This window comes from Urocitellus parryii, chromosome 5, assembly GCF_045843805.1.
Source record: "Urocitellus parryii isolate mUroPar1 chromosome 5, mUroPar1.hap1, whole genome shotgun sequence".
Lineage (NCBI taxonomy): Eukaryota > Metazoa > Chordata > Mammalia > Rodentia > Sciuridae > Urocitellus > Urocitellus parryii.
This window is the reverse complement of record NC_135535.1, coordinates 159,995,108-160,283,465: the sequence shown is the minus strand read 5'-3', so window position 1 is coordinate 160,283,465 and position 288,358 is coordinate 159,995,108. Positions and strand designations below refer to the sequence as shown.

The 288,358-nt window shown below is 37.4% G+C and overlaps 3 protein-coding genes and 1 non-coding gene across 6 annotated transcripts; 1 reads left to right on the top strand and 3 right to left on the bottom strand.

Moving 5' to 3' along the window:
* Nucleotides 1-2,881: 2,881 nt before the first annotated feature.
* Pla2g12b (phospholipase A2 group XIIB) lies at nucleotides 2,882-27,101 on the top strand. 2 transcript variants are annotated; one of them, XM_026390250.2, is made up of 4 exons: nucleotides 2,882-3,202; nucleotides 18,245-18,333; nucleotides 22,800-22,965; nucleotides 26,613-27,101. In XM_026390250.2, exons 1-4 carry the CDS (start codon nucleotides 2,992-2,994, stop codon nucleotides 26,729-26,731), a joined length of 585 nt encoding a protein of 194 aa, XP_026246035.1. In that variant the 5' UTR covers nucleotides 2,882-2,991; the 3' UTR covers nucleotides 26,732-27,101. The 2 variants fall into 2 exon arrangements, with proteins under 2 accessions (XP_026246035.1, XP_026246033.1); XM_026390248.2 differs by having other exon boundaries at nucleotides 26,610-27,101.
* A 1,525-nt stretch (nucleotides 27,102-28,626) lies between these two features.
* Nucleotides 28,627-53,193, bottom strand: Oit3 (oncoprotein induced transcript 3). The gene is made up of 9 exons (XM_026390247.2): nucleotides 53,132-53,193; nucleotides 49,011-49,385; nucleotides 47,607-47,714; nucleotides 43,281-43,403; nucleotides 39,331-39,453; nucleotides 37,888-38,048; nucleotides 36,184-36,599; nucleotides 30,958-31,057; nucleotides 28,627-29,126 (listed from the first exon to the last, which is right to left on the bottom strand). The coding sequence occupies exons 1-9, from the start codon at nucleotides 53,190-53,192 to the stop codon at nucleotides 28,953-28,955; spliced, it is 1,641 nt and encodes a 546-aa protein (XP_026246032.2). The 5' UTR covers nucleotide 53,193; the 3' UTR covers nucleotides 28,627-28,952.
* A 5,732-nt stretch (nucleotides 53,194-58,925) lies between these two features.
* On the bottom strand, nucleotides 58,926-250,294 carry Mcu (mitochondrial calcium uniporter). Of its 2 annotated transcripts, none has more exons than XM_026390211.2 (8): nucleotides 250,132-250,294; nucleotides 109,985-110,054; nucleotides 90,113-90,283; nucleotides 88,907-89,011; nucleotides 70,913-71,073; nucleotides 69,024-69,227; nucleotides 62,295-62,411; nucleotides 58,926-60,818 (listed from the first exon to the last, which is right to left on the bottom strand). In XM_026390211.2, the coding sequence occupies exons 1-8, from the start codon at nucleotides 250,276-250,278 to the stop codon at nucleotides 60,741-60,743; spliced, it is 1,053 nt and encodes a 350-aa protein (XP_026245996.1). In that variant the 5' UTR covers nucleotides 250,279-250,294; the 3' UTR covers nucleotides 58,926-60,740. The 2 variants fall into 2 exon arrangements, with proteins under 2 accessions (XP_026245996.1, XP_077654457.1); XM_077798331.1 differs by having other exon boundaries at nucleotides 58,926-60,814.
* On the bottom strand, nucleotides 233,979-234,085 carry LOC113183842 (U6 spliceosomal RNA). Its single transcript, XR_003300923.1, has one exon. It is a non-coding gene; the product is annotated as a U6 spliceosomal RNA (small nuclear RNA).
* Nucleotides 250,295-288,358: the final 38,064 nt, after the last annotated feature.

The window sequence follows — 288,358 nt, the reverse complement described above, 5'->3', positions numbered from 1 at the left end:
CAGATTAAAAATTCAGCATACAAAAATAATCAATAGCTTTCCTATATACCAACAATGAATCTGCTAAGAAATTAATAAAACAATTCCATTCACAATAGACTCAAAAACAAAAAACAAACAGAAAAATCCACAAACCAACCCAGGAATAAATCTAACCAAGGGGGTGAAAGACCTCTACAATGCAAATTATAGAACAATGAAGAAAGTGAAGACCACCTCAGAAGAGGGAAAGACCTCCTATGTTCATGGATAGGCAAAATTAATATTGTTAAATGGCCATACTACCCTGATTTCTTCACAGAACTAGAAAACAGTCCTAAAATTCATTTGGAATAAAAGACCCAGGATAGCCACAGCAATTTTAAGCCAAAAAAAGCAATGTGGAGGCATCACAATAACTGACTTCAAATTATACTACAGAGCTATAGTAACAAAAACTGCAGGTACTGACATAAAACTGGACACAGTGGTACAGAATGGAAGATGCAGATACACCCATACATCTACAGTCATCTGATCCTTGACAAAGGTGCCAAAACATATTGGAGAAAAGACAACTTTTTTTTTTTTTTTAAACAAATGGTGCTAGGACAACTGGTTATCAATATGTAGAAGAATGAAATTAGAGCCTTCTCTCTCACCCTGCACAAAAATCAACTCAAAATATATCAAAGACCTTGGACTTAGACCAGAAACTATGCAACTCCTAGAATAAAATGTAGGGTCAACATTCCAGCTTTTAGGCACAGGTGACATCTTTCTCAATAGGACCCCTAAGGCACAGGAAATGATGCCAAGAGTTAACAAATAGGGTAGCATCAAATTCAAAAGCTTTTGCATAAGCAACTCAGTGAGACCCTTTCTCTAAATAAAATACAAGAAAGGGCTGGGGATGTGGCTCAGTGGTTGAGTGCCCCGGAGATCATATATATTATTAATATTACATATTTTTAAAAAAGCTTTTTGCACAGCAAAGGAAACAATTGGGCATGTGAAGAGAATCTACAGAATGGGAGAAAAATCTTTGCTAGCTACTTCTGACAGAGGATTGATATTTAGAACATATAAACAGCTCAAACAACTTTACATTAGGAAAAAAATCAAATAATCCATTTCATAAATCAGCAAACAGATGCTTCTAAGAAAATATAAATGGCCAAGAAATACATGAAAAAAAATGTTCATCATCATGAGCAATTAGGGAAATGCAAAGCAAAACCATACTGAGATCTAATCTCACACCAGTCAGAATAGCAGTCATGAAGAAGATGAATAATAAATGCTGGAGAGGATGTGGAGAAAAAGGAACACTTTTTTACTGTTGATAGGAATGTAAATTAGTACAACCACTATGAAAACCAGTAAAGAGACTCCTCAAAGACTAGGCATGGAGCCATCTTATGACCCAGCTGTATCACTCCTTGGCATTTATCCTGAAGAATTAAAACCAGCACCTACAGTGATACATGCACACCCATATTTGTAGCAGCACAATTTGAAATAGGCAAACTGTGGAACCAGTGTGGGTGGCCATCAACGGATGTAATGGATAAAGAAAATGGATACACCATGGAATTTTATTCAGCCATAAAGAAGAATATAATTATGTTATTTGCAGGAAAATGGATTGAACTAGAGACCATCATGTTAAGCAAAATAAACTCAGAAGGCTAAGGGTTGTTATGTTTTTTCTCATAGGGGAAGCTAGAGAGGAAAAGAAAAAGGAAGGCGGGGATGGATCTCCTGGAAATTTTTTAAAAAGGGGGGGAAGGGGCAGAGATCAGTAGAGAAAAGGGACCAAGAAATGGGCTGCGGGGGAGGGAGGGAAGAAGTGCTGGGGAGAGATATTATATTGTTACGTTGTGTGCACAAATGAATGTGTAAATCAACACACATTATTTTCTGTGGGGCTTTCCAGATATTGAGAAAGAAAATAAAAAGAAAGTAAAAGAAATTTACAGACTAGTGATCTTATAGATGGTTATTTCTTTACATGGCTAAAAGCAAACACTAAAATAAAAATGATGCCAAAACATTAGGATTCAGTTGACAATCATAAAGCCTAGATTCTCCTAGTCTCCTTAATATACTCCTGGGCTTTTTTTGTTGTTGTTGTTGTTGTTGTTGTTGTTGTTGTTGTTGTTGTTGTTGGGGATCAAACCCAGGGCCTCACATGTCAGGCCAAGTGCTCTGCCACTGACCCACATCCCCAGCCCATACTCCTGGACTGTAAAGTAACTTAAAGAAAAAGCACCCCTGGGAGACCCGAGCGTCTCTAGAAGGACTCTTGGGCCACAAGTAGATGTCAGGATCTTATGACCTAATACTGCTGAATAGAAACAGAATGTGCTGCAAATAGTGACCACCATGCCCCAGCACGGGCATGGCTTCATCTAGGACCTTTGCCAAATTAGCAGATTTATGAATCCGAGATCCCAGGAGAGAAGCTAGGCCTCAAATCCCAAGTCCTGTGGAACACCACCTAGGACCACACACTCCTGACTGTGGGTAAAGGTGACCCTGTCACCCCACCTGGGCCCTTTACACACCCTCCTGAATCTCCCCAGAGACCAGGTGACTGGCTGAGAGGTGTGGCTAGGACCTTGGAATCAGCTCTGGGGTCAAGAGGCTGGCCCCGAGGTTCACAGAGGTTCACCAACCCGGGGAAACAGGCTCCCAAGGGCTGCTCCGGCTCCGGCAGGCATCTCCCCAGTCCCCAGCTGTGACATCCACTTTAAGTGTTCTCTCTCCCTGGCCATCCCTCAGACAGGCCCTCCCACTGCCTCACCTTTGCCCTCTAATTGCCCTGATCTCATCCCAGCCTCCAGAGCCGTGTTTAAAGTCCACCTCTGGGGAGCACACAGATTGAGAGCGCCCGAGAGATAATCCCGTTCCTGTCCTGCTCACATCCGGCCGGTGGGCTGAGGACCTGGACTTCCCGGGACACGGCGGGGGCTGGAGAAGAGGACTCTACCTTTCTACCCGTCTAAGATGAAGCCAGCCGTCAGCTTCTTGGTTTTATGGCTCAGCCTGGGAGGGGGCCTGGCTCAGAGCGACCCCAGCCCCAAGGCCGAGGAGTCCTATTCCGACTGGGGCCTCCGGCACCTCCGGGGCAGCTTCGAGTCGGTCAACAGCTACTTTGATTCCTTTCTGGAGCTGCTGGGAGGGAAGAACGGAGTCTGTCAGTACAGGTGCCGATACGGTGAGTGGGCGGTTTCTCTTCCTGTAAAAGCCGTCAGGGGGACCCATCAGGGGGACCCATCAGCAGCCCCGACGGGCCGCAGTCGGTCACCCACTGTCCACCTCTTGGGTGGTGTTTGCAGATTGAGCAAGTAAAAATGCTGGACAGCCCGTGAGATCGGAAATTCAAATAAACAACGAATGTGTCAAGTGTGTCCCATGAAATATTTGAGATCTACTTCTCTGGAGAAATCATCTGTGGTTTATCTGGAACTCAAATTTCACTGAGCTTCCTGTATTTTATCAGGGAAACCTTCCCAGGGGCGGTCTTACTCTGCTTGTTGGGAGGCAGAAAAAGGCTGCAAGGAGTGGGAAGAGCGAGCTGAGGGTCTCTGAGGACTTCTCAGAGATGAAAACTCAAGCCGCAGCTTGGGAGGGAATTCTGCCAGGAAGTGAGACTTATTCTGTGGCTCTAAAAGCTTGGAAAAGATTCTGCCTTACCCTGCTGCAGTTCACACCTTCCTCTGGGCATCAATTTGCCAACTCTCCCAAAGTAGAGGTCCCTGCCCTGCTGCCCCAGTCAGCCACGGCAGCAGGGGTTAGGGAGGCTTGCTGCCCACCCGGGATTCCAGGTGCTGTTCCTCAAACCAAGCACCAGAAGCAGAATTGTGGGTCAGTGGGAGCTGCTACCCCTTTCTTGCCTCAGTTGCAAACAGGTTGAATGAAAGCCAGGGTACACATCAAGCTCCCCAAGAGGAGCCCCTGGGGCCAGTCCTCCCTTGGTTCTGCTCAGAAGTCAATCAATGCAAGGGAAACAGAATGTAGAGCCCTGGGCCTCCCACAGGTGAGGTGGTGTGATTTCATTAGTGGAGGAAAAATGTTTTTAAATGTGGTGCTGGGGATGGAACCCAGGCCTTGTGCTTGCTAAGTACAGCTCTACCACTGAGCTGTACTCTCAGCCTGAGAATGCTTTTGGAGTTGACAGTCTCATTAGTTTGATGGTGGCATTTATCCAGTGTTTCCCCATGGGATTCGAGTTGACAATGGCAAGCCAATAATTTAGCCCAGCAACAAAACAGGCTTGAGAAATATTCTCTCCAAACACTCAACAGATAAAACCCGGCATTCCAGAAACAAACAAAAAAGCTACATACTAGGATTCACCACTAGCAGGAGAGAAGGTTTCCTTACACACTTAAAGGTGACTGAGAGAGAATGGTTAACCATTGCTTCAGGACCCAAAGTTTTGTCGTAAAGAAGTTTTAACCATATAGTGACACAAGGGTTAAAAAGGACACTGCATTTCAGTGAAAATTTCACAGGCTAGCAGCCTGGTCTGTACATGGACCTACCTGGACCCTGAGCCACAGACTCATCCAGGGTGGGTTGAAAATGCAGAAGCCCGGTGTCTGGATTACACGGCCCAGTTTGTACTGATGAGACAGGAAAGGGTTAACTCATTCCAGGCATTTGAGCCAACACAGGTGTTTTCACTAATATCTGTGGCTTAGCAAATAGATAACAGCTTTTTTTTCTTTTCTTTAGGATATCTAGAACCAAACCCTCTTCTTTCTAACAAAATGGTATCAAAAGATTTTATCAAACTTTGGTGGCAGCCTCTAGCCTGCCTCGGCCCAGGTCAGCAGCAACTGGTGGGGGATGGGAACAGTCAACAGAGAGATAACAGAAGGCAAATAACCGCACTCACTCTGTGCAAAACAGAACCTGCTCAAGGAGAGGCCCGAAAGCCACTTAGGAAAACAGGGGTTTAAGCTTTGTTACCTTTGGAACCCCGGGGAGCTGAGGCCTGGGAGACTGTGCCCAAACAGGACAGAATATCTTCCCAAGTTGATTGTGAGTCAAGCAACAGGTAACACCCAATCACGGTGTCCCAGGTCCTTTTTAGTTTGCTTTGTGACATACCTCGTGCACAAGGCCTCTCTCTTTCTGAAGCGTGGTTCCCACGTTTGCGGCTGTCTGGACACTTCCCACACCCCCTGCCCCACGGCTCATTTAAACAGTTGGCCCCACCCCCTAACGTTTCTGGTTGGTGGGTGTGGCCAGATGGCATTTCTGAGGATTTGCACCTTAAGTGGTCCTGATGCTGCAGGTCCTGGGTCCACACGAAAAAAAAAAAAAAAAACTGCTTTAATAACTGAGTTCACCAGAAGGAACATTTTAGCAACAGTGTACCAGAAAAAGACACGTTATTTTTGATAGGTGCTTATCACTGTGTGAAGCACCTATCAGTGGTTCTCTATCAGGCTACACATTAGAATCAGCTGGGGAGGTGTTTTATTTTAAACGATCTGACACCAAACCAGTTAAATCAGAACTTCTGTGGGTTGGACTCAGACATGAGCATTTTAACTGGAGATTCGTTTTCAAGGTGACTAAAGGACAAGGTAAAAGAGCACACTATTCCAAGATGTCACTCTCAGACAATGTCGGCGGCTAGGTTAAACTATTTAAGCAGGTCAAGGTGGGTTTGTATTCTGGCAGCCCATTGTAGCTTGTTCACATAGCTTTCCACACTTCATGTAGTTAAAGCAATTCATTTCCATGTCAACACACAAAAATTGTACTTAAAGGACTGGGCTATAAATATGATGAGAGGCCTGGGGTTGTGGCTCAGAGGTAGAGCGCTTGCCTCGCACGTTGGAGACCCTAGGTTCAATTCTCAGCACCACATAAGAATAAATAAGTGAAATAAGGTATTGTGTCCAACTACAATTAAAAAATACATTTAAAAAAGATATGATGAGATTCAGTAGCATACACGGCACAGATAGTATTAAGGGGATCTATTATCAGTAGACAAGATCTCCTTGAGAATCATTTTTGAAAATATATATTTATTTTCTTACACCAGAGATATTCTGTTCCAGTAGGTCTGTGGTAGGACCTTGGAGCCCCACTTTTTTGGGGGGAGGGGTTGTGTTTGGGGTAGAACCCAGCACTCACACATCCTAGGCATGTGGTCTACCACTGAGCTGTACTTTTAACAGTGATCCTTGAATCAAACTTTGAGAAATTCTAGTAACAAATAATTAATGAGTTTGAATTTAGGGGGAAAATCCTATTGCTGGTTACTTTGGGCAATTTTCCTAACTCTTTTAATCTCAGCTTCCTCATATGTATTAAAAGAATATTAATAATATTACCTATCTCACAAGGTTATTGTGAGAATTAAAGATAGTATATAAGGAATTATTGGTATGTATGGAGAATGGTAGGTATCCAAAACATTTTATAAATATCATCAGAAAGACAGTAGCAAACAGGTTCACTGCATTCAGGTTCTTCCCCAAGTCCCAGTGGCTGAGCAGAATCCCCTCAGCTTCTGGGGAGAAGTGCCTTGAAGCAATGACAATTTCAATGTTCTCTGTCCTACAAAGGTCTCTGGAGAAGGGTGGTTGGAGCAGAGTTTCTGTGCCTTGTACATACTGTTCACACTGTCACACTTTAATAAAAGGACCTTGAGATGAATTCTTCTTAGATTTAGTTCTAAGGGGGAAAAAATCTTTAAAGTATCTTTAAACATCAATCTTTTTTTTGGTTGACAGATAGTGTCTACTTATGAAATACAATATGATGTTTTGATATATGAGTATTTTGTAGAAAGACTCAGTCAAGCTGATTAACATACTCATCCCCTCACCAACCTATTTTTTATGGTGAGAATATTAACAACCTGTTCTTTTCACAAGTTTGAGATCTACAGTACATCGTCATTAGCTGTGGTCATCATGATGGACCATAGATCACTAAACCATCCCTTCTGCATAAATGGAACTTTGTACCCTTTTATCAACATCTCCTTTGTCTCCATTCCTCCCTCCACCCCACTCCTGCAACCTCTGGTCACCTCCTTTCTACTCTGTTTCTATGAGATCAATTTTTATTTTTAGGTCACATACTAGGAAGATCATATACTGTTTGTCTTTCTAGCTTATTCCACTCAGTATAATGTCCTCCAGCTTCACACATGTTGTGAATAATGACAGGATTTCCTTTTATAAAGCTGAGGAGTATTTTATTATGCATATGCACCAATTTATTTTTTATCCAGTCATCTGTTGATGGATACTTTGTTAGCTTTCATATCTTGGCTATTGTGAATAAAACTGTAAGGAACATGGTAATTTTAATTCCTTTGGATATATACCAGTTGTAGGATTTCTGGATTATATGGTAGTTCAACTTTCAGTTTTCTGAGGAACCTCACCAATGGTGTACCTCCTCACCAACGTTTGGTATCCATTGTCTTTTCTATAATAGTCATTTTAAGTCCTTCGTTGTGGTTTTAGTTTGCCTTTCCCTGATGACTGGAGAGGCTGAGCATCTTTTCATGTACTTGTTGGCCATTCTTTTGAGAAGTGTCTGTTTATATCCTTTCCCATGCACAAGTCAGGTTATTTGTTTTCCTGCTCTCGTGTTGTTTGGATTCCTTTTACTATTTTGAATATTAGCTCCTTATCAGATGTAAGGCTTGCAAATATTTTCTCCCAATCTTCAGATTGTCTCTCCGTTCTGTTAATTGTTCCCTTTGCTGTCCAGAAGTTTTTTAGTTTGTTGCAAGTCAGCCTTTTTGTTTTGATTTTTAGAGACCGTTTTATCTGCTGAAATCTTACATTTTTATGAAGTGTGAGTTTGTATGTTTTAAAAGGAATGAATTCACAGCCTTCAACAGATTCTCCAGGGGATTCAAAGCCTTGGAAGCACATATATCGCCCCTGTGCTAAGGTGGCCAACCTCCCAGTTGGCTGAGGTTAGAGAGGTTGGAAGCTCCTGGGCTGGGGGGCCTTTCAGTACTAAACAGGGACAGCCCCAGGCAAAACAGGCCAAGTGGGTCACCCCACCTCCTGCAGTGGCTTAGTCCATTTTAGCGATGGAAACACAGAGTCCATTGTACCTGCTTTGATCTGTCAGTGTGTCAGGCTGAGTTCAAGTGCGTCTGGGGGCAGGAAGCACCTGAGGAGCTTCTTCACCAGCACCTCTGCGGGAACCAGCTGGGTGGGGAGAATGGATCTAGCCTTTTGGAAGGTCACAGTCACTACCCTTGACTTGGGACGGAAAGCCCTACAAGTTTTTACTGTTCAGTTCAGCGATGAAACTGAATGGAGCGAGGCTGGCCCAGGAGGCGATGCTCGTGGCTGGACCGAGAGCCCGGGTTTCATGGCTAACTCTGCCCCCACCCTCCCTCCTGTTTGTCTTTCAAGTCTTTATGGTGTTTCGCTTTATTCAGAAGGTTTTAAATTTTATGAGATCAAATCAAGTCTCTTTCTTTACAGCCTCTGAGTTCTAGTTCTTGATTACAAAACCATCCTCACTTTAAGATTATAACAGCAGCCATAGCTGTTATAACATAAGAGATGAATGTGGCTGTGTTCCAATCAAATTCCTTTATGGGCACTAACATTTGAATTTCATATAACTTTCACATGTCATAAAATATTATCCTTGTCTTGACTTTACCCCCCCAACTATTGAAAAATATAAAAACCACTTTGAGTTGGCAGGTTACATGAAACAGGCAGTGGCCTGGGCTTAGCCATCACTTGCCAACCCCAAAAGTAGCATTGCAAGTTGCCAGCCCACTGCTCCTGTAAACAGTCTGAGCCAGAAAATAAAAGCAGGTTGTGGATATAGCACATTATTGATGCTTAGACTTAAAGCATCAAGCTGTAAACTACTCAAACTATAATTTGAGGATCTGGTATATTATTTCTGCCTAGACTCAAACCATCCTCTTTTGTTTTTACACTAACAAGCTTCTCTCTTAAGTAGAATTCCTATAGTTAACATTAAATATTAACAGAAAATATTAAATATAATAAAAATAATCTTCACCACCTGCAGGCCAGATAGGAATTTCATTCCATTATCTTTTTTCTTTTTTTTTTGGGGGGGTGGCAGTTACTGGGGATTAAAGTCAGGGCACTTGACCACTGAGGCACATCCCCAGCCCTACTTTGTATTTTATTAAGAGACACTGAGGTACTTAGTGCCTCGTTTTTGCTGAGGTTGACTTTGAACTCACGATCCTCCTGCCTTAGCCTCCTGAGCTGCTGGTATTGCAGGCGTACGTCACCACACCTGGCTATTCCATTATCTTTCAGACTGTGATATTAGAGTTTTATCTGTGTGTTCTCAGGTGCAGAAAGACCGAGGGTAACCCAGGAAACTGTAGGAATGTGCTGCCAATGCCCTTTACTAGCAAAGCTATTAAAAAGACGTCACATTGTCAAATTTAGATATTTGTCTATCTGTTTAAATTTTTCTTCCTGCCTGGTGTGGCAGATCCTTCTGTAGTCCCAGCTACCTGGGAAGTTGAGGCAGGAGGATCACTTAAGCCCAGGAGTTAGAGGCCAGCCTGAACAACAATAATGAAACCCTGTCTTAAAAACAAAATAAAACAAACAACAACAACAACAAAAAAAAAAACTTAAGAATTTTCTTTCTGGTATCTATAAACACAGTATATGTAGACTATTTGTAAAAGAATAATCTGAAGAAAAATTTAAAACATTAAAATCACTGTAGTCTCACTTCTAAAAAATAATCACATTTAATTGTGTGGAGTGGTGTGGTTTTTTTCATGTGTGTAATTTGATTATAAATATTGCTTAATATACTCTACCTATTCCTCCAATCCCTGTGCCCCCTGCCCCACACGGTAAGCTAATGGCACTATCAATGGCAAATGACATTTCTCAAGAACTTTAACAGTACTACTGGGATGGCTGGTGGGCTGGCAGACTCCAGTATTAAGTTCATTACCAATAACAAGAAACACTGGATTGAAAAGAAACATCAAAAACAGTACACGCTCAAACTAGAATGAAGTAAAGGGAAATATTCAAGTCCCCAATACAAAGAGAATTAAAGCTGAGCTGGTGAACAGGAGACGTAGCTACTGTCCCCCTCAAGTTTTTTTAGTGGGGAACACAGGAGACACCACAGGACTTTATTGATCAACTGTAACCTTCACCTGTGAGATGGGGAAGCGGAACCCAACAGCCTGCAGGGAGCTGAGCGACTGAGTCACAGCCCAGTCTGTTTAAAAGGGATTACAGAGCTGGGCGTGGTGGTGCAGTCCTATAATCCCAGTGGCTAGGGAGGCTGAGGCAGGAGGATAGTGAGTTCAAAGCTAGCCTCAGCAAAGGCCAGGCGCTAAGCAACTCAATGTGATCCTGTCTCTAAATAAAAAAATATACATATATAGGGCTGGGGATGTGGCTCAGTGGTTGAGTGCTCCTGAGTTCAATCCCCAGTACCCCTCAACCCCTCAAAAAAGGGATTTTAAAAGCTCCACCCAGTGTTCCAAGGAAGCCTCCCATCTACCCAGGGCTGCAGGTGGAATAAAGAATACCTACAAAATGTCACCACCCCAGGCATGTCTGTGCACATGTGAGGAGTCTGAATTCATACAGAATGTAAAAGTGTCCCGGTGTGACCATGCCCAGCCAAGCAGTTAACATAAATACTGATGTCCCATCTACCTTGGCCCTCTCGGGCCCCAGAAGCATCAAGGAATACTCTCTAGTTGACCCAGGACACAGCGATTCCCCCAGAAAACCAAGCCTACTGAAAATGAGCTCCTATTAAAAAAATTATGCCCATGTGAGAGAATCTATAGACACTAAAAATATGAGACTTGGCATCCCAGGGATTGAAGATAATATTATAATAAGAACATTTGCAGTTATTAAAGAAATAGAAATTATGATTTTAATAGAATTCAATGAAAATGAACACACAAATTTAAAAGAATCAAATAGTACTCTTAAGAAATGAAAGTTATAGTTTTTAAAAGAAAAATCTCAGTGGATGAGTTAAATAGCAGGATTAGCCAATTTAAAGAAAATTAGTCAAACGGAAAAAGCATTTCATGAAGATTGCCAATGCACAGAGAAGAAATGAAAGTACATATACGAAAAAGATGAAGACTATGAAAAAGAAATTAAGACACCTGAAGGACAGGATGAAAAAGATTGAACATTCTGAATAAGAGGCCCTAGAGGTCTATACCTAAAGGACTTAAAATCAGCACACTACAGTGACACAGTCACATCAATGTTTATAGCAGCTCAATTCACAGTAGCTAGACTATGGAACCAACCTAGGTGTCCCTCAATAGATGAATGGATAAAGAAAATGTAGTATATATACTTAATGGAATATTACTCAGCTTTAAAGAGAAGTGAAATTATGGTATTTGCCAGTAAATGGTTGGAGTTGGAGAACATCATGCTAAGCGAAATAAGCCAATCCCACAAAACCAAAGGCCGAATGTTTTCTCTAATATGTGGATGCCAATTCACAATATTGAATTGTGGTCCTCTTCTTGTATTCTCATGTAGTAAAGAGAGGTGGGGGAGGTGGGGGCATGAGGGCCACTAGGGAAGAATATCATTACCTTAGATTAGGTAGAGGGAAGTGATGGGAGGGGAGCGGAGGGGATGTGGGGACAGGAAAGATAGTAGAATGAAACAGCCGTTATTACTGTCTGTATATATGTGACTGCATGACCAATATGATTCTGCAACATGTACACTCAGAAAAATGAGAAATTATATCCCATTTGTGTATGATATCTCAAAGTACATAAATGCATTCTATTGTCATGTATAACTAATTAAAACAAATATTTTTTAAAGAGAGGCCCAAGAGGAAAAACTAAATACAAAGAGAAAAAGAAAATATTTATGCTTGTGGTACAAATTTTCCAGAATTCAAAGACACTCAGGTCTTCAGATTGTTCCAAGCAGGATAAGGAGAAATACTCCACATCTAGGTTCACTATAGTGAAATTATGAGGCTGTAGGAAACTTGCAACCAGTGGGCTGGGGTTGTGGCTCAGTGGTAGAGCACTTGCCTAGCATGTGTGAGGTACTGGGTTCAATTCTCAGCACCACATAAAAACAAATAAATGAAACAAAGGTTCATCAACAACTAAAAAGAGAGAGAGAGAGAGAGAGAGAGAGAGAGAGAGAGAGAGAGAGAAAGAAAACTTGCAATCATTGTGCACTGCTGGTAAGAATAAAAAAATTATATTGTTTTTATGGAAAACAGTCTATTGTTTCCTCAAAAAGTTAAACAGAGACTTTACAAGCCAGGAATTCTGCACCATAGATCTATAACCCAAAGAATTGAAAACTGATATTTTTTAATATTCATTTTTTAGTTGTAGGTGGACACAATACCTTTATTTTATTTTTATGTGATGCTAAGGATCGAACCCAGTGCCTCACGCATGCTAGGTGAGCACTCTACCACTGAGCCACTACCCAGCCAGAAAACTAATATTTAAACAAAACTTTTACACAGTTTTTCATAGCAGCACTGTTCATAATGGCCAAGAGGTAGAAACAATCCAAATGTCCATTAATGAATTAATAAACTGTGGTAAATGTCATAAAATGGAATATTAGTCAACCATACTAATACATACAATATAGATGAACTTTGAAAACATTATGCTAAGTGAAAGAAGGCAGGCACAGAATATACATGTTCCATTTCATCTATTTGAAATATCAAGATAGATAAATCTGCCGTGTGTGATGGCACATGCCTGTCATCTCAGTGGCTCAGGAGGTTGAGGCAGGAGTGTCAGAAATTCCAAGTCAGCCTCAGTAACTAAGCAAGGCCCTTAGCAACTCAGCAAGACCTTGTCCTAAAATATACTTTTTAAAAAAAGGGGGTTGGGGAATGTGACTCAGTGGTAACTCCACCCCGACCTCCCCCTTCAATCCCTGGTACCAAAAAAAAAAAAAAAAAAAAAATCCACAGAGACAGAAAGCAGATTAGTGGTTTCCAGGGGTTGGGGACAGGGGCAAATGAGGCGTGTTATGGAGTGCATTTGTGTCCCTGTCCCTGACAAATTCATATGTTGAAACTCTAATTCCCAGTGGGGTTTTATTATGGGGCACAGCCTTTGGGAGGTAATGAGGTGTGGATGAGGTCTTGAGAGTGAGACCCCAAGATGGGATTAGTGTCCTTAGAAGAGAAAGTGGGCCTAGCTCTCTCTTTACTACATGAGAATACAACAAGAGGACCACAGCTATCCTCAAACCAGGAAGAGGCCCCCCTCAGACACTGAGTCTGCTGGCACCTGATCTTGAAATTCCCAGCCTCCAGATTTTTTTTTTTTAAGCATATAAAGCAGGGTTTATTTTAAAAAGGGGTAACAAAGACTTCTCCAGGGAGAAGTCCGAGGCTTCCTTTGTTCTCCTGCTCTCTTCCCCTCTCTCTCTCCTTCCTGCCCAGGCAATCAATGCTTGATGGCTCAGTGGGGTGGCCAGAAGGTGGGACAAGTGGGCTGAAGGGGACCGGACAGGATGGAGCAGCCCAGGACACATTAATTAACAACCTTGTAGCTCCCTGTAGGGAGAGGCAATTCCTAGGAGCAGGGGCAGGCTTTTTTTTTTTTCCCCCAAAATATTTATTCTTAAGTTTTAGGTGGACACAATATCTTTATTGTGGTGCCGTTCATGCTAGGTGAGCGCTCTACCACTGAGCCACAACCCCATTCCCAGGGCAGGTTCTTGTAAAGGGTGGAGGAAGGGCTCTTTCAATCCCTCAGGGGACAGTCTCCAACTTCCCAGACTCCCTCAAAATTGGCCTCCTTGATCCAACCCCAGCCTCCAGAATTTTGAGGAATAAATTTCTGTTGTTTAGGCCATCCAGTTTAAACTTTTATTTATTATGGTATTTTTATTATAGCACCCCAAATTGACTGAGAAAGGGAATGACAGCTTCATGGCTACAAGGTATCCTTTGGGAGTGAAGGAAATGTTTGGAATTACAGGCAATGGTTCTACAACGTTGTGAATGTAATGAATTGAATACTTTAAAATGTATTTTTGCCGGTTGCTGTGGTGCACGCCTGTAATCCCAGTGGCTCAGGAGGCTGAGACAGGAGGATCATGAGTTCAAAGCCAGCCTCAGCAATCGCAAGGTGCTAAACAGCTCAGTGAGACCCTGTCTCTAAATAAAACACAAAATAGGGGTGGGGATGTGGCTCAGTGGTTTAGTGCCCCTGAGTTCAATCCCTGGTACACCCCCCCCCAAAGAAATTTTTATGTTACATGATTTCATCTCAATAATAAATAGATTTCATCAAGAAAGTAGAAAACAAACAAACAAAAAAAAGATACCACACAGAATGGGAGAAAATGTTTGCAAATTATATATCTGAAAAGCTCTTGTTTACAATGTATATAAAGAATTCTGACAACTCAATAGTTAAAAGAAAAATAACACAATTATAGATTGGATAAAAGATTTGAATAAATATTTTTCCAAAGAAGATATGCTAATGGCCAATAAGAATATGAAAAAATGCTCAACATAATTAATCATTGGGGAGAAGCAAATAATTACCATGAAACACCACTTCATACCCACTAGGGTGGCCATTATCAAACAGATAGATAATAACAAGTGTTAGAATGTAGAGAAACTGAAACCCACACACATGGCTCATGGGAATGTAAAAGTGTAGCCACTGTGGAAAACAGTCTATTAGTAACTCAGAATGTTAAATAGTGACCTTATGACCAGCAGTCTCACACCTATGGAGAAAAGAAGTTTATGTCCACGCTAAAACCTGTATCTAAATATTTGTAGCAGTATTATTCATAATAACCCAAAGTGAAAACAACCTGAATGTCCATTAACTGAAGAATAATTAAACAATGTGGTCTGTCTATATAATGGAATAATTTTTGGCAATAAAAAGAAATGAGGTACTGAAACTGTCACGTGGATGAACCCTGAAAACATTATGTTAAGGGAAAGAATCTAGAAACAAAAGGCCATATTCTGTATGATGTAGTTTATGTGAGATGGCCAGATCATTTTTTTAAGAGAGAGAGAGAGAGAGAGAGAGAGAGAGAGAGAGAGAGAGAGAATTTTTTTAATATTTATTTTTTAGTTCTCGGCGGACACAACATCTCTGTTGGTATGTGGTGCTGAGGATCGAATCCGGGCCACACACATGCCAGGCGAGTGCCCTACTGCTTGAGCCACATCCCCAGCCCCAGAAGTCACAGTTTTTTTATAATCTTATCTTAGAAGCAACATACCTCCAACTCTGCCATATTCTCTTGGTCACACAAATTAATCCTGTGACAATACACAGGGTATGAACCCCAAAACATAGGGCTCATTGGGGACAACTTGGACCACAATCTTGGACATCTTGGACCTCATGTTGTACCATGGCATCAAATACCCAAGCATACTGTAGCAGGAACGGCTTATTGTCCCCTAATATCCATTCTTCCCTTTTCTGTAGTAATAAGATCCTCCTCTCAGTGTTCTGCTAGGTTCCTGGCTGTTTACATTGAATGAAGACTTCATTTCTTAGCCCACCTTTCCAACTAGGAGTTGCCATTTGATTAAGGTCTAGCCAAAGGGAAGTAGGAGGAAGTGACGTGTGTAATGTTCAAAAGTGTGTTTATTAAAGAGGAGAACTAGACCCTTCTAACTCCTTCCACCCTGTTGTTGTTCACATGGACATGGAGCGGGCAGTGAGGTGCCATCTTGGACAGGAGAGCCTGGACAACACACACTAAGGCTGGTAGACCAGAAATCTAGAAGCAGCCTGGATTTCAGAAAAGTACAGATATCCCATACTAGCCTGATTAGCCTTACTCTTGGATGACATTTTTTTAATATTTATTTTTTAGTGGTAGTCGGACACAATACCTTCACTTTATTTATTTATTCTTATGTGGTGCTGAGGATTGAACCCAGGGCCTCGCACTTGTTAGGCAAGTGCTCTACCACTGAGCTCCAGCCCCAGCCCGTGGATGAGATTTTCTATCTGTGTAAGGATCTAAATAATACAGGTATATAAGAGATAAAATGGATATATGGAGAAATTCATAATACTCTATTGAAGGACTAAAGGAAGAATTAAGTAAAGAGGGCAGTACTATGCTCATGTTTAGAAGACTGAATATCCTAAGAAGTCCATTGTCTCCAAATTAATCTATAAGTTCAATGGATTTTTAATCAAAATCTTGACAATATTTCTTATATGATTTATTAAGTTGACTCTTAAACTTCATATGCAAGAGTGAAGGTCCAAGAATAATCCTGACAATTTTGAGGACTATTAAGGAGGGAACAATTTAAAAGCACAGACTTATTATTTAAAAATTAGAATAGGAAGATTGGTGCAAAAGGGCTTCAACTGTACCCAAACCTGCACCCATGCCTTAATTTAAATAAGGTTGGCAAATGTGAATGTGTATTATGTTTATAATGCTGAGCAGATGAGTGTCTATTTCTCTGATTTTTTATTCAGTTTTGAAACATTTCATAAATATGTTTATGAACAATTTAAAATAAAAATACCTGGTGGAAGAACATTAAAGAAAACCAACCTACCTGTCATGTGCCTCACTCTGAGAATTCATTCTTATGGTGTTTGCTCAGTCTTGGGCTTAGTCTTGCATCTCCTAAAAAGAGTCAGAGACATGGCCAGGTGCAGTGGCCTGTAATCCCAGCCGCTCAGGAGGCTGAGACAGGAGGATCTCAAGTTCAAAGCCAGCCTCAGCAACTGAGCAAGACCCAAAGCAACTCAGTGAGACCCTTTCTCTAATAAAATATAAAATAGGGCTGGGGATGTGGCTCAGTGGTTGAGTGCCCCAGAGCTCAATCCCTGGTAACTCCCTACCCCCGCAAAGAGGCAGAGATGTAGTGAAACCTTTGGAGACAAACAGGAAATCTGAATTTATACCTATTTCCCGTACTTACTATATGATCTTAGATAAGTATGCAACTTTTTAATCTTCATTTTCCTTACTGGGATAATGGGTTAAAATGCTCATTGCAGATGATTGTCATGAGGTCACCTCAGGTCAAGGTTATTTTTACCTGTTATGATCACTACTGACACATGTGACAAAGCTTCTCTCTGCACATTTACAAGATCACAGAACAACTCAAAAGCCATGTAGGAGAAGCCAAGAAAGTCAGAACTTTAAGACTTCTGGGGGCTGGGGTTGTGGCTCAGCGGTAGAGCGTTTGCTGAGCATGTTCGAGGCACGTGGGTTCTATCCTCAGTACCACATAAAAATAAATAAATAAAATGAAGGCATTGTGTCCAACTACAACTAAAAAAAATATTTTAAAAAAAAGACTGTTTCTGCTTTGTTCAATGATTCAAATGCCTAAAATATTGCACTGGGTGTTTTCTTTGCTTTTTGATTAATATCATTTGGTTTATTTTTATGGAATCTTACTAAACTTCTTCAACTCAGTCTTTTTTTTGGTACTGAGGATTGAACTTAACCACTGAGCCACATACCCAGCCCATTTTTATATTTTACTTAGAGACAGGGTCTCACTGAGTTGCTCAGGGCCTCTCTAAGCTTCTGGGGCTGGCTTTGAACTCACGAACCTCCTGCCCCAGCTCCTGAGCCTCTGGGATTACAGGCATGTGCCACTGCTCCTGGCCTCAAGTTAGTCTTTTTGTTTTCAATACTTATTTTTTAGCTGTAGTTGGACACAATACCTTTATTTTACTTATTTTTTATATGGTGCTGAGAGAATCAAACCCAGGGCCTCACACGTGCTAGGTGAGTGCTCTACCACTGAGCCACAACCCCAGCCCATCAAGTCAGTCTTAAATGCTTTTGCAATACTGTTAAAATTCTGATTCCGTGAGCATGTGACCAGTTGGTGTTCCACTCATAAAGGCCTGTGGTTGTACAGCAGCCAGAGGAATTTGAAACCATGAAGTTAGCTTGCTTTTGCCTTATAAGCCTTCAACGTCATGTACTGGAGAAACATTAGAACTAAAAATTGCTATTAAATAAGTGCTCATAAAATTCTTTGGGATTAGCAGAGAATTTTTCTGAAGGTTCTTCTTTTATGACATCATCCTTGTCATCACCTATTTAATATGAATATCTGGTGAGGAACGATGACTTTTAAAGGAAAAACAGAATATGCTTTTAGAAAATCTTTACCTAAGGAATGTTCCCAAATATTTGATTTCTAAATATTTCTTCCTGCTTCTTTCCTCTCTTGCCCCTGCTAGGAAAGGCACCAATGCCCAGACCTGGCTACAAACCCCAGGAGCCCAACGGCTGCAGCTCCTATTTCCTGGGTCTCAAGGTACCAGAAAGTGTATGTACTGACTGCATTACATCTTGGTTGGTTGGGTTTAACTAAGAGTAATCCAAGAGTTATCGCTGATGGAAGTGATCATTTATGAAGTCTCACTGGGCAACATAATTAGGTATTTTTAATTAGATCTGGGGGAAGGGAGAAAATTCTCAAAGAAGATATCTGATTTTCTTATCTCAGAGGTAACTGTCCCTCAGGTAAGCCTCTGATAGTGGATTAGAACTTTGAAATCACCACTGAAAACATTATCCCACACTTGGGGTATCAAAACATCATTTAAAATAGATCTGATAAGTTTGAGTTATTTAAATTTAATTAATGAGCCATTTCAGTGATGTCCTGGTACTGCTACTGAGAGCTGGTTATTTTAATTACATCAGTCTGACTTTTGCAAGCCGCTAATTTCACATTGATAGTGTCAACTCAGCTATGTTTGGAATATTGACATCAAAGAAATGTGCAGTTGTGCCCCCAGCTGCTTGCTAAATGTTTATTAGGACACCACTGATTCTTTCACAAACTGTCGCCCCCCCCCCCATGTTTCCTTTTAGACTTTTTAGGAGCTCTTCTACCTTCTTTATTATAGAAGAGGAAGTTCATGTAAAATGTAGCTAGAGGGATTTCCTAATAAACTGAGTTTGCATTGTGTCTTAATAAGGCCACACTTTATTTTTCTACTGACTTAAAGATTTTACTTTGCAATAATTTTCTTTCTTTTCTTTCTTTCTTTTTCTTTTTTTTTGGTAGTGGGGATTGAACTCAGGGACACTTAACCACTAAACCACATCCCCAGATCTTTTTTGTATTTTATTTAGAGATAGGGTTTCACCGAGTTACTTAGAGCCTCACTAAATTGCTGAGGCTGGCTTTGAACTCGTGATCCTGGGCCTCAGATTCCAGAGCTGCTGGGATTACAGGTGTGCACTACCACATCCAGCTCCTTTGCAATAATTTTCTAAGCAGCATAATGTTTATTCTTCTAATTAAAATGCTGCTCACCTGTGTGACATTTCATACAAATTATAAAAGAATCCCCTTTCCTCAATATGATTTTCATCTATATGTCAGAAGCACATCTTAATATACTGATTTTGTTAGAAAAAGAATTTTGACTGCCATTGACTACATTTTCTTTATAAACATATAAATCCATATGTCTTGGGGAAGGTGTCCCCTTAGATATCCATCCCTTCTGTCCTGCACAACCTGGGTGCCCAGCCTTGTCAACAACCATTAGAAAGTTATGAACACCAATGTTCTTAGAAATTTTCTTTGAAAATTCTTTCAAATACATATTTATATTACAGAAACCATGCATTTCTGGCTATCAATTTAATAGGTAGAAAATGAGTCCTGGTTATTTATAAAACTAACAACTAAAAAAACAAGCAGTATAACTCCTTGGTATTTATCCTAATAAATTAGTCTGCATATTTGATACATGCATACCCATGTTTATAGCAGCACAATTCAGAATAACAAAACTGTGAAACCAGCCTAGGTGTCTGTCAACTGATGAATGGATAAAGAGTTTTATTCGAATGTAAAGAAAAATAAAATTATGTCATTAACAGGAAGATGTACGAAATTAGAGACCATTATATTAAGCAAAATAAGCCAAATCTGAAGGTCAAGAGTCATATGTTTTCTCTCATAGGTGGAAACTAGTATAGGGAAAGAAAGGTGTGGGGTGGGGATCTCATAAAAATCTAAGGGAGATTAGTAGAGGAAAGGGACCAGGGAGTGGGAAGGGCTGGGGAGTGATATTGGCCAAAGTGGTACTGTTACATTGTGTGCATGTACGAATGTGTAACAACAAACCCCATCATCATATACAACTATAATGCACAAATTTGAAAGTGGAAAAAAATAACAAGTGGTATGCACTCTATTATTTAGAACTAGTTCAAGAACTGCAATTAAATCAAATTGAATGATGGTTACTAAAAGAACGATCAAGGCTTGCTGTCGGAGAAAAATGCCTGTTTATTGAGGAACAGCTCTGAATATTTATAGAGCCGGGGGTGGTTTGACAGTTGGCCTGGGGTGCTTTTTGATTGGTGGGTAAGGATCAGGAGAGCCAGCCGGGCTAGTCTGATTGGTGGGTAAGGATCAGGTGAGCCAGCAGGGCTAGTCTGATTGGTGGGTAAGGATCATGTGAGCCAGCAGGGCTCACCATTAGATGGCTCTTCTTGGGGGATGGGGAAGTTAGTCTTTGGAGCTGGGGTGACTCCCAACAGTTACTATAGTCATCTAATACACAGCTGCTTTATTATTTTTTTTTTTTATTTTTAGTTGGGGGGAGAGGGACTGAAAGAATGATCAAGGCTCGTTGCCGTTTATTGAGGAACAGCTCTGCATATTTATAAAGCTGGGGGTGGTTTGACAGTTATGACAGTTTAATGGTTGAAGGGTTTGACAGTTGGCATGCGGTGCTTTCTGATTGGTGGGTAAGGATCATGTGAGTCAGCAGGGCTAGTCTGATTGGTGGGTAAGGATCATGTGAGCCAGCAGGGCTAGTCTGATTGGTGGGTAAGGATCATGTGAGCCAGCAGGGCTCACCATTAGATGGCTCTTCTTGGGGGATGGGGAAGTTAGTCTTTGGAGCCAGGGTGACTCCCAACAGGGACAGCAAAATCCTTTACCTTAGGTATCAGATAATGGGAGTTTATCCAGAATTGTAGCATTCGGATCTTTGCCTCATCTAATGTGTTAGATTAACTCTTAATGTGATAACATTTTTCAGCTTAAAAGGGCATTTTTAATGGCTAAAGTCCTTGTGCTGTATTAGATATAGAAAATGGAATAAAGATTCAAATAAGAGAACATTTGGGCTGAGGTTATAGCTCAGTGACAGAGCACTTGCTTGGCAGGTGTGAGGCACTGGGCTAAATTCTCAGCACCACATATAAATAAATAAATAAATAAATAAATGTATTGTGTCCATCTACAACTAAAAATATTTTTAATTTTTTTGTTTGTTTTGTTTTTTGGTGCTGGGGATCAAACCCAGAGCCTTGTGCATGCAAGGCAAGCACTCTACTAACTGAGCTATATCCCCAGCTCCTTAATTTTTAACATTTAAATATAACTTAGAGGAAAGGATCTATAATCACTGGATATTCACTCCTCACCCATACCCTGGAGCCAGATTTACTCAGCTCCCATCCAAGTCCAAGTCTAATTTATTAGAAAAACTGCAAAAGATTCTGAAATGCTCCACTTACATCAAGATACACTTTTCCCGATCCTTTATACATCACAGAGTGATTACTCTTCTTAGGTCACATTTTTAATCATGTCTCCTCCTTGCTCAAGATTCCTTATCAAATCTAACTAGTTACTTTGGAAGTCCAGGCTATCCATCAACTTGACCTTATTCCTAATTAAAAAAAAAAATTTTGTTTTGTTTTATTTTGTGGTGCTGAGGATCAAACTCAGGGCCTAACACATAGTAGGCAAGTGCTCTAGTACTGAACTACCCTACCAGTCTGAAAAAGGTTTTTAAATATACATGCACCCATATACGTGCACGTTATTGCCTGCTAAGATGTTTGAGACCTGAATTGATTTGCTCTCATATGATATGCTCATTTATCTATCTTCTGTATCCTAAGTCAGTCCTCATCTCTAAAAATCCTTTCTATCTTCTTTTAAAACCATCCAAAAATAAATTCCTTTTTCATAACTCTAAGAGTGGCATTCAGTGACCTTAGTTACTCAGTTTAGGCCACAACATTCAGAGTTGTTTATAGAACACTGTGTGTGTGTGTGTGTGTGTGTGTGTGTGTGTATGTGTTTACGTAATGTTATTGTTTGACCGCAGTCCACTTTGTTGTATGGGATGGGTCCCTGAGAAATACTGATGAGCTCTTTTTTTTTTTTCTGATTCACAAAGTTCCTTATTTTTTTTTTTGTTCTTTTTAGATATACATGACTCTAGAGCATATTTTGCCATATTATACATACATGGAGTATAATTTATTAGGAGCCCATTCTTGTGGTTGTATATGATGTGGCATTTCATTGGCTGATGATCTCTTGATGGAGGAATTTTTTAATACTTTCTTAGTCTTGGACTCCTTTTCTCAAGCACAATCTTAGATGGAAATGTTAACCTAAGTGTTTATGGAATTTGGAGGTCCAGTGACTCTGTGCTCTTGACTTTCCTTCTGGCTTCTATTTTCGTCACTGTAGCTGCCTGCAGGCTTGAAAATTACTGACATCTCAAGAGAAAAAGATAAAAAATGGGCCCAGCATTGTTTGTTAAACTAATAAATAATAATCCAAACCTAGCAGCCCGGGCCCCTCAGGCTGTCCTACCCGGCCACTGGAGTTTCTGAATCCATCTGAATATGTAACAGCATTTGAGAACTGGATCAGTCCCAAGCTGGGTGAGGTTTTCTAAGGTCTTTGGTCTAAACGTGGCACTTTTGTCCTTCTCTTTTTCTTCTTCCCTTTTATAGATGGACTTGGGCATTCCAGCCATGACCAAGTGCTGCAACCAGCTGGACGTCTGCTATGACACTTGCGGTGCCAACAAATATCGTTGCGATGCAAAATTCCGATGGTGCCTGCACTCGATCTGCTCTGACCTTAAGCGGAGCCTGGGCTTTGTCTCCAACGTGGAAGGTAGGTGTCTTAAGGACATTCACTGGTGACGGGGTTTTGATCTTGTTTCACACAGAGAGGTGGCCAGGGCTCATGGAGCTTGCTCTCTGGAACACAGGACCACGCAGGAAGAGTGAGGGAAGATTCTGGGCACTTGTTCACAAAAGTGCTTTGCTGTCCTGCCCAGGGGCTGCTGGCACTGCTCCTGGTGGCAGGACCACACCAGAGCCTTCCCAGAGAAATAAAAGTCTGCCCTTGAAGACAGGAGGAGGAGTTGCCCAACTGGCCTGGGATATCCATTCCACTGCTAAATAATTTTCCACATAAAGAGTCATGCTGCATAACAGGACCCCTCAATTTGCTTTAAGCCTATATATATATATATATATATATATATATATATATATATATATATTCAACAGGGTAGGAATTTTTTGAAAACTTTTTTTAGGAGTAAAGGCTTCTATGTGTTTTAGAATCATTATTTTTAAGTACTACTTAGCTACTCCGTTTCCAGCACTGACTCTGTGATTTTATTTCCCTAGTTTTAATCTCTCAGCTTCTGAAGCCAAGACATTATATCCAGGTATTATTATTTTATAGTTTTAGATGGTAAAGTTTGAAATGCAGGCTTATAAAGCTGGCCTCATACCACAGAGCATGCCAGCAGGAGAAAGACTCTTGGATCGATGTCTGGAGTGTAGTCCTAGATTGAAAGTGCAAGGACTTGAAACCGTGAATAATTAATTGGGCCCTGTAAAAGGGACAGTCACTCTAGCCTGCATCTGCTAAGGGTGAAAAGGAACCTGCTGTTAATCTCAGGTCCGGTCAAGTGACTCCTCCAAGCCATGTCCTATTAATTTTTTTCTCCTAAAAATATCTCCTTGAAATCCCACTTGCCTGGTTGCTGCAGATTAACCCAGTCTCTAAGTCCCTTCCAGTCTGTTCTATGCACTGGGAGCAGCACTATTTTTATAGCACGTGAATCTGATCATCTCAACATGTCCCCACCCTGCCTCTCCTGTTAAAGTCTTTCAGTAGTCTTCTCTTGATGGGTGGCACTTTCCTGTTCAGCCCTGGCTCACCTCCTCCACCAATACTTTGGATATTCAGGATTTCTCTCCTTACAGCTGCCACTGCAAACCACTTGAGTTGGTGACCCTAACCTTTCTGCCCCTGTGCTTGGAACACCCTGACCATCTATTTGTTGGTGGTGTTGAAACAGCTTTTTTAAGCTATAATTCATATACAACTCCCTCACTTAAATGCTTGTCGGTATTTTCACAGAATTATGCAATCAGCCCTACAACAAGTTTCAGAACATATTCATCACCCCAAAAAGGCACTTCATAGCTATTAGTGATCTCTCCCCAAACTGCTCAGCTCAGGGCAACCAAGAATCTACTCTATAGATTTGTTTATTCTATCATTTCATATAAGTGGAAGAAGGCAATATGCAGTCTTTCGTGACTGACTTCTTTCATTTGGCAAGGTTTATCCATGTTGTAGAAAGTATCAGTATTTAATTCTTTTTTAATTGCTGAGTAATATTTCATTGTATGGCTTTAACATTTAAAAAAAAATCCAGGGGGCTAGGGATGTGGCTCAAGCAGTAGCGCGCTTGCCTGGCATGCGTGCGGCCCGGGTTCGATCCTCAGCACCACATACAAACGAAGATGTGTCCGCCAAGAACTAAAAAAAATAAATAAATATTAAGAATTTTAAAAAAAATCCATTTACCCATCAAATGATATTTGGGTTATTTCCATCTTTTGGCTAAACTACTGCTGCTATGAACATTGATGTACAAGCTTTTGTGGGGAACTATGTTTTCATTTCTCTTGGGAATATAACTAAGAGAGAAATTGCTGGGTAATATAGTAATTCTATGTTTAATTATTTGAAGAATTGCCAACTGTTTCACCAAATAACCGCACCATTTTATACTCTCACCAGCAATGTATAAATGTTTGCATCTTCACCAACATTTGTTATTATCTGTTTTTTTTTTAAATTATAGACCATAGTGCTTGTGAAGTAGTATCTCATTGTAGGTTTTTTAAAATATTTTTTTAAGTTTTACATGGACACAATATCTTTATTTTGTTTATTTATTTTTATGTGGTACTGAGGATCGAACCCAGGGTCTCACACGTGCGAGGCGAATGCTCTATCACTGAGCCACAACCCAAGCCCTGGGTTTTTTTTTTTTAATATTTGTTTTTTGGTTAGACACAATACCTTTATTTTGTTTATTTATTTATTTTTTATGTGGTGTTGAGATCAACCCCAGGGCCTCGTGCATGCTAGGCGAGCGCTCTACCACTGAACCATAACCCCAGTACCTCATTGTGGTTTTGATTTGCATCTCGGTGGCAATTAATGATGTCAAGCATCTTTTTCTGTGCTTACTGACCACTGCTTATATGCTTAGGAGAACTGTCTATTCAGATCCTTTGACCCTTTGAAGTTGGGTTATTAATCTTTGTATTATTGAGTTATAAAAGTTCTCCAAGTTCTTCTTCAACAGATACCATCTGCAAATATTTTCTCCTATTTTTTTCCCCTCATTTTCTTGATGGTATTATTTGCAGCACAGAAGTTTTAAATTTTGATTAAGTTCAACTTATTTATTTATTTTTCTTTAACCACTTGTACTTTGGTGTCCTGTGTAGTAATAAGGGTGCCTACCCAATGTCCAGAAGATTTACTGGTGTTTTCTTAGAGATTCATTGTTTTAGCTGTGGTCTGTGATCCAGTTTGAGTTAATATTTGTTTATGGCATGAGAAAAGGTCTGGCTTCATTCTTTTCTATGTGGACCTCCAGTTGTTAAAGCATCATTTGTTGAAAAGACTGTTCTTTCCCACATTAAATTGGTCTTTGCACTCTGACAAAAATCAAATGATAATAAATGTAAGGACTTATTTCTAGACTTTTAATTCTATTCCATTGATCCATGTCAGTGCCACTCTGTCATTATTACTATATGATTGTAATAAATTCCACAATCAAGATTCATGCAAGTTGAAGCATGTATCAGGACTTCATTTCCCTGATCATTCTTAAAGTTGAAACTTGCTCTGAGATGCCTTCCCTCAGAACCCTTGACCCCAAAAGATTAGAGACCTTTGCTGTGGGCTCCCATACTGCCTTGGGGTTACTTTCATCATGGTGGAGTGGAACTCTCTGTGGACCTGCCCATCCTGTCTACCTCTTGGTGAGGTCCTTGAGTTGGGGATGATACCTTTTGTCTGTGTATCCCTGGCCCCTAAGAGAGTGGCTGACAGACATGTCATGCACTCAAGTGTTTTTCAGTAGGAGAATGATTGAACTTACTTGAACAGGGAAAGCTACAGGAAACAGTGGCAGTGTTATCTGAGGGAGTATCTTGGGAAACAGTGCACGTAGTGGCACTGGAGATTCTGATTACTAACACCTCAAAGTGTTTTCTGCTTTATTGGAATGGATGGTTGTTTTTCTAAAACAAGTCTCTCTTAAATGTATGCTTTTCCTTTTAATTCTGTATTCAGATGACTGCCCCCACTTTGACATGAAGCCCAGAGAGTATCATGTCATCTTTGAAAATACACTGTACCCCTCACAATGATACCACTAGGGATAGTCCTCCGTGTTCACCTTTATATTTCTCTTCATCTTTTTCAAGTAGCCTGTGATTCTCTGGCTGACACCGTGTTCAATACTGTATGGACCTTGGGCTGCCGGCCCTTTATGAATAGCCAACGGGCAGCTTGCATCTGCGCAGAAGAGGAGAAAGAAGAATTATGAGCATGAGCTGATCCCTCCCTGGTTCTGAGTGACCCCACAGCTGTCAAGTCTCAGAGATGCTGATGTGGTAGATGTTTGTCAGCCTTTCTCCCACCAGTTTGGATACCATAAAGCAGGAGAAAGGAAAACAGCAAGTTGAATCACTCGAGGAAAATTGAGAAAGAGATGTGGAGAGACTGAAAACTGTTCTTCACTTGAACTCTGATCTCCCAGCCAAGGCACGGGTGCCTGGGAATTCAGTTCTTAGCTTAAAAATGAAACTACAAGCAAACCCTCCTATCCCTGGACCTGATCCTCACATTCCTAAGTGAAGTTTGGGGGAGTCCAACCAGTTGCAAAGCAATGACTTTCCTCTGGCCCATGCTTCAGTTGCCAGCCAGCACCTCACGTTTAATAAAGTGTACTTTTTAGAAAACTTGAAGAGATGAATGAATTCCATTATCACTTACCTTTCCATTTCACTTAGAAGAGAACAGAACCCATACCGGTAAGTTCCCCAATGACAACCATGATTTCCACTGGAGCCGAAGAGAGAAAAACAGGGGACGGGGTCAGAGGCTTACCTGATGAAGGCCAGCTGGAATTAGGGCTCTGAGGTGCCAGTTCTTCCTCCAAGGCCGCCCCTATTGGTATCCCCGGGTATTAAGTGCGGTGAGAGTCATGCTAAGTTCTGAGTTGCACTTGATAGAGCTAGAGGAAGTCCCTGTGACCTGCAGGAGTGAGCTAGCTCCCAGCTGTGACTGGATTAAAATCACACCAATAAAGACTCTCTGGCACTGCTGCCCACACACTGGCATTTTGCAAATGTTCCTCAGGTGATTGCAAATGCTCTAGCACTGAGCCACAACCCCACCACATGGTTTAAAATGTTTATTTTGCTACAGGATCTCACTAAGTTGCCCAGGCTAACTTAGGATCCTCCTGCCTCAGCCTCCTGAGTAGCTACCACACAGTGCTCAAAGCCTGTTTTTTTGTTTGTTGGTTGTTTTTTGTTTGTTTGTTTGTTTTTTTACAGCTGTTCAAAACACAGCACACTCACCTGAGCTGATGCTCTTACTCGGTGACCACAGAGCCCAGTATTTGTGACAGAGAACCCAGAGCACCTAAAACATTTACCAAGTGTCCCCTGAGAGGAAAGGTTGCTTGCCTCTGATCTGCATTTTACTCCTTTAGCTTCCTTTTGTTAATTCTACCAGCTCCATTAAGAATTATCAACTGTGGCTACTTAAAAAAATGTCTTTTTAGTTGAAGGTGGACACAATACCTTATTTTAATTTACTTATTTATATGTGGTGCCTCATACATGCTATGCAAGCGCTCTACCACTGAACAGCCCCACCCAGCTGTAGCTATTTTTAAAAGAAAAAGAAGAAACACTTTTCTTGATCTTAACGTAAGTCATAACATTAGGTGACAAAGCAAGAAATTGGATTTGATGAAGTTTGTGATGTTTATTTCAAAAAAATTTATCAAGCACCTATGAGTAGAAAAAAGAATGATATAATTTTATACCTCTTTCTACTGTCTTACTAAGGGCATAGAATACTAATTCTCAGGACATAAAGCACTAAACTAATTTTGTTTATAGTTCAATTACTGAACCACTTCAATGCCTGTTGGTAAATTTATTAACATTAATAGTAAAAATATTTCACTTAAGGCAATATAAAACATCAAAAGAAAATATTATGCAAGAGAAAAACTAAATAACATGTTCTTATTACACATTGTTTTATTAATGAGCTTCCAAATCCTCTATTCTATTTGAATTCTGTTTGAATTGAGTTTTCGGGGTATAATTATTTTTATTTATTTAGGGAGTCTTTGGGTATTTAGGACATACCTTTAGTAACTGGTTTGTTTTAAGCTTCTAACTTGAAACATTATACCCAGGTTCTGATTTTAGTGGTCCTATTACATCATACATGAGTTATTTTATTGTAGGAAAGAAACGAAGGAAATGGAAGAGCCTTCTCTGTGGAGTGCTTAGCTTTCCACATTAGGAAGACCCACCCAGGCCACACTGGTCAGCAGTGCTGTGGCCTCTTCCAACCCAGTGAAGTAGAATTAGTGAGTCCATTCTGGGAGTTTGTGTAAATGCACAGTACCCAGTTAAAAGCACGCAGGTGTTCTAGAAAGTTCTGGAATGTTCTCAGAGGTTGTGGGGAGAAGTTCCAGAGAGGAGTGTGGCTCAAATCAGGGACTCTGGTGTTACAACCAACTAGTCCTCCCAGTCGATGCTGATTGGGCCACCAGTAAGCACATGGCTCTGCAGGCCCTCCAAGTCCTCTCCTTCCTCTGCTGAACGCCGCACTCGCCGGTGGCAACCCTGGGCACAACGGGAACGCTGGTCCAGCATCCCACAGACAAGAACCCGGCAGTGCAGGAACACTTCCTGAAAAGGTGATCATGAGCCTCATTAAATAAAAATAGATGCCACTGCCAGGCTCAGTGGCGCACACCTGTAGTCCCAGCAGCTTGGGAGCTGAGGCAGGAGGATGGCAAGTTCAAAGCCAGCCCCAGCAATGGCAAGGTGCTGAGCAACTGTCTCTAAGTAAAATACAAAATAGGGCTGGGGATGTGGCTCAGTGGTCAAATGCCCCTGAGTTCAATCCCTGGTCCCCCCACCCCCACCCCCCCCAAAAAGAAAAGAAAACAGATGCCACTGTGAGGGACCCATAGAAGCCAGACACAACACTAAATGTCCACAAATGTCATCTCAGTCCTAATAGGACACTCTGAGCTAGACATGACCCCGTCCCTATTTTACTGAGACTTAATAAGAAACTTTTCCAGTTAACATATTTGATAATGTGGTGAAGTTGGAATCTGAGTCACATGGATAAGTTAAAACCCGCACCAGTAACTTCTGTTTTTGGCTGGGGCAGAAGAGAGTTTTGTGAAGCAACATCTCATTCTTCACATCAAGGTCTGGGAAAAACACTGGCTCCTGCGCTTCTTTGGTGACCTAAGACTTCTCTATAAGAAGCTGCCTGAGGCTACTGCCTAGAGGAGGAGGGGATGAGGATTAGGCACCACTTCAGCAGGCCTTCAGGAAGGACAGGGACACACATACAGGAGGCATGAGAAAGAATGGCACCTTCTGACTTCCTTTATTCTATCATCTATCTATCTATCTATCTATCTATCTATCTATCATCTATCCATCTATCTAATCTATCTATCCATCCATCCCTCCATCCATACTGGGGGTTGAACCTAGGGCATTTAACTGAGCTACATCTCCAGCCCTTTCTATGTTTTTAATTTTGAAATAGAGTCTGGCCTTGCTGAGGCTGGCCTTGAACTTGTGATTCTCCTGCCTCAGCCTCCAGAGCTGCTGGGATTATAGCTGTGAAACACCACACCTGGCCCTCTGGCTTCCTTTAGCTTAAAGACTTCAACAACTGTAATGATGACAAAAAAATTCCATGTTGTCACACTAAAGCCTTTTTGGTATATACTGTTCTAACCTTTATCCCTGTGTGTGTGTGTATATACATGCATATATATATATATATATAATGTAGCATATTCAATATGCACATAAAAATCCCTGACACTTTTCATGTCTGCTTTTCTCATCTTTATCATTTTAATAACTGCTTAATATTGAATTAAATTTATATACCCTCAGCTTAGTTTGTGGACTTCCTTCCTTCCTTAAAATGATGTTCTATAAACGCAACCAACCAACAAACCCCTTTGTTTTGGTTTTGTCTTTGAGAAACTGCCAGAATGAGAATTTTTAGATAAAAGAATATGATGATTTAATGGTTATAATTACACATTATCAGATAACTTTCCAGAAAGTGTGCCAATTTGTTGGGCCATTGTATACTTCTCCTTATAACCAAGTGTTTTAATTTGTAATTTTTATAGATTTGATACATATGAAGTGGTGTCTTGCAATTGGCATTCGAGGTACTGTTTTCACTTCCCATTTCCCTGTCTGCTCTGGGAGTTTCCTGTTCACCTCCTTTGCCTGTAGTTGACCACACACTGGTTTCTTCATCCACATCTGATCCCCAGATTTCAAACTACCATCCTATAGTATATTCTCTTTGAAGAAGCACAGTTTCTGGCACTTGTGACATGCATGGAGGTGTTAAGCTTCTTGGTGGCCAGTTTCCCTGTATTTTCTCAGGGGTCTTAGAATATCACACACTGGGACACCAAAAAGGAAGCTCAGATCTGGGGTGACAAGATAAAAGTGTTCGGCTCACCTTGTGGTCTTTGCCCACAAACTTGAAGACGGGGACCTGGAAGTGCTTGGCGAGGTGATCCCGGGATGAGTACTGCTTCACCGAGTCATCCGAGACGCAGCTGGAAGTAGCACGGACAGCACGTAAGACGGGAGCATTTCCACAGAGTTGGAAAAACAATCCTGCCAACACATCTGGCCCAGGGGGAGGAAAGTGGGTGGAGCGGGCTGGGCTGCACTCCGCTTTTTGAGAATGAAGGAAAAATGTCATTCCCTTCCTGTGCAGGCCTCCGCAGGCAAGCCCTGCTGGCTGAGTGAGTCTGACCGTACCTTTGTCTGATGAGCCTACAAATGGGCCCTGCATTTCCTGGGGGGTGAATATGTTTAAGTATTAGCAACACGAGTAACATTTATTTCAAAAAGACACCAACCACTAAAGGGGATACAAAAGTGAACATATGCCAGGCACGGTAGCTCACGCCTGTAATCCCAGCAGCTCGGGAGACTGAAGCAGGAGGATCACGAGTTCAAAGCCAGCCTCAGCAAAAGCGAAGTTCTAAGCAACTCAGTGAGACCCTGTCTCTAAATAAAATACAAAATGGGGTGGAGATATGACTCAGTGGCCGAGTAGCCCTGACTTCAGTTCCTGCTATGTCCCCTCCAAAAAAAGTGAACATGGCACAATCCATGCATCAAAAAACTGGTACATATTTAACTTAGGGAATAACTACTGGGGAGAAGTCATTCACCTCAAGTTGTCTTAATTCCTCTTCTTCTAAATGTCATGATAAACTTCAAGGTGAAGGGCTTGGGAGTTTACCTCAGGGTTAGCTGGGGAGAAGATGTGTGACCGATGCTCCCTGTCATGGTTTTAGTCACATCTTTAGATGAGCATTTTCTCCTACAGGCCAAGGATCACCTTTGTATTGCTTGTTCCTTTCTAAATGCTAAAGGGACCCTTTTTTTCCTGGGCATAGTTGCCTTTTAATGGATGTCTCATAGTTTGATACCAGGCCAATAAAAAAGTGGGTATCAGAAACAAAAGTCTAAGAAATGAGGTTCCAGCTCCATATGCTTAAGGACTGTGATCTAGTTCATTGTTAACTACTGTTTTGCTGCTGTTGAAAAATTTCATACAGTTGTTGAAAATAAGGAATCTCGACTTATATTACTACTGGTACCTTATTCCACCAAGTTGGAGAGGATCTAAACAGATGATCTGGTTTCTGCTGTTTCTTATATCTATTCATTTTTATTTTCTCGAAGTCAAGGTAATTTCTACCTTCTTCCAGTTATGTTGTAAGTACTGTTTGCACACCTAAACCGTGCAAGACCCTCTGCTGAGTGCTGCAGAGGACATGAAAATGAGCAATGCTGGGGCTGGGCTGTAGCTCCATATCATTGGGTTTGATCCCCAGCACCACAAAAAAATAAATATAAAAAGGAGTAATATTAGCAGGCATGATGGTGCAGGCCTGTAATCCCAGAGAATCCTGAAGCAGGAGGATCATAAGTCCAAGGTCAAACTCAGTAACTTAATGAGGCCCTGAGCAACTTAGCAAAATCCTGTCTGAAAATAAAAATAAAAATAAATAAATAATAAAAAGGATCAGGGCGGTGGCTCAGTGGTAAAGTGGTTCAGGGTTCACTCCCCAGTACTTAAAAAAAAAAAAAAAGCCCTTGCTAGCCTAGTATCTAGATATCTAGGTTAACAATAGTAATACTAAATATTGAAATCATGCTTTTCATTTAAATGCCCTCAGCATCTTCCATTTGTTTATCTAAAATACTATTATCCTTGGGCTGGGTTTGTGGCTCAGTGGTAGAGCACTTGCACCTCACATATAAGGCCCTGGGTTCAATCCTCAGCACCACATAAAAATAAACAAAATAAAGGTATTGTGTCCATCTACAACTAAAAAAATTTTTAAATATCATTATCCTTATTTAAAAGAGAAAATGATATTATAAGATATCATATAACAGAATAGAATCCAGGACAAATTTCTACTCTTGACTTACTGTTTGCTATGATTACAGAATACCAGTTCTGACAACTGCAAGTTCATATCCTAAAAGAAAGTGATATAGGAGAAGCCAAAATAGTTATTTACGAAAATGTTATTCAACACTTGACTTTAGAATCCAATGTTTCTTTTTTCTGAAATTCACTTTCTAATTATATTTTTCTTAGACTAGCATTAAATTGTCTTGCCTTCTCGGAGGGTGTACCAACTAAAATCAGTGGGAAGTGAATTGGACATGTTCCTCCTCAGGAGATAACTGGCCTGATTTAAATGTAAGCTAAAGGCAATGAATAACTTTTAAAATGATTATCACCAAATAATTCATGAATAGAAGTAAAGTGCAGTATGTTTATTTTTGGTTTGTGAACTAGCCCCAAATTACTGGTATGCTCATTTATAATTCTCTTAACAAATATTTAATGATGCCCCCCCCCCCACCAATTCTGCTAAGCATTGAGGAAGAAAGAAAGGGAAAGAGGGCTTTTAGATCACCAGGGGACACAGAGGGGAAGGCTTCAAGGAGGAAGTAAACCCCTGCTCAATCTTGAAGGGCCAAGAAGAATCAGATAGAAGAAAAGGTGGGGCCGAGGAAACAGCAGTGCCTCCTGGCGACAAGGAATGCCAGTGTGAATTGCCAGTAATTCCATCTGGCAGAAGCAGGAATTGGAAGAGGCCAAGGTCAGAGGCTGAGGGCTGCAGCCAGGCTGAGTAGGGTATTTCCCCATCTATCCCTCTTATCCCTATGATGGTGCTATTCGCCTGCCTACCACATGGGTTTTCAATTCTCACATTTGCCCTTTTCTTTTGATACACACACACACACACACACACACACACACACACACACATACACACATATTCTCTCTTATATTTGCTAAGGGTTAGAAAAATAAATAGGGTAAATTCTTAGAACTGTATAAAACAAAAAGTCTAAATAACAAATATATAAGCAAATTTCACAGATATTATTATTTTTTAAAGTTAAAGCATTCTTTTTAAAAAAAATTTATTTACTTTTATGTGGTGCTGAGGATTGAACCCAGGGCCCCGCACATGCTTTTAGGGCGTGTGAAATGTTCATGATGTTGATTACAGGAATGGTTTCACAGCGTTTATGCTGGAACCTAACAAACTATAGTCTTTAAACATGTCCACTCACTGTCATTGAAGAACACTCCATTAAGGCAGTTAAAGAAAATTAAAAAGGAGCAAAAGTCCTCCTTAATCAGCACTGTGTGGAGAGAGAGAGGGGGGGGGGAGGAAAGAAAAAATGATGCTTCTGCTTTTCATTTTAAAACTTTCTGGGAATCACTTAAGTATGACAAGAAATCCAAAGGGCTACAGATCCCCTCCACACAGACCCCGTCATGACTGACCTCCCAAGGCTGCTCAGAATGATGAATTGTCCCTGTTGTGAAAATGAGCCAACAAGGCTGCAGGAATCTGAGGCTGAAAGCCCTCCTGGAAAACCACTAAATTTACCCACCAAAGGTAAGAAGGAGACATTAAAACATTTTCAGGAGGGCTGGGATGAGATCATATTTTTCTCTCCAATGAATTCTCAGGGGACTTTGTGGAGCTGAGGTTTTCGAGGGGTGGGTAGGAAGCCATTTTCCTGGTCCAGGGCTGGAATTAAGACAACAAGAGTAGCAGAGAGAGGCCTGGGTTGGGTGTTGCTTTTTTAAAATAAGTTTCTCAATTGATCCTAATAAGCACCAAGGGTTGAAAAATCACTGTGCAAGGGATTGACAGCAGCAGGTGAAGGCTGTGGTGAGAGATGAGAAGATGCTAAAGCAAACTAGAAACTTCCAAGAGCCTGCAGGCCAAGAGTACAGGGAAGAACCCGGGGCTCACTTGTGTGGCACTTACTGGACCATTCCCAGGCTGGGCAGCAGCAACTCCTGACCCCGTGTGAGACTTGTCCCAACTGACATTTAGAAGGAGGAAGAAACTCATGAGATAACATTATGAGTTTGAGATGTGATTGTAATTTTCCAGGGAAGAGTAGACAATGGTTGTTAGCATTCAGATTTTCAGTGATACCTCAACGTACCTACAGCACTTACTAAGGATCCTCAGGAGGATCCTTATTAAGAGAGGAGTCTACTCTTGCAGCTTTGAGACAGGCAAAGACCAGAATGGGGGCAAAATGGAGGATACACTGTCAGGCCTTAATTCATAATCTGTTACTAACTATCTCTTCCTACTGCCCCCCGCCCATTGCAGTGTGTTTTCTTACCCTCTTGTTCTTTTTTAAAATACATTTATTTAATTTATTTATATTTATGTGGTGCTGAGGATCAACCCCAGTGCTCAGCATGTGCTAGGCAAGTGCTCTGCGACTGAGCCACGACCCCAGCCCTAACCCTCCAATTCTTAAACCAACCACAGGGACCAGGTGTAGGATGGCGCCAAGACAGGTCCCTTCCTTGGTTAGCAGGCAGCCTGAATTTTTCTCTCCCTTCGTGCTGTTCCCCTGTCCTTGAATTAAAACTCCAAATTCTTGCCTGTGTGTTCTTGCTCTTGGGCTTCATTTCATTTCTTTTGACTTTGGGTGGAAAGTTCCTGGCTCCTGTGTCAGCTTCACCTCCTCTTGCCCATGTGATCTCAGCCACCCCAACAGGCTCAGCACCCACCTCACAGACACCCAGCCTCCTCTGATCCTACAGTCCCAGCTATCAACGGAGCTGTTCCCTGTCTTCCTTCTAGTCTTGACCTTGTTCCTGAGCCTGATACACATATCCAGCTGCCCACTGACCTGGCCCTCCTAGGTATCCTGCAGGTATTAAAAATGGAAAATTATTCAATATACTATTTTGTTCCATCAAATTCGATATTTATATTTCCAAATTGCTTTTCTGCATGTTGTTTTGGTACCAGTTAGTTACTTTGGAGTTTTTTCTTTCTTTCTTTCTTTCTTTTTTATTTTGTACTAGGGATTGAACCCAGGGCACTTTACCACTGAGTCACACCCCCAACCCTTTTTATATTTATTTTGAGACCGGATCTCACTAAGTTACTGAGGCTGGCTGAACCTGTGATCCTCCTGCTTCAGCCTCCCGAGCCACTGGGATTACAGGCGTGTGACACGGTGCCCAATATCATTTTGTGCTCTCCTTTCTTTCCCATGTCTTCACCTCCAAGATGTTAATAAAGGGCTCCTGAACTAATAAAAATCTGGTGACAGCCTGGACTGCTGGAGCGGTGGGGCGCATAGTTACCCGTCCTGGATCAGGTAGTACTTGAGGATCTCGTCCACCTTGGCGGTGGGGGTGGCAAAGCAGCTCTCCACCAGGCTCTCCAGGCCGCTCACGTGCACCAGGGGCTCGATGCCAAAGTAGAGGGAGTCGCGAAGTTTGAGGGTGGGCAGAGCCTCCCGGTACGGCTCTTCAAACTCATTGTCCTTGAAGATCTCCAGGGTGAACGGGAAGATGCCGTGATTCCGGCTCATGATTTCCAGGGGGGAGTTGCGAAGGTTGGGAACGTATCCTTCAGAAATGGTGTACAGGCGGGGAAACTCGCAGGTCACCGGGATCAGCAGTTTGCTGGTCCGTATGATGATGTCCCCACTGCTCCCTGGGGTCTGCTTGGGTAGACCTGTCACCAGGTTGCTGGCCACGATTTTGTCATTCACCACCTGAGCCAGGCCAAGTCAAGGAGAGGAAGAGATTTTGTTTATTTCTACAGAGATGTCCTCCCCCCCCTTCTCACATTAGCTTTCTCCAAACATCTGTTTATATCAAAACACACCATTTGGTTGTCTGAACTGGAGGCTTTATTTTTTATAGCCCTATTAGTGAGACAGCCTGACTGAGAGTTTTATGTGCTACTTCTTGATTAACGCACACATTCCTTTGGAGCATTGCTCATAAAACCTGATGCATGTGGATTCAGCAAATTCCAAGCTCTGGTATTTTAGAAAAGGGTGGCATCTGCAAGTTATTTTTTCAGGAATTCTGGACCTGGTAATTCTGCTGCAGGCACAGCCTTGTGCAGGACTCATCCACGCCCAGGTGCAGGCGCTCACGACAGCGCAGATGATTTTCAGATCTTCATCTCCAATGCCATCCTCTCTGCCATGCACCAGAGCGTGGTGCCAGCATGATGGCGGCATTTCCTTTGATCATCCACAGAAAGAATCCACACAACCTGCCTAAAGCGGGACCCTGTGTGAACTCCTTGCCAGACAGGCAAGCTCCACCCGGTCACGGCCACCTCAGCACAGGCTTGAATATTCCCCTCTCTCAGACTTTTCTCATTGGTGCCCACCTAAAAGCTTCTTTCTTGTCCTCTGCTTCTGAGTGAGTCCTGCACACATTTCCACCCTAATCCAAGTCCCACTTGTCCCCTTACGGGACTCCTAGAGTCCCTGTCATCTACCTCAGTTCATCTCTTATTTATATTTTATATGTTGTCATCTCAGGGCAGCTGCACAAGTTCCTATGAGACAGGCCTCTTATTTCAATGCCTCTCAGATTTGCTGGCATAGGACTGTGTGCAATATTTGGATGAAAGTATAAACCTTTTACCTCCACCTGCTTCGATACTTGAACTCATTCACAAATGAACCATCATCTCAATTAGTCACTTTCTTCAAATAAAATGACTTCTCAAAGAGGATATAGCCAGCCTCCTAGTGCCACCGGTGCTGATGCACGCAGGAAAATACCTGCATGTATGGGAGACAGAGGGCTATTTGAGAACAGGAATGGCAGAACTCTTAATTCCATATTCTCACCATGACAGCACCATAGCACGTGTTCAATAATGTGTTTATTAATTGAATGACATAGGTGTTTGGTGCTCAGCTCTTTTGCGTGGAGATGTCTCATCTATGACACAAGCCCTACTGTATCCCTCTGCCAACTACCCCCCAAGAAACCAGCTTTTGGCATTTTCCCAAGTGCCCACAGGGGGGGACCTACATCGACCACGGTGCCACATGTCTTGAGGGAGAAGACGATGTTGACATGGGTGCCATTGGACACTCCTCGGCAGGAGGTGTTGGTCAGGAAGAGCTCCAGGCCACCGACCAGCTCCCTGGGGACGCTCACTTCAATGGCACTCGACTTGCACAACACAGGGACTGCATGAAAGAGGGCTGCTGTTAAAACCGTGACCCAGCTGGGCTTGGTGGCACACACCTGCAATCCCAGAGGCTTGGGAGGCAGAGACAGGAGGATCACAGGTTCAAAGCCAGCCTCAGCAATTTAGCAAAGCCCCAAGCAACTCAGCAATACCATTTGTTTGTCTCAAACAAAGAGCTGGGGAGGTGGCTCAGTGGTTAAGTGCTCCTGGGTTCAATACCTGGTAAATAAATAAATAAAACCTGAATTGGGAGAAAAGATAAGGAAGGTTTCTGGGAAAAAATGATGTCCACGTCACCTGCTCTGAAATCAACGAAGTTCAAAACAAGTTGGTGAATAAAACCAGGATTCTTAACTACCAAGGTCATGGCCAAGTAATGCTCCTGAAATATATTGTTCCTCAAAATAGGAAATATCATATTCAAGTGTAATTTCAGCAAACATTTGGTTCAATATGTGGCATAACTCCATAAGTGAAACACCTAGAGGGTTAGCTTTTAGCACCAACATAATTTACTGGCAAAACAGAAAAGCACTGCTTTGATACAGGCTTAAATGACACAATGACTCTGGTTTGATTTTACTGTTAATTATTGCCCCATAAAACAGAGGTAATAAACACAGTATTAGTGCATTTGAGAAAGGGTTCCAAATTGTCCCTGAGTTGCTCAGTAAACCATAAACTCTGACTGTAAACTCCACTTCAGCTTAATATTAAAAAGATTACTTTTCCTCAACATTTCTGTGTTTATTTCTCCAAATCCTACAAATAGTTAATGGGTATTATCAGAATCCAATATGTGAAGACACACCAGAACAACAGGAAATACATGAAAAAATAAGAAATAGATGCTAATTATTTGCTAGATTAAAAAAATCAATATTCTGGACATTAAGAAGTAAATTTTCCGATAATAGTTCCCAGAGAACTGTGGATGGGAGAAGAACCTACTCTCTGGGGTGGGTTCAATTTAGCTTCGACTCTATTATCTGTTAGAAAAGAGAGCTGCATGGATGTCTTCAACTTCCAAATGTGTAGCTGTATTATTAGTCATAACAATTAGAAAAAAATCAAAGGGAAACAGCAAAGGAAAGTCTGCTCTTGGAAAATCTTTTCCTAGAGATCTTTTTTTTTTGGAAAGCTTCCTGAATGACGACCCAGACACACAACCGCTCAAAGGGCTGTGTCCTGAAGGATGAGAATCTGACACACTTGAGGAGGGAGCCCAGAGGAGGAGGAAGTCTAAATCAGAGCAGAGGTCAAGCCTGCCCATGTACTACCTTGGCAAGTGTGGTTATCCTCAGATAGCACCAAGCCCCGGGGACATTCACACTGGTAGCCCTTCTCCAACCCAAGGCAAATATGGCTGCAGCCACCATTGTTATTATGGCATCCTTCAATGTCTGCAGTAGAAACAGAGAAAGGAAACGTTAGGTAATCCTCTTCTCTAAGGAGCCTGGCACTGAGACATGTAGGTAAACTTACAAAAAAAACCCTGTTTATTAATGTTATAACTACAAAGAGCAATCTTGCAATATCCACAGCTCTATTCTCTTAAGCTGGCCAGGAATTTCGTAGAATATCCTTCAATTTGGTTTTGTCTATGGGTTGGGGATGTAGCTCAGTGGTAGAGCACTTGCCCAGCATGTACAATGAACTCAATCCCTGGGTTCCATCCTGAGTATTGAAGAAAAAAAGAAGATGGTTTTGTCTGATGTGTTTCTCATATCATGGTTAGTCACGGTTACAGTAAAGGTATGAATTGTAGAAGTAAGATCCAAAAGTTCTTTTTTAATTGCTGTAACATTTAATATACCCAATTTGAAATTTTTGGGGTGTCACAGGGTAGAAATTCAACTAGGCCAGTGAAGTGGATTTGAGTTGCTGTGGGTTGGCTGGATCATGCTCCCTCTCCTAGAATCTCTAGGGACAAGAGCACTGGGGGTAAAGGACCTTGGTCTGACACTACATTATAAAAGTGAGGCCTGGAAGCTGAGGACATGTCTCAGTGGTAGAGTGCTTGCCTAGCAGGCACAAGCCCTGGGTGAAATTCCCAGCACTGAAAAATAAAAGTCCTGGAAATATACTAAATCCTTTCAACCAAACTGATGTTGATATTTCTCATGGTTTAGATATGACGTATTCCCCCAAAAGCTCATGTGTGAAGCAATGCAAGAAAGTTTACAGGTGAAACAATTGGGTTATGAGAACCTTTACCTAATTAGGGCATGAATCCCCTTAGGGGTGAACTGTAGGGAGTATAGGCAGGGAGGGTGTGGCTGGAGGGGTGGGTCACTGTGGGTGTGCCTTTGGGGCTTATCTTTTGTCCTGATGAGGAGAGCTGGCTCTGGGTTTCCAGGTGCCATGTCCCCAGCTGCCTTCCTTTGCCATATGCTTCTGCCATGGTGTTCTGCCTCACTTCCAGCCCCAAGAAAAGGAGTCAGCCATTTATGGATGGAGACCTCTGGAACCACGAGTCCTCAAATAAACTTTTCCTCCTCTAATTGTTCTTGTCAGGTCTTTTAGTCAACGGCAGCAAGAGAGCTGACTAAAACAACGTTTCTCTTATGAGGTGTTTTTAAAAAAAATCTCTTTTAATGTTTTGCATTTTAAAAATAGATAAAAAGGAAAAAATGCTCAGTTGAAAACTGGAGAAACTACCTTGCGATTTTAAACTTAGAGGAAAATAACTTTTGTGGACATTGTCTTCTAGGTTAAGGGTTGTCAAAGTCTATTCTGTGATGTGCTGTTATATATAAAGTTTTATTGGCAAACAACTATGCCCAATTTAAAAAAAACAAACCTATTGTCTATGGCAGCTTTCTCCCTAGACCAGAGTTGAGTAGTTCTGACTGATTCTGTATGGTCCATAGAGTCTAAAATATTTAATATCTGGTCTTTACAGAAAAAAAAAATCGCTGACCCCTGTTCTAAGTTAAGATAATCGAAAGAAATGTTTCAAATTATCTGAGAGGCACAGGGAAAGATGTAAACTGATTTATAGGTATAAATAAAACTATTAGTTTGATGATGGTTTAGAAAAATTAATTCTTTGGAACATGAGTAAATTAACTTGGAATAAATCAATTTTTTGTGAAACTGTATAGAGAAAATAAATTTGCAATGAATTAATCTTTGCAAAACTTAAAAGGTATTTTAAGTTTATAAATCTGCATAATTTAAAAGAATATAAGCACTGTTTATGGTCTTTTGAAATAGCTGAAATTTTTGTAACTGTGGAAGAAAGCATAAAATATGTTACAAGATATGAAAATCAACATTAGTAGGAACTTTTTCCCCCCAAAATGACCTTTTTCCTATTTTTAGACAACTTCTAATGTTTTATTTATACTGGAGACTGAACTCAAGGCCTCATAAATGCTAGGCAAGTGCTCTACCACTGACCCAATTACCTTTCTTAAATCATTTTATTTCTCTGAGTTGTAATAAGACGAAGGGGGTCACCCTAAAATGTTCATTTGGGATACTTTCAGGCCTAAAAATGCAAAGCAAAAAAAACCTGAAAATCTGAATTGCCTTAAAGGATTTAAATCTCTCAAGAAGATATACCAAAGTGTTTAAAACGGGCATATCTAGCAAGGGGAGTTGTAGATCATTTTAATTATCTCCCTTTTACTCCTCCATATTTTTCCTACACTTTTACAATGAAACAAAACAATAATAATTAGTTTAAAACTTAAAAGGGCTGTTCATTGTTTTAAAAATAAAATTATTTAATAGTCCCACTAAAGAAGCAAATATTTAGACTATCACTAAAATGTAAGGGTTACAAATAGGCATAGTAATTCTGAAGTATGACTCATAAATAATTTTTATCTTTTGCTAAAATATTTTTCAGTTATGGTTATTAGGTTTTAGGATTATAGAAGATTAACTGTATAGTTCCAATAAAGTGCTCATGAATAATTACAGATGTTCCTCATGGACCACTTCATGAATATTCAAATATGCACAAAATATGGCATAAAATAATTAAGATTTAGGGAGAATTTAGGACATTATCCTTACTCAATAAAATTTTAAGTACATTTAGTCTTGTTATAAGGGATAGCAGTTTAATATTTCAATTATATTCCCTTAGTTAATAAGTAAACTTTGTTGCATGAAATACATTTTGGGCACTAGCCATAATTTTTTCTTCTGGGTTAGTATTTTGTTGTTTTGAATGTAGCAAGAATGAAGTGAATTCTTGTAAGCAGTACCACAGCTCTATTAATCTACAAGTTCAATTATTCTTGGGACAAGTCATATATCCTCTGTAAATAATAACAACTAAGCCATTTATTGCTCCATCCACACTCTCTGCTAACAGTGTCTTGAGAATTCAGATTTATGAAAGCAGAAGTAATGAAATTTTAGCTGTGATCATTTACAAAAGTAAATGTGCCTTCGAGAAGGGAAGTATGTAAGTCTCACATAACAACAGATTGTCAAAATATCACACGGCATCCCATAAATATGTATAATTATTTTCAATATAAGAAATAATAGATAATTCTCATTCAATTTTTTGATATGCATTATTAGGATTTTTTACTTTGTCATATAACCTGTACACAGCATCTCTGCTATTGATATTAGGTCATTTTATTTATTTCCAAAAGTCATATTAATCTCCAGTAAAACGGAAGCATACAGGGAGGAAATGGCTTCATGTGGCCAGTTTTCTGAATTCCAAGACAGTAAGGATCACCTGTGGAATCTGTTAAATGTGGGAACTCCCAGGCCCCATCCCAGCCCTGCAGGAGGAGGCCTGCTGGGGGCTGGTGGGTTCTCAGCAGCAGGGAAGGCTGAGAAGCAGCCTATGAGCCCTTTCTCATGCTCCTCGCCTCCGCTGGTTTGCTACTCCAGGTGTGCTCCTTGAACCAGAAGCACAGGCATCACCTAGAAGTTATTCAGAAATGCAATACCGTGACCTGATCCCAGACCTACTGAATCACACGTGAGCAAAATCCTCTGCAATTTATGGGCACATTCAAGTCTGAGAAACATGAAACACCTTACTTCCGTTTCCCCGGTAAAAACGTAGCTTCCTTGCAAAATTCCCTCCTGTCAAATCCTGGAGTAAAACCCATCACTGGATTCTGTCCACAGCGGCAGCACCCCCCGTGGTAAGGAGCCTCTTTGGTCAGTTCTGCACACGGCCAAAGGGTTTCTCTCCTCTAAGGCCAAGGCAGCTCCCCCGGGCCCTGTCCTCGATCACTCTCACCTTCGCAAGTCTTGCCGTCCTTTCTTAGCACGCGGCCAGTCCCACACTCACAGCGATAGGAGTTTTTGAGGTTCACGCAGATCTCGCTGCAGCCACCATTGTTGTGCTCACATTCATTTTCATCTGTGGAATAGAAACCGCACCGTTGGCACGCTGCTGGGCTCTGTGATCTGGTCCCCAGCTCCTGGCAGAATCTCCAGGACCATCATCTCTGATGCACAACCCCACCCAGCACTGTGGTCCTCCCTCATCACCTCTATCAACCTGGTCTCCCCAACCAAGTCCTTCTTTCATCTGTCCTCTGCTGTGGGGAAGGTGTCTAATTACTCGCCAACTTCTTCCTCATAATGGAAAAACTATGGGGAAATGAAGTGGCTTTTGTGTCCTGAACACACCTACTCTTTGTGTTGGTATATTGCACTTTTTCCCATGAGTTCCTGAAAAGCTGCCAATTGTGTTTTAAATCATGAAATTGTGCTTTAAATCAGTGCAGAAGAAAACACCCAATATTTTGTGAGACAGTCTTCTGTGGCAACTTGATTAGAACTGCCCTCCAAATCTATCTTTAAAATCTTTAAAAGTCTTACATTATACTTGAGCAATGATCGTTAACCTCTCAAAGATTCCAATGAAAGATATTGACTTTTACCACACACCAAAGAAAAAGCTCCGCTGGTAACAAATGCCTACCCCTTCCTTCTTCTAAGACAGGAAGCGTTTGCATGGCCCCCAGGAATAACAGACCTGGGTGCAGGACAGAAGACAGGGACTAGGGTGTAAACACTCTCTAAGTAACAGGAGGCATGACCTTGGCCCAGGAAAGGAGATGAGCTGAAACGGAAATGCTGCTAAGTCCAGGACCTCAGAAAAGCTATCCCCCTGCTAGGGTTAGAGTGTGGTTTAAGGTATCGACTCAAAGGCGTGTTGGAAGCTTGGTTCCTGGTGTGCCAAGGTTAAGAGGCAGGGCCTAGTGGGAAATTATTAGGTCACTGGGGCACTGTCCTTGGAAGGGATTAATGTGGTTCCTATGGGACCTCAGTTGCTCCCTGGCTTCTTGTCTTGCCATGTGATTTCTCCCTCTTGCACATGTTCCTGCCATGATGCCATTTGCCATGAGGCCTTCCCCAGAACTGGGCCAATGCCAGCACCATGCCCTTGAATCTCCAGAACTGTGAGCTAAATAAACCTCTTTTCTTTGTAAGTTACCCAGCTTTGGGTATCTCCTCACAGAAACAGAAAATGGACTAATACATCTCTCAATGAAATCAAAGGTAGAAGAACTTTGCCAAGTAGCCAAGAGAAGCAATAAGGAGAGTCTCTGTCTGAGGCTTTAAGGGAGAAAATTCTTCACAAACAATGGAAACCCAAAGTCAGTGCTCTGCTATTTTTGAAGAATGGATTTCTACTTCCCACATGCTGTGAGGATCTTGAAGCCAAGAGACTTGTAAGCTTTGGCCTGGCCTGGACTGGTAAAGCTTCTGTGATGCCTGGCAGGGCACATGAAAAACTGCTCCGTAGTAGACTTCCTCAAACCAGGGGAGGAGAGTGGAGAGCCACCAGAGAATAATTACAACAGAATATGGGTTTGCCATAAAATACTATGAATGATATACCATGAAAAATAGTAGGCAAGATAACAGGACACTTTGCTGGGTGTGGTGGCACACACCTGTAATCCCAGTGAGTTGGGAGGCTAAGGCAGGAGGACTGCAAAACTGAGACCAGCCTCAGCAATTTAGTGAGGCCTTCAACAACTTAGCCAGACCCTAAGACACAATAAAAAATAAAAAATAAAAAGGGCTGGGGTGTGGCTCAGTGGTAAAGAGCCCTTGGGGTCAATTCCCAGTACAAAAATAAATAAGTAAGTAAATAAATAATAACAGGAAACTTTGAACCAGAGATAACAGAGTAATCCAGAAACCTATGATACAAGTTTTTTTTTTTTTTTTTTTTTGTACCAGGGACTGAACTCAAGGGCCCTTAACCACTGAACAACGTTTCCAGCCCCTTTTTGTATTTTATTAGAGATGGAGTCTTGTTGCGTTGCTTAGGGCCTTGCTTAATTGCTGAGGCTGGCCTTGAACTTGAGATCCTCCTACCTCAGCCTCCTGAACCACGCTGCTGGAATTACAGGCAAGCACCACCATGCACGGCACAAGTATTTTTTAACAATGTCCAAAGATAAAAGAAAAGGATAGTAACCAAAATAGATGTTTAAAAAGACAAGACAGAATCAAAACCAAATCAACACATAAAAGTTGTAGAAGTGAAACATATAGTCAGAACAGGAAAATCTTAAGAGGACCTCCTCTTTTCCACCTTTATTGTACTGCCTTTGAGGTCTGTGGGCAGAGGCCAGCAGCTTCCCTGGGTATGGATGTGGCCACACTTGGGCTTGGTCTCCTTAGAGGCCTCTGTTCCAAGCCTGGAACACTTACCTTGGGACTGATTTTTAAAAAATTGTTGATAGTCCTTTATTTTATGTGGTGCTGAGAATCAAACCCAGTGCCTCACACATGCCAGGCAAGTGCACTACCACTGAGCCCCAGCCCCAGCCCTAGGGACTGATTTTTTTAATATGAGGGAGAACTAAATTTCTCTGGGGTGCACCTTAGGAAGGGATTCATGGTACATGGAGTAACTGGCTATAATTAACAATCAAGCCCAAGTGACAATGGCCTACATAGGGCACAAGGCAGGGTTCTCATGTTAATTCTAGGAACACAAAGCAATCCTATCCAGTACAGCACTGTGGGTATAAGCATAAAGGATGAAAGCCTCAAAAACTGGGGCCAGAAGAACCCATGCTGACTTCAAAACATTGATTTTCCCTGGAGGGCCAGGGCTGAGGAGGAACTGGGACAGAGTACATGACTTCCATGTGCAAAATTATACTTATATATTTTTTTTTTAAAAGGAAGCAATATTTAAGTCTGGGTACGGGTGTGTCTGTTATATTATTTTCTTACAGTCTTCTCTCTGCTGAAAAACATATGTTTGTTATATTATATTGTTTATTTATTTTTTCATTGTTGGATACCAAAAATTGAACTCAGGGACACTTAGCCCCTGAGCCATGTCCCCAGCCCTGTTTTGTATTTTATTTAGAGACAGTATCTCACTGAGTTGCTTAGTGCCTCACTTTTGCTGAGGCTGGCTTTGAACTCATGATCCTCCTGCCTCAGCTTCCCGAGCAGCTGGGTTTACAGGCATGCGCCACTGCAACTGGAAAAAATTATGTAATTTAAAATAAGTAATTACAATTCTTATATTTAAAACAAAAAATTTTTTTTTTATTTTTTAGTTTTCAGCGGACACAACATCTTTGTTTGTATGTGGTGCTGAGGATCGAACCCAGCGCCACACTCATCCCAGGCGAGCGTGCTACCACTTGAGCCACATCCCCAGCCCCTTAAAACAAACTTTTGAAAATTAAATTAAACTAAATATTTGATAACAAATTTTGTTATGGAAACTAAATAAGTTTTGTTAACCGGAAACTAAATAAAAACTAAAATTGACATGTGCACATGAACCCCAAACTCTGCCTATTATTTAGATGATTTATGATCTCTCTGCAGCCTACAGGCCCCAGGTAGGCACTTGGGACTTTGATGGGCAAAGATGCCCCAGACACATTGTGAAGGATGAGATGTGTGGGCTGGGCTTGTGGCTCAGCGAGGTAGAGCATGTGTCTAGCATGTGTGAGGTGCTGGGTTTGATTCTCAGCACCACATAAAAATAAATAAAATAAAATAAAGGCATTGTGTCCAACTTAAAAAAAAAGATGCTAGGCTAAAACAAACATATTTATTTGTATTTTAATATCTGCCTGAAGAAACCCTGGAAGCCTAAGAAAATAATACAAGTTTTTTTTTTTTGGAATACACTGTGAAATGAATTTATAGCACATTTCCATTTGAATGCCAAATTTTCATCGGAAATATTTAATCTGTATTTATAGTTAGTAAATACAGATAAAATTTATAGTTACTCAAGTTGTCCCAGACACTTTTGGATTTCCAATGACTAAACCAAACATAGGTTTTTAAATTAAAATAGAACTATCATTCCCATCTCAGTCACACCGGCAACATTTCAGGTTCCACAGAGCCACAGGGGCTAGGGGCTCCGATAGCAGCTGAATTCCAAACTGTGGCTAATCACAGCATAAATTTGACTTGAGCTTTAGTCCTGAGCTAGAAAGGCAAACACCAGAAACACACTGGGAAAATGATGGAGCTCTGGGGCAGGGAGAGATTTTGATTGACCCCTTCAATCCCAACAGCCTGTTTCTCCCGTTTCTCCCTCCTGATAGTTTCTTACCAAAGCACGTCTGGCCATCAGGACCCAGCACGGTTCCAGGGGAGCACATGCACTCGCTGGTGTCCAAGCAGCTGCCATGGCAGTCCTCATCACAGATGTCATAAAAATCTATGGAAGGATAAAATCACCCTTGTGAGAGGTGACGACTGGAATGCACTCTCTCTCTCTCTCTCTCTCTCTCTCTCTCTCTCTCTCTTTGTACTAGGGATTGAACCCAGGGGTGTTTTTCACTGAGCCACACCCCCAGCCCTGTTCTATATTTTATTTAGACACAGGGTCTCTCTCAGTTGCTTTAGGTCCTCCCTAAATTGCTGAGACTGGCTTTGAACTTGCAATCCTCCTGCCTCAGCCTCCCGAGCTGCTGGAGTTACAGGCGTGTGCCACCACTGAAGCACGCTCACTCTGGAAGGAGTCAGGAAGCAGCTATGGGCACAAGTTCCCAACCACCATCAAGGAAGTTCTCCTGGCTCAGGGTTTTTATAACTCAAAGGAAAGAGTGCTCAGGGCGCTTCTGTCATTTAGATCAATGACTCCCAATTTCAGTCAGGCCTGTGGGTGGCCACAGGTTTTCTGCAAATCTAAAATGCCACCACCGAGCATGAGTTATAGACCAAGTAAATATTAAGTCCTACTCTGTACTTTTAAAAACGTAGATGGGGCTGGAGATATAGCTTGCCTAGCACGTGCAAAGCCCCTGGTTCCATCCCCCAACACAGCAAATTTTTAAAAGGTACAAAGATTTTGATGGTATTAATAACACAGAAATTCACTTAAAAATATTACTGACCTCAAGGGGCTTCTTCCCATTATATATCATTTTAACAAATCAACGGATGCTAAGTACAACGCTGCCGTACGGAGGTCTGAACATCTATCTGTTGATTGATCAGCCGACCTACACAGACACCTTGAAAAGGGTCCTCCATACTCAGAAAGGTGGGAAGTCCACCATTTCAATGACCTAAATCAACATTTCATTTTCTGATGTTTTGTTTGAAGGGAATAAAGACAAAATGAACCAGAACTGTTCAAAGTCATGGTTCCTTTCCCTTCCTATTTCTTTCAGGAATTTTTCAGAAATTCGAGGAATAGATCTCAGACCTCACAACCTGGGCCAGGCTTGGTGGCATGTTCATTCCTATAATCCCAGTGACTCAGGAGGCTGAGGCAGGAGGACTATCAACTAGAGACCAGCCTGGATACTTAGCGAGTCCCCATCTCTAAAGGAAGGGGAGGGAAAGGGGAGGGAAGGAAGGTCACAATATGGAGGTATCTTTGGTCTCAGATCAGCCATTGTTCATTTCGGACACTGCTGTCACCATGACTGGATTTCCGGTGGCACCTTCCTCTCTGTCTCCAATTTGGCCTTGTTGGGGAGGAAAAAGCAGCCGGGGCCGTACTCACGCCCACAGTAGACGTGGAAGCAGACGCTGGGCTTGGCCAGACGGTACACAAAGTAGCCTCCGGAGCAGGCCTTGACCTCCACCGTGGTGTTCCACAGGCAGCAGTTCCCTTTGAAGCTGGCACAGGCCTGGCGTGACACGATGCCGTCGCCTTCTAGGGGGTGGCTCCCATTGAGCCAGACAGGCGCGTGGGTCCCACAGTGGTTTTCTGGGATGCAGAAGGTGGGCATGGCATCCCCTGCCATGCCCGTGAAGCGGTACCACTCCCCATCCACATGGTTGTCACACAGAGGCGGCCCTTGAGACTCATCAAGCTCGTGGTCTGTGTTCCTCCAGGGCTCATTCAGACTGATGTAAGCCGAACAAGGATCTAGGGCTGGGAAGGAAAAGGGTACCTCAGAGCCACCTAGTGATGTTTCAGAGTAGTCCCAACCGCCCAAGTCCACCTTACTGGACTCACATTAAATAAATAAATAAATAAATAAATAAATAAATAAATAAATAAATAAATAATACATTTGTTTATTTGTTCCTTTACATGTGGTGCTGAGGTTTGAACCCAGTGCCTCACATGTGCCAGGCAAGCGCTCTGCCACTGAGCCACAACCCCAGCCCCATGGACTCACATTTTGACTTTTTTTGAATTCAAGAAAAAAATTGTCTGAAGTCCCCTAAAGTAACTATTTATGATTCCTCAACTTGATTTAAAAATGCTTCACACATTCATAGATTTGCAACATTATTTCAAAACTATGTGAGCGTTAGGTCAAACTATGCTTTTTGAGGGGGAGGGAGTACTGGGCTTTGAACTCAGGGGCACTGGACCACTGAGCCACATCCCCAGCCCTATTTTGCATTTTATTTAAGACAGGGTCTCACTGAGTTGCTAAGTGCCTTGCTGTTGCTGAGGCTGGTTTTGAACTCCTGCTCAGCCTCCTGAGTTGCTGGGATTACAGGTGAGCGCCACCGGCAGGCGCGAAGTATGCTTTTTATGCAGAATCATCATTTGATGGAAGGATAATCGCTCAGATAGGGGAGGGTAGAATTCTACTCAGTGAACTTTGCCATGGTAAGACCATATTTTGAGCACTGTGTTCACATCTGGAGGATTTTTTTTTTTTTTAATGAATTGACTAATTTGACTAATTTGTCCAGAGGAAGTTGACCAGTTCTAGAAGAGGGCCTGGAGAATAAGCTGGGAACTACAGTGTGGGGAAAAAAAGAAGATTGAAGAAACATCAGTTTTTAAAAATCTGGAACTGTCTTATGGAAGAGGAATTAGGTATTTTATTACAATAACAAACAATTATGGGATAGCACATTTCAGCTCAGCTATCCAGAAAGGAGAGGCTGTATTGCAGTGTTTTTTGGAAATTAAAAAAAAAAAAAATTGGATGGTCATGTGTAAAAAAGATTATAGATACAATTTTGCATTAGTGGAAATTTGACTTTGATAAAGAATGTGCTAAGATCACTTCAGTGAAAAGGAAAAGGCTTCAGGCACATATCAGCTGCTCTGAAATACACAGTGTACTGGCAAGTGGTTCCCACAGATAATGTGACAGTTTGGGACAAAAAAATAAGTGCGATATTGCGTTTTCTGGAAATAACACATTTGCAGAATTGCAGATGGCAGGAACAACTTTCTCTTTAAAATGTCCCTGAGGTATTGCAACAGAGCCCTAGAATATAGTTTAATGTCCCTGGAGGCTAAGAAATGTCCTTAGATTCTCTTCCTTTTAAAAATGAGGAAAAGAAAAAAAAAAAAAAAGAAGACAACAACACACACCCAGGAAAAACAAAACAACAACAAAAAACAGTGGGTTAAGAATGTAGCTTAGTGGTAGAGCCCTTGCCTGGCATGCACAAGGTCCTGGGTTCAAACCCTTTTGCCTGATCTCTTGCCAAGCAAGATTTCCAGAGCAAATTTATAGATGATTACAAATTCATAGAAATATCTCACTCAGTTCCCTCGCTGTAATTTTATAAGAAATGGTTAGACACTCAACCTTTAATGGCTTCTACAGAAATTCTCATAATGACTATTCCATGATTTATAAAGTTTTCCCTTAAAGTGAATTGTGATTTCCTGAGCTGCTAAAAGTGCACTTCCTTTCCTGTGGTAGGGTAATTGTGGCATGAAAAGAAATTTACCCACTATCTTCTATAAAATAATATCTATTTATCTATCTCACTCGTGGGGTTTTTTTGTGCTTTTTTTTTTTCCAGGGGATTGAGCGCAGGGGCCCTTTCCCACTGTGCTGCATCCCCAGCCCTTTTTATTTGGAGACAGGGCCTCGCTAAATTGCTGAGGCTGCCTTTTCTCAGCCTCCGAGTGACGGTGATCACCGGCGAGCGCCACTGCGCCCAGCCACACTTTCTAACATAAACTTTTCCATCCCCTTTGAAGACAGTAATTCAGCCCTTTCATAATCTGGCCGCTGGTGTTAAATCCCTCATTTTTTTTTTTTTCGAGTTTTCAGCCTCAATTCGGAGCCACAATTCGGTGTTTTGCATACCGACCCTCAATGGGGTGCAGACTCCTCCGCGGGAGGCCTCCTGATGGATGGCCCGGGGGCTGCCTCCCGCGCGGGAGCCGGGCTCCAGGCAGCCCCCGCCGAGGGCGCACGGGCAGGCGGGGCCCGGGGTGTGCTACCCCAGGCAGCCGGGCCGAAAGCGTCCACCCCCCGTAGGTCCGGAAGCCCTGGCCCTTGGCCCTCTCCCTCCCTCCCAGTCCCACCCGTCCCCTGCAGCCTCCCCTCCCCCTCCCCTGTCCTTTCCAGCCTCTTCCCCGGGTCTCCGGGCGCTCCCCCTCTCCTCTAGGAAAAGCGGCCCCTGCAGCCCCAGAGGTCCCCCCTACGCCTGGCTTCTGGCATCGAGTCCAGCATCCTAGAAGCGCTGGGGTGAGGGTCGGGGGTCTGGAAAGGGTGTGGGGATGAGGGGAGGACAGGGGAGGTGCCCGAGGGAGGGTAGAGCAGGAGGGGGGAAGGAAAGAGGGGGCTGCTGCGTGGCGCCCTTGAGTTATTGACAGCAGACCCCGTGTTTAACCACAGGGAGCTCAAGTCTATTCGGAGGATTTACAGAATAAGTGAGAAGAGTGCCCATATACCCTGCAGCCAGTTTCCATCACACATACCCAACGCTCTCACGTGGTGTGGTGCCTTTTTCGCTATTAATGAATCACTGAGAACCCGTTATTAACTCCAGTCCATATATTTTTTTTTCCCCAGATTTCCTTATTTTCTACCTACATCTTTCCCAGTTCAGGATCCCATCCAGGATACTACACTAATTTCAGTTACACACCCAGCCCTTTTTATTTTTTTATTTTGAGACAGGGTCCACTAAGTTCTTAGGGCCTTGCTAACTTGTTCAAATCTAGATTTTAATGTGTATCCTTAAAGATGCCAGGGCAAGGCACAAGTGCCCTCAAAGAAATAAATCATTGTGGAATACTGAGCTACACAAGAGTGCCAAGGAGGTTGGTTCTCTCCATCCCACCTCCTGCCTTCTCTTCCAGTTAGAACTCATGTTATTGGAGAAAGAAATAAGGGAGAAATCTGTCAGTAGCTGGAACTGAGACTTTCCCTTGCCTAGCTGGCTAATTTGGGGCCAAGTCTGAAGGCAGAGGCAGTTTTAAGAGATGCTTAGTCTGTGCAAAAAGTCCTATGTATTTTCAAAGGTCAGGACTAATGAGTTTGTCTTATCCAGATCTGTGCCCTTCAGGGAACGGAGCGTTCAGTCTCTTGCATTCATTAAAGGAAAATTCTATCCTCAAATCTAAAAATCATTTTTTTTTTACTCTTCAAGTTAGAACTATAAAAGTGCCTAGAAAACAGAGATCATAATTCCTCTTACATATATGCCAATAAATAATTAGTTCATGGAGAAGTATTGGAGACCGCAGGCCCGTGAGAATTCTGGGTGCCCAAGCAAGAGGCTAATGGAACATGTAACAGAAAGTCTCGGAAAGTAAATTTTCACAGATTATGAGTGACTTTTCTGACATGATTCTAGAAACAATATTTGAGGCGCTGGAATCTACTTCTTAGCAACCTGTACACAATAGCAAATTGCAACAACAAAAAGTACATTGTGCCAACTTCTTGGCACCAAACTCACCCAGGGAGGACAGCGGGATGACTGTGATGAAGAGGCAGGTGAACAGCAGGACCTGAGGCATCTTTCTGGATGGAGGGCCAGAAACAAACTGGAAAGTCCTCTTGGTACCAGTTTTCCTTTGTCCCCTTTTCAATCACATTTTATTTTTTTTTAAAGACTTCTAAGTTCTTCTGAAGAAAGACTATCACAGTCTGGGCTGGGGCCTTATCGGAGGAAGAGGATGAGGATGACTGGGATAAGGTGTCCATTGCTCTGGCCTTGACCCCAGATTGAAGCTCTGCTTTACGCTGTCAACAGGGTCACTTTATTGATATTTTTCTTGAGGGGGAGAAAAACACAACCCTCACGTCCCTCATCCTCCTATTGTTTTCTCTCAAGAATTCCCTGCAATGAAACCTCCAGGATCTTATCCAGAGGGGAACTCTGAATGAGCGACATCCCCTCCCGTCAAAAGTTTGTGACTTTTAGGAATTGACTTCATGATGTCGCAGCAGTAGCATGGGCAGGGGAGAAGGCAGGTTGTTGCAACTGGTCATTAGGAAGTGTCGTGGTCAGATGGTCAGTGAGCTGACAAAAAAAAAAAAATAGCAGCAGGTCCAGGATTCTCTTGAGACACGCTCAATTGACACACTATGTCGTTTTTGTTATCATCTCTGGTCTCAAAACATCTAAAGAAACAAGGTTTAACTTGTGTTTTTACCCAAAGCAGTAATTTATCATTTTTCCACTTTGGATCCACACTTTGGATCCCTTTTGTTCCTTCTCTCATACCCCTTCCCCTGGACTTTTACTTCTAATAACTAGATTTTTAGTGACTAGGAAAGAAATACTATCTTTGAAAAGTGGTCCTCAACCTTATTTTTATAATCTCATAGCATTCCCCCCCCCTCCCCCGAACTCAATGGCATTCAAATTATTATGGGTTCTTTCCTCTAAAGACATCAATTCAATTAAGACATAGTGATTCCCCGGGGCCAGGTGCCATGCTAATCACCAGGTTTTGACAGTAACTAAGGTAAAATGGTCCCTGCGAACAGTTGAGTCTACCAGGGGGCTCCCATGGATCTGAATTTGCAGTTAGCTATTTTCTCACTGATGTGCTGGAACGCAGGTAATTTGAGCATTAGCTTATTAAAGCTGTGGTTTGATGGCAGCAGCTGGTGACTCTGGAACTGTTTTATTGCAGGGCAGTGCTGCTGAAGTCTCAGTGCTTTTAACAGAAAAGGCCAAATCTCAGTTTCCTGTCCCTGAGAAGCCATCTGAGTGTTTCATATGAGTTGCAGAGAAACAGAGGACGTGTGCATGAGATAAACCGAGATTTGCTGCCAGGATTGATTACTGGAGTCAAGGACTTTTACCAGATAGCCCTTTGGTTCTGTAAACAAGAATTCCCAGGATGGTAGGATTTTTTTTCCCCTTATTTCAATTTTTTCCCTTTTTAGTTGACTCGCCCTTTCATTTTTTTTTAATGATGAGAATTTTCAAATGTATTAAAAAATATTCAAAGGAATAATAAACATCCAGTTGCAATAATTACTAACATTTTGTTAATCTTATTTCATTTATATACCTAGTATGCATTTTTAAGATATGATGTTTTTTACACGGTCATGATGACATTACTACAACTATGAAAATTATTCCTCAATACCTAAACTAATAATTTCTTAATGTCTAATACCCTGTCCATAATTGAAATTTCCCAGTAGTTTCAAATATTTTTACTGCTTATATAATTTATACTGTATGTTGTTCTTGGTTGTGTCACTTTAATTTCCTTTAATGTATAACAGTCTTCCCTCCCTTTGCCCCCATACCATTTGCTGAAGAAACCCAACTGTTGGTCCTTTGCAATGTCTCACATTTTGGATTTGGCTGATGGTTTATTTACAGTATCTTTGATTCTCCTCACCCTTGTGTTTAATGTCAATGCTTGTTTATATTTTCCAATTTTTCTAAAATATGTACTATTAGAATCTAAAAACAGCCAGTGTGGTGGCTCTGGAGACTGAGGCAGGAGGGTTCCAAGTTCAAAGCCAGCTTTAGCAGGGAGGCTGTAAGCAATTCAGTGAGATGATGTCTCTAAATAGAATATAAAAAGGGGCTGGGGATGTAGCTCAGTGGTTAAATGTCCCTGGGTTCAATCCATGGTACCAAAAAAAAAAGAAAAAAAGAAAAAATAATTTAAAAACAAAAATACTCTGGTGACACTGAAGGAAGTCAGTGCACACAGGGCAGTGCTAGAAACAGATCAGTTGGGATGTGGCTAAGCAATTGGCTGGAGAGATATCAGCTAGAATGACCCGTTGAGAGCTACCACATATAAACGGTAACTGAGATATGGGAGTGGGTGAGATCACCCTGGAAAGGGAGGTTGAACCTCGGAGAAGCCTAACTTCCAGATGTGGGCAGCAGAACAGGATGTTGTCAAGGAGACCAACTAGGCAGATTTATGGGAGGAAGCCCAGGAATGGAGTCAGGGGAGCGGAGGCATTTCAGAGGAAGTGTGGCTCAGTGTGGGGTGCATTTCCAAAACATCTGCAAATGAAAATTTGTGAGGGGTAACTTTATATTCAACAGCATTCCATAAATTAACCCACACATTTATCCTAAGGAAATAACTACGAAGTGTATCACAAGAAGACAAGAAGTTTGAACTCAGAGGGTTGGAAACCCATTTGCAAAGAGCTAAAAAAAGTTGTTGGCCGTGATAAAAATGAATAACACTTAATTTTTGTGCAACTGAATTCCAAAATCTAAGAAGTTTCCCTTTTCTGTGCAATTCTCCTAGATAGATAAAAAAAAATTCAACCTATTTGGTTTTGAAAGCATCTGTGTGATTACCACCATACCCTGACAAGCAGGAAACCTCATTAGCATGAGTCGGGAGCCCAGGTTAGGTCTCTTCTATTTACTATAGACACCACACTCACTAGTCCTCCAGCCAGTCTGATATTTGATTTCAGGATTGACACATGAGTTGTGACAGGTATCCCTTCTGTGCCTCCGTTTCCTTCTCTTTAAAGCAAGGGTTTGTCTAGATCAATAGTTCTCATTAAATCACTATCAGGGCCTGTTAAACACAGATTGCTGACCTCATTTCTAGATTGACTCAATAGGGACCCAAGAACTTGCATTTCCAGCAGTTCCCAGGAGACGCCTTGCAGCTGCTCTGGATTTCACACTCAGAACCTTTCTACTTTTTCCAGCTCTAAAAGTCACTCTGGGGCTGGGGTTGTGGCTCAGCGGTAGGGTGCTTGCCTAGCATGTGCAGGACCCTGGGTTCGATGCTCTGCACCACATAAAAATAAATAAAATAAAGGCATTGCATCCAACTACAACTAAAAAGTAAAATATTTTTATTAAAAAGTGACACTCTGTCGTCAAAATTACATCACCACATTTAGTAGTAGATTTAACACCACAATCTATCTACAGTGAAAATTCACTCACTTTTTTTTTATTGTGGAAAATATACAATTCATGATGGTAACCATTCTTTTTTATTTTTTTATTATTAGTTGTTCAAAACATTACACAGTTCTTGACATATCATATTTCATACGTTTGATTCAAGTGGATTATGAACTCCCATTTTTACCCCATATACAGACTGCAGAATCACATCAGTTACACATCCCCATTTATACATACTGCCATACTAGTGTCTGTTGTATTCTGTTGCCTTTCCTATCCTCTACTATCCCCCCCCTCTCCTCCCCTTCCCTCCCATCTTCTCTCTCTACCCCATCTACTGTAGTTCATTTCTCTCTCGTTTTTTCCCTTTCCCCTCACTTCCTCTTATTTGTAATTTTGTATAACAATGAGGGTCTCCTCCCATTTCCATGCAATTTCCCTTCTCTCTCCCTTTCCCTCCCACCTCTGGTCCCTGTTTAATGGTAACCTTCTCATGCTCTTCCTCCCTGCTCTGTTCTTAGTTGCTCTCCTATATCAAAGAAGACATTTGGCATTTGTTTTTTTAGGGATTGGCTAACTTCACTTAGCATAATCTGCTCTAATGCCATCCATTTCCCTGCAAATGCCATGATTTTGTCATTTTTTAGTGCTGAGTAATACTCCATTGTGTATAAATGCCACATTTTTTTTTATCCTTTCATCTATTGAAGGGCATCTAGGTTGGTTCCATAGTCTAGCTATTGTGAATTGTGCTGCTATGGGTAACCATTCTTAAGTGTTCGGTTTAGTGGTGTGAAGTACAATCACATTGTGTACAACCATCATCTCCAGAACTTTTTTATCTTCCCAAAACCAAACTCCATACCCCTTTCCTGATAACACTCCTCTCTCTCCTGACTCTAGCAACCACCATTTGTATTTCTATCAATCTGATGACCCTAAATACTTCATTTAAAGTGGAATTATAAAGTATCTGTCCTTTTATGGCTTATTTCATTTAGTGTAATTTTTCCAAGTTTCATCCATGTTTATAGCATAAGTCAAGAATTTCATTTTATTTTTATTTATTTATTTATTTTGGCACCAGGAATTGAATCCAGGGTCTGGATTCAATAACAACTGAGCCACATCCCCAGCCCTATTTATATCTGAAACAGGGTCTCATCAAGTTGCTGAGGCTGGCTTTGAACTTGTGATCCTCTTGTCTCAGCCTCCTCAGTTATTGGGACCATGCCTGGCAAGAATTTCATTCTTTTATGGCTAAATAACTCATTGTATGCACATGCCACCTTAGTTTATCCCTTCATCTGCTGATGGACACTTTGGTTGCTCCTTCTGGGATGTGGTGAATAATGTTGTTAGGTACTGATATCTGATTGAATCCCTGGTTTCAAATCTTTTCGGCATATACCCAGAAAAGGCATTGCTGAATCATGCGGTAATTGTTTTACTTTTTGAAGAACCATCATATTGTCTTCCAGAAACCCACCTGTAGGTCTTCTTTGGAGAAATGTCTATTCAAAGTCTTTTGCCCATTTTTCAGTTTTGTTTTTTATTGTTGTCTTAAAATACACTTTATGCTCCTTAGAGGCAGGAATCATTTGTTTTTGTTCCAAAAAAAAAAAAAAATCCCCTGTAAAGTTTAACAGAATGTGTATATATACATATTATTTGTTGAATAAAAACAAGCATTAACATTTTCAATCTTATCCCTTTGTACCTCATATCAGTTTCAGGGTTGTCTGTGTTAGGTTGCTAAAAGCTCCTGGGGGAAGGACCACAGCTATGCAGGCTCTTCCAGTACTTCCATATGCTGCACTAAAGCAATCACTTATTACATGCTTTTAAGGTAGACCTTCCATGGCTTTGGCAGTATGTAATATCCTACCTGGTTATTGTGGTAAACTTCTTGTTACAATCTTTAAAAATATTTAATCTTCATTGATTGTTGAATAACTTTCTGGATTCTAGGGCAATCAAGTTCTCATAGAATGGAGATTTTTCCTATAGATGAGGAGGCCAAGGAGAACAGCCTCAACACTTTTGTGGGCTTTATGTATTCATGGCGCCGGGGATGGAACCCAGGGCCTTGTGCATGCTGGGCGTGCGCTCTACCCTGAGCTGCATCCTCATGTCCTGTTCACTTTGTTAGTGATTATAAAGGTCACTTGATTTATTGGTAGCTCTGGAAAAAAATGACCATCTTAAGTAAAGGAAGAGTCAGTAAAATGTCTGTTTTTGAAATAAAGGGTCTAAGAAGAAAGCTTAATTTAGTAATGGAATTTTTAATAAAACTAATTTTAGAAGTAAAAGGCTTTCCACTAGAATCACAGGAAAATAACTTTCTGGTTTTGTTTTAAAGAATGAGATACTATCGTTCAAAAATTGAATAAGTATTTATTGTTCCAGAAGGTACATTGCTTTTTATACATATTTCATAAATGATACAGGATTTTACACATGTTCAATATTTTGCTATTTGTTTTAAGGACTTTTCTCCGAGTCCTCCCTCCCTTGCCTCCCACACACCCCAAAAGGATTTGCTCATTGCACTGTGCTGTTTCTTCTTAAAAACCCTGACACAAACAGGATAAATGGTTTAAAAATAATCCACACAACAAAAATAAATGAGGGAGGGGCTGAAGGACAGGGAAGGAAGTTGGAGGCGGGCTGGGGGCGGGCATGCATCCTTTCATTCCATCATGCCAGTGAAGGGTGGTGGCGGGAGCAGCAGTCTGGCCTTTGACCTCTGCAAGGCACCTGGAGTCTGGGTTTGTCATTTAAAGGTTTTCTTTTCATACACAATGATCCCAAAGGAGGAAGAAAAAGAAACTTCTTGTCACATGAGGAGGGATGAGTCATGTGAAAGAAAGACAATCAGATGTGTAGCGAGCCCCCATCCTCCTGGCCATCCTGCCCTCACGGTCATTAAAAACATGATATCACACACAGATTCCTTTACTCTCCACATGCAGATGTCATCTGGAAATGCGGTAGAAAACATTTTGACAGAGTATAAGATCAATTTTTCTTTCTCTCATTTGAATATAAGAAAAAATAGGGTGGAGAGGGTAGGCTGAAGGAAGCCATAGAAATGTATTCCTGTATAAAGAGAAATTGCACCCTTGGAGATCCACACACTTGATTTATAACGACTGGGTGGTGGAGGTGGGAGAGCTCACAAACAGTGTGGAAGTGTGTCCTTTAAGATTAATAAAGCCCCCAGACACAGCAGTGCCATCTGGGTGGCCCGGAACTGTCATACAAGCAGATTAACAGCAATGAGATTATTCTGGTTCTGAAATAGCTAAAGAGCCATGATTTTTAGTCAATTTGTAAACCTTACATCTTCCTGATTTGGTAATACAGCTGAACACCCTCCTCTGATCTGAGTTGTGGAGGGAGAGGGATAGGTATTTAAAGGAGGGAAATTTTTCCTCCTCTGAAAGACTAATTATAAAAAACAAAACAAAACAGAGAAACTTCATGCAGTATTGCCAATGATTTCTAGATACTGATCCAGAGCACTGGGATATATAGACATTGAAGAAGGTATTAAGGGAACTCCAAAGTGTCAATTATCAGTCATAGTCGGTTCCAATCATCATTTGGATAAAATCAGTGTAACCAACAGGTAGTTGGTCAGAAAGGGGGGACTAGAGGAAGAGATTCCTAGTAACTTTGCAGAGACTGGGTTCAATTTAAAATAAATGCTAATGATATGGGCTCAGACTCTGTTGCCACCCACGTATCATGAGGATTTGCTTTTCAGGTATATTTATTTATTCCTATGTCAAAAATAAGAAATGTTAAATTAAAAAAAAATAGAGCTTGGTGGGGTGCTGGTGTGTTACCGTTTTGCTGACCCTGTGAAGAAGATGCAAGAAACCAACACCCCCAGCATTGTTTTCTCTTTGTGAATCTCTCAACTATATAAATGCATCATTTTCATTCAGAAACTAAGATGCTTGATTAAGACAATATTCACTAAGCCCTTTGAGCTTATGTTCCACAATGCCTGATCCTCAGATTTAACATTCCTTTTTTCTCTAAGATCCTTTTTGTTTTATAATTAAAGGTAAAAACCCTCTACCCCACATGGCTCCCAGCTTCCACCTGCAATGCTTTAATTAAAAAGGCAAGAGTTATAAACAGGTGTTCTTTCTGCCAGGATTCACAGGCTCTTTGCAGATCAATCTTTTTCACCAATTTGTCGGAGGGGGAGATGCACTTGCAATGGGTCTCTCAGTCTCTTAAGATCCATTTCTGCCTAAAATAGAAACAAAAGGTAAGTAAAACTGACTAGTGAAGCTTTCAGTGACATGACTGCCTACTGAGAAAAGGAGACTCTTTCCTCCATTACCATGAGTCAAAAACATCATCTCAATTACTCTGAAAATCAGAAGACAACAAAGAATCCAAAACAAGCCTTTGCAGTCTCAGCTGTCCACAAAGCCTCCAGAAAAGTCAGTGCTACTAAAAGGGTAGGACTCAGATGCTCTGGGGAACATCAAAATATACATGTTTGATGATGATTGTCCAGTGATAAGCCCATCCACAAACCTTTGCAAGGATCCAAAACTTTAACTTGGGCTACTTTGATTTTGATGAATACATCTTCATTCCATTTTTCTGTAGTCTTTTGTGAATTCCAAGATTTTTATTTATCCAGAGACTCTATATTGCTAATATCAGTTTAAATTTTTCACTTAGTTAATTTTAAAACAAAGAAATGCAATCAACTGCAGCACTTTCAAAACCTCCCCAATTCTTAAACCTCATCCTCAAGTTGGATTAATTAACATGGGGTGCACCGAAGCGTCTGTATTTGTAATAGCTCCAGGGATGTGATCAGCATCCCCTCCAGTTGAGAACCATCAGAGGCAGCAACAGAATACGGTGCAGTAAGTTGAAGCAGGAAGATGGAGTAAGTCTATTCAAAGCATCACTCATCACCATAAAGGACCCCCACCAAAAAAAAAAAAAAAAGGGCAGAGGAGGTCCAGAGGAGTGCGACAAAAGCACTGAAGAGGATGGAAGGCCTTCTAGGGACTGATGAAAAACTGCGAAGGTCACAAAACATTCCAGGGAAAAGGAATAAGGATTAGGAATGAGAATTTATTCACCAAAATCAAAGACATCAGATTGAAGGAGGTACACCCAGAAGTTTCAAGAGGTAGCTTCTGTGAAAAATAAAATACATCATTCTTTTTAAAAAGCAAGTTCTAGTTTAATAACTTCTGACCTGTGCCTGACAGTTCTTATCTGGATTTTATGTTTGCCCCATTACTATCACACATTGTAGTCTTTGTGTCAATTATTGTAGAAAGATTAAAAAGAAGAGAGGAGAGTAGAGAGTTCTAGTTGAAAAATCACTCAAAAGAAACAAACTTGGGGTTGGGGATTTAGCTCAGGGGCAGAGCACATGCCTAGCACGCTCAAGGCCCTAAGGTTGGTCCTCAGCCCTGGAAAAAACCAAACTTTTTAAAAGGTAGGAAAGCCTAACTTTCCGTGTGTAAGTGTTAGCAGGGTAGGCAGCACCATCTTTTCAGCAATTTGTGTTGTAAAACCTACAGAGGTGCTTGTTGCTAAAATAGTCATTTTTATTAACTGAGGAGTAATTTGTACAGGAAAAAGTTGGTTGGATCACTCTTTCAGTTTACACAGGTGAAGTACCGTGGTTATGGATAATAATAAGGTCATAGAAGATGGGGTTGGGATTTATTTTAATTTTTTCAAAACTTACCTGAGCAATTGCATCCTTGAGTTGATTATATTTTTCTAGGTCAAAACGTGACTTTTTGGCTCCTTTATGGAAAAATAGTAAGTATTGTCTGTCTCTGGCTTCTGGATAAACATATTCCTACAAAAACAAAGGAGAAATCAAATTATTAGTCCTTAGCATACTATCCTCATAAAGTAAGTATTTACTGTTGATTAGATTCAATACAAACACTCATATAAAGACACTGAAATGTTCTGTATTGCTTCTTAAATATTTTCTCTTTTTTTGTGTGTTTTGAGGCAAGTTCTTGCTATGTTGCACCGGCTGACCTTGAACTCCTGGGCTCAAGTGTCTTCCTGCCTCAGCCTCCGCAGTAGCTGGGACTACAGTCTTATGCCACTGCACCAGGCTGAGATTCCTCTTTTGTAGACATGATGTATTCATTTCCATTGCCATGCTGTATTATATTATATGAGCACATTACAGTTTATTATCTATTCTGCTATCGATAGCTAATGGGCTGTTTCTCAGTTTGAGTTAGTATGCATGAATGTGCTTCTAAAAACACTTCTGACTCCTTTTCTCCGTTGAATCTTCATTCTCTCTGTACTTTAAATTCCACAGTTATAATTGTTTTATACATTTAATATTCATGGGTTGGGGTTGTGGCTCAGCAGTAGAGCACTTGCCTGGCATATGTGAGACCCTGGGTTCGATCATCAGCACCACATAAAAATAAATAAATAAAATAAAGGTATTGTGTCCAACTACAACTAAAAAAAAAAAAAAAAAAAAAAAAAAATTCCCTTCTATCCGCTCCCAGACCTGCCATTCTTATTGCCTTCCTGTTTCTCTCATTTTTCATCTGTGAGATCCTCCTGCCTGAAGAACATTTGCTTCCAACACCCTTTAGTGTTTCTTTTAGTGCAGATCTGATGGTGTCAGATTCTGTCTGAAAATACTTTTATTTCACCCCTGTTCTGAAAGGACGTATTTTGCTGAGCACAGAATTCTCCTAGTCATCTGCTCCCAACACACTGAAGCCGCCTCTGCGCCGTCTTCGGGCTCAGTGCTGCTGGGCAGTCGGTGCAGCCCTTTGAAAACAAGCTTTTCTGTTACCCTTTGGCTGCTTTGAAGATTTCCCCTTTGGCTTTGGTGTTTGAAGTTTTGCTATTGATGTGTCCAGATGTGGATTTGTTTTTCTTTATGTTGGTTGGTGTTTATCTGGATTCTTAAATCTGTAAACTGATGTACTTCAGCATTTTGGAAAATTTTAAGCCAAGCTCTTAAAATGTTTTTTCTCATTCTCTCTCTTCTTCTTTAAGACTCCAATAAAATTAAATCTACATTAGAACTTTTCACTATATCCTATGCCTTTTCTGTATTTTATATCTTTTTGTCTTCCCATACATCATTTTGAATCGTTTCCTATACATATATGAATAGTTTCTGGCTTACTCCAGGTCTCTATTTCTGTCTTTAGTTAGGTCTAATCTGTTATTAAATCCATCTATTATATTTCATTTCTAGAATTCTCATTTGTTTCTTTAAAAATAAAATTAAGTTATCTGCCAACGTGCTCAACCTTGACTTTCAGCTCCCTAAAAGTAGTAAGTATAATTCTTTTAAAGGCTATATCTGAAAATGCCAATATCTAATCCCTCATCTGTGTCTGCTTCTAATGTTTATTGTTTTTGTAGAAATTTCCTTGTGCTTTTTTATTGTATAACTTTGCATTTACAAATTTATTAGTAAAATAACTTAAACTCTCCTCTCAGGGATGTTTATGCTTCTTCTGCCTGGGGCCTGTGAGCACTAGCCCTGTGGGATTGCCAGTATTCTGCAACTACCCCAACCTAATTCATAGGACTGAAGTGAATTAAAGAGGCGGCATGGTTTCTAAAAGGGTCTATAACAGGCTTATCCTTCTGCAGTGGGGCCTGCAGAGGTTCCAAATCAAAGAAAGAGTGTTTGACCTATGTTAAGAGAGCCCTGGACACTAGGCTCTGTAGCTTTGGTTCCTCAAGGTTATTATTATGGTCTGGATATGAGATGCCCCTTTCTCCAAACTCCTGTGTTCATGCAGGAATGTTCAGAGGTGAAATAATTAGTTTGAGAGCTGTATCCTAATCAGTAGATTAATCCATTATGGATTAATAATTCAAATAAACTGACTGGGTGGTAATTGTAGGCAGTGGGACATGGGTAGAGGAGGTGGGTACCTGAGGACATGGCCTTGAGATCATATCTTGTCCCCTGGCTCCTCATTTTCTCTGCCTCCCAGCTGCCACCAGCTGAGCTGCCTTTCTCCCCCATGCCCTTCTGCCATGATGCTCCCCTCCACCTCAGGTCCAGAGCAATAAAGTCAGCTGACCATGGACTGAACCCCTGAAACTGGGAGTCAAAATAAACCCTTCCTCCTCTAAGTTGTGCTTGTCGAGTATTTTCGCTACAGCAAAAGAAAGCTGACCAACACAGTTATCAAGTATGGCTCAGGTCCCCGTCTCTCCATTACACTCCCCCAATCTAATCAAATCCCCAGAGGGAAAGGCCCACCTGAACACCTCGCCTGCCTGCTCGGGACTCCTCTTCTTCTAATCCTTGCTGCTTGTTTTCGTCATTTTGTTAGTTTCTATTATTTTCAGGCAGACGTGGATTATGTTTTGTCTAACATAACTTATCCTGACGGGATTGTGTGGTTACCTCATGTGAAGCAGCAAATATTTAGTTATTTTTTTAAATTTATTTTTTAGTTGTAGTTGGAAACAACACCTTTATTTCACTTGTTTATTTTATTTTATTTTTTATGTGGTGCTGAGGATCGAACCCAGGGTCTTGCACATGTGAGGCGAGCGCTCTACCACTGAGCCACAACTCCAGCCCAATATTTAGTTATTGATGAGGATGAATTTAGACTGAAGAGTAGAGAAAAAGTCCGTGGAAGCCTTTTAAAAATGGATAAAATTGAGGTCTGAATCTCTAACACTGACTGAGGAATAACTGCTGGATTAAGCACTTGAGGCAAAGCCCTCTACTGTCATCTAAATTGCTGTTACTAGGTTGTTTACCTCTCTTTGTTTAGGATGTAAATGGAAATATAAGCTAAATTTATTCAAATATATTCTATGTTCTCTTTTGGGCATCAGGCATTAACTGAGTAACTAGATGTTAGAATCTATTCTAGAAATTTCACTATCTGACTCTGTGCAAAAAGATACAGCTTAGTTATGAGAGTCAGAATGGGAGAGGTTGAGAACAGGGAACACACAAAAAATAAACACAAGCAGTGGCCCATTCTACACTATGATATGAATGTTTAGTAGCTTGGGTATAGGATAAAGGGCCTGATGCACCCCAAGTTAGGAGTCTGTGGAGTACTTACAGCAGGAAGGCAAAGGACAGGGATTCTAGGGTACAAAGAGACTGGCAATAGGTCTAAAGAAGAAAGGGAAGCAATACAGACAGTATGTTGTGGTAAAAAGTTGAGATAAAGATGTCAGTAGCCTAAAAGTCTGGATGAGGTCAAAGGAGTGAGTGAAGGAATAAAAGGGCAGAAAGAAAAGAAATTGTGATCATAAAGTTGTATGTTGATTATATCATAAGTGATACAGTCCAGGAAAGAAGGTTCTGGATGGCCATGGAGGTGATTTACTGGAGCAGAATACAAATGATGGTTGAAGAAACTGAAAAGAAGGATATTAAATGGCAGCCTATTGTTTCTTTCATTACTGCCCACCCCCCAGACTCTTTTTCTAGACATTTTTTTTTCCTGATTGTTCCATTCCCCAAAGAATATTTAACACTAAAGTTACAGTGTATATCTTTTTATGTACTGTAACACCTGAGATGTCTTTACTCCCCAAGAACCAATATTCACCCCCTTGAGGCAACATCCCCTCTGTTGCAAATGACCAGGCTGGTATGTGGGACGGGTGGGCAGCCTGCATGCTGATTGTCCATTCTTATTGTCAGTCTCCTTTTCCACCTGGTACTCAGGTGCTCCATATTCCACTGCGTTTCATCATTTCAAGGAACTTGCCATCATATATTTTTTGTAGCTTAATATACTATTGGGATATATTTAGACTGCTAACAAATGAAGCATGTCAGTGTAACAGTATAGAAGTTTAAATGTTACTGAACAGGCCCTGTGCTTCATGGTGTTAATTACAATAGCAGTTAGGTAAAAGAATATCTAACATAAGAAACAAATGTTTATATTTTATTTGGTCAGTGATTCCTGGTTCATAACTGAGTAAGTGGCTAACTTGTTTACTACTGCTATTTTGCAACTTGTCACTTGGGGGCAGCAACAATGTTTTGGGAATCAGAAGTGGAACATTTAACTAATAGGAAAGATAAGGTATTGAATAAAGATCCTACCACATGATAATGAGAAGAAAAAAAGTGCTGACATGTGTTCAAGTCCAATACTTTGCATTAATCTTTAGTTCAAGAAAACATTTACAAAACAGCTTTTAATCAGCAGTAATTATTTCTCCAACATGTTTCTATTTGATTTCTAGATTCAGATTAATTATGGTTTTCAGAGGTAACTACTCATAAATAAAGTTAACAGAAGATAGCATGATAATTGAGTGGAAAGAACAGCCTATGGGGCAAAACACATCTGAGTTCAGTTCCTGGTCCTATGGCTGTCATTTATTTTATGTTGAACTACACATACTATTTGGAAAGATTATTTATCTTCACTGAGTCTCAATTCCTCATCTTTAAAATGGGGGTACAACATAGTTGAGACGAAATATGTTTATGTACATATTTATGTACTGATATAAAATGCCTGACACATAATTAACCTCAAGAAAAGGTAGTTCACAGTAAGACCAAGTAAAAGGCCTGAGTCTTTCACAGAAGTATGAAGAATGCTTAATCTTTTCTCAGTAATCAAGGAAATGCAAAGTCTACAAGGAAATACCATTTTGTTCTTGACTAACAAGAGATATATCAAAGGTGCTCTCTACATTCAAAGGATAACTGGAAAAGCTCTAGTTTGTGGCTGAAAGCATGGCTGTCATTTATTTTATATGTTCAATTCACTCAGAGTATTCTAGGTGTAAGGTACCATGTTAGTGGTGAGGAAATAAAAATTGAATAAAACCAAATGCCCAGCCTCAAAAGATAGCATAATCCAGTATGAGGGAAAAGATGTTGCTCAAGATGGCAGGAGATGGGTGAAATGGGAGGCATGGTGTTACACGGGGATTCAGAAGGACTGACAGAAGTCAACTGGAGAGAAGAGTCAAAAGTCCACGAAAGACAAGCATTTAAGTAAACCCTGGAATACGGCAGGAAGGAATCAATAGGGGGAACTTTCTAGTTGAAAGAAGGTGTGAAGTGGAAATGAAGCTGCAGGTAACTCAGGACGTCTTGGGGGAACAGAGACCATGATTTGGTTGTTTAGAACACACAGAACAGACACAGAGGCATTTAGAGTCATTGAAAAGGACAGACAGCAACCAGCCATGAATCCCCAGATTGAAGAGGAGAGAGTAGAGACAGACAGGAGCCTGTCTAGACTGTGATTAGGTAGGAATGATGCAGCTGTTCACTTTTGTTCATCCAGTGACAATATGAATCAGAGAAGGGACTAGATATGTCAGGCTCTGGGCCAACATTAAAGGCATATGAACAATTTACTTTCTTTTGTCTTCACTAGACAAGTTGGGAGGCCCAGAAAGGTTAAATAACATTCTCATGCTTTCATTTTCCGCCACATAAATAGGCCCATGACCACTGATCTAACCACAAAACCAAAATGCCAATGTTCACTAGCAGCTTTGAAAATTATGAGCAGCACCCCCAGCTTTCTCCCGGCACATAAGGAAAGGAAGACACTTCTCAAGTGCCTGAGTTATCTTAAATGCTTGTCATTCAAGGGAAGGCCAGGCTGGATTTGTGATGGCATCACAGATACCGTTATAAGAGTCAACAGGAGCTGGGGATATACCTCAGTGGCAAAGCACATGGGAGGCCCAGAGTTCCAGCCTCAGGCACAAAAAATAAAATAAAATAAAAAAAGGTGATGTATCTCTCATTTTTTCCAAAGTGACACTATGAATTTTCTAAGATACTTAAAACTAACACTGACAATGAAAATTTGGTCTGGATTAGATTCCTATATTCAATAAACGAGCCTTGGCTGATGAAGAGCAGAATAAGAGTGTGCAGTGATTAAGTATCTAATTTTCACCTCCATACCACGAAGTAAAAAGAACAAGAAAACATTTACCCTTTAATATACATAGAAGTAGTTCAGGGTTTAGTTCAAGTATTTGATTATTCATCATTAGTTCTCCATTCCAAGAGCTCAATAAAAGTGTGTGACATCCAACTGTTCAATTAATTATAGGACACATTAAAAAAAAAATCAAGCCCAACACAGTGAACAAATTATCCACACTGGCCACTCTTCTCCTTTGCTCCCCTATTCCATTCTTATTAGAGCCTATTTTTCTGAATGCAGTGGTATATACGGCTATCTTAATGACCTGTGAGCTGCATGAGGGGCTATGGCCATGCCACATACCTACCTCTCTAGCTTTAACACCGACAACAGTAGTGCCTGATACATAAGTGACACACATGCACATGTGTGTGTGCATACATGATAAATGAGTATTTAAAGAGAACTAGTCATGGAAAAAAATGTGAGAGAAAAGAGAGCTACTGACACAATCAAGACTTTATTACTGTCTCTTAAGAAAGTTATTTGAAGAGGAGTCTTACCTGGCGTGTCATTACAAAATATGCATACATTGCCATGGCACTTCCATAAGTGATAAAGTAGGTGACTGGCTCCATGATGTCCCAGGAATATTCCCACCAGGTGAGCCGGGCCAAAATGCCAAACTGTGTGGCCATGTAGGCAAGGCCACCCCATAGCACCAAAGTGGTCCTCTTCTCAGCTTTTCTGCTAATTTCGATTCGTACCTGTTGGTAAACATGCTCAGTTGTAAGTCATCTGACATGGAACCAACTTAAAAGTCTTTTTATAAACTATTCTATGCCTGCTAAAGAAAAAAGGCTTATAATCAAGACACAAATTAGACTCAATTCTAGTAAAATCGCAACTATAGTTTTCACTGAATAAAATATCTTACAGGGACAACTAAGATTTTGTATTTTATTTAAATTTCATCCTAGAAATAAGTGAAAATATAGGGGTGAGCTTCAACAGCTCTTCATCCAGCTATAGGATTATCTTCTTTGAAAGAGTAAAATGAAAACATATCAAATGGTCTCTCACTCTTGTGTATAAGATTTAACCTCTTATCGGTTTTAACTCAAGTGCTATACTAGGGGCAGAAAAGTAGGGTACATCAGAACATGGAGTCTGGATTCAAGTGGGTGGGTTCAGGGCACTGATCCGAAAAACACCACTAACTTTATTATAGAGTCATTCTGAGGATTAAATAAGGGAATGCCAGTAATCAGTACAATTCATGGCATATGCTAAACATTTGTAAGAAATTAGAAAAAAGCACAATATTATAAGCGTTTATTCTCTTCCTTATCAATGAAAATAGTCACAGGCCATACAACATTTCAGGGATGGACCACATGCATGATGGTGGTCCCACAAGGAAATAATGGCGCTGAACAATTCCCATCCTCTGGTGACAGCATCACTGCTGTGACGCCACAGCACAGTGTGTTACTTAGGTGTGTGTGTGATGCTGGTGTAAACAAGCCTACTGCCCTGTTAGTCGTATAAAGTATAGCAATACAATCACGTATCGTGCACACCTGATGATAATAATTCACTGTTAGCAGTAGGTTTATGTATTTACTAGATTATATTTTTTATAATCATTATTTTAGAGCCAGTCCTCCTACTTACAAAGAATTCTACAGTTACATTAGCAGCAGCCTCACACATCTCATGCTCATTCTGCATGAAGAGGCCATGTTGGGTGGGTGACTAGACCATCCAGGTCTGTGTAAGGACACTCTAACAAGGTCTCACAATGAAATCACCTAGAGACACATTTATTCCTATCACTAAATAAACCATGACTGTACTTACATCATCCTAAAAAATTAGGGGTATTGTGGTCCTTGAACATTCTAAAAAGTATTTAGAAAAATCAGTCATAATCCTACTACTCTATTAGCATTACTTCTGATTGTGAATATGGATATATATATATTGTGTATAGCTATATGCATAACACATTTAAAAATTAGATCAGAGTACAAACATCAGTTTAGAATTTACTTTCCATAGCATATCATTCATGTTTATCATTAATATTTTCTGTAGCAAATTAGATTTACATAATCATTTTAAGAGCTGTATAATATTCCTTACAATATTCATTCGTAATTTGGCTAAAATCATTATCCACTATACTAAGAAATTATTGCAATCTTTGTTTCAAAGATGGTAAATCTGATTAAAGGCAGTGCACTGAGACCTCAGAGCTCTAAGTCCATTATCGAGGCTCCAAATTATTCCCATTCCTGTCTTAGATTTGATATGGACTTGTAAGGTTCAGTCTTGTAAACTAATGGGCTAATTTGACAGATAATGACTCAATTACAGGAAACTCAGAAGAAAAAACAAACACATGTGCGTATTTTGTAGGTGAAAAGTCTGATATTTCGATGGTCACCTTTTCCAGGGGAGCCAGCTGCTCTTTGAGGTTTTCTAATCTCTCGATAAGCTCCCTCTCCTTGTTTAGCTGGTGCTGCTCGATGCACAGTGTGGTGTAGAGCTGTTGGACCAGCGTCTTCACGTCATTCAGCGTGGCTGCGTTTTCATGGCTTAAGAGGTCTGAAAGAAAGGGGTTAAGTTTCCTTTAAAAATGTACGCCTTAGAAATGACAAGGGGGCTGGGTTGGGGCTCAGTGGTAGAGCGCCTGCCTAGCATGTGTGAGGCACTGGGTTGGATTCTCAGCACCACATAGAAGTAAATAAATCAAATAAAGGTATGTGTCCATCTACAACTAAAAAAATTAAAAACATGACAAGATTACAAGGAAGATTCATCCATTATAGATGTCCTACCTTCAGTGTTAAACTGAAGGAAAGTAACAGTTATTTTTAAACAATGAATATTTTTATTTTTTATTTATTTTTATTTTTATTTTTTTCATGTCTAGGTTTCCCTTTTTCTTTCTTTTTTTTTCTTTTTTTTTTATTGGTCGTTCATAACATTACATAGTTCTTAATACATCATATTACACGGTTTGATTCAAGTGGATTATGAACTCCCGCTTTTACCCCGTATACAAATTGCTGTATCACATCAGTTACCCTTCCATTGATTGACATATTGCCTTTCTAGTGTCTGATGTATTCTGCTGTCTGTCCTATTGTCTACTATCCCCCCTCCCCTCCCCTCCCCTCCCCTCCCCTTTTCTCTCTCTACCCCTTCTACTGTAAATCATTTCTTCCATTTGTATTCTCTTGACTTACCCCTCCTTTCCTCTTATATGACATTTTGTATAACCCTGAGGATCGCCTTCCATTTCCATGCAATTTCCCTTCTCACTCCCTTTCCCTCCCACCTCTCATCCCTGTTTACTGTAAATATTCTTCTCAAGCTCTTCGTCCCTACCCTGTCCTTGTTTACACCCCTTATATCAAAGGAGTCATTTGGTATTTGTTTTTTAAAGATTGACTAGCTTCACTTAGCATAATCTGCTCTAATGCCATCCATTTCCCTCCAAATTCTATGATTTTGTCATTTTTTAATGCAGAGTAATACTCCATAGTGTATAAATGCCACATTTTTTTTATCCATTCATCTATTGAAGGGCATCTAGGCTGTTCCACAGTCTTGCTATCGTGAATTGAGCTGCTATGAACATCGATGTAGCAGTGTCCCTGTAGCATGCTCTTGTTAGGGCTTTAGGGAATAGACCGAGAAGGGGAATAGCTGGGTCAAATGGTGGTTCCATTCCCAGCTTTCCGAGAAATCTCCATACTGCTTTCCAAATTGGCTGCACCAATTTGCAGTCCCACCAGCAATGAACAAGAGTGCCCTTTTCCCCCGCATCCTCTCCAGCACTTATTGTTGTTTGACTTCCTAATGGCTGCCAGTCTTACTGGAGTGAGATGGTATCTTAGGGTAGTTTTGATTTGCATTTCTCTGACTGCTAGCGATGGTGAGCATTTTTTCATGTACTTGTTGATTGATTGTATGCCCTTCTCTGAGAAGTGTCTGTTCAGGTCCTTGGCCCATTTATTGATTGGGTTATTTGTTGTCTTATTGTCTAATTTTTTGAGTTCTTTGTATATTCTGGTTATTAGGGCTCTATCTGAAGTGTGTGGAGTAAAGATTTGTTCCCAGGATGTAGGCTCCCTATTTATCTCTCTTATTGTTTCTTTTGCTGAGAAAAAACTTTTTAGTTTGAGTAAGTCCCATTTGTTGATTCTATTTGTTAACTCTAGCGCTATGGGTGTCCTATTGAGGAATTTGGAGCCCGATCCCACAGCGTGTAGATCATAACCAACTTTTTCTTCTATCAGATGCCGTGTCTCTGATTTAATATCAAGCTCCTTGATCCATTTTGAGTTAACTTTTGTGCACGGCGAGAGATAGGGATTCAGATTCATTTTGGTGCAAATGGATTTCCAGTTTTCCCAGCACCATTTGTTGAAGATGCTATCCTTCCTCCATTGCATGCTTTTAGCCCCTTTATCAAATATAAGATAGTTGTAGTTTTGTGGATTGGTTACTGTGTCCTCTATTCTGTACCATTGGTCCACCCACCTGTTTTGGTACCAGTACCATGCTGTTTTTGTTACTATTGCTCTGTAGTATAGTTTGAAGTCTGGTATCGCTATACCGCCTGATTCACACTTCCTGCTTAGTATTGTTTTTGCTATTCTGGGTCTTTTATTATTCCATATGAATTTCATGATTCTTTTATCTATTTCTACAAGATATGCTGTTGGGATTTTGATTGGCATTGCATTGAACTTATAGAGAACTTTTGGTAATATCGCCATTTTGATGATGTTAGTTCTGCCTATCCATGAGCAGGGTATGTTTTTCCATCTTCTAAGGTCTTCTTCTATGTCTTTCTTTAGGGTTCTGTAATTTTCATTGTATAAATCTTTCACCTCTTTTGTTAGGTTGATTCCCAGGTATTTTATTTTTTTGGGGGATATTGTGAATGGAGTAGTTGTCCTCATTTCCGTTTCAGAGGATTTGTCGCTGATATACAGGAATGCCTTTGATTTATGCGTGTTGATCTTATATCCTGCCACTTTGCTGAATTCATTTATTAGCTCTAATAGCTTCTTTGTAGACCCTTTTGGGTCTGCTAGGTATAGAATCATATCATCTGCAAATAGTGATAATTTAAGTTCTTCTTTTCCTATTTTTATGCCTTTAATTTCTTTTGACTGTCTAATTGCTCTGGCCAGTGTTTCAAGGACTATGTTGAACAGAAGTGGTGAGAGAGGGCATCCCTGTCTTGTACCAGATCTTAGAGGGAATGCCTTCAATTTTTCTCCATTCAGAATGATGCTGGCCTGTGGCTTATCATAGATTGCTTTTACAATGTTGAGGTATGATCCTGTTATCCCTAATTTTTCTAACGTTTTGAACATAAAGGGATGCTGTACTTTGTCGAATGCTTTTTCTGCATCTATTGAGATGATCATATGGTTCTTATTTTTAAGTCTGTTGATGTGGTGAATAACATTTATTGATTTCCGTATATTAAACCAGCCTTGCATCCCAGGGATGAATCCTACTTGATCATGATGTATAATTTTTTTGATATGTATTTGAATCCGATTCGCCAGAATTTTATTGAGGATTTTTGCGTCAAGGTTCATTAGAGATATTGGTCTGTAGTTTTCCTTCTTTGATGTGTCTTTGTCTGGTTTCGGAATCAGGGTGATGTTGGCCTCGTAGAATGAATTTGGAAGTTCTCCCTCTTTTTCTATTTCCTGAAATAGCTTGAAAAGTATTGGTGTTAGTTCCTCTTTAAAGGTTTTGTAAAACTCTGCTGTATACCCATCCGGTCCTGGGCTTTTCTTAGTTGGTAGTCTTTTGATGGTTTCTTCTATTTCCTCTATTGTTATTGGTCTGTTTAGGTTGTCTATATCCTCCTGGCTCAATCTGGGCAGATCATAGGACTCAAGGAATTTATCTATGCCTTCACTATCTTCTATTTTATTGGAGTATAAGGATTCAAAGTAATTTCTGATTATCTTCTGTATTTCTGAAGTGTCTGTTGTGATGTTGCCTTTTTCATCCCGTATGCTAGTAATTTGGGTTCTCTCTCTTCTTCTCTTTGTTAGCATGGCTAAGGGTCTGTCAATTTTATTTATTTTTTCAAAGAACCAGCCTTTAGTTTTGTCAATTTTTTCAATTGTTTCTTTTGTTTCAATTTCATTAATTTCAGCTCTGATTTTAATTATTTCTTGCCTTCTACTTCTTTTGCTGTTGTTTTGCTCTTCTTTTTCTAGGATTTTGAGATGAAGTATGAGATCATTTATTTGTTGGTTTTTTCTTTTTTTGAGGAATGAACTCCAAGCAATGAATTTTCCTCTTAGAACTGCTTTCAATGTGTCCCATAGATTCCGATATGTTGTGTCTGTGTTTTCATTTAACTCTAGGAATTTTTTAATTTCCTCCTTGATGTCTTCTAAAACCCATTGATCACTCAGCAACCTATTGTTCATTCTCCAGGTGATGCTTGCTTTTTCCTTTCTTCTTTTATCATTGATTTTCAGTTTCATTCCATTATGATCAGATAAGATGCATGGTATTATCTCTACCCCTTTGTATTGTCTAAGAGTTGCCCTGTGACATAGTATATGGTCTATTTTTGAGAAGGTTCCATGTGCTGCTGAGAAAAAAGTGTAGCTACTTGATGTTGGGTGGTATAGTCTATATATGTCAATTAAGTCTAGGTTGTTAATTGTGTTATTGAGTTCTATAGTTTCCTTATTTAACTTTTGTTTGGAAGATCTGTCCAGTGGTGAGAGAGGTGTGTTGAAGTCTCCCATGATTATTGTATGTTGGTCTATTAGACTCTTGAACTTGAGAAGAGTTTGCTTGATGAACACAGCTGCACCATTATTTGGGGCATATATATTTATGATTGTTATGTCTTGTTGGTGTATGGTTCCCTTGAGCAGTATGAAGTGTCCTTCTATATCCCTTTTGATTAGCTTTGGCTTGAAATCTATTTTATTAGATATGAGTATGGACACTCCTGCTTGTTTCCGAGGTCCATATGAGTGATATGATTTTTCCCAACCTTTCACCTTCAGTCTATGTATATCTTTTCCTATCAAATGCATCTCCTGTAGACAGCATATTGTTGGGTCTTGTTTTTTGATCCATTCTACTAGCCTGTGTCTCTTAATTGGTGAGTTTAAGCCATTAACATTTAGGGTTATTATTGAGATATGGTTTGTTCTTCTATCCATATTTGTTTATTGATGTTACTAAACCTGATTTGTTATCCTCTTTGACTACTTTCCCCCCTTTACTGTCCTACCTCCCATTGTTGGTTTTCAATGTTATTTTCCATTTCCTCTTCCTGTAATGTTTTGCCAAGGATTTTTTGAAGAGATGGTTTTCTAGCTGCGAATTCTTTTAACTTTTGTTTATTGTGGAAGGTTTTAATTTCATCTTCTAACCTGAAGCTTAATTTCGCCGGATACACGATTCTTGGTTGGAGCCCATTGTCTTTCAGTGTTTGAAATATGTTATTCCAGGATCTTCTAGCTTTCAGAGTCTGTGTTGAGAGATCAGCTGTTATCCTGATTGGTTTACCCCTAAATGTAATCTGCTTTCTTTCTCTTGCAGCTTTTAAAATTCTCTCCTTATTCTGTATGTTGGACATCTTCATTATAATGTGTCTAGGTGTGGATCTCTTATGATTTTGCACATTCGGCGTCCTGTAGGCTTCTAGGATTTGGGATTCTGTCTCAATCTTCAATTCTGGGAAGTTTTCTCTTATTATTTCACTGAATAGACTGTTTATTCCTTTGGAATGGAGCTCTGTGCCTTCCTGTATCCCAATGACTCTTAAATTTGGTCTTTTGATATTGTCCCATAATTCTTGGATGTTCTGCTCATGGTTTCTTAGCAGACTTGCTGAGCTGTCTATGTTCTTTTCCAGTTGAAATACTTTGTCTTCATTGTCTGATGTTCTCTCTTCTAAGTGATCTACTCTGCTGGTAGTATTCTCAATTGAGTTTTTAAGTTGGTTTATTGTTTCCTGCATTTCTAGAATTTCAATTTGTTTGTTTTTTATTACCTCTATCTCCCTGTGAAATTGATCTTTTACTTCCTGGATTTGTTTGTCAATGTGATCTTTCATTGTCTGATTTTGTTGTCTCATGTCTTCCTTGAGACTCCAGATCATCTGAAGCATATATATCCTGAACTCTTTATCTGATATTCCATCTGTTGCAGCTATTACCTCTTCTAAAGTTGAGTTGACCTGCATTGCTTGTGGTCCTTTCTTTCCTTGTCTTTTCATACTGCTCGCGTTTCTTTCTGCTTGGTGCAACTGTTGTGTTTTGAAATTTACCCCCTATTTATTTATGTTGCTCTTGTATACTTGAAAAGTCTCCCTTACAGGTGCGGGTGGCGGCTGTGCCCCTACTCCAATTGGGGTGACGTGTCTACCACGCTGGCGGCTCTCTGGGCCTGTTCCGGGAGTGGAAGGCGGCTCTGCTCTGTCCCTATTCCAATTGGGGTGTCGTGACTACAATGCTGGCAGGTCGCTGGGCCTGTTCCGGGCGTGGGCGGTGGGCTTGGCTGGCGGGATTCCACCTAATGGCAGTCCCTAACCTCCTTGCTTGCTAATTAATGGCTTCTCTGAGGCGCCACGCCTTCTGTAGCTGCGGGGCAGGCCGCGCGAATCAGTTGGCCTGGATCTCCGGGGTCCTGCTGCTGGCTGTTTTGATGTTGCAAGCTGTTGGAGAGTGGTGGTGTATTCTTCAGCTTTCCCGGATGGTGGCCACTGACTGCCTGGATGGAGTGTCCGCTGTTTTGATGTTGCACTCTGAAGGAGAGTGGCGGTGTATCCTTCAGCTTTCCCGGATGGTGGCCGCTGACTGCCTCGGTGGAGTGTCCGCTGTGGGGGATGGGACTGTACCGCTTCCTTCCCCTTCTGAGATCCCGTGCTCGGCCAAGGGTCCATGTGGGCTTGGCTGGTGGGATTCCACCTAATGGCCTTCCCTAACCTCCCTGCTTGCCAATTAATGGCTTCACTGAGGCGCCACGCCTTCTGTAGCCGCAGGGCAGGCCACGCGAATCAGTTGGCCTGGATCTCCGGGGCCCTGCTGCAGGCTGCTGGGATCCCTGGCACTCTATCACAGTTTTATTTTGTATAAATAAAGTTTTATGGGATCACAGCCACACATTCATTTACCTATGGCTTCCTTTCTGCTATAATGGCAGAGTTCAATATTTGTGAGAAAGAACATATGGCCTCCAAATCCTCAAATATTTTTAATCTGGCATCTTAAAGTTTGCTGACCCTGGCCTACATGATCTATATAGTTCATTTTACATTCTTACACACTGGCAATGAAAATAGTTTCAGTAAAATGCTCTTAAATTGATAAAAAAACACAGTTAAAAGAGGAAAAATGACCTAATCAGAATAAGTTATACTCTACATACATATGTCAAAATATACTCCACTGTCTTGTACATCTGCCTTCCTTAACTTTGTCTGCATTCCCTCGACATATGTAGTTCTCAATATAGCCATCACTGCAGTTGATTTTTGACCAATCTGGGTCACAAACATCCAAGAAGTGAGGTCGCAGTCTTCCTATTGAATACTTGGCAATGTCAGTCAGGGACTGACTAGCAGCTGCACCAAATAAAAAGGTTCCAATGGCTTTGTAAGTAGTGGCTATGTAACTATTCCTGATAAAGGAATTTGAGTGCAAGAGTTTAAAGTAAACAGACAGAGTTTCTCCAATAAGCATCCAGCAACACGCACAACACATCGAGGGCCACGTAGGGCAGCCGCGTCTTGTCAAACATGGTCTCGGCCCGGACCCCCCCGCACAGGCGGCGGACCAAGCTGCGGGCGGACGGCCGAGGCACCGGATTCTCGAGCCCGGCCTCGGGACTGACCACAGCCCCTCCCGGTCGGAGGAGAACAGCGGAGGGCAGACTGGAGCCCGGCGGAGCTCCGGTCACTAGCAATGGCGCCGGGGACCCCTCCCCTCGCGGCTCCCGCAAACACTCGTTCGGGTCCGAGGCACTCGCGTGCCAGCCGCGGCAGCCCTGTCGCCCGAGGCCCTGTTCGGTCGGCCCCGGCCTGCCCCGACGGCTCGCAGTGCGGATCCCGGCGCCCTCTCCCACAATGAATATTTTTAAACAAATCTAGAAAGTAAATTCATATTTAGGTAACTCAAATGTTTTGAAAGTGCTATTTACCATTATTCTTTTTTAAAAATTTATAACAGTGGAATGCATTACAATTCTTATCATACATATTATACACACATACAGACATACAATTAAATTCCTAGAGCACAATTTTTCATATCTCGGGTTGTATACAAAGTATACTGACACCGATTCATGCCTTCATACATGTACTTTGGATAATAATGACCATCACATTCCACCATCATTTCTAACCCCATGTCCCCTCCCTTCCCCTCATCATTATTCTTAGAAGCCTAGATACTACAAATGTGCCTACAGTTAATGACAATATTAAGAAAAATAATGCCAATAATAATAATCTTCAGGATGGCAAATGTAGCTCAGTGGTAGAGTACTAGTGTGAGGCCCTGGGTTCACACTACAAATAATAAGCACCACAAATAATAAGATTCATTAGATAAGGCAAAATTAAAACAAATGTTAAAAACTAGTAGATAGGGATTTTTTGTTTGTTTGTTTTGGGCACCAGGGACTGAAGTCAGGGGCACCTGACCACTGAGCCATATCCCCAGTCCTATTTTGTATTTCATTTCATTTAGAGATAGGGTCCCACCGAGTTGCTTAGTGCTTCGCTGTTGCTGAGGCTGGCTTTGAACTCGCCTTGAGATTCTCCTGCCTCAGTCTCTGGAGCTGCTAGGATTACAGGCATGTGCCACCACACCCAGCAAAAATTAATAGAGAGGTTTTGGATCAATCTGATGATCATGCTTATTAAAATGCTGATCTATAGTCAGGTGCGACAGTGCACACACCTGTAATCCCAGCTGCTTGGGAGGCTGAGCAAGAGGATTGCAAGTTTGAGGCCAGCCTGAACTACTTATGGAGACTATCTGAAAAATAAAATACAAAAGTTCTGAGGATGCAACTCAGTGGTAGAATGCTTGCATAGCATGCACAAGGCCCTGGGATCAGTCCTGGGTACCTTTCCACAAATATACAAAGGCTGATCTATAATTTATCTGTAATCTTGCCATTTTAATTTATTTTTTTCCTTTAGAAATTTCTGAGAAAATTATACAGTATTTCAAATTAGCAAATACAAAGGTAAAAATGAAAATAATTTCACCCTAATAACCCTAACCCCCAGGCTTCTTCCTCTTGCCACATTAACTTTTACACATTCCTGTTGAAAAAGACAGAGACAGGTGTATGGGCCTCATATCTAAAGGGCATGAAGTTATAAGAATAACTGAAAGAGCAAAGGATTAAATTCCTTGATTTAATATTCTCTACTGTGAGTAGTATGTATTTTCAGAAATCTAAAAGTTATGTTTTCAAAATCTAATAAAAACTCAATCTAAACTATCAAATATATTTTTTTAAAAGTGCCAAATACAAAGTTTTTGTTTAAGAATCTTATTAGCTTTAAATGTGATGTTTTGTTAGCCATAGCATAAGGTCAGCCCTCTTCTAAGCCACAGTCAGAATTAACCATATATTTCAAATATTCTTCAGGGATGTCCTTTAGGACACTTATCACATAAATTCAATTAATGAGAAAATCTGAAAAAGGGGAGAAAATTCAACTAGAGAAGAGCTGATGTGGTAAAATGGGATAAAGCACTTAGTACAGCATCTCTCATGCTTCAATTAATGTATGTCGAACTAACAGGAACAGACAAAAGCAAGACTACTCTGAGTTGCAGAGGTCACCTAAGTCAACAGGGTCTTCTTCATACCACAGTTGCAGTTCACATTTACATATGATTTGAACTTTCCAAAGTCACTAGAAGAGGAAATTATCCAGAATGTTGGTGGGAAGTGGTGGAGTCCGTGTTTCCTTATTCCCAGACCTGGAGCTGAGTTACAGTGCTTTTACTATACTTTCTATACAGATATTTGTATTTCTCCCACTGCTTAGTTCCCTGTCAAAAAGACACTTCCTGAAGGAGGTGTAAATTACCTATGGTGAACAAAACCCTTTCACAAATATTTTCCCATGTTATCCTCCAGATGACAGCATGAGTAAGCTTGATGCCCAGGATAGATATAAGAACGAGGAATGTGAATCCTAGAAAGATAAGATTAAGAATAAGAAACCTTTTGTACTGATCTCCTCACTACAGAGGGGAAAGAAATCAAAATCTAAAAAGTCTAGTAATGATATTCACAGAGCACCTGGAGCAGGTGGGAAAAGATCTGGCTAGTGTGCAGTGTCTTTCCTACTCTCTGCCCCTTGTTTCCATTTTAACTTTTAGTGCTATGATCACACTGTATCTGCTTAGAAATCTAAGAGAAGAAAGGAGGGAGAGAAGAAGGAACCCCATGAAACAAACTCTCTCTTCTCCTTTTCCTAGTGAAGCATGGTATGTGAAAAATGCCCAGATAGTTAGGAACAACCATTAACTGAGGATCTGTAAAATATGAAATCAGCTTTGGCATTTGTGTCACAAGGAAAGCTAAGTTTGTTAGACTGTCATTCACTGAAGACTTCTTAGTTTAAAAATTAATTCTTTCATAGTTCTACTATATGGGAAATTTATTTTTTTCTGTGGTTTCTGGGTATATGTTATAATCAGAAAGTTCTTTCTCACTCCAAGATTGTAAAAAAAATTTTTCTCTTTTGATTCTTTCAGTGCCTTTAATCATTTTCTTCTTTAAAATTTAAGCTTTTGATCCATATACTCTTTGACATAGGACTTCTCGAGATAACAGGTTTATTTTCTCATGTATGCATGCATATACTTCCTCTCATAAATTCAAAGTTATGTGATGCTGTATATAGACTGTAGCAAAACATGAAAACAACACAAAAATTTGTCAGTAAATTATGAAATACGAAGTTAAATGAAAGGTGATGTTCATACAATGTACAACATGGCAACTGTGAAAAAGCATGAAGAATTCTTTATGTACTGGTATGTTAAGACCTTTATGATCTACCATTAGATGAGAAAATAGTTTATTGTTTCTTGTATTTATTTATTTTGTGTGTTTGTGTGATATTGGGGATACAACCCGGACCCTTACACGTGCTAAGTACCCTACCACTGAGCTACACCCCAGTCTTATTTTGTTGTTGTTGTTGTTCTTATTTTGAGACAGGATCTCACCAATTTGCCCTGGCTGGCCTTGAACTTGCAATCCCCTGGTCTCAGGATCATGGGATTATAGGCATGTACCACTAAGTCTTGCAGTTTAATGGTTTTTAAACATGGTAAATCTGCTAAATTGGTATTATGTTTCCTGCAGTATCCTTCCCTATATTGTCCTGAATCAGGGTTAACCAAAAGAGAAATTCAGGGGAGATTGGAAGGTGAAAGTGAAATAGAGCCTGAAGGGTGTTTAGTAGTGAGACAGATACACAGGTGTCTGCAGATATCAGCTGTGCCTGTTCTCTCTCTTCTGTATCCATCTCTTTTTTTCAACTGTTACTTCTGTTGATTAGCAGCAAAACAAGGCCACATTGAAGGGCAAACTTCTAAAGATGTCCTGTTCAATATGGTAGCCACTAGCCACATTTGCTATTTATTAATATATTATTTATTTTATTTTTTTGGTACCCGGGATTGGACCCAGGGGCACTTAACCCCTGAGCCACATCCACAGCCCTTTTCCATATTTTATTTAGAGACAGGGTCTCACTGAGTTACTTAGGGCCTTGCTAAGTTGCTGAGGCTGGCTTTGAACTTGTGATCCTCCTGCTTCTGCCTCCAGAGCCGCTGGGATTACAGGCATGCGCCACCACACCTAGTTATTTATTTTTAACTTATTATTTATCTTAAATTGACAACTAATAATTATGTACATATATTTGTCACGTACTTTTTTGGAAATATGTATACATTTTGGAATGGCTAAATTGAGCTAACATACTTTTTTGTGGCTTTCTTTTGTTTGTTTTTTTTTTTGTGGTGAAAACACAAAATTTACTCTGAGCAGTTTTGGAGAATACAGTGTTGCTAACTGTAGTCACCTTGTTGTACAGCAGATGTCCTAATTCATTCCTCCGAACTGAAATTTTGTATTTTTTTTAAATATTTATTTTTTAGTTTTAGGTGGATACAATATCTTCATTTTACATTTACATGGTGCTGAAGATCGAACCCAGTGCCTCAGGCATGCTAGATGGGTACTCTACCACTGAGCCACAACCCTAGCCCCTGAAATTTTATATTCTTTGACTGACATTTCCCCAACCTGTTACATGTTGCTATCTAAATTAATTAAGATTAAATAAAAATTCAGTTCCTTAATTACATTAGCCATATTATAAGGGTTCAGTGGCTAAATGTGACTGAGGGACAATGCAGAAATGAAACATTTCCAACATCACAGAAAATTCTACTTGATAATACTGAAGAATTTCTCTTTTTGTGCTCCAACAGTTCTACCTTAAAAATGGGGTGGGCCTGGATTTCCAGGTTCCCTGTCACGTTTTGATTTGCCCACCTGTGCCACTGCTTCAAAATTATTGGCCTTCTCTGACTGTCCAAGTTCCTTTTTTCCTTTCCAACTTCTACTTCTTCATCTTCATCTGCAATTGTACAAGGTCTTACTCCCAGATAAATCTTTTATTCCATAATAATCATGTAGTTTTGTTTTTCCAATTGAACCCTGACTGATACAGTATGTATGGTATGTTACTATTTGCATAAAAAGAGAAAAACATGCATTCGTATTTGCCTATAAATGCATACAGTGTCCTGGCAGGAGACTTAAGAAACCAAGAACAGTGCTTGATGATGCAGAGGAAAATGGGTAGTTGGGGAATGGAAATGAGAAGGTGACTTTTCCCCAAACTCCTTTTAGACTTTGGGAGTTGAACCTTATAAGTATACTATCTATTCTAAACAAATAAAAAAAATTAATGTATAACAGCAATACTTTCTAATAGCAATGAATAAAGAGAAAATAATAAACTACATGATAGTTCACAGATGTTCAATTTGAGGCCTGGCTGAATATACAGTTGTTATCTTTCTGATTATGCATCAGTAAAGTGCTGGCAGACTCAAGAGTTTATGCTTTATTTTGTCAGGTTTTCTTGACAGGAAAAAAATGGTTCCAAGGTACTGTCATAGTGGAGGAGAATAATAATCACAAATCCTTGACCCTGAAAAATATGCCCACATACTTAGAGATGAAGTTATAGAAAAAGGGAAAATAAATCTGAAAACAGCTTAACAATAGCACTCTGGATGATTAGTGTTATACTTCACTAAAAGGCAATTAGATGTTTATTAATGTTACTGTACAGGCTATTGATTCCAGGATAATTAAGGTACAGAAAGACAGGGGAGACATGCTGCTATAATGGGCACTGAAATTTTTTTTTTCAGCCACAAACGTGGTTTGGGAAGGATTTTAGATATTTGGGCTCTAATGAGGCAATCAGTATTGTTGGTATTTGGTTTGTCTACTCAACTTCTTTGCTTAAATAATTTATATCATTAAGAGAGAAACAAGGTCTTCAATATACTCTGGATGGATAAATAGGAGAAGGGATTTAGTGGTATCAATCAGACTGATTCTCCTTAGCACAAAAGTATGTTTTCTAATGTAGAAAGCCCTGGGTTAATTCTTGTTTTCTCTCTCTCTCTCTCTCTCTCTCTCTCTCTCTCTCTCTCTCTCTCTCTCTCACACACACACACACACACACACACACACACACACACACACACACACATTCTATCCTCTAGTGATATAGGATATGTTCTCTCTTTTTCTAAGAATAGGAGAGAGGTAGTTAATTATTACTTTGGCATAGACTGGGTGAAGGGCTTTTTGTGATCCTTTCTAGAATCTTTCTTCCATTTTAGGTTTAATTAAATTTTGAAACCATCTAAATGAGATAGGTTACTCCTCTCGTCCTGCAGTGGTTAGAGAGGAATCTAGTTAAATACAGCTCTGATTACTAAAAGAAGGTTATGGAGGGCTGGGGTTGTGGCTCCGTGGTACAGTGCTCGCCTAGCACATGCAGGGAGCTGGGTTCAATCATCAGCACCACATAAAAATAAATAAATAAATAAAGGTATTGTGTCCAACTATAATTAAAATAAAATATAAAAAAAAAGAATATCATGGAGCTGCTAGCCTTACTGTTGTGATATGTTTCCTTGTTCCAACTTTGGTCAGGCTATCAACACTTAAGGATCCACAACACCTACAAACTTCCAATCTCACATAATCATGGAATGCTGCTATATGAAACTCTATACGAATAAGCCTCTGGCCTCACTGCCTGGTATAAGTATGTGAAATTATAGTTTATATGACACTCATGGGGTATTTTTAGTTCCAAGATTCCCATCAACAGGGAAAAAAACAAATGAGAGAATGGGAGAGAGAGAGAGAGAGAGAGAGAGAAAGAAAGAAATGAATGCTGGGTAAGATGACACACACCATAGTCCCAGGGAGGCCTGGGAGGCTGAGGCAGGAGAATTGTAAATTCAAAGCCAATCTCAGCTACTTGGCAAAACCCATGTATATAAAATCCCTAGTATTAATCTTCATTATCTGACACTCAAAGCCTTTATACTGCCTTCAATTTCTTTCCTCCATTTAGCCTTCTCTAAAGAGTTACAATGTGGGAAGGGGAACCTACTTACTCATCAGAATAGACTGCATCCTTCCTAAATACAGAAATTCAAACTGTTCTCTTACTTTAATGCACTCAGTTGAAAGAGATCGGTGGTGCCTCAGACACCAGCAGCACCTCCCTCAATAAGAGACAGGAATGTGGTATGTGATAAGTAAAATTAAAACTTGTTGTGCACTTTATTAAGTTTTTTTTTCTTTACTGTAGTTTAAAAATCAGGGAAAACAAAATGGGGACTTAAACGATATTATTTGAGTGCCTATGAGAGATCTCTCATAGGCTAAAAGCAGAGTTAAGAGCATTTTGATGTATGAATTTAAATGTTGAAAAAATTTTTAAAGTTGGCTGGGGATGTAGCTCAGTGGTAGAGTGCTTGCCTAACATGTACAAGGCCCTGGGTTGGATCCCCAGCAATGCAAAAATAAGTAAATAAAAAATAGCATACATAAATAAAGAGTCTTTTAAAATTCTACAAGAATATTGCTACTGATGCCACCAAATTTTACCCTTCAATTTGCAATTTTTCATGTAAATTACAGACTTTTGACACTTGCAAACCTCAGACCTTAAACTACTTCTACAGAAGAGGTTTCTGAGATACAAAGAAAGAGCTGTTAGGGCTGCCAACACCAGTAAATAAAATATAAATAATTCCCCGATTATTTTCTTTCTTCCTTGTTTTTTTTTGGTACCAGGGATTAACTCAGGGGTGCGTGACCACTGAGCCACATCCCCATATTTTGTATTTTATTTAGAGACAGGATCTCACTGAGTTGCTTAGCCTCACTTTTGCTGAGGATGGCTTTGAACTTGCCTCAGGATCCTCCTGCCTCAGCTTCCCCAGCTTCTGAAATTACATGTGTGTGCTACCGCACCTGCCCCATTTTAATTTCCTACCTTAGCTTTCCTTATTTGTCCTGGAAATAGCCTGTCAAACAAACAAACAAACAAAAAAACAAAAACAACAATAAAACGAAACAAAAAACCCAAAACATTCATTTTTGTTTGAAAAATACAATATTAAACAAAAGTTGGTCAGTCATAGTTCAAAATACCTTCAGTTTGTGACAACATAACATGTGGAAGCTTATATCTTAATTTTTCTTATTGTTACACTTTACACAGGAATTATCAGTCAACTTTTAAAATGTTAGCAATACAAAAGAAAATCTAAATAGAATGAATTCTTTAGGTATTTCACAAAAAACACTGAGTATAATAAGGCCTGTACTTCTGTTATTTTAGAGAATTTCTAGGAATAAAGAAAAATAACACATAAGCATAGTTGACAGCTAGCGGTCCCTGGTCTACATGTTCAGTTATTCCAACTTAAAATCTGATTCAATAAAGTCTTTTTTAAAAAATATGTTTTAGTTGTTGATTGATCTTTATTTTTATTTATTTGTATGAGGTGCTGAGAATTAAACCTGGTGCCTCATACATGCTAGGCAAGCAGCAATCTAACACTGAGCCACAACTCCAGCCCTCAATAAGATCTTATTATTTCGTTACCATCCAGTTACCATCTCAACCAACTGAACAAAGAAGAGAATGTGACCTCTCAACAACCAAATGTTACTACAGTTAACCTGTTTTGTTCCCTAATGTGGAAGGACCCTCTGAGCTGATGGGGAATACAAGTCACAGAATCAAGAAGATCTGAGAGAAGAGACAGATCATCTCTGTTTGATTGGGCATCAGAGGAAGGAAAGAATAGAGTCATCAAGATGTCATGGAGGAGCTGACAGTGATAATTTTGACATGAGAAAATAAGGAGTGAGGAAGTGAGAGGAAAAGGCATCTTATGCAAAGGAAGCGTGAGCAAACAGAGATGGCAAAGAATGGAGCACAGTTCAGAAAACAGCGAAGGAATCCAGAATGAGGAAAGGCAGGGAAAGAGAGAGGGAGGGAAAGAGAACCACTAGACTATAGAGGTATTTAAAACTTAGGCCTTCAGTTGGAACTTTTTCTATTTGGGCTCACATGATCCTCCTGTCTCAGCCTCCTGAATGCTGGGATTACAGGCGTGTGCCACTATGTCTGGCTAGATCCAATTATTAAAAGCAGGTTCAAAAGCAGAAAAGTCCTAGGAGGCTGATGGAAGGAGCAGTGTGCAAGGGGTATCAACAGCAGTAGGAATTGACAATGAATATCAAGGACAAAGAGAGAAGTGATCCAAAAAGATACAACTCAAAATGATATTTTAGAGGGTTATTTAACATCCATACTGTGCAGAGTCATATTGGAGCTAAGAATTAAAATAAAAATGGTAATATTGACTCTTTTAAATTTTTGTATTTTTTTTTTTTGCACTAACTTTGTTTTTGCTTTTCAAGTAGGAAATGGTGCATGCCTATAGTTCCATGGGAGGTTGAGCAGGATGATTGCTTGAGGCCAGCCTGGGCAACACAGAGAGACCCTCTGAGAGGGTCTCAAAATAGAAAATAAAAAACAGATAGAGATGTGGCTCAGTGGTTAAGTGCCCCTAGGTTCAATCCTTGGTACTAAAATAACAAAAACAAACTCTCCCTCCCCACAAAATCCCCAAAACAAACAAACAAAAGGAAGAAATGAAAAGAAAAAAAGGGGATTAAAATGTTATTTATCTTGATTACATTAATTATATTGATTATTAAATACCAAAGATGGTGTTCTCTTAAAATTTGTACCTTAGGTGAGCACCTTATTTTTTTCACATAAAAGCATACATATTTCAAAAGTTTCTAATGACCACTATTGTAAAAAGAGTTCTCACTTAGGATTTTTTTATTTTGTGTTGGTGAAAAAATGATATGCATTCAGTAGGAGCCACAGTCTGAACCTTGACCTTTTCCTGGGCTAGTGATGTGCAGCACGATGTTCTCTGTGATGCTGGGTGGCAGCAGCAGTGAACTGCATTTCCCTGTCAGCCACGTGGCATGAGACTAAATAACCCACATCTGCAGTGTGTTATATTGTTGTTTTATGGATACTGTGTTTGGGGTTTTTGCATCCCATCATTTCTAAAACACCCATCTGTGAGTGCACATGAGATTGTCAACATTATAAAGCGGGCTTTGTGTTAGACAGCTGTGTCCAATTGTGGGCTAATGTGCATATTGTAGGCAAGTTTAAGGTATCCAGTTGGTAGGTGTATAAAATGCATTTTCAATTTACAGTATTTTAAATTCTGATAGGTTTATAAACCCCATTATAAACCAAGGAGCATCTGTACAATAATTGACTTTCAGACTAAAGATTAAGGCACTTAAAAATAAATAAATGAAACAGATGTTATATCAAATGGGAATTTTTAATGCCTTATTTCATATTCTTTTCAAGACAACAGAGTTCAGTGCAGTGGTGCATGTCTATAATCTTAGCTACTGGGGAGGATGGGGCAAGGAGGATGGCCAAGTTCTAGATCAGCCTGGGCTTACCAAGACTCTGCCACAAAAGAAGAATAAAAAGGGCTTGGGTTGTAGCTTAGTGATAAAGTGCTTGCCTAGTATGCCTGAGGCCCCTGGGCTCAATTCCTACTAACACCAAAAAAAAAAAAAAAAAAAAAAAAAGAAAGAGAGAGATTAATGCCAGTTACAATGTTTAAGAGAACATGGAAGCACATAAAATAAAGTTCTTCCCCAACACCCTTCCTGCCTTATGAATGCTACTTTTTTTTGTTTTTCTTACCTCTTTTTGGTGGTCGTACATGATATGTTAAGTCATTAATGACCAGTTTAAAGTCATCAAGGAGGAGGAGGTCTATTCCTGTTGAGGCAGCAACTCGAACACCATCTGTGAAAATTTGAAATTAAATTTGTCATATGCCCATAATTATTCAAGAATGGTCAGGAAAAAGCAATCCTCAAAGCAGGTTTTTAAAATTATCTCTTCTCTTCTAAACTTCAGTTAATCTTCTGCTTCACACCCCAGCTCTATGGTCAAAGTTTAGATTGTCTGAAGCTCTTTGTTCATAGGTCTCAAAAGTGATTTAACAAAACATTTTTCCTGCAACTGTATTAACATGTGAAATAATTTCTGATTATATATTTTAGATGTCAGTTGGAAATCTAGGGTCACTGAGAAAGCTAAATGGACTTCTTACATTTGTCTATGATGGAAGCTGGCTAAGTTAATTTTTTAAAAAGCCAATGTTTTCTAGCATATGGTGCTTTTCTGTATACTCAAGATTCGTTGCTAATTAATTCAGCAGGGATGGATGATAGGGTGAGCCAAGTACACCAAGTTGGTCTATTAATTACATTACTAGATCAGTTGGGCATATATTTAAAATACTTAAAACAGAAATGTGGCAGTTGTTAATAACTGAGCAGGTAAAAGGTAAATAGGTACTTACTATATTAGTTTTTCAAATTTTCTGTAGGTTTTGAATTTTTCAAAAGAAAAAAATTTAAGGCACTTAAAAATAATTAATTATACATGTTATATATTAAATGGGAATTTTTAGTGACATTTTATATTCTTTTCAAATTATATACTCTATTTATGTGAAAAAACATAAGAAGATCTAAAAAGAAGATCTAATATTTCTCCAGAGATGAGGGCTCAACTATTCGAAAAATTTATTCAATGCCTAAGGTACTGAGAAAGGTCTCCATAACATAAAATGTGATTTGACTGCCCATCCTTGCCCATGGCATTATGTGTGAGTTGCTTTAGAATGAGACTCCCTGTGCATATACATTTGCTAAAACTGAATAATTATATCCTGAGAACTACTGGGAGAAAAATTGGTCTCTTCTGGCACTTGCTAAGCAAAAAGCTTTCTAAAATTAACAGTATGATATTCTTTTGCAGTGACCTGTGTCTGTATGTCTAGAAATAGTTTGGGGAGAAATGAGAGCATGTGAAAATTAAAAACGAGGGTGACTATACCTGGAGAATAGATCGCAACTCTGTCAATTCCCCGATCCTCTTCTTGCAGTTGCCGTAAAAACACACCAACGGAGTCTGAGATAGGTTTGAGTGTGAACTGGCAGCGTTCACGCCGGGATGGTAGCCTTACAGATATCACTGGTAACCCATTTTGATAAACCACTGTCACATCTGAATGGAAAAGATACACAAATATATGATAACTAAATTTTTTAATAAGTTAAAGCCATATTACTACTATTTTTTTCACATGGAGTCTATTATTATTAGTGTGGCTTAAAATGTTTTCAGAGAGTGTTTATGACTATGCCCTTTAGCTTTTAGTTGTAGGTCAGGGAACTGGCTACGGAAGATCAAAGAGACCTAAGGAATTTATTTTTTGGATATGAAAAAAACAAAGAAATAAAGAAAATCAGGCATGGAATTGTCTTCTGGGTGTCAAACAGAGGCATTCTCAGGAATAAGAGGTAGAGTTCTTGGCACTGGTTCCATTAACATTTTAAAAAGTAGCCAGGGACTGCAGGGCCAGACTCCACAGCCTATTAAGAGGTGGCTCTTGGATTCCAGGGCTTTAAAAAATCACTAGGGAACAATATCTTCTTAAAATACACTAATAAATTAGGCTCATGCTCAAGGAGTAAACTCATTATTTAGAATACAATGTTATTCCAAAGCGCCTAAGAAGCATTCTCTTATACAATATTAACATATGATATAACCAAAACTAATTCCTTTCATGTCCTTTGGACCATCATCCTGAGTTTAGCCAGAAGCCATAACTCAACTATTTGGGATTTTATAACAAAAAGTTATGAAGGAAAATATTACAAGCTATAGAATTAAAGGGATCTTCTACGATTGAATGGCAAAAATTTCTTATTTCCTTGTTTTTTGTTCTTAGTAGCCTTGATTTAGAGTCTTACTCCATAAAATGAATGTCAAAATAATATCCTTTCAGAATACTTTTCAAATGAATTTTTAAAATAAAGTTTTAAACCCGAAAATTTCACACAAGCAACTAAACACTTAAAATTGTTGTTGGCATGAAGAAGAAGAAGAAGAGAAAGAAGAAGAGGAGGAGGAGGAGGAGGAGGAGGAGGAGGAGGAGGAGGAGGAGGAGGAGAGGGAGGGGAGGGGAGGAGGGGGGAGGGAGAGGAGAGGGGAGGGGGGAGGGAGAGGAGGAGGGGGGAGGAGGAGGGATGAAGGGAGGGAGGGGGGAGGGAGGGGGAGGGGATAAGGAGGAAGAGGAGGAGAAGCTTTGGAGTCAAATTTAGGGTTGAATCTTGGCTCTGTATCTTTGGGGGTTTGTGTAACTTCTCTGAGCCTCACATTTGCACATATAAAATGGGTTTAATCACTAAGTCACTGAGCCATTGTGAGAAATAAGTAAAACAGCACACCATCTGATACATAAGTGATAATGTTTCTTTATTTTCTCCTTTTAAGAATTAAAAGCTGCATTCCACCATGCATCCAAGGATACATACCCCTCAAAATTAAATAGTTTGGAGAAAGGTGAGAGTAATTGGTCTGGAGATTCCAAAAGCATCAAACTTTCCATAGTTGTCATTTACATTTTATTTCCTTGCCCATTCTAATAACGTATAAGACTTACAATGAATACAAAAACTTCACATTAGAACATTTCATGATTTGAATTAAAAAAATAACTCTTAGAGCTTGCAAATAACAAAATACATTTTTCTTCTTCTTCTTCTTTTTTTGGTGGTACTGGGGATTGGACCCAGGGCCTCGTACATGCTAGGCAAGGGCTCTACCAACCCAACTACACCTCCAGCCCTAAAACATTAGACTCTTAATATATTTTAAGTGGACATTTGATGAGTTTTGAAACAAGAATTAAGATAAAGAATGTTTCTATTAATCTCCCAAATTTCCTGAGTTAATTCCAGCAAATGACCTGATTTTTGTTACCACAGATTATGTTTGATTTTTTTAAAAGATGGACACAATATCTTTATTTATTTTATTTATTTTTATGTGGTGCTGAGGGTAGAACCCAGTGCCTCACACGTGTGAGGCAAGCGCTCTACTGCTGAGCCACAACCCCAGCCCCTTATGTTTGATTTTATAGTATTTTATGTTAATAGAATCACACAGCATGTAACCTTTTGTACTGGGTTTCTTTCCCTTAACATGATTATGCCATTTGTTGATGTTGTATGTAAATATAGCTCATTCGTTTGTGAGTAGCATATCTATATAGAGATATCACAATTCTTTATCCATTCACATGTTGATGGACATTTGGTTGTTTTAGTCTTTGGTTACTATAAATGAAGCTTTTATGATTGTTTGCTTAGAAGTCTCTGTGTGGATATTTTCTTGGTATGGTTGGCCCTCTGTATCTGTGGCAGAATCATATGAGTATCAAAAATATTTGAAAAAAAAAACTGCCTTCACTGAATATGTACCCACTTTTTTCCTTGACATTATTTAATAAACAGTACTGTATATAACAACTGTTTACACAGCATTCTCTTTGTGTAGGCATTGAGTAATCTGGAGATGATTTGAAGTATAAAAGAGGAGATGTGTAGGTAACATGCAAGTACCACACCTTGCTATAAAAAGGAATTGTGTATCTGTAGATTTTGGTATCTCAGTGTCTTCCTGAAAAAAATCCCCTGCAGGACAGAGAAAGGACTTTTACCATCCTTTTACTTTTAACCTATCCATGTCTTTAAATTCAAAGTGGGTTTCTTGTCTAAAGCATATGGGTTTTGCTATTTTATCCAAACTGACAATCTGACTTTTAATTAAATTATATATATGGGGCTGGGGCTGGGGCTCAGCGGTAAAGAGCTCACCTGACATGTGTGAGGTGCTGGATTCGATCCTCAGCACCACAAAAAAATAAATAAATAAAATAAAAGTATTGTATTCAACTATAACTAAAAAAAAATTTAAAAAATTATATATAAAATTTGCATTCAATATAATTGTCAGTATGGCTAAGTATACATCTTGCTGCATACTTCTTATTTGACTTAACTGTTTTTCTATTTTCCTCTGTTCTTTCTCACCCTTTCTTAAAAATAAACTGAATATTGTTTATAATTATGTTAATCTCTACCGTTAGCTTTTAATTATACCTTCTTGGGTTCTTGGGTTGCTTTTTTTTTAAAGGGTTACTGTCAAGCAGGTGTTGGCAAACTCTTTCTGTAAAGGGCCAAATATTAAGTATTTTAGATTTTATAGGTCTTATGATCTGTTCAACTACAAACTTCCACTGTTGTACAAAAGCAGCCGTGGGCAATATGTAAACAAATAGGCACAGCACAGCTGTGTTCCAACAAACTTTCTTTACAAAAAGTAAGCAGCAGGCTGGGTTTGGCCTGTGGATCATAATTTGCTCAACCCTGCTTAGTTAGGGCTTACAATACAAACTAACTTCTTATAGTCTATCTTCAAATACTAGCCACTCACTTCAGATATAGTTAGAGTCTTATAACATGTGTCCCCTGCCCCTGCTGCAGTCTGTGTGCTACTGTCAAGGCATTACTTTCACCTTGACAACTGATTATCTTTTTCAGAAATTTTAAAATGAGGAAAAATTATCTTATATTTATTCTTTGATACTGGCTAACCCTTCTGTATAAATCTAAATTTACTTCTGGTATCATTTTCTTTCTGTCTAAAAAACTTCCTTAAACATTTCTTGTTGCACAGGTGTGCTGACAAGAATTATTTCTGCTTTTGTATGTCTGGAAAATTTTCATTTCACCTTTATTTTTGAAAGATAGTTTAATTATACATAAAAATTCTAGCTGACATTTATTTTCCTAAGCACTTTTTTAAAAAGATTTTTTTTTTTTAGATGTTGACGAACCTTTATTTTAGTCATTTATTCATATGTGGTGCTAAGAATCGAACCCAGGGCCTCACACACGCTAGGCAAATGCTCTACCACTGCGCCACAACCCCAGCCCCCTCAGCACTTTTAAAAGAACTCAATGACATTGCCTTTTTTTGCACGTACACATTAAGAAGTTTGGTATATTGTTATCTTTGTTTTTCTATGTAATACATCTTTTTTTTTCCTCTCCCTGCTTTTCACATTTTCTCTTTATAATTGGTTTTCAACAACAAAATTAGGGATTGAATCCAGGGGCTTTCTACAACTTAGCCACATTCCCAGCTCTTTTTATTTTTTATTTTGAGACAGGGTCTCACCAAGTTGCTGAGGCTGGCCTCCAACTTGCTAGCCTCCTGCCTCAGTCTCCCAAGCAGCTGGGATTATAAGTGTGAGCCACCAAGCCCAGTGGTTTTCAACAACTGGACTGTGGTAAGCTTTGCTTTTCTTTATAATCATTCTACTTGGAACTGTTAAATTTTTAAGATCTGTGGGCTTATAGTTTTCATCAAATTTGGGAAAAAACTGACCATTACTCAAAAGTTTTTTGGTTTCTGCTCCTCAGGATTCCAATTATACTTGTGTTGGAGTGTGTGATGTCGTCTCACAAGTCCCTGAGGCTTTCTTCATATATTTCAGGTTTTCCCCCACTCAGTTTCATTTTGGACAGTTTCAATTGCTATCGACTTCATACTCATATTCTTCTGTAGTGTCCAATATTTGGTTATTCTATCTTCACTGTTTTACATTTCAGATATATTTTTCATCTCTATAAATTCCATTTCCCCCTTGAACATAAAGATCATAGTTATAATAGCAATTTTACATTTTTGGCTGTTAATTTCACCACTTGTGTCATTTCTATGTCTGTTTCTATTGACTCATGGGGGCATCTTTTCTTGCTTCTTCATATGCACAGTTATTTTGGGGTGCTGATTATACATTTTGAATTTTACCCTCGAGTGCTATATTTTTTATGTAGGTAAATTATATGCATATTATATTGGTTCTTTCAAGACTTTAAAAACCTCCTTTATGATAGAGGTAAAGAATCTTTTCTTCTAGGACCAATTTGGCCCCACTTTTCAGGTGTAGTTCTTGGAGTCTCTATTGAAGATCCCTGTATTATTATTAATTATTATTATTTTAGTTTTAAAAATTTGTTATTTTTAGTTATATATTACAGTAGAAGGTATTTTAAGTATCATACATACAAGGAGTATAACTTCCCATTCTTGTGGTTGTACATGACATGGAGTTAAACTGGTCATGTATTAATATATGAGCATAGAAATTAATGTCTGATTCGTTCTATCAACTTTCCTATTCCATCCCCTCTCCTTTCCCCTATCCCCCTGGCCCCCGCCATCCAATCAGGTGAACACCCCCTCCACCATTGTACTTCAGCATCTGCATATCAGAGAGAATATTCATCCTCTGTTTTTGGGGGGGATTGGCTTATTTCACTTAGCGTGATATTCTTCAGTTCCATCCATTTACCAGCAGATACCATAATTTCATTCTTTATGGCTGAGTAGTATTCTATTGTGTAGATGGAACACATTTTCCTTATCCATTTATCTCTTGAAGATCACCTAGGTTGGTTCCATAGTTCAGCTATTGTGAATTGAACTGCTATGAACATTGATGTGGCTGTCTCACTGTAGTATGCGGATCTTGAGTCCTATCAGTATAGATCAAGGAGTGAAATAGCTGGTCAATGGTGGTTCCATTCCAAGTTTTCTGAGGAATCTCCACACTGCTTTCCATAGTGGTTGCACCAATTTGCAGTCCCATCAGCAATGTATGAGTGAACCCTTTTCCCCACATTCTTGCCAACATTTATTGTTACTTGTGTTCTTGATAACTACCATTCTGACTGGAGTGAGATGAAATCTCAGTGTAGTTTTAATTTGCATTTCTCTGATTGCTAGTGATATTAAACTTTTTTCATATATTTTTTGACTGATCATATTTCTTCTCTTGTGAAGTGCCTGTCCGTTTATCAATTGGGTTGCTTTTTAGTGTTAAGTTTTTTGAGTTCCTTTTATATCCTGGAGATTAGTGACCTGAAGTGCAGTGGCAAAGATTTTCTCCCATTCTGTAGGCTCTCTCTTCATGTTTGAAGGTCCTGTAGTTAATGAGGTTTCTCCCCTGGGTTCAATCCCCAGAACCACATTAACAACAACAAAAAAAAGTGAAAAAGATAAATAGCCAGGCATCCACTCTGGCTGAAGGGAAAGAAAATTATGGCTGGTTCTGTATGAGCATTGAGATTCATTCATTTTATAGCTCTTGATAAATGAATTTTCTAGGAGGTTGTTCTAGCTGGTCTTACAGTTTAGAATTCAGCCAAAGCCTCATGGGATGCTATGCAGATTTGTGAAACTCTTCATAGCTCCTTCCTCTCTGGATCTTTGTCCCACAAATTCCAGGAACCTTGTTGTTCACTAGCTCTAATCTTTAGGTGTCTGGGCTCTGTTTCCTATCCTTGTTTTGCAGCTTGGAAGCTTCCTCAGGCTGTAAGCTAAGGTAATGCAGGGGTTAACCACTTCTTTACATTTTCTTTGGGGAATCACAGGATTGTGCTGCCTATTGTCCAGCATCTGAAAATAGTTGCTTCAGATATTGTGTCTATGTTCCAGTTGTTTGTAGCAGAACAGAAGTTCCTATAGCAGTTAATACTTCATGAACACATGATTTGAATTTTTACATAAAAATTAAAAGAAGCAAAGTCTAAAATCTCCATTGCCTTGTTCCTTCCTGCAAAATTTGTTTCTTAAGGAAGAAGAGGTCAATATAATAATATGGGCTTGGTGTGGTAGCGCATGCCTGTAATCCCAGAGACTCGGGAGCCTGAGGCAGGAGAATTGCAGAGCCGGCCTCAGCCACTTAGTGAGGCCCTCAGCTACTTAGCAAGACCCTGACTCAAAATAAAAAATAAAAAGGGCTGAGGATATGACTCAGTATAAGTGCCCCTGAGTTCAAAACAACAGCAACAACAATATTACACAGCATGAAGTATTTGAAAATTTGCAATATTTGAAAGATTGGTCATTTTCCTTTTCTAAAGAACCCTTAGAAATGAATCCAGTGCTCAGAGTTCCTCATACATGAATATTTTTGTCTTCTATAGTATTAATAATGGTGGGGTCATAAAATTAGGTGATTATTATTAACCTGGTATTCTTTTTCACCTCAATTATCTTCTTTCTAAATGTGAAAATGATCTATTGACCACAGATCTCAAGAAGCACAGAGAGATGAATTTAAATAAAAGTTAAGAATTTGTGAGTATTAAACACCTAACAATGGGAAGATTTCACTAAAACATTAGTTTCACAGGTAAGTGCCTAGGGGTTATTGTTTTAAAATAACTGAGACAAAGTCAACAGAGAAAATGAAGGTCTTTTGTACCCAGTTTAACTTCATCCTTTAAAAGGCCATGGAGACTTTCAAAGGACTGACATATGAAAGCTTTGAGTAACTCTGCACGGAGTAACACATTTTCCAGCTGAAAACCTTTATTATAATGCTGCTTTTGAAATAAATTCCCAGGTCTTCTTCCTACATACTAGATGGTGATGTAAATGTTCAATTTCTTGGCTTACAACCAAAGAAGAGCAATTACCAAAGTTCCCCAAGTTTAAGAATATACAAAATAAATGGCTGAAGTGAACAGTCACAATGAACATTTACCATAATGACCACTGTTAGCTACTTTTCTCTAGAGTGAAGTCTTTTAAAGTGTAAATTGCATCAAGAGGCTCTTTGGTTTACATTTTTTGATCTTTTGCTTTGATTTCCATATCAAAAAAATAATAATAACCCAAGTACGTTCATCAACAGTGTTCTTCACAGAAACCTGAAAGTGAAAAGCATCCGACAAGAACACTGAAGAGCTGGAACATGACAATACATTTAGGTAAAAAAACAAAACGCCATGAGATTATGCACCCTAAGAAGAGCAGTGCAGGACCTATGAACACTTGGGAGTGAAGAAGGAATATATATATATATATCACTCTCACACACACACCTTTAAGGTACCAGGAGTAGAAAAATAACCATAAAAGCTGCTGGGGAGGCTGAAGTTCAAAGTCAGCTTGGGGCAAAACGTGTCCCCGACATCCCCCACCCCCTACATACAGAAAGAAAGAAGGAAGAAAGGGAGGGAGTAGGAAGGGAAGAAAGAAGGAAGGAAAAATTTTAATAACATATAAATGCTTATGATTCAGATATTTAAAAAATGCTTGTGAAAACACAGGGGGTTTTGTTGGTGTTCAAAATAATGGGTAAAATCTCCACTAAAATCTAAAAGGGTGAAGTCCCCACATCACTTTATGAATATGAACTGTGTGTATCTTGAGGACCTCTTGTGAAAGGCCACGGCAATGACACAAGGAAGTGTGTGTGGACGTTCCTTGCAAAGCCACTGGAGTTGAACTTTATATATGATAGATGATTTCAGTGGCTTATGATCTCACTAGTGTCTGTTTTCCACATATCTTCCCCAGCCTTTTGGAAATATTTTGCATTGCCAATGTATGATATAATCATAATTTCAGTGCTAGAAGGCCAGACTCTTCTTTTACAGCTAAGAATAATAAAATCCAAAAAAGATAATATTGATCTCACATTTGACTAAAAAAAATATTTTTTTAGGTCACATATGATATCAGGCTGCTATATTCAGTGGGAATTTTAGCCCTTTATTTGCTTATTTTAGCAGCATATAATGATGCTAGCTATACCTTTACTTTATAAAAAGCTTTCCCTTGGCTTCTATAATACTGCACTTAGTTTTTCTACCTTTCTGTCTAGACCTTCTAATTCTCCTTCATTGGTTATTCTTCCTCTATTCATACTTTAAAAATGTTCAAAAGTTTTGTTTCATGTTTCTGTGCTTCTCAATCCATCTACCCTCCAGGCAGTCTTGTATCCTTCCAAAGTTTCAACTACCCTGTAAATGCTGATGTTATCCCAAAGCTACATTCAACTGTTTGCTGGACAATGGGGTCCCCCACAGGCACACCTCAAACTCAAAAATCCTAAAATCGAATCCATCTTCCCCTGACTATCCATAATCTCAATCAACAACACTACCATTATTTAATTTCTGCCCAAGCAAGAAAATTACCCACCATCTCTGACTGTCCTTAGAGACACAACATGGCTTTCTTCAAATTTAATCAGTCACCATGCCTTTTCATACCATTTCTAAAACACTTCTCATCCCTCCATGCCCTCTACTACTCCCGTCTTCCCTCCACCTTACTCCAGGCCACCACCGCCTCTTTCTTCTATCACTATGTTCTACTTGGAGTCTGTGCTTCAGTCCAGCCTTGCTCTGGTTCAATTATCCACCCGGAAGCAGGGTAGTCTTTCTCCAAAGAAAACCATGATCCTGAAGTTGGAAGATGCTATTTACCATTCCCATCACACACACACACACACACACACACACACACACACACCATGTATGTAAGCAGACAGGAACACATGTACTCATGCACATATTTTTCAATGTTCAACTTTCTATCTGTCACATAATTTTTCAATGGTGTAACAAATAGAAAGTCTGGTGGTCCATTTTCAAAATATAAGATCCCATCATAGCCATTTTAACATTCCCTTTGCCCTCCCAAATTTTAAAATTAGCCAATTGCATAGACTGTACCCTGGAGCTCCTCCTATCAGAGCAAGGGGCAGTACTGTGTTAGGGGTAAAAACAGGTGGACTGCCCGCTTGCTAACCAGGTGTAGTAGTAGGCACTGCAGACAAAGGTAGTTTGCCCTACACTCAGAGCACCTGATTGTTAGCGCACCTGGTGTTTCTAACAATAGCCACCCTCTAAGATGACTCTCTATGATGGATGTCTTGCCTGTAGGCATTCACACCCTTTTGTAGTCTCAACCCACATCAAATCAGGGCTGTTCTACATAACCAGTAGAACACGGGAGAAGTGACGGTGTGTAACTTCCAATGCTACCTGGTAAAAGACTGTGGCTTCTTCCTTGTTCTCTTGGATTACTTACTCTGGGGGAAGCCAGTCACTATGAGGACAATCCTACTGCCCTACAGAGAAGCTTATATGTAGTGGTGCTTCCATCAAGAGCCACATTAGTAAAAAAAAAAAAAAAAAAAAAAAAAAAGAGCCACATTAGTGAGCTCCTTTAGACCTGGATCCTCTAAGCCCCATCAAGCCTTCAGATGATTGTAGCTCTTAGCTGACATGGGACAACTACGTTATGAGACTCCAAATTGCTTAACTAAACTATTCCTGAATCCCTAATCCACAGAAACACAGAGATAATAAAGGACTGTTGTTGTTAAGACCCTTTGCAGTAATTTGATACACAGTATTAAATAACTGTAGTATATACTGCATGGATTAGATTTTGTATAAATGATCACACTGTGCACAACCTTATACAACTTGCCTTTTATGCTCATTATTGCTTTGGGATTTATCCAAGTTGAATCACATTTATATATCATTCACTTAAACTCTGATACAGAATTTTATTATATAAAAAGATTATAATTTATCTATTGAAAACCCACATTTTCCCATATAAAGAGAAGACTAAGAGTTAGCAACACTATTCAATGTTTTCAGTTTCTGATGTAATTCCCCCCTTTTCAAGTTATGTGTTTTACATTCACTCTTTGAGCCACCTGGAATTCACTTTTGTGATATAGTAAGTCAATTATAACAGCATCATTTATTGAATACTCTGCACTTTCTTCTCTGATTTACAAAGCCAATTCTATCACACATCAACTTTCCATATAAATAAGATTTTATGTCTTCTTCCCCTTTTTCTTTCTTTGTACTGGGGATAGAATCTAGGGGCACTTAAGCACCGAGCCACATCCCTATCCCTATCCCTTTTTCTTCATATTTTATTTAGAGACAGGTCTCTCTAAGTTGCTTTAGAACATGCTAAGTTGCTGAGGTTAGCTTTGAACTCTTGATCTTCCTGCCTCAGCCTCCTGAGCTGCTGGGATTATAGGTGTGTGCCAGCACATCTGTCTCCAATTATCTTTCTTGCACCAATACTTCACTGTTTTGATTATAGTTTCTTTCTTTCTATTATAAGAATTATATTATACATTTTGGATTACAGTTTTAAAATGATACATTTGGATTACAGTCTTAATGTGTGCTTTAGATAAACCATGTCCCCTTTGCTTTTCTATTTCAAATTTATCTCAGTTGTTTGTATAGTTTTATTCTTTCATATGAATTTTGAAATTCATGTTGAGTGTTAGACTAGCAATGGATTGAGTTTACAAATTCATTTGGGGGGAATGAACAATTCTTTGTAATACCTTCATGTTCATTAACATGGTATAACTCCACATTTATTCCCACCTTCTATTTCCTTCAATATAGTTTCTTCTTCTTTTTTGGAGAGAGAGAGAGAGAGAGAGAGAGAGAGAGAGAGAGAGAGAGAGAGAGAGAGAGAGAGAGAATTTTTTAATATTTATTTTTTAGTTTTCAATGGACACAACATCTTTATTTTATGTGGTGCTGAAGATCGAACCCAGCGCCCGGCACATGCCAGGAGAGCATGCTACCGCTTGAGCCACATCCCCAGCCCCTAGTTTATTCTTCTGTCATACAAAAATATACTCAGAATATCTCTAATTTGTATATATAAATAAAATGTGCATGCTTCAAAATAACCTTGGAATGATTTACTTAAATGTGTACAAGGATTAAATTTTTGTTTAAATTATTTATAATATATTGATACTTTTAAAAAACTGTTATACATTATTTGAAGAGTAATCATTTTGAGAAACACTCATGTCTTAAGTCCATTATGTATTACTATAACAAAATACTTGAGGTTGAATATGTTCTAAAGACAAGAGATTTAAATAGACACAATGACTCATGCCTATAATCACAGTGACTCTGGAGGCTGAGGCAGGAGTGGTCCTGAGAAAGATGGGGCAGATGGTTCCTGGTGCATTGTAATATGATGGATGGCATCAAAGAGGTCAAACACCAGGGATAACCTTCCTTTATAATAACTCAGTCTTGCAGCAATTAATCCAGTCCTGCAAGCCCAATACACTCCTGAGTCCTAATCCAGTCTTGAGATACCTAACCTAGTTTCTTGAGACTTAACCCAGTTTCTTAACAAAGGCATTAATCCATTTTTGAGTACAGTGACCCTGTGAACTAGTCATCTCCCTAAGGTCTCCTTATCCTGATAGTGTTGCATTGAGGAATTAAGCCTCAATATGAGTTCGTCCCTACTCAGTATGAGTGGGGACAAATCATAGCCAAATTACAGCAACATATGTAAATAATTAAGTGAAAATATCCTAAAACATTAATGTTAAAATATTAAATTTTAAAAGAATTTAAGTTAAAAATTAACTTGAGTTGTTTGGTAAATTCAGTTGTTTGAGTCTTTCTAACCACTAATACAAATTGATTCTAATCAAATCAACTACATTTCATTGTGTAACTCAAGTGAATCAGTATTTGTATATCTGAATCCATAGAACTTGTAAAAGCTATTTTCAGGAAGTCATTGTGAGGCTTAAATGATACAAACTGTGAAAGTACTTAAAATATTTTTTTAAATATATGGTGTTAAAAAGTCTTCTATTAGGGCTGGGGATGTGGCTCAAGTGGTAGCGCGCTCGCCTGGCATGCGTGCGGCCCGGGTTCGATCCTCAGCACCACATACCAACAAAGATGTTGTGTCCACCGAGAACTAAAAAATAAATATTAAAAATTCTCTCTCTCTCTCTCTCCTCTCTCACTCTCTCTTAAAAAAAAAAAAGTCTTCTATTAAAGAGTTGTATACTCCTAAGCCACCTGGAATTCAAAGTTCCCAGTACTAATTCCAGTTTGTTTGTTTGTTTTTAGTGCATGCTGGGCAAGTGCTCTACCTTTCAGCCACATTCCCAGCCTGCTATTTCCAGTTCTCCTATATCAGTTTATGAAAATAATTAATCCAGCATTATGTCAAAAGCCTTTGTGCTGAGTAAAAGGTCATTCTCTTCCTACTTTCCATTCATCTACCTGTATTATTCTGAGAATTAAATATTTTTAGTGTGTAAATATAAAATCCTGTCCTAATATATAGTTCTGAGTATTTTTTTCTTTTAAAATAATGTTCTTGATTATTGGAAAATAACAATAATTATACTTCAGTTCTTGGTCCATTTTCATTTCCAGGTGGCTAAAAGTTGAAAATGATTCCAAAGTACAGACAGTGGAGAACAGCAGAAAAATTATGGTATTGAAATCTTAGATTTGGTAATACTCAATTTTATCAGAAGAGGACACCTTGAATCTATAATCTATGGCCACATTACTGAATACAACTGAACTTCAGTTTCCTCACCTATAATGCAGATATACTAACGCCTTACAAGGCCTGAGAAGGCTCAATGAAAATCATGAACAGCTCTGTGCAGTAGCACACACCTGTAATCCCAGCGGCTTGGGAGGCTGAGGCAGGAGGATAGCAAGGTCAAAGTCAGCCTCAGCAACTTTGAAGCCCTAAGCAACTTAGCAAGGCCCTGTATCAAAATAAAAAATTTTAAAAAAAGAGCTGGGGATATGGCTCAGTGGCAACCCCACCCTGGGTTCAATCCCCAGTGGCCTCCATCACACTCACAAATTGTGAACATATCTTGTTTAAAAGTTTTTCTTACTTTTCTTAAAATCTAGAGTTTAAATCCAATCATCTCTTTAATTGTTAAGATGATAAAACTAACTTACTCCACAGAAGACAACAAGGAAAAAGGAGTGTCTCGGTAAAACACCAGGTTGGCCAAGTTGTAAAGCTCAAGGGACTTTCACTCATTGCTGGTGGGAGCCCAGAATGTCATAGCCGTATTAGAAGACAATTTATTTCTTATAAAACCAAACACACTCTTACCAATCATGCTCCCTGGTATTTACCCAAAGGGATTAAAGATTCATGTCCACACAAAAACTTGAACATGGATGCTTATAGTAGCTTTATTTAAAATTGTCGAAACTTGGAAGCAACCAAGATCTCTTTCAGTAGGTGAATGGATAGATTGCAGTACATCCAGACAATGGACTGATACTCAGTGCTAAAGTGAAATGATCTATGAAAAGACATAAAGAAAATTTGTTTCTCGCCGTCCTTTTTTTTTTTTTTAAAATTTTCTTCCTTCTTTCTTGAGATGTTGTATTACTATGTTGCTCAGGCTGGTCTCAAACTTGTGGGCTCAAGCAATCCCCCTTGCCTCAGCCTTTCTTGCTATTGTAGCTGCTACATGGAGAAAACTGAAATGTATTACTAAGTGGAAAAAGTCAATCTGATAAAGAAACTATGTATATATACACAATGGAATATTACTCAGCCTTAAAGAAGAATGAAATTATGGCATTTGCCAATAAATGGATGAAACTGGAGAATAGTATGCTAAGCTAAATAAGCCAATCCTAAAGAACTAAAGGCCAAATATTTTCTCTGACATGTGGATGCTAATTCACAACGGGAGTGGGGGAGAATAGAGGTAATTTGGACTAGATAGAGGGGAGTGAAAAGAGGGGAAGGGGCATGGGGGTAAGAATGATAGAATGAATTGGACATTATTACCCTATGTGCATCTATGATTATATAACCTGTGTAACTCTACACCACAAACAACCAGAAAAATGAGAAGTTATACTTCATTTATGTATAATGTGTAAAAATGCATCTTACCATCATGTATAACTAATTAGAATATAAATATGGGGTGTGTGTGTGTGTGTGTGTGTGTGTGTATGTATGTGTGTGTGTGTGTGTGTGTATGTATGTATATATACATATGGGCAACCTGAAAGGCTACATATTATATGATTCCAACCACATGACACATTGTTAAAGGCAAACTGTGGAAACTATAAAAAAGATCAGTGGTTGTCAGGGGGCTAGGGAGGAGGGAAGGATAAACAGGTGGTGCACAAAGGATTCTTGAGGCAGTGAAACTACTCTGAATGATTCTATAATCATGGAGACAAAATATAAACCCACAAAATATAAAACACCAAGAACCTTAATGTGAATTATGGATTTTGGATGATGATTTGTCGATGTAGGTTCATGGACTGTAGCAACTCTGCCACTCTGATTGGGGGTGTTGGTAATGGGGGAGGATGTGCATGTGCCTGGGGGCACAGAGCGCAGAGCTATCTTTTAGAACCTAAAATTTTAGAACCTAAAATGGCTCTAAAAAAAATGAAGTTTTAAAATAAGCTTGTTATAAAAGTTAATTTGGTGTTTCTTAATATTTTTGGTTAACTGACCTCTGAGAATCTGATGAAGCTATAGAGAGACTCCTCCCTAAGTCCTTTTTCCTAAAAAAATTTCAAACAATTTATACATAAGAATTTTAGATATAATTTATTTTATTGCACTGGAAATTTAATTTCTTCTACTGTCATATTTTAAATACTTTCAAAAACTGAAGATTTTTCCTCATTTTTAGACTAAAAGTAATGACCATTTCCTTTTTTTTAAAGAAATAAAGCATAAAAGTAATTAAACAAATTAGTTTTTAAAATTTGGGGTGGGGTACTAGAGATAGAACCCAGGACCTCACACATGCTAGCAAGTACTCCATCACTGAGCTACTCCCCATCTTCCTTCTCTTTTCTGAGACAGGGTCACTAACTTGTCCTTGAACTTGTGATACTCCTGCCTCAATCCCCCAAGCAACTTTAATTCTGTACAAAGTTACATGTCAATTATAAGATCGCTATTATTCTGCTTGAATAAAAGAAATCACATAACAGCTTGGTTTTGGAACATGGTAACTTATATATAATCTTTGATATCTAAAAAGCTGTACCTTGATGTTTTGATGAAAAGAAGCAGTGAAAACTGAGAAAGGTATGTTTCTTAGTATTCTGTGATTCTTACATAATATAACTGTGATTCTTAACATAATCTCAGTTCCCACAGCTCACACTGCCCGATGATGCTAGGTAAGGCTTGTAGAAGAAACCTAAAGATTCTCTGTGACTCCTAGAATTGAATTATTACACTGCTTTGATGCAATATCACCAGTGAAAAGATTACAAATCCAAGTTTCAATTCTGAGGTTTTCTGAGTCAGAGGTAGTCTTCAAGAGCTTTGAGGTTTTTCTAGATGCCTGCAAAGAAACTGGCAGAATTTTTCATTCCGTGACTAGTTTACTGAGATACTTCCTCCAGCAGTAGAAAATTCCATGGTTATCCATTTCTAATTACCTAACTTAGAGCAGCAGCTTAGCTAAAGGGTTTATGACCTTTCTGCCAAGCCCATAATAATGACTTTAAGGTGATGAATTAGAAGTTTACACTCATTCATAAAGCCCTAAACATCCCCGAGCAAATCAAGCCATGAATAAACTCCTCCTGTACTAAATTCTTTTATCTTAAAAGGTAAATCTCCTGTCAAAAAATTAAGCAAGCAAAAACTGATTTTATATTTTGATCCTTTCTCTGATAAAAACTTTGTTCTCAAGAAATTGTTCCTTCTGTAGTAGTAGGCCTACTGGAAGTCTTCAAAATGCCTGTATGTGTCAATGAAAAAAAGCAATACAGTATCACACAGGCAGGGCTGTGTCCCCAGCAGGGCAGTATATATCTCTGCATTACCATCTGTGCAGAGAGAAACAAGATCCTCCTTCCAGTAAAAAAATAAAACAAAACAAAACTTTTTCCTCCAGTGGTTATTTCAGCAAAGAAATTTAATACTCGATTTTAAGAATGGTCAATGTTAATAGCCTTTCTAATTTCCACAAGAGAGTCATATATTAGGAATTTTTCTATGACCATGTCAATATGCATATTAATAGAAAACTAGGAACTAACTGTTTAGTGCAAAATCAGTCATTTTATCAAACTGCATCCAGGAAAGAAATGAGAGTTTCTAATTCCCTCAAAATTTACTTCAAAATATTAGAAAAAATGACAGCAATCCTAAACAGATTATATCACCTAAAATCTGACATAAATTTGCTTCTACTCCAAACTAAGCCAGTTCAAACAATGTCAGCACATACAGCTTAAAGTCTTTTAATATCATGTGGCTACTTTTTTGGCAATGTGAAAAGCCAATCTTTTATAAAATTCTTCAAGAAAAGGGTCCTTTGATGGAATAAATTTATCTTCATTTTGGCAAATTAAAATTTCTACTTACAAAAAAGTCCAAAAACTGGTGCTGGGGGCGAGGTTCAGTAGTACAGCTCTTGCCTAGCATGCAAGCACCGTGAAACAACATCAACAAAACCCCCCCTCAAAGTCCAAACAATCAGATATATTTTGAAAATGGAAAAATGTATCTTCAAATTTAGGGTTGTGAGGCTCTACGTCCTATCACCTTTGGTGATTACATAGGTTCCTTTTTTCATTTCTCTTTTGTTATCAAGTCTTAGAAGTTAGAATGAAAGATGTATAGCTGTGAACTATGTCTGTGCTCTCAATATGATGATGACCTTAGTATAGAAATTCCAACTATGTACAACAGTGGCCATTTATAACACTACTTAACTCAAAAACATTTTTTCTCTTTTCCCAAAAGCTATTTTTAAAAGTAACAGGAGGCCAGATGTGGTGGTGCATCCCTGTATTCCCAGTGACTCAGGAGGCTGAGGCAGGAAGATTGCAAGTTTTAGGCCAGCTTTAGCAACTTAGGACATCATAGTGACAACAACCACAACAATAGACAATCTCTAGAATACATAAAGAACCCAGAGGCTAGGACATCATAGTGACAACAACCACAACAATAGAAAATCTCTAGAATATATAAAGAACCCAGAGGCATTTAACCACTGAGCCACATCCCTAGTCCTTTTTATTTTTTATATAAAGACAACTCAAAACTAACAAGACTTTTTGTTTGTTTGTTTGTTTTGTTTTTGGTACTGGGGATTGAGCTTTGGGCCTAAATTTTGAACAAACATTCCCCCCAAAAAACATCTGATTACTAAGCACATGAAAAGCTGTCCAATATCATTAAGCAACAATACAAGGCCAATTAAAATTATGACAAAGTACTACAGCACATCTCTGAGTGTCTATAGTCAAGAAGACTGATCATGTCAAGAGCTGCGGAAGACGTGGGAAGCCACAGCACTCACACACTGCTCCTCGGGGAAGGTAACCAACCTGGCAGTGGGGGAGGCTCAGATGTGGACAGCCCTCGTTTGGGTGTGTAATGCATCAGAAGAGTGTCAGAGGTTAGAGAAATACCTACTCACTGCTTTGGAAAGGAGTAAGGGCGTGGCAGTCTTCTGGCCCTTGGCCACGTGATGAATTCTGATATGTGGGTACATCCTGAGTCTTGACTGGGGGGAAACACACTCGCCTGTCTTTTGGCTACAGTAAGTGGATTATTGCTTTTTAATATAATAAACAATATTAGTATGTAATTGGTACCACTTTAGTAGTTTTTAAAAAGTCTTTCAGAAATAGGTAAAAGAAAGCCAATATTTCCCTTGTTTTGATTTTGGTCTATTTTCCCTTACAACCTTTCCATATTACATATGAATAACCACAAAAGGGTATTTCCTCCAAGTTTAGAGAGTGCAGCAAGTAAGAACACACTGTCTAGAAACAGCTTTGCCATAACCCATTTGAATCAAATGTATGAAATATGAGATGTCAAGAGCTTTGTAATGTTCTGAACAACCAATAATAAAAAAAAGGTAAAAAAAAAGAAATACATGGAAAGAAAAAAAAAAGAAACAGCTTTGCAAATATCTACACTGATAGAACAACATTCTAGGATTCTCATGATTCATCATCCATGATTCTTCAATCTAAATTGTCTTTGTAAGTTTGCAGGATGCTCTTTCAATGGTTGCCATGCTTATAGATGAATAAGAATATGCTTCCAAAGTACGTTATGAAGATACAAATTGGGTGTCAACCCACTTTATATGCAAACAGAGATATGAAAAATTATGGTATATATGTGTAGTCAGAATTGTAATGCAAAAAAAGCCAAAACAAAACCAAAGTACATGTATAAAGACATGAATTGGAGTGAACATACTTTATATACAAAGATATAAAAAATTGTGCTCTATATGTGTAATATGAATTGTAATGAATTCCGCTGTTGTGTATAAAAAATAAAATCAATTAAATAAAAAAGAATATGCTTATAAATGAATGATAATAAGGTTGAAATTGGAATTCTAACAAACCAAATTCTACACAGAAGAAAAATATTTAACAGTCAACCTCTAAACCAAGCAGCCTAAACTGTACACGTACAATGAGAGTAAAAGTTGTAAACAAGGGCTGGGAATATAGCTCAATGGGGAGCACCTTCCTGGTATGTGTGAGGCCTGGGTTTGATTCCCAAGGCCAAAAAATAAAATAAAATAAAATAAATAAAATAAAAGTAAAGTAAACATATCTCCCTCTACTAGTGTGAAAAAACCAAAGCTTAGATTCTGAAGCCAGTTTATAGCATTGTAGACGTTTACAAAGGATTACATGTGATCTCCCAAGTATCTGTTCATCTCTTCCCATATCAAAGAAGAAAATTATAGTCCTCAGCCTAAGGGAAGAAAAAGACAAGCAAGAGCAGAGGGTCTCAGACTTCGAATTGCTTCTGTCTAGGCTCTGACGCCATGATGGGGCTAGAGTGTTTGATCATCATAATGTGGAAACCAGACAGTTAGGGAGTACCAGGAACAGCGCTTCTCTCATCTTCACATTACCTATGCCCTCACTTTTAAAAAAAAACGAACATTCTGTGACCTATGAAGACTTGATGGGCCTCTTATTTTCTCTTCTTAGTTTCTCCTCTAAATTCACTAGATCCTCACCCAGATTTTATTTCCTTTCTTTAATCTTTCCTTCTATGAAACCCAATTCTACCTTACGTGAAAGATTTTAGTTTATTAGTTTACACATCAGCTAGGGAATGTAAACATTAAGTGAAAGAAAGGAAAAAATAAATTAGACATTAAAAAATGGCTTTGCCAAAACTCACCATCAGAGGGCACAACAGTACTGCAATAAACAACTCCCAAATTCTGCCAGGAGGAGAGCCTCTGGTGGACCTACAAAAAGAAGACACATCTACTGTCAGGCAGAACAACAAATGTTACACAAGTAAGTGTACACAGGAAGTAAAAATAGCTTTTGAGTGTATCAGTACATTTTGAGACTGTATCAACTCCATGGATTAATAGAAAACCTGACATCTGGATGATTTTGAGTCTTTTTACTCAACAACCTTGTAAGCCTTTCAATTTGCGTCTATATTTGCATCCCTGAGAAGAATTTAAAAATTTTCTGAATACAGATCTTGTATGTCCTTCTTCTTTGTGGAAAGTTCCTGTACTGTCTTGTCCAATAATAAGACCACAACTCCCACGTTGTTTTAGTTTGCATGTGCCTGTTATATCTCTGTTGGTCCTTCCCGATTTCGTTGTTTTAGAAATGACTATGGATAGTTATTGGTATGTGTGTGTTGTCTGTGTTGTGTGTTGGTGGTGGTATTTTTTATTGTTTTTTATGGTGTAGGGGACTGAACCCAGGGGCACTCCCACTGAGCTACATTCCTGGCCCTTCTTAGTTTTTATTTTGAGACAGGGTCTCTCTAAATTGCCCTAGGCTATGCTTGAATTGTGATTTCTTGCCTCAGCTTCCAGAGTCACTGGGATCATAGGCAAGCACCACTGTATCCAGCTAAATAGCTTTCTTTGTGATCTAATCTGGAAATATTTTAATAAGAAAGTTTAGCTTATTTACATTTATTTATTTACATTCATATAATATACATATTTAATCTTTCAGTTATGAACTTTTATGATATGCCTTTTTTTGGTTGCTCTCTTCTTAAAAATAGTTTACTAAAATAGTTTATCCTTATTGTGTTTTAGTCATTATGCATGTATTCCTTCTGATAATTTGGAAGGTTTACTTTTTTACTCTACTAGTTTTTTTCAGGTAAAAGTTAATTATTTTAATGGTCCTATTATCTCTCTGAGTTTTTCTCCTACCAATCTTCCTCTTAATCACTGAACTTTAGCCCTTCTAAATTCATCCCTATATCTTGAACAGCTATACTTTTGCTTTAGAACCTTTGCATAGCTACTGCTTGAATAATTTCCAGATTATTTCCTTCAAATCTAAGTGAGGCCTATTCTGGCCACACAATTTAAAATGGCAATCCCATCGTTTGGTATTCCCTTGCACCCCATAACTTTACATAAAATATACCTTATATTAAAATATAAAAATCCTTTATTATGAGCAATGATGAACTAATAATTGTGCTTTTTTCTTCCCTTTACCATCCAGTTTAGCTCATTATATTACTTCCTTTAGAGTTGACCTTTCACTTCTAGCTATGTATCAACTATGTGTCCAGCTACCTACTCCCCTCCATCCCATAACTTAAACTTTCATTGGATTTGTTTTAAATGACTTCTGATGCTTGACATATTACTTCACATCATTTCTATTCCTCATTCTAACTTCCACTAAGTTATATATCATTACTATACTGTCAAGGTTTTAAAGATGTACAATCCCCTATACCCTAATACCCACATTTGTTTTAGTCTTCATTCTATTATCAATGAATTCCATGATCACTGCCAATTCTTTCTTTAGCTGTAATTTCTGCTTTCATTTCTTTGTCAGTTGAACTTTGTCTTGCAGAAGGGACCTTAAAAGCTAAATTTCCTGCAGCTTGGCATGTTAATTCCTAAATTAGTCTTTCCTTGAGGCTTGGTAAAGTGTCAGCACTGAATGTTGCTTTGGAGAAGTCTGAGGTCACCTGCTTCTTTTGGAGAACCATGCTTGACTAGCTTTGTTGGGAATCTGCTACCATAGGTACCATCTCTAGGTTGTCCCCTGTACCTACTTGACTTTCACTGGATTTGGAACCTTTATTTATATATTTTGATTTGGAATTGCAGAGATCTCCCTGGTTACACTAAAGATGAGCTTATATTTCTGGTTTTTATGTTCCTCCCCATGCTAAGGTATGCGAAAGAGAAAGGACAAACTCCTATCTTTATTGGGACATTAATACTTCATGTAGTAACTTTTTTAAAAAATATTTTTTAGTTGTTGATGTATCTTTATTTTATTTATTTATATGTGGTGCTGAGAATTGAACCCAGTGCCTCACACATGCTAGGCAAGCGCTCTTCCACTCAGCTACAACCCCAGCCCCATTATAAAAAGTAGTAACTTTTATATAAAGTAGTAACTTTTTAATATTGACAGTTTCAAAAACACCCAGAGGTAGAGAGCAAAGTGTGAAGAAATCCCATGTACCTGTCACCTGCTTCAATATTTATCAAAAATAATAATAATAATGCTAGCAACTTGGAAGACTGAGCCATGAGGATCACAAGTTCAAGGCCAGCCTCGTTAACTTAGCAGGATCCTCAGGAACTTATGAGACTCTGTCTCAAAAAATACAAAGGATTGGGGATGTGGCGTAGTGGTAAGGCACACTGAGTTTAATACCCGGTACCATAAAATTTAAAAAATATACATATATCTCAATATTTTATCAAACTCAGTTCATCATCTATATATTCAGTTTCCCTTCCCCTATCCTCAGAGTTTATTAAAGGAAAATCCAACCCTCGTATCACTTTACTTAAAAATAGTATACATCTACTGGACCATTTTGAAACCAGAAGTGTTCTGTCTTCCACGATTTTACACATATAATTTTTAACAATAACAACAGATGTTTTTGTGGCACAGAGAACTGCATCACACAAGGTTGTTTATGAATAATATTTTTTTGATGCTACAGAATATGGATCAGCAGGCCAGCCACCTGTTTTTGTAAATAAAAAAGTTTTATTGGACACAGCCAGGCTCATTCATTTACTTGCTATTGTGGGTTAACATACTCTCTCACTCCAGAGTTCAGCAGTTACATATTTACAGAAAGTTGAGTGTTTGAAGTGGAGACCATGCAGCTCAAAAAAAGCTAAAATATTTATAATTTGGCCCTTTATGTTTTCTGACCCTTGCTGTAGAAAAAAAATTGTGTAGTTTTGAGATATTCACTTTCCAAAGTCCTTTCCTGCCCATAAGGACACTAACAATTACAGTATATTATTTGAGTGTTCACAAACACAAAGATGGGTCCTTTTCTTTAAATCTTCTAGTAGCTTTCAGTCTAATAAGGCCAATGAAAACAAAAGTGATTTTGCTCTTGCCTTTTCTCTTGAAATATAGTAAAACCAAACATGAACAATGGAAAAACAAAAAAGACAAAACAACAAAAACCCAGAGAAGATATTTTTTAAACCAAAGAAGCATTGCTAAACCTATTTTCCACGGCTCCCCTTAGTTGAGTATATTTCATGGGTACAATTTTATTCTCAATATTATAAGCAAGTAGTAAGCTTTTTAGGTTTTTTCTTTAATTTTTAATAGCAAACTTTAAATAAATACTTGACTGATGCTGAAAGTTTAAAAAATAAATATGACAAGTTTAAGCAAAAACATTGAGGCAAGTGGTATGTTTTATCCATATATTTCAAAGGAAGAGACCAAGTCTAAGAAAGTATTTAGAACACACAAAGATAATCAGAGAAAGGATATACTTCTAGGCAATATTAATGCCAAACGAATAAGGTAATATGGTCCCAACACAGTCCCTTTGAAAGAAAATACAAGTTTATACTTTTGATAAAAACAGTCCATATCTTTGGTAACTTGAGAACTTCAAAGAAAAGCATGAGCTGGGAGTGAAAGTAAAGGCCTGTATAATGCCTGTCTATATTACAACCTTTAGCCCAGGAAAGGAAAAACGCCAGCAACATCAGTGTAGAGTCCCACTCCAAACACTGTGCTAACTTCCCCAAAGCATGGGATTCAGGCCAATTAAAAAAATAAAATAAAAATTTAGTATTATAAAGAGAAAGTTCATGTCCTCAGGTCAAATTATTAAATTCAAGCCCAAACTTAACTTTTAGGGTTGGGGATGTAGCCCAATAGCTGAGCACTTGCCTAGCGTCTGTGAGGCCCTGGGCGGCATCCAAAATACCACAAAACAAAACAAAACAAAACAAAACACCTTACTTTTAAATTCTTTACTACTATCATAAATTATGCAGCTTTTCCTACATTCACCTTTCACAGTTCAGAAGAGCAAACTCAGCAGTATATTTCTGCCAACAATTTGAAAAAACTGTCAAGTTTAAATAACCTGTCAATATCCCCAAAGTATTCAGGGCCAATATGGAACTACTACATATATCTGTCCAAGGATGAAACCTTGTTACAAACAGCCTACCCATGCCAAAAGTTTAGATCAATCAAATAATAGTTCCCTGTTACATTTCCTTTAGTATAACATGAAATGCTTATAAAAATGGGTTCTTTTTAACATTATTTAAATGTTCCAAAAATTTCTTTTTAAAGACCAGGGTACCCACATTTCAACAACTTTGTCAACTCTTATCTCCAGAACGCTGAACTTGTCCGTCTTCTATGGTTGACAGAGTGGAACTACTTGAGTTGGTCTCCACCAAGACATGCACACAACAGCTTCTACAATGTGGGGTCAGCTTTCTCCATATTTTTGATATAATAAAATGGTTGAAGCATCGCATCAGCAAGTTTTTTAAAACTACCTCTCATCTATCAAAATTCTAAAATATGCACGAACTGTGGCTTCAAACCCTGGAGATTTGAGAGGTGGGGAAACACTGGAGTTAAAAGATGGGGCCCAGTTTCACCACTCAGTGTCTTGAGTTTCAATCTCAATGACTCAATTCTCCTCTGTGTTAAATTTACAATAACCAAACAATTCATGAGGCTAGTTTCACTGAAGGATGTGACAATATAAATGTAACAACACTTGAATAACAGTTTCTGTTATTCACTTTAATGTTCTATAGAAATATGAACTCAAACCTTTAATCTCCTTAAGCGATTGTCTCACTGAAAAGAATTTAATAAGTATAATGCAACCATTTCACACCTCTCTCTAAGCACAGGGATGTAAAGGCAGATACGTGAGGTTTTAAAAGAGCATCTCTTCATATAGCACCATAAAAGAGTTGAACAATTAGACTGAAGAGGGTGTATTTTACTGTTCTTTTTTTTTTTTTTCTTTTATTGGGTAGGACTAGAGATTGAACCCATCAACACTTTACCCTTGAGCGACATCCCCAGCCACTGCGCGACCTGCCACCTTTTTTTACTTTTTATTTTGAGACAGGGTCTTGCTGAGTTGCCTAGGCTCACCTCAAATGTAACCCTCCTACATCAGCCTCTTGGGTTGTTAGGATTACAGGAATGTGTCACCAAGGAGACAAAGTTTTTGATGCAGTTTAAGTGAAGGTGGTATCGATAGTTTGTGAGTTAAATTATCTAATTTATTATTAGAAAATTATTCACCTCTTAAGATGTTTACTACGTTATATTATAACATGGGCCAATATTTTCCCCACTAGAATATATCATAACTTTATAACAGAAGTCATAACATAACAGAAGTACATATCATTATTATTTTCTTCTTTTTTTCATACTTTTAATTTAACAATGTTTTTATCTTAGACTTTTTGGTATTACTCCCAATGACAACCTGTGATTGATACTGTACAAGAACCACAGTCCAAATTCGTTGTAACCCTAGATCCCTTGTATCTGAGTCATCTTGCACCAACATTTGGAATGTTTATACCCTAGGCTGGCCAGGCATGGTGGTACGCCCCTGTAATCCCAGCAGCTCAGGAGGCTGAGGCAGGATGATTGCAAGTTCAGAGCTAGCCTTAGCAATTTAGTGAGGACCTGAGCAACTAAGTGAGACCCTGTCTCTAAATAAAATATAAAAAGGGCTGGGGATGTAGCTCAGTGTTTAAGTAACCCTGGGTTCAATCCCTGGTACCAAAACAACAACAAACAAACAAAGGTATACCCTATGGGGACTACATTTTGCTTTAGAGATGCACTTTTACCCCTGAATCCCAGAATAGATCTGTTAGTGATATCAGAGCAAAAACTCTGCTTTTCTTAAATGACAACTTATCCACATAAAATTAGAAAATTCTTCTGTATTTCATTTATTTTCTATCATTTATTATGAATCTACAATTCACAAGGAAAAGTGCAAACTGTGCTTAGTGACTCCTTTATATCATCCCACCTGTTTTTGCAAGTTCAGAGCCAGCATCAGCTGGCTATTTTTATTAACATTTTATGAAACTGTTAAAACCTACTGCAAAATTGAAAGAATTTTACAGTGGATATCTTTATGCCCTTTACCTAGATTCTACTCTATCCATCTTATTATACAGAAATCCTTAATTCCCATGGATTCTTCTTTTAAAATATATTACATTTTCCAATTCAATTTTCTTTATAACTTTCCTGCATTGCTTCTAGATTCCATCCACATCCCTTCCCATTTATCACACTGTATTCTAATTACCTGTTTAGATGCTTGCCTTCCCTTCAGGGTTATAATCAGTCTGAAGACTGAATCAATTTCTTTACATGTTGATATCACCCAGCACACCAGGAGAAAGTAGAAATTTAGTAAATATTTATTTAACAAAGTTGTTTTATCTTTTTCCTTGTCCCTTAGCTTCTTTGACAAGCTTTATAACTTTGTGTTCCAGTTTTCCCTCAAGAAATTAACACAAATTTGTTATTTTACTGCTGAATTGCTCTGAGAAATAAGACATGACTATCATGATTTCTATAAGCATTTGGGGAATATTCAAAGTGCAAATATATATTATATACATATATGTGCATTTATCTGTTATACTTTTGGCTGTGTAGGCTTAAATTCATTCCATGCTGAATTGAGAAGGTTATTAAATGTATTATTATTAAATGTATTATTAGGAATTATTTTTAAACAAAAAAGAAAGATCCTTAAAAAACCCAATGCTACATAAATAACCTACCTTTTATACTTTTTAAAAAATTGTTTTTTGTAGTTGTAGATGGACAGTATGCCTTTATTTGTTTATTTTTATGTGGTGCTGGGATTGAACCCAGTACCTCAAACATTCGAGGCAAGCACCCTGTTGCTGAGCTACAGCCCCAGCCCTACCACTTATACTTTTTAATTATCACTTTTATAATTCAAAGTAACATATATTTATATATAATGAAATAAAATCATAACATTAACACAACTCTTAGTATTTGTTAAATGAATAAACGTAGTTGGCTTGAAAGATGTTTTTATTGAAAGTAAAATTGGTAATCGGGCACAGTGGCACAAGCCTGTGATCCCAGCAGTTCAGGAGGCTGAGGCAGGAGGTTCATGAGTTCAAAGCCAGCCTCAGCAACTTAGCGAGAACCTGTCTCAAATAAAAAAGTGAAAAATGAGCTGGGAATGTTGCTCAGTGGTTAAGCACCCCTGGGTTAAATCCCCAGTACCAAGAAAAAAAGAAAGGAAAGAAAGGAAAGAAAGGAAAGAAAGAAAGAAAGAGAAAGAAAGCAAAACTGGAATGGAGCTGGGCATTGTAGTGCAATGTAATTCCAACTATTTGGGAGGCTGAGGCTACAGGATTTTAAGTTTGAGGCCAGTCTGAGCAACTCAAGGGAGACCCAGTTTCAAAATAAAAATAAAAAGGGCTAGAGATATAGGTCAGTGGTAGAGCAACTTTGGGTAATCCATGGTACCAAAAAGAAAGAAAGGAAACAAACAAAAAAATGGAACTTCATTTGATTGCTCTTTTTGATAGATCCTTCCCCTTGGCAATGTTTTTTTTTTTCATAATTTGAATTCATATTTCCTATTCTAGTTCCATCAAGTCATAGCATCAGTATCACCCATGAATTTGCCAGAAATCAGATTCTCAGGTCACCCCTCAGACCTCCTGAACCAGAACCTGCATTTTAACAAGGTCAGTAGGAAATTCATATACATACAGTTTGAGAAGCAATGGTATAGTTCACCCATGAGATTCAAGGGGACACATTAGTGAGTTAGCATACTGCAGACCCTGTAACTCTCTCTTTTATCAAGTCCCTCGTATAAGCAACTAGGGCTCATGAAGGTGACAGAATAGAAAGAACACTAAGAATGAGAGTTTGAAAAGCTAGATTCTAGTCTCATTTCTAGTTTCATGACCTCAAATCTTAGTTCTTCTCATCTATAAAATGAATGGATCATACAACATACAGTGGCAGATCCTTCCAACGCCTAAAGCCTATGAAGTCATGAAAATAAACAGCAATATATTCTATCCCGACACTCTCACACTATGTAGTAGTTTAGGGAAATGGCTCAATTATATGTAATTTTGAGAAACTGGGCCTCCTTAATATTACAGGGACTCATCTGTCAATTGCTTTCTTCAGGTTTGAAGCTCAGCCTCTTTCATTTTCACACTGGTTTCTGGAAGACACACGGTGGTGAATAACTTGGGAAGTGGGTGGCTGCTATTAATAATTCTTTTCCCTGCTTCCTTTGTTCTTGAATACTGATAAAAACATAAGTAATAGACAGGATTCCAGAAAAGTTAAAAACAGATTTTGTATTTGCACAAGAGCAGGAGAATGCTACTGTTCTTAGGAAAAGGATGGTTAAAGTATTTAGAGGTAAAAATCATGTCTAATACCTTTTTTTGGTGGTACTGTGGATTGAACCCAGGGTGTTCTACCTCTGAGCTATATTTCCAGCTCTTTTTTCTAAATTTTAATTTTTTAAAATTGTAGATGGATATAATACCTTTATTTTATTTATTTATCCTTATGAACCCAGTGCCTCACATGTACCAGGGAAGCACTCTACCACTGAGCCACAACCAAGCCTCTCTTTTTTGGTCTTTTGAGACAAGGTTGCTGAGGCTGGCCTCAAACTAGTGATCCTCCCACCTCAGCCTTCAAAGTCACTGGGATTACAGGAGTACATCATTGAGCCTAGTTCTAACACATTTTTTGGTGTGTGTGTGTGTGTGTGTGTGTGTGTGTGTGTGTGTGGTGGGGTGTAACTGGGGATTGAATTCATGGGCACTTGACCATTGAGCCATATCCCTAGCCCTATTTTGCATTTTATTTAGAGAGAGGGTCTCATTGAGTTGCTTAGTGCCTTGCTTTTGCTGAGGGTGGCTTTGAACTTGAGATCCTCTTGCCTCAGCCTCCCGAGGCACGGGGATTACAGGTGTGTGCCACTGAGCCAGGTTAACGTTTACATTTTTATTTTATTTTTTAAAGTCGATAGACATAATACCTTGATTTTTTAAATTAATTAATTAATTAATTTATATGTGGTGCTGAGGATTGAACCCAGTGCTTTACTCATGCACGGTAGGCAAGTGCTCTACACTGAGCTACAAACCCAGCCCCAATATTTACTTTCGATGGGTCAGTAAAAAATATAAATAATATGCATGTATGCATGGGCATATTTATATTTATGTATACAGACAGAAACAATTATAGCAAAATAATAATACCTGATGCATCTAGGCATAGGGTATATGGCTATATACACTGTATTCTTTCTGCAATTTTTCTATAGGTTTTAAATCTTTCAAAACAAAATGTTGAGGGAGAAAAAAAGTAACATAAGTTTTTCTAACCTAATATGCCTTCTTGTTTTTTTCAAATATAAAATATTTCAGATACATTTATTTTTCTGTAACCTTTAAAATGCATCAGAAAATCTAGAATAGAAGGGGGGGAAACAGTAAATAGGAAATTCCAGTGATTTGCATCCCAGGTTGGTTCTTTATCTTGATCTTTACTTAATAAGCTTCCTTAACTGTTTCTTTGGTAAGGCTAAAAGGGGGAAGTAATGGTGGTGAGAGATCACCTCACATCTTTAATATGTTAATAAAGTAAACAATTTCCAACCAAGGAGGCTTTGAGAGATTTTCATTTTCGCTCTAACTTTAGCTAATATTGAAAAAGAATGCAGTTACCACTCAGAAATATAAATAACTACAGGCCTTTCTTATTTCTCTATAACAAGAAGGACACACAGCTGCTATAAAAATCATTTGCTACCCTCCCCCGTGTTGTGTAAGTATAATGGACTTACACAAGAAGAAACATAAAAAGAAAGTTATAGAGGAGTACTTGGTTTTGTTTCAGAATTCCTTTTCTACTTATTATTTTACCTAATTAAAAACAAAATGAACATGCTGCCTACTTTTCCAATATAACTGTCCTGCTTAGTGGAAATCTTCAACTGGAATACTAGTAATAGGATCATGTACCAGCTAATTCATAATGTTCCTTCAGTCCTTCCAGACTTCATCCAACAGGAATACCACAAGACAAATCTACCTTTAATCAACTGGAGGTTTAAAAACATTCATACAATTTTTTAAACATTCTGGTTTTATACATATACATATATATGTCAATGTACCTTTATTTTTTTTATGTGTGGTGCTGAGAATCAAACCCAGGGCCTCACACATGCCAGGGAAGTGTTCTACCACTGAGCTACAACCCCAGCCCCAAAAGCACAAATTTTGATAACTTCCTTTTGTGTACCTTTAAGTGGATTTATCTTAATTTGCTTGGTTTTAAAAAATATCCTTAACAAAGCTGTTCTGGGGTGTAACTTTAGATGATGAACACATTACTTAATATTATTATAAAAGAATAAGCCATTAAAAGAGTTAAATCACTAAAATGCAGTTCTCAAAGAGGGAGATCAAAAAAGACAGTAATATGATTTTTATATATACATATTTTAAAATTATTTTTTAGTTATAGTTGGACACAATACCTTTATTTTATTTATTTTTATGTGGTGCTGAGGATCAAATCCAGTGTCTCGCACATGCTAAGTGAGTGCTCTACTGCTGAGCCACAACCCCAGCTCTGATTTTTATATATTATTCAAATTAAAAAGCTCAATCCAGAATGGTCCTCAGCCTGCTCTGCCTGAAACAAGCTGATCGCTCCTATTTAGGGATCCCATGGAGAATATTCTGCTAGAATGCAATTCTGCTCACAACTTTACACAGTCCGAGAGACTGGCAGATCTGTAGTCATACATAAAGATTCCCATTACTAACTTGTTATCATTCTCTTCACTTTCTAAGCATATACAAGGTCCAGTTTTTCAGATTGCTATTTTATCTCTGGCCTTTTCTACCAAGTATTTGAAGTAAGTACAACAAAAATGTGTACCATAAATTTGTGTTGCGTTTTTAAAAATTCTGAAATAAAATTAATAAACCAGGAGCAGGAAAAATGAAAATATAACTAGAAAATGAAGACTGCGGAAAAAGAATATGTGGGTCATCAAAACTTTCAAAATTGCTATATTAAGGTCTGTATTTGCCTCTAAACCTCTATGGTAGGCAAAATAATAACCTCCCAAAGATTTCCATGTCCTGATTTCAGGAATCTGTAGATATGCTATTTTATAAACTAAAGGAAATTAGGATTCCAAAAGGGACTCAGACTATTATGAACTGAGTTTAAAATACAGAGATTATCCTGGATTACCTGGTAGGACCAATGTCATAGAATCCTTAACAAATTTAGAGGAAGATATGATTTTGGGGACCAGACAGACAGCAGTGTGAGACTCAGGATACTCCAATGTTGCTGAAGGAGGCGGCCATGGGCCAAGGAAGCAGGTGGCTTCTGGATGGGGAAAAGGCAAGGAATTAGATTCTCCTCTAGAGTCTCTAGAAAGGAATCCAGCTTTGCTAACCCTTTGATATCAATTCAGTGAGACCTGTTCAGGACTTCTGACCTAATAAACTATAAGACAAAAAATTCATGTTGTGGAGCTGGGTACAGTGGTGCATACCTATAATCCCAGCTACTTTGGAGGCTGAGGCAGGAGGATCCCAAATTTGAGTACAGCCTTAGCAGCTTAGCAAGACCCTGTCTCAAAAAGTAAAAAGTCTGGGCTGGGGTTGTGGCTCAGCATTATAGCACTTGCCTAGTGCGTGTGAGGCCCTGGGTTCAATCTTCAGCACCACATAAAAATGAATAAACAAAATAAAGGTATTATGTCTACCTACAACTAAAAAATAAATATTAAAAAAAGTAAAAAGTCTAGGGATGTAGCTAAGTGGTAAAGTATACCTGGGTTCAGTTGCCAGTACCAAAAATCCAAATTGTTTTAAAAATAAAAAATGTGGAAAAATATGTATAATTTTTATGGTAATTAGCATTTTTGTAATAGTTACCTCTGGAGAGAAAGGGCTGGAACTGGGGGTGAGAGCAAAGGTAGCTTTAACTATATTGTAATGATTTTTTTCTTAGTAAAAAAGATTTAAAGCAAATATAACAAAATGTGCATATTTAAGTTAAAAGTGATGAGCATATGGGTATTTGTTACATAATTCTCTGTAACAAATATTTCTAAATTGCCTCTCCCTCCTTTAAAAAAAAAAAGATTGTTTATCTTTTCAACAGTCATCCATGAACCATTTCACCAGTTAGGCTTTGTATGGGAACTGGAAAGAAGAAAAAGATTCTATTTTCTGATAAGGAACTAGACTATATACATATGGAATCATTACAGCATGGATTGATTTGAATTTGGCTTTTGTTGTTCAGCATTACATTCCATGTTGTTGAGTGTAGCAGTAGTTAGTTCTATTTTATTGCTGCATACCTAAGCATCCATTATATCCATATTCCAAAATGGACATGTAGGCTTTCCCCAGATTTGGCTACGCTGTGGTGAACATTCTTTCTATGTCTTTTGGTGCCCATAAGAATACCCTTTGGTATACAGCTAGAAAAGGAATTGCTGGCTCATAGAGTATGCATATATTCAGCTTAAATAGATAACTGTCAGTTTTGCAAAGTGGCAGGTGCCCATTCATACACATACTAGCAGTGTTTAAGAATTTCAGATGCTCCACCATTTTTGTGCACACCTGATATTGTTAGTTTCGTTAAATTTTAGTCATTCTGTTAGGTATGTAGTTATCTCCTAGTAGCTTTATTTCTTGATCATCAATGAGGTTGAAATCTTTTCAGATGTTCATCAACCATTTGGATATCCTCTCTTGTGAGTACTCAAGTTTCTTGATCACTTTTCTGTTAGACTGTCCTTTTTTATTATCAAAATTCTTAATATAGTTGGGATATGAGCCCTTTGTCAGATGCTCATGTATACCCATACATACATATGATACCTTTTCCCATTCTTAGCATACTTCTTCTTTTTCTTAATGGTACTTGATGAACAAAAAATTTTAATCTGAACATGCTCAATTAGTAACCTTCTCTTTTATATTGAAGGACTTTCTATATTCTGTTTTCTGTTCCATCCTGAAGGTCATGAAGAAGTTCTTCCATGTTGTCTCTAACAAGTTTAACTGTTTTTGTTCACATTTATATTTTGCTTATGAGGTTTCTGTCTGGTATGAGGTGAAGTCAAGATTAAATTTGCTTTTTCTTCATAATATCAAATAGACCCAGCAGGAGGTATCAAAAAGACCATCCTCTCCCCCACCAGGAAGGGGAATATCTTGATCAATTTGGGGAGAACTGACAACTAAATAATGTTGAGTACTCTAATACATAAACATGATATATTCTTTCATTCACTTGTGATTTTCTCTGTAGAGGTTTGGCACACCTTTCATTAGATTCGTAATTATTTTTTATGCTTTTGATGTTACTATAAATAGTTTTACTTTTCATATTTCATCTAATTTCCAGCAAGCAGAAATACAACTGACTTAAGCCTCTATACTGAAATATACAGTTTTTCTGCATACATATATCACAAATATAGCTTGGTGAACTTTCACAAACTGATCATGTCCAACATAAAGTAGAATTTGTGCACTCATTTCATTTCCAGTAACCCTGTGATATTCACATTTACTTTTATATTTTGTTTGTAAGTTCTTCTGGATTTTCAACATACACAATTATATCATCTGCCAATGACAGTTTAATTTTTCCCTTTCCAAAATGAAGACTTCTATTTCTTTTTCTTCCCTTATTGCACTGGCTAGGACTTACAATAGTGAATAAAATGACACCACATCCTTATTTCAGTCTTGATTCTGATCTCTAGAGAAAAGACTTTTAATATTTCAACACTAATTATAATGCCTATTATAATTTTTAATAGATAACCTGTTATCAGACTAAGGGAGTTCCCATATATTTGTGATTATTATTTTGTAAAAAAAAATGTTTGTATCCATCTTCACAAAGAAGGCCTATATTTTCCCTTTCTTAAAATGCCCTTGTAGGCTATAAAACAAGTTAGAAAGTAGTAACACTGTTTATAGTCTCTGGAAGAATTAAAGATAGCTGTTAGTTATTCCGTAAAGGTTTTGAATAATTCCCCAGTGAAAACATATTTGAATTTGGAGGTTGTTTCCCTACACCTCTATGTGTGAAGACTTTAATTATAGATTAAATTTCTCTTACAGATATGAAACTAATTATATTTTCTATTTCTCTTAGCATTGTTTTTTCTTTGGGAGAGGGTCTTTTTAAAAAAATAACATCGAGATAGAATTCACATACCATATAATTTTCTTATTCAAGGTGTACAATACAGTGGTTTTAGTATTGAAAGTAGATATTGTACAAACACCACCACAATCAATATTAGAACATTTTCATCACCTCAAAATGAAATTTTAAGGGGCTAGAGTCATGGCTCAGTGATAAGGCACTTGCCTAGCATGCGTGAGGCACTGGGTTCAATTCTCAACACTGCATATAAATAAATAAAGTTCCACTGACAACTAAAAAAATATATAAAAAATGAAACTTCACATACATTTCTCCCTACTTTTTGTTTCTATGGCTTTGGATAGTTTGAACATTTCATATAAGTGAAATAAAAAAATGTTGTCTTTTTAAAGTGACTGTTTTCCTTGACTTCACATATTTTCAAGATTCATTCATGTTGTAGTATGTGAGTACTTCACTTCTTTCATTGCCAAATAATATTCCATTGTATGGATACATGACTTTTTTTTTTTAATTCATTGATCAGTCAATGGGCATTTCAGTTTTTCCACTTTTTGTTTCCTACCATTTCTATTATAAATAATGCAGCTATGAGCATTCATTTACAAGTTTTTGTGCAGCACCATTTTACACTGCCACCCGTAATGGGAGGGTTTTAATTTCCCTACATCTTCACCAACATTTGTAATATTAATCTCTTTGATTAAAGCTAGCTTAGCACATGTGAAATGGTATCTCATTGTGAAATTGACTTTCCTTTTCCTAATGACTACAAGTGCTTAGCATCTTTTCAAGCATTTATTGTCTATTTTTATCTCTTTACTGGGGATATTTGTCCATTTTTTATCTGGGCTTTTTTTTTTTTTTTTGGCAGGGGAAGAGGGGAACTGGGCACTGAACTCAGGGGCACTCAACCATTGAGCCACATCCCAAGTCCTATTTTGTATCTTATTTAGAGACAATGTCTCACTGAGTTGCTTAGCATCTTGCTTTTGCTGAGGCTGGCTTTGAATTTGCAATCCTTCTGCCTCAGCTTCCAGAGCCACTGGGATTATAGATGTGTACCACCATGCTGGGCTTTTAAAAATCAAGTTTAATATTGGTTTGGTAAGTCATGTTGTTCTAGAAATTTGTTCATTTCATGTGAAATCTGACTTTATTGGCATAAAATTGTTCCAAACATCTTCTTAATTTTTTAATGGTTGTAAGATTTATAGTGATATTTCCTCTTTTTATTTCTTATACAGAAAAACTATGTCTATTTTTTTCTTGGGCTGGGGATATAGCTCAGTTGTTAGAGTGCTTGCCTTGCATGCACAAGGCCCTGGGTTCAATCCCCAGCACCACAAACAAACAATCAAACAAACCAAATCTACTTTTTCTTAATGTTAGTTTTGATTATTTTTCTTCTTCAATATGCATTTCAAACATTGGAAGATCTCTCAGGGAAAATGATTCATGGTTTATAGTTTAATTTTACCATGTTAGAGAAAACACTACACCATTTCAGTCCTTTGAAATCTATTAGGATTCACTTATGGCCTAACTTGATAACAACATTTGGAAAATGTCCCATGTGCACTTGAAAACAGCAAGTATTCTACAATTGTTGGATGTGATGTTACTATTGGCTTTTAATACTGGCTGAGTTAAAATTAACATTTGTGTGTGTGTATGTAACAATTAAAGGGCTTAATTTTGTTTCTTAACTGACTGGAGAGCTATTCTACCTCTGCAATGTCAGAATCTTCAACAAATGGCTGTAAGGAACATTTCAAATATAATATGCTGCTAAGCTAAACACTAAATTTTCACAAGGGAAGACTTCATTAGCAAAATGTCAATCTTTTGTATTTCATGCAGGTTTTGGGAATCAAATGTTTTAGTGTAAAAATTTTAAACCTATAAATTTTTTTGACTTTCATCATAGATCTTTGTTCCCCTTCTAGTCTGTTTCCTGTAATACAGAAACCCATCACTTCTCACAGACAGGAATAATGACCATGGAGAAGATAGAAAATTAACAGAAATGGGACAATGCTTTAGAGATTGAGAGATTGAGAGATTGAGAGAGAGAGAGAGAGAGAGAGAGAGAGAGAGAGAAAATCAATTTCAGTTGGCAGAATGGGCATGAATCTAGGAATAAGAATACAAAGTTTAAATTCAAGTATCAATACCAAGTTCTAAAAAGGGCAGATTGTTGTGAGGAGTCTATCATCAATGTCACCATTTGAAAAAAAGCAAGAAGAATATATAAACACAGAAGGGAATAAATAGTGACCAAAACACTTTTTATCTTCATGGTGTTGTCCAATTATGAAATTTTAACCAAATGGACTAAGAAGCCCCAAACGATACCAATCTGATCATTTGTCAACAAAATAGCAATTCCTTGTTATTCCTATTTCAAAGCAAAGGTACAGTAATTATGACAAATAATAACCTGAACATTTACTCTCCAACTACACATTTATGGAGTCAAAAGGAAAACCAAGGGGCTGGGGTTGTAGCTCAGTGGTAGAGCACTTGCCTGGCATGGGTGAGGCATGGAATTTGAACTTCAGCACCACATTAAAAAACAAAAAAGTAAATTTACAAAAAGGTTAAATTCTTTAAAAATAAAAAAGTAAAACCAAGAAATAGCCAAAATTGTTATTTTCTTCCAAGAATTAGGTTAGGCAGTTCATGAGTATAGGGTTATCTAACATGAAAAAATTATTAAGAAATCAATCTGGGGGCTGGGGTTGTAGCTCAGTGATAGGGAACTTGCCTAGCATGTGTGAGGCACTGGGTTGGATCCTCAGCACCACATAAAAATAAATAAAATAAAAGTATTAAAAAATGGGAGTGTTTAAAAAAAAAAGAAAGAAGGAAATCTGTTGGGTATGATGGCACATGTCTGTAACCCAGCGCTTTAGGAGGTGGAGGCAGGAGGATCACAAGTTTGGGGCCAGTCCCAGCAACTTAGTGATATCCTATATCAAAATAAAAAAAATAAAAAGGACTGGGGATGTAGCTCATGGTAAAGTGTCTCTGGGTTCAATCCCCAGTACCAAAATAAATAAAATAAAATCTAATAGCTCTCACAGTACATGGCACATAATCCATTGTTTCTTACTGTCAAAATCTCTAGAAATGTTAGCCAGCAATAGCAATAAGAACACAAAGCATGTAAATATATACATATGCATAGCAAAAATGAAATATTTTTTGAAGCACAAGTATAAAGTAAATGGATCATATCGTTTCAATATAATAACCTTGCTCGAAGTTGGCATCTTTTCTACACATTCCTATTAATGAAAGATGTCCATGTCACAGTTATCACTTCCTGCCCTGCAACAGATATATATCATTGAATTTCACAAAGTAAATGGTATGTACTTTCCCTTCAGACATATTTTCAAGTGGGAAAATGTATTCTTTATTTGAGTGAGCAGCAAAAAACATTTTTCTGTAAGCCAAAAATACTATCTCACTATATTTCCAGTAGGCTGTATATTAATTAATAGTACCATATCAGTAGTAAATATCTTCCTCTCTCCCTGTCACTCTCTCTTTTGTGGGGGGTGGAGGGGATGTTTTGGAGATTAAACCCAGGGCCTCACAAATGCCAGGCAAATATTCAACCACAGAGCTCCTTTCCCAGCTCATAAATTTCTTGAGTATAACAATTGTATCATGGTTATGTAGAATAATATCCTTGTTCTTAGGAGACATAGGTAGAATCTTTTATGGGTAAAATGTCAATGATGCCTCAAAAGGCTCAGTGAAAAAAAAGCAGACAAGTAGATACATTGGCAAAATGTTAACCAGTGAATCTACGTAAAAGGAACTTGGATGTCTATTTTACTACTTGTTCAACTTCTCCGTAGATTTGAAAATTTTCAAAATAAAAAGGTAAAAAGGAAAGAATTTATTAAAAGACCAAAATAGTAAGGTGGATGAGTTAATTATAGACTAAGGAATGACAAGCACTAAATACATAGAATATTGTAAGTTCCTTAATGCAAACTCCTCTCTGACTCCCATTTTATGGTTAGAGTGTGCTGGCATCCAAACTTATGACTATTTAGCACGTTGGTGAAAAGAACGGTAGGAAATGGAAATAATAGCAGTTAATGAAGGGCTAACAAGCTTTTTCTTAATTGTCTGTGCACACCTATAGGTGTGGGTCTTAACTTTTACCAAAACCTTTGTCTAAAATAACAGGTTCTTAATTTGGGGGAATGTTAATATTGTCATTACCTTAAGATAATATCCTAAGTAGAGATGAGGAAGGTAATACATTCTTTTATCATAAAAGTTAGGTAGTAAGCTGCAACATTTTGCAATACTAAAAGTGGAAGCCTCCTGGCATTGGTTGGAAGGTTGATTCAGGCTCCCACCACCCTCCAATGGGAGAGGTTCTTTAGCATTTCCTTTGGCCCTTCTAAATGAAACACACTCAACCAGGAGGCCTATGGTTTGTTAAATAAGTACACAAACAAATAACATAGTTTCAAATAGAGAAAAAAAAAAAAAGAAAGGTTTAGCATTTGCCTAATAAAAAGCTTTCTCATCTCCTTTTCCTCTCCATTGCTCCTCTCCCTTCTCACCTAAACAGACAACTTAACCACAAAAGCTACATCTTCAAAGTAGCTCCTCAGTTAAACTATGTGAGACTTGCAAGTTGTTCCTGGATCATACCAATTTGTCAAATGAAAATGAACCTAAATTCCTCTGTTGTTGATTTTTAGAAAAATCTCCACAGGCTTCTCCCCTGAGATTTGTCCAATGTTTTAAATCTTTTTCTGCCTTGTCCAGCAGAAGAAAGCATTATAGGGTCACAACCAAGTCAAAACTGGCATCTATTTGCATAGTGAATTAATGTTTCTATAAAAGGAGGGTTAAGAACATTAAGAGTTAGGAGTCACTTATTTCCAGGGCATAAAAGCAAGTGTCACCACATTTAATGTCACTGAACGGCATCATTAACACAACCCTCTCCAACAGCACTGTTTTCATATGTCTTGACAACACAAGGTCTTTGAGGATGGCCAGTATTACCTTCTCCCTCTTTATATTCAAAACTACTGAATAATTCAATAATTAATTTTCAGTAACAAGTGCAACAAATGAAAGCTTCAGGTACATTCTACTATCGGGGTATGTTAAAGGAGTCCAAGGCTCTAAGAAGACAAGAAAGCCAAAGAACTTTAGTGGCTTCTCAGAATAGTATTCTCTGTTTTGCTTTTGCAGAGCAAGCTAACACAACACTGAGTGACATTATCACCACAGCAGAGCACTCCTGGTTCATTTGCACTTGGCCCATCTCCTCCCACTAATCCTACCTTTGAAGCACATGAAAATGTAAAAAGCCACTTGAGAGGATAATGACCTAGATTGCCCAGAGGAACTTTTTGTTCTAATTCATATTTTTAAAATCCAATATAGCCTGAACAGTTGCTTAATTATATGCTGTTTAAGGCTTGAGAGTTATCTATTATTTTCTTATCCTCTAATTGCTTTCAAGGAGGGAAACTGAACACTGTCAATTTGCCTAGTTTCAAGCAGTTCTTTTCCATTTTACAAGTTCTAAAAGAATAATAAATAACCCAAGTTAAAATATCCACATTTAGAGGTTAAGAGTTAATACTTGATTGGATTTTCTTCTGGTAGTTAGTATACTCAAGACCACTCAATAAATGATAATTTCCTTTGGGACAAAATTCAGAGCCCTCTAGGTCACTGAAGTTCATTCAAGTGAGTACTACTGTCTCCTTATCACTTTGCTAATACAATAAGATTCTTCCAGCTTTTACTGACACTTAAAATACTTGTTGAGCTGGTCCTTTGAAAATAGAAACAGCATCATAGGCTTCTTCTAATGATCACTTACACTATCCATTTAATAACAGTTACGTTAAAGACAATAGTAATTCTAATACTTAAAAGACAATGGTGTCAGATCTACCCATACCAGCCTGTGCGAGACCTAGGCTCACAGTAGGCCCGGTGGACCCCTCCACAGGTGGGGCAGACACCTGCCAGAGCCTAGCCTCTGGCACAAGACCGCCCCTTCCCATCAGCACACTACCACGGGCGGTCAAACCCAGCGACCCAGATCTACCCACACCAATTTGCGCAGGACCCAGGTCCATGATGCAATAGCATACATTGAGGGACACCAGCAAAGTCCGTAAGCCCAACATTAATGTGAGGTACAGACAATCTGCACAGGTTCTACAAGAATATAAGGTAGAAACTGTAATATCTCAGATCCACATTGCAAGAAAGGAAGACACTGGGGCTGGGGTTGTGGCTCAGTGGTAGAATGTTCACCTAGCATGTGAGAGGCTCTGGATTCGATCCTTAGCACCACATATAAATAAAGGTATTGTGTACAACTACAACTAAAAAATAAATAAATATTTAAAAAAAGAAAAGAAAGGAAGACACATAGACAACATGAAAAACAAGGGAGGAAAGTGCCCCAGACAAACCAGGACACTATAATAACAGAACCCATGAACAGCGATGAAAGTTGATGAAATGTCAGAGAAGGAGTTCAGAAAGTTCATAATTAAGATGATCTGTGAATTAAAGAATGACCTAAATGAGAAAATACAGGCAAAAATTGATGACTCCAACAATGAGATAAGAGAGCAAATACAGGTAGCAAAAGATTACTTCAAGAAAGAGAGACTCTGAAGAAAAAAACCCAAAAAACAAAAAACCTAAACAGTCAGAAATCCTTAAAATGAAAATACAATAAATCAAATAAAAAACTCAATGGAAAGCATAACCAACAGACTAAATCACTTGGAAGAAAGTCAGATAATGAATACAAAGTATACAATCTGGAAAATAAAGTTGATCATACAGTGAAGATAGTTAGAAACCATGAACAGAACATCCAAGAATTATGGGATAGCAAAAAAGAACCAAATCTAAGAGTTAATGGGATAGAGGAAGGCACAGAGTTTCAAACCAAAGGAATGCATAATCTCTTCAATGATATCAGAAAACTTCCCAAGCATGAAGAACGAATTAGAAAACCAAATACAAGAGGCTTAACTACTGATTATATTATAGATAATAACTGAATCCAACATTTCTGTACATTGAGACTAAACTGTAAATATTTTAATAACAACAAATTGTTCATAGGTGGTATGTTGTTGATACTGGGATCTGTTAATATTGTCCTTCCCCACAAAGGAGAGGTCTTGGAAGCCTACAAGAGCACTACAAACCTTTAGGGTAAAAACAACAACACCCCAGACCCACAGAGCAAAGGAAGACACACAAGCAACATGAAAAGAAAAGGGAAGAAAGTGCCCCAAACAAATCAAGACACCACCTCATTAGAATCATTGGCAGCCACAGCAGAAGAAATTACAGAGAAGGAGTTCAGGATGTACATGTTAAAATGTTCTGTGAACTCAAGGAAGATATAAAAGAGCAAATACAGACAGTGAAACATCACTTAGTCAAGGAGCTACAGAAACAAACACAGGAAGCAAAAGATCATCTCAACAGGGAGATAGAGGTTCTAAAAAAAGCAAAAAAACAAAAAACCCAGAAATCCTTGAAATGAAAGAAATAATAAACCAAATTAAAAGCTCAAATGAAAGCATCACCAACAGAGTAGACCACTTGGAATATAGGACATCAGACAATGAAGATAAAATATATAATCTTGAAAAGAACATAGACCACACAGTGACAATGGTAAGAAACCATGAGCAGAACATTCAAGAAATATGGGATAGCATAAAAAGTCCAAATTTAAGAGTTCCTGGGATAAAGAAAGGCATAGAGGTCCAAACCAAAGGAATTAACAATCTATTCAAAGAAATAATATCAGAAAGCTTTCCAAACATGAAGAATGAATTGAAAATCCAAATTCAAGAGGCCTACAGGATGCCGAACATACAAACCCACAACAGATCCACACCAAGGCACATTATAATAAAAATGCCCAACATACAGAATAAAGAGAGAATTTTAAAAGCCACGAGAGAAAGGAAACAAATTACTTATAGGGGTAAACCAATAGGATAACAGCAGATATTTCAACACAGACCCTGAAAGCTAGAAAATCCTGGAATAACATATATCAAGATCTGAAAGAAAATGGGTGCCAACCAAGAATCTTACATCCAGCAAAATTAAGCATTAGATTTGAAGATGAAATAAAAACCTTCCATGATAAACAAAAGTTAAAAGAATTTATAGCTAGAAAACTGGCACTACAAAACATCCTTGGAAAAATATTCCATGAAGACAAATACAAGAGGCTCACAGGACACCAAATGTACAAAATTACAACAGATCTACACCAAGCCACATTATAATGAAAATGCCTAGCATACAGAATAAGGATTGAATCTTAAAAGCTGCCAGAGAGAGGAATCAGATCACATATAGGAGGAGACAAATTCGTATCTCAGCAGATTTTTTCAATCCAGACACTCAAAACCAGGAGACTGTGGAACAACATATACCAAGCTCTGAAAGAAAATGGATGCCAACCAAGAATCTTATATCCAGCAAAACTAAGCTTTAGATTTGATGATGAAATAAAAACCTTTCACAATAAACAAAAGTTAAAAGAATTTACAACTAGAAAGCTGCATTCAGAACATCCTCAGCAAAATATTCCAAGAAGAGGAAATGAAAAACAATGGTGAAAATCATCAGAGGGAGGTATTTCACTAAAGGAAAATCTAATCAGAGGAGAAACCGAATCACGTTAAATACCAAAAATAAACAAAAATGGCTGGGAATACAAATCATGTCTCAATAATAACCCTGAATGCTAATGGCCTAAACTCACCAAAAAAAAAAAAAAAAAAAAAAAAAAAGACACAGATTAGCAGATTGGATTAAAAAAAAAAAAAGACCCAACAATACGCTGTCTCCAAGAGACTCGTCTCATAGGAAAAGACATCCACAGACTGAAGGTGAGGGTTGGGAAAAATCATACCACTCATATGGACTGCGGAAGCAAGCAGGGATTTCCATCCTCATATCAAATAAAGTAGACTTCAAACTAAAAGTCAATCAAAAAGGATAAGGAAGGACACTACATACTGCTCAAGGGAACCATACACCAACAACACTTAACAATTACAAATATATATGTCCCAAACAATGGAGCATCTACGATCATCAAACTCTTCTCAAGTTCAAGAGTCAAACAGACCACAACACAATAATTTTGGGTGACTTTAACACACTTCTTTTATCACTAGATAGATCTTCCAAACAAAAGCTGAATAAAGAAACTATAGAGTTCAATAATATAATCAATAACTTAATGACATATATAGAATATTTCATCCTTCAATAAGAGAATACATTTTGGGGCTGGGGATGTGGCTCAAGCGGTAGTGCGCTCGCCTAGCGTGCGTGTGGCCCGGTTTCGATCCTCAGCACCACATACAAATGAAGATGTTTTGTCCGCCGAGAACTAAGAAAAAATAAATAAATGTTAAAATTCTCTCTCTCTCTCTCTGTCCCCCTCTCTCTCTCACTCTCTCTTTAAAAAAAAAAAAAGAAAATACATTTTCTTCTTAGCAGCACATGGACCTTTCTCTAAAATAGACCATATACTGTGCCACAAAGCAACTCTTAGCAAATATAAAAAGTAGAGTTACTACCCCGCATTCTGTCAGATCATAATGGAGTGAAATTAGAAATGAATGATAAAATAAGAAAAAAAATTTACTCCAACATCTGAAAACTAAATAATATGATACTGAATGAACAATAGGTTGAAGAAGATATCAAAGAGGAGATTAAAAAACTTTTTAGAGGTGAATGAGAACACAGATACAACATATCGAAATCTCTGGAACACTATAAAAGCAGTTCTAAGAGGAAAATTCATCGAATGGAGTACATTCCTTAAAAGAAGAAAAAGTCAACAAATAAATGACTTAATATTACATCTCAAAGCCCTAGAAAAAGAAGTACAAATCAATATCAAAAGCAGCAGAAGACAGGAAATAACTAAAATCAGAGCTGAAATCAATGAAATTGAAATAAGAGAAACAATTGAAAAAGTTGACTGAACAAAAAGTTAATTCTTTGAAAAAATAAATAATATTGACAGACCCTTAGCCATGCTAATGAAGAGAAGGAGAGAGAAAACTCAAATCACTAACATACAGGATGAAAAAGGAAATATCACAACAGACACTACAGAAATACATAAGATAATTAGAAATTATTTTGAAAACTTGTACTCCAATAAAATAGAAAATATCAAAGGTATTGACAAATGTCTAGAGTCATATAATTTGCCCAACTTGAATCAGGGTAATATATACAATTTATTTTATTTTTTTTTTAAAGAGAGAGTGAGAGAGGAGAGAGAAAGAGAGAGAGAGAGAGAGAATTTTTAATATTTATTTTTTTTTAGTTCTCGGCGGACACAACATCTTTGTTGGTATGTGGTGCTGAGGATCGAACCCGGGCCGCACGCATGCCAGGCGAGCGCGCTACCGCTTGAGCCACATCCCCAGCCCAATATATACAATTTAAAAAGATCAATTCCAAGTGACGAAATAGCAGACACCATCAAAAGTTTACCAACCAAAAAAAGCCCAGATGAATACACAGCTGATTTCTACAAGACCTTTTAAAAAAAACTAATACCAACACTCTTCAATTTATTTCAGAAAATAGAAAAAGAGGCACCACTTCCAAACTCATTCTATAAGCCAATATCACCCTGATTCCAAAACCAGGCAAAGACACATCAAAAAAGAAAATCGCCTGGCATGCGTGCGGCCCGGGTTCAATCCTCAGCACCACATACAAACAAAGATGTTGTGTCTTCCAAAAACTAAAAAATAAATATTAAAAAAATTCTCTCTCTCTCTTTCTCTCTCACTCTCTTAAAAAAAAAAAAAAGAAAACTTCAAACCAATATCTCTAATGAACATAGATGCAAAAATTCTCAATAAAATTCTGGCAAATTGAATACTAAAACATATCAAGAAGATCGTGCACCACGATTAAGTAGGATTCATCCCAGGGATGAAAGGTTGGTTCAGCATACAGAAATCAATAAATGTAATTCATCACATCAATAGACTTTAAGATAATAATCATATAATCATCTCAATATACAAAGAAAAAGAATTCAACAAAATACAGCACCTCTTTATGTTCAAAACACTAGAAAAACTAGGGATAACAGGAACATATCTCAATATCTTAAAGGCTATCTATGCTAAGCCCCAGGCCAACATCACTCTAAATGGAGAAAAACTAAAGGCATTCTCTCTAAAAACTGGAAAAAGAAAGGGATGCCCTCTTTCACCACTTCTATTTAACATAGTTCTTCAAACACTGGCCAGAGCAATTAGACAGACAAAAGAAATTAAAGGGATACACATAGGAAAAGAAGAACTCAAATTGGCACTATTTGATGATGATAGGATTCTATACCTAGAAGACCCTAAAAGTTCTACCAGAAAATTTCTAGAACTAGTAAATGAATTCAGCAAAGTAGCAGGATATAAAATCAACACCCATAAATCAAAGGCATTTCTGTATATCAGTGACAAATCCTCTGAAAGGATAACTACTCCATTTACAATAGCCTCAAAAAAATTAAAAATAAAAATAAAAATAAACCTTGGGAGTCAATGAAAGAGGTGAAAGATCTATATAATAAAAATTACAGACCCCCCCCCAAAAAAAAGAAGTCAAAGAAGACCTTAAAAGATGGAAAGATCTACCTTGCTCTTGGATAGGAAGAATTAATATTATCAAAATGACCATACTTCTAAAAGTACTATACAGATTTAATGCAATTCTTATCAAAATCCAATGACATTCATCATAGAAATAGAAAAAGCAATCATGTAATTTATCTGGAAAAATAAGAGACTCAGAATAGCTAAAGCAATCCTTAGCAAGAAGAGTGAAGCAGGTGGCATCACTACATGAGACCATAAACTATACTACAGAGCAACAGTAACAAAAACAGCATGGTATTGGCACCAAAACAGACTGGTAGACCAATGGCACAGAATAGAGGAATATTCTAATTATATAATATATAATATAATTATATATTATAATTATAATAATATAATTATCTTATATTAGACAAAAACATGCATTGGAGAAAAGATAGCCTCTTCAATAAATTGTGCTGGGAAAACTGGAAATCCATATGCAACAAAATGAAATTTAACCCCTATCTCTCACCAGCACAAAACTCAACTCAAAATGGATCAAGGACCTAGGAAGAAAACCAGAGACCTTGCGTCTAATAGAAGAAAAAGTAGGCCCTAATCTCCATCATGTGGGATTAGGCCCCAACTTCCTTAATAATTATTGACTTCTGTGGCACAAGAATTAAAATCAAGAATCAATAAAAGGGATGGACTCAAACTAAAAAGTTTCTTCTCATCAAAAGAAACAATTTGTGAGGTGAATAGAGAGCTTACATCTTGGGAGCAAATATTTTTACCCATCACACATCAGATAGAACACTAATCTCTAGGGTATATAAAGAACTCAAAAAGCTCAGCACCAAAAAAATAAATAACCCAATCAATAAATGGGCCAAGGACCTGAACAGACACTTCTCAGAAGATGATATACAATCAATCAACAAATGTATGAAAAAAATGTTCATCATCACTAGCAATTAGATAAATGCAAATCAAAACTTCTCTGAGATTTCATCTCACTCCAGTCAGAATGGCAGCTATTATGAAGACAGACAACAATAAATGTTGGTGAGGATATGGGGAAAAAGGCACACTCATACATTGCTGGTGGGACTGCAAATTGGTGCAGCCAATATGGAAAGCAGTATGGAGATTTCTTGGAAAATTGGGAATGGAACCACCATTGGACCCAGCTATCCCTTTCCTTGGTTTCTATGCAAAGGACTTAAAAACAGCATACTGCAGGGGCACAGCCACATCAATGTTTATAACAGCATGTTTTTAGAGTATGTGCCAGGGGAGGAGTATTCACAATAGCTAAACTGTGGAACCAACCTGGATGTCCTTCAATAGATAAATGGATGAAAAAAAATGTAGCATATATACACAATGGAATATTACTCAGCAATAAAAGAGAATAAAATCATGGTATATGCAGATAAATGGATGGAGTTAGAGAAGATAATGCTAAGTGAAGTTAGCCAATCCCAAAAAAACAAATGCCGAATGTTTTCTTTAATATAAGGAGGCTGAGTCATAGTGGGATAGGGAGTGAGAGCATGGGAGGAATAGACAAACTCTAGATAGGGCAGAGGGGTTGGAGGGGAAGGGTGGGGGCATGGGGTTATAAATGATGGTGGAATGCGATGACATTATTATCCAAAGTACATGTATGAAGACATGAATTGATGTGAATATACTTTATATACAACCAGAGATATGAAAAAAATGTGCTCTATATGTGTAATAAGAATTATAATGCATTCTGCTGTCATATATAAATTTTTAAAAAGTAAGAAGAAAAAAAGAGAATGGCTACTGCAAGCAAAATCTAAAAAACAGATTCACATGCTTATCCAAAGTAACTATGTTTCCTTATATAGTTCAGCATGCCAGCATATCCAGGATCTAATAAGAAGGTAGTAAGGTCAATAAAGTCAAATTGATAACCTGCAGGAAATGGATATGTGACAGAGATGAAACTTCCCAGATCTAACAGATCCTTTTACTTCATGTGTCAATGGTGCCAAGTACAATAGCAAGAAACAAACATGTTCAGAGGGTCTACCCTCCAAGGAAGAGCTTGGTCACTATACTTACTCAGCTTGGAATGTATATATACAGACATTTGCTTTTCAGTAGAGAGGCCTTATATTTGATACTATACCAATTCTGGAATGAGTAATACTTTTTATTAATTAATTAAGTTGTTAAATGCCAACTATTGAAATAATGACATTTTGTTCCCACTCATCATGTTCACATAAACTTGCTTATTTTCCTGGCTGCCCAGATGGTTCTTTTGTAATGAAGTTCAGTACCTTACCTGGTTATGTCTTCGTTTTAACCAGTATGTATTAGCTATTTAAAACACACCAAATGGCTGAAAGGGAATAGTTTCAAGTGCAGGAAACCAGAGAAAATTTCCTTTTGTTTTAATGCTCACTAAAATTTCTATTGTACAGCTGACCAAATCTCTTTTTTTTTCCCATTCCCACACAATTTTTAAAATATTTAAATAGTGTTTCATTAAAGTTTCTGAAGAAAGGATCTGCTACAAAAGGAAAACTTGTTATTAAGTATTAAATCATGAAATACCATGTTATAAAAGATCTCTCTCAAATTAAAAAAATGAAAAATCTTAATAGCTGACACAAATTTTAGCCATGTTCAGCTCTAAGAATATTTTTTGATTCCTTATGATCAGAAATTCAATAACCTCACAATGTTGAAGATGGGACATAAACACTTTCTTTTATCTTCCTTCCCCACAATTTGATGTTATTTTTATAGTATCAAGGCTTATAAATTTAAAATCTATTATGAAATTATAATTTCCACTTAAGTATATTAATTCTATGATGAAATATATTTAATTCTTATCATACTTTAAATCATAGTTTATTTCTGAATTCTTTATTTTGATTCATCTTTTGATAAGGTAGATTCTAATATTTATTAAGATCTTATGGGTATTTGTTGAGTCTTTCCATCTACAGGAAGACCATTTATTGTATTTATGCTTAAAAGTATCTGGCTGGTTTAAAAAAAAATGAGCTAAACTGACAACATGGCAGACATTTCTCAGTTCTTTTCTTTTTTAAGAATATTTTTAGTTGTAGATGGACATGATACCTTTATTTTATTCATTTATTTTTATGTGGTGCTGAGGGTCTAAACCAGTAGCTCCACATGCTAGCAAGCACTCTACCACTGAGGCACAACCCCAGACCCCTTAACTCTTTCTAACATTGCTTTTTGCTCAGGAGAAAGCTAAGGTGAGCCCAAGATCTGACCCTTATCCTGCTACCTAGATGATCAGAGAATTCTTTCCTTAGCCTTCTAGTTTTGTAATTATACCAGATATGCCTTGATATCAGTTGTTTTATATCAATTATTCATTGACTAAAGTTTTAATTATTTCAGAAAACTTTTTTCCTATTACAGTTCTAAATGTTAACTGGGTTCCAGTTGTTGTGGTCTTCAAGAACAGAGCTTGGGGGCTGGGGATATGGTTCAAGTGGTAGCGCGCTCACCGGGCATGCGTGGGGTGCTGGGTTCGATTCTCAACACATTAAAAAAAAATAAGTAAAAAATATTGTCTCTACCTAAAACTAAAAAATAAATATTAAAAAAAAAAAAAGAACAGAGCTTGGCAACCAAGCCAAGCACAATCTAGCCCCTCTGTGAAGCCTAAAATATTGACTGTCTGGCCCTTTATGGAGAATTTGCTGACCTCATGCAATTTTTAGATTTTTTTCTCTAATCTCATATTTTCTTATTCATATAATTTCCTCAAGCCGCTCAACCATGTCTTTGGTTACATTTACTTTTGTTGTTGTTATTTCTAATGTGGTTTTTATTTCTCTGATGCTTTTTTTTTTCTTTTATACCCCTTTGCTGAGGTTTGCCCACTGGTTTTTCATCTCCTATTGTCCTATCATCTCTTCTTAAAAATTTATGTCAGACAAGTTCTTTAAAAATGTTGTTATTATATTTCCCCAGATCATGTCTACAATTTTTGTAAGTCTATGAAAAACTAAATGTTAAAACTCCAATAAAGGCTCACTGATTAGACCTTTAAAGTAACATAACACTTTCAGAGAAATCTGTGTATTAGCTTGAGAGTCCTGAAGGGATTCAGCCTTGAATTTAGCAAATTTTGCTTCACTCTGTTTATTTTAGAGCTTAGTCTTGTGCCTAAATTCATTAATGAAGAACTTCTATTTTTTTTAACTTCTTGTTTTTGGTGAGTTTCAAAAGAGAGAGGAAGAGTAAAAATGCCTTCACTTTGCTACCTTTAATTGAAGTCTCTTCCTCAAACATTAAATTTTGAGAGGAACTAATCTTTAAAAAAATAAATTACAAGCATGATAGGTTTTAATGCAAGATAAAAACCAATATCAGCACTGTAAAAGAACTGCTTAGTGGAAGGCTATGTCAGGAACAACATTTCTTTGGAGATCTGTTCCAGCAGCCATGCCAGGTGAGTTCTGTCAGGTCAGTTGGATTAAGAGTGCTGTAGAATGCTGTACTATAAAGATTTCCCTGGTGCCTTGCAATTAGGTTTTACCAGTTTACCAGGACAGCATTCACAGTTTCACCTGACTATCAAAGCCCCTTGCTGTAGTCTTCCATTTGATTTGGCCCTTATTTGCTGACATGTTATTTGTATAATTATGTTTCCTCTTTCACCTTCTGCCACTTGGGTTCAACTATCTCCTCTAATTTCAGGGTTAGATTAGGTGATTTTTAAGGTTTAAAATTTTGGGATCTAGGCATTAAAGTATTATTCTGTTACAATATACATTATGTAGTATGGATCTAAATTGAAAAAAAAAATTCATGTGTAGACTAGAAGGACATATACCAAATAGTTTCATATGATTATTTCTGTAAAGTTCCCTAATTATGCAGTAATCACTTATTATTTCTCAATCATTTAAAAAAATCACAAAAATATGCTATTTACAGTGCAGATATCCAGAGAGAGGGTATTTAAATTTACATGTCTTCTTATCCTTCATTCCCAAGTTTTGGCTTACTTATCCATTACTTTCTATCATTAAATGTATGGGTTTCTGCATTTTTCAGAGTTGTTTATAACTCTGGGCCATACATCACATTGCTGAATGATGTCTTTGCTCATAAAAGACACTCTGTCTCTGAATGCTTATTTCCAAGTTGACTGGTCAGCTGACACTCACTGGAGTCCACAGCTGCCTATATTATTTGAATTTGTGTTGTGATGGGTTCTACCCACTTTGATAAAAGCTGTTTCATTTCACCCTCCTGTGGGGAATCTATTTGGACTCCTGCCATAAGTCATCCTCAGTATACAAAAAAATCCAGAATGCTAGGTGAAGATACTGGACTAGGAATTAGACTGAGTTCCAAATGATGGCAACAGTGAGCCTTCATGCTACTTAATGTTTAGTACAGCTTAGAAATGACAGTGATGAAAGTGATCCAAGAATCAGATATGACAGTTACAGCACATCTTGAATCTCCAAGCCACAGATATGAGTAACCTGTCAAGCTGCAAATTTTGAATTTACTCAAAGACTAGATACATACTCTCCACCAACTTCCGATAGGACACTTATAGACAGATAACATAATACCTAAGCATTTAACAAAACATTACATACAGCAGTAATAAAAACAAAGTTTGCTTTTGCTTCCCTTTTATATTGTTCTGCAGCAACAAATTGGCTTCAAATTTCAATACAAAGTTATGTACTGGCAGGTAAATTCCCTCACTGTCAATGCCATTTTAAATCATGTCATAATGAATGTTAAAGATTACTCACTAGAGACCATCCCTGAAGTTCCTGTGGCCCTCCATAACATATATTCAAACTTCCTTATCTCTCTACAGAATTCTGTTCTCTCTGTCACAGGATCAGAAGCTCCCTTTTTTCTACTTATTCTGTCTCTTGCTCTGCCCATCTCATATGGATCAGATGTATAAGAAATCCTGAAAGGCTGAGGTTGTAGCTCAGTGGTACAGCATTTGCCTAGTGTCTGCAAGATCCTGAGTTTGATCCCCAACAATGCAAAAAAGAAAAAAGAAAAAGAAATCTTGAAATTACAAATTTAAAGCATTACATTTTCCTTTTTGTAAAGCACTATAAACATCCAAAATAAGTAGTGATATAATAACTATTTCCTAAATTACATTCTATATAGGAAATTGCTTTCAAATCTATTTGTGCATAAATAGTATTAAACAAGTGACAAAAAACACAGGTTTGGCTGAAATTTGTTTTTCTACTGAAAAGAAAGAAGATATGGGGGAATGTTTTAGGTCATATCTATGATGAAGGAAAGGACATCTAAATGATGTCCTCTAGGTACCAAAATAGACTGAAAAAGCCAGAAGAAACTTTTTATAAAATTCTTCTTTTAAATTTTGTTATCTTGAGAGATTATCATTTGTCTTCAAAGGTAAATTGGTTAACAAAAATTTAGTTTTTCAAAAATTTAAAACATCATTACTACTCATTCTTTGTACAGAGACTGAAGGATATCATTAATAAGTTCAAAGATAACTTTTAGTTAACAGTGGGTCTTTTCTTCTTTTTAATTGATTTTATTTTTTAAATACAGGGACAACAGAATGCATTACATTTTTTATTACACATACAGAGCACAATAATTTCACATCTTTGTATATAACGTATGTTCACACCAATTCATGTCTATATACATGTACTTTAGATAATGATGTCCATCACATTCCACCATCATTGCTAACCCCCTGCCCCCTCTCTTCCCCTCTCACCTATCTAGAGTTCACCCATGCTCCCCCTCCATACCCCACTATGAATCAGTCACCTTATATCAGAGAAAACATTCGGCATTTGTTTTATGGGAATTGGCTAACTTCACTTAACATTATCTTCTCCAGCTCCATCCATTTACCTGCAAATACCATGATTTTATTCTCTTTTATTGCTGAGTAATATTCCATTGTGTATATATGCCACATTTTTAATCCATTCATCTACTGAAGGGCATCTATAATACAGAGCAGTAGTAACAAAAATAGCATGATACTGGCACCAAAACACACTGGTAGACCAATGGTACAGAATAGAGGACACAGAAACTAACCCACAAAATTACAATTATCTTATATTAGACAAAGGCACCAAAAACATGCATCAGAGAAAAGATAGCCTCATCAACAAATGGTGCTGGGAAAACTGGAAATCCATATGCAACAAAATTAAATTAAACCCCTATCTCTCACCAGCACAAAACTCAACTCAAAGTGGATCAAGTAATTAAACCAAAGACCCTGCATCTAATAGAAGAAAAAGTAGGCCCTAATCTCCATCATGTGGGACTAGGCCCCAACTTTCCGTAATAAGACTCCTGTGGCACAAGAATTAAAATCAAGAATCAATAAATGGGATGGACTCAAACTAAAAAGTTATCTTCTCAGCAAAAGAAACAATCTGTGAGGTGAACAGTGGGCCTTTTCTATCCAACTAAACTGAGTGAAAGAGTCCTTTCCTCCTGATCTGCAATTCTAATGTACTGGTTGAAAGGAAAGCAAAGAGCAATTGGGTGACTGACTAGGTAAGAAAAGCAAACCTCCAACTGTAAGAATAATCTGAAAGACACCAACTGACCTTCCAATATAAATCTTGTTAACCAGATTGTTAGAAGACCAAGTCTGTTGGTTACACTGGACCTCTTCCACCTAAATAACTACAGCAGACACATGAAAATGCCTATCTTATAAAAATGCCAACTCAGTTCAGAAACACACACACACACACACACACCCCTGAACAAGATCTCAACAAATGTTATTTTGGCTCATTGAGTCTAGAATGCAAGTTTCCTTTAACATAAATAAACTTTTTCTCAAAACAATAACCACAAAACAAACTGAGAGGGCAATCTGGACTTAAGTATTATCAACAATTTGACAACCTATCTTTATTATATTATAAATTATGTATTTTGGGGGTTGGGGTTGTGACTCTGTGGTAGAGCACTTGCCTGGCATGCATGAGGCACTGGGTTAGATCTTCAACACAAGAAAGAAAGGAAGAAAGAAAGCACTGGATGAATGGATGGAAGGAAGGAAGGAAGGAAGGAAGGAAGGAAGGAAGGAAGGAAGGAAGGAAGATATTGTGCCCATCTACAAATAAAAACATAAAAAATTATGTATTTTCATTTTAAGAAACTAACTGTAAAAGATCTAAGTTTAAACTATCTTGGTTCAAAATGTGACCTTGAGGAGTAAACTAATAAAATACACACTGAGCAGTTGTTTCTAAAAGCATGCATTCAATAGCTCTGAGGTTTCTTACTGAGTGTAACCAAAGGAAGTGACTGAGTCTTTCCAATATTCTCCTTAAACACATCCAGGCCTATCCTCCTTGCTCTACCACCCTCCCTACTCAGTACAAGCCTTATTTTAATTATGTTCTCTAGCATCTTAGCTTCCTTAACCTCCTAGCCCACTTTCCCAATATTTCCTTTTTGGTAAACCTCAATTTCATTAATACAGTTGTGGGATGAGGCAAGGGCTATGGGGGAAAAAAAGCAACATAAATGTCGTAACTGATGCCACCTGCTTGAACTAGACAATAGTTTAGAGGTTTAAGCATTAGATGCTGTCACACATTTCTAGCGCTCTCAGATTTCTCCTCCCCAGCTGTTTGGAACTGCCGCTGGCCTATCACCTCTTATTTACTGAGGCCAGTAAAATAAGACATTTCTTCGGAAATCATCCTCACAACTTTTTTCTCTTCCATTGCAAAATTTCTCTCGATTTTCTTTTTTTTTTCCTTGTTTCTCTTCTTTTATTCTATCCCAGAGGAAGAAGTATCCCTACTCCTTTAAGGTTATCCTTTCACTTCTTCATTCTGTTCTTCTTCTATCTTATATCTCCATTCAATGGCTCTTTTCTCCAATCTTACACACATCTAGTTCTGTACCTACACTCACCCCCCTCCACCACTGATCCCACTTTTCAATTGAGTTTTACTTTCTGTTGCCTTTTTATGATTTCTTATATTATTATGCCTTTTGGGAATATTTGATATGGCTGATTACCTCCTCCTCTTGAAATAATTTTCTTTGAATTCCATGACACTCCAGGAATCCCTAATTTTACTTCTTGTCTGAACGTGTCTTTTACCTGGGTCTCCTTCGTTTACTCTTGCTCTTCTAGCTATCCCCAAAATATGCCTCCCTCAAGGTTTATCCTTTGCCCTGCTCTTTTCATACTTCATTCTATTTAGAGAGGTCAGTCTTTCTTAGAACTTCAAGTTATTATCTCAATAAAAATAATATCTTGAGTTCCTTCTATATGGATCTTCAGATTCAGAATTCTATTTGCTTATTAATTATCTCTAGCTAATAAACCTGTTCTATATTTCCAATTTTGATTAATTATAACTCCAACCTTTTACTTAGTCCCTCAGGCTTAAGCCTCAGAACCACCTTAGAGTCTTCACTTCCTGCTCTCTGCCAACTCCACACCTTATCCAGTCTATTAACACCTTTCTAGCATCTCTGTTTCTTCCTGCCTGCCCCCACCATCAACACCAGCGTAATTCAGTGGTTAAGAACACAAGCCCTCTTTGCTTCTTGGTTACCATGAAGAGTTCCTCATCTTCCTTCACCATGCATGACTGCCGGGATAATGTGCCTTGCCACAGGACCAAAAACAATGGGGCCAACCAACCATGGACTGAAACCTCCAAAACCATGAACCAAAATAAATTTTTCTTCTTTTTCATTTGGTTATCTTAGGTATTTTTTCACACTGATAGAAAGCTAACAGTAAAAAATATGAAAAGTTTAGTAATTTGGTTTCAGAATCAACATTATTACAACTAACCTTTCAGAATACATCACTTGTCTCTTTTGCTCTCTGACTTGCACAGAGAAAAGGTCATGTGAGGGCACAGTGGGAAGGCGCTATCCACTGTAAATTACTGTCAAAATTACTGTAAATTACTGTCAAAAGTGACTTCCCTCTCCCTTTACCTTACCAGAGAGACTTCACCAGAAACCAGTAATACTGGCATTTTGATCTTGGGCTTCCAGGCTCATATGAGAAAATAGTGGCCTGTTGTTTAAGTGCCTCCTTGCCTGTCTAAGAATATATTTTATCAAGTGTTAGTGTAGTATCATGTAAGAACACTCACAATTACTGGGAGAAAATCTATTAAAATATGCTACCTATCTGTATGGGCAAGCAATAAAGGACACAAGCCCTAGTCACATAGAGATTTGAATCTCAGTTCCCCTGCTTATTAGCTTTGTGATTTTGAGCAATCTATAATTGCTTCAAGCCTTAGTTTCTGCATTTATAAAGATAGATGTTGACAACTGTCAAAGTACTAACACACTTAAAGCACCAAGCAGAAAGTACTTGCCACTCAAACTACTGCAATAACCTCTGATTTTTTGTCCTTCTGTTATATTCATCAGGGTACCCAGTCACCTCCATAAAGACTGTGTTTTCTTCAAAATATTCACTAGTTCCTAATTGCTTAAGAATAAAGCCAGAACCTTCTGATTTTTCAAGACTTTTCAGAAATAAACCAATCCCAACTCTTCTTTAAGGTATTCAAAGGATGCTTCCTTCTAAAATTGACCTTAAAAGTATATCATCAGAGTCTTATTTTTGTCCACATAACAGCTATCTACCCTATGATACAAAGAATTTCCCTGAAAATTCAGTAAAATGTTGTGAAAACTTCATTCTTAAATGAAGAAACTGTAAAATATTTCTTAGGATACTGTAAGCCTTTGAAGTGTTTCAGATGCCCATATTTGTTCCTGTTTCACAAGCAAATTTCTACAGAAGAATCATTTAATTTAAGGGCAAACATTCACTTGAATCTTTTCTCATTTGGCTAGTAATGAGCTCCGCATTAGAAGCCAAGGCAAGGGAACCTGGCAGAATTTCAAAGATAGCAGGTGGAAGGAAAGGTAGGCCAGCAGCTGAATGTAATGACAAAAGAAACCTAATGTTCACTGTGTTGACTGTAAAACATCACTGTTCTTTAAATTCAGGTTATTCTTCTCCTAAGTGTTCCTTAAAGAAATCACCCATCTGGCATCAAGTAAAAGAAGCTTGTCAATAGATTGTTAAAAAGTTTCCTATTTCTTGTTGCTTATTGACTAGATTGTATTTAAGTAACTGTTCTATTTGGAAAAGTAATTAAATGTTTAAGTAAACAGAATTTGGACAGAGATCAATGATTCTCCTTCTACTTTTCTATTTCTTTAGCTTGCTAATAATTTGTAAATACATCTTAACAGAATGTTATTTTACTAATAATACACATCTATGAATGAGAAAAAAAATTCTCAGTGCCCTCTCGTCTGTTGGCTATCCATTAAGACAGCCAATCAAAATTGAAGTTAAAAAAAATCAGGTCTTTTTTATTGTAATTAATTAATTAATTTGGTGCTGGAGATTGAACCAGGGCCTCACGAATGCTAGGCAAGCACTTTACCTACCTCATCAGGTCCATTTTCTAAGCAACACTTAAACTGTGGGGAGTGAGAAGGAGGGTAGAGAGCACACCTATCTATCTGGAGTAAAAGGAAGCAGAACAAAGTATTAGATTCACAGTTTCAATTAGGTTGGAATTATGTCACTTGGGAGCCAAAATGTGGTCTTTGATTATATCCTGATGACTAACCTCCTTATCCAATAACAAGGACAAATAAAAAAGAACTCATTGAAATTAAGGAAATTTCATTAGTTCTCTTGGCATAAAACACATTAAAAGTTACCAGTTCCGGGCTGGGGATATGGCTCAAGTAGTAGCGTGCTCACCTGGCACGCATGAGGCACTGGGTTGGATTCTCAGCTCCACATAAAAAATAAAATAAATATATATTTTTTAAAAAGTATCTCCAAAAAAAAAAAAGTTACCAGTTCCAAGAAGAAGCCCCTTAGGATTTTCTTTTCTTTTTCTTTTCTTCTTATTTTTTAAAAAATTTCAAAAAAAGGGTATTTGGCACAATGTTAGTCATCTTTAAAATGTAATCATCAACAATTGGTAATACAGTCCTCAAAATTCTCATTTAAGGTTCAGATCAATTAACAGTACAAGTTGAGTATCTCTTATCTAAAATGCTTGGGACCAGAAGTGTTGCAGATCTTGGTTTGCTTTTTTTTTTCTCTTCAGATTTTGGAATATTTGCATACACATATGAGATATCTTTGGGATGTAATCAAATTTAAACACAAAATTCATTTATGTTTCCTATATACCTTATACACACAGCTTGAAGATAAATTTATACAATTCTGTTGTGCCTGTTTTTTTTTTTTTTTTTAGAGAGAGAGAGAGAGAGAGAGAGAGAGAATTTTAATATATATTTTTTTTTATTTCTTAGTTCTCGGCGGACACAACATCTTTGTTGGTATGTGGTGCTGAGGATCGAACCCGGGCCGCACGCATGCCAGACGGGCGCGCTACCGCTTGAGCCACATCCCCAGCCCTGTTGTGCCTATGTTTTGACTGTGACATCACAAGAAGTGTGAATTATCCACTTGTGGTGTCATGGTTTTGAAGCATTTGGGATTTCAGATTAGGAATGCTCAACCTGTTCCAAGTTACTGTAAATTACTGTCAAAAGTGACTTCCTTCTCCCTTTACCTTATAGATGCACCATTTTATAAGGTTATCTATTTTATCTACTTATAGCCACGGTCTTTTACCTCACTTAGACCTCCAAATAATAAATAAAAATGCTACTTCTATGTGTGAAACTCAATATGGTAGTTATTGCTTCTCAGTGACTTAGGGAATCATATTAACTATCAAAGCACATGTCGCCCTTTACAGTTGTGCTATATGAACTTTAAAGAAGCTCAATTTAGATGAACTGGAGTAATGCTGCAAAAAATATCTCCACATTTGTGTTTTACACTGTTAGTGACAAGAAAGAAGTTCTATGTGACCAAGTGACATCATTACAACAAGCTATTATGAAAGGTTGTGTAAAAAATTTTAAAAACAGGGAAAACAAAATCCAGGAGAACCAAATCATTGTATCATAGTAATGTATTTAAACTCAAAAAAAATCTGAGCAGCTGTAATTGGAACCATATTCATATTTCAAGTTGGCCTCATAATTTTAGCAAAATATTGTCAAATAACATTAAGGCAACATTTGAATATTATTAATTTTGTTTTATAGCTACATAAAAGCTAAATGCCCCTCCAACCTTATTTTGTACCTCTGCATCCTCACTCCTTGTATATAAATTCTTTGAAATGCCCAACCTTTCTGCAGTCTTATAGCTTCACATACATTTCTTTTCTCTGCCTCAAATATTCCATCCACAGATTTTCACATGATTGGCTTCGTCTCATCTTTCAAGTTTTACTAAATATTATCTCTTGAGAAGAGTCTTCTCTATTCAATCTAAATTACCTCAACAGTTGCTTTGCGCACAAAATTCAGGTTTATTCTATTCTTGGAACTTCTTATTACGCAATATTTTATTTTTTATTGATTCCACCCTCTTCCCTCCTGTCTACATGTACATCCTGGAATGAAAATTCCATAACTGGTTCCACTCTATGTTCCTGGCACCAAGAATAGTGCCCAGCACATAAAAGACATATTCATCCAAATAATCACTGGATATTTGAATGAATAAATAAAAGGCCTCCACATACTTGCCTGTAAAGCCCTTATTTGGATCCTACTTCAAGTGAACTAACTGAAAACATTTATGGGACATTCAGGAATATTTGAACCACTACTAGATATCTGATGCTATTAAGGTAATAGTGTTGATATTTTTAGATTCAATGATGGTAGTGTGGCTACTGAAGCACTTACAAAAAAATGGTAGGATAAATAATTTGCATAAAACATATGTGTATGTGTGTGTGTGTGTGTGTGTGTGTGTGTGTGTGTGCATGCGCACAGGGAAATGGGCAAGGGTGAAAATGAAGCACTACTGGCCATGTGTTGGTAACTGATGAAGTGAGGTCACAGGTATGTGGGAGTCATTAAACAATTTCATCCAAACTTTTGTTTGGGTTTGTTTTGCTTTTACCTTCATTTTTCCTTCAATCTTCAGAGTGGTTTTCAAATTTCATAATGAAATATGAAAGTACAAAATGGAAGTTTATTTATGCCAAACAATTGGAAGATAAGAATTGAAAAGTATTGAAACACAAGCTCTTTTCTTTTCAGACTTTACAGCTTACAGAAATGAATGAATAACTAGAGATGCTACCCAGGAACAAATTAAATAGGCCATTTGTGGCAAGTATCTGTCAGTTCTTTTCATTACTGCATTATTAAATAAAAGTTCTGCAGCTTCCTTGGGCTCACTGAGTATTTATCACAATAGGCAAGCAGAAGGTGGGGAAATGAGAGCCATATGGATGAAGCAATACAGGAAAAATAAGAGGAGGATGGCTTCTGATTTTTTAAAGAAATGATTTCTAAAACAAACGTACAAGCAGGAAAAACACAACACACAAGGCACTCTGTAAGCTAAATTCCCCACAATAATACAAACCAAGATAGATTACCTATACAGACGGCCCCATCTAATTCTGCTCCTGAAAATTATTCGTGTTAAGCCTATCTTCTCTTAAAACAAAACTCACAAAGAAGAATGGGCGGGGGGAGTATTACTCTATTATTAGAGAAATATAAAAACAGACTCATGAATAATACAAATGAAATAAGATACAATTCTCTGGTACATGACCTGAAGGTTGTATAGGGAATGAAACCACTGCTGGTTAAGCTAAACTGAAAAGTACCCCAACACAATTACTCAGGAGTTATAAATATTTCAAAGTAAGTTGATGTTTTGGTGAAGGATTTAACCGATTTATCAGATCACTTTTCATAGGCACTAACAGAATAAGGAGAAATATATAAATATACAATTTCAATGTCCAAACAAAGGAAAAGCAAAAAATAGTGAAGCTTTAAGGGTTAGACAAAAGAATCAATGTTGTGTTTGCTTTCTAAAGCAAAGGCTACGTATTTTGAAGATATCTACACATTTAATGCCCTTGTGTAGGAAGGCTCTGAGAGCTGTGGCTATTCAACAGCGGAGGGCAGTTAAGTATTTGCCTTTACAATCATTTTTCTTTCATTCAGTTTCTGATTTAATTACAAACTTCTAGGCCTCCTTCAGGTTCTTGCCATGTTCACTGAAGAACTTTTAAGACGTCGTAGAGAAACCTTAGCCAGAGCTGTTAGCTTTGAGTAACTTATAAACCTTTCTTTCTTTTTCTTTTTATCTTCTTTACAGAAACTCAAACAGGGTTGGTTTATATTTCAATTAAGTACAAAATTATTTTAGGGAATAAAAAATGTTTATTTATTCTTAACCCTAATCCTAATAATCAAATACTGAAAATGCTTAAGTTACAAAGCAATGATGAATGATTTTCTCAAAGGGAGGCAGGCAGGGTTATAATTTAGTGGTAGAGCAGATGTTTAGCATGTGGGAGGTGCTGAGTTCAATTCCCAGCATCCTCCACCACCAAAAAAAGGGAAGCCATACACTAAGAGCCTGGCTCCAAAGCCATTTATTTCCAGAAAAAGTACAGGTTAAACCCAAAAGGCCACCAGGAAATGCCTTAGGCCTTCAGAATAGAGTGGACCAAGCTTTCAACTGTGAAAGTTTCCATTTCTGAACACTGACAATGCTGAAGTTACTGAAGCAATGGCAGATGATTCTCTCAAGGGAGGCAGGCAGGGGAAGGGAGTTGAGTTGAACATGAAGTATTTACAGGCCACATCAGTAACCTCAAAAGGAAATCTCACACGAATGAGAGTTACCTAGAATTGCCTGGGGCAACCTTGAACTTGCATCCTCCTACCTCAGCCTCCCAAGTAGCTGGGATTACAGTTGTGCATCACCACGCTTGGTCTTATTTTCTGCTTTTAAAATAAAGTAGCGATTTTTAAGAAAACAAACTGGCAAAAAATTATCACAGATCCTTTAAGAAGTGTGTGGCCAGTTAGTGGAAGTCTGTCAAGGGAAAGTAGGGTTTATGGGAAGAAAAAAGAACTATTCAGAGGCCAGAAAGCTCCAGTACTGACTGATCTCTTTCAAGTTCCTTATCTCTCTCTGAACTTTGGTCTCTCCCTCTGTGATATGAAGACTGGATTATATAACCTTAAAGGTCCTGACTAGAAAATGGTAACAAATATTTCTGTTCTTACAGATTTTATACTATAATTTCAGGTGATTTATAATACATTTATAATCATAATGATGTTCCTGAAGCAGCTGGCAATATAACCAGTCAAATAATAATAATATTCACGACCCTATACCTATAAAATCATCAGGACTGATTATTATCTTTTGAAAAAACTTTCAGCAAGAAGGACTGAAAATGTTATGAGTTAATACTAATTATCTAGAAAATTATTTAATCAATTAGAATTCTTCATCACCATTTCCAAAACATTTTAATTTCTATCACACTCATAGTTACATTAGTATGTCACAGTACTGAAAGTACTATAAAATTTCTAGACTAAACTCTTCAAAGTGCTATGAATATGGTACTTTGGGTCTCTACCCAAACCCACTCCTCAAATTAGTGATAATATGCTAAATTTTTTGGTTTCTCCTTTCACTGAAACTATTTGAAAAATAATCCAAAACCTAAGATTTGTGTGTTTTATTGTATCTCAATTAAAAAAATCCATTCTAGCAAGGTTAACAAAAATCATCCAAAACTAATTCAATTCTAAGATTTCTTTAGGAAAGTACAATTTTCTTTTTTATTTAGTTTTCCTTTTAGAGGATGTTTGCCTTTGTTATCAATGATCCTCAGTCTTCAGATGAACAGAACAATTCAAAGGCTGTAATTTTTAGACAGGTTTTTAAAAAGATATATGGACTCATTAAGTTATTCAATAAATAAATCTTACTTACACAAGAATTTTTCCATTTTTTACATTATTTGTCAGACTGACTATAAAAAAATTGTTAGTAATAATAAAAACTACAACCACTCAAGCAAATGTCAGATGTCTAATGTCTCAAAAGCAATGTATTATTATACTCTAATCACATATTCTCCATTATCCCTGAGATAAAAATAGATAATTTATAAAAGAAGAAATATAGTTGGCAAATATCTTTAAAAAGGTTCGATCTTTTAAAAAAATTTTTTTAGATGTATAGACCTTTATTTTATTCATTTATATATATGTGGTGCTGGGGAATTGAACCCAGTGCCTGCCTCACACAAGCTAGGCAAGTGCTCTACCACTGAGACACAGCCTCAGCCCCAAAGGTTCGATCTTAATAATGATAATCACTAAAAAAAATTAGATGAGTTGAGTATTTTTTCTATCAGATTAGAACAGATTAAAAAGATTGAGCAGTTTCTAATGTGACCTCTTTGCTTAACAATTCAAAAATGTTCTGTACTGACATTGTCACAAGTATACAAAGATATGATGTTCACAGGAGAATAGCTTCACAAAGGCTGAAATTTAGTTTTGTTTACTACAGTGTTTTCAACACCAAAAATAATGTTTAGCACACACTGAGTGCTTACTAAATATTTACTGAATGAATGAATATTCACTGTAACACTGTAAACTATAATGAATATTTTGAAATTATCTAAATAGATTATATTACCTCAGTATGATATAATACTACATGGTTGTTAAAAGAATGAGGTTGAGCCATATGTCAATCTATGAAAGTTATAGTGAAGAGCTCCACTAATAAATTTAAAAATAAAATATAGCTATAATTTTATAAGCTACCAAATAGTTTGATTTTATATTTGTATTTGAGATACAAATATAAAATATATAATTATATATTATTTTATAATAATCATATATTATTATATAATATATAACATATATTAGTATATAATCAAATATATAATATACAATTATATATGATTATTATATAATTATAATTATATATTATATATATTATTCAGTATTTGTGCTTAAATTATGTCCATGCATCATATATGCCCAGAGTCTGGAAGAATGTATCCCAAACTATTAATAGCATTATCTCTAAGGAGAGAAGCCTTTCACTTTTTCTGTAATAATTCCATAATGTGATGTACAAATATCACATATTTCTCTAATCATAAAACAATTCTGAATATTAAAAATAATTAAACACATCTAGTTCTGGAGGGATGCATAAAAATACAGTGGTTACCAGATATGCTGGGATTCTGGATAATTATTTTTCCCTCTTTGTGCTCTGGTTTACTAAAATCAGATGCCAGACTGAGTAGTTTTCTTTTTCTTTTATGCATTATAGGTATTTTTCCCCTCTTTGTACATTTATGTACTATCCAAATTTTATATATCATTATTACTTCTGTAATTAGGGCCAAATAATTAAAATATGAAAACTTTAACATATTGAAGTATGTAGTAGTAATGTTTTATTGTCAAACTTAAGTTCATAGAGATTAGATAACTTAAATGATGTAGGTAGGGCTGGGGTTGTGTCTCAGCATAAGTGCGCTTGCCTGGCACGTGAGAGGCACTAGGTTCGATCCTTAGCATCACGTGAGAAATAATGATATAAGATATTTTTTAAAAATTTAGGTGATAAATTGTATTATGGGTGTGTGGGTATATTCTGTACCCTGGCAATTTCAAAAGCAAAAAACTATACCAAATCCTATAAGTGAGTAATATTTTATTGAAGTTAGTAATGTGGAAAATGGGAAATGGACCTAATGAACTCAATAATCTAGGTGAAGAGAATTTGGGGTAGAGTTTTGAAGTTCTTGCTTGCTTTCTTCTAGCTCTCTGTAGATAAATACAAGTGGAAGAGATAAATTATAAAACAAAAGCAAGCAAACAAAGAAGCTTGTCATTTTTTTTTCAAGGAAAATTTAGAGGAAATATAAATTATCTAGAATATGCTGGATTTGGGGAAGGACAAAAACAAGAAACAAATAAGAAAGCAAAATAAAAACTAAGAAAACCTTTTTCTCATTCCCAGTCTATAGAAAGGCAAAATATTCTCAAATAAAGAAATAGGTTCTAGGCAAATATCAGATACAAAATGGGCCTTTCATGATTTTTCATTAGGACCTAAGAAAGGGGACTAGGGTTGTGGCTCAGTGGTAGAGTGCTCACCTAGCACACACAAGGCACTGGGTTTGATCCTCAGCACCACATAAAAACAAAATAAAGGTACTGTGTCCACCTACAACTAAAAAATAAATACTTAGACCTCAAAAAAGAAGCTGGGTGCAGTAGCAAATGCCTGTAATCCCAGCGGCTCAGGAAGGAGAGGCAGGAGGATCAAGAGTTCAAAGCCAGCCTCAGCAAAAGTGAGACACTAAGCAACTCAGTGAGACCCTGTCTCTAAATCAAATACAAAATAGGGCTGGGAATGTGGTTCAGTGGTCGAGCACCCCCACCACCACCGCCAACCACCAAAAAAAAAAGACCTCCGAAAGATATATGGTTGTGCTTTATGGACCTTTTCAAACAGAAGAGAAGAACTATTTAAACATCTTAAGGACATGTCTCAGAGATATTTTCCACCATACAATAAGATTTCTAAAAAACTGAAGGGTGCTGTCCCACAGCATTTTATAGGGAGCTTAATTAAGGTAAAGAGGGCTTATCTTGAGATTTCTGGTGTGGGTCTGTCTAATGGAATAAATTTATAAACTGATTCATAAGAAACCCACAAAGGCTTAAAAGAAATTGTATCATTGTGGAATGAAAGGGTCAGAAACAGAAAAAAATGAAGGAAAGCCTCCTTGTACAGGCAAGAAATTGGCCAAGAAAACTTACTCGGCTGCAAAAAACAAACAAACAAACAAACAAACAAAAAACCCAACAACAAAAAACAGGCTACTTTCATGTAAAGGCAGAATGCAGAACCCAAAGGGCAGAGCCAAGAACCTCAGCAAACAATCCTGGACATGAAAAATTAACCCTCAAAGAACTTTACTGTCTGGATTCCAGAATTTCTATCATTCAGTAACTGCTATGAATATCCCTCCTATCACAGATTCAGGCCTGTATAGGTGGAAGAAGTAATAATATATAATTTCTAAGGCTAGATAATAAATAGCAAACATAATCTGACCTGATTCTTTTGGGATGTTCCCTCTTGGAAACTAGCCACCATGCAGACAGAAATCCAAGTTGCACAGGAACAGCACATGTAGAAATACTCCAGCCTATAGCCCCAGGAGAAGTCCCACACAACAGGTAGCCTCAGCCAGACATGGGTTAAGGAAGCCCTAGCTATCATCTGGTGTAAATACATATGAAACCCTAAGCAAAAAACCACCCTACACATAAGAGGAAATAATAAAATGACTGTTAGTTTTAAGTCTCTAATTTTTACTTGTTACAAAGCAACAGATAACCAGATTGAAGATCTCTCTTTTAACAAAGTAAACTTTTATAGCCACAAAGGTATATAGGGTATGAAGTTGTCCCAGACTACTGACTTCTACAAAAATGTTTTGATAGCTCCTGTCTCTTTTGTTTGTTTGTTTGTTGTACTCTCCTTTTGAATGGTTTCAGCATCTGGCTTCCCATCTGTTGTTTTATTTTGCCTAAGTGAGGGTCTGGGCAGACTCTGCCACACCACTGTAACAATGCATATTTCTAGGTACCTGTCTACAATCTTGGCAGTAATCCTTGAAAAGTAGCATGATCATTACTGCCACCAACTCTACTGGGCACTAGCCATGTAACAAAATATACCCTACATGTACTGATGTCATTTAATCTATAAACAAATATCTAAGGAAGTATTATTATTATTCTCATATCCACACAGAGATTCTGAGTGACTTTACCAAGGTCAAACAGATGAGAAGGGGTAGAGCCAGAGTTCAAACCTTACTTCAAGAGCTCCACTGTAAAATTACTATACATGTGGGTCCTTTTGGTAAACAGAACTGAGGTAGCAATGTCTTCTAGATACAGTCATTTAAAAATGTGTACTAGATTTTTAAATTTTCATTTAAAAAGGATTTCCTACAGAAAACATGCTCAGAAGGGGAAAACTTAAAATGAATTTGAATAATTTCACATTCTTACATAAAGATGCATAGATAACTTTACAACCAATATACCTGAATTCAAATAGTAATTTTCAGATTAATTGCACGTGGTGATTAGTGGCATTTCAATAACTATGAGGGTCAACATTGGGCTGAAAGGTTCCCTGATGATAACAAAATAAAAATAACTTCTATATCTAACATGGACAATAATCAAGAAAAAGTTTCAAGAAAGAAAAAGTACAGACTTTTCAGCATTGTTTTTTTAGGAGAAAACATTAATTAAAGAAAATTCATTCAAGGGCTACAATGAAAAACTGACTGCATACCCTGGACTGTGGTTTAGATGAAGAGGCTGTGAAGAGAGTTTAAAACCCAGCACGAAGTGAAATGATAAAGGCCAATGATTGTGGTTTGCAGCCCATACACAACTTTAAGTTAAATTTCTCTGTGTGTGTATGTGTGTGCGCACGCTAGGAATTAAACCCAGGAGCAGTCAATCACTGAGCTACATTCCCCAGACCTTTTTCTTTTTTATTTTGAGACAGGGTCTCTCTAAGTTGCTGAGTGAGGCTGGCTTTGAACTCATAATCCTCCTGCCTCAGCCTCTGGAGATGCTGGGATTACAGGGGTGCACTGTAGTGCCTGGCAAGTTAAAATTCTATTTTGTCCATTTTGCACAACTTTGAAGTATGGTAACAGATACACAGTGACTGAGATTTACAGACCTACATTTTGATTTTAAGGCATAATAGTCAACATACAATTTAAAGAATCTAAAATGACATAAGACCCAACACTAGTTTGAAACCACTAGGGACAGTCAGGGCAACAAAGACAATATGCGCCACCAGTTTTCATCTCTTGACAGTGAAGAGCTCTTTCCCTTTAAATTTTAATACGGTCTTGACACTCCTTCTCTCCATCTACTAAGTCTAATAAGAATATACTATATCAACATTATTCCTTCTCGGGAGAATCAATCACTCTGAAGAGTACCCACTAAAAATATATACCAACAGAGCAAGGCTTTCAATATTTTGAAATGCCTCCAAATATCTGATTTGTCTGTGTCAAACCACAATATATTTGTTTCTTATTTCTCTATAATCAAAATGAAAAGTACTATTATGACTTAAAATATATACTGGCTTTGAGATCCTAGGAGATTCCATTTCAACTGAAGTGCTGTTATTCACAAATGTACTTCTGTGATCAAAGCTTTCTGAGCATAGTGGCATACAGCATGCCTCATAGCTTTTCTTCTGTAGCTGCAGCCTTCCCTAGATACAGACCTATAAATAAATAAGCACCAGAGACTCCCGGGTGTACCCAGAGTTATTTCATCAAGCAAACAGATATTCAATTTAATAGGAGATGTATATTCAACTCTGTTTCTACTATACCCTCATTTCCATTCATCTGCAAAACAACAGAAGTAAAAATCAGAACGTGTCAGAATTATCTTGCAGAGTTTCCACAATTTCCAAGAGTAGTGCATATGATTCACCATGGATCTCATTCAGTTAACAGTCTTTACATATTTGATTAGGCTTCTGGAAGGAATAAAATACAATCGACTTCTTGTATAGTGTCTCCCTCTACCCTCAACTGGCAGTGGAAGAAGAATAGAAGGCCCTGGAATTGCCTAAAAATTATTTCCCTTGTCTCCACATTCACTGGATACAGATCAGGGAAGATCTTTTCCTCCTATATCCATTGCTGAATTTTGCAACATGAAAGACAAACACTAGACTAGACTAAATGCAGATGTCAGGAATGCAGTACTATAGGGTCAAGAAAGACTCAGAGTTCAGAATTATGACCTACGGCAATTCACAGTTTAAGTAGTCTATGATGTTCATGGTACAGAAAAAGTTCCCATAAGTCTGCTGAGTACAGCCACTATTTAAATCAGAACCAAAGCCACCAAATATATCAGAAGTGTAAAAACAAAAATAGGTGGTAGGCCATGCAGTGAAAAAAGAAAATAACATTCTTTTTAAGATACTGGTGGTTTTCAAATTTATTTTCCAGTGTTCCATATCTCATGGTAGGATTTAGGCAGCTTGGTTAAATCTGATATGACTTTAAAACTATTTTGTGCCATAATAAGAAATATGAATCTAATTCAGAAGTCTAACCATGTTGCAAATACTAACATATTGATAATCTTTTACTTGGGTGCAAATTTGATGGAAAATAAAATGGGAATGTGTCTTAAGAGGAATTCATGGAAAAGGAAAGGGAAAGCTAGGAATCCTAGAGATAAAGCTCACTGATCTTACATTAGAGCAAAGGGGTAAGAAGAAGAGCTAATATTGTGTGTCAGATAAGGTTTAATCTTATTTTATCTGGATGTACTTTGAAACTGGAACAGTTCCTCACAAAACAAGAGAGAGCTCAAAACAAGATGATTAGACTATAAACTGATACAAAGCTAGCCTTATAAATTCTTATTATCTCTTAAACTTGACATGAAGCCAAAGCTAATGCAGCTCTAAATGTATCACAGAAGCTATAAACATTTTAGAAATGCTATGTTGTAGTGAATATGCAATGGCAACTCCCAAATCCAAGCCAATTGACTCTATTAGATATCAGCTGGTCCACACACTATTCCAACGTATCTTAGCTGTTTCCAAAGTCTCCAGCCATTCAATTCCCTTCTTAGATCTGGTCAAGTCACCTAAAGAACAAGAGTGAGAAGTTACAAACCTGTTCTCTAGTTTTACTCAGCTAATACCCAAACCCACTTCTTATAAGTCTCAAGGAGTAAATACAACAATCATTCTAGAAAGCACAAGTAAACTAGTGCCAGGACTCTAAGTGGAGTCCTATTTTTTCACTTAAAGAAAAAGATAAGATATAAGAGATCTGTGAAAACGGCAAAACTGGTTCCAAGTCATCACACCTCATTCTAGACTGTTTTTAGGATAAGATTCTGACATACTTATCCATTACACTCTGTATCCTTACTTAGCAAATGTGAGGTTTACTTCAACAAACCACCTGTTCCACTGCAGTATCTTTTAAAACAGTGACAGACTGGTTGGCTAGCCTCTGTCATAAGTCAACTACTCACAATGTACTATGAATTAATATCATCTCCAGCTTCAGATTTGAAAAGTGAGGGGCACAGAGCTAAGATTAGCCCAACTATGATCTGAATATCTGATACTAAACATATCTCTTTCTACTGTGTGACTCATTTTTAAGAGGCAAAAACAGTGGCTGCTCACTGATGTATTCATTGATGTATTCTACATTGATGTATTCAAATAAAACACAAGACAGGAAGGACATTTAGAAACAAACAAGACAGAATCTTCTAAATAGCTAGATAGAACCACACTAATTAAACCAGGTGACTGCTCTGAACATTAATCTCACATCTAATAAAATGTTCTTTTTTGGTAAATGAGTACATTATGTATTATCATATTCCTGAACTTTCAGTGCACAGGGTAATAACTTATTTAATACATTCTTGTTCACTGTTACATGGACAACTTTCATCTTCTACTGGTAAGAAACAGCTTGTAGGCAAGAATATTGTTATTCTTTAGAATCTCTAAAATGCTCAATATATTCCAATAGTATATATTCCACAAACACCTATAAATTAAGAGTTATTGAGTAACACTCCTTTGATTTCTATAAAAATTTACTTTCCAAAAGGATTCAGTTCACTCACTTCTATTATCATACTGACAACTGACACTAAATTAAGTGGATACACATAAATTATGTTTTTCTTAGAAATTAAACTAAAATGAAAACTGCTCCCTTGTAGGGTCTTACAATAGCCTCAGGTCAGAGATAAAGTGAGAATTTATTTTCATAAAATGAATCAGTAGAAGAATTTTACATTAAACACTAAAAGTGAATAAAATGGCAAGTCTGGACTATATGCCAACACACAAAAGAAGCTCATTTCAATCTGTCAGATAAATGCCTACTCAATAAGCATGACTTTCTAGAATACATTTGGCTATATTATATTCTGTTTCCTTAATCTTCCACTAACTGTGACAATCACAGAATGTTTTTGGACATTGGGATATATTTCTGTTATGCATATGTTTTTTTAAATGTTGTCTAGTCTCTGCATACCAAAGGCAAGTTTACTGATCTAAGTGGTAGCGGGCAACAGGAAAGGTGGTGGGGACAGGAATAAGGCAGAGAAAGAGAAGTAAGAGCTATAGCTTCAGTAAACACAACTACTAACCTTGCAGCAGAGGCGCCAAGGTTATTAGAAAACTGCAGGCTGTAGCACCACCAGGTTTGTCTGGAGCAGCCACCTCTACCGCTTGCTTTGCTGACTATGTAATACATGTGGAAATTGCGAAGAGTCTCCTGCTGGATCATGAAACCACATCTGCATGTTAAACATCTAGAGGCAGGAAGAGCCCTGGGTAAAGGAAAAGAAATGCATACCCTGTATGGTGTGGAATCCCAACTCCCTTGGCATCAGCAAGATTCTGCTTGAATCACTCCATCAAGCAAGTAAAAGACACATAACTAATTAGTGTTTTTAAGATCGTTTCCTATGTGCCTTTTGCTTCTCACTCCAAGAAGGGCATTATCATTTTGGAGCTGAAAATGCATGAACATTTAGGAATTACCAAATTGCTCTGGGTAGGAGGGATCCCCTTGAAAAGGCAAAGCTGTTCTGCAATACACTTCAGCCAGAGAGGGAGCGGGCACAGCCGGCCCTCACACACACCCACGCACACCCAGGGGCAGGCTTTCCCCAGCACTGTGCACGGAAATGAGATTACTCCCTCACGCCTCCGCACAGCGCCACATTAACATTTACAGGAGCTACTGGGAACACAGAGGGCTTTTCCTGACAGACAAGGACATCCAGAGATTTAATCCCTGTCTTGAATTGCTTTGTGGGACTTTCCAGCAAGCAAGCTTTCTTAAATGCTTTAATCTTTCCTACAACTAAATCTAGCCAATTAAAAATTGCATTTGCTTTCAGCAGAATGCATGGGAAAATCTACATAGCTATAAGGTGACTTGATTTTAAGTAAATAAATCACATTTATATTAGCTTTAAAAACCACAATTATTATCTGCATAAGAGACATGCTTTAAGAGATTAAGAAAATTGAGCAACACTCCAATATGACAGTATTAATTTAATAGGATCTGAAAAAGTAAAAGCAAAGAAAATAAAACAAAATGCTTTGTACTTGCCTTTCAATCACATTCAGAGCAATCTGTGAGCTCCCTCTCTTTCTGTCTGTCTGAATTAGGCATGTTCTTCACATTGGTTCTCAAGGGAGACCAGAAGGAACTCTTTGGAAAATGCCACCCTCTCCTAGATCCAGGTAGATACAGCACAACTTAAAAGGTTAAACAGGGAACTACATCTCCAACCATGCCGGGTCTTACTGGGCTTCCCTTGAATCAAGCTGCCAGGTTTTAATTATGTGGAACCATCAAAACAACATAGTAGGGGCTAAGGTTGTGGCTCAGCGGTAGAGGCTTGCCTCACACATGTGAGGCACTGGGCTTGATCCTCAGCACCACATAAAAATAAATTAACAAAATAAAGGTATTGTGTTCATCTACAACTAAAAATATTTTTTTAAAAATGCAGTAATTGGATATTTATTTTGAGAGACTGGTAATTTTTATAAAGTCTATGGCTCTTGACTTTCTAATAGGCTTTTCCTTCACCTGCTTTTGAAAGCAAAGAGTTGAGAACAATGTAAAAGAATAAAAAACAAAAAAGACAGACATTTAAGAAAGGCAACACCAAATATTGCACCCCCCCCAAAAAAAAAAACCCAAAAAACGTATGCAGCTAATCATAGAGAAGAGCCTTCCCACATGCATCTGATTTTAGGGACTTGTCACATTTTCTTCCCCACTCCACCCCACCCAATGCACTTTTCTTGGCATGATCTTTGCTCTCTGCCTTTCCTTGAGAAAATAAACTGTATTTGCTCTATATTAACACTTTGACTATAACAGCTCCCTCCCCACAAATCCTCTCTTTATCCTAAAAGTTTTAACTTGACCTGTTTTTCCCTTGCAAGAAAATGAGCTAGATATCCCAACACTGTCCCACTAATCAGATGGTATACCTATCCCAGATAAGAAAATCCAATTTGAAAATAGTCTACACATTGACATTTTCTAACCAATGTGGACCATTTGCAATGTAGTGGTTTCATTCAAACTATTTAATGAAGTACTTAGGGTGAATATTGATTATACTTAAAGTGCATTTTGCAAAAAAATTCAAATCAATTGAGTTATTATTCCTTTTTTAATGGCTGGGAATTCCCTTCACATTTTCCTATAGCACTGCAGTCTGTGCTCAGGTTTGCCTTAAGCTCAGTGAGAGTCATCACCAGTCACAAATATTTCTAAAGTCCTTGGATAGTTATGCAGGATGTTAGCTCATGATGAGACAACTTCACTAGTCCCAATAACTTCTGCTATTCCTGGTCTTGCTGCCTATCATCTAAGATATGATTAATATTTGATGCCACATGCAAGGAACTTATAAACTAGTAAGAGAAACTAGACACATATCCATGTAAAGTTAAATAAGAAAATGAAAGTTAAAATGAGTTCCACAGAAGAAGTTCAAAATAGGTAGGATTTTTAAATGGAAAAGAACAAGAGCACCTTTGGAAGAGCTTGGATGTGAGAATAAACACAGTGTGAAGGTAAAAATGTAGTGGGCACTCTATAAGTAGAAATGCACACGTTTAAGTAGTTCTTTATTTCTACAGGCACTCCACAAAGGAGTTTTCATGGGGGCTGAGAAAAGATATGGCATTCTTTTATACTGCCAATTCTTTGTTCCCTGGACCTGAATGTGTGGTCAGGATATGGTGAAGGAGGGTTCTGGGACAACGTATTGAGAATCTTAATCCAGAGACTGTAGAGTGGATTCTGCAGAGTCCTTCTGTGGCCCATGGTTTCGAGAAGTGATCCCAAATACCCGATGAAGATAAAAAGGAGTGCAGGCTATGCATGGTTACGAACGATAGTGTCCTCGTTCTGTTGAAAATCGACTATCTGGATCTTCTACAGACAGCTTGTCACTAAAATGAATTCCAGAATCATTATCCCTTTGGCCAAGCTGCAAAGACCTTAAATATTATCATAGCAACCAAGGGAAACAGAAAAAAGGAACTGTCAAGAAAGTTAGTTCCTATTTTTCTAAAGCATGTTTTAGGAATTAAGAGACTAGTCATTCTCTTCCTTTACCATTAGCTCAGGTTAAGCTCTCCTATGTAGTCTCAACTGATTCCCAGGAAAACAAAACATCTGCCTATGCGCAACATGACCATCTGCTTCTATAAACAACCAGAAATGTCCAAGCTCCCAAAAGCTTCTTTAACCAAAAATGGAATAAATGGCTGATGCCTCACACAGTGTACTTTGTGAATTTTTTACTTTGGGGAATCCTCAACACCCATAACACAACTAATCTTAAATTGACTTTGAGTCCACAAAGTCATTTAAAATAAATAAATCTAAGAAATTGAGAGGGTATATTAGAAAAAGTGTCAGCAGGCAAAGTAAGGCATGGAGAAAATCCTGACAGGCGAGGCCAGACTAAAACATGGTTAGTTCATACATCTAAACAAAGAGATCCCTCTGGCTCCAAATAGACTCAATCTCAACAATTTTTTATTCTCAAACTTCTTACTAAACAAATTCAATTTAATTTTTTTCTGATCACCGATAACAAGATACCAGATCCCACATAAAAATTTCCCCCAGAATACTGTTTCCTCCCTCCCTTCTTCCTTCCTTTCCAGCAACCAAAAGGTGAGCTACTTTGCTCCACCATGACCTCTCTGCCTCTGCCTCGCCACAGGTCCACAGTGATGAACTGAAACCATGAGCCAAAATAAATCTTTACTCCTCAAAGTTGATTTTCTTAGGAATTTTGACACAGCAACAAAAAGCTAGCACATCAATTAACCATAAAGGTGATGACATTTATACTATTCCAGTATAGTCTTGCTTTGTAGTAAGTTTTGAAACTGGGAAACTTGACTCCTGTAAGTTTGTTCTCTTTTTCCAAAATTCTCTTAGTTTTTTTTTTCCCTTTTTTTTTTTTTTATTGATTGTTCCAAACATTACAGAGCTCTTGATAAATCATCTTTCATACATTTGACTCTATTGGGTTTTGAACTCCCATTTCTACCCCAAATACAGATAGCAGAATCACATCTGTTACATACTCACATTTTTACATAATGGCATATTAGTGACTGTCTTAATCTGCTACCTTTCCTAACCCCTACTATCCCCTCTCCCCTCCCCTCCCACCTTCCCTCTCTGCCTCCTCAGCTGTTGTTCAATTCTCTCCCTTTTTCCCCCCTCCCCCTTGCCCATCATAACCTCTTATACTTTTGTGTATCATTGAAGGTCTCCTACCATTTGCAAATCCTTTCAGTTCTCTCTCCCTTTCTCTCCCCCCATTCATCTTTGTTTACAGTTAGTCTTTTCCTCATGCTCTTCCTTCCTGTTTTGTTCTTAGTTGCTCTCTTTATATCAAAGGAGACATTTGGCATTTGTTTTTTAGGGCTTGGCTAGCTTCACTTAGCATAATCTGCTCTAATGCCATCCATTTCCCTGCAAATTCTATGATTTTGTCGTTTCTTATTGCTGCATAATACTCCATTGTATATAGATGCCACATTTTTTTTATCCATTCATCTATTGAAGGGCATCTAGGTTGGTTCCACAGTCTAGCTATTGTGAATTGTGCCGCTATAATCATTGATGTGGCCGTATCCCTATAGTGCGCTCTTTTAAGGTCCTCAGGGAATAGTCCGAGACAAAATTCTCTTAGTTATTCTGAGTTCCTTGAATTCTCATATGAATTTTAATATCATTTTATAAATCTATGCAAAAAAGGAACAGAAATTTTGATAGCAATCATTTGAATCTGTGGAGTAATTTGAGAATATTTTTGAGAGTATTGCCATCTTAACCATATTAAATCTTCTGATCCATGAACATGAAATAGCTTTTTTTAAAAAAATTATTTTTATGTGGTGCTGAGGATGGTATATAGGCCTGCACATGTGCTAGGTGAGCGCTCTACTGCTGAGCCACAACCCCAGTCCCATGAAATAACTTTTCAATTTTTAGGCTTGCTTTCTTTCTTTCAATAATGTTTTATAGTTTTCAGTATATAAATCCTACACTTTTATTAGTTCCATAGCTAATTTTTGTCACAGATATAATAGAATTGATGTTTATTTGACTAGATATGTTAATGGTCCTCACTGGTTTGGGTATTTTGTTTTGTTTTGTGTGTGTGTGGTTTTTTATTTTTATTTTTTTTTTTTGCTTGTTTGGATTTTTTGTTATTGTTGTTTTATTTTATTTTTTGTTTTCAGTGCTGGAGATCAAACACAGAGCATTACACATGGTAAGAAAGAACTCTACCACTAAGCTACTCCCGTAACCCACATGGGTTTTATATACAAATTTATTTTAACTTTTCTTTTTCATTAATTTTATGTCTATATAATTTGAAACTTCATGTAATCTGCAATCTTGTAAAAACCAGAAATGCATGATCATCATTTCTACCTCTAAACCCCATATTTCACATCTTCCTAATATCCATAGGTGATCACTCTGAATTGATGCTCTTGTTATTTTCTTTCATATCACTAAATAACATAGTACTAGCTCTTGACATTTTAGGTTTGTATCTACTGTCTTCCTACTACAGAAAATAAAGATCAGTTGCCTCTCACATGTGTACATCCCACTTGGCCCACTCAGCTGTCCTCTCTAAATAGTTATGCCATAAATTTGTTTTCATCATGTTGACTATATAAATGTCAAACATTTACTTTGCTGCACAGTAGCCTAGGATTACTTTTTCTTTTCTGCACAACTTTAGTTTCTTAATTTTTTGTCCTAGTTTTCTATGTATTTAAGCCATCAGTTCTATCCCAAATTCTCTTCTTACATAAATCTCTTCTTAATACATCCAAACACTATGTATTCTACCAATTCTTAAAGAAATCTCTTCTGAAGCTCTCTAAACCACTCCAATACAGACTGGTCACTCTCCAGGTCTAATGAACAGCTATCATTTCAAAATGTACACTTTACACCATTTTGAAGATTTCTTTCACCTCTAAGATCCTATTTCCTAGATGCCATCTCCTTGTAGGTGAATGTCTCAATTTGGTAGAACACATGTTCCAGTAACTTCCTGAAAAAAAGTTCTTGAGACGAAAAACTGGAGACCTTACATACCTGAAACTGTTCCTTCAAAATTTAGAGGGGATTTCTCCATTGCATAGTAGCTTTAACTGCTGAAAAGACTGAAGCTCTCTGATTTATGATTCTTTCTATGAAGTTTGTTTTATTATCTTGAATTATGTATGATTTTATTTTTGTCATCATAATTAATAAATTTCACAAAGATGATCTATGTCTCACTATGCTTGACAAATGGTAGACCACTTCAATTTAGATGTCTGTCTTTCAGTTACAGAAAGTTTTCTTGAATTGATTCTTTGATAATTTCATCTACATTTTTTTCTGTTCTATATTTCTGGAATTCCTATTATTTGAACTTCATTTGATTATTAAACTTCTTAGATTGGTCTTCTAATTTTCCTATTTCTGTCTCCTTAGTGTTTGTTATCTTTTAGTTTTATGTTCTCAATCACTTAAAAAATTCTATAGAATACTTTATTATCATATTTTTAATTTCTAAGATGTCTCTGGATTTCTGAATAGTCCTTTTTAATGTGTCCTGCACTGGTTTTAGGATGTAATAATTTCTCTTTTTTCTTTCATGAAGATTATTAAGGAAAAAAAATGTAAAATCCCAGGAGTCATAGGGGCAACACCCAAAGGTAGCTGGAAGATGAATTTCAAGGTTTTGTGACTTCTGTTCAGAAGTTATTTTTCTAAATGGTTTCCACTGAGTATGGTTTTCTTATTGTCTTTAACTTACATTTTAAAAAAAATCAAGGAGCTGGGAATGTAGCTCTATGGTAGAGTGCTTGCCTAGCATGCATGAGGCAATATAATGACAACAATAATAATAAAATTAAAAATGTGATTATCATCCCAGTTACTCAGGAAGCAGAGGCAGGAAGATCACTTGATCCCAAGAGTTCAAGGTCAGCCTGCACAACATAGTGAGATCCCTTCTCACAGGGGAGAAAAACCCATAAATATTGAGCTGGGGGTATAGTTACATGGTAGAGTGGCCTGGGTTTAATTGTTAGTGCCACTACACACACACACACACACACAAAAAAAAAAAAAAACCCTGCATATTTGAGGAATTGAAAGGTGCAGAGTATCCTAATTTTCTTCCTTTTTTTAAAATTTCTTTTTAGTTGTAGGCAGACACAATATCTTTGTTTTATTTATTTTATGTGGTGCTGAGGATTGAACCCAGTGTCTCACGCATGGGAGGCAAACACTTGACCACTATGCTACAACCCCAGCCCCTCCTAATTTTCTTTCTAAAAGCATGTGAAACCAGTTATACAGAGTGAAAAGCCATAACCATGCTGTCTATGTGACTTATGTGACTTGAAATGTGCTGTAAGTCTAAAATGCACATTGGATTACTTACATGTTGAAACATATTTTTATTTATTGTGTTAAATAAAATGTTATTAAAATTTTATTTATTTGAAATTTGTATTAATGTTGGCTGGATTGTGGCTCAGTGGTAGAGAGCTTGCCTAGCATGTGTGAGCCACTGGGTTCAATCCTCAGCACCACATAAAACAAAATAAAGGTACTGTGTCCATCTAAAACAAACAAAAAAAATTTTTTTCTTTTTTTTTTTTAAGAGAGAGTGAGAGAGGAGAGAGAGAGAGAGAGAGAGAGAGAGAGAATTTTTAACATTTTATTTCTTAGTGTTCGGCGGACACAACATCTTTGTTGGTATGTGGTGCTGAGGATCGAACCCGGGCCGCACGCATGCCAGGCGAGCGCGCTACCGCTTGAGCCACATCCCCAGCCCAACAAAAAAATTTTTAATTTTGTATTAATGTGACTACTAGACAAAATATGTATTTCACTTTTTTTGCTTTTGTTTTTGTTTAAGTGCTGAGACAGAATTTTTTTAAGATCAAATTTAATTAGTGAATAAATGAAACCTTTATAAATTACTTTTGAGAGTTTCTTAATACCTATTCTAAACTAAACTTTTATCATACATGGACAAGTACATGGCAGATGTACTTGTCCATGCATGATAAAAGAAGAGTATTCTTTCCAAAAACATTAAACTCAGAAGTACATACAGCAAGGAAAATAAGAGGTTGTTTTCCCTCAATCTTGGGCTTCTATCATCAGAGTAAATCAAACATCTCACAGCCTCTAAGGTATAAAAGACAACTAGGTAGAGAATGGATGGGGGATTGGAAGTTCCCTTGTAACTTTGATTGCTATTTCTCTCAGAACATCTTGCCTCTCACCATGGGGCTCTCAGGTAACAAATCCTGGTCTAGGTTAAGGACTACAAAAACAACATGCCATGAACTGGGAGTACAAGTAGGTGTAACTGATTTTCTTCTTGCAAAGTAGATTCAAAGCACAAATGAAATCAAAACACTCTTTGAAACAAAACAATTCTTGTTTCACTACATCATATCAAGCATAAAGAATGCATTCTTCCCCTATGCCCTTGACAAACTGAGAAATCACACCAAAGAATATTATTCTCACAAACCTGCTGTGTCATTTGTATTCCTTCTCTCAATATGATATTATGGTATAAGAGACATATACTTGGTCTCTGCCCCTAGCACATAGCTTCTAAAACCCTTGGAATTTCTTTTGTATCCTGATGAGGTGACTGGTGGCCAATAGAAAGCTTCAGGATTGGGGCTGATCACTAGAAAGGCCACATCCTGTGCAACCATAAAGCAACATTTTTAGACTTCAGGGATTAGGACATGACATCCTTGTGGGAATACTATTCAGCCTATCATAGTTGAAAATCCGGTCTGGTTTTAGTAATCATTACTCAAAAAGCTCTTTAGGCATTCAAATTCCAAATTTTCTCATCCATTTCCTGCAATAGCAATAAGTATATCCAAAGAAAGAAAATAATCTGTTGCAAAGTACTACAGATTTCCTACATCTGATTGGTCAACGCCTTTGGAAAAACAAGTAGCTAAAGAGTTCAAGAGCAGCAAAGATATCTGACTCAGCAGTAAAATGTGCAAACACACTGCCATCAAGTCTCTGGAAGTAATGAAACTTAAGTATTTTACCTTTTGCTTGCTTATGCCTAAAGGCTTTTTCTACTTGACATAAAGTAATAGCGGTAAAAGGGAATCTCATAGACTAATGTTGTTAAGAGCTAATCCTAGGTACCCTAAATCTAAAATATACTTCGTTGCATTCCATATCCAATAAGGTCCAAAGAAAAATGGTTATATACTTCCAGTATTTTCAGCTATAAAGGCAAACTGGGAAACAGTGAGACATATATGCTCTCAGTATTTGCTATATGTTCTTTATGAACTCCCAGCATATATAAAAGTAAAACTCCTTAAATAATTATGGAGATTTTTCCATCTTACACTATCCTTATATTATTATACTTTGGTTGGGGACATAAAATAATAGAGCATCATTATATAGCTTATAGATTGAGTTATATAAATTTGTAAATAAGAAACTATTTTTTTGTTAAAATTTTTTTCCCTCAGTTGTAAGTAGATCTTTATTTATTTATATGTGGTGCTGAGAATCGAACTCAGTGCCTTACATATGTCAGGCAAGTGTGCTATCACTGAGCCCCAACCCAGGAAGAAACTATTTTAAAAAGAATCTTGGGATTGAACCCAGAACACTTAGCCATGAGTCACATCCCCAGCCCTTTGCATTTTGAGACAGGGTCTCTGAAGGCTGACTTTGAACTTGTGATCCTCCTACCTCAGCATCCTGAGTGACAGGGATTAACAAGTATGCACCACCACATCCTGCTGTAAGAAACTTTATATACTACCAATTTACTTTCCCTCAGGCCAAGGCTGTCTAGTACTAGAACATGGCTTAAACTGGATTTGAACTCTTTCTCACCCTAAGGGCAACTACTTGCCATCCAAAAAAAGGAATATTATAAATTAAGAAAGACTTCTTTAATCCTAGGATTTAAAAGGGTATCACTACACCCTTGATATAAACTAGCAGTAGTTCACATGTGCAAAACATTCAAAATTAGACCAAAGAGTACTTTTGTTCTTATCAATATTTTAGACTACAGGCTGGATGATGATTCAGGCTTGGGTTTTTAAACAGGGACTCCAAAAGATGTCTGCACATTGACGTTCACAGCAGCATTACTCACAATAGTCCAAATGTCCATTAACAGATGAGTGGATAAATAAAACATAACATATGCGTTCAATTATATCCAGCCTTATACATGGATGAACCATGAAAACAGGCTAAGTGAAAGAAATCAGACACAGAAGGATAACAATTGTATGATTCTACTTCAGAAGGCAATTAAAATGCTCAAATTAATAGAGAGAAAAGGCTGAATAAGAAGTGTTTATCATTTTTGAATAGGCTATCTTTTCTCCAGTGAATGTTTTTGGCACCTTTGTCTAGTATGAGATAACCATACTTACGTGGGTTTGTCTCTCTGTCCTCTACTCTATACCACTGGTCTACCAGTCTATGTTGATGCCAACACCATGCCATTTTTATTACTATAGCTCTGTAGTATAGTTTAATCTGGTATTGTGATGCCTTCTGCTTCACTTTTCTTGCTAAGGATTGAGTTAGCTATTCTGGGTCTCTTATTTTTCCAAATAAATTTCATGATTGCTTCCTATTTCTATGAAGAATGTCACTGGGATTTTAACAGGAATTGCATTAAATCTGTATAATGCTTTTGGTAGTATGGCCATTTTGACAATATTAATTCTGCCTATTCAGGAGCATAGGAGATCTTTTTATCTTCTGAGGTTTTCTTTAATTTCTTTCTTTAGTTTCTGTAGTTTTCATTGTAGAGGCATTTCACCTCTTTTGTTAGGTTGATTCCCAGTTTTTTGTTTTGTTTTGTGTTTTGTTTTGTTTTTTGAGGCTACTGTGAATGGAGTAGTTTTCCTAATTTCTCTTTCAGTGGATTCATCAATGATGCAAAGAAATGTGTTTAATTTATGGGTGTTGATTTTATATCCTGCTATTTTTCTGAATTTATTTGTTAGTTCTAGAAGCTTTCTGGTGGAATTTTGGATCTTCTAGATATAGAATCATGTTATCAGCAAATAGTGATAGTTTGAGTTCTTCTTTACTTATTTGTATCCCTTTGATTTACTTCATTTGTCTAATTGGTCTGGCTAGAATTTAAAGAATGATGTTGAATAGAAGTGGTGAAAGAAGATATCTTTGTTCCAGTTTTTAGCAGGAATGCTTTCAGTTTTTCTACATTTAGAATGATGCTGGCCTTCGGTTTAGAATATATAGCTTTTACCTTGTTGAGGTATGTTCCTACTATCCCTAGTTTTTCTAGTGTTTTGAACATGAAGGTGTGCTGTATTTTGTCAAATGCTTTTTCTGCATCTATTGAGATGATCATATGATTCTTGTTTTTAAGTCCATTAATATGATGTATTAATGTATTAATGTTGTATTAATGTTTATTGATTTCCAAATGTTGAACCAACCCTGCATCCCTGGGATGAAACCCACTTAATCATGGTGTACTATTATCTCCTTAATATGTTTTTTGTATGCAATTTGCCAGAATTTTATTGAGAATTTTTGCATCTATGTTCATCAGGGATATTGGTCTGAAGTTGTTTTTTCCTTGATGTGTCTTTGTCTGGTTTTGGTGATATTAGCCTATAGAATGAGTTTGGAAGGGTTCTCTCCTTTTCAATTTCACAGAATACTTTGAGGAGTATTGATGTTAATTCTTCTTTGAAAGTCCTGTAGAACTCAGCTGAGAATCCATCTGGTTCTGGGCTTTTCTTGGTTGGTAGCTTTTGATGGCATTTTCTATTTCATTACTTGAAATTTATCTGTTTAAATCATGTATGACTTCCTCATTCAGTTCGGGTAGGTCATATGTCTCTAGAAATTTGTTGATGTCTTCGATATTTTCTATTTTATTAGAGTATAAATTTTCAAAATAGTTTCTAATTACCTTCTGTATTTCAGACATATCCATTGTGATATTTCCTTCTTCATGTTGCATTTTAGTAATCTGAGTTTTCTCTTTTTTTTTTCTTTGTTAGCATGGCCAGAGGTTTATCTTTTTATTTATTTTTTTCAGAGAACCAACTTTTAGTTTTGCAATTTTTTCAATTTTTTCTTGTTTGAGGAGAGGGCTATAGATTGGGAGAAAAATCTTTACCACATGCACCTCTAATAAAGCATTAACCTCTAGGTATACAAAGAACTCAGAAAAACTTAACACCAAAAACCCCAAATAACCCAATCAATAAATGGGCTAAGGAACTGAACAGACAATTCACAGAAGAAGAAATACAAGTGATCAACAAATATATGAAAAAGTGTTCAACATCTCTAACAATTAGAGAAATGCAAATCAAAACTACTCTAAGATTTGATCTCACTCTATCATCAAGAATATAGGCCACAATAAATACTGGCAAGGATGTGGTGTCAAAGGTACACTCATACATTGCAGGTGGGATTGCAAATTGGTGCAGCCACTATGGAAAGCAGTATGGAGATTCCTCACTCCTTGGTTTATACCCAAAGCACTTAAAATCAGCATACTATAGTAATCCAACCACATCAATGTTTATAGCCACTCAATTCACTATAGCTAGACTATGGAACCAACCTAGGTGTCCCTCAAAAGATGAATGGATAAAGAAAATGTGGTATACATACTCAATAGAATATTACTCAGCTTTAAAGAAGAGTAAAATTATGGCATTTGCCAGTAAATGGTTGGAGTTGGAGAATATCATCTAACTGAAATAAGCCAATCCCACAAAACCAAAGGCCAAATGTTTTCTCTAATATGAGGATGCTAATTCACAACAAGGTGGAGGGCACTAGGGCACTTAGATTAGGAAGAGGGATATGATGGGAGAGAAGGGGAGGAGATGTGCGGATAGGAAAGATAGTAGAATGAAACAGACATTATTACTGTCTGTATATATGTGACTGCATGACCAATATGATTCTGCCACATCTACACTCAGAAAAATGAGAAATTATAGCCCATGTGTGTATGATATATTGAAGTGCACAAATGCATTCTACTGTCATGGATAACTAATTAAAACAAAAAAAAATTTTAAAGAAGTGTTTATCAGTGGCTAGCAGGAAGGATAATGGGAAGTTATTGTTTTGGATTTCTTTTGCTTTTTGGTACAGGGGATTGAACACAGGACCTCACACACAGGACCAGGCAAGCACTCTACTAGTGAGCTACATCCCTATCCCTTTTTGAAAAATTTGAGACAGGGTTTCATCTCACAAAGTTGCCCAGGTGGCCTAGAGATGGGTGGGGGTGATGATTCACAACAATGTGAAGGTATTCAAAGCCAACAAGTTTTACACTCCAAAGTATTCAGATGGTAACATTTATATTATTTACATTTTATCACAACATAAATACATAAAAATACATAAACAGAAAAAGTACAGGTAACTTCAAAGAAGCAGTGATTAGAATGACACCAGTCTAATTATTCTAAAATAGAATTACACCATCAAAAGGCTAAGATATTGGGGCTGGGGATGTGGCACTTGCATAGCACTTGTGGGGTTTGATTCTCAGTACCACATAAAAAAAATAAAATAAAGGTCCACTTACAACTTAAAAAAAATTTTTTTAAGCTGAGACAAAGTATAAGTCAATCTAAATTCTACATGTAACTAAGCTATCACTAAAGGATTAGATAAAACACTGTCACAAAAATGTAATATAAGTATGTACTATAAACTAGGTGTGGTGGTGCATGCCTGTAATCCCAGTGGCTTGGGAGACTGAGGCAGGAGGATCACGAGTTCAAAGCCAGCATCAGCAAAATCAAGGCACTAAGCAACTCAGTGAGACCCTGTCTCTAAATAAAATACAAAATAGGGTTGGGGATGTGGCTCAGTGGTCAAGTGCCCCTGAGAGGGAGGGAGGGAGGGAGGGAGGAAGGAAGGAAGGAAGGAAAGAAGGAAGGAAGGAAGGAACGAAGGAAGGAAGGAAGGAAAGGTAGCTCAGTGGTAAAGTACCCTGTGTTCAATCTCTATAGTTAAAAAAAAAAAAGCATAGAAATAATTGGGAAATTATATTTTAAGATAGATTACAATAAAAAGATGTACTTCAGAAAGAACTGAACCTAAAAGGAGGGAATGATGAAAAGCAAAGACTGGGGTAAATCTAAACTGACATTAGTTGTATATCCAAATCAATAATTACAATAATAAAAATTAATTTGGGAGAATAAAAAGTGGAATTAAAAACTTAACAAAAAAGAACATTTTATATAATAGAAGAATGATAGGAGTAAAAAACATATTAAGGTTCTGGATTGTATGGGGGAAAGGTAAAGACAGATACAGATTAACTTTAGACTTTAAAAACAGAAAACACACATTAAAATTGTAAGGGTAAATATTAATAGAATAAAGAACATATAACTTCTAAACTTGTAGAGAGGAAAATGACCACAAAGAACATAGTTTTAGAAAGAAAACATCATTTTAGAAAGCAAGAAAGGAGAATAGCATAAGACAAAAAACAAAACAAAACAAAAAATAAAAAAACCCAAACAAACCAAGCACAGAGTGTGGTGGCACATGCCTACAGAAAAACACACACAGGTGTAGTGGCACATGCCTATAACCCCAGCAATTGGGGAGGTGTAAGCAAGATAATCACAAGTTAGAGACTGGCCTTAGCGATATAGCTCAGTGGTAAAGTGCTCTGGACTCAATCTCTAGTACCCCTCGCCCCCAAAAAAGAAGGAAAAAAAGCATAGAAATAATTGGGAAATTATAAAGTGTAAGATGGTAAAAATAAATGAAAATGGAAACAATTTCTAGAATGGCAACGTGAGGAGCTCTGTGAGCCACCTACCTAACAAAATAACTATAACTGAAAATGGAGGTGGGGGAAAAATGATTTAGACTCTGGAAATTGTCCTAAAAGCATACAACAGATGAAGAACACATTTATTCAAGAAAATATACTAAATTGTCTATAAGAAAGCAAAAACCCTGGATCTTCCCAATGGAACTGACTTGATTTAGAACACAGTGTGGAAAAGGTCAAATCTATGGACACTGCGAAACAATGGAGATTTTGGTGGTAAGCAATTAATAAGAGAATAACAACTAAAGCACAGAACTGCTCGAATTTCACCAGAGAAACCAGGAAACAGAAAGCTAAGAATAGTATTCCTGGGTTCAGAACAAACATCAAAGGCTGGTATCTAGACTACTGCAATGAGTCCCAAATTGAATTGCATCAGAATATGGAAGAATAAATGCCATTGGCATTACTGATGACAACAGGGCAATTAGCTGGCAATTAGCTTGCAATTATCAGAGGTTTACTTCTGGATGACATACCCATACAGGCAAGCCACTCATGAGAGAAAAAACAAAGACAGCCAAAGAGAATCCTGCCAAAACCACCATCATCCCAGGGCAAGTGTACAAGTCAAATTCCTGTGGGACAGCTACAGAGGCTACACATTATAAGAGGGAAAAAAATCACTAAAATGGTTCAGCCAAGTCACTAAACAAACTAAACGACGACAGTACCTAGTTGGGTGCAGCAGTTGAGAGTAGGATCAATATCCTCAATTGCTACAATAGTTTATCTAAAATGTATAGTAATGGTAGGACATGCAAAGAAATAGGCAAGGAAACCCATATATAGGAGGGGAAGGAAACAACAGAAATCATCTTTGAGAGAACATAGATATAAGACTTCAGTCAAAGTCTTCAAAGCAACAATTACAAATATGTTCAAAGAATTAAAGGAAACAATGCTTTAAAAGGTAAAAGAGGCGGCTAGGGTTGTGGCTCAGTGGTAGAGCTCTTGCCTAGCATGTGTGAAACACTGGGTTTGATTCTTAGCACCGCATATAAATAAATAAAATAATGATCCATTGACAACTAAAATATATTTTTTAAAAATAGTAAAGGAGGGGCTTGGAACACAGTGTTAAACGATGGCTTAGCAGGTATGAGGTCTCAGGCTCAATCCCCAGCACCAAAAAACAAAGTAATAAATGCATTTCAATGAGGCACATAAATTATTTTTTAAAAAGGAAATTCTGGAGTTGAGAAATACAATAACCAAAACAAAGAATTTATTAGAGGGGATTAACAGTAGATATGAACTAGAACAAGACAAAATAAGCAAATGGAATACAGATCAATAGATTATGTAACCTGAAGAACATGGAGAAAAAAGGATGAGCAAATGTTAACAGTCTTAGAGAAAGACAAAGCCATTAAGCACATCAATATGTACATAACAGCAACAAAGGAGAACACTTTCTATTCCACAGAAGTAGAGAGAAATAAGCAGAAAAATTATTTCAAAATGTAATGGTAAAAAGTTCCCAAATTTAATTAAAATAATCTATACATCCAAGAAGTCCAACAAACTGTAAGTAGAATAAACACAAAAAGATCTATGTCAAGATGCCTCATAGTTAAACTGGTAAAAGTCAAAGACATAACATCTTGAAAGCAGCAAGAGAAAATCCATCACTTAAGAGAATTTAAAAAACATCAGCAGCTGACTTAAAAAAAAGGAATGTAAACCAGAAAGCAGTGGTATAATATTCTAACTGCTGAAACAAAAAAGTCTGTCGACAAAGAAATGTATACAGGCTGAGATCCCTAATCCAAAAATCTAAAATCTTCAGTGCTCTAAAATTCAAAAATTTTCAGTGCTAAAATGATGCCACAAGTAGAAAATCCCACTTCTGATTTCATGTGATAGGTCATTGGCAAAATACAAGACAACTAGTAATTGTAAATCAGAAGGTCAATATAAGAAAATTTATATTAATATAATATAAAGATAATAGCTCTCCATTCTTCTCTCAGCTTCTCTAAAAAGTATAAATTATATAAAAATGATTAAAACATTGTTAGATCTGAAATACATGCAGGCATAATATGTACAATGATTTTGGCACAAAAGATAATAATAACACAAAAGGAGAAAAGGAAATAGATAAATAGGAATAATATTTTGATACTTCACTTGAAGTAATATAAATCTGAAACAGATTTCAGTAATTAAGATGTAAGTCCTGGGGACTGAGGTTGTGGTAGAGCGATCGCCTAGTGTGTGTAAGGCAATGGGTTCAATCCTCAGCACCATATAAAAAAAATAAACAAACAAAATAAAGGTATTTTGTCCATCTACAACTAAAAAATAAATTTAAAAAAAAATGTAAGTCCTGGAGCATCCAGCAAGAAAATAATTTTAAAAATTAGTGAAAAAAAATCATTAGAGGAATTAAAGCATTACACTAGAAAATATTAACATACTTCAAAAGAAATTAGCAAAGGAAAACAGATTAAAAACACAAGCTATCAAATGTCAGGCCAAAAAGCAAACCTTAATAAATTGATTACATTATTTCAATAACTGAAACCATAGCAAATGTGCTTTCTGAGCACAATATAATAAAATTAGAAATCATACAGAAGGAAATTTGAGAAATTCACAAATAGTGGAAATGAACAAAGTCCTGATAACAAAAGGAGCAAAGAAAAAAAATCAAAATGGAAGTTTGGAAATACTTTGAAACGAATAAAAATGGATATAGAACATAACAACATTTATGGGATACAGCCACAGTGGTGCTCAGAGGTAGAGCACTTGTCTGGCATGCGTGAGGCACTGGGTTCGATCCTCAGCGCCACATAAAATAAATAAATAAATAAAATAAAGATATTGTGTCCACCTATAACTAGAAAATAAATATTTAAAAAAAATATATAGTGGGGCTGGGGATGTGGCTCAAGTGGTAGCATGCTCACCTAGCATGCATGAGGCACTGGGTTCAATTCTCAGCACCACATAAAAATAAAATAAAGATATTGTATCCACCTAAAACTAAAAATTAAATATTTTTAAAAAATGTATAGTTATAAACACCCATATGAAAAAAGAAAATATCACATCAATAACGTAAACTTCCACCTCAAGAGCAGATTGTATTGTAGAAATGTCCAGAGAAGGTAAATCTATAGACAGGAATTAGATTAATTGTCGCCTGCTAATAGGTACAGAGTTTTTTTATGGGTGATGAAAATGCTTTAAAACTTACTGTGGTGATGATGTCTACGCAACTCTGTGACTGTACTAAAACACTGTTAGGTTGTACATTTTAAATGGGTGAAATGTATAGTTTGTAATTACATCTCAATGAAGCTGTTAAAATCAACAAGCTACTAAAAATAAAAATAACTAGGATCTTTTTTCCCCACACATTTAACAACTTTGAAATCAAGATGCAGCTACCTTCAATGGAATCTCTGACAACAAAGTTGTCAGTTGAGACAGTTATTGCTGCCTGTGCAAGAAGGATCTTGGTTTTGTCCTTCCTGACATAACTGGTCAACCATAAACCCCTTCATTACCTTCAACAAACCACTTAATGTTCATTTTAGGAAGAGATATGAGTTATTTGTTGTTTGGACATTCCATTAATACTAAAATCAAGAAAGTGCCAGCATTAAAATGTGGAGAACAGGTATCAGCAACTAGGAAGAAAACTCCCTAGACAATAGCAGTACTATTTTCCAAAAACACAGAATTAGACCACATGAAAAAAAATAGATAGCCTTATTTTAAAAAGAGAGAGAAAGAGAGAATCATGAGACTTGAATATGAAGTGTTAGGATTACCTTAGCAATTTATTTCACTTACGTGTTCACTGTTATGTGTGTCAATAGTAATTGGTAAATACGTAATTTTTTTTTCAGTGCTAAGGATCAAATCCAGGGCTTTGTCATGTTAGGCAAGTGCTATACCATTGAGCTATAGCCCTATCCTGGCATATAAATATTTTTAACTATAAATAAATTTTTAAATAAATTAAAATCTGCATGATAAAACATTATCATATATTCTTTAATCATTTATTTATTTATTTGTTTATGGTGCTGAGGATTGAACCCAGTGCCTTGCATGTGCTAGGCAAGCGCTGCACCACTGAGCTACAGCCCCAACCCAGGCATTGTTATTTATATCTTAATAATTTTTCATGCTGCAACACGAAATAATGGCATGTCTTACAGCTGATGGCATTTTAACCCATTAAGTCTCAAGTTTTCACTTCTGTGAATATTTCAAAAAAATTAACACAGGTGCACTGAAATAGGTTGAAAATCATAATTACCGCTTTTATATTATTATATTAATTTATATTATTAAAATATAATTATTCTTAACAGTGTAAAATTATTTGCAATATTATATACCATATTTAAGTTTGTATAGGTTGTTCCACATCTGGGACAATAGGATAAAATGAGTCTGGGGCAATGAAATTATATATTAGTGCTGGGTATAGTGGCACACACCTGTAATCTCAGCAGCTCAGGAGGCTAAGACACGAGGATCTCGAGTTCAAAGGCAGCCTCAGCAAAAGCAAGGTGCTAAGCAACTCTGTGAGACCCTGTCTCTAAATAAAATATAAAAATAGGGCTGGGGATATGGCTCAGTGGTCAAGTGCCTCTGAGTTCAATCCCCGGTACCAAAAAATGGAAAAAAAGAAAGAAAGAAATATGGTACATTAGTAACAATAATCAATGTGAGAGGACTACACTATTTAAGAGGCTAAAATTATCATCTTTTTAATTCCAAGCAACAAGCCAGGCACAGAGGTGCACCCCTGTAATCCCAGCGACTCAGGAGACTGAGACGGGAGGATCACAATTTCAAGGCCTGCCTCAGCAATTTAGCAAGACCCTGTCTTAAAACTAAAAATTAAAAAAAAAAAAAAAAAAAAAAAGGATTGGAGAAGTACCTCAATGGTAAAGCATCCCTGGGCTGAATCCCCAATACCCTACCAAAAAAAAAAAAAAAAAAAAAAAAATTCCATGCAACTTTCTGAGTCAACATTACAGCCATTATTTAGATACACGATACTATAAATGGAGTTTGATACATTGACTATTTAACAGAGTTCAACACTGACTTACCCAATTTCTAACTTTTCAGAATTCTAGCATGAAAGTTAAATTCTAAATTCACTGAGATTATATAAAGATTTTTTAAACAAGAAATATATTCCCAGAAGCCATTGCATAGAACTTCTTTAGAACAATATTAATATTGACCTGAAGGCAGTTTTTTTTTTAGTTGTAGTATGGACACAATACCTTGTGTTATTTATTTATTTTTATGTGGTACTGAGGATTAAACCCAGGGCCTCACACATGCTAGGCTAACGCTCTACTGCTGAGCTAAAACCCCAGCCCCAATGAGGCAGATTTTAAAAGATGGCATGTCTATCTCATAACCTGGACAAGCAGATATTAAGATATCAAGGTGATTTTATAATCAAATAATTTCACCTAAAATTATTCTAGAAAATCCAAAGATACAACTTAAAGAAATGTGTCAAATTTTATTTTATGCAAAAAAAATGCAACTTAAAAAATAAATTACAAGTCATTTCTATTTTTTTTTCTTTTTCTCTCTAGTTCAAAGTTAACTGCTCTTTATTTTCCAATCCTATTTTCTCCTCTTGGAAACTTTTCACTCTAAGAGACAGTACAAGTCATTTTAAGAATCTTGACATTTTCTATGTTCCCTTAGAAATTATTTTTTCAAGTTGATCCAATCATGTAACATCTGCCTAAATTAAAAGTCAAGAGACCAACAACATGAAGATGAAATAAACAGCACAATTTTTCCCAGAATCAAATGAACTTCCATTCATACATTCCCTTTTAATTTCTATAACAACTCTGAATTTCAATTTTAGAAACCTTAAATAATTGCATGGCATGGTGACTCAGACCTGCAATCCCAGCTATAGGAGAGGCTGAGGCAGGAGTATCACAAATTCAAGGCAATTTATTAAGTCCCTCAGCAACTCAGCTAGACTCTATCTCAAAATTTTAAAAGTTTTAAAAGGAATTGGGGATTTAGCTCAGTGGCAAAGTGCCTAAGGGTTCAACCCCTGTCCTCCCACCTCCCACCTCCACCCCACACACAAAGAAGAGAAAGAAACCTTAAATAACTAAAGTTTTTTAACCAATGTCACTTTAAAAAAAAATGGACAAACTCAGCACTCAAACACAAATCTTAATCCCTTAGTTTCCACCCTTTAAATTCAGAAGCTAATATGCCAGAGACAAAAGAGCTGGATTAAGTGATTTTATTAAGTGATTTCAAATTTGGAAACCTTGAAGTCCTAAACCAAAGTAATCCATTAAAATAACAAAGATATAAAATAGTCCTTACTTGAGATACATAATACTTCTTATATAGGAATCTAAAACTAACCAATAATGACAGAAAGCAGGTCAGAGGTAACTGACAGCGAAGAGACACAAGGGAACTTCCTCCGGGATGATAGAAATTTGATTGTGGTGCTGGTTACATAGACACACACACAGCTGTCAAACTTATTACTTGTACTTGTGGAACAGGTTTCACTGTATGCTAAATTTTACATCAATAAGTTGATTTTAAAAGGATTAAAACTCAAAATCAAGGCCAGATTTTATAAAAGTTCCCCCAGAACAATAATCTCCGAATTATTACTTTCATACCTACTGGTCTTTGGCAAAGTGTTTAATGACTCTTATTTAAATAAAAAGAAATAGCTATTAGTGCATATAAGCTCATTTGAAGAACCACAATATTTTTTAATATCTTTATTTTTCTTAATTTATTTTTATTTTGGTGTTGAGGATTGAATCCAATCCAGGGCCTCACGTGTGCGAGGCAAGTGCTCTACCACTGAGCTACAATCCCAGCCCTGAAGAACCACAATATTAAATAACTTGGTTTTCTACCATAATTGATCAGTAAGTATCTGAAATATAGAATCAGAAGGCTATGAATAACTTTTTTTTTTAAAACTCACGATTGAATCCAGGAGCCAGGAGTGCTCTATTAACTGAGCTGCATTCCCAGCCTTTTTTAAAAAAATTTTTATTCTGAGACAGGGGTCTTGCTAAATTGCTAAGGCTGGCCTCAAACTTTCGATCCTCCTGCCTCAGCTTCCCTAATTACTGGGATTACATGCATGTGCCACTGAGCTGGGTCATGAAGGACCAACTTTACAGAGAAATAAAAATATCAGGAAATAGACTATCACCTTGAACTTCTGTTTTGATACCCTACGCACAAGAGTCTACAGCCTCCTAAAAGTACATGTGAAAAAAAGATTTTAAAAATTATATGAAAGTAAAACTGAAAAATTTTCATTTATTCCTAAAACTCTAAGGGTTCTAGAAGTCTGAATGGCCCTACCCTTGACAGATTGCTAATTTATTATTTCAGGGATCTAAATGTTGTGAATAAACATATGCTTTGCACATTTTGTTCTTAGCAATAAAAGAGGCCATCAGAAAAAGCTCATATTTGAGCTGCAGAGAATGTTGCAAACCTTGATTTACAAAAATTAGTAATACAAATTAAAAGTCTGGGGCTGGATTTAATCTGAGGTTCAAGAAAATCTAGTCTTGTCATAATTTTACTATTAGATATAAAAAGAAAGACAAAGGGAAAGAGTTACACAAAAAGTATTTCAAATTTCCAACCTTTTCTTAATTTTATTCCATTACTTATAAATTTTAAGCAATGAAAAATAGTATGAATTGGTTTTTTTCTGGTAAGTTTTAGAGTTACTGTAGATCACTGGTTAGAAAAAGGATCTCTTATTCTTATTGGAGATATTAGCCTTAATAATATCTGTAATAGAAAACCCTGAAGGTTATTAAAATAATGATCTTTGAAATATAAGACATGTCCTAGCAAATAACTTTACAAGAGAAGCTGGCATAAAGCAGAACAAAAAGCTAAATGAACCTTTCTCTCCTACTTATAATACCATCTTCCATTACCTTCATCTTTTATGGTACCCCTAATGAAACAGACTTGCAGATTTCGCAACATTTTATGCACAAACTTTTTAAATTAATACATCTGTAAACAAACACTCATAAATTATACTTTGCTAGCAAAGTAACTGAATTTTTACAGACTGAAGTCACTGGGCAAAACACAATGTTTTTATTAAGATCTTTGGTTTATATACCCTAACATCCAATTCTTTCTAAAGGCAAAAATCATATCAATATGTCACATTTTTTTCTCACTTTACAAACTTGTGGTCATTATAACTTTGTATAGTACATTTTTTAAAGATATTATACAATCAACTTAAAGAATTCAAGCCATCCATAAAGTCAGAAATTCGTGGCAATTATAGTTTTTAGTTACTCTGAGTAGACAATGGTCCATTCTCAATTAGAAATATTAAAAATATAATTCCAAATCTGTGTAGGGGAATGCAACTCTGTAAATTCTAATAATAATAATTCCCTCCTACTGTTTGGTCTTCCTAATGAAAAAGTATAACCACCATCTAATTGTTTTACAGTGTGAGTAGGACACTTAATAATTCTTAGTACAGCTGGTAAACAGAAAATATTTGGAAACACAAACTACAGCACGTTATGCTACATTTCAGCTACCAGACCAACCCAGACTTATTTTTCAAAATAGCTGAAATTCCTAGCTACGCAATATGTTAAAATACTGCATAATCACAAGGAAAAAAAATACCGTGTCTACATGTAAATTCTACTCCAGATCAGTACCACCTCCCCTGAATATTTTTGATATAGTCAAGTAGCAAATTCCTTCAGTAGCCAAGATTATACTGTCCATTAAATTGAATAATGGACTAGTTGGAAAGCCAAAAATTGGCACAATCACCAAGCACAACAAAGGAAGAGAAAGCAAACTGAAATAGACTTCTACAATGCTCTGATTCCTTAAATCATTGGGTGGAACTGAAAGCTACAGGGCAGGGAAAGGAAAATGTGTGTCCAGTCAACATTATATAAATATAGAAAGGATGCCAAAGGAGAAGTGTATTCTTTGGAACAGAAAATCTAGCAATTCAACTTAAACGGTTTTGCGTATTTACTGATGGCAAATGGCTAATTTTTTTAAGAAGAAAATGATGAATTTAGATTAATGACTCTATATAAGGTTCTTATTGATGGGAGGGAGAGTATTTTTATTACCTTATATCTTTTGTGCTTTTCTTTTTGTATTTTCCTATTGTGGTATGACCCAGTCATCTAAGTCAAAAACTTAATTAAGGGCTAGGGATGTGGCTCAAGCGGTAGCGCGCTCGCCTGGCATGCGTGCGGCCCGGGTTCGATCCTCAGCACCACATACCAACAAAGATGTTGCGTTCGCTGAGAACTGAAAAATAAACATTGAAAAATTCTCTCTCACTCTCTCTTTAAAAAAAAACTTAATTAAATGGATTAGAAGTAGAGATAGCTGAACTCTAATGTTATGGTTTAGATCAGAGGTATCCCTCAAAAGCTCATGTGTGAGACAACGTAATAAAGCTTAGAGGTGAAATGATTGGGTTACAAGCACCTTAACCTAATCAGTGCATTAATAGTCTCATAGGGATTAACTGGATCTTAACTGTAGGCAGACAGGGCGTGGCTGGAGAAGGAGGGTCACTGGGGGCGTGCCTTTGGGATATATATTTTGTCCTTTATGAACAGAACACTCTGTTTCCTGATCATCATGTCCTGAGCTGCTTTCCTCCATAAACCACTTCTGCTATGATGTTCTGCCACATCTCAGTCCAAAGGAATGGAGTCAGCCATCTATGGGCTGAGATCTCTGAAACCGTGGATCCCAAATTAAATTTTTCCTCCTAATTGTTCTCGTCAGGTGTTTTGGTCACAGCAGCCAAAACAGTGACTTAAAACATTTGCTAACAGCCTTTTCACTCTCTTCAACTCCAGCCTTATTCCCACATACACGGTTAAAAATGATCTCAAGTAAATCTGATGTACCAGTTTCAAATCCTTCAATGTCATGTAAATGTCTACAAACTGAAATTCTGAAGCATAGTATGCAAAGTCTACCATAATCAAACCTTTCTTTCCTCTCCATTCCACTCTCTCACATTTTATCTGAACAAATGTGTAGTTAGTTCCTTAAAAATAAATTTTAAGAAGTCAGTTCTAGCTCATCCCTCTGTGTGACTCAGACAGTTCCCCTTAACTCAGATGTTTTTCCCCTGCACTCATCTTGACATCCACAACTGCCATCACTCCACATCACTCCCAATTCAAGACTCAGCTCCATCTCTTCCTGGAAGTATTTCTTGAACACCTAAACCAGGTTACATGCAGAATTTTCTGAACGTTCTTGGTGCAGTAAGCAAAATAACGACTCCCAAAACATGCCCTATATATTCAGATCATATATATGCTGTGAATATATTACCATAAATGGCAAAAAGGACTTTACAAATGTGGTTATGGTTGAGTATTTGAGATGAGGATTTAAAATCTTCATCCAAGATTATCCAGGTGGGCACAGTCTTTAAATCAGAAAACGTTTCCCAGCCACAAAGAACCAAAGAGATGACAGCTTGAGAAGAACCAGACCCATCATTTCAAGCTTTGAAGATGGAGAAGGGATCATTAGCAGGGAATGCAGGTGGCCTCCAGAAATCAGACAAGAAAACCTTCTGTGTTCTAAAAGGTCCAGAAGGAACATTGCTCTTCGATACTTTTATTTTGGCCCAGTGAGAATCCTATCAGACTTCTGACCCTCTAAAATTCCATAACCCTACAGAACTACATAGTCATAAATTGCTGTTATTTTAAGCCACTAAGATTCTGACAATTTGTTATAGAAGAAATAAAAAACTAAGACATTTGGAGATAGTTTTGTGATGTAATAATATTGCTGTGTCTGCTCCCTAGATAAAGCATATTATTGAGGGCAGGAACCTTATTTTGCTTAAAATTGTATTCTCAGTATAGTTCCTCTCTATAGAGCTGTTCAATAGTGTTTTAGAATTGATACAAGCTCATAATTTAATGTCAAAGATTCTGTTATTAAAATAAAAATATTTATCTTCAATCCAAAATCTTAATTGGCAAGATGGAATAACATTCTTCATCAGTTATTCTGGGCACTGAGATCTATTAGCACTCATTTGATTCTTCTGGTTTGCCTCTTTTAGTATCAGGACAAACAGTCAACATGATCCAGTCTTTCCATGGAACTTGCATATAAATATTTTTTTAAACTTTTTTTTTAAAAAAATTCATTTTTAGTTGTAGTTGGACACAAAACCTTTATTTTATTCATTTATTTTTATGTGGTGCTGAGGGTCTTGCACATGCAAGGCGAGCCCTCTACCGCTGAGCCACAACCCCAGCTTATGCATATATATAGTTTTTAAAAATTAATGTTCCGGTTCCACATCAGATTCCATATTTTTTAAAAATCACAATATATACTGTCATTAGAAACGCATTTTTAGTTTTATCATTTCCAAGATCATTAAGAACTATTTTACTTATCCACACCATTTGTAATTTAGGTCTCCTTAGTATCTCACAAAATTAGTATTGAAGGTTCATTCCTCAAATTGAGAATTTAGAAATATTCAGAAGGCATCAAAATGCCATTTCATAACCCTCTACAATTGACATTACTTTCTTCTCTTTAGAGGCAGAGTCATTACTACTACTCACAATTATATCATCTAACAGTGTTGGCAGTTATAATATGTGCTCATTTCTGTGCTAATTGTCTTATAAGCATCTTAATATTTATAATGATGCTATAAAATTGATTCTATATATTATCCTTATTGGGGGTGGGGGGAGTGAGAGGCAATAAGTATCCTGAAAGTAATGGAATTGTGAATTAAAATTCAGAGTCAACTGAAGAGTAAAAGGAAGTAAATTTCTCAGATCATAACAACTATATAGCTTATTCTGCAAATCAAAAATGAAATCTTGGGAAAGTCAGCCTTCATAATTGACAAAGAACTCTCAGAGTGACAGGTACTCACAAAGGCAAGACAGTGGTGATCATAAAATAATGGAAAAAACCATAATGTAACAAATGAGAAAAGGTATTCTGGCCATACGATAACTTCATTTTCTTAGTAATTTAGAATCCATTTTCCAAGATAAAAATAAGTTTGTAAATCATATCAGCCTTGGGTGTCTTTTTTAAAAAATATTTTTATTAGTTGTTGATGGACCTTTATTTTATTTATTTACATGCAGTACTGAGGATCAAATCCAGTGCCTCACACATGCTAGGCAAGTGCTCTACCACTGAGCAACAACCCCAGTCCACATTGGGTGTCTTTTTTTTTTTTTTTTTTTTTGCTAACCATTACTTCTATTCTTTGGGAGACACAAAGTAGAAAGATTCTAACTTTAGCTTCATTCTGTGGATTAAAATTGATTCCCATATTCAACTTGAAGGAGTCCAGGGAATGTCATTCCAAAATATGATACCCTGGTATAGTATTTTAAATTAAAAGGACAGACACTGGAAGACCAGCAGATACTACCTAAAGATTGGAACCACAAAATAGGAACACAACTGCCTTCAACTGTCTCCCTGAGATTATATTAACCAGGAAAGATTAAACTCATATCATAGGAAGACAGGCAGAAGCAGGCCATCACATCTAGACTAACTCTGGCACAAGTTATTGCCTGTTCTTCAGTTCATTCAACTTCCATAGAGAATAATTTATAAACTATGTTTCTATGACCCATTGAAGTCCCCTGAAAATCATTTACTATCCTTCAAAATGCCTTCATCCCTCCATCTCCTTCTCTCTTATGAAAAACTACATGAATTTCTAAATCTCATTCAGTTATTAGACAGTTAACTCCATGCATGTTAATAAATTTGGATGTTTTTTCCTCCTGTTAATCTATTGTCAAATCATTTCAACAAACCTAGAGTACAGAGGGGAAATTTCCCTCATTCTTTCAACTCAACTCTCTTATTCAACATCTTCTGTTTGCCTCTCATTATTAATGGCTGGCATTTAAACAGGCTAAAAAATGGACTGCAAAACATTAGCAGTATTGATCTTCACACTACACTAATTAGCTCTATAATCTTAAGTCAGTTCATTAACTCTCTGGTCCTTGGCTTTTTCTTTCATAAATGAGACAGTTGGATTAGATGAAGTCTAAAATCTTTTCCTAATGCTAACGTTGTCAGATGGCATTAACCTTTGCACCCTGCCTGGCATTCTACTGAGCCTAATACAACTGGCAGAAGGAATAAGGGCACAATTTAAAAGCTTTTGAGGAACTATGTTTGAATCTCAGCACTATCTCTAAGACCTTGGGCAAGTCTTAGTTGCCTTATCTATAAAACAGGGACAAAAAGATCTCTGATCTAGGATTCTTGTGAGGACCAAATTATAATTTTTTTTAAATGCATGTGAAACTGAGGGTGTAGGTCAATTGTACTATGTGTTTATGGGTTCAATACTTAGCACAATAAATAAGTAAGTGGTGCTGAGTTAGTGCTCACTAAATATTCCTTCCTTTTAAAATGTGACTTAAGCATTATAACACGTTTTTTCAGGAATCCATTTCTTGAGTCTAGGTTTCAAAATTTTATAGGATTTAAACTTAATGAAATATCAAAATTGTCTTAGTTTGCTCAGGGTGCTATAACAAATGCCAGAATAGGTGACTTAACAACAGAAATTAATTTTCCCACAGTTCTGGGGGCTAGAAGTCTCAGATCAGGTCCAGCAGGGTTCATTTCCAATGAGGGCCCTCTTCTTGACTTGCAGGCAGCCAATTTCTAGCTGTGTCCTCAGTGGCAAAGAGAAAGCACTCTGGTGTGTCTTAGTCTTGAAAGGATACCAGCCGGGCACTGTGGTGCATGCCTACAATCTCAGCAACTCAGAGGCTGAGGCAGGAGGATCTCAGATTCAAAACCAGTTTCAGCAATTTAGTGAGGCTCTAAGTAACTTAGTGAGACCCTGTCCCTATATAAAATATAAAAAAGGGCCGGGATGTAGCGCAGAGGTTAAGCACTCCTGTGTTCAATCCCTGGTACCAAAAAAAAAAAAAAAAAAAGCAAAAAACAAAAACAAAACAAACAAGCAAAAAAAAAAAAAAACAGAGAGAGACAGACAGAAAGAAAAAAAGAAAAGAACAGCAGGTGCATCAGATAAGGACCCCACCCTTAAGACTTCATTTAAGCTTCATCACCTCCTCACAGGCCGCATCTCTAAATAGTCACATAGAGGGTTAGGACTTCAGTGTCTGATTTGGGGAAGAACACAGACATTCAGTCTGTAACAAGGAGGAGTAGCACTAGATGTTTTACTGAGAGGTTTTTATTTTAAAGCAGATTTTTAGACTTCATTTAAACCTCATGTTGAAATAAGTAAATAAATAAATAAATAAAATGATAAGCCTCATGCTAAAGTGAATAGGATTATTATCCTACGTGGAGACTTGATGAACAAACATTAACACAACAGAAAGGACAAAACAGAATACATGCAGAGCCAAAAACAGAATTTGAGCCTTTTAACTTTGATGTTCATTCCACTAAATATTGCATTTTAAAAACTTATTTTCCAAATGCATTATCATTGTTTTCTCACATTATTTTTTAAAATCTATCTTGAATTTCTGTTTTCAAATACAAAATTCAAATAGTATCAGAGAAAGGGGATAGTTTTTTGAGAAAACTAATGAATTTCTCAAATTCAAAAAAAAAATAAACAGAACCTTGAAAAACAGAGTTTAATTAGCCTTATCATGTTATAATTTTCCTGTTATCTAATTTTCCTTCTTTTCAGAGAAAGTAAAAAAAAAAAAACTAGCACATTTAGCTAAATAATTGGCCTATTTCTTGACCAACATTCATCAATGAACCTAATCCATCCACAGTAAGTTGAAGAAAAATAATTATTGCCAATAATTGAAAGTTGTCTATTGATGCTTTCAGAAAAGAGGAACAGACTGATCTAGTAATTATATTTCTCTGGCTGACAGAGACCTTAAATATGTGTTAGTACATGAGAATATCTGTGGACATGATACAGAATAGAGGGTTGCTTCAAAGAATATTCTCATGTGGGTGAGAGGCAGAATTCTTTAGTGAGGGGAAACACTAGCTTATATCTGATAGATGTTACCAAATACCTCTTTGAATAAGCTCTTCAGACCACTTTTGCTAGTGAGGCATCAAATCTTTCCTTCTCTTCAGAGATTAATGTAAAAAAGTAAAAACTACCTGTATTATTCTAATCTAAATGACTTTTTAAAAACAATTTTTATTCCTCAGCACTGATGCACAGGCTGGCACCTCAGTGAAAAAGTGAAAAGCTTCTATTCAAAAATAGCAATTTTTACAGAGCTTTAGTTTCTTTGGGTAGGAGGAGAAAGACGAAGATGGAACACATTGTATTTGTTTTTACCCAACCAAATTACAATTATTTCCCCCTGAAACAACAACATTTGCACTTCCTGTGCAATAATGTTCCACCTTCCTGTGTTTCTTCTGCTGGAAGTGGTGATGGTGGTAACTTCCTATTGCTAATCTCTAAATTACCTCACCATCTCCTATTTGGCTCTCAGCTCCTCTATTACCTGTGTAATAATTTTCCTGGAATAAAATCCTTCTTTTGCAAATATCTGAAATGTATTCTATTTTCCTAGTGAGACTATGATTAATGAAAAGCACTTACTCTACAATGGATCGAATGCTGTTTTTGAAATGTTCATTGACTTTTTCATGTACTTAGCTGTTTTCATATAGTTGTTTCATAAGTAAAAAGCAAAAACTTGAGGTCATGGACTGAGATCAAAACTCTTGACTTCTCAGGGCACATGCTAAAATGAGGACAAGGAATAGGGAAGGGAGAAAAAGGGTCAGGGAAGGTCAGAGTAAAAAGTTGATGACAAAAGCTACTTAGGTAATATCCTAGCATCAACCTAAGTAAGGTAAATCAGGGAGGCTTTCAGCTTGAGCTGTTCTTTGGCAATTGCAAAAATACTATTACAAACAGCTCTAAAGGTGTGCTGACATGAACACAGAAGCAATAATCATTACTATCACAGCCACCAAGGGCCAGGAAACTCCCTCATTCATCCAGTGAATTATGTAGTTTTGCCTCAGAGGCTCCCCAAATGTGCTAATGACCCCTCAAAATTTTATGTATAAACAACTATTAGAGGCTCTATCATAGAGCATCTGCTGAAAATGCAGTCTTTAAATGTTAACAATCCAAACATGGATCCAACATACCATGCAGTACAAACATTGTTGTTTTGAAACAAAATGAATAGAGAACACCATGTGGCAATGGAAGTCTCTTTTTTTATATATATATATTTTTATTGGTTGTTCAAAACATTACAAAGCTCATGATATATCATCTTTCATACATTTGACTTAATTGGGTTATGAACTCCCATTTTTACCCCAAATACAAATTGCAGAATCACATCGGTTACACACTCACATTTTTACCTAATGGCATATAAGTGACTGTTGTATTCTGCTACCTTTCCTATCCCCTACTATCCCCCCTCCCCTCCCCACCCATCATCCCTCTCTACCTCATCTGCTGTTGTTCAATTCTCTCCCTTGTTTCCCCCCAATGGAAATCTCTTTTAAGAACTGGTTTCAGAGAACTTTGAGTGGAATCACCATTTGACCCAGTTATCCCACTCCTCAATATAAACCCAAAGGACTTAAAATCAGCATACTATAGTGACTCATTCACATTGATGTTTATAGCAGCTCAATACACAGTAGCTAAACTATGGAACCAACTTAGGTGCCCTTCGATAGATGAATGGATAAAGAATGTGGTATATTTGCATAATGGAATATTACTCAACCATAAAAAAGAATGGCTTTATGACTTTTGCCAGTAAATGGATGGATCTGGAGACTATCATGCTAAGTGAAATAAGCCAATCCCAAAACCAAAGGTCAGATGCTAACACACAACAAGGGGTACATCTGTATACCTAGGCACTAAATGTGGGGTAGAACAGAGATCCAGTGTCATTTGTAATTCAATCAACATGTAGAGTACAAAAGAGAAAGAAGAAAATGTTTCGTATCAGAAAAACTTGGGTTGAAATTTTAATTTTGCCATTCATTGGGCACATGTTATTAAAAAGAGGACACACTCTGGAGTCAGACCTGGACAGCAATCCCATTTTTAAGACTGTTGGGTAGGACAGTTCAGTTTGTACACAGTAGAAAAGCATTAAGGAAGCAAGACGGGGCTGAGATTTAGACCATAATGACATTCAACCTGGAGTGGAGGCAACACGTGCTGGAAGTAGCAGCAGCTAACCATTCTCCCAAGTTACTGCCTAGCATGGTGTGCCAGGCCAGAGACGTTTGGCCTTCTTTTTTTTTTTTTTTAATTTGTTCTTTTTAGATATACATGACAGTAGAGTATATTTCAACATGTTATATATACATGGAGTATAACTTATTCTAATTAGAATCCTATCCTTCTGGTTGTACATGATATGGAGTTTCACTGTGAAAGTTGGCTTTTTAATTGGTTCACCACACAGGTTACCTTTTTCTAATTCGAATAAAAGTATCTCATAGCTAATGGTGACTCTGCCCACCTCTGCCACTACTTACTAATAGCTTTGTAATCTAGGGCAAGTTTCTTAACCATGTAAACATTAGTTTCTTTAGCTGAGAACTATTTGAAAAGAGCACTTGCCTCATAGTGTGGTCTTGCATAAAATGAGGTAATTTAAATGTTTTCCATGGTGTACTTAATAAACTCACAATAAATTTTATTAATATTATAATCTTTCTGAATCTCATCTGCTAAAATGAATACCATCTACTTCACAAGACATTTCTGGGGCTAGGAATGCAGCTCAGTGTAGAGTACCTACTAGCATATACAGGTCCTCGGTTTGATCCCAGCTCTTAAAAAAAAAAAGGGAAAAATATTTCTGGGGTAGTTGAATTAAATTTGCTGATAACAGGGAAGCATTTTTATAAATTATAGTACTCCATGTAATAACTAGTAAATACAAAAAGTTCTTGGTGCCTCTGAATAAATGTGCAATGAATGCTAAATTATATTATTACTATTAATATTAAAAGTGTATTCAAAAATTTTATATAATAAATTCTTGTTTGGGGTATATCTTATTTTAAGTAACACAATAACGCTCATGGACATTTCATTATTTGTTTGTTTGCTTGATATTGCAGTTGCTAGGAATGACCCATGCTTGATATTGCACATGCTAGGCAAGCACTCCACCACTGAGCTATAAAACATTCTCATGGGTTGTTTTAAATTGTGAGAGAAAAAATTATCTATTAGAGATATCTGTAAACAATACAAATTTAAGAAGTCTAAGACCAACTTGTATCCAGTCTAAGAAAAAAATCAGGTTTGGCTAACTTTTTTTTTTTTTGTAGTTGTAGATGGACAGAATGCTTTTATTTTATTTGTTTCTTTTTATGTGGTGCTGAGGATCAAACACAGTTCCTCATGCATGCTAGGCAAGCACTCTGCTATTGAGCTACAGCCCCAGCCCAGGTTTGGCTAACTTAAAAAGAAAAGTCAGCTCAGGCATTAAGCTTTCTTGCTTAAAATAAGAACCTTTCAAGACTCTGCCTTATATCCATCCACACAACATACTCAAATCAACAGATTTACACAGAGTGGCATAAATACCTTTTCTCTGGTTTGAAAACAGCAAGATACTGCTTGTTAACTCATTTCAAACTCAAAATAGATATGTGACCCCAGTCCCTAAAGAAAAGGCTCCTTCTACCCATACTATAATATATGTAAATTTAAAACTGCTATTGCCATAAATTCCAAGCTTATAGTCTCACAGCAACCATATTTCACTTGTAAGGAACACACATTTATCATAAGCCTGCAAAGCAGAGGTTTTAATAGGCCTCCAATTCTATAAGTGAATGATGCTTACTATGACCCAGTCAGCAGGTAAGAAACAAAACAACCAAGACCAGTATCAGATCTTGGATATCCTTAATGTCTGTCTTCCAAATGTACGCCCAAATTTTGTTGTTGTTCTGTTGCTATTCATGTTTATTGTCACCACCAGAAAGCTAACTACATGTTGACTGATACAGTACTAAGGCAAGAATGGTCTCAACTTTATCAATGCCTATAAATTCTTAGCACATAGGCATAAAGCACAATCTGTATTTATTGTAGATTATTCAGTCTGTTCAAGATTCTTTTTGATGAAATGGACACCAAGAAGCTCTGCACTCAAACTGGACCTGTTACTACACAGCATTATGAACTCAGTATATCATTTAACTTGCCTGGGTCTTCGCTGAGATACTGCACAAAAAGGGAAATTTTTAATTATCAAAGTAATTTATAAATAAAATAATTATTTCTACCAATACTGTCATACAAAAAATAAATAAATAAAAATCACTGCTTTGGTTTCCTTAATGCACTTTATTTTTTTAGAGAGAGAGAGAGAGAGGATTTTAATATTTATTTTTTAATTATTGGCAGACACAACATCTTTGTTTGTATGTGGTGCTGAGGATCGAACCCGGGCCACACACATGCCAGGCGAGTGCGCTACCGCTTGAGCCACATCCCCAGCCCTTCTTAATGCACTTTAAACAAAAGTTGTCAAAATGCTTTGAAGAATAGAAATATTCTTGCAAGGCCTTGCAAAATACATCATCATTAAATTTTTAGAATTTTATTACAGCATTATTATGACAGTATTATAGAAGTGATATAAACAAGTGAGTCAGTCATAAGAAAACCATAATTTATCTGGGTATGATGGTGAGCACCTATAGTCCCAGCTATTTGGGAAGCTGAGGTAGGAGGATCACAAGTGTGAGTCTGGGGCAACAAATCGAGACCCTATTAACAAAGAAGGAAAGAAAGAAAGAAAAATGGAAGAAAAACCATCATTTGAAAACTTCTGGAAGCATAAGTATTGAGAGTGGAATAAACCAGCTTCCTCAATAATATTATATGTTTGGCAATACTTGCTGCTTTCTTTTGGCTTGTTGAGTAGCATTTTATGTAGCAAATGCTACTATTCCTAGAAGGGCAGTAAATATGGAGCCTTAAGTCTGCTTATCTAGTCTAACACCTCCCAGAGGTACTCAGGGCAAGAGATATTATCTCCATTTAACAAATGAGGGAAGTCTAGGCAATCACCTACACATATGGAATTAAAAAATTAAATTAGAACCAGAAGTGGTGGTGTATGCCTATAAACCCAGTAACTCAGGAAGCTGAAGCAGGAGGATCACAAGTTCCAGGCCAGCATGGGCAACTTACTTAGTGAGACCCTGCCTCAAAATAAGAACACCAAAACCTGGTTCAATTCTCAGAAAAAAAAAAAAAAAAGGCTAGGTTCATTGTTCTTTCTTCCTTCCTTGGAACAGAATAAACTCCCAAACTACAACAAAACCATCCTGACTTTCTCAAGTTTCTTCACTACTTATCTAAGAACACTGTATAACAGAGAACCAAAATCAAAAAGTTTATCCCATAACAAACTGCAAGGAGAGCTGGGGACATGGCTCAGAGGTAGAGCCCTTACTTGCCTATAATGTGTAAGGCCCTGAGTTCAATCTCTGGAACTGAAAAAGAAAGAAACTACAAGGAATTATCTTCATGAAATCTTTAGTTTCTACTTAGCAGCTTTACAAACTATACATAAATTGACTTCCATTAAGATCAAGGCCAGACTCGTGACTCAAGCTGCTCCATTTGAGAAGAAAATATTGGACATCTGGCAAAATAATCTGCCAAAGACAAGGCTTCCTATATCATGATCAAACAGATGATAGTATAACAAACACTAAAAGCTATTACTCATGTGCACTCATCACATTTTATTTTCTTGATTTAAGGTGTATTAATTACTACTAAAATACATCAAAGAGGGGCTGGGGTTGTAGCTCAGTGGCTGAGCGCTCACCTCACATGCATGAGGCTCTGGGTTCAATCCTCAGCACCACATACAAAATTAAATAAATAAAACAAAGATATTTTTTAAATAAATAAATAAAATACATAAAAAAAAATAACTCCCTCAACTTGCTTTAAAAGAAGACTAAGAAGAAGCCAGAAACACAGGGTTCAAAATCATAATTCCAAAGTTAAATACTTATGCACTATGCAGCTACAAACATATTTTCATTGGTACCGAATTTTGCTAACAATGTATGGCAACATCAATACAATATACCAAAGTTTAAACTGCCTGCTCATCCAAGATGTACAGTTTACAGATGAAGTATATATTGATTTGGTTTTAAACTACTAAATGTTTCAACTGCTGAAAATTCATCACCAACTTGAATTTACAAAGAAAACACATTCAGACCATAAAACATAAAACAAGCTGGGCGTGGAGGCACATGCCTGTAGTCCCAGTTACTTAGGAGTCTGAGGCAAAAGGATCCCTTGAGTCCACTGAGTTCAAAATCAGTCTGGGCAACATAATGAGACCCCCCATCTCAAAATAAACAATAAAAACAAAATACTGTGTAAACTTTAAGAAGGCAGAAAATTAGGAATGATTTCTGAAGCAGAAGACCAGAAAACACAAACTAAGAATCCTTGCTTTCATCACAGAGGCCACTAAATGGCTTTGTTTTGTTTCTTTTTGTTTCCTTGCAGTTCTGAGGATGGACCCCAGAATCTTGCACCTGCTAGGCAAATATGCTACCATTGAGCTACATACATCCCCAGCTCTCCTAACAGACTTTTTTTTTAAAAAGAATAAAAAGAAAACTGAAGCCAAAACTCATAATATTTTTTCAATGTGCTACTCCTCACCCTTTCCATTCAGGAATTAGTTTTAATTCTTTAAGAAATTATTGAGTTATTAATTTAACTGTTGTATAGACATTGTATGATCCCTGAAATATCTCAAAGTAATCAACAGCAGAGTTTAGAAAACCACAATGGCAGTGGAAAACCCATGGCACAAGGAGGAATGAGGAAGAAAATATAGGTCCTGAACTAAGGCTGAAAAAAAGCAAGTAGTTGGCATCCAAGTTAAAAACAAGCACTTTTAAGGCCGGGATGTAGCTCAGTGGTAAAGCGTCTGCTTAGCATACTCAAGGCCACTGGTTCAATCTCCAGCACCAAATAAAATAAGAATCTTTGTTCTGAATCTACACCCCAAACATTTCCTTATATTTTTGGTTTATACTGTTAGCAGTTTGGGGTCACATCTCCAGGGTTAGGCTGAAGAGGCCCAAAAGATTTTACTGATAGGTTCAGAATTACCTTTACATTTCCAAATTTCAAAGAGGTTAAATTCTCATAGTTAGCAACTTTCGATTAAATGTTTACCAAACTTCTAGGCAGACTGAAGCACACCCGTCCCAACCACCTACATAATGACTACTCGTCTTGATATGTTAAGAGTTGACATTAGAAGATCCAAATAAATTCTTTTTTCTGTACCCTGGGTTACCTTACTTGAAAACAGTTGCAATAAATTTTGCATTACATTTACATTTCAGATAGCTGCTCAATGTTACATTTTTAAATTAGAACAGAATCCCCAAATACAAAAGGGTCAATGCAATCTCTGGAGGAATTTCAACTGCAAGTCATGTATCCCTGAAGGATGGAGATATGTTTTGAGAAATGTTTCATTAGGTCCTTTCAACACTGTCCTAACACAATAGAGTATACTTGCACAAATGATGACAGCTATAATATCACTAGGTGATATGATTTTATGGGACTACTGTGGTATAAGTGCTCTATCATTGACTAAAGCACCATTATATGGTATATGATTGTTTCAAACATTGAAGTCTTATTACATGTCCTAAAACTGGTAAGAGGTCTGAAAATAATGGACTTCAGGCTTATTGTTTAGGCCAGACTCTGCTCCAATAGATACACTTTAAATGCCAAATATATCTAGAAAATGATTTATCCAATTTTAAAGGGAGACCTATAGACATAGTGACATTTATGTCTTTTTGTAACACTGAGGATTGAACCCAGAAGTTCTTTGCCATCAAACTCTATCTCCACCCTTTATTTTTTTTTATTTTGAGACAGGGTATAACTAAATTGCCCAGGTTGGCCTGGAACTTGCAATCCTCCTGCCTCAGTTACAGGCATGAATCACTCTCCTCATCCAGATCATTTGTCTCTTTGATACTTAAAGTTAATTAAGTATCCAAGTACCCTTGCACAAGGGTGTTTGTTTTTTTAACAGCCATCTGACAATCTGATTCTCCAAGTATGTGATATGACTTGGAGCTTCTGACCAAAAAAATTTTTTTTTAAGTCTGACCTTAATTTGAATATTTTATGACTTCTGAAAAACTACAGTGAGGCCAGTGTAGCTGGTATCAGACAGTCCTGTTTTCAAATACCATAACTAATACTTTCACCACTTTAGGTTTCAACATGCCCTATTGTATACACAAAAGGTGCTCAACAACTATCTGTTGAGTTGAATAAATCAGAAGTGAAATAAGTCCATTACTATCAGACTTTGAATAAAAATTGGACGCAAGGAAACAAAATAGGCAGAAAGAGGTAGGATGTCCTTAGACAAAGAAACATTAAAAAAAAAAAAACAGTCATTAGTAGGGAATATTAAAGAGTTCTGGAGATGGATAGTGACTTACAACCTATGGGAATGTACTTAACAATGCTGAAGTTGATACTTTAAAGTTGTTAAAAGGAGAGCTAGGGACATAGCTCAGTTGGTAGAGTGCTTGCCTTGCAGACACAAGGCCCTGGGTTTAATCCCCAGCACCCCCCTCCCCCCCACACACACACAAAATTATTAAATTTATGTTATATATATTTTATCACAGGCTTCATAGGAAGACAGGCTGTGATAAGAAATTCTGGCCATATAGAACATGATGATATATGGTAAAGGAAAAAACTCTGCTATTAAGCAAAAAGGCTTTTACTAAGGGTTGGAGTTGTGGCTCAGTGGTAGAGTACTTCCTAGTACATGTGAGGCACTGGGTTTGATCCTCAGCATCACATAAAAATTAATAAATAAAATAAGGTATTGTGCCCATCTACAACTAAAACAATATTTTATTTTAAAAAGGCTCTTTTGTATTGTGTATTATGCATTGTTTGTTGGACTGCAAATTAGTACAACTACTTTGGAAAGCAGTATGGTGATTCTTCAAAAGATAGGAATGAACCCACCAAAATGCAAGCTATCACACTCCTTGTATTTATCCAAAAGATCAAAAATCAGCATACTACAGTGATACATACCAATATTTATAGCAGCCCAAATCACAATAGTTATGAAAATAATCTAGGTGTCCACAACTGACAAATGGGCAAAGAAAATGTGAGACACACACACACACACACACACACACACACACGCACACACACGCACAAAATGGTATTTTACTCAGCCATAAAAAAGAATGAAGGACTTAAAAACAGCATACTATAGGGACACAGCCACATTAATGTTTATAACAGCACAATTCACAATAGCTTAACTGTGGAATCAACCTAGATGCCCTTCAATAGATGAAAGGATGAAAAAAATGTGGCATATATACACAATGGAATATTACTCAGCAATAAAAGAGAATAAAATCATGGCATTTGCAGGTAAATGGTTGGAGTTAGAGAAGATAATGCTAAGTGAAGTTAGCCAATCCCCCCCAAAAAAACAAATGCTGAATGTTTTCTTTGATATAAGGAGGCTGATCTATGGTGGGATAAGGAGAGGGAGCATGGGAGGAATAGACGAACTCTAGAGAGGGCAGAGGGGTGGGAGGGGAAGGAGGGGGCATGGGGTTATAATTGATGGTGGAATGTGATGATCATTATTATCCAAAGTACATGTATGAAGACATAAATTGGTGTGAATATAGTTTGTATACAACCAGAGATAAGAAAAATTGTGCTCTATATGTATAATAAGAATTATAATGCATTCTGCTGTCATATATAAATAAAAAAGAATGAAAATATGTCATTTGCAAGTCAATGGGTAAAACTGGAAGGCATTCTGCTAAGTGAAATAAGTCTGACTCAGAAACTCAAAAGTTTAAGGTTTCCTAATAGACAGAAACTAGAGAGAGAGAAAAAAAGAATTAAAAAAAAAAAGGTGGGTTGTGGGAGGTTGGAGCTCATAAAAATAGAAGACCAACAGAGAATAAAAAGGGATCAAGAGGGAGCAAGGAGAGGAGGGCATTGGGAAGTACTAGGGAATGAAATCTACCAAATTATGCTATGTCCATGTATGAATATACCACAGTGAATCACAGATACGTACTTATGATTATACATGATATATATAATGCACTTATTTAAATAATAACAGCAATGACAAAGGGGAGAATAGGGAAGTAGAGTAAGTGGATGAAGAGTGGGAAGGGAAGTGAAAGGTACTGGGGAAAGATTAATCAAATTATGTTAAGTATGGCATTGAATCCTGCTATTAAGTCTAATTATAAGGCATCAACAAAAAAATTTTAAGCTGTACTGTGAGGATATTCTGTTTAACAAAATATTTGCCTTTGCCACATCTATGTGATGAAAGTGGCATGCTATGGGTAGCTGTTTATGTATAAAACACTGAATACTATTCTGCTGGAAGAAAACTTAGGTTTTGTAACTAACTTTATTTTTAAAGGATCATAGAACTGAACATTTAGGAATACATCTGCTTGCTTTAAAAAAAAGTTGAACTCTAAATTGTTTTGATCTAAGTTTTCTATAAGTCTTTCAATTTTACAAATAGATTTTTTAATTCACATAGACTAATCTCAAAACAATTTTATAATGTCAATATGAGCTATAATGTGCAGATGTTATAATACACATCCAAAAGAAAAGATGAGGGGCAGATTACATTAAGAAAACTCATCTTACACTAAAAACACTCAAAAGTTAAAAGAAAATATAAATCTCAACTGTGATGTGGGGACTGTTGACCCAGAGGTCTATCTAAATGTTCGTTCAATGCTTTCCAACAACAGATCTGGCAGTAATAAGTCTGCATGGTGACTCAGGAAAGCCAACAGAACTAGGTGTTTTTAGAAAAGCAGAGTGCGTCTATCTCTTCAAATGACTACCATGGGCTGGGGATGTGGCTCAAATGGTAGTGCGCTCGCCTAGCATGGGTTCAATTCTCAGCACCGCATAAAAATAAAATAAAGGCACTGTGTCCACCTAAAACTAAAAAATAAATATTCAAAAAAAATGACCACCAGACTTGCTTTTATGTTCTAAAATCTATCAATCAAAATTCTACCATTTTCTACTTTCCACCAAACTCTTGAATTTAAGAAACTGGTTAGCAAAATGAAGTCAGCCCACTCTTCCTGTTGTATTTTCTGTCCCAAAGCTGTGACAAACCAGCCAAAATTCTAGCATTTTCCTCTCCTCTAAAACCTTTTGCACTGAAGGAGTTAGCCGGCAAAAAGAAATCAGTTCAATGATCAAGCCTGCTCTCAGTCTGTAAGAACACCCTATTTGTGCTAAGGTTCTCCCAAAAGTTAACTATTCAAAAAAAAAAATTTTTTTTAAAAGCTACTTTGGATCCAGGATAGGAAAAATGAAGCCAAAAAATCAACTATACAGTTATTTCATACTACACACACAAAAAATGAATAAAATATATAGGAAATATATTAAGTGGGTTGAAAAAGGAAAAGGAAATTTGAAAATATATACATATGAAAATTATTTTAAACCAATTATGCACACACTCAGAGAGTTAAAGGGGAAAAATGAAAATGACAAGCTACAGCAAACCTACCAAAAATAATGGCTGGGTTTTTGGAAAGAGCTGTGATTTAATTTTATCATAGAATGGTACTTTGCCCAACTTCTCAGAATCAGCTGCCATCAGGCACTGAGAATTTCAAGTAGTAGTAAAGGTACTACATAGAACTAAGTCTATTTTCAAGTCTAATTAGTTGGTCTCAAATTCCACCATGCATATAAATCATTCATGATTTCTTCATAGCCACTCTTCCAATGAAAGCATCTACCCCTCTAGGTAATAACACAAAATGAATTTGCACTCAAAGTTATTTTCATTTGCTTTTAAGTCCATAATATAGTAATTTATGCAATAAAGCGTATACTGCAAGCTTCTAGAAGTAGAAACAGGACTTGTTTAGCACCTTAAATGAATAAGTACAGGAAAAATATGCTTCCAATAGTCAGAACAATTCCTAACATACTGTAGATACTCAATATATATTTGCTGAATAAATAAAGAATTTAATTATCATGACAACTACCAACTCCACCTCATAAAGATGCTCATATTAAAGGGACTCTAAAAGCACTCACCTAGACAGCTAGTCACCAGGTAATGTCATAAATTCAATGCAATGATCAAGTATCTCTCCATCTCCCTCCCATACACACTGGATACCAAAATCCAACATAGGGTACTTGTTTCTCCCCTTTCCCTGACTGCCTTGACTAAAACCCCTAGTGGTATTTATAGCTTTGTACCCCCTAGGAATTGTGCAAAGAGTAAGCTCCCCTTCTAATTACATCTTTAGGAAACAGACCTTTCCTAACTTGGGTTCTCTGGAGCTTTCTGCCTCTTCAAATGAGTAAAATCAATCCCTGAAATTTATCTAAAGTCCAGGCACTACCCATGGGCAATGAATTTTTTTAAAACTAATGACACTTCAGCTAAGCATGGTGGCATGCACCTGTAGTCCCAGGTGACTTGAGAGGCTGAGGCAGGAAGACTGTTTAAGTCCAGGGATTTGAGGCCAGCCAGAGTGATATAGCAAAGCCCTGCCTCAAAACAAATAAAATCAATGTTGGCCTACCTCTCCTAAAAGTTTTAGGAAACGCCATAAGTCTGACTTATTGTCCACTCAATAATACATGAATGTAACTAGGCATGATTTTCATACAATCACTCCAGCCAATGAATAGGCAAGCACTCAATGAACACAAGAAAACTATTGGTATTAATTTATAAATGAAGACACGGACCATAGGTGACCAGAACTTGTGACTCTCAGAATTGTATTCATTTTTGGCATTATATTCTAATCAAAAGCCAAGAAGTTGAAGAAACCAAGGAAGACGAAGAGGAAGAAGAGCATTAAATGGCATATAAAATTGCTGAGAACCTGTGGGGAAAAATGATAACAAACAGAGTATATGTAAAATATAACTGCAAGTCTATGATGGCCAGGTACAGTGACACACGCTTATAATCCCAGCTACTCAGAAGGCTGAAGGCAGAAGGAATGAAATAGAAGTTTTGAATATAAATAATCTACAAATCATAGCTTGGAAGCAAAACAGGAAATGTCAACAGTAGTGATCACTGACCACAGGGAACATGGGATACCTTTCACAGAACAGATGCTTCTCATTCCTCCTGGTATGGAAATACCTCCTACTGTCAAAAGAAGACTGTTTCCATGTGTTTATTCTTTTTAGTAAACAACTATAAATCATAGTGACTTTTTTGTTTTTTGAAGGGTTTTTTTGGTACCAGGGATTGAATCCAAGTGCGATCAACCACTGAGCCACGTCCCCAACCCATTTTTCTATATTTTATTTAGAGATAGGGTCTCTCTGAGTTGCTGAGGGCCTAAGTTGCTGAGGCTGACTTTGACCTCAGGATCCTCTTGCCTCAGCCTCCCAAGCTGCTGGGATTACAAGCATGTGCCACCGTGCCTAGCTCATATCTTTAACATAATTTGTTTATGCCAAGTAAAACCTGTATTCAGTCATGGACAACTAACTGCTGTCCTTTCAAGAGCTCAATTATTAAAGTCATTAACCACTGTATCTGAGGGGGAAAATTATTGTGTTTACAATTAAATAAGAATAAATTTATTTATGTTTTATTAACAACTACTGATATAGACTAGAATAGCCTACATGATGTCAAATACAGTTAGACTCTTTTCACACCTTCAAGGACTCTTGCCTATTGCGTCTGAAAAGTCCTTATCTCAAAATTATGCCTCAGTTCCCCACTGCCACAACTGAACTGAAATGCTCTGTTCTGACAGAGAGCTCATTAAGAGACACAACCACACCTCACAGCAGCATACTGACTGCCCTAGCAAAGGAGCAAATGACTCACAGAACCTGTTGGCTCAAACTCATTCATGTACTACATTAGTGGAATGGAAGTCAGAAATCCAGAAAACAGGCAGTGTGCAAAATACACATAGGGATAGCAGTCATAAATATAGAATTAAAAAGCCCAATTTGAAGCTTATTGTTCAAGACATTCCAACAAAATTAGTAAGAAGTTCAACTTGAGAAAACCATTTCTAATAGAATATTATTTCTCTGTTAGGCTCTCACAGAAATCACTGAGTTTTCTGTCTTGAGAAAAAAGAAGAGAAAGCTTCACAGTAGAAAGGAGAAGGTGATGAGGGCAGCACTCTTTTCCAGCTGGCCACAGAACAGCCAGCAAGAAAGCTATTACTCCAACAAGGGAAAAGACACTAGCCAATCAGATTGAAATGGGGGGACAGAGTCAAGCTTAATTTTCTCCCCTGGCCAACTTCATATACTAAGCCTACTTTCCACGGAAAAGGTTTGATTAACCACACATCTCAAACCCTACTGCTGCAAAAAAAGTCCGGCTGTGGGAGCCTATGAAGATGGCATTCTCTAAAATAAAAAATGTTCCTCTGTTTCATAAACAGAGAAGCCAGAAGGAATGCTCCAAGAGGCTACTAAAACGCTAAATTCACCTAGAATAAAACTTAACACCTTTAAACTAGAATTCAAAGGGGAAGAGCATCTACACAGTCTAACTATCACTTTCCAATTTCCAGCACAAGATTTTTTTTTTTTTAAATCCTATTTGATGCAATACAGTTTAACAAGATTCAAACTGTGGTAAACCAGGAAAGGTGGTATATGCCTATAATCCCTGCTACTGAGAAGGTTGATGCAGAAGGATCAAAATTAATTTAAATTAATTAATTTTTTAAAAAGATCAAAATTAATTTAAGGATCAAAATTAATTTAAATTAATTTTTTAAAAAGTTCAAGGCCAAGGGGTAAGACAAGATAATACAAATGGAAGAAAGGATGTACAGCAGAAGGGGTAGAGAGAGAAAAGGGGAGGGGAGGGGAGGGGAGGGGAGGGGAGGGGGGACAGTAGAGAATAAGACAGACAGCAGAATACATCAGACACTAGAAAGGCAATATGTCAATTAATGGAAGGGAAACTGGTGTGATACAGCAATCTGTATATGGGGTAAAAGCGGGAGTTCATAATCCACTTGAATCAAACCGTGTAATATGATGTATTAAGAACCATGTAGTGTTATGAACGACCAATAAAAAAAAAAAAAAAGTTCAAGGCCAAGTTAGCAAGACTCTGTCTCAAAATAAAATAAAAAGGGTTGGAGATAGAGGTAGAATGCTCCTAGGTTCAATCCCCAGTACAAAAAAAAAAGGCGCTGGGCTGGAATTACAGCTCAGTGGTACAACGCTTGCCTCGCATGCGTGAGGCACTGGATTCGATCCTCAGCACCACATAAGTACATAAATATATAAAATAAAGGTAATGTGTCCATATATTTTTTTAAAAAGTGCTAAATATAATCCCAAATGGTATTTTTAAAGTAGGTAAAAAGGAATAGCCTATCTTAAATTTGAATGTGAGCTTCACTCCAATGTATACTGGCTGTTCCCAACTTTTCTTTTTTGGAAACCAGTTTACTAGTCATTAGTCAAAAAGGTTTTAAGGTAAATGACTCCTAGACTCCCCTCTAATTCATAGTTTCTTCTTTAGTAATTTAGATATAATTTACTGTACATTTAATATGTCCACAACACTGCAGCATGACATTTAAGCCACAGTACTTACACTGTGTAGATGAACATAGTATTTGTCTTCCAATACATATCCAAACATACCTTTGGCTCTAGTTGAATATAAAAATGAGAAGAGTGTGCCAATAATAGTATAGACAAAAGGGCTAGGGCCTAGAAGAAGAGCATTTTCACAGAAGAAAAAGAATAGGAGGGCATTACCACAAAAAGATATGAACAAAGACAGAGAACCACAGGCCTGTCTCAGGAAACTAGCACAGCACAAGCCTAGGATGCCGAAAGGAGAAAGGAACCTGAAAGGCTAGACTGGGTTCAAACCACCAAGGGTTTTCAATACCAAAGCTCACAGATATTAGCTTTTATTCTCCAGGCAAGAGGCAGCAATGGATTTTAAACAAAAGGATGACCATAATAAACTGTGTCAAATATAGAATTTCCACAGATAAGAAAGTATAAATCTCACATAACATTTCCTTATGTTTTGTTATTTATAACCCTTAACTCCTGAGATAAGAGGCGCATATGTCAGTGTCATGGCTATCGGCACACATCATTTTCTTTTTCAAGTCTATTAGGAATCCACATTATTTAGCTTCACATGAACTTTCTAGAAAGGCTCTTTGTCTTCTTGCCCCATTTTACCTAAAACAAATAGCATGGACCAGAGTAAAATGACTCTTTTTCTAACATCTAACAATCCTCAAGCTAAGTCCAGCATACAAGAGTACACACTATACTGTACATGTTTGGTTCTATTCCTTACTCCAGGAAGCTACTTTTGATCTGTTGGACATAGGACTAAGGCAGGCAGAGTGGGAGGAATTCTCAATGCCCCCAGGGCACTTACTCATATAACTGTACTCCAACTTCCCCTCTGCTTTCCTCAGATTCTTTTGATTTTTATAATTGAGCTTTATTCCATTAACCACTAGAAAGTTTTTCCAGTCATTTTTATACTAGAATGTAACTCTTCCCTCAGCTCCAGTCTAGGTGTCCTCATTCTTTAAAAATATTTCTCCAGCTGCACAAGTTCCCAGAAGCCTTTAAGTTCTGAAGACTAGTAAAGCAGCAACTGAACCTAAAGATAACCCCCATTTATGCTGCTGCTCATCCTTGATCCCATGCCAACTTAAAAGCAGGAGAATAACAGAGTTGCTGTGGATGTGATAAACAGCTTGCTGCCCTGATGCTTATATCCAGTGACAGTCCACTCTTGAACTTCAGGTAAGAAACAGGAAAGGAGAAAACACCGCCAACCTTCCTTGTAATACGAAATTCACATGTCATATAGATAAAAGGGAAGGGATGGGGAAGGAACCCTTAAGTTTTAAGTTTTAAATTATAAATCCCTTAAAACTATACTATATGCTGTTTGAAATCTGTGACTAAAGGCTAGCAATGGGACTTCACAGAAGAGAATAAGAATTTTTTAAAATGAAATAAAAATAAATATTTCTTGAGTTGTGGCCTCTGCTCATCTCTGTTACCACTTTTGTTCCTATATTGTTCTAACAAAAAGTTTTTGCTTTTACATTAGTGATTACCTCAAAGAACTCATTAATATCAGACCATATCCAAAGGAAATGAAATCAGTATGTCTAAGAGATACCTGCACTCCCATATGTATGGCAAGTGCTATTCACATCGCTAAGAGGTAGAATTAATCCAAGTGTCTACCAACAGATGCATGGATAGGCCTGGGGATGTGGCTCAAGTGGCAGCGCACTCTCCTGGCATGCGTGCGGCCCGGGTTGGATCTTCAGCACCACATACAAACAAAGATGTTGTGTCCGCCGAAAACTAAAAAATAAATATTAAAAGTTCTCCCTCCCTCCCTCCCTCTCTCTCTTTCTCTCTCTCTCTCTCTTAAAAAAAAAAAAAAAAAAAACAGATGCGTGGATAAAGAAAACGTGGTTTGTATACACAATGGAATGCTACTCAAAAACATGGATGAACCTGGAGAATACATTAAGTGAAATAAGCTAGGCACAGAAAGATAAATACCACATAATCCCACTCCTATGTGGAATCTAAAAAGGCTAATCTCATAGAAGTACAAAGTAGAGTAGTGATTACCAGGAGCTTTGATGGTGACCATGGAGGGAAGGACAGGGAGATGTTGTTGAAAGGAACTCTAATTACAGTTAGATAGGAGGAATATTTTTTTTAAATGTGTCCATAATAGGCAAATATATACACAGAGAGTAGTTAAGTAACCGCCAGGACACGGGGTAGGGGAGAAGGCAATAGATAGTAACAACTTATGATTATGGAGTTTCTTTTGCATGTGTACGAATGATACTGGGGATTGAACCCAAGACCTCACACAGGGTAAGCAAGTGCTCTCCACTGAGCTGCATCCTCAGCACAGCAAAAGCCTCGGGGATGCCAAAAGGAGAAAGGAACCTGAAAGGCTAGACTGGGTACAAACCACCAACGGCTTTCAATACCAAAGCTCACAGATATTAGCTTTTATTCTCCAGGCAAGAGGCAGCAAAGGATTTTAAACAGAAGGATGACCATTATAAACTGTGTCAAATATAGAATTTCCACAGATAAGAAAGTATAAGTCTCACATAACGTTTTTCCCCCACATTTATTTTGAAACAAGGTCTCATTTAGTTACCAAGTTGGCCAGGAACTTGTAATTCTCCGGCCTCAACTTTTTGAGTAGCTGGGATTATAGGCATGCATAACCATGCAAGGCTTGATGTTTCTTTTTTATGTAATAATAATGTTATGAAATTAATTGTGACAGTGGTTTTACAACTCTGTGGTCATACTTATAACTGCCAAACTGTTAAAAAAAAAAAAAAAAACTGAGGGTATAGCTGTGGTAGCATGTGCATTTAGCATGCATGAGGCCCTGGGCTTAGCCACCAAAATATCCTCACAAAAACACAAAAATCTCCCCAGCACCAAAATACCCCCACAAAAACAAACATGTCTGAGAATATAAACTGGTAACTAGAAAATTTAGACTACAATTACTATAGTACCAACAACTACTATACTGAGAACCAACTGAGAACTGGTACCAACTGAGAACTTCTGAAGTTTAAGGAAAACAAGTGAAGAGTCATACTGAAGAAAATGTTTATAGCCATTCAGAGCTTAAGCTATAAGTTATATGCCCACATGTTTCACTAACAAGACCACAAAGGGGCACATGGTAGTGAATTATAGAGAGTCTAGTAGAAACTTTATAAATATTGAATGAAATCAGCCTGGGAAAGCTCTTTGAACCAAATGCTAACAGAACAATTCCTCCTAGCACTACTATGTCAAATACCAAACAGTTTTATATTGACATTAAGCAACAGTTCCAAGATTGTCCATCATTCAGATTGTTAAAAGCCTGGGCAAAAAAAAAAAAAAAAAAAAATCATTAAAAGAGCAGTGTTAAGCAAAGGCAAAGGAAGCACATCAAAAATCTCTTCATTACCTGTTGTGGTGGCACATGCCTCTAATCCCTGCAATATGAGAAGGTAAAGCAAGAGGATTACAAGTTAGAGGCCAGTCTCAGCAACTTAGTAAGACCCTCAGCAACTTAGCAAGACCCTGTCTCAAATTTAAAAAAAAAAAAAAGTTGGGGGTGGGGAGGACTGGAATTTAGCTTAGAAGTAAAGCAGCCCTGATTCAATACCCAATATGTAAGTATATATTATGTATATATGTATGTATAAATTTCTGACAAAATGTTGCAGATTTTTATAATACATGAGAGCCCCACATAATTTTTGTTTTTATGAATTGCTAAAAATTAATTTAAATTTTTAAATGATAAACCTACAATCCAATAAAACTTTGCAGAAAAAAAAAAGCTATAGCTTCATTTTGAAAGGGTCTAATGAGTGTCTGGGAAAACTGAAAATTGATATGGGATAATAAACTCTATTCTGTCCATTTTATCTGTCCATCCTGTGCAAATACTGGAAAATCCTAATCACTGCATCTATTTAATAAACATGGAGACCAGCTTATTAAAAACACATCCAGGGCTGGGGTTATAGCTCAGTAGTAAAGTGCTTGCCTAGCATGAGAGAGACCCTGGATTCAATTCTCAGCACCACATAAAAATAAAAGAAATAAAATAAAAGTTAAATTCTTTTAAAAAAATCTGTATCTCAAAGCTCTCAGCTACACTGCAGAACTCTAGGGAGTTCTATTCACTCCAACTACTTGTCATGTCACCATTTCAGTTTTTAAATTCTGAGCCAAGCAACAATATACATAAATAGCCAAAAAATAAAATATATAAAAGGATATAAGAGAACTGAATGGATTAAATAATGAAAATCCTACACTAACATTTACTAAGATAATAATGGAGGGAAGAGTGCAGCTGGGAGTTTTTGTTACCACCTATTTACCAAAGTTGCTTAGCAACACTTCTAAACACAGGAGGCAAGTGTGGGGGGTCCAGTTTTCTTCCTAAGCACAAGACCCAGTGGTCTATGGAGTACATAACAGACCACCTGAAGGAAAACAAAAGATGTCTGGTTTAGAAGGAAATATTTTCCTCAGAGAATGCAGTAATTTTTTCCATTCCCGCTCCTTTTTAAAACTAACAGCGCTTAGATAGGGAAGGGCGGGTGTTAGGCAGTAGCTGTCAAAGGAAAAAATGAATCACAGAAGTTAGTCAGGATCTTATTATTTAGTTATCTAACAATCCAAACCTGGAGGCTGAAAGGGAATCTGAGCAAGCAGAATGGTCTGCCAAAGCCCAACTAACTTTCCCTGTCACCATCCAGAGAGCTACAGAAAGGAATTATGACAAAAATCAAACAAATCAGTCTTCTAAAGGCAAAAATAAATAAATAAAAATCCACACATTCAACTTTCACATGCACACAAACATCTCAGTACATGTGTAGGGGCAGAAAAGGGGACAATCTCCTTTATGCCCATCATAAAGGGCTAAAACCCCTATACCAAAAGACACTCAATAAGAGAAAATCATAACAAGTTAATTTGATCACATCTGTACATAATTAAAAGATCAAAAGACACAGAACAAACTACGCTTTTCCTTCATCTTTTTTTTTTTTTTTTTTTTTTTTGTGTGTGTGTGTGTATGCATGGTATTAGGGATTGAACCCAGGGGCACTTTACCACTGAGCTACATCACCAGTTCTTTTTTTCCCTTAATTTTCACTAATTTGTCATTAATTTCAATAAATTTTAAATTTATTTTTTATTTTGAAACAGAGTTTCCCTAAATTGCCCATTTTGGCTTCCAATTTGCAATCCTCCTACCCTAGCCTCCTGAATCATTGGGATTACAAGTGTGCACCACACCCAGCACAGAAGTATCCATTTTTTACACTTAGGTACAATGAAGCATGGAAAACCATGTAGAAATGGGCGGGGGGGGGGGGGGCTGGGGATGTAGCTCAGTGGTAAAGCACTTGCCTAGCATGCACAGGTGCTAGGTTTGATCCCCAGCACCAAGAAAAATAGTATCAATTTATGTTGAGAGTATTTGTTTACAAATTCTTTTTTATAGCGTAATATATATTCATTGCAAAAACTAAAATTAAACATAGGAATACATAACACAGAAAATGACAGTAATCTGTAATTCTATCCCCCAGAGACAACCACTATTAACACTTTAAGCTCAGTATTCTGATATCTCAAAGTGGAGAATCCACAAAGGTAATATGAATAATCAAATACCTTCTTCATCTCTGTATCCTGGAGCTGATGATACTGAATTCTTAAAATGTCCCTGCCAAGTATTCATCCAGCCTCTGCTTAAACAAACCCCGTGATAAGGGCCTGATTATCTCTCAAGGAAGTCTACTCCTTACATCAGGTTTTATATTAATACCAAACAGCTATTACCTTCCTATCACATCATCCTGGTTTCTCTCTTGAATTGACCTTTATTTTTAAATGTATACCCTTAAAATAAGGTACCCACACATGAACACACAATAGTCTGGAACAATCCTAGTCCTCTTTCTGGATGCTATGTTTCTATTAATAGAGACTAAATCATAATGTGGATTCACATGGAATATGCTGTCAACTGAAACACTTCAGTTATGTTTCATGATACTTGCTATTAAACGACACTGCATCCATCTACAATTATATTGTTTTTTGAATGTGTGGAATTTTACATTTATCAGTGATGAAAACATCTTGATCAGCTCAGTCCATTTTCAATCCTCACAAGTAACACTTAAACTATATGACTTACAGTCCATTTTCAATCCTCACAAGTAACACTTAAACTATATGACTTACTATGATTTCCAGCTCCAGGTCATAAAAGAATTGCAAAGAAAGTCATTAATATCCCATTAAAGTTATTAATAAAAAGCTGAACACAAAAATACTCAATTAAAATTTATAATCAATTATAAAAAGTAAAATTCTGCTACATGCAATAACATGTATGAAGCTTATAAATATTATTCTTAGTGAAATAAGCTGGACACAGAAATATTCCATGATTCTTCTTATATGAGATACACAGAATAGACAAATTCTTAGAGCTAGAAAGCAGAGGTTGCCAGGAACTAGGAGAAGCAGTAGTAATTGCTTAAGAGTTTTTGTTGGGGATAATAAAAGATTTTAGGTATAGAGAAAGGTGACAGTTGCACAGCATTGTAAATGCACTATCACTGAATTATACACTTATGACTGGTTAAATATATATTTTACAATAATTTAAAAGAAGAAAATCTACAAGGTTATCATGCTGAGTGAAAAACCTAATTTTACAATGTTACATATTACATGATTCAATTTGCATAACATTCTTTAGATGGCAAATTGTGTGTGTATGTGTGTATGTGGTGGGGGGGGGGGTGTGTATGTGTGTGTATATTAGCAGTTGCCAGGGATTGGGGCTGGAGAAAAAAACTGGATACAGTTATAAAAGGACAAGAAGCTAAATCCTTGTGGGGGTACAACTCTGTGTCTTAACTTTGGTGCTGGATAGAGGAGCCTATATGTATGACAGAAAAGTCCTGAGGTCTAATATACACCCTCATACCCAAATGAGTACAAGTAACACCGAGAAAACCCAAAAAGAGCTGTGAATAATGTAAACATCCTGACTGTAATAAACAACAGCTTGGCAAAATGTTGCCACTGGGGGAAACTAGGCTAAGGGCACATCAGATCTATTATTTCTTATAATTGCATGTGAATCTATAATTATCTCAAAATTAAAAGTTCATTTTTTAAAAATAGTGAACAAAAGATGGCATAGTGTCTGATCTATTGCTACCATTTCCCACTGTCTGCTGTGACCATGGTCACTACCAGTAGAACTTCCCACAATTAGACATCTGCGTTCTTTTTATTAGAATTCTTTTGGTGGTCATTCATGTATAAGAATGCACATGGTAACAAGTTCATTCATATTATAAGAATGTGATTCTTGTTTATAAGGAAATTAATAAAACCTTTTTCAACATCTTATATCTTAACTTTAAATTTTCATATTTAAAAAAAAATAACTTAGTATTACCATTCCTCAAGCACAGCACTAAACAATAGAAATATAATGTGGGATGCAGCTTAGCAATAAAGTGCTTGCCTATCATGATCAAGGCCCCGGCCAGCATTAAAGGGGAAAAAAAGTCACATATTTAATCTAGTTGTCACATTACTAAAAATAAAAATATAATTCATTTTAATAGCACATTGTATTTAACATAATAAATAAAATACTATCATTTGAATATATAAATAATCCAATGTGCCTTTTAGACTTACAGCACATCTCAATTTGAACTAGGCCCATTCATGTCAAATATGGCTAAGTACTACTATACTGGATGGTGTGGTTATAGCATTTCATTTTACAAATGGTTTCACAACTCTGTTCAGAAAAAATATTAGGATACTCTGCAACTTTCATTTCCTCAAAAACACAACTTTTTTGTGTGTTCAGCAATGCTAACTAACGATTAAACCGAGGCCCTGGTATATGCTAGGAAAGAGCTCTACCATTGAACCAGTCCAACACTTAATTTTTTTTTTTCCTTTGGGAAGTCTGACCTTAAAACTCCTGGGCTCTAGCAATCCTGCCTCAGCCTCCCAAGAAGCTGAGACAACAAGCATGCACCCTTGCACCTTACTAATAACTTATGGTTTTTCAAATTTGTTTATTATTATTTTTTGGCACCAGGGATTGAACCCTAGGGGCACTTTATCACTAAGCCACATCCACAACCCTCTTTTATTTTCATTTTTATTTTTTATTTTGAGTCAGGAGCTCACTAAATTGCTAAGGCTGGCCTCGAACTTGCAAACCTCTTGCCTCAACCTCCCAAGTTGATGGCATTACAGGTGTGTGCCACCACACCAGTTTCAGATTCATTTTTAATCATCGATTCTAGAATCCTGCCTACGTCACTAGTCTTTCTTTGGTCTGAAATCTACTTTCTCCTTGTTTTCAGACTAATTTGCAATTTTCTATCACTTCTCTTATTTTCTAAGATTTCTCAGAGACCACCATCTCATATGCAAGTTTCAAATACTAGGCATGTTTCAAATACTATAGAGTCCTCCAACCCCGCCCTGCCCCAGATTAGCTCAATTTGAACTAGGCACATTCAAGTCAAATATGGCTAAGTACTACTATACTGGATGTTTCCTTATAAGGCTCTTCACTATTCCCAGATTAGACTATTCTTTATTATTATCATCATCTTCTTTTTAACTGTCATTTCTATCCTTCAAGTAAAAGAAAGTTCCAAATCAGAAATGGGAATAAGAGGTAAGGAATTGTGATTTCATTGATGTCTAACATCACTGAATATAAGTAGCAATCCTATCCTGGGTTCAATTCCTAGTACCATATGCACACAAAAACTCAAATATAGTATATATCATATATTATATAGTGTATTGTGTATTTAATAAAGTAACTATAATAATGATTAATATTAATATAATATATAAGCTATAGATTATGGTTTCTAACCTCTTTTAATGCACTGTACCATTTATGTGGAAATATTCACAGAATTAAAAACTTGAAACTCAATGGGTTAAAGAGAATGTCAGAAACACACAGCTGTCTGGTAATTCAGCAGCCATGGATTTCCTGCTCCATCAAATTCCATAGGAATTCTAGGGATTTAAATGACTAATTCCCCAGATCCCATGATCTATGTTAATAGTGCTTTATCATTTCATCTACTTATCTGTCTTTACACCTCAATAATATTGATTTCATTTTTTTAACTATGGCACTATTTTGGTGATCAGCATTCAAAAAATATGAATGACATGAAAAGGACACACAACTGCCTTCTTTAAAAAAAGATTTTATGGGCTATCAGGTCAAATAAATCAATGGATGCTAGATTGATAATTAAATAAAAAGAAGCTTTAAAAAGTGGGGTGGTAGAAAGAGTGGTTATTAGCATATGCAAAGCACTAGGTTAAATTCCCAGGACCAAAACAGAACAAAACACAGTGAGATGCCATTCCACATCCACTATGAAGGCTAAAATAAAATATAAGCAAGGGTGTTGATGAGGATATAAGGAAACTGGAACCCAATCAGATTTTTTAAATGACGCAAGCAGGCGCAGTGGCACACACCTGTAATCCCAGCAACTCCTGAGTTGCTGAGGCACAAGGATCTTGAGTTCAAAGACAGCCTCAGCAGATTAGCGAGGCACTCAGCAACTCAGCATCTCTCTAAATAAAATGCAAGAAGGGGCTGGAGAGTTAACTCAGTGGTTAAGCATCCCCGAGTTCAATCCCTGGTACTAAAGAAAAAAAAAAAAAAGATGCAAACATTTTGTGAAACAGTTTCGAAGTTCGTTACAATGCTAAACACAGAATAACCCTGTGACTCAGCAATCCCACTCCTAGGTATACACCTAATAAAAATGAAAACATGTTCACAAAAAACACATACACAAATGTTCACAGCAACATTATTTATAATAGATAAAAACAGGAAAAGACCCAAATGTCCATCAACTGATGAGCATGCATTACCATACAATGTGAGTACAAAATGTGTATAATCGCACAATGACATCAATTAGCAAGAAACAAGAAGGAAGTACCAAAACATTCTACATGAATGAACCCTGAAAACATTATATTAAATGAAAGAAGCCAGTACTGTATGATTCCATTCAAATGAAATGAACAAAAGACAAAAATCCACAGAAATAAGAACAATAAATTTTTGCCAACAGCTGGGTGGAGGCAGTAATGTGGAGTGAATGCTATTGGGCACAGGGGTTTCTCTCCATGGTGATGAAAATGTTCTGGAATTAAATAATGATGATGACTGCAGCACTCTATTAAGTATCTTTAAAACCACCGAGTTGTTTACTTTACAAGGGTAAGTGTTATGCTGCATGAATTAGCCCTTAAAAAAAAAAAAAGAGATGATCCTGTGACACTGAGGTAGAGACAGCTTCAGCTTTCCAATATCCATTCCTTGTGTGCTCACTGACAAGAAAGAATTAAAAGCTCTAAATTTGAACAAATGGAGTGCTTCTGTTTTCTCATGGTTGTTATCTATATATCCTTAACTTCTTCTTTTTTTGGTGTGTGTGGGGGGGGTCCTTTAAAAATATTGAGGCAAATGTATTTTTCCTTTTGAATACCTTACAGAGAAATAAATGCAAGCAAACATACCAGTACAAGAAAAGCATAGCTCTTTTGAGCTCAGAAAACAAGCATTTCTGAGAACACATCAAAAGAGTCTCAAGCCCAATAAATAATAAGAAAAACCAAAAACCATATAGCTAGTAGAGCCCTTAAAATAAGATTTTACATATAAAATGTTCAGGATTCATAAATAGCACTTTCTACAAATATTAAACATTGCATTCAACATAGCTGTCTTATAGGAGACCTGAAGTAACTCACTGCCAAGTCCAAATACTGGATGAGAAGAGGATCAAGTTATGATTTTCATCCAGATTATAAAAACAGAAAAATTCGAGCAATTATTCCAAAACAACACTTCGCTCACTCATACCCATCAATCAATACTCTTTCAGTTACAAACAGGAAAAAACAACAACTCAGAAGCAGTTGTTTGAAACACGATGGAAATGCCTCTGGAAGACTAGAGGGACGAGTGGACTTTAAAGTTAGTAAATGTAGCAGTTCCAAATTGCCTCCGGGATTGCCCAGGTTACATTCATGGTTAACATCATCAGCTATTTCTTTCTTGTGGATTTAAGATGGCAACCTGTAGTCCTGGGTTTACTAGTTTCTTTGTACTTACTTAGAAGAATGGATGTCCCTTTACCCAAAGTCCTTTCCTTCAGGTTGACTAAACTTAGATCATATGTCCATTCCAGAGTCAATAACTACACTAAGGGAATTCCACGTACAGATTGGCTTTGACTGGGGATCCTGAATCAATCATTGGCAAGCACAGAATTATCATGATTAGCTTACACCAATGATTTTTCTTTTTAAACTGAAAGCCACAATAAGAAACAAACAGTCATGCACTGCTTAATGATGGGGATACACTCTAAGAAATGCTGTTAAGTGATTTCATTGTTGTGTGAACATCACAGAATGTATTTACGCAAACTAAGACAGCTACAATGTCACTACAATCTTATGAGACCACCATTGTAAATGAAATTGGTCACTAATCAAAATATTGTTATGCAGTACATAACAGTTATAAGACTCGACACACACACACACAGGCATAGAAATGCACATTCTGGGGGCTGTGGTTGTGGCTCAGTGGTAAAGTATTCGCCTAGCACGTGCAAGGCCCTGGGTTCAATCCTCAGCACCACATGAAAAATAAAGGTATTATGTCCAACTACAACTAAAAAATTAATATTTAAAAAAAAAAAGAAATGCACATTCTGTGAAACAACACTTATCCTTGTGATACTTAACACATCAAAATGAACTCTGATACATTTTTAATATTACTTATTTAAAAAGTTAGTTGCCACTTAATAAATTGATTTAATGATCCTTTAATAGGTTGTATCCATTTGAACTGACTGGCTCAGCTGATAAAACCTTATACATGAGGCGAGGGTCAAAGTCAAAAACCGGAATGCTGCTGCACAATGAAGAAAAACGGCTAGGGCTGAGGCGTAGCTCAGTGGTAAAGTGCTTGCCTCGCATGTATGAGGCACTGGGCTCAATCCTCAGCACCACGTAAAAATACATAAAGATACTGTGTGTTCATCTACAACTAAATAAATATTTTTTTTTAAAAAAGGACAAGGCTAAATAATTTTTCCAGAATTAAACTTATTTAATTACATCAAAACTTATCCATTACATCACCCACAGTGCAATCTTGCATATGTTATCTTATTGGATCTTACAAAAATATTACTGAAAATTCTAAGTCATATGCACATAACAAAATGGAGTTTTGTCTTCTTATTTTATTTATTCAATTAAAACAAGCCATCCTACTTGTGAGGCAAGTGCTCTACCACTGAGTTACATCCCCAACCCTTGTCTTCTCATTTTAAAATATTTAAAAATTTCTGGAGCCAGGTGCAGTAGTTTGCTCCTGTATTTCCAGCTAGCCAGTACAAACTAGGACAATCACTTAAGCCCAGGAGTTCAAGACAAGCCTGAGTAACATAGCAAGCTCCATCCTCCCCACAGTCACCCCCCAAAGAAAACAACAACAATAAAACTCTAGGATAGAGGGGTTATATTCAGAAACTGTTCACATGGACCAATTTCCCGCAAAGGATTTACAGGTATAGCCATCAGATATCATTCCAAAGGATAATCAGAAGAGTAAGTTTTGAAAGAAGGCCAAAGAGATACAATTCTCGTTGGTTCTCAAACACAGGTGATCTTGGGCAATAGTCTATAGACATTTTTAGTTATCACAGCTGGGGAGAAAAAAAAGCCAGGCACTTACTAGGTAGAAGCCAGGGATGTTGCTAAACACGTTACAATACACAAGAGAGGCTCCCATGCACAAATAATTATCTGACATAAAATATTAGTAGAGCCAGAAATGAGTAACTATTACCACCAAAGGTCATTAGCTCATCTCAAGTCCAAATACCACTTTGCAATATAAGAGTATAAGATAAACCTGGACTGTATGTTCTAGTGTTAGAAGCCAAGTTTCACAAGTGAGAGAGAGTGAGGATGAAGCAGAGTCCCCTGTGTTCAGAGTGATAATCATTCTGCATTCCAAAGATAAAATTATCTCACTTGATTGTGGGATTGATTTCTTTTTTACTTCACTATATAATGCAATGCTTTAACAGGAAAGATTTATCAATGTACATTTGAAGCTTTTGAGTCACAGTCACGAGAATTAGCACAGTACAATAACTGTGACCACAATACAGTTTCTGGATATCAAGTAAGAAAAATAAAGAAGAAATTTCTTTCAAGGACCCCAGGATAACACACTGGAATAACAGCAGAAGGCTTTATTTCCCTACTCACTGGATACAGTCTTTCTAGTATTTCTTATTTTTTTCTAGATCCTTCATGCTGTTCTCTTCCTGAATAGAATATAAATAATTTTCATCACTCCAGGCATCCAACAGCCTTTCTTGTCTCTATACGTATTATTATATCCCTATGCTCATCAGGGGGCATCTCAGAGGAAGAAAAAGAAGTGTCTTCAAACTCTGGCCAAAACTTTCTTTCCTGTGTTACTCCATGACTGTCCTTTCCACCCTCCAGCCACAACACACCAGCCAAGCTGCTCTACCTCCAATAGACCAAGTTCATATACCATCCTATGCCTTGCCCCAGTTCCAAACCAGGGCTTTTCACGTGTTTCCTCCACTGAAATACTCTTGATTCATAACCTTCCAAGGATTTCTCCTTGTCATTTGTCAGCTTAAATTCCATGGCCTTAGTGAAGCTTTGTCTGACTACTAATTCTAAATCTATCTTCCTATCACTCTCTACTATATCAAATTTCCCATGGTTCTTAAGTACTCAGTACCTTTAGATAGCCTTCCTTGTTTACAGAATTTCTCATTTCATAAAGCCTGCTACCCAAGATAGAAGTCAAAAATCCACTTTCTCAGCAGCCTCATTTGCAAACAGGAAGCATGTATGTGGTTTGTGTTCCGCTAATCAAACACATGGACATGATATTTTGATTAGGAAGAAAAATGTATAACAAAGACGTCATGAGGAGTTCATTCTGAAGAACATTTCAGAGTGATAACAATTCTCTTTCAGAAACAAAAATGGCAGAGGTCCTGGCGGTTGCATCTCATGCTCACCAAAGACAGAGCAAGTTCTAATACCTATTCCCAGGGGCAAAAGCAGTAGAGCCTCCAATGTTTTAGTCTAGTGGTATAATTTGGATATTGTTTCTAGATAAGTAGACTCCAAGATGAATTCTCTTGTTTCTCAGAAGACTGTCAGCTACCTCACATCCTTAGAAAAATATTTTTTCCTTAAAAATATTATTATTTTAAGAATAATATAAATTATACATTTTATACATTACATATTTATGTGTATTCTCATTTCATATTACATATTACAATATTTTTAAATATTATTATTTTCCCTGCTTATATTAACCAGATTGGGTTCTGCCTTTTACAATGAGCTCTGATTCATTCATTCATTCTTTCTTTCTGCAATACTGCCAATTGAGTCCAGGGCCTTATACATGCTAGGCAAGCACTATACCATTGAGCTACATATCCAGGCTTTTTTTTTTTTTTTTCCTCTCTTAAGTTGCTTAGGATGGCCTTGAACTTGTGATCTTCCTGCCTCCATTTCCCCAGTAACTGGGATTATAGGTACACAGCACTGCACCCAGCATAAATTTTTTTCACCAACTTCTTACTACATAATACTGTCTCGTTAATTATTTCATTAACTGGTGGTTGGTCCCTCCACACAAGAATATATACTCCATGAGGACAGGAACATTGTGAATCTTGTTTATTCCTATAAACCCAGTATTTAGAATAGTGCTTCACATACAAAAGATATTCAAGAAAAATTCAAATCTTCTACTGCTGTGCAAATATATACTTAAGAACAAAATGGAAGAATTCAAAATATCAGTGCTACAGGAGTTAAGAGCTAAAAAGCAATAGTATAGACCAGAGAAGTCAAAGTGGCTTTATGAAGAAGTTGACACTTGCATGGAATACTGAAAATATGACTACAATCATGGTGTAGAAAGGAGGATATATGCCTTCCAAAGGACAAGAACTAAAGCATGGCACTGAGAATGAGTGTGGCAAACAGAAATACAAAATTAAGGAAAAGTATGTTGAGCTTAATAAGAAACAACTGACATACAAAATGAGCAAGATTACTAATGGCTCTGAACACTAGACTTGGGGAATGTTGTATTTGATGATTTTTCAAGAACACCAATCCTCAATGAATATTTTCATCTGTTCTTTATTCTAGATGTTATCTGCTATGTAAAACTACAACAGCTACCCACACATTTTCTATGGAGTTCCCTCTCTGAACATCGATGCTCTATATTTATCTGTTCAAGCTGGAAAAAAAAGAGAGAGAGAAAGAGAGAAAGAAATTCTTATAATTAATTCTCCTGCAACCAAGCTAATACTCAATTTAAAAATCAAACTCTATTACCAAAATGACTTTTGTTTCCCAAACTCCATCCTCAAATCAGATTTCAAAATTTCTCTCAACTCCATTTATCTTTTAGTCTATTAGAATATTACATGGGTTCCAAAGATTTAAACTATAGAGTTTTGACAAAATAATTTTGTTTTATTTTGCATTAAAGTACATGGACACTCCAAACACAAAAAGATGATCAATTTTATAATAGAACACTATATATTCTTTTAAGAATCCAACAATTCTTATAACTAACAACCATTAAAAGGCTATATAATTATATTTTATGGTCTTCCATGGAACCAGAAGGGATCTTAGAAAGATTCTTAACCCATTTTTCCCATCACCCCAGATGTGGAATACCTATAAAATTTAAATATAGTATATAACATATAATTAAATAATATATAGTATAATTAAATAATCAAAGTGTAATAATATTGCAATATGATAATTATAATATATTTACACATACATAAGCTCTACATTATTATTTCCAACCTATTTTAATGCATCTGTGTCAATTTTGTTGAAGTATTCTTAGAATTGAGAACTTGGGACTCAATGAATTAAGTTGGTCTTGAAAAGCAATCTGGCAGTAATTATTAAATGTATTATGTATATATCCTTTAAAACAGTAATCCCACTTCTGACTGTCATAAAAGTAATGTACCAGTATATGAGGATATGTACAAGGTGCTTACTATGATGTATACAGTGACAAAATGGGAAACAAAGTAAATTGGTAAAGGATCAGTCAAATAAGGGTGAAGCAATTGCATGGCAGAACCCATACATATGGCATGTTACACAGCCATTAATAACTAACTTAGAGCTATTACTGGCTTAGAGGAAGCTCTACTACTTATTAGTTTTTAAGAAAAACAAGATACAGAACAGAATGTGGAATATATTCAGTTTAATAAAACTATAAACAATATATATAACATGTGCATAAAGAAGTGTTTGATAGGCAGACAAAAAAATTAGGTAAGATCATTATTCAAATACAGGGGAAATATGGAAGGATATATATATATATATATGTATATTCATACATATATATATATATCACATAGTTATCTTGGAGTAAAATGAAAGAGGGAATAGGAAATAAGCAAGATATAGAAAGAAAGAAAAACTCAGTTATATAAAAGTCATGTGTACATACAGAAATTAATATTTTAAATACAAATATGAAATAAGAGTTCTTAGAAACCAGTTTATTCAACTTTCTAGACAATTGAGAAATTCGTTTAATCAACACCACTAAAGAGTGTCTATTTGTGTAATGAACTAAGAAAAGGGCTGGCATCTCCTTTCCAGTTGCAGACCTAGTCTTCACATACTATGCAAGTTGCTCCATGGTTGGTCCCTATCCAATTGAAAGGGTTGTGGTTCAAGGAAGGCAGAAATTCCTTTGTCACCAGACATTTTGAGAGTCATCAACTCCTGCTATAACCTCTCCATAAGGCCCCAGGCAGCAACACCACTGGCTCAGTTTCTTTATGAGCAGTGAAGATACTGGTGGCAGCAGGGTCACAGTTTGGGTAGGCCATCTGGGCGGCTCTGGTAGAGGGACAGGAATTTAAAAAACACAACGACAACTCAAGTTTACATATATTGGATGCATGTGTACTTTGTAATTTGTCACATTAGGTCAGGTGTGAGATTTTCTACTTCCAGCATCATATCAATGCTCAAAAAAGTTTCATATTTTGGAGTATTTAGGATTTCAGATTTTTGGATTAAGATGCTCAACCTGTGTATCCACACACTTATATGAAAGAATCATACACTTCTTTCTTAATATTTTTAGTTACTAAATCTATAGAGAATGGGCTTTCCAAAAGCCTTGGAAGACTCAGAGTTTTCATTAAAATAAAAGAGTTCCCAAGGATGGTATCTCAAGCAGATGAACTGTTAACGATGCCCTGAACACCTTTACTGTGATTTGTGCCTGTTACTTATGAGTGTATAAAAACATTGTCAGGGCAGTAGCTAGTTTTGTTTACACAATGATAAAAGCATCATCAGGAAAACATAGGGAAAGAATATCCACCTTTATCATTTTCAAAAGTGCAGATAAAAACAAAGACTATTTTGTTTAGTTTTTGTTTTCTGGTGCTGGAGATGAACCCAAGGCCTGTACACACTAAGCATATGCGCTACCACTGGGCTACACCTCTGGCCCCACAAAATCTATTTTGAAAAGTCTGTTACAAACACAAACATTGATATAGTCACTCCTTGGAATATTATGCTGCCATTAAATGTGTACAACAGATTTGTCAAATATTTGGATAATGCCAAGCAAAGGAAGCAAAATATAGTTACTTGGTTTTATGTAGTTCATATTTATACTTACATAAAACCAAAACTCAAAAGTTAAACTTCATAAAAAGAGGTCTGGAAGGAAATACACAATAATGTTAATAATAGTTGTCTCCAAGTCTTGTGTCTCTTCTATTTTTCTGTACCTCTTAATTTTTCTATGGTATTTTTTTTTAAATAGGGAAAATAGCTTTTAAATATAGGTAAGCCGATTTATCTTTGATATGGGAAGAATACTTTTTCTCCAGTGTTCAACTGCTTTGAGGAAAGAAAGAATGTAATTTAGTTAACAGTAACACAAACCTTTCATAAAGAGAGAGAATGGGAGGGAGTGTGACTCAGTGGGAGAGTGCTTGTCTAGTATGTGCAAATCCCTGGGTTCATCTACAGCACCACTAACCCCTTTCAATTGAAATTTAAAGTTGCAATTACCAATAGAAAGAAACAGACTTCTTCTCTATTTCTTAATTACTTCTTGTGAAGAAGTGACAACTTTTAGTTCAAGCTGCTCTTTTCTCTGACCTCTGTTAATCAAATCTAAAACAGAAACAATTTATTACGGTTATGCTTTAAAGATTAATTTTTTTTAAAAGTAACTCGTGTTTTCAACTTTGGTTAAAATATACTTGTAAAAATAGTTAAAAGGGAAGGAAAGGGAAAGAAGGAAAAAAGGGAAAGGAAAGACAGACTGTCAATAAGCACATTCACATTCAATCCTGCTACCTCATTGTAATGATGACTATGCCCAGACCAAGTAAAATTGGAGTTTAAATTTTCTTAAGGTAGAAATAGAAAATATTAAGGCAGAATCAGAAGTCAAGAGGAAAAGGCAGCAGCCGATTTATGAGAAGACACACACTTTGTAATTAAAATAAATCGGTATGCTATACTAGTCTATACATTTTAATATTTATACAGGAAAAAATCCTCATAAACCCATTTTGACCTTCAGAAAATTATACAAATTCCTTTTTCTCATTATTTACACACTACCAAATATATACTTAACCATAAATATTGTTGAGCTCCTCATTAAGGAGCTTAAGTCATAGACTCTTAGAGGGTTTGGGATGTAGCTCAATGGTACAGCACTTGTCTAGAAGGTACACGGCTCTGGGTTCCATACCCAACATGAAAAAGAAAGAAAGAAAAAGAAAGAAAGAAAACAAAACAAAAAAAGGAGGTGGGGTTTGTGGCTCACTGGTAGAGTACTTGCCTAGCATGTGTAAGGCACTGGGTTTAATTCTTAGTACCACATGTAAATAAACAAAATTAAAAATAAAGGTCCATCAATGACTTAAAAAAATATTTAAAAGAAGAAAAAAGAAAGAAAGAAATTTAAAGTTGCAATTTCCAATAACAGGCCCAAACTATTTATAGCATCACAGATATTTTCAATTCAACAAAAACGAAAATCTGCTTTTTCAGCCACAACAGCAAATATAATTATTATCCCCACCCACAGACTACACTGCCTAGAAATAGCAGTAAGGCATCACTACAGCAAGACATTAGGCAGGTACAAAAACACTGTAGTGTATATTGGAAATCATCTCAGAACAACCAGTAAAATAAAATTTTCATACACAAAGGTCACCTTACTGAGAATATGATATTTGAGCAAAGACTTGAGGGAACTAAGAAATAAGCAAACCTACGTGTGTTCAAGACAAGAGCATTTTAATTACAGGAAACTGCTAATGCAAAGATCCTGTGAGGTGGGTGCATGTATAGTATGTTTGAGAAGCAGCAAGGAGGTCAGTCAGCATTGCAAGAACAGAGTGAGTACAAGGAAGAGTGGCAGCAGATGGGAGTCAGACAGAGAGCGAAATGTTCCACAGTGGTGTGCTGAAGCCGACAATGGCTGGAGAACAGACTGTTGTACATTCTAGAACTTTGAATCAGCCAGTGTGGGAGTAATCACACTAGAAAAAGAAGAAAATGCTATAAATCAGAGGCTTTGCCTGCTTTTAGAACTCCAGCTTATCATTGCTACCTATAAGTCACTTTATGAATTTTGTCTTTCATTCTGAGTGAGATCAGAAGTTGTTAAAAGTGAGGCCAGGGTTGTGGCTCAGTGGTAGAGCACTTGTCTAGCATGCATGAGGCACTGGGTTCAATCCCAGCATCACATAAAATAAAATAAATGTATTGTATCCATCTATAAATAAAAAAATTTTTTTAAGTTGTTAGAAGAGTCTCTTGCCTGGCAGCATCACTTATTGCTGCATTCTGACCATAAGGAAGAAGGAACAAAGCAGGGCAACTAATTTGGAAGCTGTTAATATAACAAGATAAAGTATTTTGGTGGCTTGAACCAAAGTACCTGTGGTGAGATAGTGAGAAGCAGTCAAACTCTGGATATAAAAAGATGTTTTGAGTTGAATCAGTATATGGCAATAGTTAACAAGCTTTATGTCTACAAATCAGTAATATCTAACTCTAGCCAGGCAAGGTGGCATGAGTCTATAGTTCCAGCTTTTTGGGAGGCTGAGGCAGGAAGACTGCTTGAGCCCAACAGTTCATGGTCAGCCTTGGCAGCATGGTGAGACACTATCTTAAAAAATTATAATGATTATAGCTACATTAATATTAATAATAACTATTAATAATATTATTGTTATTATCATCATCATTATTATTATATCTAACTCTAATCTAAGCATCGCTCTCGTTCTTGGCTCTAAAATAAGATGGATAGCTGGACTTTTATTTCAAGAAGCTCCAAGAAGGGCTGGGGATGTGGCTCAAGCGGTAGCGTGCTCGCCTGGCATGCGTGCGGCCCGGGTTCGATCCTCAGCACCACATACCAACAAAGATGTTGTGTCCGCCGAGAACTAAAAAATAAACATTAAAAAAAATTCTCTCTCTCTCTCTCCTCTCTCACTCTCTCTTTAAAAAAAAATACACAGTCACTTTTTTTAAAAAAAAAAAAAAAAAAAAAGAAGCTCCAAGAACTTAGCCAGGTGTAGTGGTACACATCTATAATCCCAGGTACTCAGGAGGCTAAGACAAGAGTCACAAGCTCAAGGCTAGAAAACTGGGCAATAAGGTGAAATCCCGTTTCAAAAAGATGGTGACAGTGCCAGGCATAATTGTGCATACTTGTAATCCCAGCAGCTCAGGAAGCTGAAGCAGTAGGACATCAAGTTCAAAGCAAACCTCAGCAACTTAGTAAGGGCCTAAGCAATCTAGTGAGTCCCTGTCTCAAAATTAAAAATAATAATAATAAAAATTTTAAAAAGGCTAGAATGTGGCTCAGTGGTTAAGCATCCTCGGGTTCAATCCCTGCTACCCACCCCCACAAAAAGAAGGGAGAAGGAGGAGGAAGAATAAGAAACTCAAAGAACCAAGAAAAAGTCTTTGATGTAGACTGCTATTCAATATAAATTAAATAAAATCACACATAAACATTGCCATATGCAACTTGGAAGTTAGCAAGCAAGCAGCCGTTGATTATCAAAAACATAATCTTTAATATTAAAGATGGATGGGGCTGGGTTATGGCCCAGTGGTAGAGTGCTCACCTTACACATGCAAGGCCCTGGGTTCGATCCTTAGCACTGCATAAAAATAAATAAATAAATAAAATAAAGTTTAAAAAAAAGATGGAAATAGAATTGGAATTCAATTATTGAAAGACTTGAATATCAGACTAAGGAGAATTTGCATTAAGTTCTATAGGTAGTAGAGAGCTATAGTTTTGAATGGAGAAATGAAATAATGAGTGAGGTTTTATTTATTTATTTTGTGTGTGTGGTGCTGAGGGCCTTGGGCATGCTAGGTAAGTGCACTATCACTGAGCTATACCCAAGTCCCTATTAAGTGAGGTTTTAGATAAATCTAGCAAGATGATTACTGGAGAAATACTGAAAGTTGGGGTCATATTTAAGCAAAAGTCTAGAAACATGTTAAGAATATAAACAAGAGGAGCTGGGGGTGGTGGCACACACCTGTAATTCCAGTAACTCAGGAGGCTGAGGCAAGAGGATTTCAAGTTTGAGGCCAGCCTAGGCAACTCCATGAGAGCCTGTCTCAAAAAATAAAAAGGGCTGGGGAAGTAGCTCAGTGGTAGAGCATTCCTAGGTTCAATCCCCAGTACCACACACACACACACACACACACACACACACACACACACACTTAACATGGGGAGAGTACTGATATTTGGAATGCAAAATGCAAGATAAATGAGATGAGAAAGCCAGATTAGGATTTAGTTACTAAATCGAAGGGTAAGATACTGAATATTTAAAAAATAGTGATAGATGGTAAATGTTATGTGTATTTTACCACAATTTTTTTAAAAAGATGGTATGAAAAGATTACCCAAGAATATAGAAATGCTAAAATTGATTTTTATCTCCAATAACTGGGTAAACCAAAGGCACCAGTAAGAAAGTCCATTTGGGGGCTGGGGATGTGGCTTAAGTGGTAGCGCGCTCGCCTGGCATGCGTGCGGCGGCCGGGGTTCGATCCTCAGCACCACATACAGACAAAGATGCTGTGTCCACCAAATACTGAAAAATAAATATTAAAGTTCTCTCTCTCTCTCCCTCTTTCTCACTCTCTCTCACTCTTTCTTTAAAAAAAAAAAAAAAAAGAAAGTCCATTTGGAAAAGGTGTCTCTCTATATTCCGTGAAGTAATACCTTAAGTCAAGAGAACATTTAAAATATACAAGGGGCAAGACTGAAGCTCATTCACTGACTTAACAAAGACAATCTGCAGGAAGGAGAACATACCACCATCATGAACACACTAATATACCTAAGTCACAATTACTTGGATTATGGCATTTTACTGTAGTAAAAGAGTGGACGAACATTGTGACTTGGTGATTCTACTTAACACAGACCAAGAAGAAAAAAATTCCTGTTCTGAAGCATCAAAAACCTAGGAACAGTAATTTCTAAAAAGCCATAAATACTACCTACTTTATTCATCTTATAACACAAGTAAGACTATAACAGCTCCAGTAATACAATGGCATCCTTCATAACCCTATAATTCTATCTACAGTTATTCTAAGACATAAGGTTAATTTGTTTAACTCGTTCTCCATACATCCCTTAAATGTTCACAATGAAATTTTGTGATGTTTTATAATTCCTAATAGTATTTAATATATTTGTATACATTTTTCCTTGAAGAATAATATGCATATGAAAAGTATATACACTTGTGATACTGGCAAAATTATATTGTTTTATTAGGTATTGTGTGCATGTACCAATATCTAACAACAAATCCCATCAGTATGCACCAATTAAAAAATGTGAGGAAAAAAGTATATATGCATGATTATTTTTCACAAGGTGAAAACACCCATGTAACAAGTATGTAAATCAAGAAACACAACATTATTAGCATCCCAGTAGCTCCTTCATACCCCATTCCAAACACTTCCCCCAATCCTCACAAGGATAATCAATCTTCTGACTTTTGATACCACAGATTAGTTTTACCTTTTTTTTTGAAATTGTCATAAATGAAATTGCAGAGAATATACTATTAGTATCTAGCTTCTTTTGTTCATTATATTTGTAAGATTCACCAATTTTTATATGTAGCTGTAGTTTGTTCATTCTGGCCACTGTTTAATATTCCTTGTGTGATTATGTCACAACTTATTGACCCATTCTACTATTGATAGCTTTTGGAGAATTCCAGTTTGGACTATTAGTCCTTCCATGAACACTTTTATCCATGTCTTTTGATGACTACATACATGCACACAATTTTGTTGTGTATAAAATCTAACAATGGAAATGCTGAGTCAGAGGGCAAGCATGTGTTCAACTTTAGTAAATAGTTGAAGAACTTTTAAGAAAGAAATATTTTAAGATCTTTATAGTGAAATGTGAATGAGTAATGATTCATTAGAAGGAAGAAAAGCATGTTGAAATAGAATAGTTGATCTACACAGTTCCCAAAAGAGTCAATTTACTTTAGAGTATTTTTACCAGCGATTTAGCATATGACATTTAATAAGAGAAATAATCAAGCTTATCTTCTCTGGAACTGATGATGCCAAAATTTAGAAACAAACAATTGAAGAGCCATTACTATTAATAAGGTAAAGTAACAACTTTCACAACATGTTACAGGAGAATATAAATGTTACAAGTCAGAACTTTGCAGCACTTAAGCCTGTACTTTTTTAAACCAAATCTTGGAAACTGAAGGAGACCTCAGAACTAATCTAACCTTCAAGTGATAATAGAACTGCTTTCTACCTCAATGAACATGCTAATAAAAATTGATTTATCAATCCCAAAAGAAAAGAAAGGAGGAAATCATTTGACCCTAGAATTGAGAAGGCAATCTGAAGTAATCTGAATCAAGTATTATTTTACTTAATAAAAATAATATATCAAGACTGGTTCATAATAAATTATAATAAATATGCCATAGCAATGTGAGACACTATTAACAGGAAAGGTAGGGGGTATAGAAACTGTGTACTACCTTTACTATCTGTAAGTCTAAAACTGTTCTAAAATAAAACGTATTTATAAATGTCCATTTAAACCCATACAACACAAACTGCAGATTAAAATGCACCTGCTAAACTCATTCAGAATGCAATCCTGATAAACTTTCTCTCTCTCTCTCTCCATCTCTCTCTCTCTCTCTCTCTCTCTCTCTCACACACACACACACACACACACACACACACAAACATACACATATTTTCCATCTATGGGCTTAGATACATAAACAAATAAGTGGAACATTCTATCTATGCAATTTAAGTTTTGCACATAGCTATAAAATTATGAAGAAGACTCAGACTTCCTTTTTTATGCCATCCGATCTAAGCTTTCTGAGTGTACACTCAAAGCATTGAATGATTCATTAAAAAGCAATCCTCCAGTAATCTTCAACCATAAAATAAAATCATCTAAACTCCAAATAAGGTCAACATTTCAACAGTCCTAGCTTTGTGACTTAAATCATCAAGTCTGCTTTTACTTCAGGAAAAATAAAGGAAAAGAAATAGATTATGACTTTCAGCTAGTAAAGAAAACAAGTAGCCAATAATATGATGTGGGACCTAATAGAAAGAACTTGAGAAGGCAGGCAACTTCAACTGTCATTTTAGCTCTACCACTGATTTACTCTGTGATCCTTGAACATATCTGGTTCCTCAATAACTATGATTGCACATCTATTTTAACTATTAAGTCTTCCATGCGTTAGGAGGTCTTTCATTATCACTTCGTGACCATACCAGATATCGTAGTGAAATCTTTTTACCCTTTTCTAAAAAAAAACCTTTAAAGGATCTTAAACAAAATATCCTACCACTGAATGCCAATAAAGAGAAAATATAATGAATGAAAGATGAATCTCAACTGCCATTATAGCTAGCTTTCCATTTCATTTACCTTGTATTAGTAATCATACCACTATTGAAAATAAATATTATTTGCTAGTCAGCAACATTTTAACATACTCCTGGAAGCCTATTTGACTGTGATTCTAGCAAGTTTGTATTTAAAAACAAACTGACATTTGGTTCTTCTAACTTGGTCAGTTGAGTTGACAAACTTTTTATTAAAGAACCGGATAATAAATATTTATGCTTTATAGACCATAAGCTCTCTGTGGCAACAACTCTACTCTGCTGTAATACAAGGGAAGCCACAGACAACATGTAAATGAATGAACCTGTGTTTCAATAAAAGCTTATAACACAAACAGGACTATAACAGCTCTGGTAATACAATGGCTCCCTTCATAATCTTATATTTCTGTGCCCACTTAAAAAAAAGGCATAAGGTTGATTTGTTTAACTCTCCATACATTCCCTAAACATATGTTAAATGTATCTTTGCTTGTTTACAAAAACAAGCAGCAGTTTCGACTATCATTTGCCAATCCTAGTTCTATACTCACAGTGGGTAGGGAAATCAACTGGAAAGATAAACTTTGTAAAACCACATCATAAGTTCACACTGAAATAAACTGTTTTGTTTGCTGGGAGAAAATGCTTCTGAATCATGATCTTCACATACCTGTCAATGTTCAAGTTTCCCCTGCATGAACACGTCATATCACCAATACCTAAGACAGAGCAGGAAAACACTCTCCCTTACATTGTTGTTATGATATAACAGGGGATGTGTTAATTTATATAGGCAAAATTTATAAGATGACCTGCAAAAGTAAAATACCAGGTTTTAGCAACTTTAGCAACAAACACAGAAACCCAAACCTGATTAATGTCAACCATGACTTCTTCCATATATTAGGTCAGATAATTAAGATAAGTATCAAGGTCATTGGCTTCCCGGAAGAGCTGATCTGTTTTCATGCAACCCTGTTGTTTTAAACCAACAAACTCTTGGTCATCCATAACCTGTTAAACTTCCAGGAGGCTAGAATAACTACTTAAGCTTATAATTCTGATTTATTCTGAGATGGGGCTGCTCATAGTATGAATGTTCAAGCAAGGATCAAATCTATCATCCCTTCAGTTCTACCTCAGCAAAAATGTTCCATTCTGCAACAGTCACCTCACTAAACTCAGCCCCAAGTTAGCTACCAGGTGTTCAACAGCAGGCTGGAGCAAAGAGCCAACCCACAAGGATCAAGCAAGTGCCTTTTTAAAAACTAATCTTAAGAAATTTCTCTACATGGCTTTGCAAAGTAAGCAAAAACCATGCCAAATAGTAAAAAAGGCACTTACTTGACTCCCACAGGCCAGCTCCACACTCTAGCAGCTAAGATGTCACTGGCATGGTACATGGAGAGTGAGGTGGAAACGATATCTTGCCAACCACTGTAGGAATGGTAGTGAAAGACCTAAAAGAACAGAAAAAAGTAAAGTCAATGTCAAAGGTAAGGGCCCTCTTGAGCCTCCTAACATGGGTACTGCAGCATATAATGCCAAATAAGAAAAGAAAGTCTGAAAAACCTTGATTAGGTTATTCTTAGTTACCAGTTATTACAGTGACCCTTAGAACAAGAAAGTACTTCTAAAAGAATATAAATTGTAACATAGAATTAATCCAGACTGATTATGAGAAACTGTTATACTTTATTTCTCTGAATTATCACATGGTAAATCCAAGCAAACATAAAATTTGGGAACAACAAATCATATAAACTAATACTTTCTTTTTTTGTATAGAACACTTCACAAATTTGCATGTCATCCTTGAACAGGGGCCATGCTAATCTTCTCTGTATCATTCCAATTTTAGTGTATGTGCTACTGAAGTGAGCACATAAACTAATACTTTTAGCAATACTCTTAACTACCTTTTTTGTTGTTTTGTTTTGTTTTTAATTTTTGCAGTGCTGGGGATGGAACCCAGGGACTCATGCACACTAAGCAAGGGCTTTACCTCTGATCTATATGTCCTCAACCCTTGAAATACTTTCATATTAAAGAAGAAAAAATTTTTCACCCTATCTATAAAAAACTGATAGAATTCTAATAAATGATGAGAAAATAAGGAAAAAAACATGTTTTGATTAAAAGGAATTTTGACAACAGACACTTTGGGCTATTCAAATTCATTCACAAAAAAGAGAAACCTTGGTTCATTCAAAAGAAAAAAACATCCAATTCACTTGCCTACCTATACAACTCTCTGGAATAGGGGTTCTGTTTGAAAATGATTGGAGATCATTCCAAACCAAGAATAAAAATAAAAGAAGTCCTTTCCCATACCACTATCTTCTCTCTCCACACCTACACTATGCATGGGCTTTAAAAAAAAAAAAAAAAAAAAAGTGTGACTAGCAAGAAAAGCAACAGTGAAAAAACAAATCATTCTTAATTCTTAATCATTCTCCTCCATGATTCATTCCAACAAAAATAACAATAATAAGAACTCTTCCTTTGCTGGAGATCCATTCAGCACCCTTTCTTTCAAAACTATGGAAGAAACAAACAGGTCCCAGAGTTTAATTATTCTTAAGGACCCAGAATCTATCCCCCCCTAAAAAAAAACAAACCCAAAGATAATTTTTCATTCTCAATAAGTTTTAACCAAAAGACTGTTCTTACATGACCCATAGTTCTAATATGCTTAAAACTGGCCACTCTTTTTAACAGACAATCTGGTGTTTCAAATTGCTCAGGTCCCAATTAATTTAATTAGAAGAAGATATTCGGTGTTAATAGCATATCTGGCCAGACTACAGTTTGAGTGCCTAAGTAACATTTTCTTCTTAATTTTGGCTGCTGTTTGTTTTGCCTTAGCTACCATCCCTGGAAAGCATCCCATTTATTAGTGTTTCCCTAGCTGCCTCAGCATTTCTGGTTAATGCACTATATAGCAAATCATTTGGCGGGACAACCTGAATGAAGCTCTGCACTATGTATTCTGTAAAAATGCTCAAACCATTATCAAGGTTGTTGCAAAAGAAAAACAGCATGAAATTGAGAAGATAAAATCTATCAGAGATTGTCTTTTTAAAACTATAACTACAAAGTAAGAATAAACATGGATTAATATGTTTATTATTAAAACAAATATTTATTTCACACCAACTATATCTCCTCTTTCCTAGACCTCATTTTTCCTCTGGCTTGCTCCATAAAACTACAATACAATTCAAGAACAATCTTTTTACTGTAAGAGGCACATATCCTTTTACAAACTGGGCAGATAGTATCCAAATAGCATATAATTCCAAACACTCAGAAAGAAACAATGAATTAATGCCAACAAGTTTCCATTCACTGCCAGTCTGCACTTGAAAAATCTGAGAATTTTAGTGAAGAAAACCAAGCTTTTTGCTGCAGCAGCTCAATCCCTCACGAGCTTGCTGTATTACAGCAGATGTTATTCTGCATTTTGCACAAGACATATTCATCTGTGTAATGAAACATTACCCTTCTCTGTCTCCTCTGGGGGAAGTACAAAGGGTTTTCCCAGGATTCTAATAAACGGGACTGCACACCAAAAAAGGAAATTGGCTTTTCTCAAAGTCAAAACAACATTCCTTTTCCAACTTAAAAAATGACATAATAGATTTCTCTTTCCTGCCCCTCAAAATATTAAGCTAAAAACACATTCAGACTTCAGGAGAATGACTAAATACATGAAATAGAGACAGAAATGCCACAAAGTAGTTAAAAATGAATGAACCAGAACCACATGTATCAATTAAACATTTTTAAGATATTAAGCAAAAAGAATAACCTGCAGAAGAATACATCATGTAATATCTTCTAAACAAAGTTGTAAAACATCTTTATAATACTATATAAGGTTTATAGATACAAATTTATACAGCAAAAGGATAAATGCATGCATGGAGGGTAAACACTGAATTTAAGAGAATGTTACTCTGGGAGAGAGAACAGGAAACAGGACTAAGGAAGGGTACTTGGGGACATAATTACAGTGTTTAATTTCTCAAGCTAGAGGACATACATTATGTCACTCCACTTATTTTATAACATGATATACCTCATAATTTAAAAAGAAAAATTTTATCTTGGATATTTATCTGAACACAATGTAATTTCCTTTCCACCCCTAGAAGAAAAGAAAACCTCTGCTAATAGAAGGCCTTTCCAAGTGTGCTCATTCGAGAGCATGCTCCTCAGCAGTTTCTTCTGTCTTTTCTTCCACCGGTGCCATGATTTTCTGATGCTGGCAGGGCCACAGCTTGTCTCTGTTTTTAATCCACCCAAAATACTCATTTTTTTATAGTTCCCTTTCATTCTCCTTTTACTGCTAACAGCTCTAGCAATCATTAAAAAGAAAGTCATTACACATTTAAAAGCTTGCCCAACTTTGCGGCACTTGCTCATACTAAGAACCTGAATTCATTCTGAATCAAAGACCAATGCAGACTGAGATATTAAAACTAAAGAAAGCACTGAGTAGAGTTCAGCTCTATAAAACAAATGAATTTTCCACAATTCTGTAATACCATGTTATACTAAAGTCCTATTTTGCCATCTCGACTATGCTTAAACACTTCGTTTTGAGGCTTAAGTGAGAACTGAAAATTTAAAAATTTTATCTACTGTTTCACTTTCTTTGGGGTTTAAAAAAAATAAAATATAGAATGATGTGATGGTCAACATCTATAATCCCAGCTACTGAGAAGTCTGAGGCAGGAGGCACACAAGTTCAAGGCCAGCCTCAGCAACTTAGCAAGACATTGACTCAAAATAAAAAACAGCTGGGGGCTGGGGCTGTAGCTCAGTGGTACAGAGCCCACCTCGTACCTGTGAGGCACTGGATTTGATTCTCAGCATCACATAAAAATAAATAAAGATATTGTATCCAACTACAACTAAAAAAAAAAAAACAGCTGGGATGTAGCTCAGTGGTAGAGTATCCCTGGGTTCAGTCCCCAGTACCATTTTTTAAAATAAATAAATAAATAAAATTACTAATATGTACACATGTAACATCAGGCATGTGAACTCTATATAGGTAGTTGTAAACACAATCACCATCAAAGTTTGTGATATAAAAAAAAATCATTCATTTTTCCTGTCTATTCAGCAGCTTCTATCACTAGGCCCCAAAAATCAGAAGAGGAACAAGAGAAATTGGCAGATCAACAGGGACATAAGAAGGTGATCTTCTGTTTACAAGGAAAAAAAAAAAAAAAAGGAATTCCATAAAAAGCAAATTTTTGAAAAACCTTCAATCTTCTCCTATGTTTTACTATTTCCACTACATTGAAACTATCTTTAAATACATTTTTAAAGTATTCTGACATCTGTATTCTATTTTAAAATTTAAAAAAACAGGTTTTTATCACACTTAGCCACTTGCCACAGCATTGCTTCATGGCAGCTAGCAGAATTCTGGCAGTACAAGATACAGAATTCAGTAATGGCAGAATGGAAATTCAGAAGGTTAGATAACCTTCCTGTGCTGCGGTTGTGGCTCAATGGTAGAGCTCTTGCCTAACACATGTAAGGCACTGGGTTTGATCCTCAGCACCACATAAAAATAAATAAATAAATAAAGTTTAAAAAATAAAATAAACACCCCCCAAAATCTGTCATCTTTGGAAATATATATATGTAAAGAATCTAAAGTTGGCAATTCCATTTTCAAATAGTTCCTTTCTCTCCCCTGCAGTGTCTAGCACTGCCCAACCCCCACCAATACATGCCATGATGTTATTCTATCATTCCTTAAATTGCTTTCAATTTTTGTTTGCTTGTTGGTTTTTCTTTGCAGTGCTAAGGATTGAACCTAGCCAAGCACTCTAACACTAAGCTATATCTCTAGCCTGCCTTTAAATAACCACTTTATAATCATTTCTCACTACTACTATTACTTAGCCTTTTATATAGTCCTGCTTGTTTCAGCATAATGTGAACTGTATTTAAAACTACTAGCTGCTGTGTAAACAACAAAGGTTATTCCTTCTTGACATTTCTATGATCTCTACTACTGTAGTGTCTGGGCTACAGGAGTAGATGATCTACAGCTATATTTTCCCAAAGGTTAAAGGATTTAGACAATGGTCTCTAGGACTGTTAACTCACCAGTTCTGGTAGTTCATCCAACAATGATAGTGTCTACAATCTGACACTGTACTAGGATCCACAGAGCTGGAAGGATTTATGCCTCTAAGGTACTAGGGGCAACTAATGACTTACTTACCAAGGTTTTCAAAATGAGAATTCCAATAGCATAACTACAAAGGAAAACAAAATTTTCTATTTCGGTCTAGTAGCCACAACTCAATTAATTTATCAGTACTATCCAATCTCACTTTAATAGTCATCCATAACTACATTGTCTCTTCTCCCAACTCTCTGGACTCCCTACCACATCTTCACCTCTCTCTCCACTCCTTCCATAGTTTGAAATGGAGAAAAAAAGACAAGAAAAGATGAGGCTAAAAGCTAATGAATCATTTATGGTGAATGAATACAGAGTAAACTGGCATGTATAAGGTACTGGGTTCGATCTTCAACACCATATAAAAACAAATAAATAAAATAAAAAATATTTGGGGCATGTTATTCCTTTAAAAAAAAGAAATGTATCTTATAATTGAATTAGTAAGTTCTTCAGGTTCACCTAATCAAGGATCCTTATTTAACTGATAAAAATAGCAAGATTTGGGGCTGAGGTTGTGGCTCAATGGTAGAGCGCTCGACTAGCACGTGCAAGGCCCTGGGTTTGATCCTCAGCACCATTTAAAAATAAATAAATAAAATAAAGGTATTGTGTACAACTAAAAAGTAAACATTAAAAAAAAATAGCAAGATTAAGTGACTTGTCCAAGATCAAATAGCCTTTTTTTGTTTTGTCTTATTTTTGTTGTGGTACTAGAAATTGAACTCGGGGCTTTGCACATGCAAGACAATTGCTCTAATACTGAACTACACTCCAGCCTCCATGATCAAATAGCAAGTTAATGAAAGACAGAGGAATGGAACTCAAATTCCTGACTATTATAACACAAATCATCAAATTCTCTTCAATTACTTTTATTTTGGACACACACACACACACACACACACACACACACGCACACTATCACCTCTTCATTTATTTATCTATTTCAGAACTAACAGAAATTTTCTGTGATGGTACACCAATCCTTTGCTCATCAGATTTCAAAAATCTCAACAACTAAGTTGCAAATATAACCTCTTCTGGTAGAGTAGATATTGCAGTGTCTCTTAAAAACTGTGGTTATGGAAGTTAACAGCTATTTTTGTATTATACTAGCTAGAAGACTGAAGAATTTATGCGTTCTAAATAAACCAATCAAGTAAGCTACCTAGTCAATTAAAATGATAAGAGAATCACTCCAAATCATTTTTATTTTAGTTGTAGATGGACACAATACCTTTATTTTATTTGTTTATTTTTATGTGGTGCCAGGAATCGAACCCAGTGCCTCATGCATACTAGGTAAGCGCTCTACCACTGAGGCACAACTCTGGCCCCAAATCATTTTATTTTAATGTTTATACCTCTTGAGAGACTGGGGTGGTAGAAGCAATAGGAATCTCATATATTTACATTTCTTTTTTTTTAAATATTTATTTAGTTAGTTTTGGGCGGAGACAACATCTTTGTATGTGGTGCTAAGGATCGAACCTGGGCCGCACGCATGCCAGGTGAGCACGCTACCGCTTGAGCCACATCCCCAGCCCCATATATTTACATTTCTAATGTGGAAATGAAGATTACTAAAATTTTAGGAAAAAAAGATTTCATTCTTAGGAAAATCTTACAACAGGAAAGAGACGGTGCCCTATTGCACAGTAGGGTAACTGTAGATAAATGAAACAATATTGCAAAGTTTTGCCACATAGAAATAATAAATGTTTGAAGAGATGGATATATTATGTGATTTGAATGTCACATAATATATACATGTATCAAAGCATCACACAGTACCCTATTAATAGTATAATTTTATGTGTCGATTAAACAAATTAAAAGGGGGAAAAATAGGTCAATATTTCCTAAAGTGAATCAAAACAAGTTAAGGTAATTAGAGCTTTTTATCAACTCATATATTACAAAAATGGAGAGTTAACAAGAACAAAGTCAAAGAAAATTACACAAAGTATTCCTTTAATTAGTGAACATAATATTAAGAGCTACTACACAAAGCTTTAGAAGTCTGTAATATACAGAATGCACTCCTTCAACAAAGATTTGCTGAGTGCTTTTCATGCTGTGTGTACCTTTTCTTACTGTGGTGCAGATCTTCCAAATTCTACGGGGAAAGGAAGGGGAGGTAAGAACATGAGAATAAGGTGGGCATCTGATTTGATACATAAATTTTTAAATCTCAAATATAATTAAACACAACAATACATTTTAAAATACAAAATTTGAGGCATAGAAAAGATAATAAAGCATTTTAACATTACTATAAAAATGAATACTTCAAAGAAGGTCAAGAAATAAAGTTTCAGGGCCTGAGTAATAAAGTCAGACTTAAGCTGAATTGCCCTTCTCCCTGGTAACAGCTAAAGGATAGTCCATATCCAGTCATCAAGTTCTATCAATTTTATTTCTAAAATCTCTCTCTTCTCTATTCCCTTTTCTCTACCCCCAATGCTACTGTCCTAATTCAGGCATCTCTTGCCTGGTCCATTGAGCTGCTCCTCACTGCTCTCTCTGCTTCTTTGGTTCCATCCTTTCCACCCACCCCTCATACCTGCTGACAGAGTGACCTACCTAAAAGCACAAATCTAAATCAAGAGGTTCTCCTACTTAATTCTTCAGCAGCTCATCTACCGACAAGCAGTTTTTCAGACTGTAGCTTAAGTTGTTCAATTTAGAAGCATCCCCACCAGTATTTCTTTAACAAAACAGAATCTATGCATACTTTCTTGAGACTTTTCTTTCGTTTTAGCAGCACATAATGTGCACACATACTGGATCCTGATGTAAAAATGCAAAATGTACTATGTGGTTGAAATACAATGGACACACAGAACAAAATTTCAACTCCTTTACGGATTTCTTCACTCTTACAGTCTGATCCCTCCCCTTCAGTACAGTGGTTAAGAGTCAGACTCTGAAGCCAGGCTGTTTGGGTTGATATGTCAGGTATACCACTTGCTAGCTGTGTGATCCTGTACAAGTCATTTACTGTGTGTCATTTATGAGCTGCAATCCTATGCAAATTACTTAAACAAAGTGATCTGTAAAATAAGGATAACACAATACCCATGCCATGCAAGAATTAGTGGAGAAAAACAATGTAGAGCTTGGCATTTGTGCACATGATAAATATTAACTATAACTGGTATCATTAGTACCATCCAGCCTAATCTCCAACTATTCTTGCCCATACTCTGGTTGTATGTAACAAACTACTGACTGCTTCTCAAATACATCTTACTCCTTCATGCCAACAATAATTTCCAATCTGTCACATGCTATATTTTCTCAGGTTTCAACTCAAGCAATGTTTCCTCTGTGAGGTCTTCCACAGCTCCAAAAGGGCTCCCTGAATGCTTACTCCCAGAGAGCCTCCATCCGGCAAAACAAATCAGCAGCACAGCCAGTTACACTGCTTCACAATGTCCCCTGGCTAAACTGTGAAGTCTTGTAGCACCAGCACCTAGCACAGTGTCTCATAAAAGGATGAGTTCCATGGATATTTTTCTGAATGACTAACTCCAGATTATTGGATCTTTCTAGGTCTTCATTGTTCATCTGCACCAGAGTAGTACTTTGCCTAAAGGATTTTTGTGTAATACAATAGAAGTGATTTCTTAAAAAGTGTCTCGTATTCAAGCAATACTCAATAATTGCCAGATTTACTGGAATTCTTTAGCATTCCAAACTTAACTACCATGAACCCCATGAGGGATGGATATACCTTAGACTATATTTAAGAAATGTAGTGAGTGAGAAGGACCTTGAGATCTCTTGGAAGAAAACTGCAGTAGATACACGAGAAAGAAACAAAGGTGAAGGAGCAGATGAAGAGGAAGGAGGACTCACGCTGTCACTCAGTATGGTATAGCTTTAGTTCTTGCCAGACCTTGGCTTAAATCCAAAGCCATTTGTCCTGCCTATCTTTGCATCCCTGGCACTAGAACAGCTCATGACACCTAGGAACAAGTGAACCTATATCATTCTCAATTTTCTCATCTATAAAACTAGAATAATAATACCTTTCCTAGGGTTATGATGAAAATTAAAAAAAATAATGCCCTCAGATCTTAGATGCTTTCTTCTATGTGTCTGTATTTATAGAGATCAGGCAGTTCAAGCTAACAAATCTCTCTCTCCTTAAATTATCAGTCACATTAACTTTCTCTAAACTAAAGTTTAAAGCAGACATTAATACTCTTAAATATACTGTAACATTACTTACTACATATTAAGTAAGAAGCACAATGACGTTGTGGCTCGGCAGTAGAGTGCTTGCCTTGCACATGTGAGGCACTGGGTTGGATCCTCAGCACCACATAAAAATAAATAAATAAAATAAAGTTATGTCACTTTACAACTAAAAAGAAGAAGAAGAAGAAGAAGAAGAAGAAGAAGAAGAAGAAGCACAATGAAGACCTGTCTTGCGAGATAATAAATAAGTTTTTAAAAGATCTTGCTAACTGTAAGTAAATGCAGTTCAGGACTGCATATTTTTACTATCCTCTAGACAACATAATATACCCTAATGGATACCTCAGCAATTTTCCAGTGATTATTACAAGAACTCCTCAAATAATAAAATGGATGATAAATAACAAGAAAAAAAATATGTAAAAATTGAAAACCTTAGTAACAAAGCATGAAAAGTAAACACGCCACTCTTTTAAGTTAATAAATATGACTAATGTTGTTAAAAAGAAACTTTGGAAAAGGCTATTATTTTTAAGAGAGGTGGCATAATGCAATGTCACATTATCCAGTTATTCCAGAACTGCATTAGAAAAGTTTAGCTTTAGCATGCTATTAGGCCCAGTTGGTAATATAATTTACCAAGTTACATTTTCATCAACATAAAAGATTCAAGCCTATACATGGTTTGTGGGCCAATAATTCACTAATTAAAATTAATTTGCTTTAAGTCAACTTTCATTTTACACAGGCTGTCTTACTGCAAGCATTTAACAAAGTGCAACGAAATAAATGAATTATTTCCTTTTGTTTTCAACCTGCAGAGGGCAGACTTTTTTTTTTTTTTTTTTTTAAAGAGATGTCAGCTTAATCTAATTCAGAAAGTACTTATCAAGACTGAGTTTGAGTTGGGCTACATGGGTAGAATGTTTGGATATGAAATGTTCCCCAAAGGGTTTGTGTTAAATCCTTGGCCCCCCAGAGCAGCAATAGACCCTTCAAGGAGGTGACTGGATCATGGGAGCTCTAATTTCACCAATGGTTGAATTCTTTGATGAATTTATATTTTAATGGGCTATTGGGAGGCAATGGAAACTTTAGAAGGTGGGGCTTAGTAGGTTATTGGGGGCTATATATTTTACCTCAGCTTTTCTGCCACCATGATGTACTATCTCACCACAGGCCCAGAAACAATAGAGATAAGTAACCATGGACTGAAACCATAAGCCAAAATAAATATTTCCTCCTTTAAGTTGATTTTCTCAGGTATTTTGTCAAAGCAATGGAAAGCTGACTAACACAGGTACCTACTCTAAAAATCTGACCTAAATTCACTTTTTAAAACTAGTCTTAATAGATTTTTTAAATAAAACCCAGTATTATATAATTTAATAGGGAAATAACTAAGAAAACTAGATGATCAGTTTTCAGATCTACTAGAAGCCATCTCACCACTGTTGCTCTCATTTCCTCAACAGTCACTCTGAGCTCTAATTCTAGAATTCTGTAAAGTATACATTCTCCACAATAACATCTTCCTTTTCCTCACAACATGTTAGTCTAGTAAATCTAACATATTTATGAACCCTGATTGGACATTAGTCAGTCAAATAAAGGATTCAAAACCTGAGACTAAGAAGATATTCCAAGATGTTAAGTAATCTTAACCTTAATCACAGAAAAACAAATAATTTTTAAGAAAACCTGTAGGGGCACAGAGCTAGAAAGTGAAAAGAAATAAAACAACACCCCAGCAGTTATTCGTTTTTTGGGGGACGGGTGGTGCAGGGATTGAACTCAGGGACCCTTGACCACTGAGCTACATCCCAGTCCTATTTTGTACTTTATTTAGAGACAGGGTCTCACTGAGTTGCTTAGCACCACACTTTTGCTGAGGCTGGCTTTGAACTTGCAGTCCTCCTGCCTCAGCCTCCCAAGTCACAAGGATTACATGAGCCACTGCACCTGGCTCTAGCAGTTATACTTAAAATGGTATTAATGAAGTTCTTGTAGAAATCTTTAATTTCAGTGGGGAGACAGCTCCCCCAAAACAGAAAACAATTGGCAGTCAATGTACTGTCTTAGACAACACCATTGTTATTGATTTAGTTTGTTTTTGTAGTATTGGGGATTGAACCCAAGGCCTTGCATATGCTAGCTAAGCACTCTACCACTGAATTACATTCCCAATCCTTTTTTTTTTTTAATAGTCTCACTAAATTACCCAGGCTGGCCTTCAACTTGTGATCCTCCTCCTGCCTCAGCCTCAAAAAGTTGGGATTACAGAAATGCACCACAATGCCCAGCTTCCAATATACCATTATTTGATTGTGGTTGGTTTGATAGAGTACTGGGAATTGAACCCTAGGGCCTTCTACCACTGAGGTACATCCCCAGCCCTTTATTATTTTTTATTTTGAGAAAGGGTCTTGCTAAATTGCTGAGGCTGGCCTTGACCTTGCAATCCTCCTGCCTCAGTCTCCTGAACTGCTGAAATTATAGGCATATGCCAACATGCCAAGCTAATTACACAATTCTTGCTACTGTATTTTCTATTTAAGTTTTCTGTTAGAGTACTCTGAGTTCCATAAAAAACATACAATAGTCCTTTGAGACTCGGAAAAAATCAAATAATCAGAATTTGTTGAATGCATTCAAGTTCATTCACTCAAATATTTTACAGAAAATTTTTAAAATGAATAAAAAAATGTTTGCTTCCTTAAAAAAAAGAAGCCTGTTTTAAACATATTTATCTTCACTCTCAAAATCTTAGTATAGTAGAATAGTAACAATAACAAATTTGGAATCTGATTCAAGTATATACTTATAATAATCTGGTTAATTATCATACTTTTGCTGACTAGAGACAGAAAGTTAGTGAACACGACAAAACTAATCCAATGGTACCAACTCTTTCCACCAATTTAACCTCAAGAAGTACAACATACAACGGAAGTTAGAACTGGCAATACCAAGCTTAAAGCAATCACCCAAATTCAGCTACCTAAGCAACAGACTATTAAACAAGTTGGGGGCGGGTAAGATATACATTTTTGTTTTATCTCTCCGGTAAGATAAGACGCCAACAAATGAAGCATTTAGAGAACAGGACAATGTCAATCTGTGTCCTAAAGATAATAAAACCTATCAGAATTCAGAGAAGACAGGACAGAGAGGAAAGGGATTAAGAGTTAGGAATCACTGGGCATGATGGTACACATCTGTAATCCTAGCCACTCAGGAGACTGAGGCAGGAGGATCGAAAGTTCCAGGCCAGGGACTGGGGATGTGGCTCAAGCGGTAGCGCGCTCGCCTGCCATGTGTGCGGCCTGGGTTCGATCCTCAGCACCGCATATCAACAAAGATGTTGTGTCCGCCGAGAACTAAAATAAATAAATAAATAAATATTTAAAAAAAAAAAAAAAAAAAGAAAGTTCCAGGCCAGCCTGGGCAATTAAAAGTTGGGGATATGGTCATTAGTAAAGCACTCTTGGATTTAATCCCCAGTACCAAAGATTTTTTTAAAAATAAGAGCCAGGAATCACACATATAAAGATTCAGACTCGAACTTATTGAACGCACCTTTATTTAAAGGAATTTTAATACCAATTCTGTTTTTAACCATAAACATTATCTAAAAGGGATTTAGCAAAAATGTTGGATTCAAAAGAAGTTGTAGCCAGGTGCATACCTGTAGTCCCAGTTACTCAGCAGGCTGAAGCAGGACAATCAAGAGTTTGAGGCCATTCTGGGCAAAATAAATAACATAGACCCTGTCTCAAAATAAACCAAAATAGGATTTGCAGATCACAGTCTCTACCCTAAAATAGATGTTAGAGGTTTGAGGAGGGATTATGAGTGAAGGCTGAAATTAAGCTACAAAAACTACATAAACTTTTAGTACAGATGTATGGGACACTTAGGGACAGTGCAGAGATAGGTTTGAGTACAGTGGAGTATCTGCTGCAGAGGATCTGGCAAAGGAAGATTGGGCCAGACCATCAAAAACTCAATAAAAAACTATGATTGGTATTAGGCAATATGAACTCATTAAAACGTTCAGTCTTAGCTGGGAGAGTATCACTGTCAAAGAACTGCAAAGGGTACAGTAGAGCAGGACAGCTACAAACTGTCCAGTACAATGAAAAGAAAGAGATTTAGTAATTCACAGCAGTTGATCAGTAGGAAACGCCAACAGTCAGACTGTCCTAATCAGAGATGAGACAGTTTGATTTAACAAAGAATTTTCAGCCCACAATGAAAGGCAGTGCCCCTTGAAAATAGCAGCCACCTTCACTTGCCATACAGAAAGGAAAACAGCAAACATTTTATAACAGTCTCAGTTACAGTCACAATCTGGACAGCAATAACAGGTTCTTCACACAGGAAGGGAAAAATTACACTACATGGTGCTAAAAATATTGAAAAAGCCACTATACCTTTACTCCCATTTACTCAGTTGAAAGATTTTTTAAAGCTGAGTACAGTGGCACATACCTACTGTCACAGCTACTTGGGAGGCTGAGGCAGATAGATCTCTTGAACCCAGGAGTTAGAGGCCAGACTGGACAACACCTCAAATAAATAAATAAATAAATAAATAAATAAATAAATAAATAAATAAATAAATAAAAGGCCAGGCATGGTGACACACACCTGTAATCCCAGATACTCACCAATAATCCGATCTACTCAGGAGGCTGAGGCAGGAGAATCACAAATTCAAGGCCAGCCCAGGTAACTTAGTGAGACTTTGTCTCAAAATAAAAAACAAAAAGGGCTGGGGATGTAGCTCAGTGACAGAGAACCTTGGGTTCAATTGCTAGTATTGGGGGGCAGGGGGAGATAATATTTTAATCATTGAAAGATGTTTTAATGGGGGGGAAATTATGTTTCTAACTCTGCAATTGCATTTACCAATCAGCTGAACTACTGTATCACATTGAACTCATTCACCAAACTCAGAAAAGATGCATTTCCAAAAATATGACAAAAAATTAAGCAGTACTATAATAGATTATGTTCCCCTGCTCTGATTTACCATACCCACTACAGCAGAACAAAAGTGGCACAAGTTGGACTTGTGATCCAGGCCAATGCAGAGTGCCATCTGCTGCACACACACAGGATGTCTCCTGTGCAAGAGTCAATCTTAGTGTCTCTCATGTACCTTCTTATAAGAACATCTATTCTTTCCAGAAAGTTGTTTATTCCCACATTGACCTAATACACGTGCCTCAAATCACATCTACTAACAGAATTCCTGCTCATAGGATTTCGAAATACCAATAATTTTGTAACAGACAATTAGTTAATTTTATAAGGGAGGTCAAAGATGAAAAGGAACAATTGCAGTTATAATAAAAACAACATAACAAGGAGGTCATAATATCTGGGGTGAGTAGGAGTCCTATAACTATTACATGACAGCTGTGTTAATCTCAGACAAGTTTCTCCCCTTTCTGGGCCTCAATTTCAGGCAAGAAATATCAAGAATTTAATCTCTAACAGATATTTTTCAAATTGTCTGCTGAGGAATCATAGAATATCAGATGGAGACAGCAGGTCACATGATGATTTTAGAGCAATCACAGAAAAATTGAAAATTCATTTACACATTTTAAATAATAAGATTCAACTTTTTTCAAAATCTTAGAATTCTGAGTTCATTTACAAGTCACCATTCCCATGACAACACTTCTGTCCTTCAGAAATAACACTTCATTGTAAATGTACTTTCAGTTACAAATTCAGCACATCAGTTCTACCCATCCCAGAATAGCACAGAAGAACACTTTCCCAAAGTATCCCCACAAGGAAGACACTCACAGCCTGATGCATTCACATAGTCGAAAATCTATGAAACACAATTTTAAAATGCTACATGAATACCACACCCAAACAGTATTAAAAACAAACTGTGCAAAGTCAGACCATGTCTTATCAAAAAGCAGAGAGAAAGACAACTTGGGAAGTCTTTAAATAGTTTGGGAGAGAGAGGAATGCAAACAGATTTTGGGGTCACCTTATGTTTTTAAGAGAACAAAACACATAATTCGAGGCTATGAAACACATAAATGTAAACTGAACTAAAGAAAAGCTCGGCTCTCACCCAAAAGCTTCAGCAAAGCAATATGCCTGTATGCTAAATATGAAAAAGTGCAATTTTTCTCACAGGAATGAAGACAGGGTCCATAACATTGACTAATAATAGCAATACTATCTTGCATTTGCAGAGCATCAGTTCTTTTCACAGCTCTTTCAACAATTTATGCTATCATGGGTCTGAGGGTATCTTCTCTGAAAACATGCAGTTGTTTCCTCTTAAGAGCTATATGATCAGAACAAGACAGGTGATGTGTTTGTTGAGAACTGAAGGCACTAGTTCCTCCCATTAAGCTGTCTGCAGTGATCATCCTTTTTACCTACCACACTACACGACGTAGCCCTAGGAAATAAAATCTACACTCATTCTCTCTGAGTTGGCCAGAGCCCAATACATATGGGTCTAGAAAGTCCAAAGGAACGGAACCTGCTGACTTGTTAGGTCAAGAACTCCCTGCCAAGTTGATCTTTTATAAATTAAAAAAAGAAATCTCTCCCTCTCTCCCTCCTACCCACCCCTCCCAGCTCCCCGCACACACCCCAAGGCTGTTCAAATAGAAACTCCCTTTCATTGCCAGCCAATGAAACCCAGCAGTAACTGGTTAATACAACCACCAAATCTCTGCCTATGGGAACAACTTGTCATATTCTCTTCCCCTGTGCCTGCTGCCCACCCTTCCTTCTTCAGGCACTTGTGAAGCCCAAAAAACAGCCCTCGGAAAGAACCACTGAGGACCTTTAAGGACCCGAGGGGATGGAGCTGGTCTCCTGAAGCAATGCAGCATCCATCTCGAGGAAGCTGGCCCCCGGGCACACACACATGCAGGAAGTCAGAGAGGGGGATAAAGTTTGATTTTCCTTCTTGGCCATTCGCCTAGGGCAGAGAGAGGACGAGTGAGCAGCCCCGCTGGGGTCCTGGGTGGCTCTCCGGGGACAGTTTCCAGCAGCATGGCACTGCCACTCTTCTGACACATACACAAGGCAGCCGCGGCAACTTAGGACACCCCAACCCGCCAAGAGGAGGAGGGACAACTTGCACGGGGCTCAGTTCGGAGCATTGGGGCAGAGCTGTTAAGAAAGAAGGAGGGAGGGACCGAGAACATAGGCGGGTCAGGGAGAGGTTCACGTCCCGTCCCTTCCCCGCCCTGGTGTCCCCAGTCCTGCGGGAACATCCCCGCCGTCGCCCCTCCTCCTCCTCTTGGCTTCCTCGCGCCAGCCCTCCCTTCCTGGTCGCCGCCGCAGGCGCCTGAAGGGCACGGCGGCTCCTCGGTGCCCAGCAACCTCGGGAACGGCCGGGAGTTGAGGTAACTCGCCCGCTGCCCCGGCGGCCTGCCCGCCGGCGGCTCCCACACGCCAGCGCCGCCCCGCCCTCCCCGGAGCCGCCCGGTGCGCTCGCTCACCGTCCGGTGGTGCTGCTGCTGCCGGTGGCGGCTGACCGCCAGGGCCGGGAAGCAGCCCGCAGTCAGCGCCCCGCAGCCGCCGGCGCCCCCGCCGCCGCCCCGGGAAGAGAGGAGCAGCAGGAGCGATCTACCTGCGGCGGCCGCCATCTCTCAACTGGAAACGGCGCCGACCCAGGCAGCGCAGCGGACGGCTAGGGCGGAGCTAAGAGCCGCCACTCACCGACCCCGGGCCAACTACCGCCCTTGGCTGAGTTGATGAGGCGGGGCTTCCTGCAAAGCCCAATAGACGGACGGGAGAACCCCACTTGAGGCTGCCTGTCACTTCCAGAGTTACCTATTGTGGGACCTAGTCAATTACAGGCAAATTCTAGGGAACCGGTAATTGGCACCCGAGCCCCTCATAAAACAGCAATAAGAGATGATGACATGTTCGGTTTGGCTAATCTTCACCAAGGGTAGAGCTATGATAAGGGTAACTAGGGAAACAGACATCTATGCAAAGCTTTGTTCCAAGTTGAGTTGTGAGTCTTCTAAAGTTGGCAAATGGGTACCAAATTGATAACCATTAACTAGGTCTGCTTTGACTCTCAACGACATGTCCAGAGTTATATGCTGAAATTAACTTTGCATCATAAAGTGGTCTAATGACTATGATGTGTAGCATAATATCGAAGGAATAGAATGATTGCAATACCGAAGTCCCGGAATGAGGACATGCCAACAGACTGTACACACTTCAAATGCTCAGTTTATTTTTACGGCATCTTTATACTGATATTCTCACACTCTCCGGAAGCAGCACTCTTTGTTTCCTACCATACTTGACCCAGTGTGCCTTTTTTGAACTATAGAAACAACCAGCTGATAATGTAATAAAACCCATGTAAAGATTTTTAAAAGGAGTTTCATAATTCTGCTAAAATAGTCTTTGAAATAACTCCTAGTCACTTTCTCTTGAAAATATGTCTTTCTGCAAGAAACAGGTTCCTAATAAGGGCTCAGAATTTCCTCAGAAGATACTTTCTTGCTATGTGCTTATTATGATGATCTGATTAATTCTCAAACCTCCTTTTAAAATCTGAAGCAGAATAACAGTTAAGGAAGCAAATACAAGTATTATCCTAAATTCTGGAAAACTAATTTGTAGAATAGCCCAAGGTGAAGTTAAAACAAAATAATAACAACAACAAAAGCACACGAAGAAAATTTTACCACATGTTCTAATAGTATTCTTTAAAGTTTTCCCTAAATGGTACTTTCTTGGTCAAGAATAATGAAATAGCGAAATGGAACCTTTCCTTTAATTCTTAAGCCCAGCCCTAGAACAGTAAAATGATTGGCTTCTCTGGGTGAAACTATCATGCCACTCACCCAAAAAGCTTTATTACCCAACAAGTGGAAAATGAGAACTCAGGAATGAGCACCCCATTCAACAGCTGCACAAAATAACACCCTCTCTCAGCCCCACACATGTTGGAAATCCTTGACATTCCTAGAGCAACTTCAGTTACAATTTCCATCTATCTATATTTATCCCAACTGCATTTTATGAATTTATCCATGCTGTGCCATTTTTCCCTTGTCTTTCATCCCTTCACACCTTCTTACTAAGATCATCATAGATTTTAATTTTGTTTTTGTTTCTGTGCCTTTGTCAGCTCTGGTTATGAACCAAGATCGTTCCCTCCATCCTTACTTTGTGTTTTGAGAAATTTTACTGTAATTGCCTTTCTTTTTTTATTAATTTTTAAGATTTATATGACAGTGAAATGCATTACAATTCATATTACACATATAGAGCACAATTTTTCATATCTCTGGTTGTATACAAACTATATTCACACCAATTCATGTCTTCATACATGTACTTTGGATAATAATGTCCATCACATTCGACCATCATTTCCAACCCCATGCCCCCTCCCTTCCCCTTCCAACCCCCTCTGCCCTATCTAGAGTTCCTCTATTCCTCCCATGCTTCCCCCTACCTACTCTAGTATGAATCAGCTTTCTTATATCAGAAAAAACACTCAGCATTTGTTTTTTTGGGATTGGCTAACTTCACTTAGCATTATCTTCTCCAACTCCATCCATTTACCTGCAAATGCCATGATTTTATCCTCTTTTATTGCTGAATAATATTCCATTGTGTATAAATCCCACATTTTCTTTATCCATTTATCTACTGAAGGGCATCTAGGTTGGTTCCACTGTTTATCTATTGTGAATTGTACTGCTATAAACATTGATGTGGCTGTGTTCCTGTAGTATGCTGTTTTTAATTCCTTTGGGTATAGACCTAGGAGAGGGATAGCTGGGTCCAGTGGTGGTTCCATTCCAGGTTTCCAAGGAATCTCCATACTGCTTTCCATATTGCCTACACCAATTTGCAGTCCCATCAGCAATATATAATGTGCCTTTTCCCCTGCATCCTCACCAACACTTACTGTTGTTTGTTTCTTAATAGCTGCCATTCTGACTGTAGTGAGATGAAATCTTAGAGTAGTTTTGATTTGCAATTCTCTAATTGCTAGCGATGATGAACATTTTTTCATATACTTATTGATTGATTGCATATCATCTTCTGAGAAGTGTCTGTTCAGGTCCTTGGCCCATTTATTGATTTGGTTATTTAGTTTTTTTGGTGCTTAGTTTTTTGATTCTTTATATACCCTAGAGATTAGTGCTCTATCTGATGTGGGAAGGGTAAAGATTTGCTCCCAATATGTAGGCTCTCTATTCACCTCACAGATTGTTTCTTTTGCTGAGAAGAAACTTTTTAGTTTGAATCCATCCCATTTATTTATTCTTTATTTTAATTATTGCAATATAGAAGTCTTATTAAGGAAGCTGGGGCCTAATGTAATTGCCTTTCTTCTGTTTTTCCAAATATGGAATTTATGTGCCACAGACATACTGGTCATTCTAGTGATAATACATTAATAAAGAATAGCAAAGTAACCAAACATATACATACAGAAAAAAAATTTAAATTATGACTTTATTATTAAGCCATTTGAAAAGGGACTATCCACCAGGTACAGCGGTGCATGCCTATAATCCCAGCAACTAGGGAACTTGAGACAGGAAGATTGCAAGTTCAAGGCCAGCCTCAGCAACTTAGCAAGACCCTCACCAACTTCGTGTGTGTGTGTGTGTGTGTGTGTGTGTGTATTATATTTTCCTAGTTCCTGTGATCTTTTCTGTCCTTTTTCTGTCAGTTGTTCTAGATCACAAGCATTTCTATTCATTATAGCTGATAAGGGCTCAACTACTCTTAAACCCCACTATATATTGTTTCCTATTTATATCTGTATTTATTCTTACCTTATTCTTATTATATATATATGTGTGTATGTATGTACAAATATATAATTTAGATAGTGATTTCTGGAAGAATTAACAGGAAAACATGTTACCTTTGGGAAGCCTTAAGGGATCACTACCCTCTTGAGAGCTTTAAATTATTTCTATCTGCATATTAGTTTATGTTTATAAAAATAGGATCAATAAAACCCACATGGTTGCATAATTGTTTCTGTGTCCATTCTTAAAAATAGATTGCACCAGACACAAGGTGCATGCCTGTAATCCCAGTAGTTTGGGAGGCTGACACAAGAGGATAACAAATTCAAAGCCAGCCTCAGCAATTTATCAAGGCTCTAAGCAACTTAGTGAGACCCTGTCTCAAAATAAAAAATAAATATAGGGCTGGGGATGTGGCTTAGAGGTTAAGCACTCCTGGGTTCAATCCCTGGTACCAAACAACAAACCAAAAAACAGATTGCTCAGGGCTGGGGCTACAGCTCAGTAGTAGAGTACTTGTCTAGCATACACAAAACTTTGGGTTTGATCCCCAGCACGCACACACAATTAAGCTAAAACTAATCAGAGCAGATTTCCTGGTGCATGAAACTCTAACTAGGTTTCCTACTAAAATGTACACTGAAGTCAGCTCTCAAGTATGACTCAACTCAATGGAGTATTTGCCTAAGCATTCCAGAATAGCTAGGGTGGGTAGGTGATGCACACAGTTCATTGACGCGAGCAAGAAAGCATGAAGGAATTTGCTCAGAGGTGTGAGGGCTGTGTTTCGTAGTTCCCGATAATGTGGATTATTCTTCAAGCAAGATCAGCAGTTCTTCAAGAAGAAGAAAATAGTGTATGAGTGGAGAGGGCAAAGGGAAGGAGTGTAGCTTTCAAATATTTATGGTGAACCACAGCCTATGCTTGTTTGGTAGCCATTCTTCCTCACTCTTTTTTCCAGATGTCATTATTCCCATTTCTCTGCACCTATCCATCTGCAACCATATCCCTATCATTACTACTCATGTTCCCAAGACTTCTTAGTTCCTGTGATCTTTTCTGTCAGCTTTATCTGCATCAAAAACATTTCTAGTCTATATAGCTGAGAAAGGCTCAACTACTCTTAAACCCCATGACATAGCTTTTCCTATCTTTATCTGTTCTCACTTCATTAAATACACAAAATCACACTCATTTTTTCTTCCCACATTTAAAAAAAAATATTTACTTTTTAGTGTAATTGAACACAATATCTCTATTTTATTTATTTATGTGGTGCTGAGAATCGAACCCAGGGCCTCTCACGTGCAAGGCGAGTGCTCCACCCCTGAGCCACAACCCCAGCCCGACCTCCCACATTTTATTTCTCTTCTTTTCTTCCTCCAACACTTCCATTTTTCTCTAACATATACCGACTTGAGATCTAAGGTACATTTACATATTCCCTTTACAACTTTTTTGTTTTGCAAGCAGCAACACAAAGGAGGACTGAATCCATGTTCATCTTACAACTCAATGGCCCTATAATTTAATATCAATTTAGGACAGGAATATCCAATCTTTAAGTCTTTTCTGTAAAGAGCAGAAGTTGAGTTGGGAAGGGCAGGGCTTATTTAAATACGATCGTCTTTGTTCATGTTTTTCCAGATCTGAAAGGTGGTGGCAGCAAACTTGTGCGGCCTTTGCTATCTATTGGACTTTTGGTTCTAGCAAGTCTTTTGTCACTAACTGAAGTGATCCAAACAAGACACTAATTTTGTACTCAAATAACCCATATCTCCTAAGTGCATAGGAATTCATCTCACATTCTTATGCAACCCAACACCAACCCACTCCAGAGTATTCCAAAATGACAAAAGACAATAAGAACTTTCCTTGACAGGACTGAATTATAACAGAATTCCAAATTGATAAAGAAAGTGGCTCACCTTTCTCATCAATCTCCTCGCTAGATACCTACTCTCCATACCCTGAACATCCCCCAGAAGTGACAACCCCCGACTTTTTGCTCCTTACTGGCCCTATAACCATCCATCCAACTCTGCTTTTGAATATCAGCTCAGCCTCCCCTGAATCCAGTGTCCAGATACAATTAAACTTTCCTCCCATGCTCTGGTAATTCGTTCTTTGACTTTCCATCAGAATTGTTTGTTACTGTATCTGAGCTGGTCTGTGAGATCTGTCACATTCTATGATTATTAGATCTATTTGATCAGCCTAATTTTGTGGGCTGGGCCACAACTCCCTTCTCTCACTACTCCAAGTATATTTTGTATCAGCATTATTTATGTTACTATCTTTCTCCTACAGAGCTCTTCTAGGTTAAAGGTACCAATCTGGCACATGATTGAAGCTAACTCTAGATTATGCCAATTACTCCTTAGATTTTTCTCTTTTGCACAATACATACATTTACAGGAATCTCCAATGCTGATATCTAAAAGAATTTCACAAAGTATGGCAGTCTAAAAAAATTAATTTTGAGGCAATACCTAACCACGTGAGTCTGCCTACTTTAAGGTCAGATACATCTTCATATCATGCTGGATTTGGCCCACATTTTAGCCCCTCTGAAACTAAACTAATTTACTGTCAAAATGCTATGTGTTCTCAATTTTTATATAATGTATAGAAGCTTCATCAGTACTTATTTACACACGAACACGCAAGGATTATGGGATATGGGTTGCAGTTGGCGGGAGGCAGCGGGTGGAGGAAACCGTGGGCGGGAGATTGGTCATTGCCAGTTAACAACAGGTGCGAACATTGCTCTTTAAATTTAGCCACTGCACTTGGCATCTTGTCGCTCAGCCGTCACTTATGGCAACCACTGCTGATTTGGAAAGGATCAAAGAAAGGATGACAGAAGGGTCATATGTATTAAAAGAAAGAAAAAAATCTTGGTTCTCTTTTATTTAATAAAAACTAGCCTAAGGAATAGACAGTATGAAGACAGCTTAAGGCAATAAAAGAGGAAGGAAATTATTCAAAGAGATGATAATCATTAATAAATTGTTCTTAATTAAACATTTTAAGAGCCATTCAGCTGCCAAAACTTGGGAGCAAAATTATCTAAAATTTGGGTGGAGGTTCAGAAAATAACTACTATTAATCTAAAATTTGGAGGAGGAAGACAAGATATAGGAGAATACAATTCATTCATTCATTCATTCATTCACTCAAAAAATAAATTGAATGCTTAGTAGGTACCAGGCAATACATGACAGGAGGAATTTTCCAAAACTTGTATTCCTTATAACATGTATTTCTTTTTCTGAAACATTCACTTAACCATCCTAACTCTGACCTTGAAATGGAATCAATTAGCCAGGTGTGGTAGTGCATGCTTGTAATTCCTGTGATTTAGGAGATTGAGAGGAGGATTGTAAGTTTAAGACCAGCCACAGCAACTTAGTGAGAACGTTTCAAATTTTTAAAAAATTTTAAAAAGGGTTGGGGTTGTAGCTCAGTGGTAGAGTCTTCCTGAGTTTAATCCCCAGTACAAAAAAAAGGGGGGGAATCAATTTTTCCTATAACTTTACGTACCAATATTTATATATACTTTAAAAGAATGAAAGCTCCCTTGAGTAATTTCTGGGAATTAAAATAAATTTAAAATATCTACCATTATAATAATTACCCCATCCAACACTGCTAAGAAGATATAACAGGGTACAATTCTATTTAAATAGTTTTTAGATATTCACTGCCTAGAGTTTCAACTAAACTTCAGTCCTTCGGAATGATAAAAAGACATTGTGGTACTTTTTTCAAGCATTGCTTCACTAAGATGCTTAGGTTAAACCATGTTCTTAGGGTTACTCAGCATCAGGGAGAATAACCCAAGGAAGGGTAACAAAATTTAAGTGGGGTTATGGCATATATAGATGCCATTACTTTAAGACCCAGAAGCTATTAGGTATGTTCAATAGAAGTAATCTATTCGATCAAAAAATTTGTTTACTGTCAAGCAGAGAAAATTTTCACATAAAACCACTGAATTCTAAAGCCAAGATAACATATGATGCTGTCCTAACAGAATGCTGACTTAATTTGGAAATACTACTATTATTACTTCCCATAAGATAGAACCAATTAGGAGGATTTGAGGAAGATTATAAAGATTTGAAGCTGGGTGTGGTGGTGTACATTTGTAGTCCTACCTACTTGGGAGACTAAACAAGAAGGATCACTTGAGCCCAGAAGTTTAAGGCCAGCAAGGGCAACTTAGTAAGACTCGTGTCTCAAAATAAAATAAAAATGGCTGGAGATATAGCTCAGGGGTAAAATGTCTGCCTAGTATGTGCAAGGCCAGTTCTCAGTACCACCCCAGAGAGAGATAGAGAGAGAGAAGAGATAAATTCATTATTTCAACAAATAAGACTCTAGCCTAAAAGAGCTTAACATGTAACAATAAGAGATTAGGGAAGCAGGGGGGGCACTTAGCTGAGACTTGAGGATCAGGGAAAGCACCACCAGGCAAGCAATATTTGTTAAGGGCTTAACAATCAGAAGGAGTAAATGGAAGAGGGAGCCTACTGAGATGGGATACCAGAGATGCAACAGAAACAGGTTATATAGAATTTTATCAAGGAATTTGAACTTTACCCAAAGAGAAGTCTTAAAGGGTTTTATAAATGGATGATGTTAGGAGACTGTAAAGACTAAAGACAGAGAGAGAGAGAGAGAGAGAGAGAGAGAGAGAGAGAGAGAGAGATATGAGGAACTCTAGACACGAAATGCCAAGGTATGGGTTGTAGCATTGGCTAAGGGAAAATGAAGAATAGAATCATATGAGACATGTACGAAGTTGGATCAAAAGGCATTCCTGATCCTGTACAACAAGTCACTGTAGTTAATAACAACATACTGTACTTTTGAAAATGTGGAGAGTGGATGTTAAGTCTTCTCACCACAAAAATAACTATGTGAGGTAATACATATGTTAATTATCTAAATTAAGCCATCCCACACTGTATATATATTTCAAAACATCATGTTGTATGTGATAAAGACATATAATTTTATCTGTCAATTTAAAAAAGGTATTAGTGATTGATAAAGATATGGTGGGGGAGTGGATGAAACAGATTGAGAAGGAAGATTTCGAGGTGTTTGCTTGGGCAAGTGGGTGGATGTCATATGCTAAAAAAGGAAACAAAAGGAAAAGATGATTTGTTGGAGAAAGAGGATGAGTTGGGTTTTGAAATATTGTTTATCACATGCCTTGAGATATCCAAGCAACAATACTCATCAGACAGTTAAGTGTTTGACTCTAAGTCTCTGAAGGACATCCAGGCTCTAGAAATAGATGTGAGAGTCATCAGTCTACAGATAGTTGGTAACTGAAGTCATGGGAGTGGACAGTACTACTCAGGATGAGTACACAGAAGACAAGAAGACCTAAGACATTAGTTTCATAATTAATAAATATGTTTAATAAATACTTGATTTGATTACATTTACGAATACATAAAAACATGAGCCAAAAAAATTTAGAAGGCACTTTTAACATTTGCACCAGCTTTTTCTTCAGGTACTGATAGTCACTGCCCTTGGATAGTTTGTGATTATGGGTTGTTCTGATTTCAAATTTTTTCTACATTCATGATGAATTGTTTAAATTTGTCTGCAAGAGACTTATTTCATGACAACAACAGCATGTGTAAAATTTCCAGACTGAGTTGTATTCCTTCAGGAAGAAGCAAGCTGACAAACCTGACTGAACTCCTGGCACATAATTAATGCTCAATAGGCGTGTGCTCAAAGAGACTTATGGAATGAATCAATAAATGCATAAACAAAATACATATTTCCATTCTCTCACAATAGGGAAAATTACAGAGCCTCTACTATACTACTCCTATGTTCACTGAGTTACTTCAATAAGAACAACATAGTCATTCAGTCCTCAGGGCCATTAAATCAAAGGAAGTACATTCTAAATTAGTACGGCTGCTTGAACACATTGGCAGAAAACTGGAGTGGTATATCCAACAACAAACTCATGTACAGAATACACAAAGAAATACAACTCAATAAGAAAAAGGCATTAACCCAATAGAAGAGCAGGCAATAGATTTAAACAGACACTTTACATAAGAGGATATCCAAACAACCAGTAAACAAATGGGAAGGTACCTGACTTCACTACCAGTCAATGAAATATAAACTAAAACCAAGGTGCAATGGCACTTTAAGAACACCAAATTGGCTTAAATGAAAGAAATTAAGCAAATATCACTAATATGCATAATTATAATGTACCAATAGAAATGTAATAAATAAATTTAAAAATGCAAGAGATGACAAATACCAAGTTTGGGCAATAATATTAGACAATCATAATTCTTGCATGATGCTGGTGGGAGTACAAATTGATATAAGCACTGTAATCACTCATAGAACAGTCAGGAGACATATCACAACAGAACAGAACAGTTTAATATAAATAATTAGTAATGAGGGTCCCTTCTCTAGGTTTCCAAGGTTTAATAATTCCAACCATTTTCCCTTTGTTTTCTCAGCCTTAGAGGTTATAGCTGCTTCTAGCAATTGTGGATGTGCAGCAACAAGGGTTTTAAGATTAAAACTGTACAATTTTTATCCTGGCAGCTGGCAATAACCTGCCCATCCACTATGGGAATCAGTCAGACTTGGAAATTTTTCCGAGAAACTACTCTATGTACATGAGAGGAATAAGTGAGCTACTAAATTCAAAACTGGCCAAATGTCTAAAATAGAAGTTTCTATTACAAACATAAAAAGACAGATTGAAAGTTAGAAATAGTACCTTGGAAATAACATAGTCCTATTCTCTGATCAGACCAAAAAAAAAAAAAAAATTGAAGGCGGCCTTTCAAAGTGAATAACTCGGACAGGAACAAGAACTAATTGAATACCAGAGCTAGGATGAATAACACCATCACCAAGTACTGAGGACTTAACTAGGTATCAGGCACTGTGCACTGTGCTGAGTACTTTTATATGGTTTAACTCACTTAATCTTCCCACCAGCATTACAACATAGGTTTTAATATTCCTGTTTCCTTTTGAGAAAAGTAAGGTTAAGTAATTTGTCCACATTCACTACCCAAATTCAGAATAAAAGATCCCATCACCAACACCATGAAAGTACCCTCCCTTTCTGGAAACCAAGCTCTCCACATGCAATCCAACATAATTCTCTTAATACTACAATTTAGCATTGCTTGGTGTGTATGTGTGTGTGATGCTAGAAATCGAACCCAATGCCTTGCTGAGCACATGATCTACCACTGAGCTACGACCTCAGCTCTAGCTTTGCTTTTTTTTTTCTTCCTCCCAGGCCATTCAGTTTGTAGTGGGAAAAAAAGAAACATAGGTTAGAACTGAAAAAGACTTGAAAGGTTCTCTAATTCTGTTGCTAGGTCCACAGTGAAGTCACTGAGACCTAAGCTCATAACCAATTTTCCTAAGGCCACAAAGCTGTTTTGTGGTGGAGGCGGGCTGTAATCCGAGTTTCCTTGCTCTCAGGGCGGCTCTCTTTTTCCTAGACCACAAAATCTGCCCCTCCTACATTCTGTTCTTTCAGAGTGCGTGTTAGTATAGGGTCCAAAGTTCTTGTTGACTCTGAAGGGACTGGCTGATGTGGCACAGGAAGAATTGGTCATTAAATGTATTACTTGTACTTCCTGATCTGTATCCAATAGCAATTATACACAGGCAGGTACTATGTACTGGGCTGAAAGGTCCCCTCTATTTTCAAACTGCTTTTCAACATTATCTTTGCCTTGAGGCCTCCAACCCTCAATTGTTTGCTCCCTTGGAATAGAACACTGGAAATCTCTGTTGACATGCCAAGGGACAGTAAAAGTAAAGAAAGGTCTTGTCGATACCTTAGCTGGAATTTATTAATGCAATCAACGTTCATCTACTGAAGAGTCCTCAAGGACTCTGGAGAGATTAGGCATGGCAAGATCAAATGGTAGAGGATGTCCCAATAGATGTGAGGTAGGCTAGAGTGGGAACTGCAGTGAGGGGCTATGGCCGTGTGAAGTCATGATGGAAGATTGACAGTAAGGGAGTGGTACAGAAATGGTACATAAGGATAACAGGGCACCTTTGAACAAATTAGAAAAAGAAGTCCCTGGGGCTGGGGTTGTGGCTCAGCGGTAGAGTGTTCGCCTAGCACATGCGAGGCCCCAGTTTTCATCCTCAGCACCACATATAAATAAATAAATAAATAAAATAAAGGTATTGTGTCCAAGTACACTAAAAAATAAATTTAAGAAGAAGAAGAAGAAGAAATCCCTTCTGAACATCTTGGAGAATGGAGCACATACTTAGTTTCTACGCCCTGCCCCATTGTATGCGGAAGAACCATCTGTGACAGATTCCTATCAAGCATCCACATCATGTAGATGACTGCTTGTCACCCTTGCTGATGCTACTCTTTTCCCAAGATCCTCATAGAAGAAGAGGAGGGAATTAACCCAGCGCCTGCCGCAGGCCTTACTAAATGTATAGAGCTCCTACTCTGTGCAGTCACGGTCATCACAAAACACTCAGCAAATTAGATATTATTACTCCAGTTTCACAGATGAGGGGGAAAAATATGGCCCAACGAGTTTAAATAGTTTCCCTGAGGCACATAACTAGGATAGCATTCAAAGAGGCTAAGTAGTGTGAGTGCAGAGCTGAGTCAAATTGTGGTCTTCTGACTCACGCTTATCTGGTCTCAGTACACCACACCCCTTCACAGAATGGTTTCCTAGAGTTTGGGTAGTCACACATTCTCTCTCTCTCTCTCTCTCTCTTCTAACTCTTCTTTTTTTCTTTGTAGTTGGACATTCTGTTATGCCAATCCTATACTTGAGTACATAGCATTGACCTTCATTGGTCTAATTTATCATAGGTAAGCTGTTGGTGTCTCATTTGTAAGTGTGCCATCTGCCAGGCAGCATATGGAAGCAGACCCTTTAACAAGGTAGTAAGAAGGTTAATTAAGTCTAGATTTGAAAGTGCTTTTCTAAGCTGGGGATGTAACTCAGTGGTAGAGCACTTGTATAACACAGGTGAAGTCCTGGGTTCAATCTCCAACACCTCACAAACAAAAAAAAACTCTAAAATCCGAAAGAAAGAAATATTGTTAGTGATAAAATATTGAGTACTTGCTATTAGCAAGGTGTTGGGATGTTGATAAATGAATATTATAACACCTTGTTAAATCCTTATGATATCTCTATGAGGAAAATATTATACCAGTTCCCATTTTTCCAGTGAGAAAATTGTGACATTGGGAGGTAACTTGCTAGAAATCTCCTGGCTGATAGTAGTAAGGCCAGGTTGTGGATTCAGGGTGTCAGACCCAAAGTCTACACAGTGAAGCAGTTACTACTTCATACTACTTCACTGGTACAAAACACGTCAGAACATGAGGAAGATCTCAGAGTAGCAGGGTGAGGTGGCACTTGCCTATAATCCTGGTTAATTGGGAGGCTGAAAAGATCACAAGTTTGAGGTTAGCCTGGGCAAGTTCAGGAGATCCTACCTCAAAAAATAAAAATGGCTGGGGATATAGCTCCATGGAAAGGTGCCCCTGGGTTCAACTCCCAGTACCACAAAAATAAATAAATAAACAAAAGAAAGAAAGAGAAAAGATTTCAGAGTAAATTCTGTAGAACCTTTTCCTATTAGTTGAGGGAAATCACTGTGAACCCATAGTGGGTAGTTTCATGATAAATACAGAAATAAAAGTAAAAAGTTTGTGTTTTTAAAAATAGTTTAGGAAACTCAAAAATCTTAACACCCAAACAAAACAAAACCAAAAAAACCAAACAACCCAATCAATAAATAGACCAAGGAACTGAGCAGACCACTTCTCAGAAGATGATAGAGAATCAATCAACAAATATATGAAAATATGTTCATCATCGCTAGCAATTTGAGAAATGCAAATCAAAACTACTCTAAGATTTCATCTCACTACAGTCAGAATGGCAGCTATTATGAAGACAAACAACAGTAAGTGTTGGCGAGGATGTGGGGAAAAAGGGAGACTCAAACATTGCCTGTGGGACTGCAAATTGGTGCAGCCAATATGGAAAGCAGTATATAGAATCCTTGGAAAACTGGGAATGGAACCACCATTGGACCCAGCTATCCCTCTCCTAGGTCTATACCCAGAGGACTTAAAAACAGCATACTACAGGGAAACAGCCAGCAATGTTTATAGCAGCTCAATTCACAATAGCTAAACAGTGGAACCAACCTAGATGCCCTTCAGTAAATGAATGGATAGGGCTGGGGATGTGGCTCAAGCGGTAGCGTGCTTGTCTGCAGCCCGGGTTCGATCCTCAGCACCACATACAAACAAAGATGTTGTGTCTGCCGAACACTAAAAAATAAATATTAAAAAAAAATTCTCTCTCTCTCTCTCTCTCTCTCTCTCTCTTAAAAAAATTTAAAAAAAAATGAATGGATAAAGAAAATGTGGTATATATACACAATGGAATATTATTCAGCATTAAAAGAGAATAAAATCATGGCATTTGCAGGTAAATGAATGAAGCTGGAGAATATAATGCTAAGTGAAATTAGCCAATCCCAGAAAAACAAATGCCAAATTATTTCTCTGATTTAAGGATGCTGATCCTTAATATGCTGTGGGGGTCAGGGATGGGAGGATTAAATGAACTCTACATAGGGCAAAGGGGAAAAGGGGAGGGAAAGGAAGGGAGTGGGTATAGAGATAGAAAGATGGTGGAATGCGTGGTCATTATTACCCTAAGTACATGTAAGAAGACATGAAGGATGTCACTCTACTTTGTGTATAACCAGAGATATGAAAAATAGTGCTATATATGTGTAATGTGAATTGTAATGCAATCTGTTATCATACATAACAAATCAAAATTTTAAAAAATAGTTTCTTTGGGGGGTGGGGTGGTGGCTCAGTGTTAGAGCACTTGCCTAGCACATGTGAGGCACTAGGTTTGATCCCCAGCACCACATAAAAAATACTAAACGGAGGTATTGTGTCCATCTACTACTAAAAAAATGTTTAAAAAAAAAGTTTCTTTGGGCTGGGGTTTTGACTCAGTGATAGAACATGCATAACAAATGTGAGACTCTGGGTTCTATCCTCAGTACCACAAAAAAATGTTTTCCTTTGATACAGTCATTCTTTAGGTATGATTCAGTATACTAGGTGGTAAGTACCTTTGGGGTAAATGCCATGTCTTTTGACAATTTCTGTTTTCTTTACTATTCTCTCACTATTGAATAAATAATATTATGGGAAAGGCAGTAGAGTGACAAACAGCCAGCAGGGCACAGAATGACAGATACTCAAATATTTATTGAATGATTGGTTATAGAAAGCAGAGACTTTACCTGAAGTTCTCTAGTTGTAGTTCCATAAGACTTAATCATTAATGCTTTTGTAATTGCATCATGAAACTGCAAAAGATAATACTCTACTAGAGAAGGGTTGGGTTAAAGTCTAGGTTTAATATAACAACTTGTAAACCTAATAGTAGGTAGCAAATATTCAATAATTATAACCTTTCTAGGGATTAAATTGAAAGTACTTTTTGGTGTTTTCCCTAAGGTTTTAAAGACTCTCCTTACTGAGAATAATAGGCTTCACTAGCATCACAAATTTGTAGCCCTGTTAATTTACTTGTGTCCTCCACCTTTTTAAAAGAAGTTTAGGAAATCCTTTATTTATAGCAAGTCAACTCACAGTTCTAACTTCAGGATTCTACCTGAAAACATCTTGTTCAACTTATAGTACTCACGAGGAATCAAAAACAAAACAAAACAAAAACAAACAAACAAACAAATAACCAAGTATGTGGTATCTAGACACTTGAAGAAATGCATTTCACTTTATTGCAAAAAAGCCCCACAATCTAATGTCTGATATCTACACATTGCTGAAGAAATACACAATGAGAAAAATAGGGAAGCAAAACAAATATTTCTGCATCCATTTCTTAAAAGGTGATCAAGAAGCCTAAGGTTTATCTAGAAATTACCCTAGTACTGAAAATCCAAATATCACCATAGCCTTCTGTGACCTATTAAAGGGGATATTGAAAGTAGTTTTGGAAATCTAGATTCTAAATTCAAATCTACCACTTTGCAATCTGTGAGACCTTGAGCAGTCACTCAATCTCTACTTCCCCACTGGCAAAATGAGAATCCTCAACTCTTAGTTGTCGTAAAGGCCAAAAAGGAAAGAAAGAAAGAAAGAAAGAAAGAAAGAAAGAAAGAAAGAAAGAAAGAAAGAAAGAAAGAAAGAAAGAAAGAAAGGAAGGAAGGAAGGAAGGAAGGAAGGAAGGAAGGAAGGAAGGAAGGAAGGAAGGAAGGAAGGAAGGAAGGAAGAAAGAGAAAGAAAGAAAGAAAGAAAGGAAGGAAGGAAGAAAGAAGGAAGGAGGGAAGAAAGGAAAGAAGGAAAGAGAGAAAGAGAGAAAGAAAGAAAGAAAGAAAGAAAGAAAGAAAGAAAGAAAGAAAGAAAGAAAGAAAAAGAAAGAAAGAAAGAAAGAAAGAAAGAAAGAAAGAAAGAAAGAAAGAAAGAAAGAAAGAAAGAAAGAAAAGACAGTGCACATAATACTATGTGGCATTTGAAAAAAAAAAAAAGTCAGTTTTGGGTTGTGCACAGCTACACAGCTTGCCTAGCTAGCATACCTGAGACCCTGGGTTTAATCCTCAGTGCCATAAAGCAAGTCAAAACAAAACAAAAATATTAAGAATTAAGAAGAAATGAAGGATGGGGTTGTGGCTCAGTGGTAGAGCACTTGCCTAGCATGTGTGAGGCACTGGGTTTGATCCTCAGCACCACATAAAAATAAATAAATAAAATAAACATATTGTGTTCATTTAAAAAATTAAAAAAAGAAGAAGAAATGAGATCTTTGTTTATTTGGACCCTACTTTTCTCGAGTTCTGATTCATATGAGAAGTTTTACCAATGACAAACTCTATGTGAGCTTACTATTCCTTCTAGGCAGGACAAAATGCCCCTACCCTTGAAAATACATGCATGCCTGAGAAAAGGACCATGTGTCAGCTTACATAATGAGAATTCATTTCACTTTATTGCATCTCTTAGAATCTTTTTCATTGGTGAAAAGCCTCTTGATTTCTGAATTATGACTACTCTTGTTCATCCATTTCTACAAGGTTAAGCAACAGATGTCTTAAATGTAGGACAAAAGATGCCCCCCCTCTTTTTCTTCTATTTTTTCCTCTCCTCCCCGGGTCTATTCTCAGAGCTTGGAATGGACCACATTACTTCTCAGACTAACACAATGGAATAGCCAACCCACTGAAAAGCTGAGCTCTTCAGCTTGCTGATTCACACCTTCTTTAGGCAAAGAGATGATTGTTTTTAACTTGTAGTGTCTTTTTTTTTCTGACTTCTAATGAGCTCCAGTCAACCAAGATCCTTTTATATCACACAAGTAAATATTGAAATAGATGAAGACAAAATCCACAAAGAATTTCAATTCAAGATTTTCTTCCTTACATAAACCAAATAAAGGAATTATTCTTCCCATCTATAATTAAAAGTTAATTGAACTGATGCTGATTAGATTCTCATAGCATTAGACTGACATTTTCTGTATGAAATTCAGTAATTTAGTTCTGTCATTTAATGGTAGGATCAATGACTAAGGAGTGTTCATTGGACTCTATTTTCAATTCTAACTCTGGCTCATTACTATTACTTTGCTCTGACCATCTTACATTATTACTTGGAGTCTCAATTATGCTAGCAATGCAGAATGATATGGGGAAAAATACCTTGTGTGCTAAAGAAAAAGGATATAAAAGTCTTATTTCTGTAATTGATATACCACTGTCGTATTAGATACAAAACAGTCTAATTTGGTACCTCAGTTTCTTTAACTGTAAAAGCATGATAAATTATTTGCTTAGGGATGGGACATATAGCTCATTAGTAGAGCAATTGCCTAGCATTTGAGAGTCCTGGGTTTGGTTCCCAGTACTGCAAAATTAAATAAGTAAATATATAAAAACATTTCCTCTTTCCCCTCAGTTTATTTACAGAAATGGAATAATTGGAGAAATGGTATTGATGCTATAAAAGATTTTGCAGGGTGGGTATTGGGGATTGAACCCAACAATTTGATATAATAAGCAAGTGCCCTACCTCTGAGCTGCATAACCATCCCTTTCTATTTTTTTTTTTAAATAGGTTCTCATTAAGTTGCCAAGGCTGGTCTCAAACTTGCAATACTCCTGCCTCAGCCTCCCAAGTAGCTGAAATTATAGGAGTGTACCATATGCCCAGCTAGAAAAGATCATGATCTGTCTAGAATGTTGATACAGAAAGGCTACTATCCTTTTTGTTTTTATTTCTACAGGTATTTTTAGGTACTTAGTGCTCCCTAGGTTTAAACCAACTTAATTCTATTTGGAAAAGATTACTATTTATACTGTATTTTTTTCAAAGCCTTTGCAGAAATAGAACAGGCTATGGAGAATATGCTTTAAGAAAACAGAATTGTTCCACAAGACTGTTGGCAGTTAAAAATTCTTCTGATTCACATTATTATTCCTAGTGAAGAGGCAGCTTATTAATTCAGAGCTGTCTATAGCCATGTTGTCTAGGTAGCAAATACCAGCTAACAATCGAGGATACCACTCAGTTGATCCTAGCTATTCCAGGATTTTAGCAAAATGCCTGAGAAAGGTGTGTAGGTAGAGAGGGATCTTCAAATCTAACAATAATTGACAGCTTCTAATATATTTAGTTTTTTTGTGTGCATCTAATTTAAGAAATTTATAAGAATTCTTACCAATCTTATGTGGATAACAGGAAGGTTGACAGATGAGTTTTCTATCTAATTGCTAAAAGAATTATCTTCACAATGTATAATTTATTTTTTTTTTTGAGGTAGGGCCTTTCTGTGTTGGCTAAGCTGGTCTTGAATTTGTGGGCTCAAGCAACCCTCAGGCAGGCACCACTGTGTCCAACTTTATTTTAATTTGTTGTTGTTGTTGTTGCCCCAGGTTTACAGAAAATATTAGAGCATAGCAGAAAGATTCTGATAGCTTTAGGGGTATTTTTTCCACATTTTTTATTGGTGCATTATAGTTGTACATAATGATGGAATTTGTTGTTACACGTTTATACATGCACACACTATAACAATATAATTTGACCAATATCACTTCCCAGCACTTTCTAGTGGTGTTTTGAAGTTCATCCCCAATGTAGGCTGAGTGATCTGAGGTTGGAGAGACTGCCAAAGTCCAAACCTTAAGCACTTCCTTAGTGTCAGGATCTACTTCAATGATCTTCTGACCTGGGAGGTGAGAACTTAGGAACACAATTATCTCTCCTTTCTATCTTCTCCTACTTCTGAAACTTGATGGACCTATTCATAGGGCCTCTCTGAATCTACTTTATCAGATGTGTGACATACCCTGCAGTCTTGATGTGGAGTTTCTTGCTGGAAATATAGGTGATTTCCTTGCATGCACCATGTTTGTTGGTGTGCAAGTCATTGCCAGGCAAGTGAAGTACTTCTTGATGATGAACCAGGCTGACTTCAGTTTGGGTGTGAACATGGCCCATGTTGGTGGGTCCTGTTAAAAGAGCTTCATTTTAATTTTTGAATATTATAATGATAATACATTTTGTTATACAATCTGTCACATTACACACCATAATACTATCAGATTCAAAGTTCAGGGCTGGGGATAGAGCTCAGTGGTAGAGCTTAGCATGCACCAGGGGCCTTGGGTTTAATCACCAATATTGAAAAAAAGAGAGGAAGGAAGGAAGAAAGGAAGGGAGGAAGGAAGGAAGGAAGGGAGGAAGGAAGGAAGGAAGGGAGGAAGGAAGGAAGGAAGGAAGGAAGGAAGGAAGGAAGGAAGGAAGGAAGGAAGGGAGGGAGGGAGGGAGGGAGGGAGGAAAAGTCAGACAGTGAAGGATAACATCCTCAGACCCACACATAAATGTTATTAATTCAAAAATGAGTCTGAAACTGAAAGATCAATTTATGGGGTAAAAAGAATAGAGGAACCTAAGTAACAAAAATCCCAGCCAAATCAGACAAGGCTGGTAAATGACAGAGGTCCTTGCAGAACTGTAGAGGCTTGGCAATAAGTATCAAGGATTAGTAATGAGGAAACTCAAGTCAAGAGGCAGGAAATGCAAGACTTTGGTTATAAAACATTAGAAAAACCTATAAATTCCTTGAGGACATATCTTCGTTTATTCTAAGAATATATATTGAACACCTATATATTCCCAACACTATTCTACACAGTACAGAGTCAGCAGTGAACAATACAAAGGTTATGGACTTAATGCAGCTTATATTCTAGTTGTGGGCTAGATGATAAACAAATAAGTAAAAATAAATAATTTGTCAGTATAAATAAGTCTGTGGAGAAAATTTAAGCTGGAATACTGGGGGGGGGGGCGGCAAGCATGGGGACATGATTTGGGGCAAGATGGTTAGGAAAACTCAGAAAAGACAAAACTTAGGGTGTGGGGTGTGGCTCAGTGGTAGAGTGCTTGCCTAACTTGCACAAGGCCCTGGGTTCAATCCCCAGGAATAATAATAATAATAATAATAATAATAATAAAATAATAACATTAATAATAATAATAGTTTAGACAAGAGGATGGGAGAAAGTCATGAAAGTATCTGGGTGAAAGTGTTCTAGGCAGAGAATACAGCAAGTATTCTGAGGCCATATCCTGTCTGACACATTTGAGGAGTAGTGAGAAAGCTAGCATAGTCAGAGCAGAATGAAGAAAAGGGAAGAGCAGTAAATAGTGTCAGAGAAGCAGAGAAACAGTAGTAATGAGCCTTGTGGACCACTGTGAGGACTGTGGCTTTTACTTTGAAAGAGAAGAAACTATCAGAGTGGAGGGAAAACACAACATGACTCACAGCTTAAAAGCATCAGTCTGAGTTTTTAGACTGCACCACAAAGGGGCAAGGATGTAAGCAAAACCACTTAGGAAACAATTGCAATAGTCTAAGGAAGAAAGAATGGCAGCTGACATAGGCTGGCAGTGGTGGAGGAGTGTGAAGTAGTTGGAGTCTGAACATATTTTGATAGTAGAAGCCATCGTATGTGCTAATGGTCTTGAAATAGGAAGAGGGGAGTCAAAGATGACAGAGAATTTTGGCCTTAGAAGCTAGAAAAATAGAGGTACTGTTTATTCACATGGGGAAGACTGTGAGAGGACTCTTAATTTTCTTTGCTTCCTCATAACCTGGCACAATGCCAAGTACATTGCACTATTCAATGAATACTCATAATCTAATCTGAATCTAGTTTCTGTTTATTTGAGGCCAGAGTTGTTCTAGATACAAGATCAACTTGTTAGAGTTACTAAACTAGGGTTTTGTTCCAGACTCTGGGACAAAATTAAAACCAGTGGTGTGCTGGCTTGCACCAGAGTCAGCTGCTAAACTTGGGGCATATTCCAAGCTATTAACCATAGCCATTATTTGAAATTCAAATTGCATAAACTTAAAGCTGGTAACTCAAATTAAAACAAAGGTAAAAATACTGAAAACTCATTGCTGCACTTCTCCTCCTGCCCCCCCCACTTCTTGTACTTTGCTTAAGATTGAACCCAAGTGCTATGATCTACCACTGAGCTATGTCCCCCTGGCTAAAATTTATCACTTCTTAATTGTTTCACTACATCTAGGCTCTTGAATTTACTCACGTGTATTGTATCTTTATGGTAGAAATACTACATAATGCTGTTCACTGATGTTATATCAATATTTTAAAACTGGCCATGGGATGAGTATAATATAGAAACTGGGAAATTCTACAAATGAAGGTTCCTCACACTCACTCCCAGAGCCAGTTAAATCTGTAAGTGGGGAAGCAGTGGTCCCAGTTTTGAAGGCAATGGTAGAGGATGGTAGTGTATTTTGTAAATATGCACATGTACAAGCACTGCACACAGAGTATTATAATATGTTATACAGGAGGACTTTCATGTTCAAGTAAGCAAGGGTTGAAGGCGGAGGAAATAGTAGAAGAACACACAAGAAATTCCACAGAGGAAAAGAAAGGCCTTACCTATCCATCAAACTAGGAATTACTAAGAGAGATGAGCATCTACATTCAATCAAAGCCTTAATAGAATTAAAATATGGGCCAAATTATGAAGTGTTACCAAGGGAGATTAACAGCTTTGGATTGCTTTTGATATTGTACAGAAGGAGGAGAAACCAGAACTAGTCAACACCAGTGAGACTTTTCCATTAGACCTTTTAAAAAAGAAACACAAGAGGATATTAAAGACACTGATTATTCCTGTGAGATGGCTAGAAAAACAGTACAATTTATGTTATTGTTTTTATTTTACAAGAAAAGAAGCTGGAGTCCAAGAACTATTAATGAATATAGGAAAACAGACGGCATGAGCCATCCTCCATCCTGTTGGAGCAGGGAAAGCAGGAAGTCTCTCATCCAGGCCACTGGAAGATAAACAACAGTGGAAAAGCCCAGCAGCTTATGATGCATTTTTTCAAGCAAAGCAGGATTAAAAATTTGTCAACTGTAAATATGGCAATTGAAATAACAAAAATTTGAAAATGACAAAAGAGATTGAAAAAATATTCTAATCGCCAATTTCCCCCAAATCTTTCCACTTTGCAGACCTTGTTTGTAAAACTGCTTCTTTTCCTTTAGTTTTTTTTTTTCACTTTCCACATTTTCATTGGTACATTACAGTTGTATATAATGGGACTTTTGGTTACATATTTATTCATACATGCACACAGTAACAATGCAATTTGGCACATCACTCCCCACACTTCCTCCCCTCCCTCAACCTGATCTTTTTTTTCCTTTCATCAATGTATTCATCCTCACTGGCTTTTTGTTTCAAAACTCTAATCTTTTAAAACTATGATGTTTTCATAAAACTTTTTCCAAACCTCAGTAGAACTTCATATTGGGCAGAATCACTCTGAGCCTCAATCTTATTTTCTCCAGAAATATTTATGTTTATAAGGATGAAGAGTTGTTGGGTCAAAGATAGAGGCTTATTAAGACTAGCAATGGGGATTGGGGATGTGGCTCAAGCGGTAGTGCGCTTGCCTGGCATGCGCAGGGTGCTGGGTTTGATCCTCAGCACCACATAAAATAAAATGAAGATGTTGTGTCCCCCGAAAACTGAAAAATAAATATAAAAAAAAATCTCTCTCTCTCTCTTAAAAAAAAAAAAACTAGCAATGTATCACAGGACCTGTTCGTAATAACCTTGCTATTTTGATAGACCTGCTTAAAATATTAAATAAGTTCCTAAGTGTAATCTGATATTTTACTATCTTACTTGGCATTTCTTCGATTAATAAAACTGAACGTTTTTTCCTACATGTTTGTTCACTAATATTATGTCATTTGCCTATCTATTTCTTTGGGACTTAGTGTAATTTTATCAACTTGTATGAGCTCTTGTGTGTGTGTGTGAGTATGTGCAAATACTCAAACTAAGGTACCAGAGCTCAAACTAAGGACCTTGCACATACTGGGCAAGCTCTCTGCCACTGAGCTTCATCCCCAGCCCTTTAAACATTTTTATTTTGTTTTAAGACAGGGTTTTGCTTAATTGCTCAGGCTGATATCTTGCTTGGGATCAGCCTAATTCAGAATTATAGGTTTGCACCACCTCACTCAGCAAATACACAAGATTTTCCTTTTCTTTTTTTAAAAAAAATATATATTTTTTAGCTTTAGGTGGACACAATATCTTTATTTATTTATTTATTTATTTTTAAATTTTTATGTGGTGCTGAGGATCGAACCTAGAGCCTCACGTATGCCAGGTGAGTGCACAACTACTTGAGCCATATCCCCAGCCCCCTCTTTTATTTTCTTAAGTGTTTTTTTTTTCTTTTCTTTACAGTACTTGGGATAGAACTCAGAGCTTCATGCAAGCTAAGCAAGCACTCAACTTATGAGTGATTTATGTAAGAAAGATATCTGTCCTTCATAATTTTTGCAGATATATTCCCATTCTGTTGCCTATTTATTTTGGTCATTTTACAAAAATCTGCTCATATTTTTCTGATGGTTTCATTGTTGTTGTTGTTGTTGTTGTTTTGTATCAGAGATTGAATGCCGGGTGCTTAACCACTGAGCCACATCCCCAGTCCTTTTTATTTAGAGACAGGGTCTTGCTAAGTTGCATAGGGCCTCGCTAAGTTGCTAAAGCTGGTCTTAAACTTGCAAACCTCCTCCTTACCCTCCCAAGTTGTTAGAATTACAGGTATGTGCTACCACACCCAGCTCCTCTGACATATTTTAAATTGCTTGTAAGTATAAAAATCAATCACCTCCATAGGCTTATTACATGTTCAATTCTATTTTCTTCTGATATTTTCATTGTTTAATATTTTATATCTACTTTAAGTCTCCTGGAATTTATTTTGATGTGTGAAGGGATTGTCTAAATTATTTTTTCCAAACTGATAAGTATTTTAGAATGTTCCTTCCTTCTTTACTGTGTGACACAGCAAATTCATATAAACAATAGGACTATTTCTGCACTATGCTTTCATTTTTACTTTTTAAAAATATATTTTAGGGCTGGGGTTGTGGCTCAGCAGTAGAATGCTCATCTGACGTGTGTGAGGCACTGTGTTCAATCCTCAGCACTACATAAAAATAAATAAATAAATAAAGGTATGTGTCCATCTACAACTAAAAAGATTTTTTTTAAAACTATTTTAATGTAGATTTGCTATACTACTATATTTATCGGTATGGTCATTTTTTCATAACTAAGAAGTTTTTTCTCTTCTATTATTTGTACCCTATTCTCCCAGATCAAGTTTGAGAATCATTATCGATAGTACAAGGACTTTGAAAAAACTACACCCTTTTTCTTTCTTTTTTTTTTTTTTCCTGTGGTACTAGAATTGAACCCAGGGGCACTCCATCATTGAGCTACACCACCAACTTGTTCTATTTTTTTGTTTTGAAAGAGGGTCTCACTAAGTTGCTGAGGCTCCCTCAAACTTGTGATCCTCCTGCCTCAGCCTCCAGAGTAGCTGGGATTATCATGCATGCACCAGTGTGCCTGGGGTAGTCCCTTGTTTTTTGACAGACCTGTAGTTACCTCTCTGGTATTAGTAACTATATTAAAAACTACTAATTAGGTTAAAAAAAGGAAAGAAGTATATAAAGTTGAACTGTGCTGTTGAATTCTCCAGTATTGTCTGAAACACTTCAAATGTCTCAGAATCTAATGGGGGAAAAGATTTTTAAAATTAATTTTTTATTTATTTTATTTAGTTATACATGACAGTAAGAATGCATTTATGCACTTTGATATATCATACATAGATGGGATACAATTTCTCATTTTTTTGAGTGTACATGTTGCAGAATCATATTGGTCATGTAGTCACATATATACATTAAGTAATAATGTCTGTTTCATTCTATTATCTTTCCTATCCCCACATCCCCTCCTCTTCCCTCCCATCACTTCCCTCTACCTAATCTAAGGTAACTAACTTCTCTAGTGCCCCCACCTTTATTGTGAATTAGCACCGGCATATTAGAGAAAACATTTAGCCTTTGGTTTTGTGGAATTGGCTTATTTCGCTTAACATGATATTCTCCAACTATCCATTTACTGGCAAATGCCATAATTTCACTTTTCTTTAAAAGCTAAGTAATATTCCATTGAATACACACACACACACACACACACACACACACACACACACACACACATATATATATATCACATTTTCTTTATCCATGCATCTATTGAGGGACACCTAAGTTGGTTCCATAGTTTAGCTATTGTGAGTGAGCTGCTATAAACATTGATGTGGCTGGATTACTGTAGTATGCTGATTTTAAGTCCTTTAGGTATAAACCAAGGAGTGGCACTGATAGCTGGGTCAAATGGTGGCTCCATTCCCAGTTTTCTGAGAAATCTCCATACTGCTCTCCATAGTGGTTGCACCAATTTGCAGTTCCACCAGCAATGTATGAGTGTACCTTTTTCACCACATCCTTGCCAATATTTATTGTTTCCTTTATTCCTGATGATTACCATTCTGACAGGAGTGAGATGAAATCTTAGTGTAGTTTTGATTTGCATTTCTCTAATTACTAGAGATGTTGAAACTTTTTTATATATTTGTTGACCGATTGTATTTCTTCTTCTGTGAAGTATCTCTTCAGTTCCTTAGCCCTTTTATTGATTGAGTTATTTGGGTTTTTTTGGTATTAAGTTTTTTGAGTTCTTTATATATCCTAGAAATTAATGCTTTATTTGAGGTGCATGTGGTAAAGATTTTTTCCCAATCTGTAGGCTCTCTCCTCATGGTATTGATTGTTTCCTTTGCTGAGAAGAAGCTTTTTAATTTGAATCCATCCCATTTATTGATTCTTGATTTTACTTCTTTCACTTTAGGAGTCTTGTTAAGGAAGTCAGATCCTAGGCTGACATGGTGAAGATTTGGGCCTATTTTTTCTACTCTTAGGTACAGGGTCTCTGTTCTAATGCCTAAGTCTTTGATCCACTCTGAATTAATTTTTTAATATTTATATTTTAGTTATAGGTGGACACAATGTCTTTATTTTACTTTATGTGGTGCTTAGGATCAAACCCAATGCCTCATGCATGCTAGGCAAGTGCTCTACCTCTGAGCCACAACCCCAGCCCTTGAGTTGATTTTTGTACAGGGTGAGAGAGAGAGATTTAATTTCATTTTGCTACATATGGATTTCCAGTTTTGCCAGCACCATTTGTTGAAAAAGCTATCTTTTCTCCAGTGAATGTTTTCGGCATTTTTGTCTAGTATGATATAACTGTATTAAGTGGGTTTGTCTCTGTTTCCTCTATTCTGTACCATTGGTCTACAAGTCTATGTTGGTGCCAATACCATGCTGTTTTTATTACTATAGCTCTGTAGTATAGATTAAGATCTGGTATTGTGATGCCTCCTGCTTCACCTTTTTTGCTAAGGATTGCTTTAGCTATTCTGGGTCTCTTATTTTTCCAAATAAATTTTATGATTGCTTTTTCTATTTCTATGAAGAATGTCATTGGGATTTTAATAGGAATTGCACTAAATCTGTATAATGCTTTTGGTAGTATGGCCATTTTAACAATATTAATTCTGCCTATGCAGGAGCATGGGAGATCTTTCCATCTCTCTGAGGTTTTCTCCGATTTCTTTCTTTAGTGTTCTGTAGTTTTCATTGTAGAGATCTTTCACCTCTTTTGTTAGATTGATTCCCAGGGTTTTTGTTTTTTGTTTCTGTTGTTGTTGTTGTGTTTTTTGTGTTTTGGTTTTTTTTTTTTTGAGGTTATTGTGAATGGGTTAGTTTTCCTAATTTCTCTTTCAGTGGATTCATTGCTTATATAAAGGAATGTGTTTGATTTATGGATGTTGATTTTATGTCCTGCTACTTTTCTAAATTTATTTATTAGTTCTAGAAGTTTTCTGGTGGAATTTTTTGGATCTTCTAGATATGGAATCATGTCATCAGCAAAGAGTGATAAATGAGTTATTCTTTACTTATTTGTATCCCTTTAATTTCTTTCTTTTGTTTAATTGCTCTGGCTAGAGTTTCAAGGATGATGTTGAATATAAGTGGTGAAAAGAACATCCTTGTCTTGTCCCAGCTTTTAGAGGGAATGCTTTCAATTTTTCTCCATTTAGAATGATTCTGGCCTTGGGTTTAGCATATATAGCTTTTACAATGTTGAGGTATATTCCTGCTATTCCTAGTTTTTCTATGTTTTGAACATGAAAGTGTGCTGTATTTTGTCAAATGCTTTTTCTGCATCTATTGAGATAATCATATGATTCTTGTTTTTAAGTCTATTAATTGATGAATTACATTTATTGATTTCCATAAGTTGAATTTACCCTGAATCCCTGGGATGAACCCCACTTGTTTGGGGTGCATTATTATCTTTTTAATATGTTCTTGTATGAGATTTGCCAGAACTTTATTGAGAATTTTTGCATCTATGTTCATCAGGGATATTGATCTAAAGTTTTCTTTCCTTGATGTGTCTTTGTCTGGTTTTGGTATCAAGGTGATATTAGCCTCATAGAATGAGTTTGGAAGGGTTCTCTCCTTTTCAATTTCATGGAATACTTTGAGGAGTATTGGTGTTAATTTTTCTTGGAGAGTCTTGTAGAACTCAGCTGAGAATCCATTTGATCCTAGGCTTTTCTTGGTTGGTAGGCTTTTGATGGTGTTTTCTTATTCATTACTTGAAATTCATCTGTTTAAATCATGTATGACCTCCTCATTCAGTTCAGGTAGGTCATATGTCTAGAAATTTGTCAATGTCTTCAACATTTTCTATTTTTTTGGAGTAAAAATTTTCAAAATAGTTTCTAATTATCTTCTATATTTCAGACGTGTCCATTGTGATATTTCTTTCTTCATCTTGTGTTTAGTAATTTGAGTTTTCTCTCTTTTTCTGTTCGTTGGCATGGCCAGGGGGTTATGTATTTTACTTATTTTTTCAAAGAGCCAACTTTTTGTTTTGTCGGTTTTTTTCAATTGTTCTTTTGTTTTGATTTCAGCTCTGATTTTAATTATTTCCTGTCTTCTTCTGCTTTTAGTATTGATTTGTTCTTCTTTTGGTCATTTTTTTGTTGACTTTTTATTCATTTAATAAATGCACTCAATGCAGTAAACTTTCCTCTTCATACTGCCTTCATAGTGACCCAGAGATTTTGGTATGTTGTATTAGTGTTCTCATTTACTTCTAAGAATTTTTTTATTTGATCCTTGGCTCCTTCTATTATCCATTCATCATATAATAGTGTACTATTTAGTCTCTTTTTGTTACAGTAGTTTGTATTTTTTATTTTATAATTGATTTCTAATTTCATTCAATTGTGGTCTGATAGATATTATTATTATCTTTGTCTTTTTGTATTTACTAAGAGTTGCTTTGTGGGGCTGGGGTTGTGGCTCATCGGTAGAGCTCTCACCTTGCACGTGGGAGACCCTGGGTTCGATCCTCAGCACCACATAAAAATAAATAAGTGAAATAAAGGTATTGTGTCCAACTACAACTAAAAAGTAAATATTAAAAAAAAAGAGTTGCTTTGTGGCATAAGAAGGAGCCATGTGCTGTTGAGAAGAAAGTATATTTAATCATTGAATGGATGAAATATTCTATGTATGTCTGTTAAGCCTAAATTATTTTATTGTATTATTTAATTCTATAGTTTCACTATTTAGTTTTTGTTTGCAATATCTGTCCAGTAGTGAAAGAAGTATGTTAAAGTCACCCAGTATTATTGTATTGTGGTCTATTTGACTCTTGAAATTGGGAAGAGTTTGTTTGATGTACATAGATGCTCCCTCCATTGGTTGGGGCATAAATATTTATAATTGTTATGTCCTGATTGTATATACTTCCCTTAAGCAGTATGAAATGTCCTTCTTTGTCTCTTCCGATAACTTTGGTTTGAAGTCTACTTTATCTGAGATGAGAATGAAAACCACTGCTTGTTTATGCAGTCCATATGGTGATAAAATTTTTCCATTCTTTCACCTTCAGCCTATAAGTGGCTTTGCCCATGAGGTGAGTCTCTTGAAGACAGAATATTGTTGGGTCTTGCTTTTTAATCCAATCTGCCAATCTATGTCTTTGGATTGATGAGTTTAGGCCGTTAACATTCAAGGTTATTTTTGAGATATGATTTGTATTCCCTGTAATTTTGATTTATTTCTGGTTTTTTATTTGTCTTAGTTTCTCATTTGGTTGACTGTTCCTTTAGTGTACATCCTCCTTTTGCTGGTTTTCACGTTTTTTTTTTCTCACTTCATCCTCATGGAATATTTTGTTGAGAATGCTCTGTAGTGTAGGCTTTCTAGTTGTGAATTCTTTTAATTTTTGTTTATCATGGAAGTTTTAATTTCATCTTCAAATCTGAAACTTAATTTTGTTGGATATAATTTGCTGGTCCTCCTGCCTCAGCCTCCAGAGTAGCTGGGATTATCATGCACACACCAGTGTGACTGGGGTAGTCCCTTGTTTTTTTGACAGAACTATAGTTATCTCTCTGGTATTAGTAACTATATTAACACAAATTAGGTTAACACAAAGGAAAGAAGTATATGAAGTTGACCTGTACTATTGAATTCTGTAGTATTGTCTGAAACACTTCAAATGTCTCAGAATTTGATGGGGGAGCAAAAAGATGGCGGTGAAGGGAGTGCATCACCCCAGTGCGCGGCGTCACTGAGTGGGAGAAAGACAAGGTGAAACTGCTGAAGGCTATCTTGTTGGGAATTTCCAGTGAAATTGAGGTGCTCCAGAATCTAGTGGACGGATTTCCATCGTGCGAGGTTCGGCTGCGGGAGCTCGATTTCTCCGCATGGAGGGTCGCATAGCCTGATCGGCGATCGCCCCGCGGCTGGAGTCTGCGGCGCTCGCTGGGAAGCGGTGAGGAGCCGGAGCGGGGGTGCAGTGATACGGATTCGGGGGGCTCCCGCCAGTGGTACAATGGCTGCGCTTAGTGCTGAGTTCCGGCTTTGAGACAGAGGAGAGAAGTGGTCCAGTTTGGTTCCAGACACCGGTCGGACCACGGAAGAGGTCAGCAGCCGCCATCTCGGAGAGATGATGTAATCATCCCCGTTTTCTACTGATCTCAGCTCATTCAGCTACGGAACAGGTGATTTCAGGCTGGTATTTGCCTGCGTCTCGCAGACAGATTTTTTGCTCAGGCTCGGGATTGGAGAACCTGTGGAGAATACTCCTGGGGGCTCATTCCTGGCAAGGAGTGCGCCAGGCTCTGAGCTGCTGGATTCTGGTTCCCAGGGCTAACTTGGCCCAGGGCTGGGGAAACTGCGGAGACTGCCTGTGGAGGCCAGCTCCAAGTGGAGCATGCGCTGAGCTTGGGGCGACTGGGTTCTGACTCCCGGAACAGTTTTGGCCTGGGGCTGGGGAACCCTTGGGGGGTCGCTCCTTGGAGCCAGCTCCCAGCGGAGAGTGAGTCGGGATCAGAGAGGCGGGGTTCTGGCTACCGAAGCTGCTTTGACCCAGGGCTGGGGAACCTGCGGTGACTGCTTTTTGGTCAGGGTCCTGCTGGGTGCTGTGGGGGCCGGGGGGGGCAGAGTGGAGCTGCTGCCTGCGCCCAGAGGAGGCCAAGTGACCCGCCGGCGTGGTATCATGACACCCCAACTGCAGCTGGGGCCGAAGAGAGTAGCCGCCCACGCCTAGAATAGGACCAGCGACCACACTGTGCGGTAGCCAAGTAACCTCATTTGGAGTAGGGGCTGTGCAGAGCTGCCATCTGAGCCTGCAGGGTAGGCAGACCTGCGACCCACTGGTAAGACAGGCCCAGTAGCCTGCCAGCGTGGTGGACACGTAGCACCGAGGCAGTCACGTCACACTGGTTGGAATGGGGGTGGAGCAGGGCCGCCGCCCGGGTCCAGAGGGGTCTCAGCGACCCGTTGGAGAGGTAGTCAGGTACCCCCATTGGGAGTGGGGGCTGTGCAGAACTGTGACCCACCGGCCTAGAGGCCTGCCAGCGTGGTAGACACGTCACACAAATTGGAGTGGGGACCGAGCAGAGCCGCCGCCCACATCCAGATTAGGACCAACAACCCCAGGGCGTGGTAGTTACGTCACCACAATTGGAGAGGGGGCAGAGCAGAGCCACCACCCGCGCCCGCAGGGGGGGCAGACCTGCGACCGACCAGCATGGTAGACAGACCACCCTAATTAGAGGAGGAGCACAGCCACTACCCACCCTGCAAGGGAGACTTCCCAACTATACTAGAGCAATATAAATAAATAGGGGGTAAATTTCAAAAACACAACAGTTTCACCAAGTAGAAAGAAACGTGAGCAGTATGAAAAGACAAGGAAAGAAAGGACCACAAGCAATACAGGTCAACTCAACTTTAGAAGAGGTAATAGCTGCAACAGATGGAATGTCAGATAAAGAGTTTAGGATATACATGCTTCAGATGATCTGGAGTCTCAAGGAAGACATGAGACAGCAAAATCAAACAATGAAAGATCACATTGACAAGGAACTACATAAGCAAATCCAGGAAGTAAAAGATCAATTTCACAGGGAGATAGAGGTAATAAAAAACAAACAAATAGAAATCCTAGAAATGCAGGAAGCAATAAACCAACTTAAAAATTCAATTGAGAATACTACCAGCAGAGTCGATCACTTAGAAGAGAGAAAATCAGACAATGAAGACAAAGTATTTCAACTGGAAAAGAACATAGACAGCTCAGCAAGTCTGCTAAGAAACCATGAGCAGAACATCCAAGAATTATGGGACAATATTAAAAGACCAAACTTAAGAATCATTGGGATACAGGAAGGCACAGAGCTCCATACCAAAGGAATAAACAATCTATTCAGTGAAATAATACGAGAAAACTTCCCAGACTTGAAGAATGAGACAGAATCCCAAATCCTAGAAGCCTACAGGACGCTGAATGTGCAAAATCATAAGAGATCCACACCTAGACACATTATAATGAAGATGTCCAACATACAGAATAAGGAGAGAATTTGAAAAGCTACAAGAGAAAGGAAGCAGATTACATTTAGGGGTAAACCAATCAGGATAACAGCTGATCTCTCAACACAGACTCTGAAAGCTAGAAGATCCTGGAATAACATATTTCAAACACTGAAAGAAAATGGGTTCCAACCAAGAATCGTGTATCCGGCGAAATTAAGCTTCAGGATGGAAGATGAAATTAAAACCTTCCACAATAAACAAAAGTTAAAAGAATTCGCAGCTAGAAAACCATCTCTTCAAAAAATCCTTGGCAAAACATTACAGGAAGAGGAAATGGAAAATAACATTGAAAACCAACAGTGGGAGGTAGGACAGTAAACGGGGGAAAGTAATCAAAGAGGAAAACAAATCAGGTTTAGTAACATTAATAAACAAATATGGCTGGAAGAACAAACCATATCTCAATAATAACCCTAAATGTTAATGGCTTAAACTCACCAATTAAGAGACACAGGCTAGTAGAATGGATCACAAAACAAGACCCAACAATATGCTGCTTACAGGAGACGCATCTGATAGGAAAAGATATTCATAGACTGAAGGTGAAAGGTTGGGAAAAATCATACCACTCATATGGACTGCAGAAACAAGCAGGAGTGTCCATACTCATATCTAATAAAATAGATTTCAAGCCAAAGTTAATCAAAAGGGATAAAGAAGGACACTTCATACTGCTCAAGGGAACCATACACCAACAAGACATAACAATCATAAATATATATGCCCCAAATAATGGTGCAGCTAGGTTCATCAAGCAAACTCTTCTCAAGTTCAAGAGTCTAATAGACCATCATACAATAATCATGGGAGAATTCAACACACCTCTCTCACCACTGGACAGATCTTCCAAACAAAAGTTAAATAAGGAAACTATAGAACTCAATAACACAATTAACAACCTAGACTTAATTGACATATATATATATATTATACCACCCAACATCAAGTAGTTACACTTTTTTCTCAGCAACACATGGAACCTTCTCAAAAATAGACCATATATTATGTCACAGGGCAACTATTAGACAATATAAAGGAGCAGAGATAATACCATGCATCTTATCTGATCATAATGGAATGAAACTGAAAATCAATGATAAAAGAAGGAAGGAAAAATCAAGCATCACTTGGAGAATGAACAATAGGTTACTGAATGATCAATGGGTTTTAGAAGACATAAAGGAGGAAATTAAAAACTTCTTAGAGTTAAATGAAAACACAGACACAACATATCGGAATCTATGGGACACATTGAAAGCAGTTCTAAGAGGAAAATTCATTGCTTGGAGTTCATTCCTTAAAAAAAGAAAAAAACAACAAATAAATGATCTCATACTTCATCTCAAAATTCTAGAAAAATAAGAGCAAAACAACAGCAAAAGAAGTAGAAGGCAAGAAATAATTAAAATCAGAGCTGAAATTAATGAAATCGAAACAAAAGAAACAATTGAAAAAACTGACAAAACTAAAAGTTGGTTCTTTGAAAAAATAAATAAAATCAACAGACCCTTAGCCATGCTAATGAAGAGAAGAAGAGAGAGAACCCAAATTACTAGCATACGGGATGAAAAAGGCAATATCACAACAGACACTTCAGAAATACAGAAGATAATCAGAAATTATTTTGAATCCTTATACTCCAATAAAATAGAAGATAGTGAAGGCATATATAAATTTCTTAAGTCTTATGATCTGCCCAGATTGAGTCAGGAGGATATAGACAACCTAAACAGACCAATAACAATAGAGGAAATAGAAGAAACCATCAAAAGACTACCAACTAAGAAAAGCCCAGGACCGGATGGGTATACAGCAGAGTTTTACAAAACCTTTAAAGAGGAACTAACACCAATACTTTTCAAGCTATTTCAGGAAATAGAAAAAGAGGGAGAACTTCCAAATACATTCTACGAGGCCAACATCACCCTGATGCCTAAACCAGACAAAGACACTTCAAAGAAAGAAAACTACAGACCAATATCTCTAATGAACCTAGACGCAAAAATCCTCAATAAAATTCTGGCGAATCGGATTCAAATACATATCAAAAAAATTATACACCATGATCAAGTAGGATTCATCCCTGGGATGCAAGGCTGGTTCAATATACGGAAATCAATAAATGTTATTCACCACATCAATAGACTTAAAAATAAGAACCATATGATCATCCCGATAGATGCAGAAAAAGCATTCGACAAAGTACAGCATCCCTTTATGTTCAAAACTCTAGAAAAATTAGGGATAACTGGATCATACCTCAACATTGTAAAAGCAATCTATGATAAGCCACAGGCCAGCAACATTCAGAATGGAGAAAAATTGAAGGCATTCCCTCTAAGATCTGGTACAAGACAGGGATGCCCTCTCTCACCACTTCTGTTCAACATAGTCCTCGAAACACTGGCCAGAGCAATTAGACAGACGAAAGAAATTAAAGGCATAAAAATAGGAAAAGAAGAACTTAAATTATCACTATTTGCAGATTATATGATTCTATACCTAGCAGACCCAAAAGGGTCTACAAAGAAACTATTACAGCTAATAAATGAATTCAGCAAAGTGGCAGGATATAAGATCAACACGCATAAATCAAATGCATTCCTGTATATTAGTGACAAATCCTCTGAAACGGAAATGAGGACAACTACCCCATTCACAATATCCCCCCAAAAAATAAAATACTTGGGAATTAACCTAACAAAAGAGGTGAAAGACTTATACAATGAAAATTACAGAACCCTAAAGAGAGATATACAAGAAGACCTTAGAAGATGGAAAAATATACCCTGTTCATGGATAGGCAGAACTAACATCATCAAAATGGCGATATTACCAAAAGTTCTCTATAAGTTCAATGCAATGCCAATCAAAATCCCAACAGCATTTCTTGTAGAAATAGATAAAACAATCATGAAATTCATATGGAATAATAAAAGACCCAGAATAGCAAAAACAATGCTAAGCAGGAAGTGTGAATCAGGTGGTATAGCGATACCAGACTTCAAACTATACTACAGAGCAATAGTAACAAAAACAGCATGGTACTGGTACCAAAACAGGCGGGTGGACCAATGGTACAGAATAGAGGACACAGTAACCAATCCACAAAACTACAACTATCTTATATTTGATAAAGGGGCTAAAAGCATGCAATGGAGGAAGGATAGCATCTTCAACAAATGGTGCTGGGAAAACTGGAAATCCATTTGCATCAAAATGAATCTGAATCCCTATCTCTCGCCATGCACAAAAGTTAACTCAAAATGGATCAAGGAGCTTGATATTAAATCAGAGACACGGCATCTGATAGAATAAAAAGTTGGTTATGGTCTACATACTGTGGGGTCGGGCTCCAAATTCCTCAATAGGACACCCATAGCGCAAGAGTTAACAACTAGAATCAACAAATGGGACTTACTCAAACTAAAAAGTTTTTTCTCAGCAAAAGAAACAATAAGAGAGGTAAACAGGGAGCCTACATCCTGGGAACAAATCTTTACTCCACACACTTCAGATAGAGCCCTAATATCCAGAGTATACAAAGAACTCAAAAAATTAGACAATAAGATAACAAATAACCCAATCAATAAATGGGCCAAGGACCTGAACAGACACTTCTCAGAGGAGGACATACAATCAATCAACAAGTACATGAAAAAATGCTCACCATCGCTAGCAGTCAGAGAAATGCAAATCAAAACCACCCTAAGATACCATCTCACTCCAGTAAGATTGGCAGCCATTATGAAGTCCAACAACAACAAGTGCTGGAGAGGATGTGGGGAAAAGGGCACACTTGTTCATTGTTGGTGGGACTGCAAATTGGTGCAGCCAATTTGGAAAGCAGTATGGAGATTTCTTGGAAAGCTGGGAATGGAACCACCATTTGACCCAGCTATTCCCCTTCTCGGTCTATTCCCTAAAGACCTAATAAGAGCATGCTACAGGGACACTGCTACATCGATGTTCATAGCAGCACAATTCACCATAGCAAGATTGTGGAACCAACCTAGATGCCCTTCAATGGATGAATGGATAAAAAAATGTGGCATTTATACACAATGGAGTATTACTCTGCATTAAAAAATGACAAAATCATGGCATTTGCAGGTAAATGGATGACATTGGAGCAGATTATGCTGAGTGAAGCTAGTCAATCTTTAAAAAACAAATGCCAAATGATTCCTTTGATATAAGGGGAGTAACCAGGGACAGGGTAGGGACGAAGAGCTTGAGAAGAAGATTAACATTAAACAGGGATGAGAGGTGGGAGGGAAAGGGAGTGAGAAGGGAAATCGCATGGAAATGGAAGGTGATCCTCAGGGTTATACAAAATTACATATAAGAGGAAAGGAAGGGTAAGACAAGATAATACAAGTGGAAGAAATGATTTACAGTAGAAGGGGTAGAGAGAGAAAAGGGGAGGGGAGGGGAGGGGAGGGGAGGGGGGATAGTAGAGAATAGGACAGACAGCAGAATACACCAGACACTAGAAAGACAATATGTCAATCAAAGGAAGGGTAACTGATGTGATACAGCAATCTGTATATGGGGTAAAATTGGGAGTTCATAACCCACTTGAATCAAACTGTGAAATATGATGTATTAAGAACTATGTAATGTTTTGAACGACCAACAATAAAAAAAAAAAAAAAAAAAGAATTTGATGGGAAAGATTTTTTTTTTTAAGATTTAAAAGTGGAGGAACAGGAAGATGGCGGCTGGGAATGAGTGAGCCGCTCTGTGCTCCGCGCCACCGCCGCCGCAGCGTATGTTGCTGCTTCTTAAAAGAAGAAGTAAAGATCATCAAAGGACATCTGTCGACAAGGATTCAGCACCGTGTCAAGAAAAGGGCCTAGATGGAGTGAATCCGCCACGACTTCAGCGCGAGCAGTAAGGCTGCAGCCCCCGAGCTGCCGGGCTCCCTGGGCCCCTTCTCACTCCCCTCTCCGCCTCTCCGCTTCCCTTCTCCCCCGCCATCTCTCCTCCCACGCTCACTCCCTAAATCTAGATCTCAATCTCTTTCCCCCACCCCACCCGCTCTCTCGTGTGCCCAGTACCCGGCCCGCGCGGGCCCCGAGGCGCTGCCTCCCCTCCCCCAGCCCACACCCCCTCCACGGGGGTCCCGAAGGCCACAGCTTTGCCGCCACCGCAGCCGCCGCTGCAGCCACCGCCGCTGCCGCCACCGCTTTCCGCGGAGCACCTTAGAACAGACTCTTAACCGCTAGAGTGAGCTGCCGAGCAAAATGGAACAGCTGATAAGATGAGTGACAATTTAAAATCTAAATGATCCAACATGGCGGCGGACGCGGAGAGATCAAGTCTCTAACCCCTTCAGCTGCACGGGCATTGGGAGAAGTAAACTGTCAAAATACTGTTCGCTCAGGACCACTAGGCATGGTTGAGCTGAAGTGGACCCCGGGCGAACGGTCTAGCCTTCTCAGAACACACCGAGCCCGAATTGGCTGCATTCTAGCTCAGGTTCGCCTGCTTCATGGACTCAACACTAATGATCCCACTGAAATAACTAGTCGGCCCGCCTGAACTCAAAGAGGTAAAAGCCAACTGAGCACCACAGCCAGACCCAGGGAATCAGGAGTGACGCAGGACTAGCGGTGCAGGACTCCCAGCTATTGCTATCACCAGTGCTGACAACAGGTCCCTTGCACCAGCTATCAGGGGAGTTGCTGCTACCTGAGGGCAAACAAATTCGCTGGGGGCCCTCAGCCCCAAGCCCTACAAACTTAGGGTCTGAGGGAGGCAAACAGAAAGGGTGTGCCCAGGCACCCATGAAAACAGGGCTCCCAGGAGCAGCAGACCTGGCGTGTAGTCAGTATTGTGGTGAGTGTCACAGGTGAGCGGGGCCTGGCTTGAGGAACCACAAGAGAAGGCCCTAGGCACTCAGGATTAGAGACCCACACAGTCTGGGAAGAAGAGCTGAGGCACAGTGATTGGTTCCCACCTATCAAGAAGAAAAGCCTGGCCCAGTGGGCATAGCTCCACCAACTGGATGAGAAGTTAATCGAGCTATATGACTGCATTTATTATTATTATTTTTTTTTTTAATGATTATTATTAGTATTTTTTTTTATTTTATTTTCACTTTTTGTTGTTGATGTAGTTGTTGTTCTTTAACGTTCCTATTAATGGTTTCAATTTTTTTAAATTCTTTTTATTTTATTAGTATTACTATTATTTTTTAAACTTTAATTTCCATTTTTTTACTATCAATATAAAATTTTTTCTTTTTTTCTTTTTTTTTTTTGTTGGTTTTAAATTTTTATTTTTTTTCGTTTCTTCTTTCTTTCTTTTCACTTTTTTTTCTTTTGTCTTCTCACTTCTTTCAATTTTC

Coding starts and splice junctions, on each gene's coding strand:
- Oit3 (XM_026390247.2), bottom strand. CDS start 53,192: ATGCCTCAGGTCCTGCTGTTCACCTGCCTCTTCATCACAGTCATCCCG. Junction 49,386..53,131: donor CATCCCGCTGTCCTCCCTGG/GTGAGTTTGGTG, acceptor TTTCCTTCCCAG/CCCTAGATCCTTGTTCGGCT. Junction 38,049..39,330: donor GGATAACCACACTTGCCAAG/GTAGTACATGGG, acceptor TCTTTCATGCAG/TCCCTGTGTTGTGCAAGTCG.
- Mcu (XM_026390211.2), bottom strand. CDS start 250,278: ATGGCGGCCGCCGCAGGTAGATCGCTCCTGCTGCTCCTCTCTTCCCGG. Junction 90,284..109,984: donor TACTGTTGTGCCCTCTGATG/GTGAGTTTTGGC, acceptor TTTTCCATTCAG/ATGTGACAGTGGTTTATCAA. Junction 60,819..62,294: donor TCAAGGATGCAATTGCTCAG/GTAAGTTTTGAA, acceptor TTTCTATTTTAG/GCAGAAATGGATCTTAAGAG.
- Pla2g12b (XM_026390248.2), top strand. CDS start 2,992: ATGAAGCCAGCCGTCAGCTTCTTGGTTTTATGGCTCAGCCTGGGAGGG. Junction 3,203..18,244: donor TCAGTACAGGTGCCGATACG/GTGAGTGGGCGG, acceptor TGCCCCTGCTAG/GAAAGGCACCAATGCCCAGA. Junction 18,334..22,799: donor GTCTCAAGGTACCAGAAAGT/GTATGTACTGAC, acceptor TCCCTTTTATAG/ATGGACTTGGGCATTCCAGC.